This window comes from Peromyscus eremicus, chromosome 7, assembly GCF_949786415.1.
Source record: "Peromyscus eremicus chromosome 7, PerEre_H2_v1, whole genome shotgun sequence".
NCBI lineage: Eukaryota > Metazoa > Chordata > Mammalia > Rodentia > Cricetidae > Peromyscus > Peromyscus eremicus.
In genome coordinates, this window is record NC_081422.1 from 19,967,564 (window position 1) to 20,255,921 (window position 288,358).

The window sequence follows — 288,358 nt, forward strand, 5'->3', positions numbered from 1 at the left end:
TCTACTGAGCCAGAAACATGAAACAGGGCTTTATAAAGGTCCCTGTATCTGTGGATAACACAGATATAATGCTTACATCAATGTAAACCATTTATTACCCTTCTGCTAGAGGGGGTATAGTATGGGTATGTTCGCGATGCTGGCCTTCCCTTTTAACTAGAAGTTTCCACCACTGCAAAATCTCTGTGACAGATACTTTCCCACCTGCTTTGATCTGGTCTTCCTTACCAACAATATTATCTATTCTGTTATTAAGATTCTCAATTGCACCATTGCTACCCACTAGGATGTGTTTTTAGAAGTAAGTAAATAATAAAGTCCTAATGTTTTATAATGATTTATTTTTATTGTAGATATTATACTAGGGATGATTTAAGGTTATTTTTTAGCAACACCAAACTCACACACCTAAACTCTGCCAGGTTCACTGTTTTGAAGACTACCAATTTCACATGGACTGGATGTGAGCCAAGTGCTGTGCTAGATACAAGAACAATAGTCAAAACAACAATAGAGGGCCCTTCTCTCACAAGAGCAAACATTTGCAAAATACTATTTTAAGTATTATAATGGGCGAAGTAAGGCTATCTAGGAAATGGAAAGCAAATGGGCTAGGTTGTGGTTAGATAAGTTCATTTTTGTCTTGAGATGGTCTAACTAATGAGGAAGTGTTGTGGGATAATCTTTTTGTACACTGTAATGATGTGTCTCTGCCTAAGGCACCTTCTGATTGGTTTAATAAAGAGCTGAATGACCAACATCTAGGCAGGAGAGGTTAGATGGGACTTCAGGGAGAGAGAGGAATTCAGGTTTAAAATCTAGGCATAAAGGATTTATCTAGCAAGATGCATAGGAAGGCAGACATACATTATGCAGGAAAGGTAAGGAGCCACATGGCAAAATGTAGGTTAATATGAATGGGTTAGTTGTGAACAAGCCTAGGCTAAGGCCAAGTTTTTGTAATTAATAAAAAATCTATGTCATTATTAGGGAGGTGGCTGTCCCCAAAAGAAAGTCTGACAGCAAGGAGGAGTTGCCCAAACCAAAAGTCTATCTATCCTCAAAGCTGCAGAGAGCCATTCCTGATGGAAATTAATAGTTTTAATAATTATGAGCTATGGCAACATTATAATAATCCTGACTTCCCTATATGTTTGGATGCATTCATCGGAATCCTAAGAGTATTTGAGATGGAGTGTTCTAGGTGTCATGACAGAGAAATGATCGAGACTTAAAGAGTGGCCGGGGTACTCATTAGTAAGTGCATGCTTGCAAGCATGAGAGTCTGAGCTTGATCCTTAGAATCCATGTTTTTAATCAGGGGCCAGACATGATGGCACATTTGTAATCCTGGCATAGGGGAGGTGGACAGGTGGTTCCAGGGGGCTCATTGGCCACCAAGTCTAGCCTCCTTGGTGAGCTCCATGCTAATAAGAAGCCTTGTCTCAAAAACCAAGGATGATGACAGGGATATGACACCTGAGGCTGTCTTCTGGTACTCACATCCACAGTCACCCACACTTACACAGCACCTGCACACACACAAACACTATAAACATGTTTTAGAAATGTATCTATTTTGGCCTATTTTCCATTGATAAATTTGGAAGTGGGTAATTTTTTTTAGTGAAATTTATTTAGCTCATGACTCTGGAAGCTGAGAAGTCCAATGTCAGGTAACCATCTACCTCTAATGAAGAACCTGAGCTGGTTAGGCTGAACTCACTTCATGACTACAGGAAGTTGCAACAGTTGGTCTAGTCCTGGGTGAGTGAAAACTCACTCCTGAGAGGTGGCATTGATTTGTTCATGAGGACAGCATTCTTAAGACCTCAATACCTCCCAGTAGGCTCCACCTCTTGCATTGCATACAGGGACCAGCACACACATTCTGAGGCCACACTCCAACAACAGTGTTCAATCCCTTGCCCTATGAATTCTTGCCCTTATCACAAACAAGTGACATTTATTCCAATCCCACAGTCTCAAAAGTCTTAACTTGTTCTAGAATTTCAAAGTCCAACTAGGAGCCTATGAAATTCAGACAAGTATTCTTCTAAAATACAATAGTGCGATGGACACTAGAGAGATTGCCTCATTATAGAGGGGAGAAGCTGGCTACTCGCTTAGGTTGAGATTCCCAGCTGGTGGCCACCACTTTCTTAGGCTGGTCTTACTCAGTGCAGGTATCTTGATGTGCTGTGGGATGTCTTTCTGTACGCTGTGAATATGGGTTGCTATGATTGGTTAATAAAGAAGCTGCTCTGGCCTATGGAGAGTCAGGTTATAGCCAGGCAGGAAATCCAAGAAAGAGACAGGAAGAGGAAAGGAGAGGTGGAGGAGACACCAAACTGCCTTTCAAGGAACAACATGTAACGAGACACAGGTAAAGCCATGGAACACATGGTGATACATAGATTAATAGTAATGGGTTGAGTTAAGATATATGAGCTAGCTAGCAAGAAGCAAGAAGCCATGGGCCATACAGTTTGTGATTAATATTAAGCCTCTGAGTGATTATTTCATAAGCTGCTGTGGCACTGCAGGGCCAGGTGGACTAGAGAAACTTTGAGCTACATTCATGGTTTGTGGGTCCCAGAAAAATAGCCCATGGCTCCATGGGGTGTTGCCTGTAAGGATTCAGAACATCTTGTATACTTCCCCCAAATACTGCAGTGTGAATATCATTAAAAAATTTAGACCAATTTTTTTTTTTCGAGACAGGGTTTCTCTGTGCAGCTTTGCGCCTTTCCTGGAACTCACTTGGTAGCCCAGGCTGGCCTCGAACTCACAGAGATCCATCTGGCTCTGCCTCCCGAGTGCTGGGATTAAAGACGTGCGCCACTACCGCCCGGCTTAGACCAATATTTTGACATTTTCCATCCAGGTTAAAACAAAAAAAAACATGTAATAACACAGAAAAATCTTAATTATATCATTCAGTTGATTTTGACAAATGCGTATATCTATATAGTCTAGACTCCAATCACCAGCCCCGTTTTCTGTCCCATCATCAGGCCCATTAGGTGAATTTTGCTTATTTCACAGCTTGATTAATAATGAAAATCTCATAATAGTTATTCTTTTTAACAATGTCTGTTTTCACTGGCATAATGATTTTGAAACAACAGACATGTATTCCATGTACTGTCATGTTTTTCCATTTTTGTTGCAGAGAAATGTTATACTGTGTGACTGTATCCAGATTTTTCTCATCTCCCTCCTTCCATGGGTGAACATCTGGAATCTTTCCAGTTTGGGGAAATCATAGATAAAGGTGATAAATGTTCTTTTGCAGATTTTATTGTGGACCTTCAAGAGAAGTTATAGGTCACATGGCAAAGTTTATGCCCTGTTTTATACAAGCAGCTGAAACTTCCTTACCATGGATATGACCTGCCTTTCTTCTGTCATTATGTGGGGATTTGTTGGTTCCACATCCTTTCCAGGCTATGGTTCTGTGTTCTGAACACTACATTCTTGTCAGCAAGTGGTTCCTCTCACTGTAGATTTTTTTTTTTGATTTTCATATGCTTTGGAGAATTCATATATAATCATTTGTCAATCAACTGCATGAAATCTTTTTTACCATTTTAATTTTTTGTTGTTTTTAATATTGTTACTTGTATCTTTGATGATAGATCTTTCTCAGATACATTTAATAAATGTTTTCTTCTGAACTTGCCTGTACACTATAACATCTTGTCTTTTCTAAAAAGGCATTATCAAACATCTTTTAGTGAGCACAGCGTTTTCATTTCAGTAAAATCTAGCTTATTATTTTTCCATTCATAACAACTGGCTCTTGATCAGCATTGGGAAATGGATGCCTTGTCAAAGATATGCAACTATTCTTGGGTAGTTTCATCAGAACACACAGCTTTGAGTCTATGACCCACATTAAAGTGTTTGTTGATCAAGTGTGAGATAGAGTTAGAGATTCATGTTCCTTTGCACACCAGTTATGCACATCAGTTGTTTCGTACAGTTGTAAACTCCCTCCCCTGCCTTGAATTCTTTGGGCACTTGTCAAAACCCAGATGCCTACATAGATGAGGTTTCATTTCTACATCCTGATGTTTTGATCTAATGATTTGTCTACCCATCCTATGTCACCACAGCATTGTCTTGGCTTCTATAGCTTTCCAAGAAAATGAAATACCTTAAACTTTCCTTCCATGTTCTTCATTTTATGTTTTGTGGAGAGTTTAGATATGTTACTTTTCTACATAAATTTTATATTATTTTGTCAACTTCTGGAAATTTTGATTATGACTTCAACTTCATCAAATCCTCAGATAAGCTGGGCAAGAATTTGACCCTAATAATATCAAGTCACCCCACCCCCAAAGTGATGAACCTTTATTTTCTCACACCACATCCATTCTTCTCAGCACTGTTTCACAGATAGTTCACCTCTTTTGTTAGATATGCCTAAGGTTTTACATTCTAAATTTAGACACATCTTATGAATGCAAAAATGAAATCCTTTCACAATTATTTTCCCCAAGTGTCTCCAGTTATTTTTTCTCTCCCACTGGGACTCATTATCCAGATATTCACATTTTTTTCCTACTGGAAGGATTCCTTAATCATTTTTTCTCTCATTCTTCTCATAACTCTGTAAGTGTTTATGTCTTCTGAGAGTTTTTACCTACCTTTTAGCTTGTTATTGTTTTTCCCTATTCAAAATGTTTTAGTTCTTTTTTTTCCAAACTACTTGTTTTCATAAGTAAACTCAGTATTCTCAGTATGTGTAATTGCATCTCTGCCTCTAATCTTATCTTATTCAAAAGCTTCTTCTTTAAGTTATGAACACAGAGGATCAGTGCAGAGGGTAGAAGTTCAGCTGCCCTTTCAATATTTGATGCCTGGAACACGCCCATGTGGTATCCCCTTCTCTTGAGTATGGGCACTCCTGACCTGAGGCTTGTTTCAGCTTCTTCTGCTATACAGTCTTACTTTCTCATAGTCATGGGCTAAGCCTGAGAGGTGACACTGCTTATAGTCTCTGCTGCCTCACCAAGTAGCCTGCTGCACTGTGCAGTAACACACAACCCCAGCACAGAAGTCATCTCTGAGCTATTCCCTGGACAGCAGGCCCAGGTGCAGTCACAGATGAGTCCTGATGCGAAGCAGAAGATGGAGGCTGCTCCTATAAGAACCATCATCACCCAAGCCTAGGAAGACTCAGCCCTTTTGCATAAGAGCTCTGTCCACCAAACCCAAAGGAAAGTGTGCTTCAATGGCTTATTTCCTTTGAAGAAAACCCATATTGCTTTACTAAGCTTAGGATCTAGATTAAAGGATAAATGCATCAAATCCACAGAAACAATGAATTTCATGGATTTTCTTCTTGAATTTTGTGATGGATGTCTTTGAAGCCCAGCTTTCTTCCAAGTCTCTTTAACCAGTGACACAATTAATTTCTCCTTTGGCAACATGAAACAATGTTATCTACACTGATATTCATCTTCCACGTGAGTTCATAGCATGACCATAGAGGCAGAGTTCCAGGTTCAGAATCAAAATGTCCCAGGATCTATGTGACCTTGAGAAAATTACTAAAATTCTCCCAGCCTCAGTTTCCTGCCTGGACATAGGGGTTTGTCCTCTTCTCATAGAATATCCTGAGTGACTCCAGAACTAATCTCCTTGATGCTTTGTGATCCACATCTGTGAAAAAAAAGTAGTAAGAATGGCTGCTGAAGTTCTACCATAGGTGTGGCTGTGATGGCCTGTGTCCCCAAACACAGCCAGACTGGCTTTCTCTAGGTGGAGGAAACAGAAAGGGTGGGGTGGGGAAACTTCATATCTCCACAGGAGCAAGCAGACAGGGTGCTATGGATGGCAGCTAGGCACAATGAGATACTTGAGCCAATCAGATGAGGAAAAGCCAATAAGTTGTGTGTGACATGTATGAGGACCCTGAAGACCACTGCATCCACCATGCCACACTGTTCCATTTCTGAGACAGCTGTGAAGAACAAATGCATGAGTTCTATGTCCAGGAGAATTCTGTCGGCAGTGTGTGGGAACCTAGAAGTGAAGCAAAAAGAAATCCTAGATGCCGGGTTTCCCATTTGTGTGTTGGGCTCACACATTCCCACTGTACACTCACCTGCTACCCTCAGGCCTGGCTTGGGTTGCTGCTGTTATTTTTCTGCTGTTTTGTAACCTTAGGCTCACCCCCTGGGCAATACAGTATGTATAGAATCGAGTATGAATATAGTATGAACAGGGTTGAGCCAGAAATCTCTCTCTGCATATCACTTGCTCCCGTTAATCCTTTGCCTGCTCTGGGTAGCCCTTTCCCACTCTGACATCTGCCCCATCAAACAGAGTTCCAGTCAGCCTCTGAATGACTCCCTCCAGGATTCTCCCACAGCTTCTGGTGTGTAAGCTTGGCTAACATATATGCAGAAACTGTAAGTGTGTGAATCTCTATTTTCACAGGTAGAATATCCTCATGCAACTATCACCCTAATCAGGGGAGAGGATATCTCAGTGCCCAAAATAATTCATTTTCATTATGGCATGCTTTTGATTGTGCAAATATACTCTACTTTGTTTAGCACTTTGCTGTTCTTGGGTAATTAAGTTCTTTCTAGTTATGAGCAATTATCAACCGAACTGCTGGATTCGTTGTTATATTCTTTGGCTGACATATGCGCTCGTTTGTGCTGGGCATTTTCCTAGCATGAAAACTGCTGGGTCATAGAGTGTACATATGTTCAGCTTTAGATAATGCTGCCAAGCCATTTTCCAAAGTGTTCTCTCCACGTGCTGTCCCTAGTAGAGCGTGCTAGCTCTTGAATGAACATGCATTTAGTTCACACAGTAATGAGTTTTATCACGGCAGGTCGATGCATGCATATGATGTGCTTTGATCACGTTCATCCCAGTTATGCTTTCTTGTGCCTCTCTCTGCTTTCCCCTTCCGTGTCCCCACACCCATTGCTTGCATTACTCCCCACACCTAAATTCTACAGAAGAGAGAATGCTTGTCTTTCTGCGTGTGGCTTAGGTCACTGATCAGGATGTGCTCCGGTTCCATCCATTTTTTTTTTCTGTACATGACACCATTGTATTCCTCGTTGTGGTTGCATTAAGCTCCATTGTGCGGCTGTATCATACTTTATTCATTCAGCCAGCAATGAACATTCAGACTGACTTTGTGACTTGCCAGTGTGAACACTGCAATGTCAAACACGTGTGTGCAGGCACCTCCGTAGTACAATAGTTGTGCTTATTCTGAGTACATACCCAGAGTGGCAGAGCTGGATCATGTGGGGGTTCTGGTTGGTCTTGGTTCTGAGGAACTTCTCTTCTGATTGCCAGAGCGTGTGGACAAAATTTCATTCCCATCAGTATCAAATAAGGAATATGATTGCCCCTGAGCTGGACCAACATGCAGAATTTTCACAATTATCACGTAATCCCTTTTAGCAACTGACTTATGATTTTTAACCTATGTTCTGCATTTTGTCTGTGTTCCTAATTTTCTGTGGGATCTTGGTCAGGTGAGGATCTAAAAGCCACATGTTGTAATCAACATTCTCCAAAGAAGCAGAACCAAGAGGCTCAAGACTCATGTTGGAAATCAAATTGGCTTGTGAGCATAGTCCAGTTCAATTGCAAAGGGGAGACAAGGGCAACATCCCATCTCCACAAAGGCAAGGGTTCCCTCTTTTTCAGGGAATCAGTCCTTTGTGGGTGACTTCAACTGAGTGACTGAGGGCTGTCCACAGGGAAGACACCTGTTTTACTGAGCCTCCCAATTCAAATGTTAATCTCATCCTTAACCATTCTTACACACATACCCAGAAAAATGCCTGACCACTCTATCTACCCAGTAGGGCAGGGAAACTGACAAACATTATAGTGTGTTTGTCACGTAGCCTGAAACTGTAGTGTTCTAATGTGTTTGTGTACATGCAGCTATGCCTTACAAAAATGAAACAACACATTCACAACTTTGTTTTGTAATGTACTTGTGAATTGAAACTACAATGCCAATCATTCTCATTGCTAGATAGTATTTCATTGGATGACTGCATAGAAATGTATTCACTCAGCTGAGAGGCCTGTGGGTAGTTTCTACCTTCAAATGTCTCATTATTTACAGTAATGCCAATATGTTTAACAGTGTTACAGAAGGTCTTTTTAAATATCCACTTGCACATATGTACAAGTGTATTTCTTGATTGAGAAATTGAAAGTCAAGCAACGGTCTATCTGAACATGCAGGAAAGTCCCTCACCATCTACCTACTGTCCATGACAAGTGCTATTTTCTCTCCTACTATTCCCATTACTCCATGACGTAACCAGTTTTTCCCTTCTCTCAGACATATCTCATGAAAATGTTTAAAGAAATACTTTTGACAACATCTACATGATTAATTGGACATGCAGAAGTCAAGCTGGTGCCTACTTATAGCCTTCTCCCTGATGAATATGGTTCATGGTACTGGAAAATTCTTTGGATACTTCCAGAAGAGAAGAGTAAACACCAACCCAGCTAATAAACCCTTCAATCTACAATTGTTACCTTCCTGCAAGATGAACTGGTACAATTAATTGTGCCATTAGAGTTGTTGTAGGAGTAGCAAACCACTATCTGATTGGATTTAAAGCCCACCCTATGAGATGTAACTTGTCCCAGATACTGCTTGGGTGACCAAGAACCTGAGACTAGATAAGCCATGGACCTAGGGGAAAAACAACTACTACTATTCTGCTGAAGGAACACAGCAGTAAAATGACTCCTAATGACGTTCTGCTTGGTTCATAGATCAGTATCTAACTCAACCTTTAGAGTTCAGAGAAGCTTCCTCCTGCAGCAGATGGGAACAAATCAGAGACTGACAGCTGGACAATGTGTAGAGAATGAGAGACCATAGAATACTTGGTCCTAAGTGGGATGTCTCCATCAAATCCCTCCCCTCAGGGGTCAGGGAGGTAGAAAGATTGTAAGGGCCAGTGGGGATGACACCAAGGGAAAAAGGTGTTTTGAATACAACAGGACTGATATACATGTGGGCTCAGAGAGATGCTGGCAGCATGCACGGGATCTGCAGAGGTCTAAGTTGGATGGGATCCCAGTGCTGAGAGGAAAAGTAGACACAGGCCCTCATCCCTAACACAGAAGCCATCTCCAACTAACAATGGCCCCAAAGGAAAAATTCATTTTCTCTGACAGAATCTCACTAGGTATACGAACCACACTTGAGGGCAGACACCATACCCAGAAGTAGATGGTCAACACAAAATGAACTCAATGATATTTTCGGAGGTTATTTTTTTTGTCTCATAATTCATAGTGCTTTGTCTGAGCAATTTTTTAACTTTATAGGTCTTTTGTTTACAAATTATGGTTTTTAATTTTGTATTTTCATGAGATTTCTGTATGTGCAAATGTGTGTCTCTGTGTCTGTATGTGTTTCTTTTGCTTTTTTGCCCCTTTTTTTTCTCCTTCGTTCTGTCTCATTCTGGTTTCTTTGTTGCTGTTCTTTCTTCTTTAATGCCTATTGGTTTTCTAATAAGAGAAGGAGAGAAAAAGAAAGGGTATGTATTTGAGAGTGGGGAAGTAGGGAGACGCTGGGAAGAGCTGGGGGAGGGAATATATCATATGGAAAAAAATCTATTTTCAATAAAAAAGACTAGTGAAGTGAAAAATTCCCATAGGAAAATGCACATTTTAAAAGTGTTAGTGTAATGACCATTCCCAAAGTAACACATTTAAATAACTATGTAAGTGGAACCACACATTGGAGCATGTGACTCCAACCTCCTGACATTCTTCTCTCTGAAGCAACCATGCCAACTAAATTGCATCAGAATGAAAACGTATACTTTCTTTACTTCCCTTTAATCTTGAGGACATTTTGGGATTGCCGTCTCTTGTTTTCGTTGTGCTTGTGTGTTAAAGTTCTGCTTAAACTTCTTTGTTTGACTGCCAATGTGGTTGAGCATCTTCCCTTGGTTGTTTGCCGCTGGGCTTCTTGCATATGGAAGTGCTTTGTCATTGAGTCCTTGCTTACTTTTGAACTTTCTCTAAGAATGCACACTTACCCAGCTCTGTCTGTTGACACCCCTTACCTGTGGATTTAATGTCTTCCCATCTCCAGTGCACTGGCCTCTGCATGGTGCTAGATAAGTCACACTAAAGTTTTCCCAAGGTATTTCACGAGTCATGTTCTTTCATGATGGAAAAACGGCAGTGGTTACCAAGGGTAGTAAACCAATGGCTGGCCTGCATGGCTCACAGACTGGCTGTGAGTGGAAGGCACCAGGTGATGGCTTTGTGCCTGGCTTGCTACCTTATATATATCAATCTCACGTCCTAGAGAGTATCTGAGACTGAATGCACATCAGTGTGTGTTATAGGAAATCACCACCATGTAGAAATTCAGGAGATACAGCCCGTTGCTCACCCTTCACCAGCTGGACGATGTTGGGCAGATCATCTCTCCTCTTGGTGTTAGTTTTATTCTGGGGCAAAATAAGAACATAAAAGCCTTCCCTGCCTACCCTACAGCCTTTTTAGAAATCAAATGAAAGAATGCATAATTGTGTTGTGTAAGTTTGTTATCAAAGCGATGTGTTTGTTTGCTTACCTAGTCCTCTCTCTGGTACCAAGGATTCTGCTACTGTCCCGTTTCCGTCCTTACCCTGAGCACTCTGGGCAGAAACGGAGGTGATCCCACTGGGGGAGATGAGTTCACATAGGAAGCCCCTAGTCACATTATGAGAGACTGTGGCTTATGGACAAACAGACCCCCCGCTTCCAAGTGAATGCAGCCTTGTGAAAACCTCAATGGAAGCATGGGTACTGTTTGCCTGCATTTAGTGAAGCAACGTGTACATTGCCAACTGAATGACTGGGTGAGAATTCTAAGTCCGAGAGCAATCTCAGCTGAAACAAAGGCATACCTCTGACTATTTCAGAGGTACAAACATGACCTGAATTAATGGAACAGCTAAACCTCCCAATTACTGCTTAGTGGAAGCTGGAGCAAAGATGAGGTCTACTGCATAGTCAGGAGGGCACTGGACAGGCAAGCCCTTCCTAGGGGGACATGAGCAAGGCCCTGGGGGATGCCCTTAGGATGAGGCCACCCAGGGCAGGTCTGTGGGAGGGTGAGGGCTGTGCTGGCTGCTGGATCATAACTGCAGAGGAGCAAGCAGCACGCACGTGGATCTCCCTTGTTGTCAGGCAGAACTCTTCAACGAGGTGGGCTCAGGGAGGGCTCTGTGCCTCCGCTCCGGTGAGCAATAGCCAGAAGCCTTGAGAGGCAGAAGAGGCACTGAGCAATCGATCAGCAGCTAGATACTCCGGCTCTCAGGAGGTCAACTGGACTCTCTCACCCGGCTGTAGGTGCAGGGGCCGTGAGACTGGACCCTGCCTGAGCCATGCCAGCCAACCTTACAGAGGGCAGCTCACATGCCAACCAGACTATGCCGACACCAGACTCTTCTCCAGTAGCTTGCACTGAAATTGTTACTTTCACTGAAGAGCTGGCGGCAGAGGAGTGGGGCTCCTTCTACTCCTCCTTCAAGGTAAGTGTCCTGGCTTTAAAAGACGGAACAGGTGGGACTGGAGAGGGCTGGGAGTGTCATAGCTGCTGCTAGGGACGGTTTTCATTTCCCTTCCTTTTCCTTCTTTTTCTTTTCTCTTTTCTTTCTTCCTTCCTTTCTTTCTTTCTTTCTTTCTTTCTTTCTTTCTTTCTTTCTTTCTTTCTTTCTTTCTTTCTTTCTTTCTTTCTAATTAAGGAAGGGGGAATCCCCCAACATGATGAGTGTAAATAATTAGAGCTTCATAGTTTTCAAAGCTCAGCACTGTGGCTTCTTAAGAATGCAGATGTTTTTGCTGTTTCTGTGAAAATGTGTAACTCGTCAGAAACACTTCTCAATGAATGTATTCACTCTCCATTTCACTGGCTGAGAGCACTGTGGTTAACCCTAGAGTATTGTGTAAAGGGTCTGTCTCTAGCAAAAATAGTAAATTTTCTAAAACTAGACATTTTCCCTCAGTGTAAACTCATTTAGCTGTTAGGGTTTTACTTTGTATTTTTGAACATCAGAGGACTGGGAAACCACATCCCTAGGGGCAGTGGCTGACACCAGGAGAGAGAGAGTGGAAGGCAGGGAGGACCACTCTGTCTTTGCCGTGTCTTCTCAGGGAACATTAGTGAGGAACAAATTCTTTGAAGACTTGTTGGTGGTGATATTTGCAACAGGTTGCTCCCTAGAATAAATCAAAAGAACCTGAGTTTGGTGGGCTTCCCCTCCGTTATATCAAAGGATGGTAGCCCTGTCATTGAGCTGGTGCTGTCCTGTTTTATAAAAAGATGTAGTGGACAGGAACAAATCAGGTGTCTAGAAAATACGAGCCTGCTGCTTCACACATGCAAACCCTGGGTGGTGGGGCCGTTTCACACCCCTCCTGCCGAAAGTGACTCACAGCCGGACCCTTAGTTGTCACCTTAAGTCCTTCATGTCCCAAGGAAAATTCTCCAAATAAACTCCAGCCTTTGCTGTGTTGCTGCTGCTGTTGTTGATAATCCTCTGGTGTTCTTGAGATGATTACGGTTTTACAGTTGGGCTTACGATTACCATGACATCCACTCTCTCCACTGTACAGATTCCCTCCCCGTTCCCAACTTTCAGAATAAAGTTTTCAGCTGGGAGCTGTCCAGGGAGTCAGTCAGCTTCTGCTTCAAGGGCAGCATCCTGTTGTGAAGTACGGCTGTCTGGTTTGAGGGAACCCAGTCCCTCAGACTACACACACACGCACACGCACACACACACACACACACACACACACACACACACACACACATACCAGTGCTCTGAAGCTCCAGTTCGTCACCACTGACTAGAGTTTGAACAGTGCCTTTTCTGGAACCAGCCCGCTTTGTTTGCTGAGGAAGCATGGGCTCTGCAGGGCTCCTGCCCACTTGCCTATGATGTTTATGAAACATGACAATAAGCACGCTGAAGAGACTGGCCCTCCCCAAAGGGATAACAATCAACAATAATGCCGTCATTCCAAGGCTCAGGCAGTAAGCATTCTCCGCTGAAGGCTCATTTGCCATCTTGGATCCCACCTGAGGGAATGTTTTGAACATGCAAACAAATCTCCGTGCCCTGGCTCTCCACTAGTATTAGCACCCTCTGTCCCAGCGATGTCTTTGTCAGGAGACACTGGAGAATTGCATCCTCTGTTTCATTCCTGCAGTTAAGCTGGTGCCAGTGCACAAAGAGAAACAGAGAGGAATTATGTCCATTGAAAACCAGGAGTGTTCGATACTCTGCTTCATTGAAAGAAATACACGGATTGACTAAAGCAGAAATTTGCAGATACACAAAAATCAGGGGAGAAGCCTTGGCAACCCAGCCTCGGTCTTAGTGGAACTTTGTTCTGTGGCTGCCTTTGAGCACAAGCAGTTCTGTTACACTGTGCACACACAAGACTGTCTGCGATTAAAACCCTTGCTAGCCTTGGCTCCTTTTATACCACATAGTTCTAAGGTCAAATGCCTAAAACATGCCCTATATACTGCTTCGTAAGTGTGTCCCTTTAATTCATACTGCTCCAGTAAAAGGGACATAAAACAGAAATGGTGACAGCAGTCTAAGTGGCGGAAATTCCATTGATAGCAGTTGCCGTACGTTGCACTTGTTTAACTTTGTGCCAAGAGCCTTGCTGTGTGACCTCCAGAAAGCAGCTCTTATTACTTCCATCCTCTCAGCAGAAGCCCTTGGCTTCTAGCTTCATCTGGGCTTATCTAAATTCTGCCTGTTCTTTAAGGTTCAGGAGGAGTTGCTTCCTCTGGAAAGTCCCCCACCCCCTGAGCTTCCATGGGCTCTTGGACTGCACATCTTACTGCTTCAGGCAGCTGTCTTGGACTCCTGCTGTAGTATTTGTTAGACAAGTGTGTTACAGATTCTGAGCTTCTATATTGGTTTCACATTCTCTTCTGGACCCAGCACTTTGCTAGGCACATTGATAAACAGTTAAAGCATGAACAAAGTATTCTCATGCTGCTCCAATCCTCAACATTCATTGGAATGGGCAACAGGATGATGGGTTCATCTTGGAAGAAGTGGGAGGACCTGGTGAAACACCATTCATCCCACAGTTCGTCCTCATCCTTCGTAGTCTCTACCAACTATACTCACCAAGGGAAAGAACACATTCACCCAATGCCTACTTCATTTCAAAGCCAACGGAACTAAAGTCAGTCATGGATTCCCATGACTAGAGCCCTGAGATTCTGTCAATAGGTATGCTCCAGTGTCAGCATAAGTCCTGGGAAATTACACCCATCCCATCCTAGCCCCCATTGTCTCAACCCTTTTAGCCCACATCCCTGGGACTACTTAGCATTCATGTTCTTCTCTGACCCGAAGCTATGTTGGCAGAAGACACAATATTCCTGTTTCTGTCTTTCTAGCTTTTTCTTGACAAGCTTAGAACCTTTCCTCTTATCCCATTTCTATCCCTCCTGCCACTTGCCCCTTATTTTAAGATCTACTCTCACTGTCCTGTCCATGCATTGTCCTAAGCATGTCAGATTCCTACAAAACTCAGAAGGGCAGTCAAGCACAGGCTTGCCTTCCTCCTACCTGCATCTCAGTCCTCCCCAGTGGCTGTGTGTAGACACACAGCTGTAATCTGGAGGTTTTCAGTCAAAGCCCTGGTGTGCTTCAGTTTCCAATTTCATCTACCTCAGATGTCACATCCAATTCACCTCCCTGTGGTTGAGAAGTCCCAGTATTGAGAAATTATCTGAGCTTTGAGAACCTACCAGTTTTCAAATACGTAACTCATTAGAATATACATAGTTCTGTCCAAAATCAAGACAAAGGCAAAACACCTCCTACAAACGCCCTTCATCCTACAGGGGAGTTTGTTGGCATTGTTTCTGGAACTTAGTGAGTGATAAGGAATCTAATTTAAAGAGAGTGGGAGGGAGGGATGTCTGAATCAGGAAATTAGCTAAATTATAAAATGATGCAAATGAAACTCAGTCTTATTACTCATAGGTGAGGGGGGAAATGTGAATTAAGAATACTAAATATTACCTTAATCATGATCTTCCATCAAGCCTCCTTCAGCACAGAGTTGCAAACGACATGCAATTAGTCTAACTATTGTTTGAATGTAAACGACGGCTCCTGAGTGTGTGAGGGTGATGGGACACAAGTGCTCACTGTGTGTACCCACCCTTCCTGCCCTGCTGGCCTATCTATCACCAGTTTTCTAAACATTATCTTTCCTGCTGTTCTAACAAAAGTAAACTTTAACCTAACCTGTCCCAGTGGTCTGCACCATGCGGCAACAATGACTTTACTTAAGTTTTTTCACACTGCCAGCTCTGTATGGTCGGACAGTTCATTCCTAAGACCCCACCTGCCAGCTCTGCACCAACATTTCCACCTTCATAGCTCTTGGCTCAATACCTCCTTTTGACTTGTCTCCCTCCCTGACGGTCTCTTTTTGTCCATTGTGTAACCCATAAGCCTCGGTGGCCTCATTGCCTGCTGGAACCCATCATGCATTTTTAAAGTCTCTTCTAAATGGTTTCTCTCAGTTTGTTCACTTGGGATCCCTAGTTGCATACTACGGTTGTCTCTAAGGGGAAGTCTTACTTAGCACTACTCAGGCAAATGTCTAGTAAAGTTCTGCCCCTTGTTGATTTCTTATGCTATTCAGACCTAGTATACCTGTGGTGCCACCCTCCAGTCTGAGTGGGCTCAGTCATGCATGCAGTCAGTTGTCCAACTTCCTGACCTTAAGACAAGGGCGTTGCTGATAACTTCCTAAGGATGGCACACGATGGACTGGCTGTCTATTAGTGCATGAAGAGATTGTCTTCTGTTAATTTCTCTGCATTATTAACAAATTGGATATCAAGAAGCATCATCTTGGTTAATTCAGAGTAAACTTGGACAGATTTTCAGTCTAGGGAGGATCTTCTCAGGCACTGGCTTAAGAAAATCATTTAACTCCAAGGATGACCTCCTATGTGTATGGTAAGCCGTGGTTAGGGGCATCCATCCAGTTAGCAACAGGGCAAGACAGCATTAACTGAAAGGAAGTTTTGTTAAACATCCAGAGCACTCATCTTTCTGAACTCCTGTCTGTCTCCTATCTGGAGAAGGGGCTATGTCCCTTTGTGACAGTTCCTTCAGGTTCCGGGATCTTGACCCTCCTCCTTTCCTTTTCTCTTTGCTGGATCTCTCTCTCTCTCTCTCTCTCTCTCTCTCTCTCTCTCTCTCTCTCTCTCTCTCTCTCTCTCTTTCTCTCTCTCTCTCTCTCTGTCTAATACACACACACACACACACACACACACACACACACACACACACACAAGAATAAAAGTAAACAGCGGTCCTGTCTCTGTTTCCCTTTCTCCCAACATTTGCATCTTAAATGTATATCTTCATGACATCTGGAGAATCTGGAGTCTCCCAATTCTTTTATCCTGTGGTCTTTTTGCCTATCGGGCACTTTCTCATCCAGTTCTCCCTCCCAGGATGAAAAGCAACACAATTATTCTCTTCCCACATGTCTCCTCACATCTCACACTACATACCATTCAACGGTCCCTTCTCTTTCCGTGATGGGGAAATTACTCCCTATGTTCTTCCATACTCATCACCAAGACTCTCTGATCTAAATGATCAAAGACACATCCTATGTATGTGAGGGTGTGCACATGTATGTACACCTTTAAACCTATTTATTGAAAATCATTCTATATCATTTTTCATTTAATTTTTTTCATACAATATATTTTGATTATGTTTTTATCCCCCCAAAACTCCAGATACTCTCCACCTTCTTACCTACCCAACTTCATGTCTCCTCTTCTCTCTCATAAACAAAAATGGAAATCAAAGTAAACAAACAAAAAACAATAAAACAACAACAACAACAAAATAAAACACTCCCCTTCCCACATACACACACAAACAAAAGCATGGATTCAGTTTTGTGTTGGCCAACTACTCTTGGGCATTGGGCTGGCCCTGGAGTGTGGTTGATATACTCCGCAGTCTTGGTCAGTGTTTTATTGCTGGGAAGAGAGACACCCTGTCTAGGGCAACTCTTATAAAAGTAAGCATTAATTGGAGCTTGCTTACAGGTTCAAATGTTTAGTTCATTGTCATCATGGTGGGGATCATGGCAGCATGCAGGCAGACAAGGTGCTGCAGAACTAGCTGAGAATTCTACATTCAGATCCATAGGCAGCAGGAAGAGAGAGATAGAAGGCCACCCTCAGTGACACAATTCCCACAAGGCCACACCTCCTAATTCTTTCAAATGGCGCCACTCCCTGATGACCAAGTATTCAAATCTCTGAGTCTATGGGGGTCATTCTCATTCTAGCTGCCACACCAGGGACATTTCATTGATTCCAATGGATTTTCCCCTTTCTCAGCAGTATCAATTGCAAATAGCTTCTTGCTTAAGGTGGGACTTTGAAGGTACATTCTTTTATAATGGAAAAAAAAATCACTTCCCTTCAAGCTGTTTACAATCTTCTCCATGACACATTCAGATATTCAGTATTGGGTTGTTTCTGGTCTACTCTGTATGGGTACAATCAAGGTTATATATCAAGGGAAAGGGGTACGTGGGCTGTAGTGGGAGGAAGCATATTACTTGATGCTTCAAAGCATCACTCTATCATCCTGGAAATAACTTCCTGTTTGTGCAGTGGGTGGCAGTGTCCCAGTGTCACAGACTCAAGTGAATGGTAAGGTCACTTTGATTTTCTTCAGTGAGATGCAGTTTCTCTGTTTTTCAGCCTTCTCGCTGCAGGGAGAAATAACTGACTCATCACTAGGTAAAGCTGGCTTCTCAAGTTTTCTCTTTCAATTCATTGCTAGAGCAGAGAAGCTGAGAATACAGCCCTGGGCTGATCTGCAGGAGACTTACTTCCCACATTCTCAGTGACTGTGTGACTGGTCTGTTCATCCCTCTTCCAGCCTTGGTTTCCCCATCTGAATGAAGCTTTAGCACATGACCCTTTGGGGGACTGTTGTGAAACTTAAGGGATAAAATGCTCAAAGCTTAAAGAGCATCAAGTGGCTTAGAATAGTGTTTAATTTTAGCAATTATAGTCTCAGGCTATAATCCTTTTACTATTTCCTGATACTACCTACTGATCTATGAGCTGTGTGGAAGAAGCTTGATGACACCTGGGGACCCAGGAGCACACCACAGTGGTTGTTAATACCAAGTGTGTGGCGTGTACCACTCTTTTTAATCTTCATTTTCAATTTTAATTAAACTGCCAAACATTTGGAATAAGATACAGATATCTAGGGAAGATGACATTTTTTACCTTATTATTCTGTTACTAGCTCAATGGCCACTTCATGGAGGGCTTTTTGCCAAGATGAGAAGCTCTGTCTTGCTCAGAAAGTGAATGGGCCCCTACTGTGGAAAGAAGTAAGAGTTTTCTAGGCCACCATATAGTAAAGTTACCCAAAGTCATAAATATTTCCAGTTCTTATTTCCCAACTTAATCAATATTGTTGTCTACCTGAAACATAATGAATCTCTCAATCTTCTCAGCATTTTACAGTTTGCAAATGATTTCCTTTTACTGCATTGACACTTCCTCCGTGCTCTTAGGGATGTTAAAAGAGCATTCACTTTTTCGAAACAGATGTGAAAATGAAGACAGAGAGAAGTTAAAAGGAGAGACTTCCAAACAAAGGGAACACCATAAAACCAAAAGGAACTAGGATTTCAGGCTGATGTGAGGACAAAGTAAATGCTGCAGAAATAGAGCATCAAGCCTAGACTCCCAGTGGTTTCATACAGTTCAGGTCATTCCCCTCAAGTCCCAGTGACTAGTAGGTCAACCTGTAGTCATGTCTTCACATAGCTTCCAAGAGAGATGGCCCCGATCTCCTGCTGCCTGAAGCTGAAATGACTCAGGATTTCACAGTGAGCCATGGAGATCAGCCCCTTCATGACAAGTATGGGAAATAGGCCTCCCCTGTACCTCTATGCAGGCTCCAAAGCTCCACTTAGTCCTTCTATAGGATATGACCCTGTAGAAGTCTTCCTGGCCTTTCACGCCACCCTCTGGGCTCCCCTTCTCGCTTTCTGCACTGTATGTACCAGATGTTCCGCCACCTTTGTCTTCTGATACAACTCTGAGTTCTGTTAACTCCTTACTCTTCTGTGAAGCCTTAAGGTGCACGGTGCCCACCAGCACCACCATCCTAGTGTAATTCACTCACTATCTGTGAAAACTGATGCTTTCTCTGGACTGCACCCTGAATTAAGTAGTAGAGAGCCAAAGATGAGTGATTACTGTACTAAGGGGCAGGCAAACTAATACAGCAACTCGGAGAATAGTATTAAAACGATTCTCAGCTTTTTACAACCCTAACTCACAAGGCAGCATAAATATGCCTCATTCTTATTCAATGTAATGGAAAACTTTAAATAAATGTCACACTAAAATTAAAGTGTAATATTGCAAAATCCAGTCTTATGGACTGTGTTTTTTCTTTCCCATTTTGGTGAGTACCTTCTCCTCTACTAAGTTAAGAATCATAGATGCATTTGCCTGAGTGATATGCTAGGCGCTGGGGGTGCATGGGCAGATGAAACAGACACCTGAGCCTCAGGCAGGTCTGTCCACTGGGGGAGACAGACACAGTTGGTGGCCACTTCTGATATCAGTGTGAAAGAAGATGCAGTCAATTAGATAATGAAAAGCAAGGTGCTCAACAGGGTCATAAACACATGGTCCAGAAGGACTCTAGAGAAAGCCAATGCCCTACCTAGGAAGCTGGGTCTAGGTAGAGACAAGAGAAAGAATTTGGATCATGTGGCCCATCACACTAATATTCCAGTATTTTTTCTTCCAAACAAGAAGAAATCATTGATGCTTTATCAGAAAAAAAAAAAAACTGTTAACAGTTCAGACTGTATTTTGGAGCATTTAATCAGGATAACATCAAGATCCAGGGAGAATGCACGTGGGTATAAGAGCTGCATGCTCAGCCACTCACTGGGCATGTGAGATTGGAAAGGAAGAATCCACAGGCATCAGGAGGGATTACAGGAGTGTGGACCTTGGGGAATCAGGCTGGAAAAGGCAGAGGAGGAAAATGAGGTGTGGGTTTAAACAGAAAAGCTGGTTCTAAAGTTTATATGGGAAGGAAAAGAAAATTAAAACGGTGGTGACCTTAGAACACAATAAAACTTGTTTACAGTCATAACATAAACTACAGTGTAGATTAAAGAAGCCAGATGGGGAAGAGAGCCCAGAAACCAGCTCACATATGTGCTTGCATTGTGTTCTGATCAAGGTGAGAAGGGAATTCAGTAGAGAACAGGGACAAATCAAATGGGTCTGAGCCATAGCAGCCTTGTTGGAAAGTGAAGCTGCCCTATGTGTACAGTCTGTAAAATCAGTTCCAGTTTCATCATATGCCCAAGTGAGAACCCTAATGCCAAACACAGGGAAATACTGGGAAGGCCTTTGTAGCATTGGATTGGGCAAGGGTTTCTTCCAACCAGCTCCGAAAGCTCAACCACACAGAAGAGCTTAGATAAACTGGACTTCACTGAAATCAAGAGCTACACCATTAAAAGAAGGCGAGTCCTAAGAGATGAGAAAATATTTTAAACCTCCCAAGTCTAATAGAGTGTTTGTATCTAGGACATGTTGAGAATATTCAAAACTCAATAAAAAGAGGATCAATCATTTAAAATAATGACAAAATATCTGAACAGAGATATCACCAAAGAAAATACAAGGAAAGTACATGCAGCAAACACTACAAAGCCATCCTTCACTCAGGAATGGAGAAGGAAAGCCATAAAAGGAATGACACTATGTGCTGACCTTAAACTACTGACAAGACCAAGTACTGGCAAGGAAATTGAGTGTGCTGGTGGGATGATAAAGGTGAAGGTAATTTTGAAAAACTGGCCATGTTCTTTATATAAAGTTAATCACGCTTTTACTATGTAAGATAAAACCCTCTTTCTAGGGATTTCCCAAGGAAAATAGAACATATTCATTCCTATAACTGGCTTCATTTGATTGCCAAAAACTAGGGAGATAAAAACAAACATTCTCAAAATGAGAAGTGAATAAACCAACTATGGTAAAGCCTGTGATGAAAATTACTCAGCAATGAAAAATAATCCAACTTTCTTATGTACACAGCATCATGAATGGACTCTATCTGTTAGATGGATCCAGTTTCAAAAATGCTACTTGATATAATAATTTCATTTATCTGACACCATTTTCTTTTTGTTCTTTAAATATTTTAATCAATTTCTCATACAACATATTTACCTCCTCCAACTGCTCCTAGATGCTACCCACCTCCTTACCCACCCAACATTATGTTATTTTTAAAAGAAGTAACAAGCAAAACAACAACAATAACACAAAAAATACAATCAAAACAAATAGGCAAGGCAAAAGGCCAATAAGACAAAGATGCCAAAACAATGAAAAATGAAATTAAGAACTCCATAAAAATTCCATGGAGTTTGTTTTGTATTAACCAACTACTCCTGGACATGGGTCCTGCCCTGGAGTAATAAATCCGGGGTGACACTCCATTTGAAAAACAAAACTGATTTCCCCTTTGTCACGTCCGCCTCGACCAGCAAGGAAGACACAACACCAGGCTCTTCTCCAAGTAGTTTATTCAGGAACCTTGAACAATCTTCTGACCTCAGGGAAAGCCATCTTCTCACTCTGGGGAAAGCCAGCCCACGCCCTTTATAGCCACTGGGCAACCAACCCCGTAGTGCCACGTGGACAATGCCGATAGGGTCAGACATACGCAAGCAAGCCAGATTAGGTCCAGGTGCGCGGAAGCAAGCCAGATCCTAGCCTTAGCCAAATAAGGAGTTGTTTATCCCAGAGAACACCTGCCATAGGGAAGGCGGAAGCCGGGCGCCGGCGCCATCTTTGCAGCGCGGCCGTGCACGGCTCTCTACACCCCTTTGCTAGTGGGTATCAACCACAGATAGCTTCTTGGTTAGGGGTGGGAGCCCATGTCTACTTCCCTCTCAGTGCTGGGACCCCAATTGACATGAGCCTCTGCAGGGCCTCTGTGTGCTCCCACGATGTCTGTGAATTCATATGTACTTCAGTCATGTATTTGGAAGACACTGTTACAGTCTTTCTTACAGTCTTTCTGCCTCCTCTTCTACATAGATCCCTGAGCCTTGAGAGGAGGACTTTTGATGAAAACATCCCTTTTAGGGCTGAGTGGTCCAAAGCCTCTCATTTTCTGCACATCGTTTGGTTTTGGGGTTTCTATGTTGATTCTCATCTACTATAAGAAACTTCTTGGATGTGTGTTGAGTGAGGTACTGATTAGCAAATTACATGCAACAAACTTTTCAACAACAGAAACCAAATGATTGTCATGATTAGGGATGGAGGAGAGAGATGTACCTGAAAAGGCACAGGGGAACATCCCTGGATGATTGAATTGTTCTGTATTTTGATTGCAGAGATTGTACACATATCAAAACTCACAGAGCTATACACTAACGGGGTGAATTTGCCTTTGTATAAATTATTCCTTCATACAAATTTTTAGATAGATTAATAGCATGAGTAGTTTTCACAAACCATGCTTAATTAAGGTCACAAATGCTGAGCGACAGTGTAGGAGAAGCACAACTCAGGCTTCAAAAGGACCTGGGAGGATACGTTAGCCCAGAGCTAACAACAGAGGGAGCTGGGCAGCAGGTATGGCCCAAGGTAAGTGTCAGGGGGCCACAGAGCATTGTTCAAACACTGCCTCCTCTGTCTCCTCAGCACTCCTTGAACAAGGACACTTTTCATTCTGTTCCCTGTGGCTCATTGGTTTTCTTCTCCTCAGGACACATTTATGATATCTCATATTGTAGGCGTCCTTTGTCACCTCTCAGCTTCTGGAAATGATGTTCCTCAAAGACAGAACTGTCACTTGTCTCCATGTTCCCATCTCAGCAGCTGTGCCTGAGACTCTTACACAGTAAATGATTCTCTTATAGACTGAGCACTGTGCTGAAGGTCTCTTGACAGAGAATTCCTGGGAGAGTTCTGAGGTTCTCCCAGGGTCCTCTTCACCACGCTTTACATGAAGACTTTAGTATGTACATTTTCTCAGAAGTCTCATAATACAATATGCAGTGAGAGTGAAAAATGATGACGGTTCTGTGAACATATGGGATAAATGAGTAAGGGGAAGGATGTAGAACCCGAGCCTGGAGAAGGATCTTGGAAGGAAGAAGCTTCTGGAAACAGCTGTTAGGATGGCTCTGGAGTCGGCTTTAACTCTCGCCTTGCTGTTCCTGCTGAAACTCATCTGAATTTTCTCTACCATTAACAGTGTCTTGGTGTAAGGAAATAGGTTGGAAAGTCTTCGAGGTATCAAATGAAGGTTTTTCTTTATCTGAAAAGATAGGAAGAGGACTGGATTTTTACTTCCCCACCTTGAGCTCATATACAATGTGTGAAGCTGCACCAGCTGCTCTGCTACCAAAAGAGGAAAAGAAAAGAAGTTTCAGAGACCAGGGGCAGCAGCAACCTGCCTTCAGGTTTCTAATTATATGAGAAAAGGCAGAAGCATTTTTGTTTAGGTGGTTTTATTGTGAATAGACATTCTTTCTTTTTAAGCTGAAAACTTTATTGGTATAAATATCAAATGAAATGGACATGTTGGATTGCGAAGCGGAGGCCTTGCAAATGAAGTACAGAGCCCATCATTATTTCAGGGGTCTTTCCCTTTGGCAGTGGGAAAGCTGGCTATGTCCAGTCTCCTGTTCCCGTTATCTAGATGTAACAGGTCCAGCATAGTTCGTATGATTCTGAGTAATGAGAAAAAGATTCTTCCTCTGGGGAGAAAAAGTTTTAAATTTCCTTTAGATGATCCTCATTCCAGATATTAAAAATGTCATTTGCTTAAATAACTTTGGTGTGTATGGGGGGCGCTAGTGAGCATAACAGTGACTCACTTTTCCATCATAGCTCCCTAAGATTTTTTTTAAAAGCTTTCCAAAAGCACAAGCTGAAATCAACCAAGAAAATGCAGCTTTCCAGCTTCTGCGGATACTCTGCCTCACGATGTGCACTCTTGGGTACTTTGCAGGGCTGTTCAGCCAAGCTTTACAAATCTGACTCAGTGTCCTGCACTGGAGAAGGCCTCAATGTGACAGTTCTCCTTGGCTCAGCATTGTTTTAGGGGGAGAAGGAGGAGGCCATCATGGAGGAGTCATGAGAACTAGTCTCTGAGATAGTCTCACCAAGCCCAGAGCAGATGGCTGATGGGGAAGGGGGAGGTGTTTCCTCAAGCCCTGGCTGCCCAGGTCCCATATATCTTTGCACCTAGCTTACCATGTTCTCTGCCTTTTCCCTCTATCCATCTCAGTACTGAAAGATGACCAGGCTCTCTGCCCTTCCTTTCAGATTCCCCACATATCCAGCTGGGCTCTCTGCTTTTCAGGTTCTGGGACCTCTCAGACTTTTCACCCACCAAGACCACTTATTTGCCAACCACAAATGCAAACAGAGGTTTCATGGGATGCTTTCCCTCTTTAATTCTGTCTTTGGAAGAGCAGAAACTTCCCCTCTATGGAGGAATAAATGGCAGGGGAGGAGTAAGAATTGAGTGGATCCTTTACAGAATCCCAGGAAGTCAGGAAAGTCCTCCTTCCCCCCTCAAACCACTCCTTTGACGGTGTCCCCGGTGGCCTTCTCACCCTCCTCAGGACATTCTGCTTACACCTTACATGCTTGGTTAACCCCACCACCTTTACTTTAATCTCATTTCACATCATTTAAACCTTTTCCTCAATCAGCGAGTACTAGTATCAAAACCTTTTTGAACAAACTGATTCTGTACCTCCAGGGTCTTTCCCTACAACTTGTTTTCTAAACTTCCAGAATGAGCTTCATTTCAAAGGAAGCCTTGGGTCACTGAAGATAAGACCCTCACAGCATGAGCTTCCTGGACACTAGTGACAGACAGTCTATTTTAAAGATTCAGGCTGGGGCATAGCTCAGTCATTAGAGTGCTTGCCTAACACATGAAAAACCCTTGATAGATCACCAATGCTGTATAAACTGGGTGCGTTGGTGCACACCTGTAATCCTAGCATTTGAGAGATGAAGACAGGAGGATTAGAAGTTCAACATCATCCTTGACTAGCAAGTTAATTAGGAGATTCTAGAAGTTTCTAAGAGAAGCTAGAACTGTTCTGTTAAACTGGTGCTTGAGTCATTCAAGCCTCTAAAACACATAAAAGGTCTCCAGTAATACTGGGAATTCCATTCACATACAGTTATTGAACCAATGTGTTTGCTCAAGAATATTGTTCACCTAATCTACAAGTTAATATATAATTGAAAGGAATATTGTGTGTGCTCAAATACGGCTTCCCTCTGATCATCTGCTACTGTAGACTCCAACCTCTGGCAAGACAAGCAATCCATACAGAAGAAGATGCTCTTTGGCCAAGAATAAATTTGATTCCCTTTCCAACACATTTAGTATCTTTTGAGGAGTTTTTGCTTAAATCGAGTAAACATTCAAAGGAAATTCAAGAACATAGAAACTATTAACCCATAATAAAACTTAAAAATAATTTCTAGAATGCTAATTCTGCCAAGTATTTTGTTGCTTCCATTGATCATTTGATTTGTTTCTTCATTGATTGTGTTTAAGTTAGATTAGGCTGAGTTAACCTGCAAGCCCACACTGTCATGTTCTCGTTTCTGTTTTTTATGTCAGCCCCATGATGTAACATAGTGATAAGACCTCTGATTATTGTAATGGATGTTCCACCCAACACAGACTTCTAGAACCCTAGATCAGGAGAGCAGAAGGAGAAGAAGGGAAACAAGGAAAGCTAAAGGAGAGAAGATTGGAGGGAGAGAGAAACCGGTTTATAGTAACAAAAGAATTCTAATATTATTAAAAAGAAATAAGCATGACATTATTCTAGGAAGCATCCTGCCCTCAAGCTCCTTCAAAGCATTTCCCCCTGGCTCAAGAGGCTCAGTGTTCCCTAAGGTTGGTGGACCACACACAACAGAGGGACCTGTGGAACAGGGAACCTCCAAGGAGAAGGCAGGAACTCAACTTTGTCAGCTCAGAGACTGACAAAAGGAGACAGGAACTCCCCTACCAGTGACCAAGGAACATCAATCCACACTCAAAAGTACAGGGTCAACGCAACAAGCCTGTGATCGATAGTGAAAAATGATTTGTCCTGAAAAGGAAACATTGGGGCATATGTGAACTTAATAATACAATATTGCCAAAATAGAGAAAGGAAGGAATATTTGGACAATAAAGGGGGGTAGGCAGGCACGTGATGGATCTTACACCCAAGGAATTTCTAAGAAAAAGTAAAATGATGGAAATGAATTTTTACAAAGTTGATAGAATAAATATTAGGCATAAACAAAGACTGCCCAGGTCTATAAAAATTTTTGAAGGAAATAAAAAACAGAAAATAAACATTAAAAATACACATGGAATCTTATGATTCATAGTATATATAATGGTTCTGTGACAAATATAACATGTTGAAGGTCTTTAGTAAATAAAGTTCTTGGAGGAGAACATGTTTTTTAATAGAAACATGAACAAACACATTAAATGCAGAATTAAAAGAATGTAGGAAAAATGTTACTAGTAGCCTAAGTAATAAAAATTCAGTAATAAACATGGAGAAAAACAAGCTGACAAGAGTAAGGAAAATTAATATGTAGTTAACAGCTAATGTTCCCAGCATCCTCTTATCTCAAGGAAGGATCGAAAAGTCCTCTGAATACAGATACCTTTGTGATAATAAAGTCTGTCAAATTGGATGTTAGTCAGGGTTCTCTATAGGAAAAGAACTGATAGAAACACACAAACACACACACACACATACCACATAGACACACAGACACATACACATATACACATTGACACACACACACACACACACACACACACACACACATACACATTGACATACACAAACATACACACACACACACACACCACATGGACACACAGACACACAATATACATATTGATACACACATATACACACATTGAGACACACACACACACTACATGGACACACAGACACATACACCACGTGGACACACAGACACACACACATATACACATTGACACACACACACGAACACACACATACACACACACACACACCACATGGACACATACACACACATACACATTGAGACACACACAGAGACACACACAAGTAAGTATATGTATGATTTATTAGATTGGCTTTGGTATGAGTAGTCCAGTAATCCAACATGGTTGCCTCATAGTGGAGAGACCAAGTAGTTATTTAGTCCAAAAGGCTGATGTTCCTAAACTTCCATTCTGGTCTGGAGGCCCGGAGAATTCCTAGAGAGTTGCTGGATTTAGGCTTAATATCATGAGCAGCAACAGGATAAATGAACTTGGCAGTGAGAGTAGTGGCAAGCAGGCAAAATACCAAGTTTCTTCTGTGCATAGCCTTTGATCTGGGCTGCCACCAGAAGGTACCATCCAAATTTAGACTGGTCTTCTTGCTTCAGATAGTCTGATCAAGAAAATTCCTCACAGGAGTGCCCAGCAGCTTGTCTTTTAGTTGATTCCAGATGCAGTTAAATTGATAAGCAAGACTAGGAGATTAGCCATCACACGGGGTGTTCAGATAACAGCCCCCATGACCACACAGAGACAGGTTTGGGGTGTTCTCATACCTCCTTACAAACACTGTGTGGTAGGAGATGGACACTGTCTTAAAATTATTAAGCCATCATTATGGCAGGGGCAAGGATATGTGGGAGGATGCAGGGATACCATCCGGAATCACAAAGACTGGATGCTGCTCCATTCTTCATGCAGCTAAGTTGTATGACTGCTGTGTTGTGTAGTTTCTGGTGTGCAGAAATTGAGCAAGAATATTTCAATGAGCTACACTAGTTTTCTCATTTTGCTTCTTTCCCCAACTTCTTATATTAATATCTTTTTAATTTTTCATATTCCAGTTCCAAGTTGAGTTCTTGGTAGTCATCAGGCTACCAAGGCTGTGAAGTACCTAGTCCTTTCAATAGCTACTTTCTCAAAAACGCTGGCTCTCCAACATTCTGCTGTCTTCCATCATCATTGTTCATGGATGAGCCACTCATTGCGCTGAACTTCCATGTCTAGTAGTGAAGAAAAGGGAGATGGATTAGATAGTGTTGGGCATCAGGCTACAGGAATAACCTGGTCCAGAGCACTGGTTTCTACTGGAGTAACCAAGGTTCCATCAAAATCCAAGACTTGGATGAGAATGGCAGTTGGAGCCTGGCAGCTGAATCTGTAGATCTCAGAAAGATGCAATACATCCAACTGGAGGGTGAAAAAAATATGTCTGACCCTTGGCAAGGAAACTGTGCAAGGCTCAGACTGTGCATAACGGACCCAGGAGTTCAGCTAGGGAAGTGAGAGAAAATAGAAAGCTGTGGGAATAGGCTGAACCCTAACAACAAGTTGATGAACAGTCATGCAACCCAGCTGCATGAAGAATGGAGCTTCCAGTCTTTGTGATTTGGGGTGGTTTCCCTGCATCCTCCTACACAGCCTTACCTCTGCCCTGTGCCTCTTCTCATCTGCCAGGACTCTCAGCCTCACATTCTGGCCCTTGCATCTGCCTCTGGCCTCTCACATGTCAGCAGTCCCTGCTATATGGTTTGTTTGTTTTAGCTGTTTGATTTTGAGCCTTCTGAATGAGCTAGAAATATTAGAGTCTGAGGTGGGATGGCCTGTCCATGAGAATCCCTCAGACACTACCTTCCAGACCAGAAGACAAGTTCCTACTACCCTAGTTTTATCAATTACATGCTTCATCAGAAAGAATGTTATCTTTTTAATTTGTTTCACAGCAATTACAGTTGGCCCTCCATATCTGTGGATTCTGCATCCACATCCAAACACCAAAAATTAATAACAAAAATGTCCATTCTGAACACATACAGGCTTGTTTTCTTGTCATTTTTCTCCAAGAAATGTAGTGTAACAGTCACTTATATAGAATTTGCATTGACCTGCATAAATAATCCAGGGATGAGTTGAGGCACATGGGAGGATGGGCAAGGGATATGTGCTAAGATTACACCGTTTTAGAACAGATTTGAGTACAGGTGGAATGTGGCAGGCAAAAGGCTGAAACCAATTCCATGTGGGCTCTGAAGGACAGAGTCGTTTGACTTCTACTAGATTGTAGAGATTTGGATCTGATTTATCCAAATGTTAGTTTTTTATTATCTCAAGAGTCTAGAGCTTAAATAGCAATTTAAATGTTAATCCCAGTTCTTGGTACAGAGCAGACACTTCGTTTGTTTATTCAGCAAATATTAATTACTCCATAGACTCAAGGCACAATAGGTTTTTCAGATGATTTCTAACAGCTGTGGCTTGATGCATTGTGGGAATTCAAATGGAAGCTCAGAATTTAATTGTTTCAAAGCTTCCAATCCACCTCATTTGTGGCTAATAAGGACATCCTCTTGTGGGCCAAGAAAGAAGCACAGGGGCCTCTGTTGAGGTGCATATGGAACGTTGGTACTTCTGTTGCTGATGAATCTAGAGTTTCCTGGCAACCAGAACACTGAGTCTCATAGTATATGAATCTTGTGGAGCGTAGCTCCATGCTCCAAGTCCTTCCTGACATGAGAACAATAAGGGAATGAGAAATTAACACAGCCACTAAAGCCTGGTCTGTGGTTCTCAGCACTGCTGATTACACACTCCAGACCAGCTGACTAATGGTTCCTGCACAGACTAGAAATATACCTCCAGTCAGTGAACATGTCCTAGAGACTAAACTAAGAAACACATTGTAAATGGTTATCTGGAGTAGGTTGAATAGCTTTCCTGCCTGGTCCCCGTGGGAAGAAGCACATGTTTAATTCTGTCACCTGTGAAGATGGTGTTGTCACTGAAGAAGATCCAGCAGATGGACAGTCTTTTCTCTGAGAAGCAGTTCTCCTAACGTAAGACAGGACGTAGTGCAGACATCCCATTCTGAGACTGGGCTTTCAGGGTTCAACTCTGGTCCTCATTATCAGTCTTTCTCTGCTCAGTGTCCTCCCCTCGTGTGTCTGGACAGCCAAGGTTGCTCCTCCCAAAGTGCACTTTGCTCACTCCGTCTGTGAATTCTTTGCTTGGCTATATTCCAGGGTTTCAAACTTTGCTCACCTCATGAGTTTGTATTTTTACAATGTAGGTTCTGACCAACCATGACTATCTCACCACAAGTCCCTTATTTGGGATGCTGTAACAGTTTGTTCATAGACATTTCCCTGGAAACATTAGTTTGTAACCTCTGCTCCCACCATTTGACGGCAGACTCTGGTTTAGACTCCCCTATAACTATCCCCAAAGCTGTAAGCCAACTGAATCATGCCTACAGCTACACCACTTCTGAGACAGCTTTCCCTTTTTGTTCTAAGCATCATTTCTGTAAAACTGTGTATCAGCCAAGTCTCCCCTCAAGGTGAATACCTCCCCTGGTTCAATCCTCAAAAGTTCATAGAATGACTCTTAGTCCACAACTACTCTAGATAGCCTGATCCACAGCTCTGCTATACTGTGGAGGCCCAGCCCTCCATTCTTCATGCAGAAGGTCGGCCAATTTGCTTTGCCAGTCCCCAGACAGGCCCAGATATTTCAGAGGTGCTGTTTCCATTTCTGTTCTGGATGTCTGTGAAAGAATTACGAAAAGCCTTCAATAGAATAATAGTTGGATTAAGTGCCCATTTATGCATCGCTTTATAGTATTTTTTCTCACAGTGTAGAGTATGAAGATGACATAAATAACACAATGTAGAAACCCTCCTCTCGCTCTAGGTGAAAGAGCTGGAAAAGGTGAATATAGAAGACTAGCTGGAATGACAATGTTCTCATTGTAATGCAAAGATATCCCAGCTGGGTCGTAGGAGGGAAGTCAGTTATTCAAAACAAACCACCAATAAGACAGGCTTTTCAAAACTGCGTCATCAGAAGATGGCTTTACAGAAGAATGAAGGTGGCCCATTCCTACCACTGGGCCTCCATGTCGGCCAGATGGCTACTGACCACTTGGCAGAGCTTCTAAAACAATATGGGATGAGAGAGGATAAGGCAAAGTTCTGAGTGCAAGATTCCTAACTGTTCAGTAACTGCCCAGAAGTCCCCAAAGCTTAGCAGAATGGCAAACTATCCATGTCTAATTAAGCATCTTTAGGGATCAAAGATTTGCAGTCTGTCTTTGTCTCACTGAAATGTCCATTTGGACATATGGTCATCTCTGTTCCAATGGAATTAAGAATTCATATTTCTGCTTTTGGTATTCCAGTCAAACTAAACAATCCAAGAGGGTTTTACTTGGGGCTCAGTACTTGGGTGATATGAACAGTAAAAGCCAAAAAGCTCTCAGTAACAGGAAAATCCTTGCTGCATGCTGAAAACTGAGGTTTTATGAATTTATCATTGAACTTTTCTCTGCAATTTCGTTTCCTGACTTGGAAAGTAACAGATCTTTTACTCCTTCCTGTTTTTGAAATACCAGTCTTCAACATCACACAAATAACTGCATCCATAAGAGAAACCATGAAAATGTGAGGGTGCGACAGTTCTCTAACCCTCACTCAGAGCAGATGATGTAGCTGAATCTTTCTGTCACATTTGTGATTACTGTCATATGGAAGCCACACATTGCTCCAGCATCCAGACTATGTAATCAGCATTGACCTAAGTCTTACTCTAACTCAGCTCCAGAGTCAAGGTTTGAATCAGAATGAAGATGAAGATGGTTTTCAATGTGAAGACGTAAAGTAAGGTGATGAGGCAATGTCATCGCTTTATGTCAATCTCTACCCAAGATGTGACAGAAATCCACTAAATGTGCATGCATAGCATGAATGTTTCCATGAGTAAAGCCACAATGAGAATCCTGGCTGCAGCATTTATAAACCAAGAGACCCACTTGTCTTGGCTACTTTTCCTTATTTGCAAGACTGAGCAGGTAGACACCACTGACCAAGTTCTGATGGGTAAGTCACCAACATGGAAGGCTTCCCCAGGAATGTTCAGAGCCTGGCATCTGATGACAGAGAGCACATGGCTACGTACCGTATATGACAAGCCAGAGAAGCTGTTCACCTTCCAACTGGTAAATAAATACACTTTAAGCTTTTGTTTTCCACTTTCCAGGCCTTCTGTGGAAAAGAGGATTCCAATTACATCTGGATAAATTATGGCTTCCAGTCCAGACAATCCTGACACATAGAGTCAAGCAGAGTGACTAAATGTTTTAGCTTTCCTGACATATGTTCCATTGCAAATGAACCTCTCTGCATTTGTCATCTACTATTTATTTATTTAAAATGTTTATTAACATTTTCTGTGGGCCATTGTCTTGGGTTTCTATTGCTATGATAAAAGATCATGACCGAAAAAGCAACTTGGGGAGGAAAGAGTTGATGATTTATCTTACACTTCCAGATAACAGTCCATCAGTGAGGGAAGCCAGGGCAGGAACTCCAAAAGGGCAGAAACCTGGAGACAAGAATCGAAGGGTAGGCCATGGAGGAGTGCTGCTTGCTGGCTTGCTTCCCATGGTTTGCTCAACCTGTTTAGGACCACAAGGACTTAGGCTTACCAGTCCAGAAAGAAGCACAGTCCATGATGAGCTGGGAAATCACACATCAAACATCAGTCAAGAAACTGTCTTCCAGCTAATCTGGTGGGGGAAATCTCTCAACTGAGGCTCCTTTTTACCAAATTACTCTAGCTTCTGTCAGACTGACCTCAAACTAGTCAGCACAGCCATACAGATGCCGACCTCATCAAGGAGAGTCAGACTCAGCATCACATTTATGAGCATCCTTTTGAAGCTATCCTACTCCCGACCACCCACACATACACCGTGTGTCAGCTCTGACCGACATGACGTCCATCATGGGACCTTGTGATTCACCTCTTCAAAAACTGAGCTGCAGTACCCTGAGAATCCCACACAAGTTGCTGACATTGCCACATCAACGAATTGTCTTGAGTTTCAAGGCCAATGGTTGTAAGTCAGCAATCACGACACTGAGAGCACTCTGGCTTTAGGCATCAAAAATTCTACATTCAAGCCATAGACGGGCCTCTGTAGGAAACAGTACCTTGTTCCATTGAGGAACTCATATGGTAGAAGAGAACTGACTTCCTTGGTTGTTCTCTTCCCTCTGCATGTACATCATGAAATGAGATAGTGCACACACACACACACACACACACACACACACACACACACACTCACACACACACAGATGCATAAATAAGTCATATATAAGTCAATGCAAAATATATTTAAAAAGAAAAAAATCACAAATTCAAGTATTGTTTTCAATCCAGTTGTTATGCATCTGACTGGAAATTTGCTTCATATGACCACTAGAGGGCATTTAGTCCTCGACTATATTCTGTGAAGGTCAAGAATGATTGGGTGCCATCAGGAAGGGGTGGAGGTAGGATCACAGGCAGAGATACTGCTAAACTTAGATGACAGAGCAACAGATTGATACAGATAACAGGAAAAATTTGAGCAGCATGTGCAAAGGTAGTGACCCATCCAGCACTAAGCTAACCCTCTCCACCATCATACTCTCAGTCAACCACCAAGTTAGTCTCAGACAGATTTTATTTTTATCGTTATTCTGGTAATAAGAAAACCAAAGTCAGAGAGGGTCTTGCCTATAATATGACTCACTTGTGCATGGACCAAAGCTTTTGAATTCAGTCAGGCTCTACCATTCGACTTACCTGTGTGGGAGGTGCTATTCCTGTGATCCTGTTTCCTCAAGTCCTGATACCATAACTCTCCAAATCCTCATGTTACCCTGGTGTGTGTGTGTGTGTGTGTGTGTGTGTGTGTGTGTGTGTGTGTGTGTGTGTGTGTGTGTAAATACCATGAAAAATTCGCCAGCAGCTAAGTGTGTTCATAGTTGTATTAGACGAGGCAGGATTAAACGTGACTGGCAACAACTGTCTCGTGCTTTATTATCCCTTGAAGCATCATTACTTCAGGTTATTTAATCTGGTACACAATGGGCAATTAAGAAATGTTGTATGAACTCATAAATAAGTAAATAAATAAAATCAATTCTTAGGGCAAGCCCAGAAATCTATGGTACTGGACTTCCTTCACCTGGAAGTTTCCTGAAGGCAACATCTAAATCCTCAGATGGGGAGGACCTGTGCAGACTATTTGTACCGCATCTGCCCATCGAACCCAGAGGAAAAGAAACCTTGATCTATTGACAGAGCTGTTCACACCTGTAAATCCAATCTCCAGCTCTGAAACAAGTTCAGCCCAAGATTACACTGACTTCCCAGCACTCCTGAGGACCGGCTTGCTTTTCACTGACATGGCAAACTAGTCAATGATTATACCTTTAGTCACTGAGTGCACCCAGTGGAGCAGATCTGAGCTCCAAGCCTATTCGGAGCTAAGATTCATGAGTCTGCAAAGTGCTGCTAGTTTATACAACAAGCTGACCCCCACGACAGTCCCAGCAGACAGAAAATGAACTACTGGAAATGTGTCTTTTGGTGTCACCACTGTCCTTACGCACCCACCATGCAAACAGTGGACCATTTATACCTGTCACTGTTGACTTTTCTGGAGCCGAGATCTGACTGCCCTCACTACAGGCTTTATGTGAGGGAAGAAGAACATGAAAGAGATTTAATCTGGAAAGATAGCATTGAGTTTCAGTACTGAGAACCTGAGTTCTCTTGTTCAGGTTTCCTCCTCTTTTGACTTGCCTGTGAAAGATCATTAGAGTGTAAATATAATTGAAAAACTTCCTGTATCAAAAAGAGAAAGTAGGAAGCCAGGTTAGAAGGCACTGGCTTCTAATCTCAGCTATTTGGGAAACTAGAAAGAAGGTTGGCAAGTTCAAGACCATTCTAAGTCCAGTTTGGGTAACTCAGTGATTCTCTATCTCAAAATTAGGAGGAAAAAATGAGGACTGTGAATGTGCTCAGCACTAGAACGCTTACTGGCATGATCAAGGCCCTAAATGCACTCCAAACAAATGAAAAAAAAACAAAAAAAAAACAGGAGACTATGTAGCTAGAGTTTTCCTGCCTGGCCCACAGTCAGGACAAATCTCTGTCACCCACCAGTCCCACAGCCGCTCAGACCCAACCAAGTAAACACAGAGTTTTTATATTGCTAACAAACTGTATGGCCATGGCAGGCTTCTTGCTAACTGTTCTTATATCTTAAATTAACCCATTTCTATAAATCTATACCTTGCCACGTGGCTCATGGCTTACTGGCATCTTCACATGCTACTTGTCATGGAGGCGGCTGGCAGTGTCTCTGTCTCAGCCTTCCACTTCCCAGAATTCTTCTTCTCCTTGTCCTGCCTATACTTCCTCCTGCCTAGCTACTAGCCAGTCAGTGTTTTATTTATTAACCAATCAGAACAACACATTTGATGCACAGAACATCCCACAGCACTAGAAGAGGATGAGGAAGATGAAGTTAAAACCTTCCCTGATGGAGAGGAAACATCATAAACAATCTAACTTTCCCTTTCTTATTCACCTGAGATTGGAAGAGATAGATCAATAGAGATCAAAGACCTTCAAGGCAGGAGTAGAAAAAATCACTCCTCTAGCTCTCCACACAGTTTGAGAAAAAAAATGCTGGGTATGTACAGAATCAAATAATTTTCATGAAAGAAAATTGCTTGAGGTATCAAAATGCTTCACTCTATAAAACTGATTTCCTGAAAGAAATGGGAAAGTCTTAGAAACTCATCTATATTCTCAGAAGACTTGAATGGACACTGCATTTAAAAGAGGGCATGGATGGGTTCAGAAAAATATTGTTTTAACATGAAAATACCATTACTTCAAAAATCTAGAGTGAAAAGATAACTCGATAAGTAAGACAGAAGAGAACTTAATAAATTCTTATAAAAGTCACAGCAAAGAAAGGAAAGCTAAATATGATGGATACAGGCAGAAGAGAGATGCAGAAAATCTAGGAGGTCCACACAATCACCTAGCCATGGCAGAGGTCAGAGGAAAATTGGCAGGAAACCATAATAGAAGTTGATTTACCTGACTCTTAAAGTTGTATCTTTTAATATTAAAAAAAGTGTCAAGAAGATTCACAGTGAAAGAAGACCAAATCCAATAACTTGGTGTCTAAGTCTCAGAAACATTGAAGGAAAGAATAAAACACCAAAAATCTAACTATAAAAATGAGCAGCTGCAAAGACAAAGAAAACATGAGAAGCAAGGCTGTTCTGCACATCGGCGTTTGTAAAGCACCTCTGCAGGGTATAAACAGAACACATTGCTGCTCCCTGGCCCAGCATCAGTGGCTGTGCAGGTACAGGAGAATTCCTCTACCACAGTGGGTTCAGATCCTGCCTTAAACTTCCTAAGTAAAGCTGACAATGCTGTAGCCAGAAATTAAGCAAAACAGAAGCATGGTCTTGAAAAAGCATAATTAATAGCTAAATAATTCTTGGTTTATGACACTTTAATACACCTGCCAAAAGTGATTGCTTGGAAGGTATGTTAAAATTTATTAAGAGTCTGAGGAGTGTTGTTCATAAATTATTTCAGCATAACTCAGGGGCTTGGGAGGGAATGAAAAGTAAATAATTTGCAAGTTGGGTAACTTCAAAGAAATATATAAAGTGGGTCGCTGTCATATAAGTCACCTTTGTCAATTGTGAAAAAAGTTAAATAAAAGATACTACTTCAAAAAGACAATATTAAATACAGCAAGTGATAAAGTGTTTCAGAAGACTGAAGTCATACTTTGGCATCATCTAGTCAAGGGTTGGTGTGGTTCCTCTGCCCCACAATCTCCATACCCATAAACATGAGCAAGAGGTACCCAGGACAGCACTGTCTCTAACAGCTGCAAGCCATGTGTCTATTGAAGTGCATGGAACAGATAACTAGATGCCTGGGGAGGTGAGTCTGGCTAAAGCCCTTGCCTGCAAGCTTCAGAAATCATGTAAAAAACAGGACAGATTTAGCAGCCACCTGTAATCCCAGCAGTTTAGAGGTGGAGACAAAGGACAAGCTGAGAGCTCCTAGTTCAGTGGGACACTCTGCCTCAGTTTGAAAAAATAAAAGGAGAATAATCAAAGAATGCATCCAACATCAATCTTGGGCTTCCACACATACACACAAGTGCATGCATGCACACGCGCGTGCGCGCACACACACACACACACACACACACACACACAGAGAGAGAGAGAGAGAGAGAGAGAGAGAGAGAGAGAGAGAGAGAGAAGAGAGAGAGAACTGTACATATATGACTACCCATAGTTACACACAAAAATAAGAGAATTATGAATAAATTGAAAGAGTCATAGAGCAATACTATGCTACAATAAAACCCTATAATCATTCAACAACATTTATGACCTTTATTATAAACCAAATAGGCAAGAGTCTACAATTGAGGCATGTGTTGAATGTGTCCCCCAAAGGTTAATATGTAAACTTGGTCTCCAGAGTGGTGATGTTGTAGTGGCTGAACCTTAATGAAGTAGGATCTTGTGGCAGGCAGTTAAGCTACAATAGCTTAATTATAGTGTTAACTGGAAGGAATTGTTGGAGAGAATAGGTCCCATGGCCTGGCTCATAAATCATGCTTGCTTATTGTCTTACCGTATGATCCCTCCTCTTATCAATGTTCCCATCACAAAGGTGTCTGCCAACTTGTAATTTAGCCAGGAGCCCTCACCAGAGTCAAGAAGATGTAGATCATATATCATTCTCCTGAATCACCAAAGCTTTGGGTAAATGACTCACTTTATGCATTACCCCTCAGGATCAGTGACTTTGCTATAGCAATCAAAGCAGGCAAAAACATGAAGTATAAAGAACATACAAGGTTTGCCTGGAGACATGGCTTGGTTGGTAAAGTGCTTGCTTCACAAGCATGAGGACCTGAGTTGGGATCTCCAGCACCCACGTGAAACCCCGTATCTGAAACCCCAGTGCTGGAAGGAAGGAGAATACAGACAGGCAGGCCAAAAACTCTAAGCATTTGTCACACACGGAACTGGAACACATTGATAAAAGGTAGTTCCTGTCTTTGTGGGGACACTGACAACACTCATTTCCATCCTTCAGCAATAGGAAGAATGGATTCCCGGGTTAATTAGCAATTCTGCAATATCTGGATATGTACTACTACTTTGATTCACTCTCTCCCATATAGGGATGGTGTTGTTGGAATTAGATGCATGTATGCATATGGTAGGTGTTTGTAGATCTTTTGTAGGTAGGTCTACGATTTAAAACAACAGCTAAAATTCCATTAAGTCCAATAGAGAGTCACTTTAATAGCTTTCAATGTGTCTTAATATTAGAAAACAAGTAGCTACTAAATAGATCAGAGGAAGTGTTTCCTGCTATTACAGTCCAAATGGCTGAGCAAGGAAAGTAACTTAGGTCAGATTTCATTTGAAAATAGGTTTGCTTTGCAATGGTCTCATCCATAAACCTAAGAACAAGGCTCTCTTATTTGGGTGCTAGGAAGATCAAATAAGGGGATATATGTCAAGTGCCAGGAAGTCCCTCGTTCAATATACTGTGATGTAAGAAAAACATCACAGTTATGTGGCTGCTAAGACATTCATTCTGATACCTCAGTTGGACATGGGTGATTTTACTGTCTTCTTTGTGTTGGCATATCTGTGTTAATTTGAATGTATTGGCTCCCATAATCTCAGAGGGAGTGGTGCTACTTGGAGGTGTGGCTTTGCTGTAGTGGGTATGGCCTTGTTGGAGGAAGTGTCACTGTGGAAGTGGGCTTTGAGGTCTTTTGCTTAAGCTTCACTCAGTGTCTCCATCTCCTTCCTGTTGCCTGCAAGATGTAGGACTCAGCTACTACTCCAGCACCATATTTGCGTGCATACCATCATGCTCCTTATCATGATGATAATGAACTGAACCTCTGAAACTGTAAGTGAGCCACCCCAACTAAATGTTTTCTTTGTAAGAGTTGCCATGGTCATGGTGTCTCTTCACAGCGATAAAAAACGCAACTAAGACAAAATATTGTCATTTTTGATATCATGTATGGTGGAATTTTTACTATTAAGAGAGATCCCTCAAGATGATCTCATCAACTTCTTCAAATCTAATTGCCACAGCAAACACAACACCCTTGAATGACAGTTCTTAGCCCAGCCTCATTGCTGGTTAGTGCTTCAACCCAGGCCTTTGGATTGTTAGCTCAAGTAGGCCATCTGCACAACCCTGAACTCTTGACTTCCTGTTTCATTTCTTGACACCCTATCTTGGAGGCATTGCCATCTCTTACAGACTAAATGTCTGTGCTGTCCCTTTCTTTCCAAAACCTGAGTGAGAGACACGTCTATTTCTTTTTTGTGGGAATGGGGAAGTCCAGCCTTCCCCCATCTCTTCATTCCTATCAGATTGATACAAAGTTGTACTCTCCCTGTTATGGTGAGCACAGGGATAAGCAGGCAGCCTTACCTCCCACACAGTTTTAGACATGGTAAACAGCAGTTCACCTTGAAGCTTTAGACATGGCAAACAGCGGTTCACCTTGACCTCTGGTAATCTTTTTATGGTATGTCAGCAAATATGGGGGAGCAAGTTCACGTAAGTACCAGAAAAGTGAAAATGTGCAAGATCTTGTGAAGAACAGCACTACAGGCAATGGTGTCCTTTCTTGGATTTTTCAATGGTATCCACGATGCATATAGTGACAATCCCAAAGAAATAGTACATCTGGAGTCTCTGGGTGGGATAATGGAGGTGGCTATTGGTGACCCACCTCCTTTTTACACTAGGGTTGAAATGAATGTGTTGCAATGTTCAATGAGTGCAGTACTGGAGAGATCTCTTTGGGCCTACCATTATCAGATATTAAATGGCCCAACCCTACAGTCTCTCAAGACAGAGTAATTGTTAAGTGCTGATGAATGCTGGAGTATATCATTTGAAGCCCACACAATGTCCCACTCAGACTAGGGTTAGTTTTTAATTTACTATTCAAACCGTGACACTTTGAGGACATAAAGGTCAGTTTACATAACTATTTGGTAAATGTCCATATAAGGATCATCCTAAACAAATCATACTATGAAGTTACCTAAGTCATAACCCAAACTTTGAGAAATACTTTTCAAAGGCCTCCAACACATACAATGCCTTGTAGCTGTGATCACAGTTCACAGACAAGAATTGTGTATGGGGATTGTGGACTTCCCTGACAGCCTAACTTGTTTGAAACATATAGGGCACGGAGATAACTAGATAGATACCTTAGAGAAAGATAGCCCACACTGGTGTCTCAGCACTGTATGAATCCATCAACCCCTGCAGCTCCTTCCATGGGCTGAGCAAGAGTACTCTGTGGCCCCACTGACTTTACATACCATATCGCCTGCCCAAGGCCTCCTTCACCCTTTCCTGAACCACAGGTACCTCTCTCACCATCTTTCCTGACAGTACAGTTAACAAGGACTATATTCAGGACATACACACTTGGTCCCCTCCCTAGCCCTCTATTGTATCAATATCAATCAGCTCCACAAACGCACCTTCCAAGCAAAATTAGCAGCTTTTACATCATTCTCCAAGTTGATCTACAATGTTTAAAAGATAGATTCTCTATGATCAAATCGATTGTTCATGCCCCACTACCAGAACACCATTTGCTGAGTGGGAAGTGTCAGTATGATACATGGAAGAACCCCTTGCTGTATTAGCCCCTGGCAGGGAGTTGTTTGTCTAGCTCAAAGCAGCATTTTTCTAACAAAACTAAATTTTCCCATTAGAGCCCAAACAATCCTTTCCAGGCTAATAACGTTACCTCCTTGGGCTTTCTGGATGCCATTCATAGGAAGATTGCTTCTGAAGTAGCAGGTTATCCAGACATATAACCTTTCTTTGAGCAGAGGACAAGAGTCAAAGCCTCTGACTTGACAGTTAGCAAGGAAGTGATTCTCTAAGTGGGAAATGACAAGCACATTGGAGGTAAGGTATAGGTTATGTGTAGCCTCCAAAATAGCGAAGATCAGCCCTGTGGTTCTCCCATTCAGTTCTGTCTCCCTCTTCTCTCCGTTGCCAGTGTCTGCCCTACTTCTCTTTCATGATGCCCAAGGCCATGGTCTTTCCAGAAACTCTGGTCTCCATCTGCAAATCTAGGATAGAGAACTGAAATATTGCCTGATATACTCTAGGATTCACATAAGTGCTAGATTTATCCTGGACTTCTGACAAGGACGGAGACTTGTGAGATATCCTAAGAACTTCCTTCTATCTCTGTAACCTGGCAGGGAGGCTTAGGATTTAATATGGCAACCAAAGGGACCACATTCTGTCATGCTTAAGAGCAAGTGAGTGAGACAGTCTGACTCAACATTCTATTTTTACTAGATTGTGTGTGTGTGTGTGTGTGTGTGTGTGTGTGTGTGTGTGTGTTCTATGCCAAAGGTTGACATCATCATTCTCCATATAACATTTAAAAAACATTTTTATTAATTCATTGAGAATTTCATAAAATGTACTTTGAACATATTTACTTCTCTCCCCCAACCCCACCTGTAACTTTTACCCTCCCCTCCCTTACAACCCAACTTTGAGATTTCTTTTTATTGGCCCCACTGAGCCTGGTTTGTACTGTCCAATTCATCTTAGGAGTGGAGCCTGCCCTGGCATGCGGAAGACCTGTAGAAGCTGTATCTTTAAAGAAATCAGATCTTCTGCCTCCTGCAAGCTGTCAAGTATCAATAGCTCCTCAAATAGCAGTGGGATTTCATGCCCTCATCCCCCTTTGCATGCTAGAACTTTGTCTAGCTTGAATTTGCAAAGGTTTTGTATAGATCTGTCACAATTGCTGTGAGTGAACATATGCAACTGTGTCTAGAAAAACCCTGTCCCCTTGAAGTTACCCAGCATCTCTGGCTCTTGCAATCTCTCTTTCACCTCTTCTGAAATCTAGTCAGTAGGGGTGAAGCATCCGAGTTAGTACCAACTCAGTTTCTCCATGCTCTGTGACTCAAGAGTGTGGTGTCTTTAGCCATAGGGTAAGCCTATACTGTATGATTATCTACAGGTTTAGCAAGAAACTTTGTCTCAAAACAATTTAGGATGTTACTGTCGTTTGCTGACCAGTGAACTCCAGGGATCTCTCCACCTATCCAGAGTTAAGATTATAGACATGTACATCTGTGTCTAGCATTCGCCGTGTGCTAGGAGTCATAACTCAGGTCCTCATATTGTCACAGAAGCACTTAACCCACTGAGCCATCTCCCCATTCTCCATTCATCTGTTCTGTTACATTAATGCATGTATGTATCTTTGTATGTGTATTATGTATTGCATGTGTAGATTTGTGTACAAATATGTCACAGCACATGTGTAGAGAGCATAACTAGTTTGTTGGAGTCTGCTCTCTTCTTCCACCATGTGGATCATAGAAATCCAAGTCAGGTTCCCAGGCTTGGCAGTAAATGCCTTTACCCACTGAAGCATCTTTCACTTCCCATCAATTCACTTTGAAGTGAAATATTTTATTCTCTTGTGTGAAAGTATCACTCTTATTTAGCCACTTCTGCTGAGCAAAACAAACAAGTTGTACAATATGTTGACTGCAGTAAACAACAAACAAATACACATACAACATAACACTACATATTTGTTATTTCATGTATACGTTTATAAACTATTATCCAAAGCACAAGCAGGATATACACTGTCATCAAAATTATATTTGCTTAGAACCACATTTGGCTAAAAGAAAAATATGTGAGTAAAGTCTAAAAGTTTAGAAAGGAAATCAAGAAAGAGGCACATAAGCCATAAAACAAAATACATAGCTTTTTTTTTTTTTTCTAGTTTTAACTCTGTTATGGCTTCCACCAGCTGTGGTAACTATGTGAATTCAACTCCCCACATATTGCAGTAGCAAGAACCATTTTCGCACTCCTAAGGAATCCAGCATGCATTATCCCTTTGATGTGGTGGCTGTAAACCTGGGCTTCCTTTTTAATTCCATGGCCAGTCACTGCAATGGAACTAGCCATGGCTAGTAATTGAATACATTTCTTGTATTGACCAACTTAGGAAAAGTAATTTTTAAAAATAATTGTTCTGGAGAGAGGAACTTTGTAACCTGAAACAGTTTCCTGTTTTCTTCTGTTTAAAACTACAATCTCATAGGTCTGGGAGTGGTGGTGCGTACCTTTAACCCCAACACTCCAGTGGTAGAGGAAGGAAGATCTACATATTGAATTCCAGGCCAGCCAGAGATACACAATGAGAATCCCTCTTTTAAGAAAATAATAAAATAACCAAAAAACCCAAACCATAAAGAACTATATTATTCTAGTGAGAATGTAAAACCCATGTGAACCTTGCTGCTTCCAAATGGCCACTCTAATTGGATAGAAGTTCATTGAGATGTGTGGACTTTGGATCTGCCTAATTTCAGCGTGTAATGTATTTTATTTGCAAATTCTTTACAATAAAGTTTTAATTATTAGATAAATAAATGAAATGAAAAACAATAACATGACATATAAATCACCTTGCTATTCATAAAGTATGCTTTTAAAATCTAAAATAAAATAAAACTGGGAAAATTTCAGGACAACAGATAAATCTGGAAAGAATTATATAAAGTGAGCTGAGCCAGACACAAAAAGACACATATCATAGATTCTTCTCTCTGCTGGGAAGCATGGCCTTTAATAAGATCTGATTATGTGTGCAGGTCTGAATGTGGGCATTGGCTATGAAAAACATAAAGGAGTCCTCGTGAGAGGAAAAAAAAGCTGTTTAGGGAGCCGATTGCCAGGTGAGCAATTGAACACATGGACACGACAGTGGGAAGCAGGTGTCTGGGGAAGGCCACAAGTGGGGTCAGGGAAATGGAGAAGCTGGGAGGAGGGGATTCAACAAAAACACATTTTAAAATGTCATAATGAAACTAATGTTTTGTGTGCTAATTGACAGTAAAAAACGTTTTTATGATGTTTGCCTTGGAAAGGGAAGTTGATTAAAATGGAAAAGCAACTGAAAAGGATATGGTCTGCATTGTTCCAGTTTCTTAAAAAGGAATCAATTCTTCTGTTATCACATAACTTAGAATTAATTTCTATGTTAATCGGCAAATGGTGTTAGTTTTGAGCTTGGCATGCACAGAGAGTATCAGTGAAAGGATTATTAGTGTGAGCATATATACAGATATATAAATGTGTGTGTGTGTGTGTGTGTGTGTGTGTGTGTGTGTGTGTATTCCTTGGTTTATTGATGCTTCAGCTCCTGAGTTTTTTACTTTATGGTGGTGTGAAAGAACTCAGTATAATTTTTTGTGTGTGTTTGTGTGGTCCTGAGGCTACCACCCATGGCTCTGTCAAGGGTAAGTAAGCACTTGACACTGAGCCAAACTCCCAGCTCTATAAATGGTGCTTTGAATTTTGAATATGGAATTTTTTTCCTGGGATAGCAATGAGCAGTTTGATTTTCTTTTGTGATGCTGGTGTGTAGCTGGAGAATTTCTTTCCAGCTTCTCCCAAGTCCCGCCAGTCCCGGAGCCCACTTATAAAATAAACACACAGACTCTTACATTATTTAAACTGCTTAGCCATTAGCTCAGGCCTATCATTGTCTAGCTCTTACTCTTATATTTAGCCCATTTCTATTAATCTATACTTTGCCACTTGGCTCGTGGCTTATCGGTACCTTACATCTTCCTTGTCCTGGTGGCGGCTCCAGGCCATCTCTCCCTTCCCTTCCTGTTTCCTCAGTTCTCCTCTCTGTTAGTCCTGCTTATACTTCCTGTCTGGCTATTGGCCAATCAGTGTTTATTTATACAGAGCGATATCCACAGCACTTCCCCTTTTCTTCTTTTTCAAAAAGGAAGGTTTTAACTTTAACATAGTAAAATTACATATAACAAAACAATTACCGAGAAAGAATTACAGTTACAATATTAAAGAAGATATTTTATCAATCTTATATTTGTGAGTTTAAGGTTTTATATCTAACTTATCTTTTATCATAACTAAGGAAAATTGTAACTATCTAGCTTCAACTACATCAAAGACCTTAGAAGGATGTAATATTACCTGAGAAACGGGAGGATGCAAGCAACTTTCAGGAGTCTTGCAGGGTAGACAGAGACAGCTGACAGCCTGGACAGTCATCCAAAGTTCTCTTGTAAAGTTGGGACATCTGTCTTCAGCCCACAGGGCTAGAGTTTTTCAGCCATTTTTTTCGGTGTGCTGTAGAATGTCTGGCAGTTTTTGTGTGTGTGTTAAACAGGAATCTAAAGGACCATTTTGTGTGTGTGAAACAGGAATCTAAAGTTCAGTGGTCACCTTTTTATGGGTCTTGTACGTCCAGTCAATCAAGCAGTCCAGGCAAGAACAATTTCTTGCCCAAATGGCTATTTTTGCCAAGGTGAAGATAAACTCCATACAGAGTGTCTTTGATGCCCATATTCCTTTCTGAAGTAAATTGGTGCTGCCAGGAGCAGACATGTCTCATTGTCCAGAAAGTCTAAATTTTTAAAACATTTTAAATGCCATATTCTGTAGGCCTTTGAAGTGTTTGAAGATTACCTATCTATCTGAAATTTATCTATGTATACCTAGAAAACTTAACTAACATGGCTACAAGTTTGACTATCATAGAAGACTAATTATTAATCTGTATTTCTTAATTATCCATTAAAATCTAAATGAGTTACATAAACATAATACCTCAAATGAGAATAATATATATATATATATATATACAGTATAACAAAATTAACTTTAAGTTTGTATCAATAAACTAAAATCTATACTAATGTAAAACATTTTAAACATAAAGTAAAATGTATACCAATGTAAAACATTTCAAACAAGTTGTTGTTCTTTAAAAGTAGGTTCATTAATCTACCCTTTTATCCTATCATATCTATATCCTATATATCTATGTCATTAGTGGGAACAGGGAGGATGGTGCTCAGTGAGCCACACTGTCATGAAAGGAAGCAGTTGTTTGCTATGATTTTCCAAAGATCGCATATGATATTTAATACTTTCTCATAAAATAGATTTTTATGTTAGATAATTGTGTCTAAGTGTGACTTAATGTGAGTGTTCTGAACACAGCTAAGGTTGGCTAAGCTATGGTACAGGCTGGAAAGTATTTTTCTGGATCCTTCCTTACTCCCTTCCCCACCCCTGCCCAGGGAAGCTTGATCCCTTACAGAAGCAGTGAAGTAAATTGATGCAAACAAAAATTCTTCTTCTTTGGCAAGTAATTTTAACTTCGTGTGAGAGGTTAGGTTATATAAGAGAATACCACAGTCACAAGATGTGAAAAGAAGTGTTTAAAGATAATAAGATAGGTAAGTAAACTCTTCAATTTGGTGAACTATTGTGCAGCTATCAAAGGTGAAGTGATGAAGACTTGGTAGTGACATATTCATAGGTTAATATTTAAATGGGAAAACATGATAAAATTTTATATTGGGTATGACTACAACTTTGCAAAATTACACACACAGGGACAGAAATGAAGTGCACTAAAATGTTAATGTAAATGTAAATGTTCTATGATGATTGATGTGTTAGATATACTAAATACACACATGAAGTGATATTTTCAACTTTAAAGGGGTTTGTTAGTACACGATCTCATTGAAAGCCAACTCACTGCACAAGTCTGCTCACATTGTGGAGGAGAATCCTCTTCATCCAAAATCAACTGATAATGCATGCTAATCAAGTCAACAAAAATACTTGCTTTCAATGTCTCAGACTCATGTTTGGCCAAGCAGCAGAGTTTCCGAATCTAGCTACCTAACACACGGAATTTGATCTGTACTTGAGATTCTTGCATTCTTGGCCCACTCCTAAAATGATCTCACCTGGATTGCTTTGGCTGATTTGGTTTTGATTTCTGGCTTCCTCTGGATTCCTTTGGGCCCATGTCCTTTCCCCACAAGCCTCACAATATATCTCACCTTGAGTCTAGCCTAGGCAGTTCCTCTGTTTATTCTGTGCTATGGATATCAAGCAGATAAAATGCTCCATTTGAAGTGAGCATAAAAAACATCTTCTGAGGGACTTGGCATTTTAAGTGAGTGGCATCCCTGCTCTTTTTATTAATTATACATTATTCAGCAGAACTTTAATATTACCATCTTATGAAATTTGTCAAAGGAAAAAGAGAGAGATAACCCATAATCATACTACCTAAAATAACCACTGTTAACATTTTAGTGCACTTCATTTCTGTCCCTATGTGTGAAATTTTGCAAAGTTGTAGTCATACCCAATATAAAATTTTATCATGTTTTCCCATTTGTATATTATACTATGAGTATTTTCAGTGTCACTACCAAGTCTTCATCACTTCACCTTTGATAGCTGCACAATAGTTCACCAAATTGAAGAGTTTACTTACCTATCTTATTATCTTTAAACACTTCTTTTCACATCTTGTGACTGTGGTATTCTTTTATATAACCTAACCTCTCACACGAAGTTAAAATTACTTGCCAAAGAAGAAGAATTTTTGTTTGCATCAATTTACTTCACTGCTTCTGTAAGGGATCAAGCTTCCCTGGGCAGGGGTGGGGAAGGGAGTAAGGAAGGATCCAGAAAAACACTTTCCAGCCTGTACCATCCGTCCTGGGAAGCACCTGGTCCTTTACCTGCTCTGTTTCAAGCTATTCTATTTCTTGCAGACAGAACAGCTGATAACCCTGTGGGTCCTGTTTGTCTTCACCATTGTGGGAAACTCTGTTGTGCTGTTCTCCACTTGGAGAAGGAAAAGAAAGTCCAGAATGACCTTCTTTGTGACTCAATTGGCCATCACGGGTAAGTGACTATACCAGCAGGAGAGAAGAAAACTGTATGCAAAATTCCTGAAGCATTATCAAGTCTGATAATTTCTATAGGGATATAAAGGCCATGTTGGAACATTTCCTCTAACAAGTTTAGCACATTTACATGTCCATAAGATTCCATCATAAAAATTCCTATGTTAGCAACATGAAAATGCTGCCTTCAGTGTCGCCACAGAAGATCTGTAGGGCTTCAACCTTCCTATACACAATAGCCTCCAGGTCATTTGATTTTATCATCCTATTTTTAAGAGCATGAGGAATATATTCTTCCTAGAAAATCAACTACAATAGTCTATGTTTGATGATAAAATGTGACGTCTTTAGTCCTTTGCAGATTAAAGTCTATGGACATTGCTTTCAAAATACAAGTGATGTGGAAAACCTCTGCTGGAGAGAGCATGAAAATAAGTTGATATCTCGGATCTGAAAGATCAAATATGGGCATTGGGAATATCCAGTTCAAAAGGTGTGAACACAGAACATCTGGAAGGGGAAGGGAGAAATATGCCAAGGGAGAAACTGCACTTTAAAGGAAGGTCCCAGGCCAAGGTCACAGTGGCAGAGGGCCTACTCAAAAGGGACAGGAAGGGGTGAGGAGGGAGGGAACACTGCTCCACAGGCCAGAGAGAGATGGGCCGAATGAGGCTCACCGAGAGTCCCTGCAGAACCAGGCATGGGGCCCAGGGGTATGCTAGCAAGATGGATGCCACAGCAGTTTAACTGGGGTTAAATTATAGGAAAAGTGTAAAAGCAAAAAAGGTTGTAATGTGCTACAGGAAAGATGGTAAATGTCCACAGGGGCTGCTCATCTCATCTCAACATCTGCTATTTACTGCCTCAGCTGCAACAATGGCTGAGACTTCTTGGGAATTTAGTTTGAGCCATGATATGAGAAATAAAATACTATATTTTTTCTCTTAAAGAAAATTGGTATACATTGTATTTCTTTAATAATGTTTCAATTAATTTTTAAAAATTCTTGCAATGTATTTAAATTATATTCACTCCCCTCCTCCAACTATTCCAACACGTCCCTGCCCACCCAACTTTATGTTCTGTCTATCTAACCATATCCTTAATATATATTATATAATATATATATACACATTGGTGTATATTATATATGCATATATTACACACATATATATAGAATATATGATAGAGAGAGAGAGGGAGAGAGAAAGATCTATATAGAAGGATAGGTAACCATCTCTCTATATCATCTCCACCTCTATCATCCTCATCTCTATCATTTCTATCTCCATCTATATCTCTATCACCTCCTTTTCTACCATCTCCATCTCTAACTCTATCATTCCTTTCTCTTTCTCAATCTCTCTTTAAACCCACTGATTCCAGTTTGTTTTAGTCAACTACTCTTAGGTATGGGCATGCCCTAGAGTGTGGTCAACCTATTATGGGTCACATAGTTGAAGGAAACTAAGACTGTCCTTCCCAGCACCTATCAAATGCCAATAGCTCCCCAGCTAGAGATGCTAGAGATGGGATTTTATACTCACTTTCCCCTTTCCACTCTGGGGTTATTTTTCCAGCCTGCATTTGTGCAGTTCTTATGCATGCTGTTACAATCACTGTGAGTTCATATGTGTAACTGCCTTGCTGTGTTCAGAAAATACTGCTTTCTTGAAGTCATCCACAACCTGTGTCTCTTACATTTTCCTACTCTCCTCAACCCCTGAGAAGATCCCTGAGCCTTGAGGTAGGTGTTGGCTTAGTTAGGGTTTCTACTTCTGTGAAGAGACACCATGACCACAGCAACTTTAATAAAGGAAAATATTTAATTGGGGTGGCTTAATTTTCAGAGGTTCAGTCCATTATCATCTTGGAACATAGCAGTGTGCAGGCAGACATGATGCTGGAGAAGTAGCTGAGAGCCCTACATCTTTCAGGCACCAGGAAGTGGTCTCTCTCACTGGGCACAGCTTAGGCATATATGAGCCCCCAAAGCCTGCATCCACAGTGATACACTTCTTCCAACAAGGTCTCACCTACTGCAACAAAGTCACATCTCCTAATAGTACCACTCCCTATGAGCTTATGGGGCCAATGACATTCAAACTACAAAATTCCACTCGCTGGCCCCCATAAGCTTGTAACAATATAATGCCAAATGCACTTAGTCTAACTTCCAGAGTCCCCATAGTCTATCACAGTCTCAACAATGTTTAGTCTATTCTGAGACTCTCTTAACCATAATCTCCTATAAAATAAAAATAAAAAGAACAGATTATATACTTCTAACATATAATGGCACAGGATATATATATTACCATTCTAAAACATAGGGAAGGGAGCATAGTGAGAAAATACCTAACCACATGAAGACAAAAAACCAGTTAGGCAAACTCTAAACTCTGCAGCTCCATGCCAGATATCAAAGCACTCTTCAGAACTCCAACTCCTTTCAGCTTTGTTGACTGCAACGCACTTTGGTCTGGTTCCACTCCCTGTTAGCTGCTTTCCTCAGCAGGTATCCCATGGCTCTGGCATCTCCAATGTCTTGGGCTCTCCAAGGTAATCTAGGCTTCAACTTCACAGCTTCACACAATGGCCTCTCTGGGCCTCCATTCAGGGTCATCCCTGACACATGCCTGGCTTCAGTGGCTTTCCTTAGTCACAGAGGAAGATTCCATCACCCCTTTCATGTATCCTTAACTCCAGAACCACGTGACCAGAGTTGCTAAGTTCTGCTGTTTACTAGGGCTGGAACGTACCCCCTGCCCTTCAATTACAACTTCACCAACTTTCTTTTTTCGATGGTTAAACCAGGCTGGCCTCAAACTCAGCAATCTGCCAGCTTCTGCCTTCCCAGGTCAGACAGGCTGTTCCTCCTAGTACCTGCTGAATGCTCCTGGAGGAGGGATCTTATAAATTGTTATTTTTTGGTTCTCAGAGATGCCTAAGATTGTTCCTTCCTGAGTCATGTGATTCTCCTTTCTCCCACCAGAAGGGCATGTTTCAATTCAAAGGAAATCACTAGTAACAGGCCTCTACTCTTGCCTGTGGAGGACTACTTTTATTATGTTAATTAATGTGTGATGATACCTCTTACTTGTGAGGGGACTATTTCTTGGGCAGGAGATCATGGTCTGTATAAAATGGGGAAGGGGAGCTGAGTACCACCATCCATCTGTTGCTCTCTGCTTCTTGACCATGGATGCAAAGTGACCATTTGCTTCCAGCTTCTGCTGCCTCTACTTCCCTCCCAGGAAACCTGGAGCTGTGAATTAAAGAAAGCATCTTCCCTACATTGCTTTTGTCTGTGCATTTTATTATAGCAATAGGAAAAGAAATTAAACCTAAAGCCCCACCACCACTTCATTTTCTAACAACTTACTGTGAATTGTACTACTTGAGTTGTGAAAACCAATGCCACCATTAAAAAGATATGAGAAGTTAAAGGGACCTCTACTCAAGAAGGTGAGGTATGTGATAGAAGTCTCTCCCACCAACGGAAGTCCTACTTCTCACTCTTAGTGTCATCCAGCTCATGCTAAAATGCAAAAGACCACAAGAGAAGGTGATAGAGCTGTCTTTCATTGTGTTTCTTGGGCTGCAATGTTGGAATCCACACTAAAGAATTGTGTATTTCATTATGGTATGAAAACTTAGAGGTAGAAAGGATATTGACCTGACATTTAAATTTTTTCCCACAAATCACAAAGGAATAATTGAAATTTTATCATCTATCACCAAATAGGGAAGATGAATATCCTATTTTAATTCATAATCTGATTAACCTGGAGTGAATTTATCGTGGTGTTGTAGACAATGTTTTTATATTTTAAAACCTTTAAAGGGTCACATCAGAAGTATTTCAAGTGAAGAAAAATTTTGAACAAGTAGAATATTCCATAAGTCTAAGATTGAGGTTCAGGGTCCTAAAATGTGGTATATATGGAAGCTATTGAAAGGACTCCACAAACAAGGAGCGATGATCTCTGAGGCTTTGGTAGCAAAGCTAAGAAGACGTGAGTAAGGATGGAGGACATAAATAGATACAGGCATCCTTGAGGAACCCCATTCTTAAGAGTATATGCACCTATCCACATCCCTGCGACTCCTCCAACGTTCCCTAGCCCCAAGCCCCTATTATTGGTGTCTTTGGCTGCCTGTCTCCCCTGGTTCCTCCAGGTCTCCTCTGAGCCCTGGCTTTCATTCTCATAGACATCTCATTTTTATCAGATCATGTAACCTAGTACACACTTCTTTTGTTTTCTTTAAGATTACCTGTAGAAATATGAATTTTTGTGCTTAAAAGATTTTAGTGAACATTTTAAGAAACATAATGAGATTATTGAAAAGCAAATACCAAAAAATTGCATACTTTATGTTCTCTCAACTGTCAACTGCCACTAGAATTTCTCAGTTCTATGTTGACTCAATCTTGGGTCTTACATTTACTTTTTAAAAACTTTTTATTTCTAAATGTCTGTTCTCATATGTCAAAGATGTCTAACTTTTTCTTCGTATTTTATTTTTGCCTTATTTTTTACTCCCACCAAATCATACCATTTAGATTTCCAAGACAATAGGTTTCAGTCTTTTTATAGGGAGAAAATAAGTTTCTATCTAAAGAAAGAACATCAGAGCCAGTTACAGTGAGGGACACACCAGCAAACACCAGAGCCAGTTATACTGAGGGACACACCAGCAAATACATGGATTCACATTTATGCTTAAAATTCTCATGGCCAAAAACAAAAGCCTTCTGAATTATTTTAAATTGTGAGCTACATGGTTCCAGTTATGAGCATCTTGTGTGGTCTTATTTCAAATAATTTGAACTTGTCAGTTTATACCCAATACTATAACCTATAATAATTAGAAAGAACTTTATCTTTATTACTAAGTGTCCATCAATACTAAAGAGAGCTCAGATTTGAAGGTAAATACGAAATTTTTTTAATCCAAAAGAGTTATAAAATATAGTCCTCAATAAGTGCAAAAATATGTAAATTTTTACATAGCATATTGTATAATATACACTTACTCTAAAGGAGGTTAGTTAAGAAAGGAGATAAAAATTTTAGAGTTATTAGACCAAAAGATCAACTATAATAATAGTTGCGTTTTGTACAGACTAAATAATCAAACCAAGATAACAAGTTCATCATAATATATTTTAAAATTTACCAGTTATAGTCTGAAAAGATACATGTCTTAAATGTAGCATACAAAAGGTTAAAATTGAAGAGGAGAAGAAAAGGATAGTGAATGAGTATTGGTTAGCTTTCCATTACTGTGACAAAGTAGACAATTACCTTGTAAAAAGACATTGTTTGCTTTGGTTTATGATTTCATAGACTTCAGTCCATTGTGACAGGGCTGTGTTTCCTTTGGGACTCTGAAGAGACAGAAAATTATGGTGGGAGCATTTGACCAAAGACCCGCTCACCTCCCGATGGCCAGAACAAAGAGAGGTAGAGGAGGAAACGAAGTACCAATGTCCCCTTCAAGGGCACACACCCAGTGGTCTAACTTTCTTCTACTAGGCTCTCACTCCTAAAGATGCTGTCACCTTGAAAGAGGACCACAGGTGAGAAATCATCCCTTTACCAGCACATGGGCTTTGAAAGAACATTCAAGGTCCAAGCTACAGAGATCAGGTAAAGGAATTAAAAATCGCTAATATCCCAAAGTTAGAGGCAAAACAGACAGTGCCCATTAGGCTATTCCCAGTGAAGCCTTATCACACAAAAGACCACAGAACTGTATGTAGGTCTGTTGGCACACAATCCAGCCTGGCGCAAGATTCCAAGCATGAGGTATGCTCTACAACTCTCCACTCAAGGGGGCATGTTTGCCTGAGACTGGAACCCTAAACCCTAGATTGTTCTAGTTGTAATATGATTTGTCTTGCTGGGTTTTGGACTTAACTGGGTTTGTTATTTCTTTTTCCATGTTTATTAATTTTGGAAGCAGAGTACCTATCTCACCATGATGTTTTAGAAATGTGTTGCCTATGTTGACTTTACAAGTTCACTGCTCTCACAAGACATGCTGTCAGAGAACACATGCCGTGGCTTCCCCATTTAGATTACACTCAAGTTTATAGGGTTTTTTGAGTGAAATGAACATATTTCCCATGAGACAAGGACAATCAGTTCTGAGAGCTGAGAAGAATGATATGGTTTGTTTGGTCCATGGTGTTAATTAAGGCCCAATGCCATCAATGTGGCATTTCCAGACATGATTGGGTCACATTGGCTCTATCTTCACAAATGGGTTATCATGGGAGTAGAGTGAAGAAATTAGCCTCTCTCTCTCTCTCTCTCTCTCTCTCTCTCTCTCTCTCTCTCTCTCTCTCTTTCTCTCTCTCTGTGTCTCTCTCTCTTTCTCTCTCTCCCTCTCCTCTGTGTGTGTGTGTCTATATGTCTGTCTCTCTGTCTCTTTCTCTGTCTCTGTCTCTGCCTCTCTCTCTCTCTCTCTCTCTCTCTCTCTCTCTCTCTCTCTCTCTCTCTCTCTGTGTGTGTGTGTGTGTGTGTGTGTCTGTCTGTCTGTCTCTCTGTCTCTCTTTCTCCTCCCTACCTCTTTGATTCTCTATCAATCACTATGATACAGAAAGAAAGTTGTTATGACCAGATTTTATCATGTGACTTTTTGTTTGTTTGTTTGTTTTTGTTTTTCGAGACAGGGTTTCCCTGTGTAGCTTTGGTGGTGCCTTTCTGGAATTCACTCTGTAGCCCAAGTTGACCTTGAACATAGAGATCCACCTGTCTCTGCCTCCTGAGTGCTGGGATTAAAGGCATATCATGTGATCTTTGACTTCTTGGCTTTTAGACTGTGAGGAAATAAGTCTCTATCCTTTATAAATTATTCAGTCTCAAGCATTTTGTAACAGTAGCACCAAGATATTAAAGCCAGAAAGCAAACTCTACAGCTGCAGTAAATGTTTGTCTATTCATAGTTCTTCTTCTATTCTCAAGAGATTCTCGTACCTTTAGCTTTGTCTTGTTATTTGCTTTGAAGGAACACAAAGGGAGATAAGAGGGCTTCTAATGCTAAGCCTGATCTATTTATTGGCAATTTGGCTTGTAAATTCACAACTGTATTCCTCTTGAAACAATTCATCACATGTACACTCAGAATTATTCTCTATGCAGTTTATTTGCAAAGCATTTCACGCCAGTGCAGAGCAGAGGTTTCGATCTCAGATGCCTTCAGGGGTCCAGCAGGCAGTGAAAACGAGTGAGACAGGCACAGTGGAGGCCCAGATGACTGCAGCGAGCACCCTGCCTGAGGCATTCAGACCCAATTTTTCTCAAAGACTATGCTGATCAAACAAAATGCACACTACACATGATGACCATATTTGGCCTGAGGGTAATTTGTTAATAACCACAGATATAAAATTAAAATTAAGAATTTGAAAAGCTTGTGTCATTATAAAAGTCTGGCACACAAAGCATGGGTACCATCTGCAGTCCACGAGGGCCAATATTAAGCTGCTCGGTTTAGCTTGTGAGGAATGAAGGACAGGGATGGAGGAATTTTTATTTTCAATGGTTTGCACAGAGTTCATTTGAGAAAATTTAAAATCTGTTGTCCATATTGACCATGCCACAGTAAGATCTCTCCAAAGTTCTTAATTGTATTTAAAAAAATAAACCTAAAACATTCTGTGCTCAGTGATCCTAACAGTAGAAATAAATATATAATGGAAAAATTCCTACTAACAACATGATGATCACATAGCCATCTAGGTTAAAGAGAAAAATCCAGATCAGTTGATATATGCTGAGCACTGGGATTCTGGTAGGAACTCTGTGTATTGAGTTTCTCCACATAAAGGAGAAAACTCTTTAAGACACTGGACCTGGAGCAGAGACTTCTGGTTTAAGCGCATCAGAGTGAGCTGTTCTCACTTAAAGGTGATGATATTAGCATGTTCATGCAAAGAACAAGACTGCAAAGTACAGCTGTCATTTATAGGTGACTTCCTCCTGGCATCAAGGAGAATATTTTAATTTAAGGGGCTGTATTAGTTACTTTTCTGTTGCTGTGAGAACACCATCTTCCATGATGTTCCCTGAGCCATAGGTGCAAGAGTTGTGATGTACATGTATCTTTGGGGCTGAGCTCCTCATGATCTGTTGATATCTCTATTGGGATCAGTGTGATTTTGAGTGTTGGTCTCCATTTGCTGTAAAGAAATGCTTCTTTGATAAGAGGTGGTAGTTACACTTACCCATGGATATAAGGATGGGGGTTAGCATGTAATAAGGGATTACGTTGGCCTACCAAAGTGGTGATAGTAGATTCTTTCATAAGGCCATGATCTCACTAGCCCAGGAAGCTAGTTAGGTTTCCAGTACCAGCCATAGTTTCTCTCCTATTGAGTTGGTCTTAAGGCCAACTGCACAGTTATTGTAGCTGGAGAATTTCTCTCCAGCTCTTGTCAACTCCCACCAGTCCCGGAGCCCACTTATAAAATAAACACACAGACTCTTACATTATTTAAACTGCTTGGTCATTATCTCAGACCTATCATTGTCTAGCTCTTACTCATATTTAGCCCACTTTTATTAATCTATACTTTGCCACATGGCTCGTGGCTTATCGGTACCTTACATCTTCCTTGTCCTGGCGGCGGCTCCAGGCAATTTCTCCCTTCCCTTCCTGTTTCCTCAATTCTCCTCTTAGTTAGTTCCGCCTATACTTCCTTTCTGGCTATTGGCCAATCAGTGTTTATTTATACAGAGCGATATCCACAACAGTTATTGTCACTGACATGTGAATGCCACTTATTGCACTTTTATGCATATCTTACCAAGCTGGTAATTTCAATGGTTCATAGATGTTTCAGCTGGTTAGGTCTGTTTAATTGATTCTCTCCCTTGGTACCTTGCATAGTATTTTCTGGAACCATAAAGCTAGACTTCAGGAAATCAGCTTAAAGGTCAGAACAAGATTGAATCATCTCAGTCTTGTGTTAAGTGTGTGGTGTCTTCAGCAATAGGAGCTGGCCACTCTCAACACCCGAGAAGCAACCAAAAGTTGCATGAGTTGTTTTATTGTTTGTGGAGTTACTTGGACTACCCTGACCAACACCTTAAAGGGAATCTCATGCCTGGCTTTGTTAGTCTATGGTTCTTGTAGGGACCATTGTCAGCCCAAGCTTAATGTCTTTACACATATACTTCTATATAAAATAATATTACTTAAGGCTTTATCAAGTAATTTTGGTGTTCATTGTTCCTCATCCTACTTCTCTTATATTTATAGTGAGGGAAATTAATGTGCAAAGAGAGCTTGCCCTAGGTTATACAGTGAGTAGTAGACAAGAAATTCAAACTCGGGTACTCCTTTTTCCAATTCTGAGCTCTCAATCACTCTACACTGTACCTCCCCAGCAATGCAGAGGTGTAGGTGGGTGCTCCATGATTCAGGAACTACTGTAGAATAATGGAAGTGGATATTGCAAAATTGAGAAGCTGATGCCAACATATTTAACAAATGAGTGGGTTTAGGCAAGATAGAACATGAGAGTGACTAGGGCCAGAGAGAAGTAAGAGCTAAGTATAGAAATCTCAAAATTTGAAAGTACGATGACTCAGCTAAAATATCTATAGCTGAGCAGCTGGCTGGATTTCCAGCCTGAACAGTGAGTGTCAGGGTTGCCTGGCTGGGGGAACTACTCATGGAGGATAGGACACAAGAGGTTCCTGCATACCCCAGTCCCTCCCAAGCCTGCTCTCATTGGCTGAAATGTGTGTCACTGCAGACATTTCTCTGCATATCTTCAATAAACATGCATGCCATGCTTTATGGTTATCATCTCCTCCTAGATAGAAGGGATTTCTGAGAGTCAATAGAAAGAGAAGCATGGTAGGACTGTGGGTGGCTGGGGTAGAAATTTCCACCCATTTTGCTCTCCATCATCTCACTAGAGTTCCATTATTTCCTGTGCCTATGAATGACCCGTCCCATTGGAGAAGGAGATTTTCTAAGGATTAAAGGCTCAGGATTGGGAAGAACACTGTTTGAGTTTCAGTCCAGTTTACTGTTTACTCATTCCCTAGAGAAAGGTGTGGGGAAGTGCCAATGCCACAGAAGACAGGTTTCACGCATGTGAAAATGTCCTGATTCAGGGGATAGAGAGGTGCCTCAGCTGGTAGAATTTGCTGCTCTCACAGAGGACCCTTGTGGTTGATATATTGTGCACCCCAATAAACTTATCTGGGGGTCAGAGAACAGAACAGCCATAATATTAAACATAGAGATTAGGCAGTGGTAGCACACACCTTTAATCCTAGCATTCCAGAGGCAGAGATCCATCTGGATCTCTGTAAGTTCAAAGCCACACTGGAAACAGCCAGGTGTGGTGACACACACTTTTAATCCCAGGAAGTGATGGCAGAAAGCAGAAAAGTATATAAAGCATGAAAACCAGGAACTAGAGCTGGTTAAGCTTTCAGGCTTTTGAGCAGCAGTTCAGCTGAGATTCATTCTGAATGAGGTCTCAGAGGCTTCCAGTCTGAGGAAATAGGATCAGCTGAGGAACTTTCGAGGTGAGAAAGCTGTGGCTTGTTCTGCTTCTCTGAACTTCTAGCAGTCACCCCAATGCCTAGCTCTGGTTTTGTTCTTGTTAATAAGACTTTCTAAGATTCATGCTACAGACCCTGGTTCACTTCCTAGTACTTACAGCAGATGGCACATAACTGCCTGTAACTTCAGCTCCAGGGGACTCAATGCCTTCTTCTGAAATGTGGGCACCTCTACATATGAGGCATGCATTTATAAAGACACATTCACTACACATAAGTGGAAATAAACTTTGGTTTAAAAAATTTCCTGCTTCAAATTCATATTCATTGTAAGGCACACTGGGATTTACAGAAAGGCAGATAGTTTTGTTTGTGGGTTGTGGTTTTTGTTTTTGTTTTTGTTTTTGTTTTTCCTCAAAAATTAGAGAGGCTCGGGCCTGGAAGCATTTTCATTGTTAATTTACCTGGAGATAATTGGCGACACTATTATTTCAAAGAATGTATTCCTCTATAAACTATTGTATACAAAAGTGTTCACAATCTCATTCATTCATGAACATTTTGACTTGCCAGCACCTTGAGTTGGATAACTTGGTTAGAATTGCAAGCAATTTTACCCCTGACTTGGAGGAGTGAAAATGTCTACGAACATTTATGTTCGAGTTAGCTTTCTGTTGCTTTGCTAAAACATTATGACAAAAATCAGTGGGGATGGACAGGTTTATTGGCTTACAGGTCTGGATCATAGTCCATCATTGTAAGAAACCAAGGCAAGGACTCAAGGCAGGAAACCGGAACCAGGAACTAAGGCATGGAAGAAAGCTACTTACTGGATTGTTGTTTATGGCTTGCACATCTTGTTTTCTTATGCTTACCCATGCCCACATGGCTAGGAGTGATATCACCCACAGTGGGCTGGGCCCTCCCACATCAATCATTAGTCAAAAAAAAAAAAAAAAAAAAAAAGCCGGGTGGTGGTGGCGCACGCCTTTAATCCCAGCACTTGGGAGGCAGAGCCAGGCGGATCTCTGTGAGATTGAGGCCAGCCTGGGCTACCAAGTGAGTCCCAGGAAAGGCGCAAAGCTACACAGAGAAACCCTGTCTCGAAAAACCAAAAAAAAAAAAAAAAAAAAAAAAAAAAATACCACACACGCTTACCTACAGGTCAAGCTAATGGGGGAATTTTCTCAAGTGAAATGTCATCTTTCCAGACAACCCAAACTTGTGTCAAGTTAACAAAAAACTAACCAGCTCAATTGGTTTATCAATCCAAAGGGGGGAACACCCTTTAGGGTTGTGGTGAGGACTTAGGGAGGTAGCATGAATGGGGTACCTGGTCCAAGGAGAGGCACCTGTTGCTCAGGGCTGCCATCTGTGAATGACTTCTGCAGTTGCCTAAGAGCACGTTCTCCCAAAGTCCCGGACCCCACCATGGGTCCCCTCACTCATTCTGCTGTCAACTTGGGATTTGACACAGGTCCATCTCTGAATCTTAGTGTGACTGTGGGAACACACCAACTTTCTCACATAACATATGCCGGATGAGTTCAGGACATGCCACCTTAAGTGCCTAGCCTGGTTGTATTGATTATTTAGAACTGAAGGCAGTTGAAAATCAAAAAAACACTGGAGAGATTTCCTTACATACCTCTTATCTACCTAAAGACAGGTTCTCCACTAAGAACCCACTGGGCATAAATCCTTCCTTGGGGAATTTTATTACCCCAAGGAGATGGACTCGCCAGAGAGCAAATTGGAAGGTTCTGCATCATGCTCTGGTGGTCTGTCATACCTGCATCTAGTCTGCTAATGGCTCATTGATTTTTCTTTAAAATATTTGCTGCCTTCTAAAGTAATTAGGTAGATACCCTACTCCGGTATGTACCCTTCTGCACCTAATATTAAAAATGAGTAAATTTGTCTACCTTTCTATCTGTTATTTCTTATTTCCTAAACCCAGTTATTGTATACAGAGGGAGCCTCTTTTTTTCCCTTACATTATCAAATCATCCAATTCAGGGGACATCATCAATGACAGAATATTTGAAAAACTGTTTTCAAAAGCATTGTTAGTGGCCCTTCCGAGGGAGGGAATAAGTGCAAGCAGTCATAGTGAGGTAAACATTCCTCATTAAACTGCTCTGTCAGGACCCACATCTGCAAAACAGCCTCCTACTCACAGACCAGTAGCTCTGAGTAATTCTGGAAGAACATTCTTGTTTCCATTTTGTCTTTTATTCATTTAGCTGGTAAATCAATTGGAGTTAGATTCAGTGGCACATGTATAAAATGTAGATAATGGAAGCTTAAATTTATATGGATTCATTTTCTTCTCAGATAAGGAAGTTCAGACCTAGGTAATTCAGGGCTCATATCATGGTTTCTTATCACTGGGGACCCAGACATCTCTACATACTTCATCCTCAAGGTTAGTTCATGGTATGGATGGCTATTGGCTTAAGACAGTTGCTAGAATTCCTGCCATCATGCTCAAATTCCAGTCAATAGAAGACAAAAAGAAGAGCAGAGGGATTCATGCCCATTATCTGTCCCCCTTTCACCTGCTGACTTTACCTTGAGTTTTACTTACTATCTCTAACTGAAGGAAAGACTAGACAATGCATTTATTTATTTCACTTCTAATGTGAGCTGCTTGGCCAGAAGAAAATAAGGGTTTTGTTTTGTTTTGTTTTGTTTTTTTGTTGTTGTTTTTTTTCCTGAAGGATGAGAGAAGGCTGGGAGCGGGATGGGGAGAAGTCTGTCATGCCTCTGGTCACAGCTCATATTCTGTCCTTTTTCAAGAACTAGGGTATCTAGGCAATGGATTTCTGACTACTCACTCCTTTCCCCCTTTGTGAAGGCTTCTCTCAGAGTGTCACTGTGCAATAAAAGCTTGTCTTTGCCCTCACACAGCAGTGAATACAGAAGACATCTGTGGCCCCAAAAGACATGAGGAATTGTCTCCACTGACAGCAAGCCATTGACTTCCAACACACTTAGTGGGTGTCCTCTAACCCAACATAAACCTGAGACTACCTGGAGACTGGACCCCAGGCTGAGGATTGTTCCCTACAACTTCAGATGCCTGTTGAGGCCTGTGTGTTTCTCTTGAGCTTCTGAGAAAGATTTACAGCCCTAACTTCCCATTCTCCCTTCTTAGATTCCATTAGCTCCCTATAGCAGCTCACAGAGCACAGGGAGACTTGTGTTCACTGGATTATTCCAAGGGAAAGTAAAAGAGATGCAAATAAAGAGCTAGATGAAAATATGCACAAGACAAAGTGTAGGGGGAGGGAGCAGAGCTTCTGTGCCTTCCCTAAAGGGCTACCCTAAGAATCCCCAAAGGCTCAGGTGTCTGGAAGCTCCCCAACACCTGTCTGTGTGCGGTTTTTAGGAGGCGTGGTCGGTTGAATCACTGGCCCTTGCTTATCACGTAATCTTCAACTACTGGTCCCTCCCAGAGGTTGAGGAATGGAATGGACAATTCCAGTCTTTCTTCACTAGTCCTGCTTTGGTCTTTCTAGTGAGCAGTCCTGCTTCTGAAACTGTCAGGCACTGGCAGCCATCACCAAATTCATCCATATTCCAAAAGATACTTATTTCTTTAAAGACTGAAAGGACTTTGGGAGTTGCACACCACGAACGGGGACTGGAACCCAAATGTACTTCACCTTATCACAGCCATACTGTCTTCTTCTGACCTCTCACATTGTCAGCTTCTCTTGGCGTACTCTATGTACTATACTGTCCACTGAAGGCTCCTACCATTGCACAGAACAATTCCTGTATTGCTACGGATTGTTTCATCCCAACTTGAGGCTATTAGCAACATTCAGTGAACATCCTTTTAATGAAATCTTTGTGAACACTCATTGTAACATATTGAGAGATGATTTATGAAAGAGTACTTATTACACCAAAGAAAGACACTCATCTGGCTTTCAAACTGGCAAATGGCCTTCCAGGCCACCCAGGTCAAAGAGAATCTGCTTGGAATCTTGGCTTGAGGCTAAATCTTGAACTTGCAAGAAAAACAGCTGCTATTTTGGCACATCCTGTGGTTTTTAGCACCGCCATTCTAACAATTTTCTGGATGAATTTAATGACTGTTTTTATTTTATGAGCTAAAGTGCCAATTAAAATTTATTAGTCATTTATCATCTTCGAGACTTGTCTGTTCTATTCACATGCAATAGGGAGGGAGCCCTGATGAGAGAGAGGCACTCCCATTGAGTGTGCAACAAAGGTGGGAAGGAAAACACATTTTCTGGCATACACTCAAGTCGTCTCCTCCTTCTGGGAGGGCCCGACCTTCAAATACTGCTAAAGGAATTAGCTGAAGAGCAATTTACTGACAAACCTAGGAACTCTCCCCCTTTGTTACTCTGCAAAAATCACATGTGGGCAGAGGAAGTGAGGCATCTACCTGGAGCAGGGAGGGCAGAGGCTGGAAGTGCTGCAGCTCCCCTGTGGGGACACCATGCATTTGATTTCCATACTTAATTCATTTGTGTATCATTATCACTTAAAATAGTGAAACTGAGTTTTTCCCAAAATCTGTACATTTTAAATGAAATGCTATTGTTTTAATTTTCTCAGTGTTCTCCTTCACACAATGATCATGTGATAGTTTTAGCCATTTGTCTTTTGTTCATAAGAGATTTTGTTTAACAGTTTGTAATCAAAAACAGCCATCCTTTGAATTGATTGAAAGTATTTTGATGGGGGTGGTGAGATGTCTCAGTGGGTAAATGTGCCTGTTGCCAATCCTGAAACCCCGAGATTGGTAACTGGGTATCACACAGTGGAAGCAGGAAACTGATTCCTGTAAGTTGTCCCTTACCTGTACACACACTAAATAAATAAAGTAATAAACAACTGTTAAACACATTTTAAATTTAGAATATGCAGTTATATTTTAAAACACTTTATTTATTCTTTGATGATTGTGCAATGTGCATAATGTATTTTAACATTATCTGATACCCCACACCCTTTCTTATCCTCTCTCTCATTCTCCGTGAAACAATTTTTCACTCCAACATATTCTCTCCCTATGTTCATGTCTTTTACAGTATTTTCATTTTTGTTTTATGTATATGAATATTTGCTGCAGATGTGTCTATTTGTCATGTTAGTACCTGGGTGTTAAGTGTTGCAGCTCGGATGGAAAGGTATCCTGGCAGTCAGGGGCCAAGGAATACCATAAAGTCACACCACACAACAAACCTCACACAAGAGATTTATTGGGAGGGAAGAATCAGGAGGGTGGCTGCCTCTGCTTAGGCAAGAAACAGGGGAGAACTGAGCAGAAAATGGGATTTATATAGCTTTTTTTTTTTTTGAGGGGTAGGATGGGATGTAGCTTTCCAGGAGAGAGATTTGTGGAATTTCAAATCCAGAACCTCAGAAACCTTTACTCCATAGGGAGTAGTCAGGGTCCAGCTGTTAGGGCACTTAGAGTGTTCTGTGGGTGGAACCTTGCAGGTGGAGGTCCTCAGGGAGGGGCCTGGTCACTTGTATACCTTGAGGGCCTTATACCTAGTACCTTTGGAAGCCTAAAGCGGATGTTGGATCCCCTGGAATTGGAGTTAGAGACAGTTGTGAGCTGCTATGCTGCTTCAACAAACTGAACAGAGGTCCTCTGGAAGAGCAGCCAGTGCTCTTAAGCACAGAGACATCTCTCCAATGCCCACACACTTTTTAATAACCCATCAAGTTATTAGGATCCTAGATACTTACCAGTGCCTACACCCTAGAAGAAAAATTATTCCACAGAACCCAGAAGCTATTAACTCCCAATAGCTGCTCAGCAGGGGTTGGAGCTTCATGAGCTCCCCCTCCACCTATGCTGGAATTTTTGTGAGCGTGGTCTTGTGCAGCCCTTGGACAGGTAACCACAGCCCCTATGAATTCATGAGTGCAATGGCCACATCATGTGCAGAAAATAGTATTTCATAACACTCTGTCTCCCCAGCTCTTAGCTTGAAAAACAATTAACATATACAAAAACTAGGATACAAACGATGTTTTAGAAATACAAACCAGCCAAAAAAGGATGCACAGTGGGCATTTTACTCACAGACTGCTATGTCAGAATCAGCCACTGTCATTTGCCTTGGGCAAGATCGAGAGGCAGCAATGAGTTGGACATTTTCCAGTGAAAAGGAGTGAATTCTTCTATGAACCCTCACAGGAAGAGACTGGGCTTGAGGGAGTGGGAAAGGGAACTAGGAAGACGTCCATTCTATAGGAATGGTCAGTGTACTATATATGTGATGTTCTTCTGCTGGCTCAACCTTATGAAGTTCTTGATGTTTGGGATTGATGACTTCAGTAGAGTTACAGTTCTCTTCTGGCTTCTATGGGTAACAGGCTGGCTTACTAGGCTGGTAGCTGTAGATTAGTGGCTAAGGATATGTTCCTGTAGTCAACATTGTTATTACACATACACTTATGTGCATACACACACACACACATTATACATACACATATGTACAAAGTATATAATATACTTAGTCTCTCAGTGTATTCTTAGTACCTATTTGTATTTGAATTTGTATTCTTGGTTACCAATTATCTTAGTGTTTCTATTGCTGTGATGAAACACCATGACAAAAATCATGTTGGGGACGAAAGAGCTGAATTGGCTTACACTTTCATATTGCTGTTCATCATTGAAAGAATTCAGGATGGGAACTCAAACGGGGCAAGAACCTGGAGGCAGGAGCTGATGCAGAGACCATGGAGGGGTGCTGCTTACTGGTTTGCTCCCCATGGCTTGCTCAACCTGCCTTCTTCTAGAACCCAAGACCAGCAGCCAAGGAATGATCCCACCCACAATTAGTTGGGCCCCCCTATCAATCACTAATTAATAACATGCCTTACAGCAGCAGATATTATGAAGGCATCTTCTCAATTGAGGTTCCTTTCTTCATGATGACTCTAGTTTGTGTATCAAGTTGCCCTCAAACTAGTCAGCCCAGCAATTATTTTTTCTTTCATTAGTGAGAATTTTTCATCATATGTCCAGTTCTCCTATAATTTCCATGTTTAATCGTGTCCCATAGATTTTTCACATTTTCTTCATGTTGTAAAGTTGTTGAGTCTGTTGCTAAAACTGCCCTCAGATTTTGTCTTTTATTTTGTTCTTCAGTTCTAGGATTACTACTAACATCTTCCTCATGATTTCTATTTCTTTATTCAACTGCTCATGTTATCATATTTCTCAATTGTATTTAATTATCTATCTATATATTCTTGCATTTCACTGAGTTTCTTTAAAATAATAATTGTGAATTTATTTACAAACAACTCATTTATCTTCATGACATTTGTGGGAATTGTATGTCTTTTTGTGACATCACATGTGTCTGAGCCTTTGTGTAACAAAGGTCTTGCCTGTATGTGGGAAGGAGCAAGCCTCTCTTTTCATCTTTGCGGAATGATTTCATCAAGCTAAACTCTTTTCCCAGTCAGTCTCTGGGCTGAAGAGATAGCCTCTTGGGTCATCATAGAGTGGTACGTAACATGTACTGTGCTGAGCTAACAGAGGGAACCACAGTTGGTAGGCCTATGCTCCAAGATGTTCTAATGAGTGGAGCCTGTGGTCACTAGGTGTATTGATTTATTTCTAAGACTTTCTCCTGTTGGGCTGGCACAAATGTGAGCATCAGCTTCAGGAGCAGCAGACAGAGGACCTCTCCTCAGGTGCATAGGGAGCTGTGGTTTTCCAGGTCTCCAGGAAGATTTCATTGTATTCCTGGATGGGCCTCTATTCCATCTGCATTGCCCCTGGCTATGGCTAAAATGGGCAGAAACTAAAGCAGGGCTGTTTCAAGTCCACCAGAGATTGAGACATCTAAGCCTTCCTGTGGGGTCACAGATAGGCTTGTCTCCTGGTGGGTTCCTGCATGAGTAGGCCTGTACTCAGACTTCAGGTAAGAAGGTATGGAGCAAATTTATTGGGCCATTTCAAGATCCACCAGAGTGAGATCAGAGTATCTATATGCATGAACTCTAATTGATGTGCCACACTTCTGACACCCAGGTGAGCTGAACTATTCTCAACCTAGTAACAGAAGGGGTCAAGTACAAAACCCAGAGTCCCTGGAGTATCCACTGAGCTGCAGAAGTTGACTATCCTGCTGAGGGTACTCAAATAGCTACATCTCCCAGTGGAACTTTTCTTGGACAGAATTGCTCCCAGATAACAAGGAAATGTTGGAATCAAGACTCAAAGTGAATCCATAATTTTCCATGGCAATGATCTCAGCACAAACTGACATCAGTAGAAGAATCCCAATGGTTTCCTATGTGGACAAGATGCACACATACCACATCTGCTCTCTCATCTACAGCCGTGAGTAAGGGATGGTTTAGAAACTGCTACAGGCCACAGCAGGCAAGCTTTTCTGTATGTATTGCTCAGGGACCATGGCTGAACAGAGGTGAAGATAAGTTATAGGGCTGTTTGGGGGTCCACTGCAGGAAAGGAAGTCAGCAGCAGACAGCCCTGTATGTCAATGCAATAGAAGACTTTGCTCTGATTCCTCCAAAGATGGTTTGGGCAGCGGACTCAAGGATCAATGATGCTACAGGCAAGTCTGTTGGAGAACACAGCAGTTTCTAGGTCTAAACCCATGAGCAACACCATTGAGTCGCTATGTGAAGTGGCTCTGAACTCTTAAAATGACCCTCCTAAGTCATGGGATACACTAGGATTCATAATCTGCACTCGAGGGCCCACACAGTGGCAGTTTGGGTTCTGTATAGCTGAGAAAACTTTGCATTTGTCAGGAAAATTCTGCTGTCTGGTAACATCACTTCTACTTTTCCTGTTTCATAAGTATTTTAAAAATTGCTTTACCTGTGACAAGTTCCAAAACATTCATTTTTTGTATTTTCTAGTGTCTTTTTTTAATGTCACCTTCATGGTAATTTCCTTTTCACAACTTATTTAATGTCTTATTATCTTGTCATTCACCTCCTATTCTATAATGCCAGAGTACTCCCCAAATATAAAAGAATGCAAAACAGACATTGTCTAAAACTTAAATATGTTCCCTGCACTAAAGTTTTCTGGAACGCATATTTTCTGTCTGACAAGTCTGTGCTTTTTTTCTACATGTTCAATGCTAGAGAATCTATCCTACAATGTGTTCCACCAAAGTTTAATTGTCTAACATCTGAATACACGTGTAAACCTTTTATTTAGACGCTCCTTGGAGTGCTTGTACAGTACACTAACATCCTCTACTTAGAGAGAGGTGGTTATGTTCATGAAGAAAACCAATTTTCCTCAAGCAGAAAAAAAAATTACCATCCTATCATTCTGAGAACAGTTTAACCGAAGGGAATGAATTCTCCCAATAAACATTTTCTTCTTTAGAAATATTTCACCTGTCTTTCTTCCTTGGCTTTGTTTTAGCGTTAGCACACTGCGTGGCTCTTAAAAGGCTCTTTGCTGATAAGCCTTTACCTTCTCCTCTCTAAAATGGAGAGGCTAACTCCATCATCTTCAGAAGGCCAAAAGCCACCTAGCTAGTCGAAGAATCTTATGTTTCTAAATTGCAAAATTCAAGTTGTAAAATTGAAGTGAACTTTTACATTTTCACAAGTCTGCTAAAGTAACAACTTTTTGCTGCAAGGACTGGAGGCCACCTTCATAAATTAACTTTGCATGCAATAATAGAAATATGTGATTTCTGGCCCAAGTAGAGGGACTAGGTCTGATTTAAGGTAACATTAAGCATGACTTCTGTCTTTCTGTGGTTCTATTGCTTCACTCAGTTTCCAAGTTACACTGGGATTCCACAATTCACTCATTCCTTCCTTCCCAAGCTGAGTCATTTAATAAATGTCACTAAGCACCTACAGTGATTAATGGTTCTAGGAGCTGAGGGTCCGTGCTTGATGCTGTCCTAGCTCGAAGAATAAAACATGCCTCTTTGTTTTCCTCCTAGAAAGTTCTATGGTAGAATGGACTTGGTTTACTATGGCAATTTAGTCATGTAAGGAGGCAGGTGCCTCATCCTGAGCTTTGCTCAGTTTCCTGGCAGAAGGTGCTATATCAGTTTGCTGGAGCCCCTACAACAAAAAGCCTAGACTGAATGTTTTAAAAAGCTGAAGTTTTTCTTACAGTCCTGGAGGATGGAAGTTCCAAAATGGAGTTGTGAGCAGAGTCAAGTTCACTTGAGGCTTCTCTGTGTCTTGTAGCTGCTGTCTTTTCCTGTCTGTGTCTCATTGGTTTGTCCACTGTGCATGTGTGTCCCATCTGCTCTTCATTTACAGACACCAATATTATTTGACTTGTGCTGACCCTCATGGCTTCTTTCACTTTGATTACCTCTTCAATTATCCATTGTGCCATCATATTTCGAGGCCCTATGAGGACTTCAACATACAAATTGGGAGGGACACAATTCAGTACCTAACATGTTCTTATTAATAACTTCTGGTCAACTCTTGTCCATACCCACAGAAAAAGCATATGGCTTCCAGAAGCTTTCTCAGAGTAGGAAGGAGCCCTGCCCTGCACTGTTTGCCAAATGTTGCACATGCTTCACTGACCTCACTTGAGCTATATGTTCGTAATTACAATAATCAGTGTAAATAAAACATGAAGTTAGATGGAGGCTGCAACAAAGGGGCCAGTCTCTGAGATCCAACTTTCTGCACAACACAAGGAATTTGCAGGTATCATGAATGTTTAAATTAGACAGAGAGATGATAGAGAAGGACTTTCAATGTGTTCTGAGTATTAAGAGGAAAGGTGTAGAGTTGCCACCATTCAACAGCTTGTGATCAGAAGAAAGGAAAATGCAGTTGTCTACAGGGCTTCAGTACTGGGGCCACTGGACACTCAGGGCCTGGATTCAAGAACTGAACAGAAGAACTTTCAAGAACTCAAAACCTCCTGAATGTCATATATATATATATAAAGTGTCCTGCCCAGTCAGCAGCCACTCAGACCCAAGTCAACACACAGAAGCTTATATTAATTAAAACTGCTCAGTCATTAGCTCAGACTTACTACTGACTAGCTCTTACACTTAAATTCAGCCCATTTCTGTTAATCTATATGTCACCATGCTTTCCATGGCTTTACCTGTGTGCCATTACATGTTGCTCCCTGGACAGAGGGCCGGCGTCTCCTGACTCAGCCTTCCTCTTCCCAGAATTCTCCTTGTCTGCTTATCCCACCTATACTTCCTGCCTGGCTACTGGCTAATCAGCATTTTAATAAACCAATGTATAAAAGCATTATCCCACAGCATTTCCCTTTTCTGTTTAATTAAAAAGGGAGGTTTTAACTTTAACGTAGTAAAATTACATATAACAAACAGTTATCAAGCAAGAATTACAGTTACAATATATGTATTTTTAAATTCATGTATATGCATATGTTTCTTCTTGGCATTATGTGCACCTCGTGTGTATAGTATTATCAGAGGCCAAAATAGGAGATCAAATTCCCTGGAACAGGATTTATACATGGTTGTGATCCTTCCATTGTCAGTGCTGGGAACCAAACCCAGGTCTTCTGAAAGAGCACATATACTTTTAACCACTGAATCATCTCTCCAACTCCCATCTCTTGAGGATCTTCAAAGGTTAAAATATCCTAGCACTGTCTAAAAAGAGCCACACATATTAATTATAATATTATAAATTTATCCTGTTCCATTCAACACAGGCAACTTACTGGGGTCCAATAAGTTGGGACAGTGTTTCTCTCATCAATGCTCCTGCAAGTTGGTGAGAGGTAAGCGCTAACCTGGATGTTCACACAGTCACTGCTTCCATCTTATACCAGCCTTGTGGGTTGAATGCTCCCAGGTTCTGATGAGGTTAATGAGATGGAAAGAGCAAACAGATTGTCAAGGACTCCCAGCTGGTCTGCAGCTTTGGGGCCCACCCTCTTGTGTCTCCATGGTAAAGGGCACAGGGAACCAGCGGTGCAGATGGTCACTTTCGCCTGAAGAGACTTCAGGATGACTGAGCATATGTTGGAGACACTGGTCAGAGTCTGGCAGTCTCCCTTCAACTCCACAAGTTCTTAAAATTCCACATTTGGGATACTCAGGGGAATAACTTAATATGCAGTTTTGATTTCATGCTCTGCAATTGTGCCCTTGGTTTAGCAAATAGTGATTCCATTCCAGTGAGTGCTGCCAACCACTTGTAGCAGAGAGAATTGTTGTCTATTCATGGCTTTTTAATAATAAGCTTTTTATAAATTCCAGTGACTTTTAACTCAACTCTCTTGGACTTACTGTCTCTAAGGCTATGGAATTGTGGCTACTGGTGTACAGACAGATGTAGGGTATGATTGATGATCAGCTTTGCCCTCCACAGTGATCTCACTTAATCCCTTAGGTTTTTCTACAATTTGGTCATTGTTTCAAAAGTTAGTGAATCAATAGGCATGTTTACAATGTGTTCATGTAACATACATTTAAGCCAAACCAATTAATAATACTGCAGAGTAATATACCCAACTTCTTGACTAGCATATCTAAAACTTCTTTTCTGGAAAAAAAATACTATATTGACTTCTGATCTAAATACACTCACACACATACACTAATACCTCACACTCTTCTTCATACACAGCTTTCCCCAACTTAACTGAAACCAACACTTCACTGTGAAATTTCTGAGGAAAAACACAAAGCACAGATATGTTGTCATATATGACTTTGATCCAAGTCATGCCAGTTCTTTCTTAGATGACTTCTATACTATAGATCTTCCTGTTTTTATATGACCTTCTTAAAGCCTGTGCCAGGGGTAGAAAACTCTGATCCACAAGCCAATCAAGCCATAAGCTTGCTTTTATTAATCAAAACTTTATGAATAAAATTTTATTGGAACACAGTCAGCATCATTTATATATGTGTTGTCTATCACTGTTTTTGTATTGACCTGGCAGGGTTCAATAGAAGTGGCACAGTATTTTAATTTGAGTCTGAAATGTCCCCTACAGGCTCAAATATTGAACAGTTGATGGTGATAATGGGGGTGTGGGGGTTGTAAAACCTTTGGTGTAGGAAGCACAGCTGGTAGAAGTGGGTCATTAAACCTGGACCTTTAAGGGTTATAAAATAGCTTCACTCTTCACCTGAACACCAGGTTTCTCCAGTATGTGAATAAGCCAGGTCACCTACTTCTGCTGCCAATGATTGATCTGACCTACTCTTGCTGCTGTGCCTACCCCATTATGGTGGACTGATGTACTCCAACACAGAATGAAAATAAAATCATTGCCCATAAGTTATTTCTATAAGATGTTCTGTCACAGTGATGAGAAGAGTAACAGAAAACTGGTGCGGAGATGTTCTTTAGTGCAGAAAAGGCTGTAGCTCATAGGTCTTTGGAAGTTGGTTGTAGGAGGAATGTGAAATACTTGAAGCTGCTGACTTGAGAAGCCCTAACATGATGGAAGTAGAGCTTCACAGCCCTTCTGATGGATGTTCAGGGGATCAGAATGCAGATACAAATGTGAACAGTAAAAGCTGCACTCACAGGGTGCCAGAGGGAATCAGATTATTGGGAATCAGTCTAGAAGCCATTTATGTTACATTCTAGCAATGACTTAAGCTGTATCATATTCATATTCTGAAATTTTTTTTGGTTTTGTTTTTTAGTTTTTGTTTTTCGAGACAGGGTTTCTCTGTGTAGCTTTGCGCCTTTCCTGGAACTCACTCTGTAGTCCAGGCTGGCCTCGGACTCACAGAAATCTGCCTGCCTCTGCCTCCCGAGTGCTGGGATTAAAGGTGTGTGCCACCGCTTCCCGGCTCATATTCTGAAATTTTATGTTGAGCTAAGTTAAAAAGTAATAAAATGGTTAATTTAACAGAAGAAATTTCAGGACAGCGTAATAGTGAGGCTATGATTTATGGTTACTATTCACTGCTCTTAGTCAGATTTACAGTGTGAATTTAGAACAAGAAGTAGAATAGAACAGATATGGGATGGGATACCCTGGGCAGTCCCCGCTTCAGGCCCAAGCTCTCTGCTTCCTCATCTGGCAACTTGGGAGCAACCAGCTGCACACTTCTGCTGCCACCGACTGAACAATTGCTGTCGCTACACCTTCCTTGCCACGATGAGCCCATACCCCCAGCACTGAACCAGATTAAATCTCCCATCTGTTAAGTTGCTTCTGCCAAATATTTTCTCACATCAGTAAGAAAAGTAACTAACAGAAAGAATGTGCACGATTTGAAAAACCTAAAATATTTACTCTCTGACCCTTTAAAGAAAAGGTTTGCTCACCTCTGAACTATTCTCAATTCATCAAGCAGAAAGAAAGATCCTTTTCAAATAAAAAGAAAAGCAAATCATGCTTCTGCAAACATCCCTCTCACAACTCTGCCTGCTACACAGAATAAAATTTGGAAGACTTCACAAAGCCCTCAAAGCTACATGCTCTAGATTTGCCTTCATGTCTCTTTCACGTCTACCATTCTCCCCACTTGGCTCCACCCAAAGGCTTTCTTGCTACTTTTCGTCAAGCCAGGCTGACTCAGAACCTCTGCATATGCAATTATTTCTGTCCAAAGAAGTCCTTTCCACTAGATAATCTTCCTGGATTCCTTTCTTAACTTCTTCAAAGCTTTGCTGAAATATCAGTTTCATGGAACATGCAATGACCAATCTAATTAGTAAACCCTGTGAGTTCAAGACCTTAAAATTCCTGACTTTCTTGTGTCTTGCTTTCTCTTCTTCCCTACAATATCCATCAAACTCTATTCTACTATGATTAATTTACTTACAGAATTTACAGTTGGTTGTTTGCCTGCCATGTGAACAATATAAAGCAGAGATTTTGTTTTGTTCTATGAGTATGGAATAGTGGATATTCAATAAATATCTGTTGATGAAGTGAATAAGCAAAAGAAGAGATGAAATGAATACAGATTTACTCATAAGTCTTATTTATCAAGCACTATGGGGGAATATTTTCTACATGAGTAAAAGAATTTAAGAACACTGGGTCAGAATATAATCAATGTTGATACTAGTTGCACAACTGAATGTATACAGCAAATGGGAATAAGAGAGCAATGTAATGTAAAATTATTTGGGAAATCTTCTTGAAACAACATGAACCATTCCCAGACAGATGGAGAAAATAAAAGAGAGCTAAGTGGAGGATTCTATGGGGCCTATGTAGATGGCATGGAGTACAGGAATACTAACTCCTACCATGTCAGAAGCTCAGCACATCACCATTCAGCCTTAACAAAGCAGTTCAGTTTGAAGCTGTAGTCTTCCTTTATCAATTAAGGAATCAATCAACAGAATAATAGGGATCTTGTTCTAACTTTCTCAAAAGGTCTCTGCTGAAAGGGGAGCTGCACAGGGAAGGACATAGCTGTAGCATATATAAATGCATATTAATAATATATGCACATTTATCAAACATATAATATTATAGATAAAGATGGATGGATGGATGGATGGATGGATGGATGGATGGATACTGTGATAGATAATCTTGATGAGATTTGGAATAACCTTCAATATGGGCCTATGGGCATATCATTGATTAGGCTAATTGAGGTGGGAAGCCCTATCTAAGATTAGTGGTACCACTCCCTGGGCTATGATTATGAATTATGTAAAAGGGGAAACTACGCCTAGTGTGCAAGCATTCATTCCTTTCTGGGATTCCTCTGTGGTGTAGTCCATGTCCTCAAGCTCCTTCTGCTTTGATGGCCTCATTCTGGTAGACTGTACCTTAAACTGTGAGGCAAAATACACCCTTACTTGTAACTGAAGTTTTCCTGTATCCCACCTGGCCCACAGTCAGGACATTCTCTCTCACCCACCAGTCCTGCAGCCTCTCAGACCCAAGTAAACACACAGAGGCTTATATTAATTAAACTGCTCAAGCATTAGCTCAGGCCTACCACTGACTAGTTCTTACATTTAAACTAACCCATAATTCTTATTTATGTTTAGCCATGTGGCTTGGTACCTTTTCCCAGTTCTGCCTTCACATCTTGCTTCCTCTGTGTCTAGCTGGCAACTCCTCATTCAGAATTCCTCTTCCCAGAATTCTCTTCTCTCTTACCCCACCTATACTTCCTATGTGGCTACTGGGCAATCAGCACTTTATTTATTAACCAATCAGAGCAACACATTCACAGCATACAGAGTGATATCCACGGTACTTGCTCTTTTAAGTTGCCTTTGCCAAAGTACTTTATTAAAACAAAGGAAGCCAAGGCTGCTATTTATAAATATAAAGATATCAATATAGAAATCAATGTATATATTATTGAGCAATAACAATCTATGATGCTTTCTAGTAAGAATGAATAACTGATAGAATTAAATGTCTGCCACAGATCAGGAGATAGAGGAACATTAAATTAGATTACTCTCATAACATTTTTTCCTTCAATTGAATTATATGTCACCAGTCATCACAATGACTATACATTCATTAAATTGACCAAAATATACAGAGCATCTGTTATTGCCAATCTTGTGCTAAATGCCAGGCCAATACACTCACACTGTGGAACATGTGCCTGGCAAAGACAGCAGAGATTCAATATCCTGGATAAGGATGGGATGAGGATCTCTGAGACCCACCATCTTTTCTTCTTCTGATTCTGTCTGTGATGATGAATCACTTCCAGTGATCTCTCGATTATCTTCTGCAGACTACTAGAAAACCATGTGAATTTGTGGGGTGTGATATACATTATATCATACTGATAAACTGCTACATGTTTAAGCTTACTTAAAAGTAGACTCTGGAAGCAAGGTGAGGCATTTTATTTCAGAAGCAGAAGACCAACATGTGTATTTCAAATGTCTTCTAAAACTCCCCGTCCTGAGGCAAACTAGCCTCCTTAACACTGTGAGAAAGGAACATTACAGTTAGCTGAGGGTTAAAAACATCACACCCTTGAGTTAAGCTAGGTTAATCTTTTCCATCATAAGATGCTTTTTAACTCTTGGTATATAAATGCCACCAGTGGAAACACTAACATAGAACATCATGAATACAAAGTTTGCAACCTGGAGGTCTCCCAATCAGGGACTCCATCCTGACTCTCCCATCAGGGTTTAATAGTTGTTTCCTAGTGATGGTGTAAGTGCTCAATTTGATGATGCCACTTCAGCTTGCACTCCCCATCTGAAGACACCATCATTTCTACTGGCTGATAGAGGTTGATGATTTGTATTACCTGTGTGATTCTATCTGCTGCTTGCTGATTTTTTTCTTTCACAATTTCTCACCACATGCCTAATAAACTGACTCATTCAAAGCCAAAGTATGGCTATTGTAGATCATTTTTCATAGAGAAAGGGGGTAGGTAGGCCTAGACTTGTTGAGATGGGACTATCCTCAGGCCCTGGCAAATTCATGCCAGGGAAGTCACTCAAGTCTTTGAGAAGCAAGTGCATGTGTAAGAGTCTCTGTTCTTTTGCACTGGTTCCTGGAAAGCAAGCGCCCCCTTGGTACCTCCAAACATTCTTGAACTGTACAAAGACTGCATGGTGGTCACCTTTTGGGTTGGTACATGAGATGAGCTGGTGGCAGTGGCTGTCAACACTTCAAGTACTTGCATTTTATGAACTTGGGCAACAGTTCACCGGTTGTCCCTGCCTGAGTCTTCCTTGGTTTCTACTTCCCTGTATCCAAAGCCTTTCCTACTCCTTTATGTCTATGGACCTATTTTCTGATAAAACTCCACATATCCTGTAGGTTTCTAGGGGAGTGGTTGTTACCGGTTCTTTGTTTGTCATATTTTATTGTCATTTTATGTTTATGATTTCCTTCCTACATTTTATGTTATATTTCCTTCCTTACCTTTCTGGAAGGGAGATGAAGTGGATGAAGTATGGAAGGAAACATTGTCTATATTTTCTGTCTTTAGAGTCCACAATTGGTGTGACTGAACTTCCCTTTGAAGTTTCTAGATTAACTTGTAAAGAATAAGAACAATTCAAAGTTTGGGAAAATGTCCTTCACTCAAACAAGAAAAGCAGCCTGATTCAAGTAGGAAATTCTAATTTGTGGGGTATTGCACGTCAAGAGTGCTCCTAGGTAGAGCAGAGAAGTGGGCTGACCATGGGGAAACAGTCATTTTCTCAGAGGCATCTATGAAGTGGGGAGAATAAATCAAAGTTGTAAACTGAAATGGTGTAAGAAAAAAGGAAAGGTCATAAGAAAAAATCAATAAAATAAGTGCTAAGAGGGCTTCACAGACAGTAAAATTATATCCTGATAAAAGAATTTTCAGAAAGGCTTTCCTGAAAGAGATGGATCACAAGTGATGGATAATGTTCACAAAAAGATAGATGGGGAGGCCATTCTGGTGTTTTCAGAAAAATGGTTTATAAGTTTTCTTGAGGTTCCAAAGGAATGATTCGTTAATACAGTCCTATGTCACTTAATGATGGGCATGGCTCTGACAGATATCATTAACGATCTCATCTGAGCATCATAATATGCACTGCACAAGCTAAGATGGCACTAGTCACTTCCTATGGCCTCACTGTGATCCACACACACACACAAACACATACACACACAGAAGCATACATACACACATACATATAGATATACAGACATACTAATGCATTAATACTAATGCACATACAAACATATACATTCACACATATGCAAACATGCACACATGTACATGCATACACAAACACATACACACACAAACACATATATACACTAGCACATATACATACACATATATACAAATGGACACACATACACGTAGAACACATCTGTACACACACCTGTATGTTCACTCACTCACACTCCCTGAGGACAGAGTCTGGGCATCAGCATTTTCCCAACAGCCACCACGTAGACTGCTGCCCATGTCATCATGTTAGTTCCGGTTGATTCCCGTTTCTTCATGCAGTACAGTTTTCACAATGTATTTGTTTTCATTTCTTCCATTTCTTTAAATCCCTTCCTTTGTTTCCTTTCTTTGTTACCATTGCCCTCTGCCCTCAGACAAAGCAGATGTCTAAGGTATGGTATGAAGTAAAACTCCTTTACTTATTTGGCTACAGATGCTAGACTGAAGCCTCCCAAAGTTCTGCTCATACGCTGTGTTTTATGTGCTGTTGTTGTGTCTGTGTCCTTTATTCACTAGTAACCAAGTGATCTTCTCGAAAATCCAAGTACATTTAATTGGTGAGGTAGGGGATAGTGTAAATAGTGTGCAGTTAGTTCTAACAGTACTGTTATTTCAGTGTATACATAATGGCATTGATAGCCTATAAAGTGCTTTGGTGATTGACAGCTGAGGCAGACTATGGGGGTACGGATGCTGCTCTAAACAATGGTACAAACAACCTAGGATAAGAGATGTTTAAGCTTAAGAGCCAATGTCCCATGTGTGGATTCTAGGGCTAGAGTTAATTACTTCTGAGAAAATCCATTCTATTTGTCTCTCAATGAGATCCTGTAACCACCTCATTGCTGTTTCTGATTTCCTTCCTTCCATAATTATTTTTCTTCATTTACTTTTCCTGATAGCCTTATGTTCATCTGAGTATCTGTCAAAAGGCTGTATTTCAGTACACTGACTCTTGCCAAATGGTAGAGCTTGCCTTCCATCTGCTAGTTTTATTAAAATCTAAACAGGAAAAAAAAATGCCTCTCTACATATTATCTGATGATCCATGTGAACTGCCTGTCTGGGGAAGTTAAGGTGGTAAGTGGTGGGACTCTGGGGAAATAACCCTCTGATGATTGGTAATAAGAATCACATCAGGGCACTGGTTTAACAACCATCATAATCACCATCAGCCTCTGGACTGAACAGAACTTCAACTGTCAGATCCACCCTGTTGCCAACATAGACTACAACTGTGAACTTAATAGGCTTAGGTTTCTGAATGATTCTGCATCTTTTAAAATCTGTTAACATATTCATGATTTTGCTAGCATAGTCCTATCATATGGGGAAAACGCCCTCAAAATATCCTAGACAGAAGATAGGGGATTCAAGAGAAAATGCCAGACTGAGCAGCCTCCAGAATTCCTCCTTTGTAGCTTGTTTTTAGACTGAGTCTAGAGTAGAAATTTAAAAAATAAATAATTTAGCACATAAGCAGTGAGTGAGTAAAGTTTGTTCCCATCAGAAATGGAGAACAGGCTTTAAGTGGGACAGAGATAGCTGCTGAAGCTCTGTATCACATAGTAAGGATACACATTTAACAGTTAGGGGTGAGGGAGTTCCCTCCTTCACAGAGAATTGAAGGTTGCTGGTCAAATGCTTAACTGGATTCTCACATAAGCCAGCACCCTCTGTGACCAGGGAATAGGAAATCTCCCTACTGTCCAGGAAGCTGGCCATCTTTGTTCAGGTACCCCAAGAACCAGGGTCCACCAGAATGCAGGCCCCCAGAGTAGCTGCGAGAATCACTGGTTGCATTCACGGAATATTACAGTTTCCTAGTTTAGGTCATTACCGGAACAAAATATTCCACATGCTCGTGGCTGGTTTTATTGCCTCTTGTGCTTCTGAGGGATAAATTTTTAAACAAGACCTGGCATAGTCTCTCATCTTTGTCCAGTGATGCTGGGACCTTAGCAAAGACAGTCAGACACGTCCCTTAGTCCCTCTTGATGGTTCTTTCTGCAGTTTCCTTGTTGGGTGAGTATGTGTTCTAAGAACACCAAGTAGATGCTGCAGGCATTCCTGTGACCCAGGCTGTGAAATTTTTAAATTGTCTCTTCAGCTTCATTCCACTGGTCCAACTACTCCGTCAGTAGCCAAGATTAATGGAAAGGAAGCCACAATGAGATGTAATTAGCATGAAGTGCGGCTCACAATGGGCAACAACACTGCTGGGATTTGAACAGTGTGTCCCTACTTAGCTATGGTTATGAAAATCTGTGTGAGCACATTAGAACATGTGTTAATAACAAGTCAAACAAACGGTGGCACTCTTTAGAGACGGCCATAAAAGTACCCCACAGTATAGTTGTTCTCAACCTTCCTAATGCATCGACCTTAATACAGTTCCTTATGTTGTGCTAACCCCCAACCATAAAATTATTTTTGTTGCAACTTCACAACTGTAATTTTGCCACTGTGAGGAATCATAATGTAAATATCTGCTATGTGGGATATCTGATATGCAACCCCTGTGAAAAGGTTGTTGGAAAGGGGTCACAGCCCACAGGTTGAGAACCACTGCCATGGAAGGACCTGACAGCACACAACAGAGCACCCACAAGACTCCCTGAGTTTCCGAAGGTAAGAGGTCATCTAGAAGATGAATTCGAAGAGAAGGAATGTCATTATCACAGCTGGCCTGTGACCTCCAAGCTGACCCTACTCCAAGCCTTGCCTGGTGAGATCCACAAGGTTATCCATTCCAGACTCTGCCTGCAGTTATTGACCAGACTCAGGAGTAGATCAAGCTTCTGGCTGAGCTGTACAGGGGGGCTTCCCTCTATCTCCAGATATGTACTGAGGAGTGAAGTGGATGCTAGGATCCCAGTGGAGGAAGATTACTGTTATTCCAAATGCAAGAGACAATCAGGCACACCTATGAGAAACTGGGCCAGGTTCTCAACCTTCCTTCTCTGCCCAGAAAAAGAGAAGCTCTACCCTGACCACCCAGGCTGGTACAATTCAAAGGAAGATGTGTACTCAGAATGACACAAATGGCATGCGATATTGTGCTCCCTCAACCTGGAGGAAGATCAACTGAGGATGCTTGGCAGAGGGAAGTGTATAATGGATGCTGGCAGTCAGAGCAGGTGTTCTGTGTGTGGCAGGCCCTCTTCTGTCTGTCTGATGCCTTAGAATAGAGCACAGATATAGTCTCCGAATTTGGATAGCTTAAGAGCTATTGGATAAAGAAAGAACACCAGGCAAGCATGTAAAAGGCAATGCTAACCCAAGCGAGCACCCTCTTGAAGTTTGCAGATGAGAATATTGTTCCAGAAACTTCTCCCAAAGAAACCTTCCTTTGACAGTCAGTCAGGCCCAAGTGGATCATAAAGTAGCCCAGGCATGAAAAACATTTAAGAGAACTGGAAAACCCTGGCACATATATCAAGCAGCCTAATCATGGATTAACAGAAGTCAGAGCTTGCTCATTTTTTGGTAGGCACCATAAATGTCACCTATTCTATTACTTCAAAAACATAGGAGGCTTACATTTGTAGCCCAGGGACATCCAGATGTTGGGGACTCTATGTGGGAAGGCTGTCTCTCGTGGAAGCACCCCAGAAGAGAAGCTCTGTTTACCATGGAGGGATTTTGCTGATGTAATTCTGGGGTGCCCTGCTGTGAGAAGAGAACTGAGTAATGGCAAAATCAGCATGAGTGCGATTGTGTCAGTTAAATTCAAAGGCCGAAGCATAACCAGCCTGGAAGACTGTTCGGTGCATTTCTCCAGACTGGAGATGAACAGACACACTTGCTCACTGAGATGGCTTCATCCACAGCAGACAGGCAGCCTGTGCCTGTGTGCCCACTAGGGGCAGAGCACACTGGAGGTGATAGTCTCTGCTCCATGGTGGACAGTCAAGCTGCTTGGCCTTGAAGATGAAGGTAACAGAGGCACTGGCATTTACTTGTGGACAGATGCATGGCCAAAACCCAAAGGAATGAGGGAAATGTCATGGGCCCTCCTGACTCCGTGTGTGGGGCCGCTCATTTTCTACTTGAGCTTTTGCCAAAGAAGAAGAAGAAGAAGAAGAAGAAGAAGAAGAAGAAGAAGAAGAAGAAGAAGAAGAGGAACAGGAAGAGGAACAGGAACAAGAACAAGAAGAAGAAGAGGAGGAGGAGAAGAGGAAGAGGAAGAAGAAGAAGGAGGAGGAGGAGGTGGAGGAGGAGGAGGAGGAGGAGGAGGAGGAGGAGGAGGAGGAGGAGGAGGAGGAGAATAACAGTCATTCATTTGGGAGCAGATTCCAGAGATCCTTTCTGGTTCTGATCCTGCCTCTCCTGGTTTCTGTTATTAAAAAAAAAAAAATTGCAAAGGAATTGCTTAGTTCTTTCTGCTTCAGCTACCTCATCTGTGAAGAAAGCAGCTACTTTTTCATGAGGACAAAATATGATGTCATAAAGAAAGGTACTTACCACTGTGTCTGCCACATAAGTCCTAGAAATGTTAGAATATGATAATTTCCCAGGACCCTTTAAAGTACTGTCCAGGAAACAAACACCTATGCCTTCACCTTTAGTTCTTCCAAATGCCCAAAAGAGGCGATGCTGTACTATGTAGACTATGTCCACACTGACTATGTAGACACAGGGATCTCCACTCCTGTCCTAGAGTACCCAGTTTAAGGACCCTGTGCCATGCTCTGTGTCTGGATGCTCCAAGTCTGACTTGACATTCTCTTTGCTTACTTCGCACTGAGACTGGGGTGTCAGAGTAAACCTTTACTCTGAATCTCATCACTGTTGCCCTAGGAGCAAGCCTTCTCTAAGGGGTAAGGAAATTCAGTGTCCCTCCATGACATGCTTAGTATCTAGGACCAAGAACACATTCTTTCTCCTGTCGCCTTTCTAGTGCTGGGAGTCCTAGCTAATAGAGCACATTCATTTGACTCAAATTCAGAACTTCCAGGACAAGCACATGTAGCAAGTGTCCTCAGCTGTACACACTTCATTATAAATAAATTCTCAGATTCTGTTCCTCAAGGCAGGTTAAAGGAGGAAGACATATCAGTAAGGATGGAGGACTTGTTTTGTGGGATAATGCTTTTGTACACTGGTTTTTAAAAAAAAAAAAAAACACTGATTGGCCAGTAGCCAGGCAGGAAGTATAGGCAGGATAAGCAGACAAGGAGAATTCTGGGAAGAGGAAGGCTGAGTCAGGAGGCACTATCCCACCATCCAGGGAGCAGCATGTAATGGCACACAGATAAAGCCACGGAACACGTGGCAACATATAGATTAACAAAAAATGGGCTGAGTTTAAATGTAAGAGCTAGTCAGTGGTAGGCCTGAGCTAATGGTCGAGTGGTTTTAATTAATATAAGCCTCTGTGTATTTACTTGGGTCTGAGTGACTGCAGACTGGGTGGGACACAGGAAAACTCCAACTACAGACTTGGTCTCCTGAGGGTTGGCTTGAAAAGAAAAGGATCTGAATGAGGACCCTGAAGACCTAGAAAGTCTACCCACAAGGCACAGAACTCCACCTGCTGCTGTTCCCACTGTCTATGCTCCCAAAGAGGCAAACCCCAAAGTCCCACAGGGCTCCCAGCAGCACGCTTGGTTAGAAAACTCACCATGGTGACTGAGGGATTGAACTGGGGAAAAGGTCAGTGATCAGATCCCAGCCTGGGATACAGGAGAGCCAGCACGGAGGCATCTTTTCAGGACACATCTGTCCTACACAGGAAATGTGTGCATCAACAAGCATGTCAGATGCTGCCTTTCCATTTATTATCAGAAACAAGACTTCTCTGGCCCTAAGAAGATTGCCAAATAATATAGAGGAAATCCGATGGGCTAGCTAATCTTCACAGGTTTTATCATTTTAAAATTTAAATTAAGAGTAGCAAGTGTGGCAGTATATGCCTTTGGTCTCAGCCCTCAGTGGGTTGAGACTGGTGAATCAGAGACTGGAGGCTAGCCTGGGCTGCATAATGAGAACCTGTCATAAAAATAATAAAATTAAAATATTTGTAGAAATCATGATCACATATTAAATTACAAGAAAATGCTAAAATAAACAAAAGTCATTATGAAACTAGGTTTTTTTCAATAAACATTTTCAACAAATCATTTCTTCCATAACTTGCTCCTTCCAACACCTCAGTGACATTTGTGTCCCTCTTGGCTGTGCTGTCACTTCCTGTACAGCACAGGCAGAGCTCCGCTGCACACATGGAAGTCACAGCTAAGGGTCGCTGGGAAATACTACAGACTTTGCAGACTGTGGTGATTTGAATGAGAATGTCTCTCATGGGCTCACCTCTTTGACCATTTGGTCTGAAGTTGGTGGCCCTTTGTAGGAGGGTCATGGACCCTTTAGTAGATAGAGACTTGCTGGAGGAAGTAAGTCATTAGAGGGGTGGGGCTGAGGGTTTATAGCCTGCCTCCACTTCCTGTTTTTTTCTCTCTCTACTTCCTGTGTGTGGATGACATATGGCCTGTTGGCTTTGTGATAGTTAGTCCAGCCTCACATCACGCTGTCAGGCCTTCCCCGCCATGAAGCACTGCATCCCCTCTGTAAATAGAACCCAAAACAAGCTGTCTCTACCTTAAATTGTTTTGTGTCATATTTTGTCACAGCAACAGAAAAGAAACCAATATGTAGACACACACCCACACACGCCCCCCCTACACCCCACACACCCCACACACCATCTAATGTCACGGACCAGAAAATCACCTGGCACCACTTGAGACCTCTGTGCTAGAGGGCTGCTCGGGTGACTGGGCTGTTCTGAAAGCTCACACATGTCTCCAGCCCTGATGTCATCAGATCTCATGGTTATGAGAATGCTTGGACTTAAGACCAAGGAGTTTCATATTTGGTAGAATGATCACAGCATAGAATAAGGTAGTTGGAGGACTCTTTGCTGAACTTCCATGTTTTCTGATCTATAACCCAGAGGAGAAGCGACTAATGCCTGGGGACACAGAGTGAAAGGTCCTAGGATCTAGGACCCAGCTGCTGCAACAGATGTGAAAAAGTGATGACATCCATTTAAGCTTTTTCTGGTCTATAGAATGGGGCTGATATCTACATACCCCACAGACATAGCCTTACTCATATCACACAAAAGAATGGAAAACTTAAGTTACACCCACAAAATATCTAGTAGACACAAAGGACAGAGTCCTGACTTGGACAGAAGTTTGTAGACCTCAGAATCCATTGTTACCAGTCCAGCCCACTTCATGAGAAGGTGCTCAGTGGCAGGGGTGGGAGACAGGGGCAAGGATGGGACTCGCTTGCTCTGTGTGTGTGTAACTGGGTTCTGGGCCTCTGATACTATGAAAGAGGCTGAACCATCTGCAAGGCCAATTGACTGATTGGGACTTCAGTGATGTGGGTAGGTTGAAGTGTTGCAGGTCTAGAGCCAGATAACAATTTATCCTGGACTATCTTTAGCCCTTAAATAGCCATTTCTTGCCCACCTCTCTATTGTCCCTAACATTCTGTAACTAGCAGATAAAGATCTTCAGAATGTGTTTACAAAGTCCTAGTTTCTACCAGCCAAAGGGCTAAGATCACCATCAGATCGATAGCTCCTGAGACCTGTAGCACAGGCTTCTCTGCGTTTGCTGTACCACTTATTCAATGTTTCCATGGACGTATTTTAAAAGTAACTTGATTTATGCCTTTCTTTGGTCTGTTACCATAAATGCTTCATGAAACTGCTTTCATGTTGGAACATAATATTTGGAATTACTTAAATCTGTGTTCCCAGGCCATTGCCACTCATATTTGGCTCCAAAATAAACTGTCTGTTATCCCCTTTAATGGAGTTTGTGTTTTTGTGCTGACAACCATGTGTTCCCCAAAGACTCATTTTCTGGAAGCTTAGTCCACAGTGTAATGGCAGTAACAGGCAATATGACTATTAAGAGAGACGGTGTCATGAAAGACAGCAGAAATGACCCCCAACGTGAAATGAATAGCATTTGTCTCATAGCATGGGTTAGGGCTTTCAGAAGTGAATCTAACGTTACAAGAGACAGTTGTTGCCAAAAAAGCAAGCCTGGCCCTTCCCTAGACTGATTGCTCTCTTGTCATGTGACCCTTTCCTCTTGCTCCTGTCACATGGGTCCCCAGTATGCACAGCATGTGGCCTTTGCCAGATGAGGGAGCATGATCTTCCCTCTAGAAATCTGAGCTACAAGTCTCCTTTCTTTGCAAACCACACAGGCTCAGGTATTATGTTACATTTACATAAACCAAAGCACTCTGTCAGGAGTATGAGCAATTAACACCTTGTAGCTGAAAGTTTTCCTGTGTCCAGCCTGGCCCACAGTCAGAACAAATCTCTCTCATCTCCCAGTCCTGCAGCCACTCAGACCTGAATAAACACACAGAGGCTTATATTAATTAAAACTACTTGGCCATTAGCTCAGGCTAACTACTGACTAGTTCTTACATTTAAACTCAGCACATTTCTGTTAATCTATATGTCACCACATGTTCTGTGGCTTTACCTGTGTGCCATTATATGCTGCTCCCTGGACAGCAGGCTGGTGTCTCCTGACTCAGCCTTTCTCTTCCCAGAATTCTCCTTATCTGCTTATCCTGCCAATACTTTCAGCCTGGCTACTGGCCAATTAGCATATTATTTATCAACCAATCAGAGCAACATATTTTCACAGCATACAAAAAGACATTCCCCCATCAACACCTACTAACTGTCTGTGCAGAATGTACAAGCCAAGGAAGGGATGGACATCTGGCTGTTGGCAGAGAGGCCTCACTGATGGGACACTCTCAGAGTCCATGCACGTATGTGCATATGTGTATATTATACCTCAAGAAGGAGGCATGGGAGGGGGGCTTCTTCCTCTCGTTTCAATCAGAAACTAATGTCTGAAGTAATTTGTCACCAAGTGGTCTCCTCTCTTATATGTCAGAAGGCAGAAGGTCAACACACTAGATTGTTCAGGGCCTTAGTAACACAGCAAGTGAGTGACCCAGTAAAGATCCCTCCTAAGAAAAAAATGCCATAGCATGCTCTTCCTACATGACAATGACATTCTATCTCCACACACTGATGAGGAGTTTTAGAAATATTATGGGAAATGAGGAAGGGATTTTTCAACAACTAGCAACTTTCTAAATAAATATATATTCCATACCTGCTACTTTGAGCATTTTAAATGTCTTCTCATATTGTTGCCAGAGCATGTCCCTAAATCACAGCAGACTGCTTCCATTCTCTCATGCAAAATGTTGCTGGACTTCCAGCCCAGTCTCATGCCTGGCTGACAGCCCTGCTTGCAACCTGTCCCATTTTCTCACTTTCAAAATGTGAGGGAAAAAATGAAAATTCTCATTACTATGGCAAACCACAGTGACAGACAATCTACTGTCAGACTCAGAGAGAAACTGGCACTAATTATGAAGCAGATGGCGCTGTATTAAGAAGCACCAAGCCCAGGAGCCCTCTATGCCACACCTAAATTCAATCTGCAAAATACAGACAGCCAGACAAAGGAAGACAGAGATTGGAATCTGCTGAAATCTGACCCAGCAGACGGAAGAACTAAGCCTCAGATACTGCCAGCCTGTGAAGCAGCAGATTACAGACTCTCTGCTTTCAAGAAAGGGATACAAGTCCCACCGGGAAAACAGTCAGGATACAGGGCAGACACCGGGCACAGTGTTGTGCTCATTCCCATGACTACACAGCTAGATGTATACATGGAGAGTTCTTTTAAGCACGGCTAAGTGCTGTGTTAGGAGATGTATGTGGTATGTGTGTATATGCTGTGTGTGTGCACGTGTGCATGTGTGCAAGTGCATGTGTCGGTGTGTGTGTGAAGAGCAATTCACAATCCTAAAGAATAATGCAATTGAAAGGGAGAAAGACTTCCCTTGGATAAAGACACATATGAAACCTGGGAGTGCCCTGGCATTCCTACCCTGATCTGCATCCAGATGCATCTTGGGAAACAGTGAACATAACATGAAGGAGAGGAATTCATTGACATATCAGCTTCTGGTCATCAAATCTGAAAAAGAAATCTGGATTATTTTCTCTGAGAAAAGCAATGAAGACAACAAACACATAAGAACTTCAGAAACAAACTTCACACCAAGAAAATGAAAATAAAATCTGGAAGGCTCAAAAGAAAAAGACATCTCTGAAGGGAAAAAAATATATATATGCGTGCTAGTGAAAGATCTCTCAAGGGGATATTTTCATGTCATCTAAGATGTAAGATGACATAGACAGAAACGTGTTATGAATAGAAGGAAAAGAGAAGAGAATTCTCTATTAGTTGACAGGACCCTGAAGGACAGAGTTAGACTTGGGGTGCAGAGAGGAGCTGCATTAGGGGAGATGGTCACCAGGTATAGTACGATGGAGGTCCTGAAGTGAAAAGCGTTCGCTCTTCAGAACAAAGGGGTTTCTTACTCTCAGAAGTTTCCAGAAGTGGGGGGGGGTAAGCTTCATTCCACATAGCCTAGCCTATATGACTCCTGACAAAGACAGGCACTATGGAGGAACCTAGGTTACAAGGAGTAGGGCCTTGGGTTGCTTTTCCCAGGATGCATCTGTCAGTTCTCTGATTTAGGGACAGACTATAACAGTGTGGGTTAATTTTGACAGGAGAGAAAGGCTGCTAGAGGGTCTGTGCTAAAGCAGGATAGTATCATAAAAAAGAAGAAAAATAAGGGACCTGCATGATGTGGAGAGAGCAAGGGTGATAGACAGATGGGGCGGAAACAACAGAAGGAAACAATGACCTACAGGTGAGATTTGTTATACAGAAAATTCAGTCAATTACTGGAAACACTAAGTCTGAGAGGCTTCCCAGAAGGTCATGAAAGGGTTAATAGAAATAAAAAAAGGTTGGTGGAAGCAGTGGAAGAGGACCCAGAATGGAAAAGTGTTCTGGGTACAAGAAGCAAAGGTAAGTACAAGAAACACAGACGTGGGTCAGAATGGAACCATCTCTGCAGATCACAGGGGCAGCGAAGAAGGCTTGAGGGTTCACCACCTTAACTGTCTAAGGGCTTGCCGCCTTAAACACATGAATGGAAAAGAGATTACCTGCCAGTTCCCCCATCAGATCGGACTGAAGCACTTTATACATTCACCCCCAAAATACTTCATTTCAGTTCTTCGCTGAGCACCAAAACTATGAAGGACATAGAAAGCATTTACAAAGTGCTAGTCCTGGTCATGCATGTGTGCTCATGCATGCATGAGTGTGTGTGTGTGTGTGTGTGTGCACACGCGCGTGCATGTGTGTGTGAGTGTGTGTTATGTATGTGCATACATATGTATTTTCATACAGATGCCGGAGATCAACCACGAGTGTCTTCCTTGATCACTCTCCCAGGGTCTGTCACTGAATGTGAAGTTCATTGACTCGGGTAGGCTGGCTGACCAACCAACTCTAGTGACATATCTGTCTCTACTTCCCAACACGTGGGTTGCAGATATGCCCTGGCACACCCAGCTTTTGTGTGGGTGCTTGTCATTCAAACTCAGGGACTCACATTTCTGTGACAGTTCCTTCATCTCCCCAGGCCTATTCTAAAGTTAAAGGAAGAAGAAAACTGTTATTGACAACCCTGCAATTGTAATGCTTTGCAAAACCAAAGATGAAAACACTGTGGAAAGACACTCACAGTTTTAGAAGCATAGGTTTTAAAAGCATAGTTCATAGTTTATGTGATACCGTGTTACCTTTCATGCGTCATGAATACAAAATGACACCTGCAGATATCAGTGTGTTAAAGACCATGGTATTAATGTAGAATGGGTTAAAAACCCTTAAGGTTGTTCCACAATCAACAGAGTGGGAGCAGAGTTAAGGACTAAGGTCACAGAGGTCACAGTAGAGAAGTCTTGAAACTACTGAGATGCAGGTAAGTATAAATAATCAGTACATGTGATTAGACAGTGAAAATAAATGTAGAATAGTACACCAGAAAAAAAGAACATACATAAGTGTGTGTATGCTTGACTCAACAATTCTATTGGCAGCATAATTTCCCAGAGATCTAATTAATGATGGATATAATGGCTTCCAAACAAGGATACAATGTACAATGTGATTTACATTACAATGTAAAAAGAATTGAAATATGAACAATAATGAAGTTGTATATAGAAAAAAAATAACCTTTGTGTACAAGGAAATAATATAGAAAAATACAGATAAAATTCGGGTACAGGATAGAAAGATGTGAGACTGTCACATAACAAAGAGAAAACACTGTGTGACAGTGTAATTCAACTTTTGGAAGGCATGTGTACGTGCATGCAAATAGAAAATGAAGTCAGGAAACTTCTGGAGTTGATGTCAGAAGCTATTGTGGCTTCATGAAAAGATTTGTCATGCTTGTTATTTCTGTTTTATGCTGGTTTGCTTTTGACCAACTTGGATTTTCTAGTTTTAATACAAATTGCATGTAAGAGTTAAACAAGGATAGGATGTATGTACATATTCAAAGGTGGAAACAGGAATGCAGTGGCTACTATGAGGGACAAGATAATTGATGCAAATCCAGTGAGTGGCAGTAAGCCAAACAATGGCATCTGGAGTGAGCAGACATGGGAGGGTACAACAGCTCTGAGGGGAAGAGGTTGGGTGGTGAGGAGAAAGCAAGCGAGTCAGGCTGCAGATAATTACCTTGCAGTCTGCCAGCATCAATGCAGATGGAGATGTTTCAGCCATAGATCCATCTGCAAGGAGTTGGCAAGTCTTAGAAGAAACTGTGCCTCCTACCAGCTTTAAAGGATAAGCAAGAGTCTATAGGACAGCGAGACAAGGAAGCTAGTTCTGCCAGGAGTCTATGTTCTCTCCTCCAGCTTGTCTAACAGCAGCCATCCCCAGCCAAACCGCAAACACAGTCACCAAGTTTGAATTTACATTTTCAAGTGGGAACAGGAGCACTGTTCCCTCTGGAACCCATGGGCACATTAAGTCAGAGTCTGTTCTCCTACCCAAGCTCTAGCAATCCCCAGACACCTCTGCCCACGGCCAGAGTGTGTCACAAGAAGGGACTACACTGTCAAGCTCCTGTTTTCTCCTGTGTGGGGAGCTCCTGGGAATAGCAAAGCAGCCAAGCACAGCACAGTTACTATTTTTAGGAAATTTTCATTTGACCCCAGTGACTTACAATGATAAACTGATGTTTCATTGCCCAATAATAATCAACATGACCTTGGAGACCAAGGCATCCTTTCCCTCAGGACCCGCTCTAACACCATCCAGCAGACTGGAGTGCCTGTACGGACACAATCATCACACTGACAGGTCTGGCTGAGGTCTCTGAGTGCTTGAGGATTTGAACAAAGCATGGCTTCCTATGCAGGATGGAAGGAATGCACATTTTCGAACAGAGAATAAAGGTGGTCTATGACTTACAAACGCTTGAAACAGGAACAAGCCATTGGTATTCTTGTTCACATCTTCACTGAAATTCTTCGTCAGACAATTTTTCACATGATCTAATTAGCATTTTTACTGGTTATGATTTATAGCAACAATAATGGCAATAATTAAAATAATGAAGATATTTGCTACTGTGTGTCAAGCCCTGTTTAATCTTTATAGCAACCACACAAGGAAGACACCTTACTTTCTGCATTTATCAGAGAGAGAATGTATCCACGTGGTTGATCTGAAGCCCATCTACCTCTCATGTGATGACTTACTCTTTCATGATTGTCTTCAGTTATGTACCCAACAGTGACCCCGCCAGGCTCCAAGGAAGAATTCCAAATATGTGGCCAAACAGATTATCTTGGCTTAAACCACCTAACAAAACACAAAGACAGGGACGTGGGAAAGTGTCTTATGGGGGAGGGGACTGATAGCAATGAGGAGAGGGTAAAAGGGGTAGGAAAGGGGGAGGGAAGGGGGAGGGAAGGGGGAGGGAAGGGGGAGGGAAAGGGGAGGGAAGGGGGAGGGAAGGGGGGGAGGTGACAGGAGACAAAAATGCCTTTTCTACATGAATGAAGCTGCCAAACAGCAAACTCAATCAATGAAATTTCACATTGACCTTTCCCCTCAGTGTCACACAAGCCTAAATTGTTAGTGAGTTTTTCCAAACATGTAATTAAATATTGACTTTCTTGGTTTATCACCTCTTCTGACTGGATCTTGAAATTCATGTTAGCTCACATAAAGGGTAACTCCTGGACTATTCAGCTATATTACCACACAAAGTGGTGCCAAAAATACACCTGAAAATGCTGGAAAAATAACTCACATCATGTAACTTCCAGCCTAGAGCTGACAGCCTTTGTTCCAAGCTAGACATAAATGCCCCAGTTCTACCCATAAGCCCCCATAACTTTATTTCTGACATGCACAATCTCCTTCCAAGATCCAGAAAGTCTCTTCTAATACAGTGTGAGACATCTGTAAGGACAATGTATGTTTAGAACATACTATACAGGGATAGGACATATGGCTATGTCCTCAAGAGGCCTGAGGTAGGACCCAGGAATCTCACTTTCAGTTCTCACTCTGTCAAAGTCATCATTGCTCAGGTAGTTTTGAAAACATATTTTAAAACCTGTGAAGTAGAGAGAGCACTTTATAGTGAGCACATAATAGTTACCAGCATAGAGTTATAAGGTCTTAGGTCAAATCTCATCTCTGCACCTAAACAGCTGATTATCATAGCAAGTCACTTAATTTCAAAAGCTCCAATTTCTTTGCTTTTAAATGAGGAAGCAATATTATACAATCACTAAATAACATTTTTATATGCAAATATTTAGCGTTAGTGTCCAGGTTATAATATGTTAGCAATAAGGAGTGTTATTGCTACTATGTTATGTGAAAAGAACAGACAGATAGCACTACAGTGTGTAAGTCTCCTCACTGTAGTGGACAGTAGTGACTACATCCAAGTCCCTGAACATCTGCTGTCTGTGGGGTCAGGTGAGAGAATTATTGGAATAAAAGTAGCAGCAAGCCGGGCGGTGGTGGCGCACGCCTTTAATCCCAGCACTCGTGAGGCAGAGCCAGGCGGATCTCTGTGAGTTCGAGGCCAGCCTGGACGACCAAGTGAGCTCCAGGAAAGGCGCAAAGCTACACAGAGAAACCCTGTCTCGAAAAACAAAAAAAAACAAAACAAAAAAAAAAAGTAGCAAGGTACTCAAATGGATGGTACACTTAGATTTCCACTTGAAAAGGGAATAAAACGTGGCAAGTTTCTCTGAAGCCTCCTTAGTACACTGAGCTCTTGGCACAGTACTCTGCTGGCTGCCACAGCATTTTCCAAGAAGGGACAATGCCCCAAGAGTGAAGTGTAAGACACTAGAGCTGGGGATAGACATCACAGTACACCTCATTTTACCCACAGCATGGACGTGGAGTTCCTAGGTCCTGTGACTTGCAGCAATGCCCTTGGGATTGGGTCATACTGACGACCATATGATGAGCTTGGTTTATCTCCCCTGAAGGTTCTGAATAGTGGGAGACTAGTTCACTTTATAGTGAAGCTGGGGTTCATGCCCTAGTTAACAGACTCCAGAGCCTGTGCTCCTAACCATAGTCTCCACATAACTGCCCATGGGACCTAGAGCTCAGCGAGGACACCAGGATGTGGGTGGAGGCTAGTAGAGATGCTTTCTGCTCCAGACAGGATGCTATTGCCAGCTTCTCAGTGAGGGAAGTCAGACCTGGAGAAAACACTTGCCAAAGACACATCACTAAAAGTCTGTTGTCCAAGATACACACAGAATTCCAAAACTCAACAGTAGGAAAGGGGAACAGTAAGGAAGGGAAGAACCTGATTTGAAGTGGACAGAAAGACCAAGATCCCTCCCCAGTGACAACATGCAGACAGTAGGTGCTTCATGTCACTTACTGGAAAACAGAAGCCAAGAACGTGAGAAATCCTGTATACCTAGCAGAATGAACCAAACCCAGAACAACTGGGAATTCCAAAGGTTGGGGAAGACCGGGAAAGACTGATTTTTTTACTAGTTGCTGGTAGTAGTGCAAACAGACAGTCACTTTGGAAGGCAGTTTGGTAGTTTGTTATAAGGCACACTCTTGCCATATGACTGGTCAGCTACCACATGCTTTGGAATTTATCAAAAAGAAATGGACATTTGTGTCCACATAAAATCCTGCACACAGGTATTTTAGCAATTTTATTCATAATTGCCCAAGCATGGAAACAATAAAGATGTCCTTCTATAAGTGAATGGAGAAATAAATTATTGTAATATAGAAAATGGAGTATTATTCAGCGCCTAAAATCTCATGAAACAACACTGAAGCTTAAATGCATACTATGAAGTAAAAGAAGCCAATGAAAAATATAGAAATGATATGATTCCAATATAAGACATTCTAAAGAAGGTAACTATCTTATTCAGTGTTCTATTGCTGTGAAGAGACACCATGACCATGGCAACTCTTATAAAGGAACTTATAAAGGAAAGCATTTGACTGGGGCTTGCTTATAGTTTCAGAGGTTTGGTCCATTGTCATCATGGTGGGGAAGCATAGAGGAATCAGGTAGATAGTGCTGGAGAAGCAGCTGAGAGTTCTACACCTGGACCCATGGGCAGGAGGAAGAGAGAGACTCCGGGCTTGGCTTGGGCTTTTGAAAATCTAAAAGGTTTTAGTGACACACATCCTCCAACAAGGTCCCACCTCCTAACCCTTTCAAATAATGCCACTTCCTGGTGACCAAACATTCAAACCTATGAGCTTATGGGGACTGTTCTTACTCAAGTCACCACAGCAGCTAGGTGAAGATATTGGTGCTATGCTGGCTGTGTTTGTGTCAACACAAACCAGAGTCATCCCAGAGGAGGGAACCTCAACTGAGAAAATGCCTCCAGGAGACTGGGCTGTAGGTCAGCCTGTAGGGCATTTTCTTAGTGATTGATGGGGGAAGATGAAGCCCACTGTGGGAATTGTCATCCTTGGGCTGGTGGTCCTGGGTGCTATAAGAAAGCATACTGAGCAAGCAGTGAGGAGCAAGTCAGTAAGCAGCACCTCTCTATGGTCTTGACATCAGGTTTTGCCTCTAGGTTCTTGTCCTGCTTGAGTTCCTGTCTTGCCCTCTTTCTATGATGAACTGTGATAAGAAAGTGTAAGCAGAATAAACCCTTTTCCCCCCAAGTTGCTTTTAGTCATGGTGTTTCCTCACAGCAGTAGTAACCTTGCCTTAGACAGTACTGAGAGCAAGGGAAAGATATCTTAGCAGAATTAGGGTAGTGCAACTGTTTTGTATGATACAGCAGAAGAGGATGCAGGTGGCTGTAGCTAGAGTTTTCCTGCCTGGCCCACAGTCAGAACAAATCTCTGACACCCGCCAGTCCCACAGCCGCTCAGACCCAACCAAGTAAACATAGAGACTTATATTGGTTACAAACTGTATGGCCGTGGCAGGATTCTTGCTAACTGTTCTTACAGCTTAAGAACATTTCCATAAATCTATCCCTTGCCACATGGCTTGTGGCTTACCGGGATCTTCACATGCAGCTTGTCATGGTGGCGGCTGGCAGTGTCTCTCTGAATCAGCCTTCCACTTCCCAGCTTTTTTCTCCTCCTTGTCCCGCCTATACTTCCTGCCTGGCCACTGGCCAATCAGTGATTTATTTACCAACCAATCAGAGCAACACATTTGCTATACAGAACATCCCACAGCAGGTGGCTGCACAGCCATTAAACCCCATAGATGTAGAACACTGAGACTGAACCATGAATACATGGCATAGTCTGGGTACTGGCAATGTGTTCATGGTGCATGAATTTTCTCCAGTCACACTTCAGAGATTTGGTGCTGATAGTGACAGTTATACCTGTACAGGGCAGAGTGTGTACAAGGCCTCTTCATTCTTCTTCCTCAGTTTTGCTCTGATGCTAAAACCACTCTTATAGATAAGCTCTTTTTTTTTTTTAAAGATACATCCTGATTGGGATTTCCTAAAAAAAAAAAAAAAAATTCTGAAAGGACAAAATAGATAAGGAGTTACAAATACATGTACAGGATTTTCAATTGGCAAGACTCATGTTTAGTGTTTATCTTGTTCCTATTTTTTAATTAAGATTTGTTTTATTTTATTTAAATGTGTACAGGAAGCCATGGATATCAGAAGAGGGTTCTTGGATTCCTTGGAGCTGGAGTTACAGGCACCTGGGAGCCACACAATGTGGGTGCTGGGATTTGAACTCTGATCTTCTGAAGGAGCATTAAGTACTCTTAGCCACAGAGCCATCTCTCCCACCCCAATTTCATTTATTTTCTAAAAGAAAAAGATTTTTTAGGATTAATAAATTCAAAGTTGCAGAAGCAGATTGAGATGGAGTGCATTTTCTGAACCAACCTCCCTCGATGATTTTGCATACATCATCTGGTTCCATACCAAGCCAGGAAAATGACCCAATACATATTTGTATTATTCTTTGCCATTCTGCCACACATGTATCCATGCACTCTTCCCCAAATACTCTGCTTACGTTTTGTCAGCCTGTGTTGATGAAGATACTCAGTAACACTCTGATGCAGCTCAGTGAACAATGATGGCAGGACCGCTCACATACGTCACTGGTGTGTAACTCTGACATGGGTGAGTGTGAACTCGGTCTCAAGCATTAGCTTACCCCCCAGACATCTTACTTTTATCGCCAAAGTTCGAAAGAACTAAAGGTAATGAAAAATTGATCACTTTCTGGAAAGATGGAAGAAACAGATCAATAACCACACAGAGGAAGTGTGTGATAGAGAAGGAAGAATCTGAGTTAGCCAATGCTGTTCAGTGAGGAAGCACTCAGAGCAATATCAGTGGGGAATGAGGGCAGTGACAATTTCCAGTGATGCGACCATGTCAGAAGAAAATGCAAGAGTGTTTGGAAAAGTCACGTGGCCTAATAAGAGATCTGATTAAAGAAGCCTATTATTAAACAAACAAATATAAAAAGCAATTAGCTTCTGTGCATACTAGCAATAACCAATTAGAAATATAATAAAATGGATGGATTCTCTGTAGCAGTTAAAGCACAAAATGCAGGTGAGTGAATTCTGAAATAATTGTGGCAGCAGATGAAAAAAGCCGCAGACATTTATTGAGTGACTTTTTAAAAATTTCAGTATTGAAAAATTCAATGTTTCTGGAAAGGGAGCAGAATGAAAGGTCAGAAACAAATCAAATATACCTAGGAATTTACAGTATAAGAAAAGTGCATGCAAAATGAAGAGGATCAGAAAGCTGGGGTGAATAGTCACAAACCTGTGTGCCCCTGCTGACTGACACAACCATTTTTTGGACCATACTTAACTGTGTGTTGCCTGAGGACTCTACTTCCTCTCTCTGCCTGGAGCAAGGGTATTTTCCCTTCTTCCAACTGCTATCAGCCACCTGGGCTCTTTAGAGTCTCCGATCCACAGCCACCAGATGTTGGACAGGGGTTCAGACACGCAAAGGAGGCAGACGCTACAAATGGTGAAAGACCCATGTATTTGGGCTATGCCTAAAACAGTTGTGCACCTACAAACTGGACCCGAATACAGCTGGCTTCTGAGTCCGCAGGTGTGCCCACTAGTTGGAAGCAGCCAATGTGGCTCTGCAGGGATGCCATGCTCCACCCTGCTCTGCCACAGCCCTCTTCTGCTCCCAGCTTCTCACCACTACACTGTGGCATAGCACCTGCCACCCTGTGACATCACAGTCTGCATTTGTTTGACTTTGTGTTTCTCATCCGCAGAACAATGGAAACACGGACTAGGTCATCTTCATTTTACCTCCCTTAGAGCCCAAAGGATGGCTGCTGGAGCACACTGCAGTCCTAAGAAACAGCTACTGAAGGAACAAGGAAAACAGGGAGATGGGAAACACACTAAAACAGAAGACATGTTACAACACTGTCGGAGCATTAGTTTGGAAAGGAAATATAAGGGTGGGGAAGAATTTCCTAAGTGTAATACCAATGTATAAGTCACTAAGACTAACATTTGGGCCAAAACATATAAAACTCATGACATTAAAGCTATCAAGATAAAATATTTAAATAAAATTATAAATTAATTCAAATATTTACATTATGAGCAGTATCTACACAGCTGATAGATGATGTGCTTACCAAAATAAGGATTTCTGGTGCATCAATCAGTAAGGATAAATATTTAATAGAAAAATCAGCACAAATACATAAATAGCTAAGATGCAAATGAAAATGTAATTCACCAGCAGACATATTTTAAATGTTCATTCTTACTGCAGATAAACTAAATGAAAACAGAATATCAATGGATCATCTTATCTTCCAATAAGAAAAGAAAGTAGGTTTCAGGAAATCAGTGGTACAAGACATGTGTCTATTCTTATTAAATACTATGGGATATGATGTAAAATGTTTAAAAATACTTATCTTTAGTTCATAGTTTTCTTATTCATAGTTTTTAGTCACTAATATGCATCACTTATGCAATAAAACTAAAATTGCACATAAAAAAGATGATGTCCACCCATAGGTACATGCCTAGAAGACTAACACTTGCAAGGCAGAGGGACTGGTATTTTGAGGTTAGATCTGGTCTCAGAAGAAAAGTATGAATACAAGAAGACTTTGACTTCCAGGGTAGGTCAATCCTGGACAGCACCTAGGTACCAATAACAAGCAGACACATTGCATCTTCTAATACCACAGAGATGGACATGATGCTTCCCTGCTTTGGATCAGGGTTGGGAGGGGGGGGGGCGGTTAGGGTCAGCAATGCAGAGGTAAACCTTAAAGGACAAATAGCAGTTATCACATAGCCAAAGAAGAAAGAAGCCATAGGACAAAGAATGGGATTGGAATGTGCAGAGAGAGTAGGGCAGTGTGCCACAGAACAATGCGGTATCCTAAGAAAGCATGTGACACTGGATACTGTCAGTGTCCAGAAATCATACCTGATCATAAATCCCATCCTGTAACAGAGCCCAGGCTGAGATTCACCTCACTGGGTATGTGTTAGGACAGGGCTGTGTGAGCCTTACAGAGCAGAGTGGACAGGAAAGTAACTTTCAAGGCAGGTGTGTTCTTCCTGGAAGAATTCCTAGCCTTCTTTCTCAGTCAGCAAACAGTTCATTTATCAAGACATAGAGAAAGAAGTGCAGTTAGCTCAATGATAGGGCACTGCTTAGGGTATGCAAAGTTTGGGTTCAATTTCAATTCAGAGAGAGAGAGAGAGAGAGAGAGAGAGAGAGAGAGAGAGAGAGAGAGAGAGAGAGAGAGAGAGAGAGACAGTACAGTACCTGGAACAGTTTAAGAAAGTCAACTGTCTACCTTATACCAGAGCAGGCTACATGTAGGAGACTAGACGGAGAAACTCACTCTCTTCATTAACCCATCATCCAGAAACCACAAAAAATCCCTCAATGTGGATTTTGGACTATGTTGTTTGCCATACTGGATGTCTATGACACTATATAACTTTTGGCTTAATCAAGGCTAGTTTTGCCTGATTCAGGCAGCAGGTTGTGGTGGAGACAACAAACACATCGAAAACCAGCAAGTGAGCCTAGGTGACCACCCAGCAGTCATAGCTCTGCCGGATGTCCTGTGTGTGCATCAGCACACTTGACTGTGGAGTTTGTGAGCTACAAGTGGTAGCTATAAAAGGGAAACTGATAGGTAGTGTGGGGACTTTTAGATAAAGAAAGTGAAATATTAATTCAGCTAAAATATGGATGTTAATAAGTATAGCATTTGGAAGGAAGATGATTTAGGAAATGATTCAGCGAGTGATTGCCTGAACCAATCCAAAATCTGTTCTTCAGATGAGGGTTGAGAAATGGAGTTAGACAGCAGTGGAGACAAGTGCCTTCACACAAACCCACACAGAGCCGAAGCGTCCTCAGCCACTGGGAACAGCACACACAGCAAAACAAAAGCAGGAAATCTTAACAAATCATTTTCTTTGCAGAATTCAGACAAAAGGCTTTTGTGAGGAGAAGTTCTCATAATCACACCTCTATACAAATGTGGACTCTATAGGAATACCAGCACCGTTCATCACTCCTGATCAGTGTTGCTATGGAGATGCATCGCTATACTGTGCAGAGATTAGTCTCATGACAAAGTACGCTATAATTTCTATGTAATTTGCACCTTTCGTTTTGCTTTTATAGGCTCATCATGAAGTCACAAAATGTTCTTGTATAATTTATTGTATTGTATAGAAAGAAATTAAATGACCTTCAAGAAAATGGACGTTCACATGGTCGTGCTGAAGACTGTGTGGTTTCTGCTGTAAGAAAACTCAGAGTGGGGAGGGACGGGGATGGTGTTGAGATGAGGGAGAGGCAGACCATGTAGTTGTCATTCAAGAAATTCTTAGAATCACCAAAGAGTCAGTCACAGGAGTTGTAGAATCAGACAAGGTTTCCATGAAGATTCCCCAGAAATAGAATGAAGAATCGACTGGGAGGGAACCAGAGTGGAGGAGGTGATTCTTGGGAGGTAGGAATAACAGTTATGAAAGGACAGTGACAATCTACAGTTAGCCCCACATCTACCAATGGTCCTCAACCCTGGTCTACCATTATACTCAAATGGCAAATTTTTAAATTATGGATGCCTGGGGCTGTTGTTCTGGCCCATTACATCAGCATATATGGGCCTGAAACCTGGTGTTATAGTTTGACAAAGCTCTCAGATGATTCTGATGCCTGAGAGGTAAGGATGCTTCTCTAACTAAGCAATGGCAGCCAAGTATGGACACATTAATAAAGCATCCTCTGATGTTGACCGACGTTGGGGAGAGGAGGAGCCCTGGTGACTAATTCAGAGCTGAGCAGACGTAGGGGTTTTCCTATTAGATCACACTCCAGAGTGCTCTCTTAAAACTCTACTTGCCTTACATGCCAACCTAGGCTGGCAGTCTATAACTAAATCTTAATTATTACTCAGCCTATAAAAGACACCTGTATGAATTTTTAAAATTAAGTTAAAAATTTTAATTTCATTCATCTGAAGAAAATTCTTCTGCCACTGTTGGGAAAATTGTATCTTCTTAGGTCTCAAGTGAAAGGGAGGGCTTGGCTGAATGCCCTCCTCAGCCCATAATAGGAATTTTTCTCAGATCTGACATTGAATGATTTCTTTAATGCAGGGGCAGAGAGGTGTAGTAGGTACCTGTTTCACCTATGACCTTAAGGTACCAGCCCCTAGGGTGTGGCCTCGGGGCTAGCTTAAGACTGGAGGGGCATGTACACCTTCTCTCTCTCATGGGCTTGGATGGTGTGGACTGACTCAGGTGGCAGAAGTAGCGTGGGACTAGTCATCAGCCTTCCAGGACTCTGCGATGATTTTGCCTGTCCTGTTGAGCGAGTTGTTCTCCCCAATGTATATCATAATAAACTCCCTATACCCCTTAAGCAGATTTCCTTGAATTTCTTATTATAGAGAGGGTCTCTCCTCCTAGAAGTTTTTTTCAGAAAAAGGGTTTAAGGGATGTGCAGGTTTTTTCTTTTTAATTTCCAGATTTCAATTTCTTAAATACCATGTTCACCTACATGTATGTTCTCTGTCATCTCCTGCCACCCTTCTCCATTCCTGTGTTAGCTCCATTGTTTCTCTGCTATTTTTCTCCACTAGGACCTCTCCACAAAGGACTCCAGCAGCACTAGGTTTACGTGACCCTCAAGGCTCAGTAGCCAATAGCTGTGGTTATTGAATGGTTGACTCTGGTCACCTCAGCATGGAACATTAGTTACCAGAATAGGGAGATGAAGACGAAGAGCTGCTTTGTGCAAAGATAATTGAGGTTCTTTGTTCAGAAGAAGAAATGTGTATAAAATAGATGAACACAAAAGACTATGAGCAAAACCAGAGATCCCAAGTCCCCATTCCTCTGACTGCCCCTGTCAGACAAATTCCACGGCCCTCAGGGATGTTCCATGAGTTATACTGTTCCTTCCCTGGTTGACATGCACAGTTGTCTGTACGAGGAGCAAGCACCATACTTCACAGGGACGTCCCAGAGGCTTAGAAAAAGTACCCTGCTGAAAGTACAGGCCAAAAGGAAGGTTAACATGCTGTTCATGGCAAAAGCCCTCTTGCTTCTCATAATGGAGCCCACTTCTTTCCAGTTTTGATGGTTTTGATCAAGAAAAAATAAGTAGATAGATAGATAGATAGATAGATAGATAGATAGATAGATAGATAGATAGATGTATGGGGGGTCACAAGTGTTCCCCTCACACCCTGTGCTAGCCTCCCAGTTCCTCCAAATAACCAATTGAGTACTACTGGGAAAGGGGAGCTAAAATTGGGAGAATACCCTGCTGGGATCTGGAGAAGCCATCAGAGCGTATTTACTGGGTTACTTCTAAAAGACAGGCACTGACTATGAAATGTGCATTTCTTTTAAGCAGTAGCTAAAGAGTTCATGATCTATTCCAAGGAAATCATCTAAAATTGCTGTCAAAACTTCTGGTAAACAGATCACTCAGCTATTTACAGCAGCAAAAACTGTAAACAACTTCAACTTATACTACAGAAAGAATAGTTAAATAACATATGTGAATGAACTAAGAAATACTGCAGACCATACAAAATAAAGTTAATTGTAACTGTGGTAAATCAAGACAGAAAACTATATATGTACTAAGAGCTCTGCCTAAATAAAAAAGTAAAGCCTTATATTAAGAAGAAAAAAAGATGATGGGCTAGAGTTAAGAACAGGGGCAGAAGTTAAGAACACTTGCTGCTCTTTCAGAGGTCCAGGGTTCAGTTTCCAGCACCCACATCAGGCAGCTCTCTACTGCCTCTAATTCCAGTTACAGAGAATCTGATGCCCTCTTCTGGCTTCCACAGGGATCTGCAGGCACATCAAGCATATACACAAACATATAAAAAATCTTAAAATAAGATGGAAAAGATCACCAAAGAATGAGCATCTTATATGATAATAAAACATAAGTTATCACATTTCTCAGTCTCCGTGTCTTCAGTCAGAATAACCCATGGACAGTTCTCAATGCATCTTCGCCCACTTTGGTGCCACTGATGGCTCCCTCCTCCCTATAGTCCTTTCATGGCTCACCTTTCAGAGCAGCCTGTTCTTTATGGTGTTTACCTGCTTCTTTGGTCTCTTCTTTCTCGTCTTCTTTCTTTGTGCCCCATCTTCTTCCTGGCCTGTTATAGCATGGATGTCTAAGGACTTGTTTTTATTTTTGTTTGTTTGTTTGTTTTTCCAAAGAGACACACTGTTTCATCAGTGATTTCATACAACAGTTTCCTAAACCCTCAACTTCAGTATACAACCCTGTTACATCTCAGTACACCACACGTACACACACACACACACACACACACACACACACACACACACGCACATGCCCAAGCCCACGCACATACATACCACATACACACACACACAGAGAAAGAGAGAGAGAGAGAGAGAGAGAGAGAGAGAGAGAGAGAGAGAGAGAGTGTCTTGGTTTATGAGTTTTTGATCATTACCCTCCAGACCTACTCCTTCTTCATCCTCTCTTTCTTGTCTAATTTGATCTAGATTTGATCAAGGAATCAGAGTCTCACTAGATGTTACAGGAGTTAAAGGATTTAGTACATGGATTGGTGTTTCCTCACATGTGGACAGAGTTCAAAGAGTAAAGATTTAGAAAGAAGCCAGATCCACAAAAACTAATGGTCTTTGAACATTCTCTGGAGAAGACAGGTGGCTCACAAGTCCCCAGAAAAGGTCCCTGGAAGAATGTCTCAACATCAGCCACAAAGCAGCCAGTCCCACAAGTCTAGGAAGGTGCTGTAGACAATGCAACTAGCACTCCTCCCTCACCCACAGCCCTCTCACAAGAAGAGTCTGTCTTCATGCACACTGCTCAAGCCTCTTGCTGATGCCTCTCACTGAAAACGTCTAACCCTGGATCAATCGTAGGCAAATATTTAACCTACTGTAAAGTTCCGGAGTTTTTCCTCTCTCATGCACAGTAGGCCAACGGGAAGTAGAAGGATGCTATGTCAGCCAGGAAATTGAGCACACATCTCAACAAATGACAAATCATTTTTCTAGCTTTCAGCCAAAAACTTATAGGCATCTTTGACTCTCTCTTATTTTTGTCACTCGGTACTTTAATCTGTCAGTAAAGCAGTCATTTTCTTTCAAATATTCAGAGGACTGACAGCTTCAGCTAATACCTCCTTGGTCTATGTCATCCACTAAAATCCTTACCTGGACTCTTATTGCATCGTCTATGTGCCCTGATTCTGTCCTAGCTATCTGTACTCTCAGACAATTGTCGTAACAGCATCGAGAGAGACTATCTGAAAGCATGGCAGAGTGTGTGATTTCACTCAGTGAGAGGCTTGCCATCCTCAAAAGGTACTAAATAGCCTCCCCACCCTTGCTGACTCTCTTGATCTCATCTACTCACCTCCCTTTGGGGATAAGTAAAAAAAATAATGATGATGATGATAATTATAGTAATAGTGATAATAAATAACAAATTAACCCAAAAACTCAGTTGGTTACAGAACAAACATGTAATTCTGCCCATGGCATGCAAGTCAGCTGGAGAACTGTCTGGGTCAGGCGATCTGCAAGTTCTTCTGGTTGTGACTTGAGTATGCTAAGTAGCCCTCTAATTTTGATTGCAAGAGAACAATAGGGCTTGTTCCTTCCAGGGTGATAGAACATGTGTGGGAAGTGAAGTAAAAGACAGACATTTGTTTCAAGAATTTGTCATGTCTACCTACACTCTATTCATCAAAGTAAACCTCATAAGCCAGCTCATTATCAATTGGGCAGGTAACTATGCTACCAAAAACCATTTGAACATCAGCTCAGGGATATAAAGACCTGGGGATCATGATGCAGCCTGTGGTGTTTTGAATAGGAATGGCCCCAATAGGTCATATATTTGAATGTCTGGACATCAGAGAGTGGCATTTTTTGACAAGGATTAGAAGGTGTGATCTCGTTGGAGTAGGTGTAGCCTTGTTGGAGGAACAGTCACTGTGGCTGAGCTTTGAAGTTTCAAAAGCCCAAACCAGGCCCAGTGTCACTCTCTTCCTGTTACCTATGGATCCAGATGCGGAACTCTCAGATATTTCTCCAGCACCATGTCTGACTGCATGCTGCCATGTTAGACTAAACCCCTGACACTGTAAGCAAGCCTCAGTTAAATGCTTTGCTTTCCAAGAGTTGGCATGGCCATGGTGTCTTTTCACAGCAATAGAACACTGACTAAGACACAGTGCATCATGTCACTCAACACTTCTGTCTGTTTTTCAGTCCCATTAGGTATCTCCAGCCACAAAGAAAAAGAATACATTGGCTGTCACCTCTGTCAACACTGTTTTTCCCAGAGGAGTATGTCCCATCTGTGTCACAAATCCACTCAGTATTCTTCAAACCTTTGCTGTACTTGATAATCCTAAGCAAACACTGAACTCATCCTCCTACAAACTGACTGGCAGAACTACTTTAAACCACTTTGTTTATTCTTAAAGCACTTCTGATTTGCCACAAGTTTTTTTTTCTTCTCTTTTCTTTTCTTTTTTTAACTTACTTTTATACTCACTATTCATCTTGCTTGTGTTCTCTCTGTCTCCATGAGAACAGAGACCTTAGCGTATCTGTGGGATTTGAAATGTTGCATGCACATAGGAAGTGCCCAGGAAACACCCATTAAATTAATATAAAGAAACATCCAAAGAATGATGACCCTCACCTCAGCTTGAAATTAAAGATCTGCAGGAGGAAAGCATTTCACTAGAGTTTAGGCAATCTCATCATAAGCTTTACCAAGACCCATGTTCAAGAAAGAGTTGATACCAACAGCACATTGCTTTGGTTACTTGAACTAGGCTTTTCCTTTTGGGCCACCAACCAGCTCCCAAATCATGACACAGAGACTTATTGTTAGTTATGAAGGTTTGGTCTTAGCTTAGGCTTATTTCTTGCTAGCTCTTATAACTTAATGTGTTTCTCTTCATCCATGTTTTGCTTCATGGCTTTTTACCTTTCTTTCATTTTGTATATCTTACTTTCCTGCTATCTCCAGGAAATAATCCTTACATTGTCAACAAAGGCAGTGGAAACAAAGGTAAAACACCTTCGCACAGTTAAAAAGTAATATTCCACAGCATAAACAAATATAACACATCTTTGTTTAGATAAAATAATATTCCACAACAGTTACTGTGCTTATAAATAATGCTGGAATAAAAAAAAATTTCAACTTAATTTTTATATTCCAATATTATTTTTTGCCATTTAAAGTCCTTTTCAATTTAATGCAAATTTTAGGATAAACTTTTCCATTTTTTCTCTTGTTTTTTTAAGTTGAACATCATTTTGAGCATTTTCACAACTTTACACATGTGTGTTGTGATCATATTCACTCCTCATTACACTCCCTTGTGCCTGCCTGTCCTGTCCTTACTGACCCCTCACTTCTTCCAAGCTGGTCTCTCTCCTACACGTTTTTTGGTTTTTGACCTACTGTGCTTAATTAGAGTTGTATAGAGAGCATGGGTAGGGTTTATTTTCTGAAGCAATTTTCTGACAATTTACCAAGGGTTACACCATTCCCATACAATGCCCCCTTTCCCAGCAACCATTAACAGTCAAGGGCTCTCCAGGGAGGAGTGGGCCCTCTAGTATCCTCCCACATCCGTGATGGGATGTTGAAGGGCCAATCAGCTGGTACCCACAGCTGCTGTGTGTCCATGTTGGCATGGCCATGAAATAGTCAGAAGACAAAGTCTTCAGCAGTTCTTCCCACCTTCTAGCTCTCATGTTCTTGCTACCTCCTCTTCTGCAATGTTTTCCGGGCCTTGGAAAGAATGACAAAGATGTTCAATTTAAGAACTGAGCACTCGACAGACACTTATTCATAACACTCTCACCAGCTGTAAATGTCTAAAAAGACCATTTGGATTTTTATAGCATTTATATTGAATTTAGATGAATTTAGGAAGTATTGTCTTCATAATAGTATTAAAATCTCCCAATTCATAGATAAAATATTTTCAACTTATTTAGGCACTTATTAATATATTAAGTAATGTTTTGTCATTTTCAGAGTGATTGCCTTATGTTAAAGTTGTTTCTATGTGTTTTGGGTTTTGATGCAGTTGTACGGATGAATTTATTTTGTATTCAGATTGTTATTAGCATTCAAAAACTCATATTTCTTGTGTTTTTGCCTTATAGTCTGCAACCTTACAGAATATACTATGAGTGCTGATAGATTTCGATGCAGTATTTAAATTTTCCTACACACAGTATGATATCTGTGTGAATAATTTACTTCCCCCTTCCAATTTGGGTGCCATTTATTTATCTACTTGCTTGCCTAATTGTTTTAACTAGAAACTCCAGGTCAGCATTGAAAGTGGGTGTGCTAGTTACTTTTCTCTTGCAGTGATAACACAACATGACCAAAAGATGCTTGTAGAAGATTTGTTTCAGCTTACTTTCCAGAAGGAGCATCCGCTTTGGAGGGGAAAGCATGGCAGCAGATAGTCAGAACAAGCAGCTAAGAGAAAATGTCTCAACTATATACAGGAAGCAGATCAAGCAGGAAGTGAAATAAGACCATAAGCCCTCAAAACCCACCCTCAGTGAAGCAGTACTTCTAATAAGACTACACCGGCTGAAGGTTTCCTAACTTCCTGACACAGTGCCGCCAAAGAGGAAACTGAGTTCACACATGAGCCTATGAGGGTCGTTTCTCACTCAAACTACAAGGGACATTCTCACTTATGTCTTGGTGTTAGTGTGTGTGTGGGGGGGGAATACAAACTTTTGCTACTGAATAGAGATTTTTCTACTGAATATATATTTTCACACATGGTTCTTTTTATGTTGAGTTCTCTTTCTGTTTTTATTTTGTTGAGCAATAATTTTAAGAAAGTTTAGGTTGTAGTTATATAGGTTTCTTCATCCCCTAAGGTGATTATGTGAGACTACATTTTCTCTCCCTTCATTCTATTTATGTGATAAACAATCTTGCTCGATTTCCAATTAACCTTATGGGCCATGATACATAATCTCATTAGTATACTGCTGAGTTTGGTATACTAATTTTTCTTAAAAACAGCTTTCTGTTTCTGATGGGTTCCCTCACTCTATAAGTTTGGCTGTCCTGAAACTTGATCTATAGATACCAGACTGTCCTCAAAATCAAAAATCTCCCTGCCTCTGCCTCCAGAATACTGGGATTAAAAGAGTGCACCACTACACCCAGCTCTAAGCTTTGTGTTAATTCTTTTTCACAAATTGGAAGCTTAGTTGGGTAGGAATGGTGAGGTTATCACATCCATTTAACATCAGGATTTTCTTTAATCTGTTTATCTCCTTGAACACAAGAGTTAGCTCTATTCTACTTCCCTGTGCCCCCTTTCTCCTCAAATTTTGTACTTTGTAACTTTCCTTACTCAGCTTGCTCCTTTTCATTACAGATCTGCATAAGCATGGCCACTAACAACCACACGACACTGTCCTCAGTAGGCTGTTTGAAAAATCTCCTTTGCAAACACAATTAACCCTAAACTCTTCAATTTAGTCTCAGGCAGATTTTTCTTTGGATAAAGGCAGAAAGCAGTTGTGCTATTCACCAAAAGATCACAATAGCACTCTCTAGGCTACATACTAACATTCTCCTATGAAACCTCTTGAGTGGGCTTTCACAGTTTAATCACCCATAACACCACTGTCTTCCATATTCCTACCAGTGTGGAATGCTTTAAGCATGTCTTAATGGCCTATTTTCCTATTCCAAAGTTCCAAAGTCTACATTCTTCCAAACAAAAACATGGTTCACCTATTATAGCAGTACCTCAGTTCCTGGTACCAACTTCTGTCTTAGAGTTTTTATTTCTGTGAAAAGACACCATGATCACTGCAACTCTTATAAAAGAAAACATTTAACTGGGGTTGGCTTACAGTTTCACAGGTTTAGTCCATGGTAGGAAGTTGACGGCATGCAGGTAAACATGGTGCTGGAGAAGGAGCTGAGAGTTCTATATGCAGATCAGTAGCAAAAGGAAGAGGAAGAGACTGAGCCTGGCTTGTGTATCTGAAACCTCAAAGCCCACCTGCAGTGGCTAGATAGACTAGGCTCTACCCCACACACTTCTTCCAACAAGGCCACAACTACTCCAATGATGCCACACCTCCCAATAGTGCCACTCCCTATGAGCCTATGGGGGCCAATTATATTCAAACCACTGCAGATATGTTTATAAACTGTGCTTTTGTCTTTATTTTTCTAAATGTATCTTTATCTTTGATCCATTGGTTTCTACGAATATGATGTTTTATTTCATATATTTGTGAAATTTTTATTTTTCCGTTTTCATTGATTTCTAGATGTAGTCCACTGTGGTTGGAGGAAATACTTTATATGATTTTAATAACTAGTATATACTGAAATTGTTTTTTGACCTCACATATTGTTTATATTGAACAATGTTCAATGTGAACTATATCTTCTGTTGCTGAGTGGACTGTGACATAGACTTCTCCCTGTCTAGTTGGTATGAGTAGTATTGCATGTGACTGTTGTTTCTATGGTGATATCTGTGCAGATGACAGGCACATTGCTGGAGGTAGAAAATTAAGTTTGCAATTATCACTATAGAGATATTTTTCCATTTAATCCTATTAATTTACTTTTTATGTTTTGGAGTTCTGCTGCTTAATTTCTTATGTGCATACCTATTATAGCTTCTTTATGAATGAAAATTTTATTATCATATAATATTCTTATTTGACTCACAATATTTGTCTTAGGGTCTATTTTATCTGATATTAGTACTATCTGCCTTTTAGTCATTATCCACAGGAATTGCTTTTTCTGTCTGTTCTGGCTAGTTTTGTGTTGATTTGACGCAGGCTAGAGTCATCTGGGAAGAAGGATTATTGACTAAGAAAATGCTTCCATAAGATCAAGCTACAGGCAGGCATGTAGGGAGCATTTTCTTAACCAGTAATTTATATGGGAGGGCCCAGCCAACTATGGGCAGTGCCATTCCTGAGCTGGTGATCCTGGCTGCAGTAAGAAAACAGGCTAGCCAAGCCATGAGGGGCAAGCCAGTACGTAGTATTTCTTCTTGGCCTCTGCATCTGCTCCTGTTTGACTTGCTCTTCCCTAGGTGAGGGATGGTGATAGCCATCACAGTCCTATAAGCTAAAATAATAAACCATTTCCTCCACAAGTTTCCTTTGACCATGGTGCCTTGTCATTGCAATAGAAATCCTATCTAAGACACTGTCCTTTGACTTCATTCTTATTTTTGTATTTTAATCTTAAATAACTCTCCTTTAAGAGGCATATAATTAAATACTGATTATCCATAACACCAATCTCTGCTTTTTAAGTGGAAAGGTTAATCCATTTACATTCAAAGTAATTGTTGACTCCCAGGTAAGATGGCTGATTATATGCTGTCTCTGTATACCTTGAGGAAGGAAGAGTTATGGGAGGCAGCAATGGAGAGAGAGAGAGAGAGAGAGAGAGAGAGAATAGGCTCTATCACAAAGACAGAAGGAACAGGAGAGGGAGAGGAAGACTATCAGAATACACACAGGAATGATGGAATGGCTTGACAATGTGGAGAAACAGATGTTTGATGCAGCAGAAAGAAGTAAGCTGAGCTGAGGACTTCAAATTTTACCTCAGGAACAGCTAGCTGTCATCCTTGATCCTTCCCTTAGCCTTGGGGCATAGTAACTTCAGTGTTCCCTGGAGTGAGCTGTCATCTAGCTAGCCCCAGATGTCACTGGAACCTTCAGCAAGGTATGGGCTGAGTGAGCTGGGTGAAATGGGGCCAGTTCCAAGAGTGTCAAAGCCACTGGCTACAGAGATTCTCAAAGCTGGGTTTCAGAAGGGAATGATGCAAGCACACTTCTATCTCTGTGGAACCTGAAGAATCTATGGACCCAAATGCCATACAGGTGAGCACTAGCCTGGCAGCATTACACATAAGCTAACCACCATAGTCTCATGTGTAAATGTGACTGTTGTCAGGCATAGACTCTGGAACACTGGCCAACGCAGCCCGGATCTGAGTTAAAAGAGAACACCCCACAGCAAAGATAAACACAGCCCTCTTACCACCCACCTCCTCAGAGCCATACACCCAGAGAAGCAGGCTGGGAAAGCATGGTTACTCAGCACAGGGGAGAGAGAGTTGCAGCTGGCAGGTGGGCACAAGATGCTAACAGAGGCATCCTGTGCCCAGAATAGGGATGCACCTACTGAAAGATGCATCTGACACAAAAATTTCTCTCAGTGGAGAGGACACCCTGCCCAACTTGCTTGTAGTATTGAAACTAGCAGCCATCTTCCCATTTGCAGATCCAGCTATAAAAGACAATGTAGGGAGGGAGCAGGGCAAGCTGTTCCCACCTCAGCTAGGAAGAAATGCTGATGATGTTTCTACCCAATTTTCTTTCTTACTTTCTCTTCACTTAAAAAGTATTTTATGAATTCTTTAGAAATTTCTTACAATGTACGTTTAACATTCATTCCTCTCAGCCCTCTCATCCTCTGCCAACCAACTGTGAGATTGCTTTTCTGCCTCTATCCCTAATTCATCCAGTTTGTGTTGACCAGCTAGTCTTGGGACTGGGACCTGCCCTGGAGTGTGGTTGACCTACAATGGATCACATCTTTAAAATAAATAAAATGACTGCCCCCTCCCAGCAGCTATCAAGTGCTATTAACTCATTAGCTAGTAGTGGATTACATGCCCGTATCACCTCCCTCTTTGTTGGGATTTTGTGTGGCTGGAGCTAGCACAGTCTGATGCATGCTCACACAGTCACTGTGGGTTTGTACATGAATCTGCTCTTTTGTCTGGAAAACGCTGTTTTCTTGATATTGTCCATAACTTCTGGCTAAACAGTCTTTCTACTCCCCTTCTGCAAAGATCCCTGCCCATTTTTGTATTCCAAATGTTTAGATGTCCTGACACAGCTGATGTCTTGCTTTGATAGATCTTCGTGACTGCCTAGATTTTTTGGTTTTTTTTGTACTTACTTTTTATTTTGTCTGCTATTTTTCATACTAATAAAACAATACATTTTCTCTCATTTCTACTTTATTCTTTTCTCCCACTTTCTCTTATTTTTAATTCTCATTGTTAATATTTTTAATAATTTGACATATTTTAATGAAATAATTCTAATAGCTCTAAAAGTTAATGAATTATTTTTTTCTGAGCAGTCTCCTGGCCCTTCTACCTTGAATTGAACCAGGGGCTGTAGCTGAAGTACACAAGTATTTTTGATGTATGCTGCAGGGTAAGCCTATTGTTAGATCATTGTTTCTATCACTTCCCAACCCCAGTAGAGACAATTCACTGTAAAAATTCACACAAAATAAAACCAAGAGAAGAAGGAAGGGGAAACCCCTGGAGTACACAGCTATTCCAACACCTGACAGAATAAGTGAATAAACACAAAAACAGAAGGGAAAGGCACTGTGGCAACTTCACAAGGTCTCAATTCCTCCAAACCAGAAAGAAACCAAAGATGACTGCCAGGGTCCAGCCTCAGCTCAGATTGGGTCCTTAGACCAGGAAGAGGCATCTGAGCAAGCAAAACTTCTGACCACCAAGTGGATTGTGCTCAAGTGGCCCTGAATAGCTCAGGCTATCTTTATTTATACTTAAACAGAGTTTTTCTTACCAGGGTTACATGAACAGCTTTATTACTGGCTTCTATTTTTGCCTTTAAGAAATGCATCATAATTTAAGAAATATATCGTGACCATTATGAAAGCCCCCATTGTTCCCCTTTATGCTTCCCCAAATACACCTTTCCACTCCTTGCATAACTTTATTCTGGACATAGAGTTCAGCATTTTTGCAGGCTTAATTAAATATCAAGCCTGACACATCCTGCTCTCCCAGCACTTCGGTCAGCCGGCAGCTCTTGTGGTTAGAAAGATAAAAGGTAGTAGACATGAGTACAATGCTTTGGGGACAACAATATTCAAATCCAAACAATTCTTTCAAGTCTTCAAGACATGCTTTTATACAGTTCCCTTTTCTACAAGAGGGTCCACGTCTCAATCTCTCTGTAAAAGGCAGACTTTGACAAAGCACTCTTTGCCCATCTCACTACACCATACTTCTTCCACCAATATAAGCTCCTAAGTATGGTAAAGATGGATCTATTCGCCCGACATTTTACATTGTACTTTTTCCTCTTGGAGCATACCATTTCCTACCAGTCATTCTGACCCGTCCCGCGGGCCACGTTATTTGATGAGACCCGAGGAGGCACCTCCTGAAAGATCAATGGGGGTGAGAGAGAAAGGAGACCAGGCGCGTAAAGGAAGACAAAGTCAGTCTGAGTTGCGTCAAGGTCTCGTTTATTGCAAGGGGAATCAGGTTTATATATGCTAGGAGCTAGGAGAAGTAGATAGGGGTATGGAAAGTTACTAGGAGGAAGTTAGGGTAAGGTAGGGTTCAGGAAAAGGTCTCTTTGTTCCAGGGCCTGATCAACGGACCATACAGCAAACCATTATGTTTCAGGGAGTAGATCAAAAGGTACATACTGTGGTCTTGTTGAAAAATGGTTGCTATTGAAACTGTTAACGGAAGATTGGGTACACAGCTTTTTCCCATGAGAATCAGTTAGGCTACTTGGCTCCTGACAATTCCCCCTTCTTTCTATAAAATGGCCAAAGCAGGCTTTGGTCATAAATCGAGAGGGCCCCTGTCTTAGGCTATATGGGGTGCAGTCCTGTCTGGCAACGTGCCATGTTGAGCCGGTCTCTGGCGACCTCTGTACGTTGTGCTCCCAGCACAGGCCCCATACTATTCCCGTCATTGAGTACCCTCTAGCTTTTAGTTATAGGGGTTTTAGGTTCGTAGGCCACTGAACCTGAGCCTTTCACCTGTTTCAATAGTTTCCTCTCGAGTTTCTATCCGATGGTAATGTACTGAAACAGTTTTTGATAGGGCCAAATCGATCTGATTTTTGATGAATTGTGTTAGTCGTTGAAAAGCCCAAGGACCAAAGGTGAGGAGGAGAAGGAAAATGATCAAGGGGGCCAGGAGGGTGGGGATCAGAGTAGAAAGCCAAGGGGACCCCTTTAGCCAACCCTCAAACCCATTGTTTTGATTTTCAAAATCACGTTTTCTTTGTGCTAATCTTTCTCTTAATTTCTCCATTGATTCTCTAACTACCCCAGTGTGATCAGCATAAAAGCAGCATTCTTCCTTCAAGGCTGCACATAAACCTCCCTCCTTTAAAAATAGTAAATCCAGACCTCTTCTATTTTGTAACACAACCTCAGAGAGCGAGGTTAAAGACTTCTCCAGGGCAGAAATGGATCTTTCTATGGCCTCTAGGTCAGTAGTCATAGCCATTTGTAACTGCATAAGGTGGTTGCTCTGCATGAGGGCAGCAGTTCCTGTACCAACTCCTGCAGCAATGCCTCCAATACCTAACAATAGGGCAATAGTCATAGACACAGGTTCTCGAGTGTATCTGCCTCTCTGCTCAAAGAATTCCATCACTGAGCTTTCTTGATGATAAGTGACACGAGGCCATAACTGGACCATCACACAAAATTCATGGGAATCATCAAATATCTGAGCAGATATGCAAGGGGTCAATCCTGTGTTACAGGCCCAGTAGGACCCGTTGGGTGCTTCAAGATAATAGCTTCCTTTATAGGGTGTCAGAGTTTGTTTACAGAGGTGACTATGGGTTGATGGAATCTTGCCCAAACAAGAACCTTGTCCGGAGACTTCAGGGAGTGTTAGTTTATGTGGCTTAGTCTGACACCTATTGCTCGGGAAAGTTAGGTTATTGGCAGTAGACTGAAAGGCGATTCCTTCATAATAAGGGGGACTGGAGGTAAGGCAGAGCCAGCAACCCAAGGTTCTGTTTGGATTTGTGGCATTTAGGTCCAGATAAGCTCCCTGGACCAAATTAAACAATCTATCTCCTGTTCCTCCAAAAGGAGTAAGGGGAGTGCCATTGCTGGAGTCTACGATGGTAGTCAAGGTGCTTGTATGGTAGGGAAAGGGACGAGGATGAGGTGAGGGGGAAGGAGGTGATGGCACCTTTTCATGATTGGAGGGAACTTTTTGGTCAGAGAGAACTACATTGGGTCCTAATGACTGTGGGTACAGGTTTTCTATTGTTAGCAAGATCTTGAAAATGACTCCTTTATCTGTGCCATCAAGATACCAGCGGAGTCCCCATGTTTTTCCTGAGGGCCATTCTCGATTCGCCCTACCCTGAGGGGTGAAGGTTATGTTTAAAGGTAATGATAGCCCGGGATTATAGGCTGTCCCAGTATAGGGGCTAAAGCAAAAATGTCTATTCGTGCTAGGCTTACTGTATCCCCTTGTAACTGAAATAAGGTCCCAAGATGAAGTTGGTTCCCAGTAAGCTGCCTCTGTAGTTTCACAACCCCATCAAGCATAAAAGAAGGTCTCGAATCCCCCACATCTAGCAGCCGTGGCTCGGCTTCTACCATCCTTAGGGCAGACATAAAAGTCAGATTGTGCTAACCTACAACGAGCTGTAGGACTAACACAGCCTGGGGCAGTCATCACGGCAGGGTCATTATCATGGAATGTCCCACAAGGGCTTGTCCAAGTGGTTTTAGGACTATGAGGAAATTGATTGCAGTTTGGAATCGTTTGAACCCCTGTACCATTTAACTGGTGTTGGCCAATAGTAGGTATATCCCAAGAATTCAATCCTGCAGCCAGCTGACAGAAGTCAGGAGTGAGTGATGGCCACCAGGAATAGGGAGCATGGTTTGCAGTAATGCTCCAGACCTCCTCCCCTGTTACTGTGAAAATTCGCCAGGTAAGCTTTTTAATAGCATGGGGGCTTTCCTTGGAGATGCAGGAGAGGGGAAGGGGGAAGAGTAGTAAGCAAACGATGAAGCAGGGGTTGGTTTTCCAAGGCTCGCGATGAACAGGTCCTGCTATTGAGATGTCCGTGGCTCCCTTTATTTTCCAAGCTGGAGGCATTTCTGAAAGAAAAATAGAGAATTTTGTCTCAGGGTTGTGTCCTGGACATAACAGTTATTTTTTCCTTAGTCTCGGGAGGCAATCTGTGTAGAGTAAGGCTTAATCAGTCTTTCTGGTAGCCAACGAGCCCCATTTTCCTTGGAGTCATAAATACATGCAGATCCCTTTCCCCAGATTATAACTGGATCAGGACCACCCCATACTCCAGTTATTAGATCTTTCCAAAGGGCCTGCGCATATCCTTGTTTGGTTTCTGGGTGCCAGTGTCGCTCAGCCGCAGATTTTCCAAAAGCGTCCAATGCCAGAAAATTTAATACGAATAGGGCGTGAGAAAGCAGAGCTTTGTGGTTTCCCTTAAGGGGAAATAGTGTCTCTTGTGAGCTAAGTTTATTAAGAGTATTTTTTAAAGTTTGGTGAGCTCTCTCCACGATACCTTGGCCTTGAGGGTTATAGGATATTCCAGTGATGTGTTTAATTCCTAATTGTAAACAAAATTGTCTGAATTTGCTACTAGTATATCCTGGACCATTATCAGTTTTTATACATTTCGGCTGACCTAGCACTGTGAAGACATGTAACATATGATTGATAACATCTTTGGTGGCTTCTCCACTATGAGCAGAGGCACAAAAAAATCCACTGAAGGTATCTACAGTAACATGTATAAACTTTAATTTGCCAAAAGAAGGAACATGGGTGACATCCATCTGCCATAGTTGTCCAGGTATAAGCCCTCTGGGGTTTACTCCATAATGAGGTTCAGGTAAGAGCATCAGGCAATTTTTGCAGCTTTTTACAATTTCCCTAGCCTGTTCTCTAGTAATTGAGAACCTCAGTCTCAAAGTTTGAGCATTGAGGTGATGAAGGCGGTGCGCCTCACGAGCAGCTGCTACCTGATCATGTTCCAAATGAGAAATCAAGATAGAACGTGTAGCAGAATCGGCAAGTTCATTTCCCTGAGCTAGGGGTCCAGGTAGGCCTGTGTGGGCACGAATATGGCCAACATAAAAGGGTAGTGACCTTTGTCGGATTAATTTTTGTAATTCAGAAAACATTTGAAAGGTGGGAGTAATGGGTTGGATTATTGGGACCATTTCTAAAGCCTGTAAAGCCCCTACCACATATCTACTGTCTGAATACAAATTAAAGGAACAGTCTTCAAAATTTTTAAAGACAGCAAGGGCAGCATATAGCTCCACCAGCTGAGCTGACTTAAAAGGGGTTGTCATAACATTCTTTTGGCCATTGAGGACATAAGCAGCTTTACCATTACTTGACCCATCTATGAAAAGCACAGGGGAGTCCGGGATGGGCTCCATTCGGGTATTTTTAAGAAAAACAAAAGAAGTAAGGGAGAAGAATTGTAGGAGTTTATTACTGGGCATCTGTGTGTCAAGTTTCCCTTCATAGGTGCAGACAAGAATGGCCCAGTCAGGACTATGGGTGCATAACCATTCAAGTTGCTCTTTATCATATGGCATAACAATAATATCAGGGTCATGTCCAAAGTATCGAGTGGAGGCTTTTATTCCTAACATTATTGATTGGCAAACCAGGGAAGGATAAGTAGGAAGGATTTTTCTTTTAGTAACAGGAAGATGTATCCACAGTAAAGGTACGGACTCTTGCCAAAGCAGGCCTGTAGGGGCAAAATCTGTAGAAAAAATGATCAAATACAATGGGAGAGTTGGGTCAAAATATCCCGTATGTTGTTGAGTGATGGCCGTTTCAACCTTTTGTAACACCCTCTCTGCCTCCACAGTAAGATATCTAGGGGATTGAGGGTCAGAGTCTCCTTTGAGTATATCCTCAAGGGGGCGTAACTCTCCCTTGGTTATTTTTAAATAGGGTCGCAGCCAATTGATATCCCCTAGAAGCTTTTGAAAATCATTGAGACAACAAAGTGTATCTTTTCTAATCTGGATTTTTTTGTGTATAGAGGAGGTCCGGGTGTAACTCGAACCCTAAAAACAGGAAGGGGTATTGGGTTTGTATCTTCTCTGGAGCTATATGAAATCCTCGGTCCTGAAATGTGATAATTATCTTTTGAGCTACATTTTGTGTTTTTTCTTCAGATTTTCCTGCTATTAACAAATCATCCATATAATGTATAATATAAACTTCGGGGTATTAGACCCTCACTGGATCGATAGACTGAGCTACATACTTTTGACATAGCATAGGGGAATTGGCCATTCCTTGGGAGTCATTGCTAGGAGCTGGGGAGCTTGGAGTCTCTGTTTGCTATAGTAAGTTTTTCATCAAATAATGTAAATGCCATATTCATCAGATCTTTGACAGGTTTGAGGACCATTATCTATTAAATGTATCTGAGCCAAACAAATCTAGGCCCAATCTTAAAAATATCTCTAAATTTGGTAACAATAACCAGGCCAATTTGTTCTCCTATAAATATATTAGTCAAATATACCTCTCAGTTTTTTTATTTAAATAGAACAGTTTATGTTTTAAACTAGTATCTGAATAGCCAGATGACTAGTATTAACTTGTATTTCTTAACACAAAGGACATGCAAACTCAGACATTCAAAACCAAACATACATGTGGCCACATTTTTCATTCATACCTGTAGAGTAGACAGACATTTTTACAACTATGACCCTTTGGAGTCTCAATGTAACAGCAGAATAGCAAGACAAAGAAATCTGAAACATATTTCATTATTTATATATATATATATATATATATATACATATATATATATATATATATATATATATACATCTCAAGTCATTTTTTATAAAAACATTATTTTTATCTTAACCAGCAATAATTTGAAACCAAGTCTCTTAAATGATGGCAAGTATTTGTAACCCATTGAACTCAAATGACCAAAACCCATGTAAATTTTTATTTTTCCTGTGGAAACAAAAGCATAATTTTCCCAGTGTCTTGAACTGGTAATTTAACATTTCTTTTTAAGCAATATCAGGACAGAGAAGGGTTAACAAGAGAAGCGGCTGGCCGGCAGAAGAGACCTTGAAGTTATCACAGTAAAGGAAGGGAGGGGGAGCAGTGGGCATAGAGCGTGTCCTTGGCTGCCAGTGTTCCTGAAAAAAAGTTTTTGTTAACTCTTCTGACTAAAGTCAGATTCTCTGTTCAGTGTTCACACAGTTTTTGTCAATTGCAGGCAGTCCCCATTGTCCTGTCCAAAGTTCCCGTCTTTGCCCGCCTGTACCGAGAGCACGCACCCCCACCCTCCTGAGAGCAGCCAGCTGGCTGCAGTCCTGATAGCAAGAGAGCTAGGGAGGGATGGAGGTAGCCTTTGCTATGCCTCTCTCTCCTCCTCTTCCTCTAGGAAAATAAGGGAGGTTAGTAGACAGAAACAAATAACATTTACACAGACAATCCAAGAACCGGAACATCAGCACTGAGACGACGGCCTCATTCACAGCCAGCAAGCCCCTCTTGCAGTATGCAAGCCCCACCTAGCAGGGGCTACCTGTTTATCTCAGTTCAGTCGGGGAGTGGGAGTGGGGGACCCAGTTCCCTCTATTGTGGCTCACACATCCTTTCAGTGGGCTAGGCAAAGGTCTAGTGGAGAAGGGAACTGTCCCATAGCGTCCGTCACAGTCAAGTCAACAATGAGAACAATTAACACATTACACACAAGACCAAGGGCACACGAAAAAACTTTGCCCCAACAAAACAACCAACAAAGCTCCAAGAACAATGACAGCTTGATGTGCTTTGGGGGGGGGGGAAGGTTTTGACCCTCCAGGCTCAATCACACCAAAAACAATCCAGACTGGAGGATCTCTGTCCTTAATTAAACAGACATCAGGGGCTTCCACATCCCTGTCAGTCAGACATGCACCTTTTTTCTTGGAAGAGAAGAAGAGAGTAAAGTAACAATGATCACAACAAAACATACAAAAAAACCCACAAAATGGCTCTGACAAATTTCCGGGACAAAATACAAAGTGGCACTTCCTCCCACCGTGGGGGAAGATACCCAAAGATGCTCCTAAACCAAATGGTCACCTCTCAGGTGGCTTTAGGGCTCTGGGACGTCTCCCTTCGCCGCCAGGTTCACTGTCTGGACACGTCTGTCCCAGTGAGAGCCTGCAAAGTACAAATCGAGCCTGCAAAGTACAAAACAAAAGTAACAAGACAGAGAGACACAGACAAGACAGAGAGGGCTCTTACCGGTAGATGTTAATAAACCTCTGGACACTTGGGTGTCAGGCAGGGGGAGTTTGAGAGAAAATCCACTGCAAGGGCTAGTAAATGTGAAACACGCCCATCTCCCTCTGCTTCCTTTAGAACATCTCTAATCACACCATAAAAACTAAAAAAGGCATCGGGGACATTTTCCCCGTCTCTAAGTAATTTATTAATATCTTTCCCAACCTTGTTCCAAGTCAAAGGGTGAATTCCTGGTCCATCAATCACTAACCAGGGACACTTCTCCTCCACATATTGAAAGAACTTTACTAAATCCTTTTTTTTTAACTCTTAATCCTCTCTCCCGAAGATTCCCTTTCATCTCCTTTAAAAAAATAGCCTCTTTAGATAAATTTTTTCCCATTGATCGATTGGACGACACTTACCTCAAGACTCTCCCGTGTTGCACGAGTGATGCGGTCCAGGCGTCTCTACCCTAATTCTCTCCGGGGCCCCTTTTGTTATCCGTCGTCCGGTAGGTCACCGTGCCTCGAGCCCCACGTTCGGGCGCCACTTGACCCGTCCCGCGGGCCACGTTATTTGATGAGACCCGAGGAGGCACCTCCTGAAAGATCAATGGGGGTGAGAGAGAAAGGAGACCAGGCGCGTAAAGGAAGACAAAGTCAGTCTGAGTTGCGTCAAGGTCTCGTTTATTGCAAAGGGAATCAGGTTTATATATGCTAGGAGCTAGGAGAAGTAGATAGGGGTATGGAAAGTTACTAGGAGGAAGTTAGGGTAAGGTAGGGTTCAGGAAAAGGTCTCTTTGTTCCAGGGCCTGATCAACGGACCATACAGCAAACCATTATGTTTCAGGGAGTAGATCAAAAGGTACATACTGTGGTCTTGTTGAAAAATGGTTGCTATTGAAACTGTTAACGGAAGATTGGGTACACAGCTTTTTCCCATGAGAATCAGTTAGGCTACTTGGCTCCTGACATCATTCTATGCTTGGTGTCCAGGGAACGTATTCTCAACAGTTGGCACTATGTGTACTCCTGAGGCTTTCTTCCTAGTCTGTGTATGCATGCCTTATTCTCCTTTCCAGAACTGTAAGATACGGCTAATGTTCCAAGTGTTGTTTTCTCATATGTACCTAACCGTGTCTATTGAGTCAGACAAGTTATCAGGGTTGAGAGTTCTAGTTAGTAATTCCAGATAAGAGATTTAAGAAGCATTAGCCCCCTGTTGAATCTTAGGGGAAAATATTCAAGAAAGAGCAGAATTTTTCAGGGAAAATTACAGCTATTGCATGTGTGTGACTGACAAAGTAAAACCAAACAGCCCAAAGAGTCAATAATATAACGAGATAGAAAAGAGCCTGCAAACTGCATGAACTTTGAAAATTCCTATACTGTACCGTGGACTACTGGTCCTGGCCAAGTGAGAGTCCGTTTCCATCCATTGGACAGGTAGCCAGATGCTGATCCAAGACTAGGCTGCATGGCTCCTGACAGAGACAAAATAGCTAAAATGCTACAAAAATATTTTAGAATTCTGCTTTTAAAAGTGCTGGTGGATACATAGAGGACTGGAGCAGATGAAGGAAGGAAGGAAATCAATCAAAATGGGATCTAAAAAAACAAGCCAAGAGCATGGAAAGCTCAGTGCTGCAGAGGAGAAACTCAAAAGCAAGAAAGAATTCAGGAAGGAAACAAATTCTTAAGGAGAAACAAACAGAAGTGGACAGACAGACAATGTGGAGCAGAAGAGAGTGTCCGGGATGGGAGGAAAATGGAGAAAATACTCTGCTGGGAGTGCAGCAGAGAAATCATGGACAAACACGGCCACACATGCACTCATCAGCCCAAACCACAGAACAAAAGCAGGAACGAAAACCAAAGGCACAGAGACTGCAATCAGTGGAGCAGTTGGTATCTGGTGCCCACCTGCCATGCTCAAGCCATTCCATCCGGAAACTTGCTACAGGTTGAAACACAGCCACGCATCTTGGAGAACAGGGTCCGTATTTACCCCTCTGTGTCAGTAGACACCTGCCCCGATAGTGCAATGCCTTGTGGCACCAGTGACCTGGGGAGAGAGCGGCAAGTGGGCAATTCGGGGTGCTTGAGCACTCTCTCAACGTGGTGTGGCTGGCAGCTTCGGCTTCTCCGTAAGCTTTGCTCTGGTTGTCAGGTCTGGACTGTATCGCATAGATCGGGTTTGTTGTTGTTTATTTATTCCTTTGTTTGCTTCTTTCTACCAGCTTCTTAGTTTCTGGAGGAATGCAGCCCTGGAGTTTCCTACTGTGCTACTTTTGGTAACATCACTTTCATGTTTCTCGAACTTTTAAAAATATTTGTATTAATTCTTTGAGAATTTCAGGAAATGTATTTTGATCATACTCATCCCCCTCTCCCAACTCCTCCCATATTCACCCTCTCCCACCCATCATGTCCTTACCCACTGAAATCTGCTTTCTCCTCTCCCCACATCTAGTCCATCTTTGTTGCCTAAACACTCTTGGGAGTGGAGCCTGCCCTGTAGTGTGGTACATATAGCAGAGGCCAGACCATTAAAGAAAACTGACTTGCCCCCTCCCAACAGCTACCAAATACTACTAGTTCGTCCTTCATGCCCACCTCCCCATGCTGAAAGTTTTGTCTGCTATCATAATCACTGATTTTACATGTATCCCAGGAAAACACTGTTTCCTTTATGTTATCCACAACCTCTGGCTCTTACAGTATTTCTTCCCCCTTTTCCTCAAAGATTCCTGAGTTTTAAGGGAAAGTACTGTACATCCCATTTGAGGCTGAGCACTTCACTGTCTTTTATTTTCTGAGTGTTCATTGGCCAGTTGAAGGCTTCTATGTTAATTGGCAGCTAGCTACTCCATGAAGAAGCTTCTTTGATGAAGGTGAACAGGTGAACTGATTCATGTGTATAGCTATACTTCATTAGGAAGCATTTTAATACTATACACATTTAGTGGAATAATAGTATTGGATTCTTTCACAGGGCCTAGGCCTATTTAGCTGCAAGTTCTTGAACCTGTTAACAGTACCAGGCATGGGTTCTATCTCACGGAGTGGGCTGGATCCCATCAGAAGTTGGTTGGTTACTCCAATAACATTTGTGCCACTACTGTGCCAATGGGCATATTGTGCCAGGTCAGTAGTTATTGTAGCTTGCTGAGTTCTTGGTTGTGTGAGAGTGATAATAATTTCCCCAAGCCCTGGTATTCTGTACAGTACCTGAAAGCTAGTCAGTAGAGATGAAGCTTCCAGGCGAGTACCAGCTTGATTTCTCTCTATGCTGAATGTAGTGTATTCAGGAATGGGGGCTTCTTCAGTTAGATGTTTTACAGTTTATTTTTCACTTTTTTCTTTTATAATTCTAGCATGTAGAGATTATAAACATCCTCAAAGATTGTTTAGTTTCACCTCAGTAGTTCTCATATGTTATTTTCATATCACCTCATTTTGATTCCATTTTTATTTATTTTTTGTTATTTTTGACCAATTTGTTATTTACCAGTATTTTTAGTTTTAGTTTTCAAATGCTCTAAGCTTGTTGACTTGTATTTTTGTTATTATTCTAAGTTAATTGCCCACTTTGAATATTTAAATTAAACCTTGTTATTGTTTAATAAATAATAATAGGTACTATTACAGGTTTGAAAAGTACTATTATAGAGGATGTCAACTGAACTGTCAACATAAGTTTAGATGGTCAGTTTCATCATGTGGTAGCCACACATCCAGATGATTCTCTTTAAGACTTGTTTGCATTTGAAACCCGAGGTGTCCTACAGGAGTCCCTGTCCTAAGGCCATCTTTAATTGTGAGTGATCAGTGGGCTTACAGTTCCAGACGGCCACCATCTTTGTGAAACCACCTCGTCACCCTAAAGTTGGGGCACTCTCTGACAATCACTGTGGCAGAATATTTGTTTACACTGTGAAGATGTGTCTTTGCCAAGGCACCTTCTGATTGGATTAATAAGAGCTGAATGGCCAATAGCTAGGCAGGAAGAGGTCAGGTGGGACTTCCAGAGACAGAGAGGATTCTGGGAAGAAGAAAGGCAGAGTCTTCAGCCAGACATGGAGAGGAGACAGGAGGTGCAAGATGGAAGAGAGGTAACACCATGTGGCAGAACACAGATTTAAAAATATGGGTTAATTAAAGTTATAAGAGCTAGTTGAGACAAGCCTAACCTAAAGGCCAAGCTTTCATAATTAATAATAAGTCCCTGGGTCATTATTTGCAGGCTGGCAGTCCAGAGACAGTGTGATAGGAAAGCTTGCTACAAATCACATAAAATAGAACTTTACTATGTCTTAGTATTGCTACCTTGGATCAGTTATAGAAAATCTATAGCCATGAGCTCAATGCCTCTTCCATTCTCTACTAGCTCCTTCTGGAATCCCAGTGAGATTTTTATGGGATTTTCTTATTTTCTATGTCATGGTTTCTATTAGATATACTCTTTATTGCTCTTTATGGCCTCTGGGTAATTTCATCTGACCAATCTTTAACTTGCTAATTTTCATCAGGCTCCAATCTTCTAAGTAACATGGTCATTGACATTCTAACTTTACTTACTATATAATTTTTCTTTATTTCTATCACTTTGATTTTGTTCTTTTTAAAATATATCTGGAGATATGGCTTGGACATTAAAGGTGAGGCTAACAAACAAAAAATATAAAATTTGTCTTGTTGATTAAATATACTTTTTAATCTCATCAAATTTATATTCATCTAATTTTAAAAATACATTTTAAAATAAAACATTGTCTCATTCACCTAGTGTTTTCACTGAATGGAATTTTTGTTCATCTGGTTTCTGAGTGAACAAGTATTTGTAATCACAGAAGAATTTTACAAAAACCACTGTGTACTCATGAGAGATAGAAAGTAAAAAATGTAGACAAATTATTGCTATTATTATTAAAATAATTTTGACCTGATAAGTACAGGGTCTTGGTGACCCTAAGAGATTTTTCAAACACACTTGAGTGTTACCTCCCTAAAATATTCACTGATGAAGTAGATTACTTCTCTCTGATGCATCTAGAATCACCCCACTTAGGTGCCAACCTTGGGAAATTTGATAAGACAAATAGAAGTTCCAATCATTTTTCCAGGGCCCAATTTTCTCTGGAATTCTTAAAACAGCAGGCAACTTTTCAAAACCTAACTTAGCTGTACAATGTTCTCCTTCTTGCTCAATGAGCCATGCTTGCATTTAGCATTTTTACCAGTATGGCATCCTCCTTTTAGAATCTGCACCATGAGCCCTTCACTGCCACAATTCACCTAAATTAAAGAACCATGGAAAACAGGACAGACTGCTTTTCAGTGTTTGGTTTCCCATAATCTGAGTGTGAAGATAAAAGCAAATTATGGAAGTCTAAGAATGGGTAAGATGCAGGGCATTGCAAGGAGGCAGCAACCTTAAGTACAAAGTGCTGCTAAGAAAGAGATCTTGAGCCCACAATACCCTACGGTTGACTCTGAAAGAGCAAGAAACTCCATTTGGAAAAAGTCAAAATTCACAGGGCTTTGAAATAAGATGGCGCTGAAAGCAGAATGGGAATCTCTTCCTTTCCCTAAGCACAAGCCAGTGGGCAGCGATGAAAGATAACACAGACTCACAAAAAGAAATCAACACATTACCATTGGTCCAAGACACCGTGTCTCAGAAGCAGTCCAAATTCCATCAGGAGAAAAACACACTTGGCCATTCTGCTATCAAGAAGTTGCCCTGACCACTGAGTCAGCCGTGGAGGAAACAGAAAACAGCACAGAGTGAAAGTAAAGTCCACAAGCTCCTGGCCAAATGGGCTGTAAGGAAGTTCTGACATTGACATGACAAGGTCAACATTCTGAAGAGACTTGAGAGAGAGAAAAAGGCACAGATTTCTCTAACTCTTAATTATGATACTTTGGATGTTGCCAACAAAACTGAAACCATGTGAACTGAGTGCCACAGATAATTCTAAATGCACTGTCCCTCATCATTAAAAAAAAATGAAAAAGAGCTATGGGATCCATAAACCCACTCAATCTTTCTCAAGGGACAGTCCAGAATGTGAATGAAGCATGGTGCCTCCTTTGTATGGAATGGAAGGTGAGAGAAGATGATGGAGTGTATAGGCAGAGCAGGAAGCTGCCTCACCAGGTTAATGTTCTGGCTTCTCAATTAATGGATCAGAGGAATGTGTTCTGAAGTCAAGCCATACCTCATCTGTGGCTTGGGAACACTCTGCTACTGGAAAGAGGAGGTAAGTGATATTTTGATCTGATGACAGATACCAGCAAGAGAGGACCAGAGATGTCTCATTAGATATCAATGATGAAAGCTGACACCAAGGATGAGACACCGGGTTCACATGTCTACTTGTACACATCTGCATGTGTGCCCATTTACATATATGTGTGCATACACACATATACCTTTATTCTGCATAATTAATCTAGAACTTAAAGATTAATACAAATATACAAATGTGGGGGAAAACTTTATTGAGTTCAATTAAGTTTTTTGATACCCAGCTGAGTATAAGTTAATACTAGCAATTAATTTCAGCTCTAGAAAATTAAGAACATTATTTTTCTTATGTAACTACAAAAATGTAATGAATAGCTAGATTCCAAGACTACAGAGCTGGAGAAACAGGAAGGAAGCCGTGAAGGGAAGGGAACTGGGTACCACTTCCTCAGCATCCTCTTTCTATCAAGACCATATCACAAATGAGGGCCATTATACTGCTGGGCATGTTTACTGCCTAGTCCCACACAGCAAGGCTCTCAGCCAGGGAACATAATTGATGTACACAGGGTTGGAGCTTTTGCCAGCTCACAGAGGAAGTGCCTCTAATTCAGAGAGAAAGGAGCTGGGCCTCTGGCAGTCATCTACCTTTTATGCTTTCATACAGGCATCACTCAGACCCTGATTTTCACTCTGACAAAACAGGACAAATAAAACTGTCAGAATCAAGGCAGACTCTTTACTGGGACAGTTAGCCCGGTAATGGAGAGGAATGTTATTGCTCAAGGCATTTGCATAATATCTATTGATCAAGCTTCCTCCAAGCTGCTATTCTTCACTCTAGCTCCTAGCCATGGAGGAGGACTGCTGCAGATCTCACTGTGGAAGGCTCTTCACACTCAGGCCAGGCCATACAGAGCAAGTCTCCTGGGTGATCAAACAGAACATAGCTTCAGGGAGAGTCAAGAGCAGGAGGGAAGCTGCTTTGCATTCTCACCTTGCTGTGTGACCTTGGGTGATCTGCCAGCCCACAGTGTTCCTTTCCACATTATATGCTGCCTGGAATCCCTTCATCACTGTTGCTTCTGGGTCAAGGCTGGATGTCCCATTAAAATGAAAGTGTAGTTGGGAGGAGTGCTTTAATCATTAGCTCTAGAGAATTAGTTCATCAGTTAGATTTACTCAGGCTTTAGCGTTCTTTCAGTTTGGTGAGGTGTTAGCAGGTAGACAGGTTAAGAAGGAAGCCTTGCTTCAGAGTGGGGTGGGTAGCACAGAAGACCCAAGTGAGTCATTACAGAATGATGGACAGGACAATATGAAAGGTACAATACAGGTATCACATTCATGTTCCCAGGTGCTTGTCACTCTTAAATGGTCTAGGGATCTTTGCTGGATTGCCTCCAGTGTTGGAGTAACCCCTCCTCTTAGGACCTACTTCAAATCTCCAGATATTACCAAGAAGAGACCCCAAACCTGGCACTGTGCTCTGATCTACTGATGGATGGGTTTTGCGGGTGTCAATGAGAGGCACCATGTCCCCGGATCTTGTCTTTCTCCAGATAGATCTGCTCAGTCCTTCATCTGCAATGTGCAAACCAAGCAGAGCTTGGTCTCTCTGGCAACAGCCTCTGCCCAGTGCTGTGCCCCAAAGAGGTCTGGGATTTCATTCTTAATCCTTGAAGTGAGAAGATTTGTGGAAAACTGCGTACAACTAAAAAATACAGGAAAATTTTCTAAAGTTCCTCTCTTCCTATCTTTGTAACTCCCCTAAGTCACAGATGTTCAGAATCTTGTTCTTTGTCTCCTAGGCTCTCTTCCTAAAAATCCCCTCCTAAACTTCTAAGGAAGAAAAGGATGGAAAGAAATCCTGGGGTCAGGGGAGCTAATGAAAAGAAAGCTTTCATGACTGGGAGTTTTTTTATGATCCAAAAGATATGCTTCTTAGCAATCTCCTCTTCCACAGACAAGCTATTTGGAGGCACCAGGTATAACTAAGATATATCTTAACAAAGGAAGTGTAGCGGTCTCCACTTTCTACGGTAGCAAGTAAGACCTGAGATGTCTAGGAAACTCACCTAAGGTCACAGAGCGACTAGGGGACAAGCAGTTCATATAGGATCTGCATCACAGACTGGGCCCCCTTACATAACATGATTCTATCTCTCCTAAGAGGAAGGCTGATTATAAGCATTACAGCTCAGATGGAAAGGTATCCTGGCAGCTGAAAGCCAAGGAATACTACAAAGTCACATCACACAACAAACCTCACACAAGAGATTTAGTAGGAGGGAAAAAACCAGGAGGGTGGCTGCCTCTGCTCTGGTGAGAAACAGCAGAGAGGTAAACAGAAGGCAGGGCTTGTATAGAGTTTCTTGGGGAGCGAGGTGGAACTTTTCAGAGTAAAGCTTTCCAGGGTGGTGATTGGTGGGACTTCACATCCAGAGATGGAACATTTTACTCTGTAGGGCAAGAGCAGGGTCCAGCAGTTAGAGCAGTTAGTGTGTTCTGTGGGTGGAACCTGGCAGTTAGAGGTCCTTGGGGGAGGAGCCTGGTCACTAGTGTGACTTGAGGGGCTTACACTGATGACCAGGGATGGGCATTAAATGGGGCAGAAAGTACAGAGATGACAATTTTGTCCTCATTTTAATAACTTATAATTAAGGGTGAATTTCATATCCTTGTGAAGTTTCCTTTATACTCCGAGACTGACAGGACATTTGTATTTTTAAAATGGAAATCTGTTCCATGGTCAACATTTGGGCTCTTAAGGCAGCTCATCCTGAGTTTTCCCTTAGTCCTTTATTTCTAACTAATCTGGGGGCTCATACTTGATCCAGTATTTGAGGCAGGGATATGTAGAAGCCTAAGTCAGAAATCTTATACATGAGTTTTTCACAATCTAATTTTAAAAATAAGTGAATTCAAAGAAACTTTTTATGGCCTATATTTCCATGTTTAACCTGAGTGTTCTTCATACCACAGCTGGCAAAGTCCCATTCATCCTTTAGACACAATGTTCACAGAGACTTTATAAAACCTGCTAGTCCACGCAGTTTCTCCTCTATCCAAGCTGATCAGCCACCTCTTATATGGACAAATATTGTGCAACCTGGTATTTGTCATCATACATGACTCTGTTTAGTACTAAAATGTGAGAAAGTTGAAGATAAAAATGGCCTTTTCTTCCTGTATACCTAGCGTGTGCCTAACTATATGAAACCAAGTCATCAGTGTAAGGATTATGAGAGAACACGACTACTGGATCTTCACTGAGGCCGAAGAGCAAAGCTTTATTGAGGCACAACCTGCTGGGCTGTCTCTAAGAGAGGGGAGAGCAGCCCTGCCAAAAGGGAGTTTGGACATTTTATAGTGTGGTTTAAGTTTGGCCAGAGAGCATTGGGGGAAAGGAAAAGCTGCATGCAATATTCCTAGGAAGGACTTCTGATGTTGAGATGCCAGGATGCTGTGGTCAAGGTGCTCTGCTGAGATAAGGGTCAGGTGACTTCTCAGAAGTGCACAACGTTGAGTAACATTTGGTCTGTCAATGCTACCCAATACGGGAGAATGCCAATCAATGAGAACGACAGGGAGACATAAAAGACCAGGAATGCAAGCTTGTCTTTCTAGCTCTATGGTAGCCCTAGATTCAAATATCCCACTTGGAGGGGCCTGGGAAGACAAGTCAGCACCCATAAAAAAGCTAGGCACAGCCTCATGTGCTTGGAACCCCAGTGTCAGGGATGTAGAGACAGGAAGATCTTGGGAGCTCTTTGGCCAGCCAGTCTATGGAAATGGTGGGCTTAAATTCAGTGAAAGACCCTGTCTCAAGACAATAAGGTAGAGAGTGATAGAGGAAGAAACTCAATATTCCCCTTCAGCCTGCACATGTGCACCTGCACATATATGTCACACATTTACATACAACACACATGTATCACCAAAAAAAAAAGAAACAGAATAAATCATTGTATTATTCCAAAACGTTGATGATTCATGGTGAGAAAAAAAATGATTTTACAGGGAAGATGGCTATTTTAAATCACAAACAGGTGAATTCTCTTCCAGAACGGAAGTGTCTGGGAGCCAGTGCTGCCCAAAGGGACACTCCGAGTTTCAAATACAGACAAAGTATACCTTGGCTCCTCTGAGTCCAAAACAAATGCTGGGAATGAGTCTGTATGCCTGCAGAACCTAAACACAGTTTGGTAGCTCCCTGAACATCAGCTGCAGTCTTGCCTGGTTCAAGGTCACCAAACACTGGACTTCTTCCATTTCCTCTGTGACCCTGTTTTCTTCCTGGGATTTGTGGCCACTTTTGAAGCAAGTGGCTGTCTAGACATTGGATGAGAGACATCAAAACACATGGGACCTAAGAAGAAAAGAGACTCAAGTTCCTCCACCTTAGTCCCTTCCTCTGGGTCTTTGGGTAGATAGTAAGGGGACAGTGGTTACTTCTGAGAAAGAGGCTGAGTGACTGATAATCCCAGGTAGAAATGAACCCTCTATATTCTTAGGTTTTATTTTTATTAAAGTGTGAAATCTCATTTTGTAAACATTGTTTTCAAGTAGTACACACGCTGTTACTAGCAGCCAGGAAACAGCATTACCAAATTTTCTCAAGCCCTACCCCTGCCTTGTCCAGTATGACTTGGCTCTTGGAACCTGACGGAGGGTGGTAAGGAGATGAAGAAAGGACAAACAGATGTAGGTTCAGAAAAGCTGGGGTTAGGTGGGCTTTGCATTCTCTGATGGAGTCACACCTGCTGTTACCACAACCAAGCACCTTAATGTGCTTAATATGTAAGCATAGGGCGGGAGGACTTAGCTAGTCTGTAGAAGGTCTCTGTAGGTGAGCAGGCTTGGGGTAGAAACATCTCAAAGAAGAAAGCTGCTGCCCTTGCTAGAGTTTGTATACACTGGTCAGTTGTTCCTTAAAACTAGTTCTTAGACCAGCAGGAGGCTTTGCCTTTATGAGCCTGACCCAGGGGAAAGGCTTTGCCTGTTTCCCATGGGTCTGAGGCCCATGGTCCTTGGGTCATGTCATGTCAATAGTACACATTCACTCAGGACTTCACCCACTCTTTATATATTCACTGAAGGCTTCCTCCAATCCCCACATACTCAACCAGCCCTCACCTCACCCCACCAAAGGTGACATTTGCAGCTAAGACAGACTCACTCCTTTTAGACTGTACACACACACACACACACACACACACACACACACACACACACACGCACATACACACACACACACACACACACACACAAATAAATGGAATCATGTAGTTTGTGTGCTTCTACATGGCGCTTCTTTGAATCATCACAGTGTTCATAACATCCAGGATTGCTGCCATACTGCTCACTGTTTACTGTCCTTCTGGAGTGGTGTCCCAGTGTGTGATACTCTAACAAGTGCTTTCTCCGTGTTACTAATGCTGGATTGTTGCATATGTTCCAGGTTAGGGCTGTTCTGAGCAGCAAGCATTCTCAGACACATTGTTTCCTGAGACACTGTTTTTGTGATTTCTGATTTGAGTTCTGCATGCTGTGCATAAATTAGGTTTGTAAAAATTGTAACAATATTATCCAGGCCTTTTAATTCACTATGTAGACTAGGCTGAGCTTGAACTCATGGAGATCCTCAGGACTTTTTAATTCGGGTCCATGACTTGGCTCCTTAGATGCTGGCAAGTAGATAGAAAACTAACCAAAACCAAAACAAACAAACAAATATAAAATGTACAAACATACAATATTTGTTAACATTTAATGAATCCTCATTGAGCCAATATTTTGAAGGGAAAATAGAATCCTGCAAATTTTGCAGAGCCATAGATATGCTCATTACTCCTGTTGTAGGCCTGTGGGAAACTGAAACTGAGAAGTGAGGTAAAAATCTCTCAAAGTCATAGAGCCAGCTAGTGCAGATTCAAGGCTGACGCGGAGCTTATGCACTCAGCCTCCAACCGCACTGTGATTAGACAGGCTGGGAGCTCCGGGGGCCTGTCAGGGAGAGAGGAGCTGAAATTGCAGAGCCAGTGCAGCCCAGCAACAGGGCCTGTCATTTCCCTCCCTTCATGTCCTAATTAATCAAATCCTCTTGAACATGAAAGAGAGTAAGATTGGATTTTTGATAAGATGAATGAAAGAAATCAGTTCCCATCTGGAGCCTTGAAAACTCCCCTGTTTAAGTCAACAGGGGACCCTTCAGTGCAACCTGCAAGGTAATTTCCTAATTTCCCAAGAATGCTAGAAGATTTGGCTATGTCAAGACCAATCCAGTTCTGCAAGTCTTTGAGAATAGCCGAGCAAGCAGGGTCAAAGGCCTACAGCAAAGGTAGGCCAACTTCTGTTATGTAAAGACCTCACTATGAAATGATACGATCTCATTCTCTTCTACTCAATTGAGCCAATATAGCCAGAAAAGTCATGGGCCTCATGTGAGTGAGCAAGCCTGGCTATGGGCAGAGAAAACTTTATTGCAGAAATTAAAACCTGAGTTTCTTATGATTTCCATGTACTCAGAAGTGTACTACTTCTCTTTATTATTTTTTTTTCTTTTAGTCAGTGAAACGTTTCAGATCCATCCTTCATTTGAAAGCTACACAAAAATACATGTGCAGAAAGCAGAGACCTGCGTTTTGATCATGGCTCTACCATTTGTTATTTCTGAGGCTTTACATTTTTTAAAATTGCATTGATTGACTAATGTTTAATTGATGATTGATTGATTTGAGGCGGGCACACACATACCATGGTATACGTGTGGAGTTAGAGGACAACTTGCTGGAGTCAGCTCTCTCCTTCCACCACGTGGGATCTGGTTTGGAGCTTCCGTCACCAGGATTTCAGACAGGGCCTTCACCTGCTGAGTCAGTCATGCTGGCCCATCTGTGGCTTTTGACAGCTGCTTAAATAATCCCAGTTTCAGTTCTTTTCTGTGGAGATGGGCACATCAGGTGTTGTGTATTTAAAATCGCCTTTGTAGCTAGCATGGAGCCTCATGCTTTATATTCTTGCCTCACATTATTCTCATAATGACCACAGGAGGCTAAGGGGCTCAGAATGTAGGCCACGGAAAGAATAGGTATTTAGCATGTATGCAGCCCTAACTTCAGTTGTCGGTGAAGCAAAGAGAAAGAAACCCGGAAGCTGAAATAGCAGTGTTCCTCTCTTGGGGCAGCTGTAGTAATGAGAAGAGAGCCTGCGACCTTGTCCGGCCTTCACTGTTCCTTGATGCTGGTACTTCTGCTGTGGGACGTGGTGGCTCAGGGGGTTTAATGGTTAAAGGGTCTTTGTTCTAGAAGCTGGTCACACGGCCTGTCCTACTTCCTGATGAAGACAAGAGAGAGTCACCTGGAAAAAAAGAACCTCATAAGGGATAATAAGCAAGGTTTTGAGGAACCAAGTCTAGATTGTCTATCCTATGTCACATTCCTTGTTCTGAAGCTCCCTAGTTCTCTTGTTTCTGGAATGACCACCAGTTTCCCCCTTCTCCGCTAGACATTGCTTCCTCTCTCTGCTAACTAGTGACTTCATGATGACCCAAACACCCAAGTGTTCTTCTGGCCCTGGGGTTAGGCTATTACTCTCCTGTCTGTACTTACTCCTGACTTCTGATATCCCTGCTGAGCTCCGACTCCATTCCCCATGCAGCACAGACAATACACTTCTGTTCCCAAACTGAGTGTGGTCCCTCAAGTACATCTATAAAATATGCATTCTCTGCTCCTCAGTTTGTTTTCCAGTCATAACATGGAAGGTTAAGTCTCATTGCTCAGAGCCCCTGGGCAGGCCGACTAAAGCAGTTATGAAGGGAAAGCCAGGCCCCCAGAACCTTCCTGCATGGCTTTGAACCACCTTTGGTCTGAATCTAGCAGCTGCAGGTTATTCACTCTGTCTATGTGGCTGTTTCTTCAGCTGCAAAGCAAAGCCTAGAATAACTTTGTAGAGTTTGGGGTACCAATTACATTAATTCTTCCAACTCAGGTTCCTTCAGTGACACTTAACGCCCAGTGACATAGTGTTCGGTGTTGTGATTGTCATTAATGTCATCTGTATCTCTGGATCCCAGACTTCCCTATCACCTGAGAATGTGAAGGTGAAGTGTATTATGGGAATAGCTATCAGCCCACCCTCCAAAGCTCTTTGCCTAACAATGAACACACCCTTGCAGAGAACTTGCTGGGAAAGCCTCCACTATTTGAATGAGAAGGAGGAATGATTGAACCGTTCTAAACACTCTTTCCAATATAACATTATCTTTTCTTTCAATAGCTCTTTGCCCATGTCTTCAGTACTGTGAAGAATTCAGAACCACTGAAACATGCCAACTCCCCTGCTTGGGTTGAGCAATGATGTCATGCATCCTCCCAACCAGGAAAGCTTTGGCTGTTAGCTGAGTGTTTAGTATAATTTCAGGATTATGGAAAACTTCAGTTGCCATCTACCTGTAGTCTCTTTATGTGCTAGATGTTTAGTCTATGCTTTGTGACATCAATGGTTTTAATGGTACAGGTAGATGTTCTGTGAACTGTCCCTCGATTAGGAGTTATTTAAACTTCCTGCTCATTAGACGTAGGTGATGGACCTTAAAGAGATACACCAGGAGGTCTCTTTGCACTGTTACAATGATGTTATCATCAGGCTTTTCTGCTGCAATATACTGTTTCCCATTTGCAATGAACAAGAGTTATGAAATTGCATAATCACTTGGCTACACAAACTTTCACTCTCAGGTCTTGGCATGCAAAAATCAATGCTGGAAAGGTTTCCAAGTTCTGGTTTGCTATTGATATCATTCCTTCTGTGTTTATTATTTGGCTTATCTAGTATATGAAAGAATTTTCCATTGTCTTCCATTTATTTTTATCAGTATAGGGAAACTGATTCTTATTTTTTCAAGAGATTATAATTTGCTACTATCATTTAATTTGGGGCACAGATTGCCAGTTGGTCAGGGAGAGCCCCAGGATTTAGCTCCAGTTCCTTTTGAAATGTTCTTAAGCATCCTTTGGGTAATTCTTTACTTTCTAGCACAATAGGAGCTCAAGCCTACTTTGTGCTTTTTTGCAGCCCAGACATGGAATCATCCATTGCTACATAGCCATATAGATAAGGACAAGTTTGAATGAAAGAGCCACAGGCATAAACATGACTGCTAGAAATTAGGACTATTCTAGAGATTATTGGGTCTCAAATGACTTCTAGATTGTGGTGGTATTGTGTTCCCCAAAATATTGTATACCCTAATAAACTTATCTGGGGTCAGAGAACAGAACAGCCACTAGATACAGAGGCCAGAAAATGGTGGCGCACACGCCTTTAATCCTATCACTTGGGAGGCAGAGATCCATGCAGATCTCTGTGAGTTTAAAGCCACACTGGAAACAGCCAGGCATGATGACTTACACCTTTAATCCCAAAAAGTGAGCCTTTAATCCCAGGAAGTGAGGGCAGAGAGCAGAAAGGTATATAAGCCGTGAAAACCAGGAACTAGGCTGGTTAAGCTTTTAGGCTTTTGAGCAGCAGTTCAGCTGAGATCCATTCTGAATGAGGACAGAGGCCTCCAGTCTGAGGAAACAGGATCAGATGAGGAATTGGCAAGTTGAGAGGGCTGTGGTTTGTTCTGCTTCTCTGATCTTCCAGCATTCATCCCAATACCTGTCTCCAGGTTTGTTTTTATTAATAAGACCTTCTAACAATTTGTGCTATATCTACATAGTTTTCATTGATCTTAATTGGAGACCATCCAGATGTATGGGTAATTGGAAGTTATCATAAAGATAGAGACAAGGCAGCTACTTCTAACATTTAGTAAGTGAAGTCAGGAATGAAAAATTGCTTGTGGGGGCTGGAAAGATGGCTCAGAGGTTAAGAGCACTGACTGCTCTTCCAGAGGTCGTGAGTTCAATTCCTAGCAACCACATGGTGGCTCACAACCATCTGTAATGAGATCTGGTGCCCTCTTCTGGCCTGTAGGCATACATGCTGTATACATAATAAATAAATAAATCTTTTTTAAAAAAGAAAGAAAAATTGCTTGCAATGCACAGAACCATCTAGCCTAACAATAAATTGCCCTACAATACCCCCCCCCCCAATAAATGGTAGCCCAGCCCCTAGACCACTCACTGCAACTAGTCTTTCTTGTGTTTTATTCTCATAAGGACTGGTTTTATGCTTTTCACCTATCTGTTGACTTAACCACTATTTTTTCTTCTATTTGGTATCAAGTGAATTAGGTTAACTACCATGTAGTCTAAGAAACAAGAGACGTCATCATGGTAGATCTAGTATAGCAAAGCCTCTACTTCTCATCCACTAGTTGCTTTTGAGAAGACCCTCTTCTACAAGTTGCCTAGGATCCCAAGACTTCTGGTAGGCCATACCCTCTCATCCCACAGTGTGCATACGATAATCTACCTAGTGCTTGGTTCTGCTTACTACACCAGCACTGCAAGGAGCACCTAGGGGTTATGTGCTGAGCATTGCACTAAGCCCTTGACAAGCAGTATCTCGTTTAACCTCTGTGGTAACCCTATATAAATCAAGTAGTTTCATTACCCAGTCATACAAAGGATGTAGGATTTGTGAGGACAACAACATGTCCAGGCCTGTACAGCTTTACTGTACAGCAGAGCCAGAATTCAACACTCCATAGGCAAATGCCATCGTGCATATTCAGCCTGACCATGTGAGGACACCTCCAGTAAAATGAAAAATATAAAATTAAATAGCTGTGTCTCAAAAATATTAAACCTTTACCACAGAGGGATAAATCAAAGAACCAAATTAGGCTTTGAGGCCCTGCAAAGCCACTGCAGCTAAGCCATGCTGTATTCTGTGGTTCTCTAGGGGCTTAAACTATGGTCAAAATTAATCAGACAAGGGTTTGCCGTAGTCTTGAGGGAAATGCACAGTGAGATGTCTCCTGACAAAGAACATTGATTCTGTGGAGCTCTTCTATAGCACATCAGTGCAGCAGTGAACGTGCTCAGCAATGTCACTACAGTGAGTACATTGGTGACTCTTCCAGACCTGCACAGAGACCAGAAACATGATGCCCAAGGCACAGGCTGCATGGTCAACCCCTGTGCAAGTCTTATGACGCAGTACTCCCTATCATATCAGTACTGTTCTTAGTGCTTCACATTTTGAGCTGATAGCTATTTGCTAAGATCTTAGCATGTCCATCCAAACAGCATAAGGCCATCCCTAGAATGACCCCATCGCTTCCTGCCTTATCTCCTGATGCATATTGAGTTTCTTTTATCCCCTTATATTGAAAATAGACTTTTTCTCATACATCCTGATTATGTCTCCCCTCCCTCTACTCCTCCCAGTTCTTCCTCACCTCCCTGCCCATCCAGGTCTACCCCTTTCTGTCTCTCATTAGAAAACAAAGAGGCTTCTGAAGGAATATAATTAATACAATATAATAACATCAGAATAGGACAAAACAAACAAACAGAAGGAAAAGAACCCAAGAAAAGGTACAAGAAACAGATATAGATGCAGAGACCCACTCATTCACACACTCAGGAACCCCCCAAAAAAACACTAAACTGGAAGCCAGAATATATATACAGTACATACATACATACATACATACATACACATATATACATATATATATACATATATACACACACACACATATACACTACACATGAGGAAGAGTTCTGTGTAGTCATCATCCTACAGCTCAGACTGACTGAGGGTGAATAGAGGAAAAAAATGGACAATTTGCTTCCTTTTAGTGAAATTTTGTTTTCCTAGTAAGCAGACTTACATAAATGGTCTAGGGTGTTTAGGAACTCAAGTGATAGAGGGGACACTTCCATTGTAGTTGTGTTGACTGTCATGTCGCCATATGGCCTCTACACACAGGCTTGTGCACAGAGAGGTGATATTGACATGCACAGATATATATATATATATATATATATATATATATATATATATATATATATATATATATCCTGCAGAGCAAAAACAGAGAATTTTTTTTAAATACCTGACACAACATTATGAGACAAGGAACCTCCACAGCTGCCATTGAGTTTTTTTTTCTGTTGTCCATCTCCTGCTGGGTGTGTGGTCTACCTTTAAGAGTAGTTTGTTTCTCCAGTGAGACTCCCTTGAAGGAAACTAGTTTTTATTTGCAAGCTGTTATCAATTGGAGACAGCTTCTGGGTTAGGGATAGGGGCATGTGTCCACTTCTCCTTTTAGCTCCAGGATCCCATCTGGTACATCCCTGTGCAGACCCTGTGCATGTTGCCTCAGTCTCTGTGAGTTCCTATGTACATTAATCCTGTTGATTAGAGAGCCTTGTTTTCTGGTGTCTTCTCCTCTGGCTCTTACACTCTAAGCCTCCTCTTCTTCTTCAGATTCCCTGAGCCCTAAGGGGAGGAATTTGATGGATACATCTCGTTTAGGGCTGAATGTTTGAAGGTCTCTGACTCTCTGCATGTTGTCTGCCTGTGGTCTGTATTTGTTACCATCTGCTACATGAAGAAGCTTCCCTGATGATGGCTCAGCAAGGCACCCATCTGCTTCCCTAGCTGGGGTTGCATATTGTGTTCTTTAGAAGTGATTTCTGAAATAGAATTAGGTACACAAGGCCTTGGTAAAAGTAACACCTTTGAAACATGATGGAGTAGGATTGACAGGAAAACACAGCATCTCATGATGCCAACTTTGTCCTCGCCAGCTCACTAGAGTATTTTCCTAATGGGTGGAGATGACTGGACCTTTGCACCCCCACTTCACTTAGTTCTTGGCAGAGGTTGTGAACTGCATCATCTCAATCAGAAACCCAAGGTGAAACTGCAAGGACCCAATAGCTAAAAGACGCCACCAAACCGTATTGTTTGTAGACAAAATTCTAAACAGTCTTAGTAAATAAGAAACACAGAGCCAAATACAGAGGTAATAGTCAAAGAGATCAGAGAGCCACGACTACCTTATCTTACCACCTCGCCGCCATCATTTCCCCAGAGAGAGCTTCTTCCTGTCTGATTTGTCTTTTTATTGCCTTCCTGTTCTGCTTTCTCATTGGCTCTAAGCCCAGCTACATGACTTCCTCATCACTGCCTGTCTATACAGACCTCCAGGTCTCTACGGTTGGTACTGGGATTAAAGGCTCTTGTCACCACGCTTGGCTGTGTCCTTAACCACACAGAGATTCTGCCTGCCACGTGATCGGATTAAGGGTGTGTGCTACCACCACCAGACTTCTGCTTATGGCTCACTATGTGACCTCTGATCTCCAGGCAAACTTTATTTATTAACATACAAATAAAATCACATTTCAGAACAATTAAAGTATCACCACAATTGTTCACCACTACACAGAGTTCTTTGAAGAGGGATCTGGAGAAAAAGCTCTGTGCATGTCAATATCACCTCTCTGTGCACAAGCCTGTGTGTAGAGGCCATATGGTGACATGACAGTCAACACAACTACAATGGAAGTGTCCCCTCTATCACTTGAGTTCCTAAACACCCTAGACCATTTATGTAAAGTCTGCTTACTAGGAAAACAAAATTTCACTAAAAGGAAGCAAATTGTCCATTTTTTTCCTCTATTCACCCTCAGACAGTCTGAGCTGTGGGACGATGACTACACAGAACTCTTCCTCATCCTTAGAGCAGACAGGAGCAGCAGTGGCAAGGCCAGTCCTTCTCTTAAGGGATCGTTTGCTCTTAGTAACTCGAGGCTTCCACACACTAGCATGGAATTTTAACGTCCAGTAGCAACCAAGAACCCAGACAGGCTGTCAGCCTCCCTTAATGACATAGTTGCTTTCAGAACATAGGATATATAAGGAGAATAAATTTGAGAAGGAATCGTGTTTCTTCAATTAAATATAAGATTTGTTTGTTGGAAAGCATTCCCAGTGGGGAAAAGAAAACACTGGTAGCATTTGTGACTTTGTAAGATGTTATGAAAAATCTCAGGAACAAAGATTCCTATGAAGAACCTGCTCTAATGAGAATGAATGTGATGATTTCTTTCCTAATTGAGCAATAATGACTGAGGTGCAGGCCACTTCCCCAGATTAATAAAGAGCCAAGAAGTTGACAGTTTAGGCCATTAAGCTCAGCTGGTACTTCATCTTGGTGAAGGGCACAATGCCAGACTCATGTTAATATTGTAAGAATAAGCCCAAAACAGTGAGACAGAATTTATTTTTGAGAAAAAAATTTATGTGGCAATTAGGTACCTGACACAAAATTGGGCAATGCCAGATCTATCATGAAATAAACTTTCACTTGAATTCTTCAAGACCTGTTCCATTCACATTGTCTTCAAGTATTTGGTTGTCAAGAAAATAGTGAGAGGAGAAGGGACCCTTGGCAATACAAAAAAAAAATATTTTCATGAACAGTCACATGCAAATAAGCTATTCTGACTTACTGTCCCCCACTCTCCACTCTAGACTTAAAACAATACTCAAGGCATTGGGTTGACCCTGGAGCACTGCACATTCTAGAGATACACCACTGCTACTGTTTTCCGGTGTCCTCCGGGAAAATCAGAGTGCATCTCACTAGAGGACCACAGTTGAGCTAAAAGAATCATTTGTTATCAGAAATGTCAAAAAAATTTATGCACACCCAAGCGAGGCATAACCTCTATTGCTCCAAAGACTCAATTCTGTAGAGATCTTAGAGTCTAGGGAACATATTTTTACAATTCTAATTGAGGATCAAAATTCCAAATCACTCTCTGCCTTCTAGCATCGAGATTCCATAGTCATTATTTCAATCTACAGTGAAGGAAATGGTTGATGCAACTTAATCTGCCCTGTGAAATTGCCTATGCCTTAATCAAATACTAATGTACCCATTCATTCAATCGAATTTTACAAAGCTGTTATTGTGTAATGTCATGATTCTGGGGACTAAAGATGTGGAGCTGAATAAAATATAATCTCTGCTGCTATGCAGGATAGTAGAGCCGGAAATTTTAAGAAAAATGCATTAAGGTTATAGGTACTATTAAAGGAGGATGGGAGAAGCACAGAGTGAGGGGATAATCTTGCCAGGCTCAGTAGGCAGAGAGGGAAGTAACCTTGAATCTCAATAGAAGAGGCTGTCAGGCAGAGTTCATAAAGGGCTCTCCAGGCCAACAGAGAAGGTGAATGAAGAGCATGGCAAAGTGAAGAGCTGGGCATGCTAGGGAACAGGAAAGGGATTCCACGTCCACTCTCACCAGCATCTCTGAGTGCTGATACTCCTATTCTTTCAGCAAACACCCTTACTAACCAAGTGTGGGACTAGCAGCATGGTCCCTAATGAGCCTGCTCATTTCTGCTCTTACTTCTTGCCTTATGAGAGTTGGAGATGTTTACTCCCAAACTGGTTTCTGCCAGTCATACTCATTATTAAGAGTGTGCAATTTAGCTAACATTAAAGAGCTGCTGTTTCTGTGAAAATTGAGATAGATACTTTGCAAAGTCTTGACATTTTTTAGGGAGTCACTAAAAAAGCTGCAGTAGAATTAAGCTCAAGGGATCCAGCTATAAAAGATGAAGGAGGATTATAAAAATCCCTCCAATAACATCCTGCCTCAGATGGCTTTGCTGGTGTCTCAACTCCTCACTCTAATTTAAAGAAACCAAAATTGGAAATAGTAAAAGACACATTATGGGTATGTTTTATACAAAAAATGATGAAGAATGAAATTCAATAAAAGTCCTGGCCTTATGCTAAAGAAATGACAAACAAATGTACATTTTTATTGTGTATTAATATGCTTCAGGCAGATTGTGTGTATGCCTCATTTCTTTAAACAATGTTTTTTTATCAATTAACCAGATGCTAGCATTAGTGTGCTGGCTGAGAAGTTCCTGTACTAGAATAAAATTACAGTGGGATGAGAAAAGATATCACTGAAGAAGACTAGCGGCTTCCAGAAGCCAGTTCAGGGCATTTGGAGTTTATTCTGCAAATTGGGAGTGGAAAAGCACAGTGTGCCAGCCAAATGCAGCCTGCAGCTGATTTTCAGAGTCTTACTGGGACACAGCCATATCTACTCAGTCTACACTTGTCTGTAGCTGCTTCCAAATGACAGCAGCAGAATTGAATAAGTGTTACAGATATTATATGCAGGTGCTCAGAAAAGGTTAGTGTGCATTTTCACCAAAGCCTGAGATCCTACCCTTCTGCATAGACAATTCTCCCAATAAAAACCTCAGCCATGTGGGACCAAACCCTGATGCCTAGTCCCCAGTACCAGGAGAGAATAATAAACACAAGGGTAGAAATCTTACCTCTTGTGAACACATAGAAAAACAACAACTCTAATACCATTAGAAATCTCTACATTCTATCATATGCAAAATTCATGATGGATCCAAGGCAGGAGCTGGGTTTTCATGGGAGAAGAATTTGCAAAGCTGAGGCTATCCCACCCACACTGGCCAGCCACACTGACCTACAGAGTTGAGAGAGGTGGAGGGATGATATCCATCCTCCCGTAAGCACTGAGTCCAGATCTACAGAAGTGTCGCCCTAGCAGAGATGCAGCGGGCTGCAGAGCAGGCAATGGAACACTCACCCCGAGTAAGCACCCAGCTCCCACCCTAACAAAGCACCCAAGGAGAAATTCAAAGCCTGTGGCTGATTAAGGAAGACTATACAGACAACCAACGCAGGCGTGCTAAACTCCTGAATAGATTAATTCACCATTTCCCTTGAACATCTCTGGAGAAATGTGGCCATTTTCCATATATACTTTATTATAAAAAGCTGCCCAAAAATCACAAATCAAAGTAACTAGGCCCAATGTCTACACAAAGTAATGAAATTATACACAGTTAGAATAGCCGTTCTGAAGCTGTGGAGTTTTGCATTGGAATTTACACTTTCACTATCTAATATATTTTTATGCACTTATCCACTACAAAAAAAGAAAAATCTGAGACACAGTTAGAACTAGAAACATAATTAGTTTTATATCCTTTTTCATAACTCATATTCATTACCTGGATTCAGTCCTTCATATTCTAATATTTAGCCTCTTATATTCTTCTTTGAACATATTATAGTGTGCCCCATTTTAAACACAAATACTATCTTTACCTCTAATATTTGTGTGTGTGTGTGTGTGTGTGTGTGTGTGTGTGTGTGTGTGCAGGACAACTTCAACATGTCTATCTGGATTTTGTTTTTGAGGCAAGAACTTTCACTGGCTTGAAACTCACAGATTCAGCTGGGCTGGTGCCCAGTGAACCCCAGGAATCTGCCTGTCTCCCTGCTTCCCCAACATGGGTATTACAACATGCAGCATTGTGCCTGACTTTTTTTTTGTAGCTCCTAGGGGTGGAATTCAGGTCCATGTGATTCCACGGCAAGCACTTTACAAAAAGAGCATCATCTCGGGCTGCTCTTGTGCTCCTCCGTACACCGTCCCATGTCTGTCACTCAATCAAAATGACACACGAGTCTCAAAAGAAACTGAAGTCCATTGTTAAGAGCCAAAGCAACCAAAAGAATTAGGTAGAGAGGGGAGTCCAGTGCTTAGACAAGACCTTTAAGAAAAGTATTATAAAGGAAGAAAAAACCTTAAAATAGTTATTATGAAGGATATATAGATAGCAAATACACTCAGAAAAATGTTAAACTTCATTAATTCAAGAAATATAAAAGTAAGCCATGGTAAGATACTATTCCCTATTAACAGAACAACAAAATGAAAACATACTGACAGTATAAAGTGTGACAAGGACAGGGAGCCTTGGTGTCTCATACGTTGTTGAGGGAAAGTATAGACATTGCATGAATACTGGAAGACACTTTGGGCTGTTTTCTGTCATGAGACCTATGCTTACCCTTTGTTCTGACAATTTCACTTCCTTCCTCACTAGAAGAAGAAAAAAGGATATCCACACAAAGTCTGTGCATAAATGTTTATCAGCTTTGCCTGAAATAGTTAAAAATTGGGAATAAGCCAGATGTCTTCCAACAGATTAATGGATAAACAGACTATACTTCCACACCTTTTAACACTATTCAGAAGGAGAAAAGAAGAAACAAACCATATGTGACTTGGCTGAATCCCAAAAGCATCATGCTGCTTAAAAAATGAAGTTAGTACCTAATAAATAGAGACTAACCTTCTACTTGCATCAATTCTGAAAATAACAAGCTACAATGAAGAACAGATCAGTGGTTTCTAGGGAATAGAGATGTGTACAGAGTGTAGTTAACATGGAGAATCTATTCAGCTATTAAACATTCTTGCAACCTGCCTGTGGGGTTAATGTTATGACCATGTGTGAGGCTAAATACATGGACATCAAGAAATGGGAAAAGAGGGGCTGGAGAGAGAGATCAGCAGTTCAAAGCACTTGCAGTTCTCAGCTCCCAGCACCACTTGCAACTCCAGCTCCAGAGAATCCCATGCTCTCCTCTGGCCTCCACAGGCACCCACATATACTTGCACACACACACACACACACACACACACACACACGCACACACGCACACACGCACACATGCACACACACACACACGGTGGGGGAAGGCATAGAGAGAGGGAGATAGTAACAGGGAAAGAGAGGAACAGAGAGAGACATACATATAAATAATACATAAACAAACATATGCTTGTGAAGACTGGCAATACACAAAATAAGCAATTTTATTTAGTCCATAGTCTAATACCAACATCCGTTTCCAGGTTTGCATCTTTGTATTAAGGTTGCCAGGGTCAAAGAACATGCTGTTCTGGTTTTCCCACTTCCTTTAAATTTACATGTATATTAATTGTGTGCATGTGTACATGTGAAGATGAGCAGAAGCCGGAGGAGTACGCTGACTGCCCTGAGCAGAAGTTACAGGCAGCTGTTAGCCATATGAGGTGGGTGCTGGGAATCAAACCAGGGCTCTCTGTAAGAGCAGTACCAGCTCTTAGCCACTGAGCCATCTCTCTAGCCTTTTTTTTTTTTTTAACTTCTAAAACGACTTTAAAACAAAAGCTGCTTAACATCTAGTGAATAAACGTGATCAACAGAGGGAACCATTCTAGGAGAGGGGAACATCAGGGAACAGTATAAACATTTTGATAGACAGGGAATATCTACTGAAGTGGAAGTTTGAGAAAAACTTTAAAAGTTCACAAAATTAATCTGAGGGACCATCTCTTGGCTTTGAGAAGCAAAAGCAAAAATTAAGAACTTCAGGGGCAGGCCCCATGCCAGGAAGCAGTGGGCCGACACAAAAGAAACTCAACATTCCTGTAGACTTTTTGTCTGGTTTTGCTTTGTTTGGTCTTTTTTTTTTTTCTTTTTTTTTTTTTTTTTTTTTGTCTTATTGATTCTTTGCATGTTTATTTTGTGCGTTTTTTTTTTTTTCTGTGTGTATTTCAGGGTGTTTTTTGTTTGTTTTGAGAGAGAGAGAGAGAGAGAGAGAGAGAGAGAGAGAGAGAGCGAGCATAAATGGGAATAGGCGACAGGAAACCCTGGATCAAACATAGTGCATCAAAAAATTTCCATAAAAGTTTATTAAATGATGGAAAAGAAAGATAAGGAAGAAAACATATGAATTAGCTTGAGAGTCGACTTTCTACACAATTGCACATATATTTAAAACTAAATTTTTACTTACATAAAAAAGTAAAGTTGGTTTGAATATTCCTACAATAAACAATCTAAGTAAATGTCAAAAGAAGGAAACTTGAGCAGGGCTGTGGTGAGACACACCACAGAGACAGGCAGATCTCCATGAGTTCAAGGCCAGTCTGGTCTACAGGGCAAGCTCCAGGACAGCCAAGGCTACACAGAGAAACCCTGTCTCAAAAAAGCAAAACAAAACAAAGGAAGGAAAAGAGGGAGAGGGAGAGAGAGAGAGGGAGAGGGAGGGAGGTAGAGAGAGAAAGAGAGAGAGGGGGGAAGGAGGGAGGGAGGGAGGGAGGGAGGGAGGGAGAGGGGGGGTTGAAGTAGTTCAATACTATTTCATTAAAATAAACCTCATTAAGAAAAGAGAGCTAGAAGAAAAGGGGAAAGGAGAGAGGGAAGGAAAGAAAGAGAATGAAGTAAGAATAAATGATGGAATTATTTGCATAATCACTACAATACTCAAAAAAATCAATGAATGGACTCAAATCATAGACCCAAAATTTTTAACCTGAAGCAGAATAATTATTTTAAAAAGAGTAAGCAAAACTGTATCAAAAATCTGGGAAAGATAAATAGAAAGCTTGAAGGCAGCTAGGTGAAGAGATACAGGCATACTACATAAAAGAAACAAAGGTAAGATTTGCCCAGACATCTAGTCAGAAACCGTTCAAGACAAAAGATGAAACAGCATCTTTAAAGCCAACTGGAGAGGAAAAGATCACTCAGACTTCTACATCTGGAAGAAAAAAAAATCCAGATTTTTTTGAAGCAAAAATAAAATGGGAAGCATTCCATCAAGGATCTATTTCAAGGCATGTTAGAGGAAGGGGGAGCCATAGCTCAGCAGTTAGGCACTCAAACTGCTTTTGCAGAGGACCCGAGTTCACCTCCCAGCATCCATGATGGGCAGCTCACAGTCATCCCCAACTCCAGTTCCAAGAGATCCAACACTCTCTTCTGACACCTACACTGATGTATACACATGCATACTTTCATACACACGCTTAACAACAAAAATCAATCTTTAAACAAAGAAAGAAATGTGAGATGGGTATCTGATGGTATGATAGTGACCCCAGATCACACATGAAGAGCTCAGAAAAAAAATTTAAAAATGGAAGAATAGTGCAAAAAAACACGTTTGTTTTTTTAATATGTTTACTAATTCTTTGAGAATTTCATGCATTGTATTTTCATCCACATCCACATTCACATCCCTATTCACCCAACTTTGCGTTTCATTCTTTTGTGTTTTGTTTTGTTTTGTTTTCCCATTGAATCCAGTTTGTGTTGCCCATCCACTCTTCTACGGGGGCCAACTATGGACTGTGATTTATAAACCAGACACAAGACCAGTAAAATAAATAAATAAAAACCTGACTCTCATTGAATCAGAAACTAACAAATGGTCAATAACCCCTCTGCTGGGGGTGATACTTGATGCTCACCGTTGCCACTCCATGCTGGGATTTTCGTCTGGCTTGATCTGCACAGATCTGCACAGATCTGCATGCTGTCACAGCAGCTTTGTGATGCTGTCACAACAGCTGTGAGTTCCTATGTGCACCTGCCCTGCTGTGTCTGTGAAAACATTGTTTCCTTGGAGTCACCCACTACTTCTGGATCTTAAAAATCTCCCCACTCCATCTTCCACAAAACCCCCTGAGACTTGGGGGAAGGTATGTGACAGATACATCCCATTTAGAGCCAATTAATCCGTAGTCTCTTGTCCTCTGCATGTTAACCCCTGGAGGGTCTCTGTGTTAACTGTCCTCAGGGTTGGTTCTCCACACCTACGCCTTCAGAGCCAGCTCTACTGTGCTGCTCAGGTGTGGTATAGGAGCCACTTTCCCGAATACTGCCGCTGATGAGGGGCAGAGCCAGCTCTCCCCCTCTTATGACCTCAGGGTCAGCTCTCCCACCTGCCTCAGGCATTGATGGGTGGGGGATTTCTTCCCTGCCCATGCTGTCATATGGCAGATGAGAATTGGGTCCAGATCTCCCATGTTCATGGTCTCAGGGTGGTTCACCCACTTCCCTGTCAATAGGGTCAGCTCTACTGTGCTGCCCAGGAGAGGTTCAGGGTTCACTTTCCTGAGTGCTGCAGCTGGTGTGAGGGAGGGTCAGCTTGTTCATCCACCACGAGTAGCAGGGGTAAGAAGGGAGGGCATCTTTCCCTCACCCTCACCACCACATGGAAGACAAGGGGATGTAGCCAGCTATCCCACTTTCACACCCTCAGGGCCAGTTCACCTGCCTCTGCCAATAGGGTCATCTCTACTGTGCTGCCCAGGCAAAGAACAGAGCCCACTTTCCTGAGTGCTGCAGCTGGTAAGGAGGAGGGTCAGTTCCCTCACCTCTCACAGGCAGTGTGGCGTAGGGGGTAATGAGGGGCATGTCTCCCCTGCCCACACTAGTCATGGGGACAGCTGCCCTATTCTCACAGCCTTGGGCTGACTCATCCATACCTCCACCAACAGGGTTACCTCTATTGTCCTGCCCAGGCCAGGTGCGGGGCCTGCTCTCCCGAGTGTGGCAGCTGGTGGGGGGCAGGGGCAGAGATGGGAGAATTTGTAATTACTATTTTGTCTGATTTTTTTTGTTATGAATCTACTTAAATTTTTTACTTCATCTTGATTTAATAAATCATATTTATAAATCCACCATTCTTTTCTAGATTTTTCCAGTTCAGTGAAGTATAGGGTTTTTTTGTTTTGTTTTGTTTTGTTTTGTTTTATGGTTTTTTCGAGACAGGGTTTCTCTGTGTAGCTTTGTGCCTTTCCTGGAACTTGCTTTGGAGACCATGCTGGCCTCGAACTCACAGAGATCCTCCTGCCTCTGCCTCCTGAGTGCTGGGATTAAAGGCGTGTGCCACCACCACCTGGCATGAAGTATAGGTTTTTAAATTATGTCCTTATAACTTTCTAAGTTGCCTCAGTATATTTTGTAGTCTCCCTTTTCATCTAATATTTTATTAACTTCTTGCTTCTTTAATTCTGGCTGCTTGGAATGACTTTTTCCATCATTTTATCCTAAGGTGGCATCAATTGTTAATGACAAGGTGCATTTCTTGGAGGCAGCCAAAGATGGATCCTGTTTTCTAATCTAATCTGTTACTTTGTGTCATTTATTTAATTGTAAAATTGAAACTATTAATAAAGTTATTATTGAATAATGTTAAATAATTCCTTTTAGTTTTTGTTGATACTGTGGTGTTTTCCTATATCATTTCAGTTAACTGTTCTTTGAGATTATATATTCCTTGTGCCCTCTTGTTTGTTTAATCTTAAGAGTAAAGTATTTCTTCTAGCATCCTATGTAGAGCCAGCTTTGTACATAAAAGTTCCTCAAATCAGTTTTTTTCATGAGAAGGTTTTACTTCTCCTTTGATTATGACGGATAGTTTTGCTGGGTATCATAATTTGGCCTGTCATCTGTGGTCTTTCAGAACTTGTAGAACATCTGCCAAGCCCTTCTTGCTTTCTAAGGTTCCACTGAATATTTTATTTCTTGTTTGTTGATTCCTTCAATGTCTTTTCTTTGTTCTGTGCATTTAGTGTTTTTATTATGTGACGTGAGGGTTTCTTTCCCCCTCCTGTCTGTTTGATCTTCTCTATGATTCTTGTACCTTAATAAGCATTTACCCCTTAGACCGGATTTTTTTTCTCATGATTCTGTTAATTTTTGTCTGTACCCTTAACCTGGGCACAGAAAAAAATTCCTTCTATACCTATTATTCATAGGGTTGTTCTTTCACAGTGTCTCAGAATTTCTAAGTGTTCCATTTGATTCCTGGTTGTTGTTGTTGTTGTTGTTATTGTTTTTTAAGATTTTAACATTTTCTTAACTTCTCTTCTACCTTTTCCTTGAGACCTGACATTCTTTCCTCTACTTAACTGAATCTGTTGGTGAAATGTTCCTAAGAGCTGTTCATTTGACTTCCTAAGTTTTTCATTTCAATTTTTATTTCATTTGAGCTCTTTTCAGAGAGTCTATCTCTTTATTAAATTTCCATATTTTGAATGAATTTCCTTCTTTCACTCAAGTGTTTGTGTTTTCAGGGCTTCCTTCCATCATTTGCTCAAGCCCTCTCTAGTTCCTTGACACTGCTGCTTTGAAATCATTGCTCTGTGCATGAGCTGAGTGGTTTTTCTCAGGGGACCTTACAGTGGCGTGCTGATTTCTGGGGGAAATGCATTGTTTTGTGTATTCCCGTTTGTGTTTTTGCAATGGAACCCAGGCATCTGGAGTTAGGTCACTGGTGATGTGACTTGATCTGGCTATCTTGCCTTTGTTGAGTGGTTGGTTATTTGATATTACCCTCATCTTGTTAAGTTGTGGACAAGCTGAATGGTGCTCAGTGTTCAGTCTTGGGGCCACTCTGTGTTGGTGTGCAAATGGGGTGTCAGACATGGTCTCAGCTCAGCTGGGGACAGGTAAAACTTCTGAGCCTAGGGTTAAATTTTCCGCAGCCTTAGAAAATTGTGTCCATCAATCTTTTGAAGTTTGCAGAGGGCTTTCCAGGTTCTGAAGGTGGTCCATCAGTTTTGAGTCAGACTTCATGTGCCAAGCAAGGCAGTGTGTGAGATGGACATCAGACAGGTAGGTGGGGGAATCAGTTTGGGGATCTATCTGGAGTTCAAGGTCAGGCTCGACATTGAACTGTGCTGAGCAGAATGGTGGATTAGGTATCTCATAGGCCGGCAGGCAAGGGACCATTTTTCATATTTTTAAATAATAACTGTAAAGGATAATTTTATAATAAAATTGTAATGGCGTATTTTATAATATATGTAAACCCTAAATACATAAACAGTAGCACAAAATTTGTGAGTGACTTAGCCATAGAAGCCTGCACATTATAGAAAAATGTATACAATATTAGATGAAAGTAAACTATGAAAAATCAAAGCTATACATTACAAACTTCCAGTTAATACCAAACAAAATAGAGTTGATAGGATAATAGCAGGTAGAAAAATGAAATGAAAAGATCAGTTATGACAGGAAGAAATAGAAGAGAGGAAAGGCACAACAATATGAAAAAATACAAAAACAGTATATCTCAATCCAACTCTATCAATGATAGCACTGCAGGTTGATTGTCCAATGCCCTAGGAAAACCCAAACTCATTAATGTTCCATCTTAATGAGTTTATCCTCTGGCATCCTCAGAATTAATTGAAGGCACTACCGTCTACCAGTGATACCCATGGAAGGAATGCTAAAAACTATAATGATCGCTTATTAAATCCTCATTTCGCCACATTAAGATTATCCAAGCATGCACCATTCCCCACACCCCCACTTCTGCTTACAAACATGGGACCAATGATCTGTTTCTCAGACTTCTAAACAGTTCTCCAACTAGTCCAATGTTAATTCCAGTAGCTGACCTACTGAACTGATCCTTTCCCCAATATGAAAATGAGTCTCTCTGCAAAGAATTGCAGGATACAGTGTTTAATATCTCCTCTGTTTGAAGAATGGAGTTCTTTCAGATAGCGTCACTCTTGCCACTTGCTAACTCCTGTTTCAGCTTTAGAATCAGCAAACTGATGTCACTATATATAGACGCATGTTATTTCTGACGTCTACCCCTTCATCATTCCCTTCCTCACTCAGAGCCACTGTCCCTCATGACCTTTTGACCTGTCTGCCTTCCTATCCTTTGGGTTTGACCACACTGTGGCATCACCCTTTGCTTCTCCCTACTTTACTTATGTATTGGCTTCACTTTAGAACCCACATTCTCATTTACAGGATGCCCTCAAAGAAGCAACAATGCCCAGTGCACTCTGCTGTGGTTTTCTGCTTTTCACTATTTTCTGGTATCTTCTATGTAATGAATTGTAGGAAACAGGGGCAATCTATGCACACAATTAGATCTTTAAAAGTGTACCCTTTGTTCCCAAGGTCCTATTAATTACCTCTTAGGAGCATTTTGTTTGCAATGTACTCAATTACTAAGGTAACTAAATAGCTTTTACTGATCAGAGCTAGCATCATTTGCTTAATAGCAACTAGCAAATGCTATAGCACAGTTCCATGGCTACTGCACTACCAGAAATAGGCTTATTTAAGATTAAGCTCGAGGGGAGAAATAGATTTTACCAGTGTACACTATAATTGTTCATAGAGCCTCTTAGATCTACAGAAGCATCAGTATTTTCCCCATTATTTTGCAATGAGGGAAAAAGTAAATCAACAGAAAATATCCAAATAAGTCCACCATCCATTCCACTCACTCAGCACACCATTCTTCCTAAGAGAAGCTCCTTTTTGGTTCTGTTTGATTGGCCACAGTCCACAGTTCTCAGGCTCTTCATTGCCCTGATCAGTAGTGACTGTTCTCATAGAGTCATCTGATAGGGAGATGGCTCATTGGGTAAAACCACTTGCTGAGCAAGCATGAGGACCTGAGTATGGACCACACTAGAACCATATAAACAGTTAGATGTGACTGTGTGATCCCATACAGACAAAAGGATCCGAGCTGGCTGGCTAGCTACTCTAGCTGAAAAAAAAATGGCAAGCTTAGTTCATTCAGTTAGAGACCTTGCTCAAGGAAATAAAGTGGAGAGTGATTAAGAAGGACACCTGATAGCCTCCTCTGGCTTCTGTGGGCACATGCATCTGCACACACATGTGCACTTCACCACACATTCATATACCACACCACACACACACACACACACACACACACACACACACACACACACGAAGGAAGGAAGGAAGGAAGGAAGGAAGGAAGGAAGGAAGGAAGGAAGGAAGGAAGGAAGGAAGGAAGGAAAAAAGAAATGGAAATAGAGAGGCAAGGAAGGAAAAAGGATGTCTCTTACAGCTCGGGATTGCCACGGGGTTTATTTTCTCCCAGACTGCAACAATTCTCTTGTAGTGCCTGGGTACTTGTCTTTGATACTTATTGTTGTTACCTGCAGAGAAACAAAATGGGGAACATAGCGGCAGGCACAAGACTTGAAGGCTCCCAGTCCGGCCACTGGGAGGGAGGTGAATTGAGGCCTTCCTCCCTCTACCTCTTGGTTCTAAGACCTTTGTGAGCTTCTGTTAAAGGATACAACACCAGAAAGAGGGATCTAATCACGTGAGACGCATTCCAAAGGATATCATCCTGTCCTTTTGGAGCCCTGTCTTTAACCTATACTTCTTGGGGGGCTTCAGAAGTTCATTCCAGGACTCTTCAAGAACAGCTGCTGTGAGGTGCGTGATTCGAACCGAGTTCCAGGGTCATGAGCCCAGTCATAGGCTCCCTGTGCTGTGAGGCCAGGTCTGTAATCACTCACCCCGTTGTGTGGGTTTCCACACATTTAAGAAATCTGAAAGTCCCAGTGGGTGGTGGGTGGTGCTGACCATCTCAGGGGTCAGAGAAAGTGAGGGTCAGAGATGGGGTGTACTGCCCATAAACAGCTACAGCACTGGGAGAAGAGGCAGCGTCTCTTGCAGGACAGAAAGGGCCCAGTAACAACGTGATGCAGAGTAACTACTTGCTCTCAAGACATCCTCCTTAAAAAAAAATGAAAAGTGCTTTAAGATTCCATAGTCCCCATCAGAAAGTCTATCAAGAAAACAAGCAAAATAGTAAAATAAACAAATAAATAAATAAAATGTGAAGCGAAAATAAAATTAACAAACATAAATGCTGTATCCAGACAAAGATTTTCCCAAAAGCCATGAGTTATTGAACAAAAGCCCCGTGACAGAGGTGGGACCCCATCCTTTTTTGAATTTTTGGTCAGAGAAGCCCCAGAGGCCCTCCAAACCATAAAAGGCTCTTGCCTTTCATTTAAAAAAATTATTTATGCGTTTAAGTGTTTTGTCTGCATGTATGCATGCCATATGTGTGTCCAGTGCCCACAGAGTTCAGAGGAGGGTCCCCTGCCCTCTGGAACTGGAATTGCAGACAGCTATGAGTCAGCCTACCTGTGGGTGCTTGGAACCAAGACTGGGTCCTCTGCAACAGAAGCAAGTTACTCCTAAAAGCTGAGCCATCTCTCCATTTCCCGGCCATTATTGTTGGTTCCCCACCAGAACTGGATGATAAGACCCAATTGCTGAAGACAACAGCTTACCTGAGCTGTGTACTACAGAGAAAACAAGCTGAAACTGAGCCACGATTGTCCTCCTTTCCAGCTACTTGCATTTCGTAGTCCCAGAAGGTGCTCTCCAGGTTTGTGGGGGTAGAAACCCTATCATTTGCCTTACTCAGGTGTTAGTCCTATGAGGTAACAGAACAATCTGCCATGTAAGATGTGCTCAGTTGTACAGTAGTCGCTGTACAGTTATGGGAATAAGAAATTGCTCTCTGGATTTGAGGTACTGGAAACCTGGTCAATAACCCATTGCAGGGGGAGACCAGGGGCTCTGGAAGGAATGGAATAATTGTTTGGCTAGATTGACACAATGTCAAGCTGCCCTCTGAATATTATGTTTATACACATAGATAAACTTTACTATTAGACTTAATCAGGAAATCCTCTCTTTCCAGTGAGCCATGAGAAACATTCATGGCTGCACAAGGTGAGTATAAGTGATGAATGAGTGCTCAGCCCTAAAAAGACATTTATACCATCCTCTCTAAGGCTCAGAGAACACTGCAAGAGGGGCTGGAAAAAGTGTAAAACCTAAAAATAAGGAGAAAGGCTGGAAAGTATGCAACTGGGCAAGACAGGTCATTCCAATCATAATCTCACAGCAACCGTGGATGTTTGTACCATGTAAGAAGAATGGGTCAATCAACAGTCAGGAAGGGATGGAGGAGGAGCTCAAGTCCCTATCCTTCACTGCTGAACTACTTACTACTGTTAACCTCAAGGAGAAAGGGAATAATTGCCTCTGTTTTATCCCCACTGAAGTCCCAGCCAAATTCCAGTACATGGTTTCAATCCAATTGTCACACAGGCAATCCTGGTTAAATGGGTCACAGAACAAAACCAAAAGTCATGAAACTGGAATGGATGAAAGATCACAGAAAGTGGGGGAAGGGAGGCATGGGGTTCAAGTATGTTATACACGTGTATGAAACAGTCAAATATCAAAATTAATCAGAATAAAAGAAAGGAAGGGAGGGAGAGGAGGAAGGAAGGAAGGAGGGAGGGAGGGAGGGAGGGAGGGAGGGAGGGAGGGAGGGAGGGAAAAAGGAAGGAAAGAAGGAAGAAATGCAAACCAAAAGAGAAGAAATGTTCTCAAGATTCAAGGAAAAGGGACTCTTTTAGTGGGGCAGTGGTGGTGCACTCCTTTAATTCCCCACTCAGGAAGCAGAAGCAGGTGGATCTCTGTGACTTCTCGGCCATATGCCAGCATGGTCTAAAGAGATAGTTCCAGGACAGCCAAGGCTACATAGAGAAATCCTGTCTCAAGAAACCAGAGAGAGAAAGAGGCCGTGGGCGGGGGGGGGGGGGATAAATGTTGCCAAGTAGAAATATAAATTAGTCCCACTATTGTGAAAATCAGTATGAAGGTTCCTCAAAAGCCAAAGCAATTTGCCATAACCTAGAATCACATGACAAGGGAGTCTTAGATGAGGAATTGTCTAGGTCAGATTGGCCTGTGAGCACACCTATGGAGAATTCTGTGGATTGTTTAGTGGGGTTAGAGACCCACCCTGAGCATAGGTGGATCCTTTTCACGGGCTAAGCTCTGCATGAGGGTGGAGAAAACCAGCTAAGCAGAGGCTGCAAGAAAGCAAGCAAGTGTCCACTCTCTCTCTTCTCTTGACTAGACCACCTGCATGAATTTCTGCCTTAATTGCCTTCAAAGATAGGCTGAACCTGGAATCGAAGCCACTAAGTTGTTCTTTGTTAGGATATTTTATCACAATGGAAATGAAACTAGAATACTAAAACAAACCATAGTATAACCCCCTTTGCCAGCCCTGAGTATATACCAAAGGAATCAAAACCAGCATATGGAAGAGATACCTGGACGTTATTGTGAAACTACCCACAAAGCCCACTTATGGCAACAGCCTAGGTGTTTATCAATGGAGAAATGGATTTTTTATTGATCCAGAAATAGTCCTGTTAAGTAAAATAAGCCAGACCCAGAAAGACAAATATTCTGTTTTCTCTCATATGGCAAGTCTATACTTGAAGGGGGCATGAAAATATAATGATGAGTCAAATGGGAAATTTTAAAATGTGAATAAGTTTCACAGAGGGATGTGACAGGAGATGATAACAGGTGCACATATTATTAAAGTGTGGTATATACAAGTCTGAAAATGAAATGATGAGACCCATTATTTTAAAACAGCTAATTTACTTTAAGAGAAGTAAACTAGGCCCTGGCATGTAGCTCAGTGTTAGAGCACATTGCTAGCATCTGTAAGGTCTTGGGTTTAAGTTGCAATGCTACAAGCGTTTCATCAACCCTAGATGAAGAGCTACTAATGCAGGAAAACTCAAAGAAGTAAAACTGATGCTATAAAGGATTGACTCATAAACTTGCTGCCTTCGTTGGGGTTTTTATTGTTGTGAAGAGGCACCATGACCACAGCAACTCTTACAAATGAAAACATTTCATTGGTGGCTCACCTACAGTTTCAGAGGTTCCATCCATTATCACGACAAGGAGCATGGTGGCATGCAGGCAGACGTGGTGCTGGAGCTGAGAGTCTTACATCATGTTGACTCAACAGGAAGTTGACTAAAAGTCACACTGAGGGCAACTTGAACAAGAGACCTCAAAGTCCAACCTCACAGTGACACACTTGCTCCAACAAGGCCATACCTCCTAAAAGTGCCACTCCCATTGGGGGCCATTCTCTTTCAAAGCACCACATTTGCTTAGGAAATATTAAATTACAGAGAGAAATTGGCTAAAGGAGTGTTACCTCCAATGGTAGATAATAGTGTACTAGCCAGGCTTGTTAGAAACTGTAAGAATATTTTGTACAATAATTGAAGTGTGGTGTTGCAAAGAAAGTTTCTGCTAACACTTATTCACTAAGATTGATTTCCAGTTAGGCTCCATCCCATAACAGAAGGAGACAACCTTGACTTACTGCTAGCCATTAGGCCCATTCTTATACCAAAGAATATTCCTCTACCATCAGCACAAGGGGGCAGCTCAGGGTCACAGCCACCAATAAGTCCTTGTCTCCCATTAAGTCCCCTGTGTTCCTATCAGATGAAGCATAATTCTGTCAGGTGAGCAAGGTGAACCTGGGTAACAACTATTTGAAAAGAGCAATTCTGCTGCACTTACATAATTATGGAAGTATATTTGCTTGTAAATCTCTCATTCACCCAGTGGCCAGACGTGCAATCTCTGTTTAAATTGTAGAAACAGAGGGGTCTGGATCTGAAAGAGACTTAAGGATGACAGTGTGTATGGAAGGCATGAGTCTAAGGCCTATATAAGCCAGTAGAACTTCCTGTTCCAGACCAACTCCTCTGAGCACTAGCCAGAGATGGATGTAAGCTACTATTTATTTTTACCATTATTATTATTTTACCATTATTATTATTTTTAAAAATTTATTCTATGTGTCTTTTTCATCACGTATCTTGATCCCATTCATTTCTCCATCCCTTTACATTTGCTCTCCACCCCTGCACAATCTCCCCAAATAAAACAAAATTTAAGAGGAAAAAAAGAAAAAAAAATGAAAAAATTCATCATGGAAGCTGCAGTGTGACACAGTGAGTCACACCATAAATTCCTTTGTCCATATACTTGCAAATGTTCATTGTAAAGAGTCCTTGGTCTGGTTTGAGACCTCTGGTTTCTATTACACTATTGATGCTGGGTCCTCACTAAGACTCTTCCTGCATATCCTCTTGTTGCCCTGTTTCATGGAGATCCGGCAGCTTTGGGTCTGCGGATCATGTTCCTTCATGTGCTCAAGATGGTCATAGGTGGGGTGGATGTTGAGACGGGCCAAGTCATAACCCTGAGTCTAGGCCTGGGCAGCTGTAGTGTTGGTCCTGCCAGATGAGAAATGGGGGCAGCTCTCTCATGGTTACAACTTTGGGGCTGGCTCACCCACACCTGCACTAATAGGGTTGGCTCTCCCGTTCTTATGACCATGGGGCCAGCTCTCCTACCTGCCCCAAGCATTAATGAGCAGAGGTGGGGGGCCACTCTACCCTGCCCATGCTACCACAAGACAGATGGGTAATGGGGACAGCTCTCCAATGCTCACAATTTCGGGGCTGGCTCACTCACATCTGCACTGACAGGGTTGGCTCTACTGGGCTGCCCTGGTGAGGTACAGGGCCTGCTCTCCTGAGTGTTGCAGCTGGTAGGGATCAGGGACAGCTCTCCCGCTCTTATGATCACAGGACCAATTCTCCCACCTGTCGCAGGTGCACGTGGGCTGGGTGCAGGCAAGGACGGGGGCTGGCTATTATTAAAGAGCTTATTCTTAACTAATCTCTAAGTGTGTGGAATAATTTATCACTAGGAAGGCATATTAATTCTACAACACTACAGCAAAAAATGGCTGCTGAGAGAAAGAGAAAAATAAGTTTTCTCTAGGCGTAAGGTCCCCTTTAGGTTATCAAGTCTACACATCTATATCCAAAACACACAAAATGCACTTAGTAGTGTGTGTGTGTGTGTGTGTGTGTGTGTGTGTGTGTGTGTTCACACACACACATTCTCATAAAACAATAAGAATTAAAAAGAGGTTGTGAATTGGCAGGTAGGGAACATGAGGGGAGATGGAAAGGGGAGGAGGATGAAATTATGTAAATAGAGTGTTCATTTACGAAATTCTCAAAAACGTAAAGTTTAAATTAAAAATAAAGTATTCTTAGTTCATGTGTTTCCATTCGTTTGGCTATTTGTCCCTGTGCTTTATCCAACAACTGGATCAGGCCCTCTGAATGGGTGAGACAGTTGATTGGCTTGATCTGTTTGGGAGGCATCCAGGCAGTGGGACCGGGTCCTATGCTCATTGCATGAGTCGGCTGTTTGAAACCTAGGGCCTATGCAGGATCACTTGGCTCAGCCTGGGAGAAGGGGACTGGACCTACCTGGACTGAGTCTACCAGGTTGATTTCAGTATGTGGGGGAGGCTTTGCCCTGGAGGAGGTGGGAATGGGAGGTGGGCTGGGGGAAGGTGAGGGGGGCCGGAGTGGGGGAGAACAAGGGAATCCGTGGCTGATATGTAGAACTGAATTGTATTGCAAAATAAAAATTAAAAAAATTAAAAAAAAATAAAGTATTCTATGAGACAAATCAAGATTCAAAACTTCCAGTACTCTGTCTTCACCTATGTTAGACAGGCAACGAGATGATAGTCTGCCCTGTGTAGGACAGTGTTGTAGAATATTATTTTAAGTTGTGTTACTTTTGTTTATGTTGCATTTATTTAACTCTGTGAAGCTGTGTTTCTTTGCCTGTCTAGAACACCTGATGGTCTAATAAAGAGCTTAAGGGCCAACAAGCAAGGCAGGAGAGAGGATAGGTGGGGTTGGCAGGCAGAGAGAATTACAGAAGGAGAAATCTAGGAGGGAAAGAGATCTGGGAGTGAGAGAAGGAGGAGGACATCAGGGGCCAGTCACCCAGCTACACAACCAGCAACAGAATAAGAAAGAAAGGTATACAGAAATAGAGAAGGTGAAAGCCCAGAGGCAAAAGACAGATGGGTTAATTTAAAGTTAAGAAAAGCTGGCAAGAAACAAGCCAAGGTAAGGCCAGGCATTTATAATAAGAATAAGCATCCATGTGTGTATTTATTTGGGAACTGGATGGCCAGCCCCCGCCCCCCCCCCCCAAAAAAAGCAAAAACAAACAATAACAGGGCAGAAATGAATTCTGTAAGCATTTGTTGTCTTAAGTTTTGTCTTCTTTTGAACCTTCTCACAGTGCTTACATTAGTATGGAAGCCCCTCTCCTGGGACTATTGATTCCTCCTTAGTCACAGCTGAAATTCTTTCTAGGTGAAAACAAATTCTGATATTTAAAGACAAGGAGCTCCTGCTTCACTTTTCCTCTGTAGCCATCTGCTAAGCTAAGAGAAAATAAAACCAACCCAGGAATTTGTTTTCACTGCAGTGTACCCACAAATTTTGGAGAGATTGAAACATGTGTTCTTGTTAGATTCCTTCACAGGACTGATCAACATCCTGACAGATATTATTTGGCGATTCACTGGAGACTTCCTGGCCCCAGACCTGGTCTGCAGAGTCATCCGCTATTTGCAGGTATGGAAATCACCTCCCCAGTGTGATGAGCCACATTGAAGCCACACATCATCAGCTCTGGAGATAACATGAAGGGAATAACTACTAAACCTTTGTTCATGTGCAACCAATCACTCCCCTCTTCCTAAGTGAAAGGACAACCAAATTTTCTATAATTTATAAAACATGGGTATTTCTTTCTCTATAAATAATGTATATGCAAAGCAACAATTAAGAAAATCACAAATACAGCGTTGAGTGAAACGGTGGTAAGTAGTAACATTTTTGACATGTTACAGTTAAATAATGCCCAAAAGTTCTATGAATGCTTACTGTTTTATCCTCAGTCTCCTCTTCTAGAAAAATGTTAACAAGTGTCTGAATAATAAATATTAACCACCTGAATACCAAATAAACTCACTTTCTCAAATATCTATTGGTATTTGAACATCTTATCTAAATTATTCTCTTTCTTCAAATATTTTATAGCTGGGTACTTACTATATCTTCATCTTTGCTAAGATCTACTTTTAAATCTATATACACAGGGCCTGTTGATATGCTTTAATATAAACTGCATATATAGCTAATATGCATATATGATTTACAACATAGCATAAGATGATTTGAACAGTGCTGGGGAGAAGGCCTTGTGGGTAAAGTGCCTGCAATGCATGTATGAGGAACTGAGTTTGTATCCCCAACATCCACATCAAATCTGGGCAAGATCATGTGCATCTGTAACCCCAGCAGTGGAGAGACAGAGACTGTCCAACCCCTAAAGTTCACTGTCCAGCCAGTCTAGGCAATCTGTGAGCCGTGGTTCAGTGAGAGACCCTGTGCTTCAAATCTTACAATTATATCCCATTAATGTGTTTCTAGTGCAGTTCTTATGCAGTTCTTCAGGTCTAAATTATTTCAGCTTTACAGAGGTATAACAGCACATCTAGAAAGCATTGCCCTCTTAGAGTCCACTTGGTAGGGATTTTAGGATATCTGTATACAGATTCAAAAGTAAGATTGTAGTTTCATTCATTTTATTACATTTGGGTCTTGGTAACACTTGTTTCATTGTTCGGAAACAAATGGGAAAAGTTGTGATGTTAATATTTTTCTACTCTGAACATAACTTGAAAAGGAGTCATTGCAGAGAGACACTATTTTGTTAGAGTGAATTTGTTTCAAATCCTTTGAGCATGCCAGGGGTATTATGGTCATCAATATGCAATACTTACGTGAAAAATGTCTTCTACCTTCTTGTTGAGAATATTTTTGTGAAGAGAGCTGATTTTAATTATTATATTACTATAATAGTAATTGATTGCAGAAGTGCAAATTATAACCAGGCTTAGTAGCCTAAAACAATATGTATTTATCCCTTTGTGGTATCTGTTATTCAAAAATTCAAGAATAGGTTTCTTGGGCTAGGTGTAAGTTCATCACATGGTCCATGGCACTGAGCCTCTGTAGGGCAGATCTGGGACCAGGCAATTCTCTTCCAAGGTGGTCACTTATATAACTGACAGCTAATGTGTGGTCTGAGAAGAATGCTTACTTTCTTTCCAATGGGCCTCTGCAATTGTCAGGAGGAAATGGGGATGGTCCAAAGCTATTGCCCTTGACTAAGACATCTGACAAAGATTAACATCTTTTCATAATTAAAAAAAGTTCAAGAAATTAGGAATAGGAAGGAAGCAACTCAATGCAAGAAATGTTGTATGTGGCAGGACCACAGCTAACACCATACTCAACAGTGATGATAGTACAATGCTCCTTCTCGAAGATCACCAGAAGACAAGGATGCCAGCTTTGCCACTTCCACAAAACTGGAAAGGCTGCCAACAGGAAGAAATGAAAACTTCCAAATTAGAGATGCAGAAGCAGAAATGCCTCTAAGGAACCTGCCAGAAAGTTAGAATTATAAATAAAGCCAAAAAATTGCAGAATATAAAATCAAAACACAAAAAAATGGAGCATACCTACACACAAAAGTATTCAAAAAAGGAATTGTAAAAACCACTGTACTTATAATAACTACAAAAATATAATAAAACACTGAGGAATATATTTGGATAAGTATCTGTCAGGTCTAAAAGCTAGTAATAATAAATATACAATTAAATAAATTAAAGGAAAAAAGAAACAAGAGACAAGTAGATGGAAAGAGAGTTAACACCCATGGATCAGAAGAAATGCTTTTCTAAAACTGCTTTAAACGATCCATAGATGCAATGGAATCCAAGTAGAATTCCAACTACATTTCTCACACAAATAGAAAACACAACTACAATACATATAGAATCATAAAGAGCTCATATAGATGAATCGGTATTGAACAAGGAGATAAAAGCTACCTCTGTCATACTGCTTGATTTGAGAAATACATGGTAATGTCACCTACAATTAGTGGATTAGTGTTAATCTGTGTCTTTAATTTCAATACTGCACTTTTATGAAACTTGGTGCAGCAGAGTTTGGTGTATATATATTTATGATTGGATTGTAATGTCTTTGATAACCGTCCCCTTGACTAGAATGAACTGACCACCTGTATTTCTTCTGGTTACTTTTAGTTTGAAGTCTATGTTGTTAGATATTAAAATAATGACATCTGCCTGCATCCCAGTCCCATTTCCTTGGAATACTTTTTTATATCCTTTCACTTTTAGGTGGTCCCCATCTTTTGAGTTAAGATGAGTCTCTTGTAGACAACATAAAGACAGATTTTGTTTCTCAACCCATTCAACCAGCTTGTGTTTTAAGATTGAAGAGTTGAAGCTGTTAATATGATTCAGAAGTGTTGATGTCACGTTGTTTTGTTTTGCTGTCTGTGTCTTTAGTTGTTAGTGTTTCAGCTGTTGTGGCTTCATTTGCTATCTTTCTAGAGTCTCTTCCCTGTACTTAATCCTCTCTTCAGGCTGAAGTGTTCAAGAGATTAGCAATAGTAAGAGAGTAACTCAACATTATTTCTTCTTTTTTAATATTTAAAAACATTAGTTATTTAAAAATAGAGACCCTGCAAACCACCAAAGCTTCTTAGAGACAGCAACCACACATCTTACCTCTAATGCACTCACAATAGCTGTTAAGAGTATTAGAGCAGGAAGAAGTGTGTCCACAGTGAGTTTGGTCACTTTTACGTCCACTAAGCAGCCATCAGCTGCCAGAATAACTTCTTTTAAAATTGCTTTTAAGCTCTCTCTGTCTAATCCAGCTATTTTCTGTGGGAAAATTAAACTATTTTTTATTCTTCTCTCATATATTACGTCCTGAACACAGTTTCCTCTCCATTCCCTCTGCCCAGCCCCTCCTCCTACCTCCCCTCTCCCTGAGGTTCTCCTCCGACCCCATGCACATGCTTGCTTACCCTCTGAAAAGAGCAGGTCTCCCAGGGACAAACACAGCACAAAAGCTACAATAAGACCAGGCACATACCATTAAATCAAGGCTGGACAAGGCAACCTAGTAGTAAGAGAAGAGTCCCGAATGTAGGCAAAAGAGTCAGAGACCACCCCTGCTTCTACTGTTAGGAATCCCACAAGAACACTAAGCTACTCAACCATAACTTATATGCAGAGAAGCCTTACAGACCCTGACATATATGTAAGATGCTTACAGGGTTCCCTGATCTCTGTAAGCTCCCATGAGTTCTGGTCAGTTGATTCTGTGGGCCATGTTCTCATGGTGTCCATGACCCCTCTGATTCCTAGGATCCTTCCTCCCCATCCTCTGCAAGGGCTCCCTGATGTTTGACTATGGGTCTCTGCATCTGCTTTCATCAGCTGATGGTCTCTCTGGTCCCTTTGATGACAATTCTGCTAGGCTCCAGTCCCAGAACACTGCAGGCAGGACAAACTGTGGGTCGAGGCCTTGCCTGGTTACAGAAGATGGCTGGTTCAGGTTCCTTGTCCCCCATTTGGCTTACTGAGTTTTTCAGTTCCATTATCATTTACATTACATTTGAGTTCTATTTAATATTTATATATCTTTTGCTGTGGGATGGTCTGTATGTCAAGTGTGTTGCTGATTGGTCAGTAAATAAATCACTGATTGGCCATTGGCTAGGCAGGAAGTATAGGCGGGACAAGGAAAAGAATTCTGGGAAGTGGAAGGCTGAGAGAGAGACACTGCCAGCCGCCATCAGGACAAGAAAGATGTAAGGTACCAGTAAGCCATGAGCCATGTGGCAAAGTAAAGATTAATAGAAATGGGCTAAATATAAGAGTAAGAGCTAGACAATAACAGGCCTGAGCTAATGGCCAAGCAGTTTAAATAATGTAAGAGTCTGTGTGTTTATTTTATAAGTGGGCTCTGGAACTGGCGGGACTTGGTGGCGGGAGCTGGAGAAAAGTTCTCCAGCAACAAATGGCGTCCAACGTGGTGGCAAGAGTTTCCACCTAAAAACTTAGAAAAAAGATTCTAAAACGGACCTAAAAACAGCTTCCTAATTGTCTCTCTCAAATAAGCGGCAGCTGCCGGTTTGAGCTACTGGCGGGTTCCTAGCGTGCGCTCTCGACCTGAAGTGTGGTGGGAATGAGGCCTCTGCAAGTAGCACATTAAACTGTGTGGTGAATTTAGCCTTTGCTAGTACAAAACAAAAAAAGAGGTTTCTGGGCTACACGCTACTTTGGTAAAAATGTAGACCCACTATTTCTGAGAGTTATGGCTCCCAGAGCTGGCGGAAAGCGGACCGCCGCCATGTTGGGAAGCTGAAGTGGGCGGAGCCAGCAGCCACTGCGCCGTTTCAGGCTTAGAAGGCTGCAGTTTAAAAGCAATAGGCTCAAGCTAATATAAAAAAATAAGCCACGTAAAGATGACTACCACACAGAGAATCTGGATTATGTTCTCTTTGATATTCGTAACTGCAGAAAAACATTTGATTGTAAAAGCTGTTGAGTTATGCCAAAATGTATATTTTAAAGGTACCTTGACTTCAAAATTTGGATATAAGGATATGTTGCTTTGGAAAAGAGTCTCTGCTCTTGTTTCCACAGAAAGCCAGAGACTATGGATTTGTTCCAGATTAAGATACATCAGGTTTGACCAGCCAAGACCCCCTGAAAGGTCTCCAATGACACCATGGCCCAGATGATTCAACATCCAGAATGGTTTCAAGTCAACTGGCTCAGACGATACAGCCTCACGGACTACTCCATGATCCTAAAATTTTCTTTCTGTCTCCAGAAGATACAGCGCCCCCCTCCAGCAGGAAGTAGTAAGAGAAGCTACGCCCAAATTCCCAAATATACCAAGCTGGCTTTAGAGATGGAATTGGCTCACTCCCCCTCTAAACCCAGACATATTGCTCAAAAAAAAAAAAAAAATGGTTAAGAGATTCTTGTGTCCCAAATCAGAAGAGCCCTCTGGTGTGGGACAGAAAAAAAACAATATTTTTATTTAAATCAGGTTGATTATAAATACAATCTCTTTCTAAAACAAAAAAGGGGATAGTTTAGATATGATAGGATGAAAGGGTAGATTAATGAACCTACTTTTAAAGAGTAACAACTTGTTTAAAATGTTTTACATCGCTATAGATTTTAGTTTATTGATACAAGTTTAAACTTAATTTTGTTATACTGTATATATATATTTCTATTCTTGTTTGAGGTATTATGTTTATGTAACTCATTTAAAATTGTAATGGATAATTAAAAAATAGATTAATAATTAGTCATCTATGATAATCATATTTGTAGCCATGTTAGTTAAGTCTTCTAGGTATACATAGTTATATTTCAGATAGATAGATAGTCTTCAAACACTTCAAAGACCTACAAAATATGGCATTTAAAATGTTTTAAAAATTTAGACTTTCTGGACAGTGAGACATGTCTGCTCCTGACAGCACCGATTTACTTCAGAGAGGAGGATGGGCATCAAAGACACTCCATATGGAGTTTATCTTCACCTTGACAAAAATAGCCATTTGGGCAAGAAACTGTTCTTGCCTGGACTGCCTGATCAACTGGACATGCAGGACCCATACAAAGGTGACCACTGAACTTTGCTTGACAAAATGGTCCTTCAGGTTCCTGCTTTGCAGAGAAAACTGCCAGACATTCTACAGGACACAGAAAAAAGTGAATAAGAGACTCTAGGCCTGTGGGCTGAAGACAGATGCCCCAACTTTACAAGAGAACTTTGAATGACTGTCCAGGCTGCCAGCTGTCTCTGTCTACCCTACAAGACTCCTAAAAGTTGCTTATATCCTTCTCCATTTCTCAGGTAGTAATATATCCTTCTGAGGTCTTTGATATGGTTAAAGACTAGATACTTACAATTTTCCTTAGTTATAATAAAAGATAAGTTAGATATAAAACCTTAAACTTACAAATATAAGATAGATAGGATCTCTTCTTTAATATTGTAACTGTAATTCTTGCTTGATAATTGTTTTGTTATATGTAATTTTACTATGTTAAAGTTAAAACCTTCCTTTTTAAGAAAAGAAAAGGGGAAGTGCTGTGGGATGGTCTGTATGTCAAGTGTGTTGCTGATTGGTCAGTAAATAAATCACTGATTGGCCATTGGCTAGGCAGGAAGTATAGGCGGGACAAGGAAAAGAATTCTGGGAAGTGGAAGGCTGAGAGAGAGACACTGCCAGCCGCCATCAGGACAAGAAAGATGTAAGGTACCAGTAAGCCATGAGCCATGTGGCAAAGTAAAGATTAATAGAAATGGGCTAAATATAAGAGTAAGAGCTAGACAATAACAGGCCTGAGCTAATGGCCAAGCAGTTTAAATAATGTAAGAGTCTGTGTGTTTATTTTATAAGTGGGCTCTGGAACTGGCGGGACTTGGTGGCGGGAGCTGGAGAAAAGTTCTCCAGCAACAATCTTTATTGAATTCAGTTTTCAAATCCTGGATTTTCTTTGTCAATTCATTCATCTGTATATTTGTGTTTTCCTGGGAATCTCTCAGGCATTTATTACTATTCTCTTTAAGCTCATTGAACTATTTGTCTTCTTCTAATTCCTTGAATTATTTGATGAAGTTTATGGTTGTTCTTTTGAGTTCTGCATCCTCTAATTCTTTTAGGTAATTCTCATTGGAGAAAATTTCTATAGGAATGATGGATTTGAGGGAAATATACTGCCTTGGCCTTTTGCATTGTTTGTGTTTTTTTGATGAGACCTGGCTATGTGGACTTCTCTGTTTATCTAAGATTTTAAACTTGAAAACTGAATACAGGCACATATAAAAATTCTGTGTGCCATAATCACATTAGCTTTATCTCAGAGATTTGGGGATGATTCAATATATAAGTCAAAAAAGTAATAAATCATATGATGGACTTAAAGACAAAAACTACATGATCATCTCAATAGATGCAGAAAAAGCTTTTGACAAAATATCCAACATACTTTCATGATAAAAGTCTTCAATTGCGGAGGACTAAAGGAAACACAGCTCAACATAGTAAGGGCTGTATATGACAAACCCAAAGCCAACAGCATCCTAAATGAATAAAACCTCAAAGCAACCCCATTAAAATCAATAAGTACACATGGCTGTTCACTTGTCCACCAATCATCACTCTTTTTCAATATGGTTCTTGAAGCACTAGCTAAATCAGTAAGTAAAAACAAGGAAATGGACAAATGTATTAAATGGATACAAATTGGAAAATAACTATTCAAATTATTCCTGTGTTCAGATGATATATTAAACACAGAGATCCCAAAATTTTCATCAGGAAACTTTTGAAAACTATCAACAAATTCAGCAAAGTGACAGGATACAGAATCAACTTACAAAGATCAGTAGCCTTTCTCAACAGCAACACAAACATGCTGAGAAATAAGTCATGCACAAAGTGTTCAAAATAGCTTCAGAAGATATCTAGTAATAACTAACAAAAGAGGTAAAAGACATCTATAGTGAAAACTGTAAATAAGTGAAGAAAGAGATTGAGAAAGAGGTGGGGGACTATGCTCATGGTTTGGTGGAATTAATATTGTGAAAATGACAATTCTATCAAAAGCAATGTACATATTCAACACAATCCTAATCAAAACACTCACAATATTTTTCACATAAGTAGGAAAAATAGTCCTACGGTTCACATATATGTATGTGTGTGTGTGTGTGTGTGTGTGTGTGTGTGTATGTGTTTGTGTATGTGTGTGTGTGTGTATGTGTGTGTGTGTGTGTATATGTGTATATATACATATATTAGTCAAGGTTCTCTAGAGAAACAGATCTGATAGAATAAATGAATATATACATATATATGAAATGGGATTGATTAGAATGGCTTACAGGCTGTGGTTCAGCTAATCCAACAACAGTCTCTGTTGCAGAATATTATTTTAAGATATGTTACTTTTGTTTATGTTGCGTTTGTTTAACTCTGTGAAACTGTGTTACTGGGCTTGTCTAAAACACCTGCTGATATAATAAAGAACTGAATGACTAATGGCAAGGCAGGAGAAAGGATAGATATGGCTGACAGGCAGAGGGTATAAATAGAAGAAGAAATCTAGGAAGAGAGAATTGAAAAGGAGGAGCCAGAAAAGGAGGAGGACATCAGGGGTTACCCACCCAGCTACACAGCAAGCCCCAGAGTAAGAGTAAGATTTACAGAAATAAGAGAACAGGAAAAGCCCAGAGGCAAATGGTAGATGGAATAAGTTAAGTTAAGAAAAGCTGGCTAGAAACTTAGCCAAGCTAAGGCTAGGCGTTTACAAGTAAGAATAAGCCTCTGTGCATGATTTATTTTGGAGCTTGGTGGCAGGCCCCCAAAAAGAGAGAAAAAAAACAACAACACATCTTCTGGTTGAAAGGCCCAGGAGCTGGATGTCTCATCTGGTCTTCTGTGTTTAAACAATGGGCTGTGGCCCTGAATAGAAAGTTCTCAAAGGAAGAAATTAAATGACTAATAAACAGCTTAGAAAGTATTCATCATCCATAGCAATTAGGGAAATGCAAAATAAAGCAACCTTGAGATTTCATCTCACTCCAGTCAGAATGGCTAATATTAAGAAAATAACTTAAAAGAAATGCTGGTGAGGTTGTAGGGAAAGGAGAACCTGTATTCACTGTGGGTGGAATTGCAAACTGATCCAGGCTCCCTGGAAATCACTGAAGAGAATTTTCAAAAAGCCAAAAATAAATCTACCATATGTCATAGCTATACCCTAGCCTGGCTGATGTCCAATATTTTCTCAGCCATGTTCATTGCTGATCTGTTCAACAATAACTAGGAAATGGAACAACCTAAGCATCCTTCATTCAATGAATGAATAATGAAATTTGGTACATATCTACAAGGGAATTCTACTCATCTGTAAAGAAAAATGAAATCAAGTACTTTCCAGGTAAATGTATGACACTGGGCATATTATACTGAGTGAGGTAATCCAGACCCAGAAAGGCAAACTTCATATATTCTCTCTAATTTGTGGTTGTTAGCTCCAAATCTATAGGTGTGAGTATATACCCTGGAATAATCACAAAAATAAGGAAAGTAAAAGGGAACAGAGATTGGAGGAGAAGGCCTAGAATGCGGACCAGCAGGATATAGATGTTGTGAAGAGAGAAATGGGAGAGGGGGTAACTGGGGAAGGAGGAGAGAAGGCAATAGAGGAGAGGATGCTTCTAAGGATGTTTTAAAAAGATGTAGGGAGTCATCATATTTACCTAAACTTATACTAAACACACACACACACACACACACACACACACACACACACACGTGTGTGTGTGTGTGTGTGTGTGTGTGTGTGTGTGTGTGTGTAATTAAGCTTGAACTGATCCAGAGCTTCATCCCTGAGGAATGGCTCTCACAGTATCAGAAGGTGCTATGCAATTTGCCAAGGGAGAGGAACATTCTGTAGTCCTACTCTGCTGTCAAGCACATTAATTACAAGAAGGACTGTTGTGCATTGGTGAGGGACATTGCCACATTGGTGAAACAGTGGCATTTTTATCTTGGGGTTACCAACTGCTATCTAAATGGATTTAAAGTCTTAACAGGAAATTATGGCTGGCACTATAAGCCTAGCCAATGACCTGTGGCTATTCTATCTATGACAGGGAAGCTATACCCAGGAAATCGCAACTACATAGGTGCCTGAAGAAGACCTGGAAAATCCCAGCAACAGTTGACATCCCACCACAGATGGAGGAAATCCAACGGGACTTTGTATTCCCACCCTAGATGAATACCTAAAAGCAATTAACAACTGCTGTGAGACAGAGAATCGGTCTTCCCCAGGGGTGTGCCCCCTAATTGGTTATTCAATACCACGTGGTCATCCCTGGGAACGTGCACGTACAGGCAGCACTGAACTGGGTCAGATTTCAGGAATATGTTTATTTACTTGTATGTATACATGACTACAGTGGATAAAGAAGAGGAAGCCATGAATTTGGAAGAGAGTGAAGAGGAAGTGGGAAGGAAAAGAGGGAGGAGAGAAGGGGTAAATGATATAATCATAGTTTTTTGTTGTTTTTTTTTTAAATGTGATGAAGCTTTAAGAGCCAAAACACATTGTGCTTCCATAATCCAGATGTATAGGCTAGTAGAACCAAGTAGAAATTACCAAAGTAAATGCATTTGTGTTCAACTGATTTTCAGTAATGATCCCAGAAATACACAAAGGGCAAAGGTTATGCTCCTCAGAGACTGACACTGGGGAGAGCAGGTGTATGTGAAGAAGAATGAAATCAGTCCTTTATCTCACATCAAATACACAACGAAGCTCAAAATGCATTAAAAATTTAGACTGATGACTCAAAATCGTAAAACTACCAAAATAAAATATAAAACAGAAATCTCCATGGGATTTATCCAGATGAGAAAAATTTCAATATGATCTTAAAAACACAAGTAACAAAAACAAAAACAGACACATGGGGGATATATCAACCTAGGAAATGTTTCTGCCTATCAAAAGGAATAATAAAATGAGGCAACAACCTATGAGATGGGAGAATATTTGTAAATCAAACTCTGATTTTTTTTTACAAACTCTGATTATTAACAAGGGCTAGAGAGATGGCTCAGTGGTTAAATGCACAGCCTGCTCTTTCAGAGGACCCCAGTTCAGTTCCTAGCACCCACATAGTGGCTCACACCTGTCTCTACCTCAAGTTCTAGGGGATTCAACACCCCTTTCTGTTCTCCCTGGGCCCTAAGTGCATGTTGTGTATATACATTCATCCAGACAAAATACAAATACATGTAAAATGAAAATAAATCTTAAAGAAGTATTACCAGAGTACATAAGGAATCAAAGCAAGCCAGTAACGAGTGTTACAGCTTATGTCTAGTTGAACTGCATCCTTCCAGGGTTTATATGACTGAAAGTTGGGCCATGAAGGAGGGGGAATATTGGAGTGCCAGAACCTGTCAGAGGGTGGGGCCTAGTGGAAGGCCCCTGGTCATTGGGAATGTGCTCTTGGGAAGTAGTTCCTGTAAAAGATGTAAAACCAGGTTCCATTCCTGTTTCCTATTCAACCTGTGGTCCTGCTTGCATTCTCTTTCCACCATTGACCATCAGCCACAAAGTCCTTGTCAAAGCCAGAGCTCAGCTTAACAGACCCTAGCTCTACTATAAACTCTTTCCTTTATAAGATTAGTCAGTGTTGGATATTTCATGATAGCAATGAAAATCTGACTAATACAGTCAAAAAAATCAATAAAACCCAAAGGACATGAATAGCCATTTCTCAGAAGGAGGCATACAGATAGCCAATAGGGATTGAAAAAACACTCAGCCTCCCTAATCATCAGGAAATACAAATAGAAACTGTAATAATATATATAACCTCTTACCTTTTAGATAAGGATTGCTGTTATTAAAGGCAAAAATTATCAAGGGTTGGCAAGGGCATGGGAAACAGGCAACACTGATGACTCTAATACATGGAACATCCTAGGAGTTCATCACAAAATGAGTGAATAAAGAAATGGGATACACATACACACACACACTTGCACACATGTACACATACTCATATATACTCATATACACAAACGCATACATATATAACAAAAACACATGTGTGTACATACACTCATACACACAGACACTCAGTGAAGTGTTATTCAGAAGTTAAAAGAGAAGAAAACTTATAATCTGCACCGTAAGTGGAATAGGGCAGGCACAGAAAGAAATACACAGTATGATCCCTCTTATGTTAAGCTGATGTAAACAGAGCAAAGTTCTTACCAGATTCTGTAGAACGGACACACTAGAAAGATGCTGGTCAAAGGACATGACATTTCATCTACAGGTATAAGTTCAAGAGAACTATCATTGCATGTCATAATGCTCACAGTTGATGAAATATTTTGTGTACTGGGCAATTGCTAAAAGGTTGGAGTTTATGTAGTCTTACCACAAAAAATAAGCATGTGATGGAAGACTTGTTAACAGCCTGCTTTAGCCAGCCCTTGGTGAGCACAGGTGCACATCTTGCTGTGAGCTGTGAATTTAAAAAGGTTGACCTGTCATTTTAAATACATGAGTAAAGAAGTAAATAAACAAAAGCTCGATGACTTCAGAACTACTGGTTTTCAACAAAAAATATGAAATATGAAAAGCAGCAAGAAAGAAGGTCTCATTTACAGGAAACATTACAAAACAAGAAATTATTCATGAGGAATTCAAGCCAGTGAGTGTGCCACATGAAGATTTAGAATAAGCTATTTACATATGGCCAGTGAACTGAAGATCATAAGCCATTTTTTTGCTAAGTGGTAAACAGCAATAAACATTTAGAATGTTAAAATGGATCATACAGAAATCTGAGAATAGGAAGACAAAAACTTAAAAGAAAAAAATCATTTGCCATGTGAAAAACAGTCCCAAGATCAACCACATTCACAGCACAGATGTAATAAGCTAAGTTTTAATAAACTGAAAATCTAAATGAATCCACACAACTTTCCCAACTGCTCTGGTAGAAAACTAGAAGGCAATCAGTAAAGGGCAAAACTTTCAAAATAATCTAGGGATTTTTAAAAATTCAAAGGGACTTTAATGATTTTGAAACAAATTGAAATACAAGGGGTACATACATAAAGATATTTTAAAACTAGTGAGCAGGAATGTATTAGCAACAATAAATTGTACTAAAAAAGGAGAGAGGGACACAATGCATAGCCTGGCTTCATGCCTCAAGGAGTGAAGGAAAGAATAAAATCAACCCACACTCAGCAGAAGGAAGGACTCATGCTGCAAGAGAACAGGGAAGGGGAAACTGGAGAGTCAACAGTACAGAGGGGAGATCAATGAAACAGAGTTCCTTGATGAAAACGAAAATTAAATTCATCATTTTCACTCATAAAAATAAAAATTCAAATCAATAAAATTAGATGTTATAGAGAAAATATTAACGCTAACATCACAGAAATCACCAACAGTCCTGGGACAACTATGAATCAGTATATGCCAACAAATCAGGTCACATGAAAGAAACTGATAAACTCCTAGAAATGCACAAACCACAAAGATGAAGCAATCAATTAATATAAAGTTTAAAGAGAGCAATAATGAATACCAGATTGGATAGTAATCAAACAACTCCCCACTAAGAAAAGCCTAGGCCCAGATGTCTTTATTGATTTATTCTCCAAAATATTTTAAAAAAGAATTAGCACCCATCTATCTCAAACTCTTCCAAAAATTTGGGAACTAGGAAACACATCCAAATTCATTTTATAAGACTGGCATCATCTTCATACCAAAACTGAAGCACTACAAGAAACAAAACCAAGAGGCTAATGTCCCTTATCAGCAGAAATGCAAGAAAATAAAAAAGATGCTAGAGAAACAATTTCCATAATACATTGAGGATCCCACATCTTAAACAGGTGAAAGTTACTTCACAGAATGCAAGAAGAGCTTAATACAGAGGTTACTGTGTGTGTGTATATGTGTGTGTATAATATATTTATATACATGTTATATATAAATATACAGAACATGATACATCTTAAGATCTGGAATGGCAATCCATCCAGCATTCTTTTTTTTTTTCACTGCAGGATTGTTTGGCTATATGGGATCTTTTGTGGTTACATGTGAATATCAATTTTAGGATAGCATTTTTCTATTTTTGTGAAAAATGATATGGAGATTTTGATTGTATTGAATCTATAAATAGCTTTTGGTAAAATGGTCATTTTCAAATTATTAATTCTACCAATCCCTGAGCATGAGATGTCTTTCCATTTTCTAGTGTCTTTCTCTATCTCTTTTTTCAGATGTTTGAAGTTTCCATTGCAGAGGTGCTTCATTCTGTCAGTTCTGTTCATTCTCCTTTTTATTTTCTTTAAGTCCCTTGTGAATGGAAGCATGTCTATGACCTCTTTCTCTATATGTTTGTTGTTGGTTATAGTGATGTCTTCTTGGCTAACTGATCCCTTAATCAGAATGACTTGTCCTACTTTATCTCTTTGATTATTTTTAGTTTGAAGTCTATTTTGTCAGATAGTAAGATAGTGATGCTTGCTTGCTTCGTGGCCCCATTCAAGTAGAGTATTTTTATCAATCTTTTTACTCTAAAGTGGTACCTATCTTTAAAGCTAAGATGTGTTTCCTGCTGAAAACATGGAGATGGGCTTTATTTCTTGTCTCCCATATTCATATGTGGGGGCCATCCACTGGAGTGTTAGAATCCCAAGTTGTCACATCTTCAAAAAGAATGACTCTCCCTATCCTGGAAACTATCTCTTGCATAGTTCCTAGTAAACAGTGGGTCCTGGAAATCATCTACCATGTCTATGTGGGTTTGATTGATTTATCAGGTCTTGTATAGGTGACCCCTGCTGCTGTTAGTTCATGATTATGACGGTCATGTCATGTCCAAAAGACAGAGCTTTGCATCACTCTTCTCCTTCCCCTGGATCTTGCATTCACTCTGCTTCCTCTTCCAAGATCTTCCCTGAGGCTTGGGTGAGGGCTAGTTGAGGGGATGATACAGATGGCCTGTTGGGGCTGAGCACTAAGTCACTTATTGTCAGTCATACATCACTCCACTGATTGCTGCCCACTGCAAAAAGAAGCTTCTCTGACCAAGGTTGAGAGCAGTCCACATCTGTGTATATAAGCAGGGGCTTATATAACCATTTACCAAAATAACAACAGCAGATTCTACCCTGGGGCTTATGAGCTCCACAGCCATGGACTTTTGACCAGGATTACAGTTTGAGGCATGAATCTCCTTCTGTGGAACAGACATTAAATCCAGTAAGAAAGTGGTTAGTTACCCCCATAACTCTTGTGCCACTATTGCACCAGTAGGCACGTCTTACCTGGCAAGTCACTACTGCAGCATGCAGGGTCCAGTGGTGAGTACAACCACTGATGTGTTTTCTTCCCCAGCAGCCCCCACAGTGCCGTCCAACATCATGACCCGAAAGCTGGCCAACGTGAAGGAACGTTGCTGGCCGGTTTGAGGTAGACTTCTGTACCCTTCAATCAAAGTGTGTTGTACCTTGATATGAGTTTCTGGGTCACCTGTGTTGAACTGGTGTTTGAATTTGTAATTTTTTGTTATTCTAATTTTGCTGGGTTTGGAATAGCTAGGATATACTTGAAACTCAGTCCTGTGGCCAGTTGGTGATGATTTGTGAGACAGGTAGCTGAGGCAATTCCACTTCAGCTTGGGAAAGGCACAGGCTCTGAGCTGCCCAGCAGGGGCTTTGTGTGGGTTAGGAGAGAAGAGAGTGAACCGTGGGGTGTGGCCTCTGATCTGAGGGGCAATTACTCCAGGCACTGCTAAGCCGGAGGGCCTGGGAGGTTCAGGTACTGGAGATATGGCTTCTGATTGGGGAAGCTGACTGATGCTCCACAAGAGTCCTGACATGCAATAGTTTGAGTACCAGTGAGTAGAGAAGGTAGCCAACATATGTCTTGATACAGAGACGTAAGGTGCCAGCAAGGGGATAGGTGAGATCACTTCCTGTGCGGCAAGCAGATGCTCCGTACAGGCTCTCAGATAGTAGGGTTAGACTGCCAGACAAAGAGGCTGAAGCAATGGCTCTATAGTCAAGATCATTTACTCTTCTTCTGGGGGACCTGGACTTGATTTCCAATACCCACATGGCAGTTAACCACTGCCTGAAACTGTAGTGCCAGAGGATATGATGTCTTCTGGCCTCTGCAGGCACTGCGTGGATATAGTGCACAGACATACATATAGGCAAAACATCTATATCCATAAAATAAAAATAAATAACTCTTTTATTGAAATACCAAAGAGAAATGAGGGTTTTACCTGTGCAGTGAGTAGGGGCTTGCCCAGGTCTTCAGATGGTGGGAATGGAGTGCCAGGGGACAGGGTAGACAAGTACTCTGCTGTCGAGCAAGTAAATCCCTCTGAGGGTCCTGGATGGTGGACTTGAAGGGCCAGAAGGAGGGGAGAGTATACCCTTCCCAAGAGGAAGGGACTGGCATTCCATCCAGAGGAAAAGCAGGGCTCAACTTTCAAAGCAAGAGGTAAAGTTCTGCAGGGAACAGCTTGAGACATGGCCTGGGATGGTGGCATTCGTGTGCCCAAGGGAGGTGATAGTGAGGGCTCTGCCTGGAAAGACAACAGCATGAGTCCTGCAAAGTAGAAGACTTCAACCAGCAATACGGGCAGTGGGATTCTGGGAAGGTGACATGGTTGTGGTTCCAGAGGGAGGAGGAGAATGGGTCTACTAGCAAGATGAGCAACCAGAGTTCTGGGAAGGCTGTCGGATTCCAGAGGGAAGAGGAAGAATGAGTTCCACAGACAGTATGAGCAGTGGAGGAAGGGATGAAGGCCAAGAAGTTCTAGATGCCCACCCACTCAGAAATAGATAAACAACTTTGGGTGTGTAGTGATTGATATCTTAAACTTCTACATAACCATTAAATAATATTCACATATGTAAAATTGAAAAAAAAAAGTTCAAATGAGTATCAAAACCAGTTAGTTGCAACACAAATTCTGTCTACTGAGAATGATTTTAATGCCTTAGGTCTCTTCACAGAAAAGAACTAGTCACAATAGTTGTAGTTACCACTAAGGTGTTCTGTAAAATATTTATGTGTGCAATAAAAATAAAATATTTAAACATAAACACAGATATTGTACCTTTTAAAATATTCACTATGAATCACAAACATAAATGTAATACTATAAAACTACTGGGGGATAACTGGACAATTTAAAAGACAATAATATAAAAAGCAACCCTCTTAAAATAGGGAAAAATAGAAACATCACTGAAGATGGCAAACAAGGGTCTCATTGGGGAATTGCAAATCAGAACCATACGGTACCACTATTCCTGTGTTACACAATGGCCAGCTTAAAGAGAAGATAACAACACCAAACATTAGTAAGGATGTATATTAACAAAAACTTGCACTCACTGTTGATAGAGCTAAAAATGAAAACCAACTTGACAGATCTTTACAAAGTTAAGCATAATCTCACTGCACAGTTGGACAATAACGATCATAGATATTTATGCAATTGACTGGACAACTTATGTCCACACAACCTGCATAAAGGTAGTTTTAGCAGCTCTTGTAATGGTCACCAAAACCTGCTACTAACCAAGATGTCCATCAACAGCTCAATGGATGAACAAAGTTTGTCATGTCCGTGTAATATGACGATGAATATTTTTTCTAAAATATAGGAAAAGAAGCTGCCAAAGCACATGGAGGAATATTAAATCACATATTTACATGAAAGGAGCCAATCTGGTCGGCTAAATACCACATAACTCCAGCTATGTCACAGCCCCAGAAAGGCAAAGCTGCGTTATAAAATAAATCAGTGGTTACCAGGGATTTTTAAGAAGAAAAGATGACTAGTCACACATAGGGCATGGCTAGGTCAGTGATGATCATCTGGATAAAACTGATGGTAGATTTGTGCCATCACTCCACTGTCAAAGCCCACAGAATGTAGTGACGAAGACTGAACCTTAGTTATTGATAATGTATCAAGACTAATCAATCAGTTTAATATCACACCAATGCCAGATATTGACAGCAGTGGATATGTGTAAATGTGATGTGGGCAGCACAGGAATTCTCTGTACTATTTATAGGATTTCGTAAACCTAAACTTTCTCGAAAACACAAAGGGCATGATTTTAAAGTCAGTCCAAGAATACTAGTGTACATGAACACAATCTGGCATTTTTCTGAGTAAAATCTCAGCAGTCGAGGCTCACTTCCCTTTGCAGAATTCCCCTGCATGTCACATTCCCTGGGTCATGTCTGTCAGAGTCGGGGGTGGGGTGGCGAGAAGGCAGACTTGTCCTCGGGCAGCCATCTGCTCTCTGAATGGCACCCCATATGCTGTTGGTGTATAGAGTTCCCATTGTTGACATTTATGAATTGACTATAATTGTACTGTGATTTCCTTCTTTGCTTGAGTTAATTAGGAAGATGTTTAAATTTCTAAGTGGTATTTTTTAAATGTTACTTATTTCAGCTTCATCACTTGTTTGAGATATGTGAGTTGAATACAGCCCACTTTTTGGAGTCTATGACAATTTTCCTTTGTTGGTGGTAACTCAGTATCTGACCAAATTTTTTTTATGTCGTCTAGAGTCTAGATATTTTGCATTCTGTACTGTGGAGCTCAATTTTTCCTGTTTGCATTCTGTAGGCTATTTTAGCTGTAAAGTCTTGAACATTTATTTTTATTATATATATTTAGTGTTACATCACTTATTACATCTAAGTTTATCAGTATTCTAACACCATTATGTGTTGTATCTTTTATCACCTTTTCACATGGGATGCAGCTAGCTTTGAATTTGATTGGTATCATGCAGTATTTTAATAAAGGCCTTTTAAATTATATTAGTTGTTTGATATGCCCCTGACCACTCTTTTGATTTTAAATTTCAATGATATTTGTTTTTATTGGTTTTTATTCTGAATAGAATACAGTTAGACCATGGGGAAGGTTTTTGTTTTGAATAGTCTTTGTTTGAATGAAAGAGATTAGGCCATTTATATTTATAAGGGGAAACAGTGCCTAGTATTATCCCAGTACCTCAGTGTCACTGTTCTCTTTGAAATCTTGCTCTTTGAGTATTTGTTTCAGATGCAGTTAGTAATTATGGGAAGCTAAAATAATTTTCTCCCAGGACATCTGCACCTTAACTCTGGGAACCTATGCCTGCTACCCACCATGTGTGACAGAAAGGGATTTGGCATTGTGACTAAGGATTAGAAATGTGAGATTCTCCTAAATTAATTCAGGAAATCCTAAAATGTAATCATAAGAGGAAAATACAGATCTGACATACAAGCAGAAGAGGGGAGAGCGTAGCATGAGGGAAGGGACTGCATTGAAGGCCACAGGGGTAGGATGCTGGCAGCTGCCTGAAGCTCAGACAGTGGGCATGGATTCTCCCCCAGAGTCTTCAGAAGAGGCATAGCCCTGCAAACATCTTGATGTGGGGCTAGTAGAATTGTTTTAGATTTCTGGTCTCCAAAGCTGTGAGAGAAATAAACTGATGTTATTTAAGCCACCATGTCTGTAGCTATTGCCACAGTAACCACAGAAGGTAGAGAAATTCATTTTTCTCCATTTTAAGTTTACTTTTTTGTAATTTCCCTTTCATCTTTAGGTGTATCTCTATCAATGGCAGATAGAAAAGTATATAAATAGCATCCTGAGTGAGGTAACCCAGACTCAGAAGGACAAACATGCTATGTACTCACTCGTAAGTGGATACTAGATGTAAAGCAAAGGATAACCAGACTGCAATCCACAGCTCTAGAGAAACTAGCTAATAAGGAGGACCTGAAGAGGGACAAATGGATCTCCCTGGGAAGGGGAAATAGATGAGATCTCCATGAGTAAACTGAGGATGAGGGGTGGGCAATGGAGGGTAGGGGATGGGGGATGAGAATATAAGGGAATAGGATGGTCGAGCTGGAACAGGGATGGAGTGGGAGAGCAATGAAAGAGATACCATGATAGAGGGAGACATCACGGGGATAGGGAGAAACTGGGTGCTAGGGAAGTTCTCAGGAATCCACAAGGATGGCTCCAGCTTAGACTACTAGCAATAGTGGAGAGGGTGCCTGAACTGGCTTACCCCAGTTAATCAGATCAGCGAACACCCTAACTGTCACCACAGAACCTTTCTCCAGTAACTGATAGAAGCAGATGCAGAGATCCACAGCCAAACATCAGGCCAAGCTCCAGGAGTCCAGTTGAAGAGAGAAAAGAGGGATTCTACAAGAAAAGGGCATCAAAAACATGATGGGGAAACCTACTAAAACAACCAAACCAAACTAGTGGGAACTCATGAAATTTAGATCAACAGCTGTGGAGCCTCCATGGGACTGGACCAGGTCATCTGCATAGGGAGACAGTTGTGTAGCATGATCGGCTTAGGGGCTCCCTGGCAGTAGGATCAGAATCCATTCCTGGTGCATGAGCAGGCCTTTTGGAGCCCACTTCTATGATGGGACACCTCACACAGCCTTGAGGCAGGGAGAGGGGCTTAGACTTGCCTCTGCTGAATGTACCTCCCCATGGGAGGCCTTGCCTTCTTGTAGGGGGAATGGGGGATGGGCTGGGAGGGGGAGGCTGGAAGGGCAGGAGGAAGGAAGAAGGGGATCTTTGATATGTAAAATGAACTTTTTTCTTAATAAAAAAAAGAAAACTATATAAATATCCAAGTGAGGACTTAACAACACCTCGCTCTTGTACTCTTCCCTCACACATCTCTCCAGATTCTTCCCTGGAATATTCATTCCATCTTTATATTCCTAACTATCTGGTAAGCATCTTGTATTTTGATGTCTTCCTTATATGACATTGTTATTTTATCCCCTTTCTTCTTAATTTTGAAACAGTTCTTACTCAGTTTCCTCATGAGAATTTTGGAAAGGGGGGGTGTTATATTTCCTTCCTTCATACATATCCAAAAAAAAAAAAAGCTGTTCTGTGTATTGGCATTGAAATTAAATTTACAAAATTCTTGGATCACAACTTTTCTTTCAAAATCCTGAACAAATTCTCTGGCATTTGCTTTTTTTATGGAGAAGCATGATAATTTGTGATGTATTTCTTTTAGATAGGCTTATTTTATTTTACTCTACCACCTAGATGTTTGAAGATGTTTCATCTCCAAAGTTAAATACGCTTTTTCGGCTATGTCTCAATGTTAGTTAGTATCATCTTTGTTAATATTTCCCACAGCCCTGAAAATCTGTTTTCAGTGACTTTTCTTCCTGACCCAGATTCTGAACTGTGGCACCACCTCACTCAGGACAACACAGATGTTCAAGACTCTTATAAACTGCCCACTATGATCTTCTCCCCTGCTGCCCACCCCCCTATCCATTGGTGCCACGTTCTGGGCACTGTGTGGTCAGCCTAGGCCACTCTAAATCCACGGCTCACACACAGAACACCAGTTTTCTTGAAGGAGGCATTGGTCTGACTTTTCTCTTTAAACTTAATCAAACTCTTTCAGTTTCTCCTTTGGCTACTTTTTACACAAGAAAATTTCTTTTCATGTCCTTCAGAGAATGGGGCATCCATCTCTGATTATTCTTTACAACCCTCTCCCTGCAACGTTAATTCTGGAATGCGTTTGTGGTTATGTTATAGAGATTAAAAAAATAAAGAATGGCACAGATGGTCCTAACTTTTGATGATCCAGTGTGTGATTTTTAGAATGTATGATAGGATGCCCTTGTAACGAGGGTTTTCGCGTTCAGCACAGGAGCTAGCCAACTTTGTAGTAGGAGATAGGCTATGTGTGATGATTCTGCCCAATTGGAGGCTAATATAAGTGTTCTCAACATATGTAAAGCAGGGTAAGCTATGATGTTCACAGGATAAGTGTTGTCAAATGCTGTATCAAATGACTACATTTCAGGTAGCAGTAACCTAAACTGAACAGTAACCTAAGCTGAAGTGCAACTATAATGGGTTGATCTATTATAGTTGATTATAATGCAATTATAATTTGTTTGAGCTACAGAAAGAGCAACAAAGATACAAACTCCAAACAAACATGATCACCAAAGAGAAAGCCAGACTCTCACCCCTCTACTCCCATCTTCTTTGGCCCCTATATTCATCCACAAAAGGAAATATCTCACTGGCTTAGGTTACTCCAAAAATTTCCATTGAGATCAGACTTTCTGACATATTTAATCTAATTATATTCTAAATACGAACCTGTCACAGAAGAGATGTTAGCTTACATCCCAATTTCTTCCTCTACGGAGAAGGCAAATAAGACTGTGTCCATGATATGTAGAGGGTATGGATGAGGTTAGCCAAAGGAGAGGAGGAGGAGGGAAGCCAGGCTCAGAAGCTCAGGCCACACACAGCTCTAGTAGAGCCCTGGAGGAAGGGGTGAGCTCTCCAAGAGTGATGCTGGGGTAAATGACTGGAACAGCATGTCGACTCCAGGAAACCAGAACCCTTTTCCACCTCTCAAGTACTCTCACTGATAAAAGGCAAATGAACTTTTGTTTCTAATGATTCTGGAATGTCAGCTGTGGCAACGAAAATTAGGTTAGCTTTAAAAGTCAATTACAGATAAATGTACCAAGCAAATGTCAAGAGAGGCTGATCCTGAAATCTGGAATTTCCAAGAAGCCAATGAATGCATTGAGGGAGCCATGACCATTCTCACACTCTCTCTGGTAGCAATGCAAAGTCTAGCAGCAAAGCCCAGATCTGCTTCCAGCAGGGAGGGCCCGACAGCACCTCTCTCTCTCCCTCAGCCCTCACCGGCACCTTGGTTCAATCCTCTGGTCTCTAAATAGCAAGAATGCTATGTGAATTACCTCTCCCATGTGAAGTCACAGATGTCCTCTGCTTCCTGCCTTAGGTTGTCCTGCTCTATGCCTCTACCTACGTCCTGGTGTCCCTCAGCATAGACAGGTACCATGCCATCGTTTACCCCATGAAGTTTCTTCAAGGAGGTGAGCAAGCATTCTTTCATAAAGATCCTTTCATGGAGTGGGATTATTTTTGTTAATATTTTATTAATATTTTTCTCTGCTCCAACCACGCCCTTCTTTTCTTTCTCTTCTCTTTGTTCCCTTTCTCCTCTTCATTCACTGCCTAATGGATCTGAGTGTCCACATATACACAAAGAAAGTTGGGGTGTCTGGGGAATGCTACCTGATCCTGGCCCCATGAGAGAACTCCTTGGTGGCCCCATGCTGTGGCTCTTCACCTCAGGGATGTGTTTCCACGTAGTTCCTTACAGCCCTGGCAGCAAGCATACCCTTAACGATGAAATGTGTATTGTCTCTTCATGTTCTTCATTTTCAAGAAACAAACACCTGGCTTTCCTTACTTCAAATCCACAAAACTGGAAAAGTGTTGTTAATTTACTGAAAACAAAGGAACTTCTCCTTAGTCCAGGATCCCTAAAAGAAAAAAAGCAGATGGCGCATAACATACTGTGATGCTCACAGTAAAGAGTGGTGCTAGGAATGTTTCTTAATGGTGTCCAGTGCACAGTGCAGGAAGGGAGGCAGAGCCTAGGAAGCTGGGAGTCCTGAGGTATGAAGGCACCATGAAGGCTCACCCACAGCCAGTTCCTGTGTTCTGCACTTTCTGACTGGACAGTAGGGGTGGAAGCCTGTTTCCAGGGGGAAGAGCTTGAAGATGCTGCTGATGAAGAGACTCTGTGGGTTCCCAAGAGCCATCAGTGATTGGCAATGAGCTCTGTAGAGGACCAGCTAGCTGCCCTCTGCTCTGCACACAGGCAGATCTGGCCTCATGGGACCCTAGCCTTCTCATATACCCATAGAAACTGAAATATCACTGGAAAGACAGGCAGAAATCAGTTATCTTTTAAACGTGACAAAAGCTAAACTGGAGAAAATATATAATGCATTTAAAATGCTCCCAAAGAATTCACACACACACACACACACACACACACACACACACACACACAGAGAGAGAGAGAGAGAGAGAGAGAGAGAGAGAGAGAGAGAGAGAGAGAGAGAGAGAGAGAGAGACGGCAAATAAAACTTTAAATCCATTGGAAAAGAACAGGTTTGTTAATATATAATATTGGACTAGCTCTATAGCCAGTTGAAAACATTAATTCCCCATGTCACAGCTAATTAAAAACAGACCCTGGTGGACCAGAAAAGCCAGTCATTCAAATATGAAGGACTAAGAGAACATAATGACAAATCTTCCATCATCTTAACAAGGAAAGGGACTTTCTAGGAACCACGCTGGAAGCAGAAGCAGTAAAGGAAACCATTTGTCACTTCATCAAGGTCCTAAATGATTTATACAAATAAAGACCATAAACTACAGCACAGGGACACATGGATGAGAAAAAATAAAAAGACGAAGAGCTAATATCTTTCTTATGACAATTTTGGCAAAGACATAAGAACATCGACTGAAAAAAATAAAAAAGACATGAGCACAGATCAAGAAACAAAGAAATAATTAGGAGACACATAGAAGTGTTCATTTTGACTACTAATTAAAGAATTGCAAAGATTAAACATGGAGAGAGGAAATTGTACCAGCCAGCTAAATGAGATTAAAAGAAGAATCGCGGAGCTGTGTATAGTGGGATGCATGTGGGCCTGTACCCCTACATGGGAGCTTTACCCTACAGCAGAAGGCTCACATCCATTTCCTTATGAGGAAACTGAGGCTTCTGGGGACACTGACAGGCCCCAGTAGCTCTCAGAAATCAGTCTCTATTGTGGCCCTTGTGTGCTCCCCAAGCATGTTCCCAGATGCCCAGACATCTTTCTCTTTTCTTTAAGCAGAGAAGCAAGCCAAAGTCCTCATTGGGATAGCCTGGAGCCTCTCGTTCCTGTTTTCCATTCCCACACTGATCATATTTGGGAAAAGGACACTCTCCAATGGCGAGGTGCAGTGCTGGGCACTGTGGCCAGATGACTCCTACTGGACCCCGTACATGACCATCGTGGCCTTTCTGGTGTACTTCATTCCACTGACCATTATCAGGTGAGAGCCCAGTGGGCTGGACCCAATCCGATTGCTTTTGTACTTTACATCTTCAGATCAATCATTGTTCCAAACTCCTTTGGGAACTTATTGAGATGCAGGATTCTATCTAAAACTCCCATGGGCTAAGCCCTGTTCTCCTGCAGCAGAGTTTAGAAAAGCAGAACATTCATGGTACTGAATCGTGGTACTCAGATGCATGCATTGTACCAAGTGGCTGATCCCAGCTTCACAGTGCCATCCTGTGAAATAAATTACTTCATTTTTTGAAAAGTAAAACACAAGATCAGAGCAGTTAAGGAACTTAACATCACACAGTATTTAAATCCTGGTCTGTCTGATTACACACCCTGTTCTTTTTTTTATATCATATGACTTTTCAAATACAAATTATAATACTGGATTTAGGGATCTTGGAAATTAAAAACAGACATACTTTAAACAAATTGAACAAGAACATGCTATAGGATATTAGTTCATGCTTGAGTATATGGGCACTGGGATCTGATATCACTAACACTTCTTGCACACCACCACTGAAGGACAAAAAGACTCCAGGAAGAGAAGCCAAAGGCAAGGGAGGAAGCAAGCTCCTTGGTGACCAAAAGTTAGAAACAGGGTGTAGGCAGTAAGTGAGCAGGCAGACAGTGTCTGCCAGGAAGAAATAGATAGTGACCTTCCCTCCGTGGCTGGAAAAAGGAAGAGGCAGTTTATTGCAAAAGGCCTTGGCAATCAAGTTACAGAATGTTCCCTCAGTCCTGGGGCCGTAGATGACCACAACAGCCTGCTCAAGGTAGGGTCTCACTCACTCACATAGCAAGACACCAGAGCAACAGTGACCCTACCTGTGTGGATGGGGTGCATGAAGAGAAATCCCATGGCAGGTGTGCACATGGGCCATGGTAGTGCTGAAGTGTTTGAGTGTCCCTTACCTACCAGAATGGATCACATCAAGCCACAGAAAAAGCAGGTCAGTCTTTGGATTATAGTAGTGTAGTACACAACATAGTGAAAGAAACAAAAGAGAAATTCCCTCTAATTAAAATTTTGAATGGACCCTTGGTTGCTGCCTAGGAACTCATAGAGCAGGATTTCCAGGTCAAAGATGGCTCACTTTAAGACTTTTGAAGCATGTACACTCTACAAACTTGAGTTCTGACAATGTGGAGTTCTTGACTCTTCTCCCAGCCCAGAGAAAGGTAGTACTATTTCTTTATTTGATCTTTCACAAACTGTGAGTTAGGAAAATACACCTCATTGCTTTAATGTGCATCTGTTTTACTTACTAGTCAGCTTGGCTATTCCTAAGTGTCTCCTGACATTATGGGAAATCACTTGCTTTGTGCTCAGCATTCATCTTTAGTCTCCTGAAACCCTAAGGCTGGGAGGAACACAAGGCCTCACCATCCAGCTCTGACATTTTCTCAAGGCTTGTCTTACAGCTAAAGATGGCAGTGGCAGTGATTGGGACAGCCAGGTCACTACTTCATTTGAGGTGGGTAGCTGTCCAGTCATCTTGGCTGAACTGACAAATTAGCATCCACATTTGTTTCAACTTACTGCTGTCCTCTTCACCAGTGTGAATGGGAGAAGGCTGGGTGGAAAGATGAAGTCTAAGTTTATGTGGAGAAACTGAGTGGAAGCAGAGAGGCTGGGCTCAAAGCAGAAAAACTATTAGAAGGAGTGTCTGGCACAGCTCAGTAGAGGGAACAGATTCCAGGGGCCGGGCTTGGGTGGGGCTTCGCTCCTGATTGACTTCCCAGCCTTCACCAAGCCGCTCCTCCTAAGTCCCCATCCACCAGGCAGGTGCCTGCCCCAGGAGCCCTGCGCAGCTCTGAATGGCCCTTTCCTGGCTGATTTGTCAGGAGACCCGTGACTCTGAAATCTCTTTCCCACATTCATTTGGCTGCTTTTTGCAGGAGGACCGCTCCTCCAGCCTGCCTGCTGCTTAACTCATGGTTTGTGAATGTGCTTCCAAAGTCAAGACCGAATCTGTTTGGGAAATAGTTTCGGAGGGGAGTTTCACTCAGCTCTCACCACACCAGGGCCTCCATTAGACCTGCTCCTGCTTCCTGGCTGTTGGTGACCTTCCATGTCCTTGAGCTTCTTGGAAGCATTTCCTGTCTGACAGGAAGCCAGAGGGTCAGCCAGCAGCTTTGCTTCTTTCTAGGCCAACTGGCTTCTCTCTCTGGGGGCCAAGTGTCCTCCACCTCTTCACCAAGCTCAGGTACTCACTGCACTGGCTAGACTCCCTCTGACTCTGTGTGTGTGTGTGTCTCTTTCTGTCTTTACCTCTCTGTGTGTCTCTGTGTGTCTCTGTATCTCTCCTTCTCTTTCTTCGCCCCCCCCCACTTTGTTCTTCTTTCTTCTTTATTTATTTGTTCTTTATTCTGACCTCCCTTGACTTGACGCTCTTGTTGATAGCTCTTTTAGGTAAGGTTAAATAAACTCTTAATTCCATGCTTCCCTAAACTAAGGAATAACTCAGGGGCATTCTCTCACTTTGGCCATGCCTCACAACTCCTAAGCCACGCTAAATATGTTTCCAAATTGACTGTGATGATAGGCAAAAGAAAATGTAATCTTTCTTTGAGTGTTTGTTAGTAGTGTTGTTTTATTTGTTTATTTGAGGTGTTTTGTTTGCTTTGTTGGGAGACCTGAAGTTGTGTGAGGGATTTTGAGAAAATGTCACTTTGTAACCCAGACCATCCCACACGTCACTACATAGCCCAGGCTAGCCTAGGACTCATCACAGCACGGCACCTACTTCAGCCTCACAAGCGGTGGGAGTATAGAGGTGAGCCACCACATTTAACTGCTCTTTTTGTTTTAGGTTGCATTTCCTTCACTACAAACGAGGTGAAAACATTTATGGTTTATTACCACTTTTGTGTTTTTCAAATAAAATACATCCTAACTCATTTATGTGTGAAAGTTCTCATTTTCTCCATTCTATATCCTTAGAGATATGCTTTTACAGACAGCCTTTTCCATTTTTAATGTGTTGTGAGGGACTTTGCATTGGCCGGTCCAGAGTGCTGATGTGCCCACCTTGGGCCTTCTGCTCCTCCCATAGTAACTGTTTCCAGAGGACACTTCCCTTCTGCCACCCAGCCCTCAGTGAATCATTCCTCATACCTTGTGGCTATTTCAGGATCACCCTGCCTTGGTTAGGATGAACTCCTTTATGTCCTCCATTTCTCCTCTCCACTAAGCCATGGGAGAGTTGTCTGCCAGCCCCAGAGAGAGGAACACCTGGGACCTCTACTTCCTGGGCTTCATTCTCACTTCCTTCTAGTCCTCTTTAGAGGTTTGGGATAACGGAGTTGGCAGTATCTATGAATGCAGACTGTTATCTTTTGTTTTCTTGGCCCCCAGTCTGGTAAACAATAAACATTTGGTAAGTGTTGGAATAGTTGAGCAATGGAGCCCCAATAGTAACCTGTACTATTTGTGGCACATGTGTGTCCTGGTCTCTGTTATCTGTGTCTCTCTCTGTTTCTCTTTGTGTCTCTCTGTCTCTGTCTCTGTCTCTGTCTCTGTCTCTCTCTCTCTCTCTCTCTCTCTCTCTCTCTCTCTCTCTCTCTCACACACACACACACACACACACACACACTTCACATGCATGATCCTAACACAGAAGTTTCAGATTATTTTGTGCCCACATCACTTTGGGGTATGTTAGTTCATCTATTAGTATATACGGAAGGAAGGAGAAGGCAACTTCGTGCCACCTGTGTGAGCTTTCTTGAGAGTTGTGCATGAATAAAATTGTCACAGTGCCATCATCGACTAAATCCGTTCCCAAGGCTTGAAGTCATTGTGACTGACAGCAAAGGCAACACTCAGCTTTTCTGGGTCAAAACAACCCCTGTGGTTTCCAGGTTCCCTTGGTGGGGCTGTCTAATTGTTGCAGCAGGGTTGTTTGCTCGGGTGTAATTGCTCGCCTTTCACTGAGCTTAATTTCTTGTGACCCAATTGATTTCTCACCTTCCTATCATTTTCTCTCCCTGAGACAAAGGTGGAGGCAGAAAAGGTCCATGGTCACGATTGCAAAGGGACAAGTGGGAACGTGCACATTAGTTACGGAGCACTGGTTTGTGGTATGTGAGGAAAATCCACTTATTTTGCTTGGGCAAGAGGGCTCAGACTGCGGGGAGGCCCCATGCCAAGGGAGTTTCCGTGGAGTACAAGGCCTCTGTGATTAAAAGGGACTCAAAGACTTGGCCAGCACTAGCCATGAGTATGAGGCCTAAGACCAAGGAGCATAGTGGGGCCTGAGTCAATCCATCTTACCAGGAAAGGAAGTGACACCCTAAATACTGTGATCCAGCAGGTAGGGAAAGTTTTCTGTTTCTAAAAACATGCTCATTAGTTCCCTCCATGAGAGTGGATGTTTGTGTGGGATGTCCAGCCTCCATTCCACTTCCACTCCTGGATTCTCCTAGCAGCTCCTCCCCTTGGCACGACAATGGCTCAAGGATGGATGACCCAGTTCAAGCCGAAGAGCTGAAGAGAATGTGTTCAGGAAAAGGACTCTGGTTTTTAACAAGGAGTCTGTGGGTTGGGTCATCTCTGCTCCCTTCCTCTCTGTGTAGATGCAGAACTGACATGAAGAACCTGCACTGAAGAGCAGCCCAGGAGCTGTGGGAGGGACTGGGGACTTGAACACCTGGACAATCTGCATTCGAGTTTGCATTTATGAGAAATGCATGGTGTCGCAACTACATGACCTGCTCCAGAGCTTTCTGTCGTTTGCTCCAGCATACTCTCTTCCTGACACCCAACTCTTAATACTTGGTGGCACCAGACTTCATCAGCAACAATGGGAGCTTTAGAGTGACTCTTTTCCTCTGCTAGCCTTAGAAAAAGCTCAGCTAATTCCATGGCACCAAGTGACGTACTAGGGCCACTCAAGACTTTCTCTATTCCAAGAGTCCATGGAGCCTGGTACCAGCTATAGATATAAAACATGCAGTTTTCTTCTAAGTTCCTTAAGGAACAAGTTGTCTCAGCATCCTCTCTCAGAGACTGATTCTTCCTTCATCCCTCCCAAACCCAGCTGCACACAGACCGGCTCCTGGCCCTGTTATTCCTCATGCCTTTTTATAGGTTCATTTTTCTAGATATTCCTGTACACATGAGCTACAGCAACGGGGAGCCATTCCGGCTTCAACACTATCCCTGTGTGTCTTAGGTACTTTTCTTGTTGCCTAGAATAAAATATCCTGACGAAAGTAGCTTAAGGGAGAAAGGGTTTATTTTGGTTTACAGTTTAAAGTTACAGTTCATCATGGCGCTCCTCATGTCATGGTAGCAGGAACTTGACACACTGGTCACATCATATTCACACTCAGGAAGCAGAAAGTGGGACTGGAGAGATGGTTCAGCAGCTAAGAGCTCTTACTGCTCTTTCAGAGGATCTAGTGAACAATTCCCAGCACGAGCATGTGGCTCTCAACCATCTGTAGCCCTAGGCCCTCTTCTGGCCTCCTTGAGCATTAGATATGCATGTGATATATACATGTAAATACAAGTAGGAACACACTCATACCCATAAACACAAAATAAGATCACACACACACACACACACACACACACACACACACACACACACATATATAATAAAAGCAAAGAGTGGTGAATGCTTGTGTTCATCTCATGTTCTTTTCATACAGTCAAGGATCTCAGCCCAGGGAATGTTTCCACCCTACCTGTAGTAGACCAGTTTTTCCACCTTTACCATCCTCCTTAAGATAATCCCAATAAAAATGCCCAGAGGCCCATCTTTTAGGTGATTCTGGTCACCAAGTTGACCATCAGGATCAGCCATCATACTATATAACACAAAAGATATGGTGAGCATTAAGACCAGTTAAGGTGGACAGTCCCATAGGATCTACAGAAGAGATACAAACATGCTCTATGGGTTGAACGTATCAGGAGGATGTCTAGAGGTACAAGTGGCACATGCAATTCTTATGTATCGTAAGAGAAACCTGTGGTGCTCTGTTGGTGAGCTAGCACCAGGTGATGGTTAATGGCCCAGGCTGTGGTCTAGTTCTGACACTCTCTACCTGTGTATGGAAACAACCACCAGCACTAACCACAAAATGTTATTGGTGACAGTAAATGGGATAATGTTTAAGGGAGGCTAGCATCATGGCTGACTTTTTATTACACAGAGTATGAGGTTCTCTGTTCTACACTCAGAGCTTCCCTAGCAAATAGACCTTAATTTCAATCTCTCTGACACATCCTAATTGTGGGACCCTAGCTTTGCCATCCATAAAGTGGGGGCTTTATGTGTTTATTCCCATAGTTCATATATGAAATCACAAAGTACGAGCTTGTATGAAACAGAAAGAAAAGTATGAAACAGAAAGAAAACACTCACAATTGGCATAGATTGTTGTTATATGGTTCCCAGAACCATATTAAGAAATGGGGCTAATGAGACAAGGAACGCTTTATGGAGAGACAGAGTCAGCAGGCTCACCACAGATTAATTACCTCAATGACAGAGTGCTGAGACATGAGGTAAGAGCCATGACTTCCTTTCCCATCTCGGCACCCCTGAGATAAATGGCAAGGGTTCTCCTGGGTATATTCTCTCCTCCTTTGCATCAGGTCACTCCAAATGTGTAACACCAGATCAAGGACAAGTGAGTAGCCTGGCATGACTATTACTTCTTTCACTAGGCTAATGCAAAAGCTTCCGGTCCATTGTCTATCTCTTGTAAATCTCTAATGCATGCCTTAGCTGTTGCTTAGTAGGGACATATAAGACTACATTTAGTGTTCAGCGAGTTAAAATGAGTCTGGGATATTGGGAAGATGATCACACAATCCAAAGTGTTTTGGTAAGGTAATAAGGTTTATTTCTGCAGAGGGTGCTTAACTACATCAAATCCAGCAAAGAAGCACAGCCAATGTGATACCAATATTCCTAATGCAAAGGGGTCCTGTGCATCACTCTCAGTGGTCAGAGTTCAGCCTCATATTCTTACACTATTGGTTAATTCTAAATAGTACAGTTGATATACAAAATACAAATCTGAGCACCAAATGAAACCCTGGACAGAAATTTTGATTTCAGGAAGAGCTGACCTTGGCAGAAGCAGAATTTCCGCCAAGTGGCCTCTTTACAATACTGTTTGAATGGAGTTTTGTCTTACATAACCCTTTTGTAGAAAAGACAGTACATTTATTTTACATTTCTCACAAGCACATGTAGGTATGAAATAAAAACTGGAGATCTTCCTCCAGTCAACCTCTTGTCCTCAGAAACACAGATGAGTGCTGCTGGTCTGTGCTATCCCAGGACTTAATTGTGCATAAACAAGAATATATATGTGTGTTTCTTTCTTTCATCTGTTTGTACAAATATAAACAAGTTATATATATTGAACCAAGTCCAAACTTCAAAAAATGTATTCTGCCACTTCACTGTCGCTCTCCCAGGAGCCCAGAGTTTCTGTTGTTTGAGTACAGAAGCAACCTGTGAAAGCACAAACTCTGTGGGTTCTGATCTTCTCATCATTCTGATCCAAAATGAAGGCATGTGGTCTATCCCTAGGATCTTCCAAGAGGGACCTACAAGACTGGCTCTAGGGACGACTAGAACATCCGCAGTCCTAAACTGCCTCTGAACGGCATAAAGGAGAATGGGCAGTTTAGATTGCCTTCTGTACGTTCAGGAAGTAAACTAGACAGTTACAGGATGGGGTGCTCTCAGGCAGAGAAATCCTTCAGTTTTCACATTTTCAAGGAGCTAAAGTCACCTGAAAAAGTTACTGAAATCCAAGACACGGGAGAAGTTGTATTCAAAATATCCAAGACTTCCTTTCCTTTTCATGCCACGTGACCTTCAGCACCAGACTGCCATAGACCAGGCTCAACATAGCCTGTGTTTTTCCAACAGGGTGTTCCAAGGAAGAAAAGCTGACTGTGAAATAATAACAGGACAAGAAGTGTTTCACTGCAAAGCAGCATGTAGAGAATGATTGACTATAAACAGACAAAAGGAAATATATCCCAGGAACAGAACAAGGAGGGGTGAAAAACCCTGAAACTCATTCTAAACAGAGTCCACTGTTCAGGAAAGGAGGTCCCATACTCATTTGGTTGTCTTGCTCCTGTTGGCTGAGAAACCCAGGGCAAAGATAAGTCAAGAAGCCATGAGGTGGGAAGAGGCAGCAGGGTGTCACGAAATGAGGCAATAGTGGAAAGCTTTGATGCCCTGACGGTGATAGCATCTCATGGAAATGGACTTGCTCAGGTAGGGTCAGGGGTCAAGCTAGAGAGCACCCTCACTAATGATGCATGGTCTCAGGCTACAACAGCGGAATTAGGGATGTTTAAAGATTATGATATTGCCTGGGAAGAGGTTAGAAGGTTCATGTATTTCCAGAGTACATGAACTAAAGTTGGGGAGATTGGCATGGCTCCCACAAAGGGATGATATGGAGATTCATGACACATCTCCTTTTGTTTGGTAGGGACAGTATTTGACAAATGTCATGGTTTGAATGAGAATGGTCTCCATAGACTCATATGTCTGAATGCTTGGTCCCAGTTAGTGGAACTGTTTGGGAAGGATTAGGAAGACTGTCCTTGTTGGGTCACTATGGGGTGGGCTTTGAGGTTACAAAAGCCCACTGCAGGCACAGTATCTTTCTCTCTGACTGCTGCCTGTGAATCAGGATGAAAAGCTCCTGCTCCATCACCATGCATATCCTCCCCATGATGGTCATGGACTAATCCCTCTGATCTGTAAGCAAGCTCCCCACTAAATGCTTTATTTTATGAGTTGCCTTAGTCACAGTATCTCTTCACAGAAATGGAATAGTAACTAAGACATCAGAAAAGACCTCCAACTTAACATTAAAAAAAAAAACCTTCCTCAACCTCACTTTTCTCAACTTCAGTAGGCTCTTTCCCCTAATTATCCATTGAACCTTGCCTGCTAAAACCCTAACAATAAGCTGATCAATTCTATAGACAAGCAGTGGTGACAGTCAGACAGCAGTTACAGGACAATTTAATCAGAAGGATTAAAATGTAATCTGTGTGTATTTTATCACAGTAAAAGAATTTTTCTAAAAAAGAGAGATTGCAAAGACTTGTACTAATGGTGAGAAGACAGGAAGGAAGGTGCAGCTTCTGGGGTCATTCTAAGTGAGCATTTGCTCACTCATTAGATGGAAAAGTGGAGAAAAAATGCAAAGAAGCTGTTTTGGAGTGACTGTTGCTCCTAAGAAGCAGCTTGCCTGGAACAGCAAAGCACAAAGACACATATGCAGTAGCTCCATTTGTCCAGCTAACTATCAGGGCTGGCCTGGCTGTGTGCTCCTCTTTGTGCCTGTAAGTAGAAGAGGGGTTAATTAGCCCCAAGTCCTTCATGCATAAGACCTTTCTTAACATTTCCATCATGTATAGAACTAATTGTCAATAACATTTGAATTAGCAATGAGTTAAATACTGGAATCGTTGCCAGGTAGCATTAATGTCTCATGGTGACCTTGCCTTGCACTGTGGTTTGCATGTACAATGTCCCCTACAGGCTTATGTGATCTCCTTCTCTTTTGGGAGGTTGTGGAACCTTTGGCTGATGAAACTGAACTGAAGGAAGTGGATCTTGGAAGGGATGGAGGTGGGATTCTTAGGGTTAAGAGCCCAACCCACCTTCTGTTCTACCTCTAAACTACACAAATGTGAGCAAGCAGCCTCTCGTGACTGCTGGCATAGCTGGGAGCTATTCTGGTCTCCATGTGTTCTTAAACCAGAGCTGAATTTACCCTTCCTCCTCAAGCTTGTTTCTTATCAGACCTTTGGTAACAACTAGAAAAGTAACTAATATACCTTGTGTCTCCTTTACCTGGGAAATGAGTTCTGATCTAACAAATGTTCTATTTTGAGCAAAGAAAAGCCTCACTGCTAGCCTTTCTCATTTTTTCCTTCATGGGGACATATACTACAGGAAAATCCCTAGATATGCCACCAAGGCCTGAGGTTCCCTGAGGCACTAAGAGGAGCTCCCAGAGCAAGAATAGAAAAAGCAATAAGAAACAAAGTTTTAACATTGCCATTAATTAAGTTATAGTCTAAAGCCCATTAGAATCCATTAGTGCTTTGTCAGCTTCTACAAATTGGAACTCTGATTTTTTTTTAACTACCAATTCTCAAGAGGAAAGATTATGCAGTTTAAAAATAAGGCAGTGTTTTCCCAAAGTTTTTAGTTAAAATGTTCTGTAAACTTTGAATGTCAAGTAACATTAGGGAGAGTTCAAATTTTTGCATTTATCAAAGGAGATGGAAAATAGAAAATTTGCTGATGTGTGTATGTTATTAACATTCCGCTGGCATACACCTCATCACTGAAGAAGTGGGTGAGATGGAATGTGGAAAACTGGGCGGGGGTGGGGGGCGATAGCAAGAAGAAGGAAAATTATACTCTTAAGTCCGCTGATATTCAAGCATTATGCATGCTCAGCTCTTTAAATGTGATCACATTTGACACTCAAAATTTCAAGAGGCTTGTGCTACAGAATCTCAGCTTAGGCTCTGAGTGTTGGTTATCAATTACTGTATAGCAGGTTATGACAAACTGAGTGCATTGAAACGGTATACATCTCTGATCTGTAGCATCTGTGTTAGGGCCTGGACAAGGCTAACTGGGTCTGCATTTGGGTAAAGTGATCATCAAGGGGCTAAGTAGGTGTGGAAGGTCACCAGAGGCACAACTGGGGAACAGTCTTTCCAAGGTTCCTCATATTTTTGCAGAATTAATTTCACTGGGGCTGCAGGATTAAAGGCAGCCTTGCCTTGAGAAATACAGTTAGACAGTTGCTCCATTCTGTGTAGCCTCAGGGACCGTAACCAACTTAGCTGAGGCCAGCAACAACAGATCCCTGTTGAACTCAAGGAGACAAGATCACCTACGGCAAGGATACAAGGGAGGGTCGCAGAGGCTGTTCTATAGTAAGGGGGTATGGTGGCATATGCCTGTAAGCCCAGTCTGTAGGGAGTTTATTCAGGAGGACTATGAGCTTGAAGCCAGCCTGGGCTACATAATGGACATTTTCCTAGCATTTGCAAGGTCCCTCTGTAAATCCAGCCTTGGAATTCAAGGCAGAGACAGAGGATTCCAAAAGCAAGCTGGCTGGTGAAATAAACCATGCCTTAATCTGGGGTTAAGAAACTCAACTTCATTGAAAAAGAAGAAGATAAATATGGAGGTTGACTTCTGATATCAACCATAGGCCTCTACATACTTCCTCTCCTCCCACCCACCCCCACACACTCACTGGAAAGTATGAAAACTAACTAAAATGAAATATTTTATATATATATATATATATATATATATATATATATATATATATATATATATATATATATATATATATATAAACATGTACATAACCCTATGTACATAACCCTCTTTCTACCTTCAAAGGTTATGTTGTTTGAATTATAATCCATACTATACTGCTGAATATCTAGATTATTTGACTCCTTCGGGTCTTCATCTCTTCATTGAAGAGACTAGCAGCTCCCTCCACCTCACTCTTATGGTCCCGGCAGGATAGCAAGCATAGCTGGCTGGGATGGTCACCTTTTCAAGGGGAAATGGGGGTAGTCAGCCCTCTGGATCCTCACACTAGGGACTGATCAGCCATGTTAATGTTCCCTCTGGTTCCTCCTGCAGTGTCATCTATGGCCTTGTGATCCGAACTATCTGGATTAAAAGCAAAGCCCATGAGACAGTGATTTCCAACTGCTCAGGTAAGGCTCAGAGTCTCTCAACTCTCCCAGAACTTCTCCTCTAGCGGTACAATCTGCAACTGCCTGGATCCACAAGCCTCCTTGGTTATAGAAAGACTCAACAACAGAGCCCCCCAAAATCTTCCCAGGGGGCTCTGTCTTCCATTCGGCCTCCCTGAAAACTCGGGAAGAAGGCAGGCGAGATGGTTCAGGATATTAAGGCATTTGTTGCCGAGCCTGAGGACCTGAGTTCAACACCCAGAATTCACGTGGTAGAAAGAGAGAAGGGACTCCAGAAAGTTGTCTGCTAAACCCCACAAAAATAAGTGAATAAATAAAATGCAAAAGGAAGAGGGCACTTTGAGCTTGTTCGATTGTACAAATGTAGTCCCTTGAAGCAGCACTTGAGGCAGCATGGGGAGTCACCCCAGTTGTGTACCAGGCACGAAGAACCTTGAGAGTACAACACATCTACCAAGCCTGAAGATGGGCTTCTCTGTTTGGCTGGAATCTAGAAATAGGTAAATCTACCATCTGATTATAGGATGATCTTAGCCTTGAAGTCAGGCGCAACTCAGTCCACATGTTTTCTCTGATATTTAGCCCTATCCCTTATGTGAACACACACACATACCCTGCAGGCGCACATGCACAAAATATCTACAAATGTTCACACACTTAAACTTCTACATACTATAACACACACACACACACACACACACACACACACACACACACACACACACACACCACAGCACACATGCCATCTGCACTCAGACAAGGACCATAAAGTACTATACAAAACATTAGAAGAAGCTAGCTTCTGCTCCGGATCTATCACGGTGAGCTACACCACCTTACAAAGTTATGCGACTTCCCTGGGCTCCAGTGAGTTAACTGAGTAGCTGCATTAGATTCTTTCTACCATTTGTTTGGACTTGGGCACCCCAAATCTGCACCAGCCATAGACGGACTTTGGTTTATCATGGTGGAAATTTCTTTCCCCAAGTGATAGGAGGTAACCAAGAGGATCCACAAGGTTTATTGGATGTGAGCCTATGTGTCTCTTTCCCTAGAGAATTCAGAAAGGTACGCAAAGCTTGGCATCTCCATCTTAATGCAGGTGAGTTCTGCTGTGTTCTCCTGTGTACCTGAAGCAGTACAGGGCAATGGGCACAAATCTCAGGCCCTCTGTCCCAGCGGTACAGTCAGGACAGAGGGACAGACAGAGCATCTGCTATTGACCACTGGACATCCTTCCCATTTGTTACTCCTCTAATCCCTGCCCAACTTCTAAGGTGCTATTTTGCAGATTAAAAAAAATGGCCCAAAGGTGAGGTGTCTTTCAGTTTCTCTATGTAGCACTTGGTGACATGACCAGGATTCAGGTACATGTGACTGATCAGAACACCCAGCTGTTCCACTTAAGCCAGTCCACCTCCCACGGGGAAGGAAATGATAGGAAGAGAAGTGATAAATGACTTATAAAAGAGCTCAAATTCCCCCCTCCCAAAAAAGGTTTTTATTAAAAATTCAAACTCAAGATCTTTGGCCCAGCATACCATCCACAGCACTCCCCTGGAGCAGCCTCCCTGGCCCATCCCTAAAGCATTTTTCTCTCTTTGAAGGTTCAGGGTCTGGTTTGGTTGAGGTAGCTAGGATCCTGTTGTTCTTCCGGATTTCAACCCTCTATCCTGTGATTTCTTCCCATTGAGGAAGGTTGGTGTGCTCCTCCCTGCCTATCCCTCTGAGCTCTCACTCTCCCTTCCTCACTCCCAACAGCTCTCCTGTTGCCTGCACTCCTCACCCCATGAGCTATGGTGAAGCTTACCTCATTTTCCATGAGTTCACCAATCAGAAAATGAAGCAAGACACACACAGCCAGAGCAATCTGGGGTGATCCTCAGCAGACCTCCCCATCACTGTCGGCTCGCTCCTTTCTCTCTGTAGAGTCCCTTACATCTCCTTTCTGTTGTATTTTTTAGTGGCAGCATTGGACTTCCCCAACCTCCGAGACTGAATCAGTACAAAGCCACTTAGAGACGTACGTCCACTAATATGCACAGCATTGCCTTTCCTTAAATTAGAAAAGTTAGAAACGGCTACTGTCAGTTTTCACTACTTAATATAATTTTGAGTCTCCATTACACCTGTGTTTAGCTTGTCACCATCTGTGGCCTCCTTCCAGAACGAGGCTAGCTGCTATTCTCAGACTATCATATCCTGACTGTGTTTTATTCATCAATGGACTTGCTTTGACGTCCCTTGCGTCAGGACAGCCAAGCCTCTCAGGAGCTGGATGGTAATGGGGTCTCCAGTGGTGCTGACATGCCAGGGTTATTGCTCATCAACAAGGTACATTGGCTAAGATTAGTGTGAACAGACGCTCACTTTGTAAACACTGCCTGCCAAGCCCAAGTCACTCTTAGTGTAGAGCCCTTCTTCTTGCTGACAAGTGTGTTTACTTTTTCCCACCCAGAGGCTGACTCGAAGAAAAAAGAAAAGGAACAGTTTCACGAATGACCCAAAGGCTTTCCCACACACAGATGTCATAGACCTCAAACATTAGCTCTTACGAGGTCGGATGTGTTTGAATTCTAGAAGAAACTATACCTTATGGTGAAGGCATTTACTGCATGAGGATGGGAGATTGGGAAGGGAAAGCCATGAAACTGACAAATTGTAACATTTCTGGAGAGAACTGGGTCTCACCATCATGGCTTTGATGGTATGATGTGATCAATACTTCATCACACTGCATGTTTCAAATTCTATGAGGCAGAATGAGGTAGAGAAAAAAACTTCAGACTAGGAACTAGGTTAACTTTCTGCTTTGCAGCATGACGGCTTTATGATGAGCCCATGAGGTGTTCTCAGCACCAGCTTCTTTAGTAGCTAAAGACAAAATGCCTTTACATCTGTTTCTAACAAAATGCATGAGAGAAAAGTATAAAGATAGGAGCAAATGACTAGTGTGGATTTTGTAGCTAGCGAGATTCCATATCATTAATGTATTGGCTTGTCCCAGCTGATCTGCAAACTAATACAATTCCTTTCAAAGGAGAATGAAAACATTTTATTGTGTCTGGCAGATGTTTTTTAAGACAGATAGAAACATTCAAGAGCCAAGAAAAATCCAAATTATTCCTGGAAAAATAGAACAAAGTAGAAATATTTTTCTGTGCCAAATATGAGTTTGTAAAGGCAAAGCTATTAGTACAGGGTCGCTGAAATAAAATAGATAACAGTAGAAAATAATGTGCTCCCAAACTGATCTATACATGCATATGTCAGAAGATCGTGGGGAAAGAAATTAAAACTTTACTTCAATCCATAGATAAACATAACTTCAGGGAAATTAGTGTTATATGTAAAAAAGTTTTTTTTTAATTTTTAAACAAAAGCTACATAATATCTTTATGACATTGGAAAAGATTTTTAAGACAAGATAGATGCTACATTAAATTACAAATGAAAATGGGTTTGTTTGACTGTGTGTGGGCATTGTAAAAGCCAGTCTACACACTTTAGGAGTATGACCAGAAAAAGGTGAACAGAGAGAAGATCCTAACGATCAACTGGAAAGGAGATTTTAAAGACAATCACATGTAAAAACTCAGCAAAACATGAGCAGGTATTTGTCAGAAAAGAAAACCAGACTCACAGCTCCATTAATAATTAGGGAAGTGTGGGTTTAATTCCCAAGTAGACCCAACTGTCCACCCACAGAATTGGTTTAAAAAAAAATGATCTGATAAATCTAAGGACTGGCATGCACACGAATCTCATGGTTCTCAGTTTGCTTGGCAGTAACATTCCTCACACATGCATCAGGTGGCTGGTCTGTTTGCTTCTAATCTGTCTCACATGCTGGCAACCATCAAGCTCTAAACCCCTCAGATCTAAACTTTGCTTTTCTTCCCTTCCTGGTCCCCTTCTCTCCACTCAGTAGACACCATCCTGGGGCCTCTGAAGCAACAAGTGGGAAGCCAAGTCCTTGGTCTGATCTTTGCCTCAAGGATAAATCTTAAAAGGATATTTTCTGGTTAAAATTCCTCAAAGTTAATAGCTTCGTTGGGGAACGGGGCTGTTCTTGTCTGGATCTGCACGTTTAGAAAGGGCCACTGGCTGATTGAAGGCTGCTTTGTATTTTCACTTCACATGAGGCCATACAAGAAATATGTCCAGGGCATTCCAGAGGCAGTTGGTATTTAAAACTCTATAAAATGAGAAATTTGGAGACTTTCTCTAACTCCTTCATTGTCCTTGTTAAGTCAACCAACTCCAATCGAAGCCCATCTCTTTTTCTCCAGTTCCTTCCTAAACATGGCCAGCAACAAATCAATACCATAACCATCAAGCTAATACATTAGCACTCAGTTTACCTCCCTCATCTCCTGTGCTCTGACAGAGTGGGCACACAGATCATCTTGCCAGGCTCAGCATGTGGCTCATCCTCACACAGATCACCAGTATCCCAGGTTCCCCCCACTGGCTCCCTGCCTTCTCAGTGTCTTGTGTTCTGTGTTTCTATTATGACAACATTACATATACAGTACCAATGTCTGCTAGGGGACGGGAAACTCTAGCAGCTATATAAACTCTAAAACAGGAGCACCCTTAACAAAACAGAAGGGCTTTTAAATATTTGTTTATTTTTATTTTATGTGTGAGTATTTCCCAGCACATGTATATGTGCACTATGATCATGCTTGGTACCCATGAAGGCCCGAAGAGGGCATGGATTCCTTGGGACTGGAGGGGGTTTTTGCCTAAAATAAAGGGCAGAGTACAAAAACAACTAACCTGTGCGAAAGGAAGAAAATTTGCCTCTATTCAAAGTTCCAGAGGGTAGTGTTTCTGTAGCATAGTGGTTAAAGGTCCAGAGGACCAGTCCCCAGATCCAGGTGCTGAGCCCACATGGAGAATGGCATTCTGGGCCAGCAAGAAGGCTCAGTGAATAAAGGTGCCTTCTGCTTAAGCCAGAGTCAATCCCTGGAGGCTATGTAGAGGTGGAAAGACAAATCCAACTCCACAAACATGTCCCCTGACCTCCAAATATTCATCATGGCATTCGTGTTCTGTTCTCCACAATAAGTATACAGTTAGAGGCTGGTGAGATTGCTCAGCAGTTAAGAGCACTAGCCATTCTCCCAGAGGTCCTGAGTTCAATTCCCTGCAACCACAAGGTGGCTCACAATCATCTATAAATGGGATCTGATGCCCTCTTCTGGCAGGCAGGTGTACATACAGACAGAGCACTCACACACTAAAAAAATAAACAAAACTTCAAAGAAAAAGTAGGAAAAAATAATTAGATAATTACATAAACAAACAAGAAATAATGAGATCCTGGTAACTCTGAAGGAGCCTGAATCTTTGGGAAGGTTAAAAACTGGAGCTGACCCTTTAGAGATCAAATCTCTGGCCTGAACCCACTACGATTGCACTCTGGAACTAACGCGGTGTTAGCAAGCATGCTTTTTCCAGCTTCAGATCTAATGAGCCCGCTGCCTCCCAGCGTCCCAAGCCATTCATCCAGTGACAGCTGAATTTCACTGCTTTCAGTACAGCTCAGTGCCAAGTCCTGAGTAGAATAATCCTTTTATCTTCCAATAAAGGGGAATTACCTGCATTCTGTAACTCAGCTCGCTTTGAAGAGCTGTCTTTGGAGCTGGAGGCTTTGCATTTCCTGCAGTGGTCACATTAAAGATGATTCTCACTGATCTCATTGGGAGATCCAGAGGGCAGGGAGTTGATGATATTGTCAACTAGTCATCCTGTGGCAAGTGTTGAGATTTTCCATTTTAAAAGATTTCAGAGCACAAATGTCATTCTCAAAAACTTTTCTGAAAGACAAATTAAGTTTTCAAAGCCACACTGTTTAGGGACCAGCTGTTACCTTGGGCCAGCATGTGGGGACACTTCGAAAGGACATAATTTGATCTGTTACCATCTTTCCCTGCCCCTGTGGAGATAATCTCACCCTGATAATTTCCTGCTGTCTATGGCAACACCATTGTATAACAGACTGTCTAGAGTAGTAATACTCTCAGTTTTCTTCTACAAAGACAGCTCACGTTCATCCCCAAACACTGTTAAAACATAATTCATTCCTAGTGGCGAGATGATTGACATGCCAGGATAGAGCTTGACACCTGGAATACATTTTTATTTTATTTTCCAAATTAGCAAACAAAGGCTGGGAACTTTAGGCAACTTTCCCAAGTTTTCCAAGGCTTGTTCACTGAGTGTGCGTAAAGGTTTCATGTCCTATGAGATGGGAAGCTCTGAGAGTACCAACTCCTTCAGACCAATGTTCCATCCCTTAGTCCCCTTCTCTTTACTCATTTCATTAGATCTAGCGCACTTTCCACACATCTTAATCAACCATAGTTTTTATAACTACTTCTCCATTGTAAGAAGTAGGTGTTGATCTATTCAACACGCATTTGTCAATCCTTCAATACATGGACTTGAATTATAACAAAAGCCCTCTCCACAGATTATCATAGTCATCCCTTGTCTAGTTTGTCCTCAGATACTAGTCATGTATGATTGGAGTTTATGTGTAGGTTCAGATGTGCCTGTGTCCTGCAACTTGGGCTTTACAGAGAGCAGAGTTTCACAAGGAGATCAGTGAATTGGTCTAGAGAAGCCATTCTAGGGGGTAGCTGAAGTGACTACATGGGTGTCTCAGCACAGCTCAAGCCTGAGAGCACCCCTCAGCAAGTGGCCTCCACTTCTTGTAGCTCTGTGGTCTAACTCCAGCTCTGGCTGATTCGGGTAGCCTGACCTTACCTTCTAAGAGAGTGTGGGCACCCTGTGGCAGTTGCATGAGGTTGCAAATTAAACAGCTCCTAACAGCCCTTCCTGAGCCACCTGAGTCTAAGAATGTCCCAGAGGAGCAGGACATCAGCAGGTCTGTAAGTCTAACCTTCAGACTTCCTGTTGACAGAAATCGTCTTCTCCATTTTACCATCCCCTCTTTCTATCTACAGGTGGCAAACTATGCAGCAGCTACAACCGAGGGCTCATCTCCAAAGCAAAAATCAAGGCCATCAAGTATAGCATTGTCATTATCCTCGGTGAGCAATGACCCTCCTTGTGTCACAAATCTGAACAAACATTCCGAAAACGAGCTGGGGATGGGCAGGCCATGCAGGGAAGGAATGTGTTACAGACACTTCCACCTTTCACTAGAACAAAAGGCGCGGGATTCACCAGTGTGTCTGGCTGCTTCAAGAGCCAATAACTGGCTCCTAATCCCTCTCTCTGTGAGTAGAGTTGCCCACCAAAATCATGGGCTGGATCGCTCGGAGACAATCTGATTAGGACTGAACTACCTGGAGCTTATATTCAAATCACCCTCGAATCGGTTACTTCATTTAAGACATTGTCTCCCCACAAAAAAGTAGTTGTGCATTCTTTTTCTTCTGGATATTTAATTTTGGAGTCAATAATACCTCCCTTATGGCCACAACTTATATTCCTCACCCTTCTTGTCTTCTGTTCTTTACTTTCTACACTTAGAGTCCATAAAATCAATTTGCACTGCTGTCTGTCCAAAATGCTCAGGCAGATGCATGGCTTACTTCCTCTTATTTTGTTCCCCAACAATGATACCTCCTCAGGCTTCCCTGACAGGTCTTTTTAAATAAGTCTCCTCTAGTTTCATTTCAACTTGATGATTCTTCCCTGTTTCCTATTTGTATCTAACATGAGACACATTCATAAATATAGTTTAATTAAGATATACCTTAATATATATATATTAAGTATATATATATAGTCTGCCTTTCCTGCCACAATTATAAATCCATAAGGGCAATGACTTGCCCTTGAGTTACTCATCTTATCCCAAAGCCTAAAGTTAGGTTATACACACATACTACTGAGTTAATATTTATATACTAAACAAACGGATGCAGATATAGAAGGGAAGGAATTTGTGCTGCTTCCTTTTTATTTAGCTGATATACCTCATCTCTGCTTCTTTAGAAGCACTTAGAAGCCCCAAGAAGGCCTGAGTTGTGTGTCAAATCACAAGAATAGCTCTTCTCCCCCTTCTAAAATACAAAATGTCAAACAGACCACATTGAGCATGACTCAGCCATCAGAGCATAGACACACAGCACACAGCCATCTGAGCTGTAGAGGCAGTCACAGCTCACCAAGGCTCTAGGAACTCGTTCAGAAGCTTCTGAAGAAGATCAAAGATCCTTGCCTTCATAACCAGAATCACAGATGCCCATTTTCTGGATGATGAGAAAGGGGATGAATGCCTAAACATGGAATCTCAAGCTGGTGTGTCCCTGTTCAATCAGAAATTATATCGACAGCCATAGGAGGTCTGTTCAGCACACATACAGGGGTGCCCACATGCAGGTCAGCATGCTGTCTTAATGAGATAGCCTATCTATAACAAATATTTTTATAATGCCCTTTAACCATCCTAAAGTGATAAGTATCAATGACACTAACTACTATGTTTTTTAAAGTCACCATACTGCTCTAATAATTAGCTACAGTAAGAGTAAAATTTTAAAAAAACCTTACAATAGAGCAATGCCAGTTTCTATATGTAACTATATGGGCATAACTACACTGGAAGGGTAATAAATAAATCATATGCCTACACCTGTACAGCTACAAATGACAACCAATACAGATGTTTTCATGGAGCCACACAAGTATCAGCAGTTTTACTGTCACTAACCTGATTTTCTGAGCAGGCAAAGAAACCCTGTTAAGGTTTCAAATTAAACAAACTCATCTCTCCTCTGTCTATAAGGGAACTGTATTTCTGAAAGCTTCAACATGTATTAAAAATATCCAGATGTACCTATAAAAATGGTTAACTCTCTAAACTACAGTGATTATATGCAGGATCCTCTCACACATAAATGCTAAGTTGATCATTTAAAAGATGTATGAGACAATATTGACTGGCTGAACTGCTGCTTCCAACATGTAGAAGGACTGACATTCCTGCAAAACACACACTGACATGCACACACACATGCATACACACATGCACACACACATGCACACAGAAGCAGTTTTGCTCTTGGTGCACAAGAACTATTCCACCAATGGGATTAACCACCCAGAGTGCAGAAAGATGGTGATCTTAGTTTTTTAATGACTCCCATTTAAGACATCAACAATGCTTATGAGGAGGAAATCATGAATTAATTTCTCATTTCCAAATTCTGAATCAAGTTCCTAAATCCCTATCAAATGATAATGGAAGATAGTTGTCCCTGCATGTAGATATCCATGGGTGCTGAACTTCCACTCTGGGAATAACTCTGGGGGTGAGAAAGGGTCAGGGAAATAAATTTACAAAGATGTGACAAGATAGAAGGGAAGCAGGTTTGTGTACAGGTACCCAAGACTATACACAGTTCTGTGTTTGCCTGTATTAGCCAGAGAAATGGCAGGTAAATAGGTGATGGCTAGCTCTGTGACAGAGAGATTGATGACACTGATAGATAGATAGATAGATAGATAGATAGATAGATAGATAGATAGATAGATAGATAGACAGATAGATAGATAGATAGACAGATAGACAGATAGACAGATAGATAGATAGATGTTTTCTGTAAGAGTTTGCTTCATGGGCTCATGAAGGCCAAGAAATCTCAAGCTCCATGGTGAGGTGGGAAACTTGGGATAGCCACTAATGTGAATTCAAGTCCAGATCTGAACCCAAAGTTTTGAGAATAAAGTTGACTCTATGTTCCTGTTTAACTCCAAGTGTTGGCCAGTATTCCACACTTGGTTCTCAAAGAGAACCAAGCAGAGAGAAGAAATTCTCATAGGTCCTTCTTGTTATAGTTGTACCTTCAATAGATCATATGAGGCCTATTCACCAGCAGAAGGCAAAATCTCTCTCAGAAACATCCTCACAGACACATCTAGAGTAATATTTAATCAAATGTCTGGAAACCTTGGATCCCTGTCAAGTTGACACATAAATCAATCATACAACAGTCATTCCCATATTCCATTTCTATCCTTTGAGGCATTGAACTCACATAAAGTTGATCTGGACAAGAGTATTGGGTGAGTGATTTTGGGAGAGGTTAACTTAGACATAGAAAAGAAACTTGAGATCATAATGATCTCATTTATAGTTCATGCTTTAAAAATATCAGCAACAATTTATCTGCTGTATGTCTTAGAACTAGTGATCAATATGGTCAGACTTCATCCTGTTCTGTCTGTGGCAGGGGGTCTCTAAAGAGTCTTTCTCATTTTCCTTCAGCATTGAGATGGATGGGAGGCCCTGGCTGTTTCTGTCAGATCCCAGATTTTCTGCAATAAGTCTACACCAGCAGAAATCAGAACCACCTTTCCAGGCAGAGAGGATCCAGAATATCTCAGCTTAGGAATGTTGTCTCTGAGACATGTGCATATCTATACACATATTTAAGCAAGCATGTTCCAAACACATCAAACTGTTCACAACAGCATACCCAGGCCAGTATTTCTCAGAGAGCTCTAAGTGCCAAAGAACATCCCAGTTAAAATTCCAGTCATGATCATGATCAACCAAGAATGATGCTTCAGGTGTGGCCACGATGGCGCTAACGGTTCTCTTCTCCCTAGCTTTCATCTGCTGCTGGAGCCCATACTTCCTCTTTGACATGTTGGACAATTTCAACCTCCTTCCAGACACCAAGGAGCGTTTCTATGCCTCTGTGATCATCCAGAACCTGCCAGCCCTGAACAGTGCCATCAACCCCCTCATCTACTGCATCTTCAGCAGCTCCATCTGCTTCCCCTGCAAGTAAGCTGTGTTCTCATTGGTGCCTGACACACTACCAGTTTTTACATCTAGACCCTGATTCTTACTTGCTTCCCAAAGCTCATCAGCGGGCAACACCACTCCCATTTCATGGACGAGGTGCTCAATGGTTAGGAAGTCCTCACTAGTTTGATGAATTCAATCCAAGGTTCAGGCCATGGCAGTGCTGTACAGGTAGAAGCCCTTGATTTTGATGGAAGCTTCCCCACATGAACTGCCTCAGTGTAAGCCTACTGGGAATATGATAGGGGACATTTTTACTACTTCAGAGGTGGTTTTACAAAGTAAGGCTTGCAAGACTGAGTGACATTGCTGAGGTTATACTGATCATTAGTAGCTGAGCTGAAATGTAATCCCCTGACAACTACTGTCATTCTGCTGTTTTTCATCTGTTCTCATCAGATATGGAGTAAATCGAGAAACTCATAGCACAGAGAATAATAATAGGATGGTTTAAGGCAGTGGGTCTCAACCTTCCTAATGCTGTGACTCTTAATAGAAATCCTCATGCGGTGGTGACCCCCAACCATAAACTTATTTTGTTGCTACTTCATAACTGTAATTTTGCTACTGTTATGAATCATAATGTAAATATCTGACATGAGACTCCCAAGGGGGTCATGACCCGCAGGTTGGGAACCACTGGTTTAAGGCTTTGCCTAATGGCAGCAGCTGAGGTTCAGATCCTGCTTCTAGAAAGTCATGTGTGAACTTGGGCTGTGAACATCCGTAGGCCTCCTTTCTATGTGTGAAAGTGGGGCAAGGAGCAGAGTCTCCTTGGCAACGATGCGTCTGTCCACTGGACTGTAATGACAGGTACTGGAGAAAGAGGTTTGGTTGCTAAAGCTTAACAGGTGTCTGATCTTTAATGACCTTTCTTAACCATTATCTGTTAGCATCTATGCTCCTTTTGCATCAGGCTAAATCATGTACCTTTGCTTCTTTATTCTGACTTTCTCTAGGGAGCAGAGGTCACAGGACTCCAGAATGACATTCCGAGAGAGAAGCGAGAGGCAAGAGATGCAGATTCTCTCCAAGCCGGAATTCATCTAAACCCCGAAGCAGCAGTGCTGGGCTGAGCTCATTCCGTCCTCCTGGGTCTCCATCACCAGTCAGTGGATGTGCATGATGCTTGAGCCACCCCGTCCCAGTCCTGTGTCACTTAGCAGATGCATGAGGCAAACTTCCCAGTGAGGTCATGCCAGCTGCAATGCGAGCACTAGCCAACATGAAACCATCACCTCCTCATGTCAGCTAGGGAAGACATTTCTCTCTTCCTAATTTTTCCCAGCCCTCCTTCCCACAGCCCAGCTTCTTGTGAACTGATGACACAGACAAGCAGAAAGATCTCGAAGGGCTCTCCCTGAGTCATCTAATTACAAGATTGAAAGTAAATACAAGAATTAACAAAGAGTAGACAGCTTTCCCCAAGTTTTGTATTAGAAATTTGGTGGGGATAGATGAGATATTTGCCCCTGAAATGCCAAGAAATTCACTTCTAAACCCTGGTACTGTACACATCCTCTATGTGCAGGAAGAGGTGTTGGCAGGAACAAGCTCCCAAGGCCATTGCATTGTGATTTCTGAAAGGGACAGTATAGCTTCCTGCTGAGCAAGGTCACCATGCAGGCACATTCTCACCTAGCAGAAAGATCACACCAAATAGTGATAGATCCTTGACCGTGAATCCCAGAGAGAGCTGAGACCTGGAACTCACGGCTCTTTGAGGCTGTGCTGAGGCCCTTTCCCTTCCTGTAGTCAACATCCAAGCCACTCTGAGCTCCATTCCACACACCTCGGGGACATTTCTGCCCAGCTTCACTCTCAGAAACCTCTTCACCTTGGAGTTAGCTCTACGGCCTTCCCAACATGATGTTCTTGCAAGCTCTTTGCTGCCTGTGTGCTGCAGCCTCTGTCCGTCTGGTACCTCTGCAAGGAAGTGCTGGTTGGGCTTATTTTGACAGGTCTGCAATTCAGTATTTATAAGTATAATTCAAATGAAATATGACTAAATGTTTTCTAGTCAATTTTTTTTTCTTCAGATTTTGCCAGAAGTGGAAACGGCATCATTTGACTGTGTGTACGTCTCCACCCACGGCCCTGTGACGCGTGTGAGCATTCCTATATTTAGCTTCTCATATAGTCTTTGACATTGAAATCTCCTTGGCAAAATCCTCCCTTCCAGAGTTTAAACCTTTTCTTGTCCTTTCGGCTGACTGCTGGGTGCAGTCATTAATATGCTCAGTCTATTTTAACAACACCTTATTCCTCATTATTGTATCAGCTCAAAGACTGCTTGCTTAAGGTCATGGTGGCAATTTTTCCACAAATTTCTTTTTCAATTCCATCTGACTTTAGAGAAAGCATCTCTTTAGGCAGAAATCAGACACTTTACCAACTGTCTCTCAAAAAACATTATTCCCTAAGTTTGAGGAGACAGAATAATTTACCTTTCTGTCCGCACAAGAGTTTTGAAGGCCACTTACTCTTCCTCCAATCAGCTAAACGTGAGCGAACAGGAGCTCTGAGTGGCTGAGAAGTGCTTTTCAACATTTCCCTTTAAATCAAGATGTGCCACAGAAGACTCACAGAACTGTTGCTGAAATAGCTGCCTGCATAGAATCCAATTAACAAGCCGAATCTGGCGGGTGTCCTAGCAAGCAAAACAGGAGGCCCCGGCTTCTGATAGATGTTCTCCATCTCTGTCAGGTTCTGGTCTGCAGGACGTGTCACATGTCTACCATCCATCAATCGATCCTTAAAGTTAAAGAGAGAGTGCAGTGAGGGCCATCGTGCTGTCTGTGGACTGTTGGGAGGATGTATCTCTCATCCCCAGAGGAGCCTGGAAAAATAATGGGGCAGATTTTTGTAGGAAGCTGCCATTTGTGCAGAACTTGCTTTACACTGATACAGAGTCTGAAATCTTCACTGACATTATTTTCCAAACTTGGAAAATAGTTTAAGCATGGTAGTCATTAGTCTTATGACCTTGGATGAATCATCTCGTGTCCCTGGGCATCACTTGTCTATCTGTAACATGGGGCCAAAATAACACTGGAGCAGAGGATGTTGAGGTTTGCAGACTGGGATGGATTAAATTAGCCCTGCAGAGAGTGCTGCTAGGATTCTTCCCTTTGAAGACCAACACTTCAGTGACTCAAGGTTTAGTCATTTGCCTTTTAGAGATATAACTTTTCTCCCTACCACATAAACTCAGAAACTAATATAACAACCCAACTAGGAAAGAGTGTAATCTTGTGTAGAAAATTAGAATGGAAGCTACAATGTTGCTGTCTATAGCCTTTGATGCTACAGATGGGACTAAAAAAGACAGCATAGTGGTGCATAAAATGAAAGGGCCTACTTTCCACACCAAGATGTCAAGAAATGTGTGGATACAGTATTACACAGCTTCAGGGATAGGTAAAGGTTTAGGTTAACAGAGTAGCTGTGTTTAATATATTCACTCACATCATAGAAAATGTTTCTGCTTTACTGAACTAAATGCAACATGGTTAAAGGCTCTCTTCTTTCAGGGCATATTTGCAGCACAATTTAATTGAGGTTTAATTTCATCAAGGAACAGCTCCCACAGGCCATCCCGCCCCTACTCCAAAGCACTAATACCTTATGACTGACTTTCCACTATGATAATCATGAGAATAAAGAACCTTTGAACTAGTCTAACATACATCTCAGGTTTCTTCCCAGTCTCGTTCAGACAAGTCTGCATAGAGACATTCAGAAATGACCTTGTCTCCTCCTTCTATATTCACAGTGTGGATTTAAAAGGGCTGTAGGCCTCCATTTGATGAGAAAATAGGAAAATGAAACATATTCTTTTGTCAGGAAATAAAGTGATTCTAATCTTGTGTTTCAGTTGACATTTCAGACTGACCACAGACCTGCTGCTGACAGCCTGAGTCTGGGTTTGTGTATTGTTTTGTTTCGTTCCAATCATCATTTGAGTACAGCTCATTGTGTATGCAACTCTATCAACAGTCCCTACAGCTTGGCAACCTTCATTCCCGTAAAAAGAGATGGCCCTTACCAAGCTGCCAACCTTCTTGCTTGGAGAAATATGAAACAGCTATGCCTCATTTAAGAATTGATTATTCACAATAGGGCTGGAATAGTTAACATTTCAACATGCAATTCCATCCTTATAGAATGTTTAAATGAATGGAAGTCTTCTCAGAGACTCCCAAAAAAGGTGCCAGGGGGTAACCCAAAGTTCCTAACACAATTGCATATGAACCTAAAGGTGATTAAATACAATGAAAGTATTTCAAGTTTCTTTAATTACTTTAGATGAACATAGAATGTAGATTAGGATTACACATTGATATATCAAGAATATACAAAAGGTTTCAGGATAATTGCTGAAAGATCAGAAGCAATACATAACTTCCAGATTAAAAGAAGATAATGCTTGACACAGTGGCAGATACTGCAAACCCAGCACTTGGCAGATAGAGGCAGGAGAATCAGGATTCAAAGCCATCCTCATCTACATAGAGCTGGAGGCCATCCTTGTCTGAAAGAGAGAAAGAGCAAGAGAGGGAGTGGAAAGAGAAAATCCTTGCACTTGTCCTGTTCCCCACCCAGCCCCACCCCCTAGCATCTCCTCAGCCTTGGATAGCCAATATTTTCTTTTACAAGTGAGATAATGAGACATTTGCTTTTCTGTGCCTCGTTTATTTGACTTAACTCAGTATTTTCTAGACTCCCTTTGTTTTTGCTAATAACAGGATTCCATTCTCTTTAAGGTGCAGGAAACCCTAACTTTTTAATCCATCTCTACATTAATAAACTCATTGTTTGATTATACATCTTGGCTGCAATGAATACAGGAATGCAGGTTAACCCTTAGAAAGTGTCTTAGTTAGGGTTTCTATTGCTGTGAAGAGACACCATGACCATGGCAACTCTTAGAAAGGAAAATATTTAGTTGGGTGACTTACAATTCAGAGGTTTAGTCCATTATCCTTACGATAGGACATGACAGTGTGCAGGCAGATGTGGTACTGAAGTAGCTGAGACTTCTGCATCTTTTCCAGGCAACAGGAAGTGGTCTGAGACATGGGTGTGGCTTGAGCAAATATGAGACCTCAAAGCCCACCTCCACAGTGACACACTTCCCCCAAGTAGGCCACACCCACTCCAACAAGTACACTTCCTAATAGTGCCACTCCCATTCAGGGCCGTTTTCTTTCAAACCACCACATCAAGCTTTGTAATTTAGCTGATAACCATGTATTAGTTTATTTTAAAAATAAATAAATAAAAAGAAGACAAGAATAAGAGGATTAGCCAGGCAGTGGTGGCACATGCCTTTAATCCCAGCACTTGGGAGGCAGAGGCAGGCAGATCTCTGTGAGTTCGAGGCCAGCCTGGTCTACAAAGCAAGTTCCAGGAAAGGCGCAAAGCTACACAGAGAAACCCTGTCTCAAAAAACCAAAAAAAAAAAAAAAAAGATTATAGATTAGCTAGGACAAATAGAAAGGACATAGGACATAGGACATGATGGGTTTTTATGCAAATTTAACAACTACAGTAAATGAAAATAATTTTTTCAGTTGGTAATAAAAAGTTTTCATATTATATTTTTAAGTATGCCATTGTCTGTTCCTTGTATAATAACAATAGTAATAATAATAATAAACCTAAAACAGAAGGATTCAATGAATTTGAAAATAAATGATGAGCCCAGGTAGACCATGGAAATATTAGCCAAAAGAAAGCTACTAAAATCCACTGACACAGTCTGAGCAAACATCAAGTCTAACAATAGGAAGAGCTAAACAGAGAAACTTCATAATGATAAGTGTTTTAGTTTAATTAGATGGAAAATAATTCTAAATTTCTCTGCATTTAAAAACACAGCCTCAGGATGTATGCTTTGAAGGGGTATCAGAAAAAGGAGAAAATGGAATACAAATACAAAATGCATAACTATAGTAAAGAATTTTATCTCACTTAATTTCAATAATTGCAAGCAGGCAAAACTCAAGAAAAGGCTGGATAAACCACCTATACCTTCTACTTTCCTGAGGACCACCTGTCCTGTACCTGCCTTCAGACTCTCCTTCCAGCCCTTCCCCCTTAGGTAGGGACCACAAACTCACCACCAACCTGGGCTCCATCTCTAGACTGGAACCCTTGACTCTCTCCCTCTAACCACGGCCATCTCATGGCCTGAGGGTAATTCCTCTCCAAACATAGATACTAGACTCATGCCACCAACTTCATTCATCTCTTCAGCCAGGCCTCCACTCACCCTCTCTAGTTCAGGACCCTAAACTCACACTGTCTACCCAGCCTATCATTGCAACTTGCCTGAGTAACACATATCCCCTACCTGCCTTTAGGCAAATGCCTCAGCCTCCACTTTCTATGTATGGAGCCTAGACTCATACTGCCAACTCCACTGCAAAACTCAGCCCAACCTCTGACTGCCCCTCCCCAGGTTGGGACCCTAGATTCACATTACCAACTACACTGATTCCCACTGCCTGAGGAAAAGTCCAGAGTACCTTCTCTGGACTCCTGAAGACTAGTTGTGAGGCTCTAACTCTACAGAAGGTCTGACTCTGGGGTTAGAAACTTCACCTGGCTGGAGCTGAGTTGTGACTACTTTCCATACCACATTCAAATATCAATACTGATTTGTCTTAAGACTAAAATCTAAGGCCCATTTACCATGTCAACAGCCTGACAACTGAGGGTAATAGGAAACAGACCCAATACCAACTTAATAAAGGAGAGAAAATTTTCCATACCATGATACACTACCAAAAACCTATCTTCAGATGGCTAGGTCCAATCTCCAAAACATAAACATGAATAATGAAGATAATAGGTCTCTACAAAAATTTTGTACTTCCACAGTATTGTTTCTAGAGAAGGTGACTTAGATGATGTATGAAGACAAGGGTTTTGAAATAGGAAGAATAACCATAGTCATGGAACTCAATGAATGATGAGTAAATGCCAGAATGAAGACAACAAAGCACAACAGTTGAATGAAATAATGAAAACAATTCATCCAGTGACTGATGGAAGCAGGTGCAGAGATCCATGGCCAAGCCCCAGGTGAAGCTCCAGGAGTCCAATCGGCGAGAGAGAGAGGAGGGACTATATGAGCAAGAGATATTGAGACCATGACTGGAAAAAGCACAGGGAAAATTGCCAAAATAGTGGAAACACATGAACTACGAACCAATAGCTGAGGAGCCCCCATGGAACTGGATCAGGCCCTCTGGATAAATGAGACAGTTGATTAGCTTGAACCATTTAGGAGGCCCCTAGGCAGTGGGACCAGGACCTGTCCTTAGTGCATAAGCTGGCTTTCTGGAACCTAGGGCCTATGCTGGGACACTTTGCTCAGCCTAGGTGAAGGGAGGAGGGGACTGGACCTGCCTCAACTGAATCTACCAAGCTGAGCTGAATCCCCAGGGGAGACCTTGCCTTGGAGGAAGTGGGAATGGGGGGAGGATTGGGGAATCCATGGCTGATATGTAAAATTAAATTAATTATAAAATAAAAGAAAAAGAAAGGTTGAGAACCACTGCACTAGAAAGAAAGAAAGAAAGAAAGAAAGAAAGAAAGAAAGAAAGAACGAACGAAAGAAAGAAAGAAAGAAAGAAAACAATTCAAGAAACATAAATGTTGTGGAATATTCCTTTACACCCTGTGAAAATATGTCACTGTGATTGGTTTAATAAAAAGGCCAATAAATAAATGGCCAATAGCTAGGCAGGATTTTCATGGCAGAGAATGTTGGGAAGAAGGACAGAGAAGCCAGACAGAAGCAGAACAAATCAGACACACAAAATAGTATAGAGGTAAAATCCACATGGAAGAATGTAGATTAATAAAAATATGGGTTAATTTAAGTTATAAGAGCTAGTTAGAAACAAGCCTAAGCTATCAGCCAAGCTTTCATAATTAGTAAGAAATCTCCCTGTGGTTCTTTGGGAGCTGGCTGGAAGGACAAAAAATCAGAGTGCACAAAAAATAGAATTTAGTAAAGTGATAGAATCTCTTAAATAAGGGTCAAAATGAAATAAAACTCTAAATATAAAGGCCAGGAATTCAAACTCCCCAAAAATGAGAGGAAAGCCTCAACAGCAGACTTGGTCAAGTAGAAGAGAGAATAGTAAGCCTGGAAGGCAAAGCACATGAATAGTATACTCAAAGAAAAGGTCAAAACCAAATACATGTTTGTGTGTGTGTGTGTGTGTGTGTGTGTGTGTGTGTGTGTCTGTGTGTGTCTGTGTGTGTCTGTGTGTCTGTGTGTGTCTGTGTGTGTCTGTGTCTGTGTAATGCAGGAACTCTGAAACCCTATAAAAATCCAAACCTAACTAAAAATAAGTATAGATGAGTTCCAGCTCAAAAGCATAGAAAATATTTCCAACAAAATCACAGAAGCCTTCCAAAACCTAAGGTTCAAGAGGCATATAGAACACCAAATAGGATCAGAAAAGAAACACCATACATCATGACAATAGTCAAAACACTAAATATACAAAAGAAAGAAAAGACATTGAAAGTTGCAAGAGAGAAAGATCAGCTCAAACATAAAATGGAAATACCACATACTAATATCTATGGGGCATAATAAAGGCTGCCCTGAGGTAAAAGATTATATCACTGAGTACCTACACTAAAAAAATAGAGAGATCTCAACAAACTGATTTAATGATGCACCTATATCTTAAATAAATGTCCTAATTATGCATCTGGAAAAACTTAGGGAAACAAGAACAAACAACACCCCCTAAGATAGATGGGACGAAAATAATCAAAACCAGAGGTGATTTTAGTAGAATTGCTCAAGGCCGTTCACTCTCTCCATATCTATCCAACATAGTACTTGAAGTTCTAGACAGAGCAATAAGATAACTAAAGGAGATCAAGGGGATACAAATTGGAAAGGAACAAGTCAAAAGTATCACTATTTGCAGATGATATGCGATATACATACACAAGCGACCCCAAAAAACTCTACTATGGAATTCCTACAGCTAATAAACACCTTTGGTAAAGTACTGGATACAAAATTAACTAAAAAGATCAGTAAATCATCAAAATTCCAACACAATTCTTTAGAGAGCTTGAAAGAACAATACTCAATTTCATGTGGGAAAAAAAACCCAGGATAGCTAAAACAATCCTGTACAATAAAAGAACTTCCACTGGTATCACTGTCCCTGACTTCAAGCTCTACTATAGAGCAATAGTAACAAAACAGCATGTGATGCATAAAAACAGACAGGTGGACAAATGGAATTGAATCAAAGACCCAGACATAAACCCACACATGCCAAAGTCCAACTCCAATAAGGTTCTGAGCCATGGGACGGAGGTATGAAGTCAGCAAAAAGTGAAGAGTCAGATCGCCGATTGTCTTTCAAACAGATGGAGTAATTTGAAAACTGAAGCCATTTTTTTCAATAAACAAGTTCTAACGCATTCAAGCATGAGCAGTCGCAATACATTCCTCTTTAACCATTTTCCAATCATTAACATTTACCCATTTTAGTTTCTTTTTCTCTCCCTTGATGTCACTGACCTTTACCCTATATCATTAATTTTTGTATTACAAGCCAAATGATTATATCTAGCCAGGTACATCTTTTTCATACTGTGCCCTAGCCAGCAGCAAACATGCAGTTACAAAAACAGAAAGTCAAGCCTGCTGTGGGATGTCCTGTATGTTGTAAATATATGTTATTATGATTGACTGATAAATAAAACACTGATTGACCAGTAGCCAGGCAGGAAGTATAGGTTAGGCGGGACAAACAGAGAAGAGAGGCTGGGAGGTGGAAGCCAGAAAGAGACGCCAGCCTGCCATCCAGGGAGCAGCATGTAAAGGCAACAGGTAAAGCCACAGAACACGTGGTGATATATAGATTAACAGAAATAGGTTAGTTTAAGATAGAAGAACTAGGTAACAAGAAGCCTGCCACAGCCATACAGTTTGTAAGCAATATAAGTGTCTCTGTGTGTTTACTCAGTTAGGTCTGAGCGGCTGCAGGACTGGTGGGTGGGAGAGATTTGTCCTGACCATGGGCCAGGCAGGACTGGAGAAAACTTCAGCTATACAAGCCTTTTGATTATCCAGTAACAATGTGATACCTTTTATATTTTTGTAATTAGTTGAGTGTGTGATGCCATACCTAGCACGTTATTTTCAGGTGTAAGTCAATCTCTAAATAATCTGCTATTCTTTATAAATTCTCAAACAGTAATGATTACCTAACTCTTTAACTGTTTGGACCAAGTTTCTATTCCTCCTGGCAGTTTGTACATGTCCTTTTTACTTCCAAGGGAACTGGGAGTTTTTTTTTTGTTTGTTTTTTTTGTTGTTGTTGTTGTTTTTTGTTTTTTTTTTTTTTTTTTTTGGTTTTTCGAGACAGGGTTTCTCTGTGTAGCTTTGCGCCTCTCCTGGAACTCACTCAGTAGCCCAAGCTGGCCTCAAACTCACAGAGATCCACCTGGCTCTGCCTCCCGAGTGCTGGGATTAAAGGCGTGCGCCACCACCGCCCGGCAGAACTGGGAGTTTTAACTGAAAGAAAAAAAAACATTCATGTCCTGGCACCAGAGAAATGTCTGACCTTTCATATCTTCTACCTTTTCCTTATGTTCCTGTAAGTTCTTAATGTCATTTTTTTAAAGAAACTGTGTCCCAAGTTCTAAAGTTCTTTGGAATATAGTTATCTCATCTTTAGGGTAGTTAAATAAGCAATTATCGTTAATCTTAGTGAGTTCCTCCTGCTTACTCAGAATGACTACAAAAGTAGCCAGGGGCAATGAGAGGAACTGGTTTCTGTGATCAACTGCAAATATACATTTTTTTTTTTTTTTGCAGAAACTTTTAGAAAAATTATCAACTTTTGTTCACAGTAAACTCAGCTATAATCACACCTGGCAAAGCAAAACTAAAAATTACTATTAGGCCGGGCGGTGGTGGCGCACGCCTTTAGTCCCAGCACTTGGGAGGCAGAGCCAGGCGGATCTCTGTGAGTTCGAGTCCAGCCTGGTCTCCAAAGCGAGTTCCAGGAAAGGCGCAAAACTACACAGAGAAACCCTGTCTCGAAAAAAACCAAAAAAAAAAAAATTACTATTAGAATAAGCATAGTTAGAGAGGCCTGAAGCCCATGGGCTCCCTAGGATCAGTGCAGGGGGCTGCAGCATCCCTTCTATAGGTCCTTGCCAGGTGGATGGGATTATCCAAAGGGCCTTGCCTTAAAGAGCTCATTCACAAAACATTTATGCAACATTTTCAAGGGTGACAGCATGGCTTCCACCACACACACCTATGGATACCTGATTTTTGACAAAGAAGCCAAAATTATAAATGGAAAAAAGAAAGCATCTTCAACAAATGATGCTAGCATAACCGGATGTTGGCATGTAGAAGATTGCAAATAGATCCATATCTATCACCCTGCACAAAACTCAAGTCTAAGTAGATAAAAAACCTCAACATAAGTCCAGTTACACTGAACCTGATAGAAGAGAAAGTGGGGAATAGCTTTGAACTTATATGCAAAGGAAACAACTTCCTGAATAGAATACCACTAGTACAAACACCAAAGTTAACAAAGTTAACCTGTGACTAGGCAAGACTTCCAGTGGAGGGGTTGGGAAACCAATCCAGCCACATAACCTTTGACCTAAAGTCTGCCATGCTTATGGGATGTGATGGGATATGGGTGGCTCAGAGACTGTGGGAGTGGCCAACCAATGACTGGTCCAGCCTGAGACCCATGCCATGAGAGTGAGCCCAACCTTAACACTGCCTGGATTGCAGACCCAGATGCAGATGGCCCAGAGACCTAGAATAGAACAAAACACTATCAGAGGAAAAAATGTCAACATAATGATGCTGTGGTGGTTTGAAAGAAAATGGCCCCCAAAGGGAGTGGCACTACTAGGAGGTATGGCCTTGTTAGAGTAAGTGTGTCACTGTGGGGACCAGCTTTGAGGTCCCTTTTTCTCAAGTCTCCCTCAGTGTGACAGTTAATTGACTTCCCATTGCCTGCAATATGTAGGACTCTCAGCTGCAGCATCATGTCTGCCTGCACATTGCCATGCTCCTCTTCATGATCATAATGGACTGAGCCTCTGAAACTGTAAGCAAGCCACCCTCAATTAAATGTTTTCTTTATAAGAGTTGCTGTGGTCATGGTGTCTCTTCACAGCAAGAGTAAACCCTAACTAAAACAGAAGTCTAATAATATTCCACTATATTCATAGACTGGTGAATACCCCAGTTGTCATCAGAGAGCCTTTATCAAATAACTGTTGGAAACACATGTAGAGACCCATAGCTGAACATTAGGCAGAGCTCAAGGAATCCTGCTGAAGAGAGGAAGGATTGTATGAGCCAAAGGGATCAAGGACACCAAAACAAATCCCACAGAATCAACTAACTAATCAACTAACTCACTGAGTCTGAACCAACAACCAGGGAGCCTGAATGGGACTGACCTATGCCCTCTACATATACATGACAGTTGTGTAGCTTGGTATACTTGTGGGACTCCTAATAGTGGGAGCAGGGGTTGTCCCTAACACTTTGGCTGGCTTTTGGGAATCTGTTCCTCATACTTGCCCAGCCTTAATATAAGGGGAGGTGCTTAGTCTTACTGCAACTTGATATGAAATGTTTATAGGTATCCATGGGAGGACGGCCCCTTTCTGAACAAAATGGAGGAGTGGATGAGGAAACATAGGGGAAGTGAGGAGAGGGAATGGGAGGAGAGAAAGAAGAAGAATCTGTGGTCAGTATGAAAAATAAATAAATAAATTTAATTAATAAAAAATTTGGAGGTAAAATTATTGAAATATAAATAGAAAAAATGAAATACAAAGAATCAGTAAAGCAAAAGGTTGGTTCTTTATAAAGATTAACAAGATTAACAAATTGTTATCCAAATTAACCAAAAGAAAGAGAGAGGGGATCAAAATTAATAAAATTAAAAGTGAAAGGGGAATTATTAAAAAAGACACTGAGGAAAACCAAAGAATCATATGGACATACTTTAAAAATCTATTTGCCCCTAAACTAAAAATATTAAAAGACATGAAGGGATTTCTAAGTATATACAATATACAAAAATTAAATTGTAAATAATGATGAAGTAAATAATTTAAGTAGACCCTTAACATTGAATAAGATAAAAGCAATAATGAAAAATCTCCAAACTAAAAAAAATTCCAAAGCCATGGATTGAACTCAGAATTCTATCAGACCTTCAATGAACTAACACAGTTTTGCAAAACAGAAAATGACTAAACATTTCCAAATTCCTTTCAGAAGCCAATGTCACACTGATACCAAAACCAGACAAAAATCCAACAAGAAAATAATATTATAGTCTAAAGTTCTGAGTAACAGAGTTGCAAAAATCTAAATAAAAGACTAATAAGCCATATTTGAGGACACATCAAAACAATCCTCTATCATAATCAAGTCAGCCTCATCTCAACATGTAAGGATGGTTTAACTTATGTAAATCCATAGATGTAGACCACCACATAAATAGACTAAGCTAGTCTATTTATGATACCACATGATCATCTCATTAATCTCATTATATGTATGAAAATCCTTCAACAAAATCCAACATTCATTCATGATAAAAGTCCTGGAGAATTTCAGGCAATAGGGGCTATATCTCAAGATAATAAAGACAATATACAAGAAGCCAATATCATCATAAATAGAGAAAAGCTCAAAGCATTTGCACTTAAATCAGATTTAACATAGTACTTTCAGCATAGTGCTTCAAGTATTAACTAGAGCAATAAGACAAGTGAAGGAGATAAAAGGACTACAAATTGAAAAGGGAGAAGTCAAAATGTCTTTATTTGCATATGATATGATATAAAAGACCTTAAAGACTCCACCAGAAAACTAATATATACAGCTAATAAATACAACCAGCAAAGGATCAGGATATAAAAAATTAGCACAGAAAAATCAGTAGCCTTCCTATATACTACATAGAAAGGACAAACAGTGAGAAGGGAATCAAGGAAACAATAGCATTCCCAACTGCCTCAGAAAAATAAAAGAAAATATCCTGGAGTAAATCTACCAAAGAAGTGAAAGACTGTACAATGAAAACCTTAATACACTGAAAAAATAAACTGAAGAAGACATCAAAAGATGATGGGAAGGCCCTTTACTCATAGATCAGTGGGATTAATATTGTGAAATGGCCATCCTACCAAAAGAATCTACAGGTTCAATGAAATCCTTATTAAAATCTCAGAACAATTCTTCACAGAAATAGAAAAAAATAATCTTAAATTTTATATGGAAATATAAAATACCAGGATAGCCAGAACAAAATCCTAAACAGTAAAATAAATAAATAGATGGATAAATAAATAAGTAAAATAAATACTTCTAGATGTGTTAACAACCTTTCAAGATTTCAAGTTATACTACAAAGTTCTAGTAATAAGAGCAGCATGGTACTGGCATAAAGACAGACACATTGGTCATTAGGGTAGAATTGGGGCCCCACACGTAAGTCCACACTCCTAGAGACACCTGATATTTCACAAAGTGGCCAATGATACACATCGGAGAAAAGACATGTTCAACAAATGATACTAGTCAAACTGGATGGCTACATGTGAAAGAATGGAACCATATCCTTATCTCTCATCCTGCACAAAATTCTACCCCAAGTGGATCAAGACCCCCAACATAAGACCTCATGCCCCGAATCTGATAAAAGAAACTAGGGAACACACTTAAACTGATTGGCACAGGAGAGGGCTTTCTGTATAGGACCCAGGTAGCACAGACATCAAGACTACCAATACTAAATTACCTCATGCAACTAAAAAGCTTCTATACAGCAAAGGACACTGTCATTCCAGCAAAGAGGCAGATGACAGAGTGAGAAAGAGTCTTTATCAATTGTACACCCGGCATAGGATTAAATCTAGAATATATAAGGAATTTAACATGCTAAACACCAAAAACCAAGCAGCCCAATTAAAAACTGGGGCATGGAACTCAACAGAGAGTTATCAAAATTGAAATATAAATAAAAGAGAACATTTTTTAAAATGTTCAACATCCTTAGCCATCAGGGACATGCAAATTAAAATTTCTTTGAGATTTCACCTTACCCCATTCAAAATGGATAAGATCAAAAACCTAAATGACAACAGATGCTGGTGCAGGTGTGGGGAAAGGGGAATATTTATTTACTGCTGGTAGGAGTGCCAACTGGTAAAGCCACCAAGAAAGTCAGTGCCAGTTGGAAATCAGTGTTGAGGTTCTTCCAAAAGCTATAAGCCTATCACATGATCCAGCTCTACTCTTGGGCTCTATATACTATTGTAGAGATACCTGATCATCCATATTCACTGCTTCCCTAGTCACAATAGCCAGAAAATGGAAATAACTCAGATGTCAATCAACATATGAATAGATAATGAAAATGTGGTACATTTATACAATAGATATCATTCAGCTCTCGAGAAAACTGAAATTATGGAACTCACAGGTGAATGGATAAATCTGAATATAGAGAATAATAATTCTGAGTGAGGCAACCAGACACAAAAGGATAAACATTGTGTGGTACATGTTAGCTATGAATATTCAGACATATGACTTTCATTTGGAATATCCACACAGGTCTAGAAATTTGTAAGGTGTCATGGTTTTTAAAAGAGGAAAGATAAAACCTAAAGGGTTAAAGGGTGAAATAGGAAGGGTTAAATTAGCATGGAGAAGGTAAAGAATGGACTATGGAGAAGGATAACTATCAAAAAAGATCTTTAAAAAAAGCCATGGGGTAGGGGGACTGTAGAGATGGCTCAGCAGTTAAGAGTACTGGTTACCCTCGCAGAGGACGCAGATTCAGTTCAGTACCCATTTGTGGTTCACAGTTATTCATAACTCCAGTTCCAGGGGAAACAACACCCCCTTCTGATCTCTGCAGGTACCAGGTATTCATGTTTTACACATATATACATGCAGGTAAGCACTAATATGTGTAAATAATAATTTCTCTTAAAAGACATATGGAAACCTACTACTATAGTGTGTGTGTGTGTGTGTGTGTGTGTGTGTATACATACAGAAAGACACATACATAAAGAGCCACCCTGTAACTGGGTGACAATGTTCCTATTAGACACAAAATACTAGCAAATAAAAAAATCCAATGCCAGTAATGGGTTACCTCTTTTGAGGCTGCTGCCAGTGAGGTTCCATTGACTCCTCAAACATTACAGCTATTACCACTCCTCTATTGCTGAAAATGACACATACTTAAGTCATAGAACATAAAGAGATCAAGTTGGTACTGATCTGGCTGGTCTACTAGCTAGTTTTCATGGTACTGGATAATGTTGTGGATGCTACCGGGGAGGGGGTGGGGGTGAGCTATCATCACACTTACCCAGATGTGAATTCTGCAAGTTATTGTAATGAATGGCCTGACCAGCATATCCACTGGTACAACAGCGGCACAAAGTCATGGGAGTAGCCATCTACTTTCTAGTTGGATTTACAGTCCCCTGCCTAAGTTGAAACCTGAACAATGGCACTGCTTTGAAGGCTAATAGCCTGTAGCTAGGCAGGTCACAAGCCATAGGAGAGAACCTAATAATATTATTCTGCAAAATGGATATGATATTAAACTGCCTCCTAATGATTTACCATTCTACCTATAGATCAGTGTATCTATTAACCCTCATCATAGAAGCTTCTATTAGCAGTTGATAGTGATCAACACAGAGACTCATAACTTGCCATGATACAGAGAATAAGAGACTGTGGAATGCCCATCCCTAATTGGGGTACATATCAATCACACCTTCTTTTCCAGTGCTCAGGGATCATTGCTGAAAAGGATCAGAAAGAGTATAGAGCTAGAGGGCAGCTTCATGTATAAACTCACAGCAGATTTGACAACTTTCACAAGGCCTCTGAAAGCTTACTCTGAACCAACTCCCCGCATGGAGAGGGGAGGTAGGCACAAAAATTCAACCCCTAGCTGAGGAGCTATTTTTAATTGATAGCTACAGGGAGAGGAAGAGTCAATTTTCTTTAAGAATGTTGTCACTGGTAGGTTGACCACACTCCAGTAGAAGGCCACACATCCAAGACTATATAGACAGCACAAATTGTATTTTATGGGTTTAAAATAAAGGAGAAGACACAGTCAAGTGGGTAGGGAAGGGAGGGTGGATGCTGTCTTAGTGTCTTACTGCTGTGAAGACACACCATGACCAAGGTAACTCTTATAAGAGAAAACATTTGATTAGGGCTTGTTTACAGTTTCAGAAATTCAGTCCATTATCATCATGGTGGGGAGCATGGCGACATGCAGGCACACAGTGCTGGAGAAGTAGCTGCTGAGAGTTCTACAACTGGATCCATAGGCGACAGGAAGAGAGAGCCACTGGGCCTGGCTTCGGGTTTTGAAATATCAGTGCCCACCCCCAATGACACACTTCCTCCAACAAGGCCACACCTTCCAACAAGGCCACACCTCCTAATCCTTAAAAATAATGCCATTCCCTAGTGACCCTCTAGGGACCTTCAAATATATGACCCTATAGGGACTATTCTCAGTTAAACCACCACAGACATGGAAGGAATTAAAGTTGTGTGTAAAAAATGTCAAAATACATAGTAAGAAATTCTTAATTAATTAAAAATTAATTTTAAAATTGAATGGCCTGGACAAGTCAAATGATATAATTAACATGGGTAGGGTGCTTACTGTCAAGGGTAGACATTGCTTTTCAAGTTCATGTGTAGCAGTTACATGTGTGCCCTGCAAACTTGAGGACTTGAAATTGGATCCCCAGCAGCCACCTAAAAAGCTTGTCGTAATGGTACATGCCAGCAATCCTAGCTCTGGGGTAGTAGAGACTGGAGAATACTTGGAGCTCACTCACCAACTGACATAACTGAATCAGTGAGAGACCTTGTCTCAAAAACTAAGGTACAGAGCCATCAAGGAAGACACAGATGTCAATTCTGGCCTACACAAGCATACACGAATGCACACTCACATAAACACACATTACTATTTGTAAGGGTCCAAATTGCAGCTCCACATGAGAAGTGGAGGGATCTGAATTTGGGGCTGGGTATACAGGAGGAGAGCCAGTGGGGTTCTATGTCCTACTAGAGCTAGATGGAAACAGAAATGACCAGTTTCGTCTCCAGCACAAGCAGGAAACATGGCCAAAGATCTTTTTATGCACACAGAGATATCATCAGTCATTAGCATCCACTGACTGCATGAATGCTGGTGCCAACGTTTTTCAAAGTTGGCAGAAGCAACCATGATCCTCCACAGAGCCCTGTGAGTCAATGCAGCAGAAATCAATATCCACATTCTGCTCTCTTGCTGCTCTGCATGGTGGCCTGAAGCCCTGTGGCATTTGCTGCTAGACACTCCTGCCCATGCCTATCCAAAGGACCTCTCTTCCTTATTTCTCCATACTTCCTCACCCCGAAGGTGGAGTGGATATACCATAGACCTGTTGATATGATGCCCCTGAGGAAGAGGGAGCACATTGCACCCCACAGGAGAGGGTTGTTTTATAAATAGGGGACGCTGGACATAGGGCCTCCCTAATCCAAGAGACCTAATCACCAAAGGCAGGTAGTCAAAACCTGCAGTAGATGGCAGGGAGTAGTACTGGCTGCAAGTAAGAAATGCCACGTTTCCATAACTATTGGACAGACTTTTAAAAAGGCTGATCTAAAGCCAATCCTGGTTGCTTCAAAAAAAAAATCACTCTAGAAGTTGAAAACATGAAGGTTTCTGGACTCCACTCACAAAGTTCTAGTTCATTAAGTTTCGGGTAGAGTGCATAAATCTACGAGTGTACCATCCAGCTCAAGTGAATTGATACTCAGCAACAGCTTCTTCTTCTTCTTCTTCTTCTTCTTCTTCTTCTTCTTCTTCTTCTTCTTCTTTTTTTAGGTTTTTCAAGACAGGGTTTCTCTGTGTAGTTTTGCGCCTTTCCTGGAACTCACTTTGTAGACCAGGCTGGCCTCGAACTCACAGAGATCCGCCTGCCTCTGCCTCCCTAGTGCTGCGATTAAAGGCGTGCGCCACCACCGCCCGGCTAGCAACAGCTTCTTAATGGGCTGGTGCTTGGGAACTGTCATCAGAGTGTCCAGGGTGTTAGAGCCAGGCTCCTCACAACAGGTTGCTCCCACCCACAGGGTTTCCTTGTCCATTCTGACCATAGATATGTTCTCCTAAGTGTCCAATGCCCTATCTCCCACAACTCTCTAGAAACCTGTAGGCAAAAGTGCATTTTGTAGAGGGCTAGGGATGTGGTTCAGGGGTATAGTACCTGCCTATATTGAGCAAGGTCCTCCCTAGCACCTCAAAGATGTACTTTTCCCTGAAGGTAGACCTTAATCTGAAGTTGTTTTGCACATCTATAGATGCCCCAAAGACAAGCAAGCTGGGAGATGACTGAGTGCTTATATGATATCTTGGAACAAGGAAATGTGGTCTGAAAGCAGCCTTCTGGGGGATATACCACAGCTGATGAGAGGCTCTTCATCAAAACCTTCCAAGGCGCTCACCTTCACATTTCAGAACCTCAAAATGCCAAACAAGCCCCCATTTTTGTGTATGTGGATTATATGTGTTATAATTAATTTATTAAAAACTAAAATTGTGGGAAATTTTAAAGTTTATGAATGATTTACAAGTAAAAACAAGCTTCTATATTAACATAAATCTGCCTTATATAAAAAGCAACTTCATTTTCAAAAAAGTATTTAGTGAGAAGAGTGACATGTTGTAACTTTTTGCAAATCTCTTTAAGTTTGGCTTAATAGATGACAGCTGGATTCCCATACTCTTGCACTCAATCTGTTGTAATATGTTATTTTGATGGAAGTATATAAAGAGAATCATGACTCACACAAATATGTAGCTGGAAAAGAGAGGGCTTCAATTTGCTTCCGAACTTAATCTATTTTTCTATGACATGCCATATAACTTCTGGAAAATTCAACCAGAAAAAAAATTTACATGGGAGGATGAAACCGAAAAGGTCAGTAAAAGCTTATTGCTTTGCAAATGCCTGCCCCTTCACAGACCCTTTGAAAGGCTCCAAGTCTTCCCTGGTGTGGGCTGAGCACCAGTCTGAACGCTCCTTTGGCAGAAAGCAAAATGAATCCACCAGGCTCATTTGTTGCAGTTATTCAGCTGTAATTTTTGTTGTTTGGGATGTGAGGCTGATATAAGGGAGGTAAGTGAGCTGAGAGTCCCTCCACACATTTGCAAAGCTACTTAAGGTGCTAAGTATAGACTCAGTTGACAGCTTTGCTCACATGGGAGCCATGGATGCTACCTGGACCCATAGGCTGTGCCCACACCAGCTGCTCAGTGACTGTTCAGGACTGGAGACAAGTGATGGCTCAGAACCGGAGAATGAATAGTTGGGAAGATTCACCTCAGAAGCCTATGACTGCTGGGGTCCTGAACAGCAGCTGTCCTTTGTGTTGATGTGGGCCTGTGGACCTCTCCCTGTCCTCTTAGGCCTCCCTTCTTTCTATGAACCCTGTCCCTGCTTGCTGCCCCTCACACTGGGCATATACACAAGTCCCTTTCAGACATAACTCCCCCAGACGACTACCTGTCCAATGTCTTTGTTTTCTTCAGGAAGCTCATCTCAACTACATTGCTTAGTACTACTGCTCTCAGTTCCGCAGTCTTGATCCCTCACAACCATCTTACTTCTGGTTTTACCTTTAAAAAAAGTCTTCATTACATTTTATTTAAATACAAAACATGAGAATATTATTTAAACTACCCTTAAGTACTTTATATTTGAATAATAAATATTAGGTGTACATGTGTGCACAGGTGCAAGTATGTAGAGGCTGGAAGACAACCTGATGGAATTGGTTCTCTCCTTCCACATTGTGAGTCTGGGGATAGAAATCACTTCTGTTTATTTCACTTGTTTTTCTATTTAATATGGTATTTTTTATTGTCTCTGTGTATTGCTTCTTTTCTGTAGCTGAATGTTTTCCTGGTCCTGTCCGGCACCCGAGGCCTCAAGGTCCGCAGCTGCTCAGACCCAAGTAAAAAGACACAGGCTTATATTAATTAAAACCACTTGGCCATTAGTTCAGACTTACTATTGACTAGTTCTTACACTTAAACTCAGCCCATTTCTGTTATTCTATATGTTGCCACATGTTCCATGGCTTTACCTGTGTGCCATTACATGCTGCTCCCTGGATGGTGGGCTGGCATCTCCTGACTCGGCCTTCTTCTTTCCAGAATTCTCCTTGTCTGCTTATTCCACCTATACTTCCTGCCTGGCTACTGGCCAATCAGCATTTTATTTATCAACCGATCAGAGCAACACATTCACAGCATACAAAGCGATATCCGGCCAAGGCGGAACTGGAAAAAACTTTTAGCTACACTTATCTGTATCTCCTATAAGACAAGGATCATTATCTTTTCTGTTCAGTCTGATGTCCCCGAGGCCAGAACAGTCAGAATAGGGGAAGTGTTCATACATACTAGTTAGAGGAATTCAGAAGTAAGGTTTACATTGAAGAGACATTGGGCAGCACTAACTTTGCACATGGAGCATGCTCCCAGGAGGAAGAGAAGGCAGAGCTGAGCACACCCAGTTTACTATCCCCAAATTCAGGACACAGGTTAAGCCATTTCTGCTTTTCCAGGTCATTGGAAGACAAATATAAAAATGGGAATGTGACAACTCTACAATGAAAAGAAATTTCAGGAAGGGAGAAGGCGCCCACCACCAGCAGGCTTCAACAGTATATTATACTCACATATGTGGTCAGCCAGAGGTGTCGTGGTCTCAGAGTGGAGATCCACAGTTCCAGGTTGAACGTTTTGTTCCCTTCACCAGGTGCTCCTCCAGAGCCAAGCACTCCACATGCCCATTATTTACCATAGTTAATCATTTCTATGCAACATTCCCTTTCACTCTTTCTGCCGTCCATCAGGTGGGCTACCAGCCCCACACTGAGTGTCCTCTGTCTGAAACACTGGCCTTTGCTTCTGATTTCCTACTGAATGTACCTTAACCCACTTGCTTTTGGGGGGAATCCTCTGGGAACCATTGCTAGAGAAGTTTGAAGTTATGCCAGGAAATTTTTATGTGGATAAGAAATTGTGATGCATTAAATCTTTTACAGTCTTGATTCAGTTCCCATCCCATCGCTCTTTCCTAATTATGTCCTTCCACATCATCCAATATTTCTAGAATTACCATACATCTCAGTTCATCCAAAATAGTGGCAGTTTGTACCTGTTGTTCCTGTATAATTATTAATAGATGCTTTTCTTTCTTAAAACCATTCTGTTTTGGGTGACAGATCAAACAGCTACTCTAAATACAGTGTCTTATATTTCTACAATGAAATTCAGTGACAACATTAAGAGACTTCAACAATGAAATACCAATTAGAAGATGTCCCAATTTGAATACAAACTAATTCTCAACATGAATTTTCTTGGAAAAAATTAAAGTTCAATGATTAAAGTACAAAGATATCAAAGTCCAAATTCATATTCTCTTTTACCCATGTGATTTAAAGTTCAAAGAAAATTGATGTCCAAGATCCACCCTGATTTTCTTTTTCAATTCATTCCTGTGTTTGTTTGTTTGTTTGTTTGTTTGTTTCCTAATGTTCCCAGACCATGGACAAAATGTCAGAATCAAGATGTCCAAAAAATAGGTTCTGTCTTCCAAATGAGAGTTTTGAATGGGTGATAAAATAAAGTATTATAGGAGGGAATTAAAACAATACCTTTGCCATCAGCAAATACAATTTATATTTGCAAGCAAGGGAGTCTACAGATAATAATCCAGTGTGGCCTTCCTCATATGTGGCATCTACCATTTACCAACATCTATATTCTACCTCTCTTCTAGTCACAATTATACTATATATTTCTCAGCCTGTCTTTTAATTAACTGTAAGTCATGTGATTGGGGTAACCACTACAGTCATGGGATTGAGTTTTAACAAATGAATGTGCAAAGTCAAGTGCACCCTCAAACATACACCCCAAACTTCTCATGAGTATTTCTTTCATGTTTACAAGCTTAATAGACAAGGCAGTAGCCTTAGCAATCCCATAGACAGGAAGACACCAAATATCTGAAATACTGTATGGAACAGAGCCCACTTCTCTGCCACTACCCCCATCAAACAGGCACATGAGTAAGAAAGGAATATTTTTTGGTTTTGGTAAGTTACTGAACTGCTGGAAGTGGTCTACTGTAATGTGTCATAGTTTATCTTTTATTACTATAACAAAACACCTAACACTGCATACTTTATGCAGAGATTTTTTTTCTGCAGAGATAATTTGTTTTTTAATTCACAGTTCTGGAGGTCCAAGAGCAAGTTGTCAACCTTTGCTTCTAGTGTGGGTGGCATCATAAGGTGTAACAAAAGTAGAAGCCAGGGATCCTGCTGAGAAAGTTAACATACTTCATTACAACCTGGTCTCATGGCAACTAATCCAGTATAGTCCCACCAAAATGATAATTTATTCCTGAAGAAGAGTTTACTCACTCTCAAAGATTTATCATCCTTTAAGAGCTTCCACGGACAGTTACATTGGGACCAAGATTTCACCATAAAGTTTTATTGAACAAAGTACACATCCAAATCACAGCACAGCAGTTGACTCCCCTGGCTGATATTGAAAGACCTAGAAGTCTTGATTTACCCAATGGGCAAACCAAACTGAAACAGAGACAGTCTGTCTGTGCTAAACATGCTAAATTTTCAACATTCAAAATGGTCAGGCTATGCCCCATTTTTTCCTAAGTTAGGAATGAGGAAACATTTTCTCACCAGAGGCAAAAGTAAAACCCTACCTGGACAGAAACAACTTCTCCACAAAAACTGTGGTTTTTATTTCAAGTGCCTCTTTTCTTGATCTCTGGAGATTTTTCCCTTTGCTCCACTACACACCAGATTCTATTTGCCACTTCTCCAAACACATCCTCTAGCTTCCTGAGCAGGTGCAAAGCAAAAGGAATCAATATCCTTCCTCCTCTCCTCTGTCCAAGTGTGGAAGGCCAGCCAGCCAGTTCCCTCTAGGCATGACTGCTAGAGGTGACAGAGAACCAGGAGTCTTGACAACTCTTCTCACATGCTCCACATTCAAATGGTCAGACTCTTCTTTCTTCATTGTATACATTGGCTTTTCTTACAGGACATCTGTGTCTTCCCCTATTCCTAACTCCCAAAGTCCACATCCACTATGAACCTACTTTCTTTTCCTTGCCTTTATTTGAAAATAAGTAAGAAAGGCTCAGATCCTAACCACCCCCAAGAATAATTGTGAGGCAGAGTGCTTCAATGGGCCTGTCATAGCCAAACACAAACTATGTTTTGAGTGATACTATGCTACCACAGCTTTTGACCCATGCTGGGCCACCTCCTGGACTAAGCAGTTTAGACAGCAGTGGACACCTGATGAGTGTTCATCCATAGACTAGTGAGTAAACTATGACTAAAAGACCTAGTCAATGAATGGGAACAGAAAATTCAAATGCAAGGGAGTACAATGACTCCTCTCAATCCTTAAGGCATCAGGGCCCATGAGTAAGCAGAGGAGGTCAGCTGATGGAGACAGGACAATAGGGCAGTGTATAAAGCACAAATGTGAGAGGAAGAGAAAGGAATAGAGAGGGAGAGGGGGCAGTTTGGAGGAAGCCAACTACAAAGGTATCATGGATCCCACAGCTGCTTGGTTCTTTCCATCTACTGGACAGTGTTCTAATCTACCATTACAATAACAGCCTTTCATTGGGCCCATCTCAAAGGGGTAGCTGCCCGGCTGCACTAACACAAGGTTCCTTTCTGGACTCCATCATGAGACTGCAGCAGAAATCCCCTGGAAAAAATGGTTGCACCAGTTTTTCTCTTTTCCTACCTAAATTATCAGATGCCTAAAACTACAAACTTTGGGAGAAGGCATGAATAAATGATGGCACTTTAGAAGATTTGCACTTTGAGAGAAAGTCAATTAAGCCGGGGAAATGTTTGAGATATTTTTCAGAATACAGGGAGGGCTTGCAGATTATAGTAGAGAAGTTGCCTATGGCAAAACTCACACCAGACTGAAGAGTCTTCCAGACCACAAGAGGTAATGAGTTTCCTCAAGAACACCATACTGGTGAAAAGTGAGTTTACTTTTTCTTTTGCCAGGAAAGGGAGAGCAAAAGCTAGTCCCCATTGTCACCCTGTGACCTGGGAAGGAAACCAATTCCTTTTGCTACGGGATGCTGAAGTGTATATGAGACTCTTCTGTGAATAATAACTAAGGCTCTGAGCACAAGAGCCCATAAACAAGACCTGATATGAGTTAGGACTCAGAACCATTATCATCAAGACTCTCTGATGCCCCTAAGTAAAGGAGCAGTTACTTACCCTGACAGAGCTGTAACAGCAAGAGGCTTTGTGTATAACCCCAAAGCAGAGTAAATGGAGGAGGACCAAGAAAGAGGACATACTCATAAGCCACACCCTGGAATGGATGGTAAAATACTAGGGACAAGACTAGGAGATGTGGACCCCATTTAAGATAACCCAAACCATCTAGTGCCTCAAAAGAAAGGCCGATACTTACAGACTCTCTAAGCACCTCCTTCCCAGGCCTTCAATAACGACTTTGGGTGAAGTGGGGAGATAGTTCAATTGGCAATAAGCTTGATCACACCATGCAAACATGAGAAACTGAGTTCAATCCCCAGTACCCATATTAAAAGACAGATGTGTAGATCCCTATAAGTCACTGACCAGCCATCCCAATCTAATCAGCAAGCCCCAGGTGTCAGCAAGAGAGCTTACCTCAAAACAGAAAAAATGTGGATGACTCTTCAGGAATGACACCCAAGGCTGAGTCGTCTCCACATGTAGGAGTACACACACAGAAAGAGAAAGAAAGAGATTTGGGAAACAGAAGCGAGAAGCTGAAGGGGACAGGCAATTGGCCCAGTTAATCCATCAGCCTAAGCAATGCAGATCTGGGGGCGATGTCTCTGTCCCAGTGCAGAGACACAAGTCCCCATGACCCACGTGAGTCAGCTGAGAAGTGGAGTCATCTTTCTTTCTAAAGATTTCCCTGTCACCCCAGGAGCAAAAAGGATGATTGATTTCCTCTGGAAATAAGGAAAAGGTTATTCCGGACATTAACAGAGCTATGGCTCTTCCAATAAGCAGAGTCAAGAGATTATAAAACAAGTGTTACCCTGTTCAGCAATGTCCTTGTCATGCAGTTTCCTGCTCATGTTTCAGAATACAATCAAGACAGTGTGGCTTTCAGTCAGCAACACTTTATGAAAAGGAGGCACTCCAGAGCCTGCACGGAAATTGAACAATGGGGGCCTGCCTATCTGAAATGGGGAAGGTCCATTTGTTTAATCAAAAGTTTCATGTCTTTGTGGTCAATAGCATGGGAAGCTACAGTATCTGGCCGTGCCATGAGTGGGAGGTGTGAAATGATACTTATCTACCCCAAGTGAGTTCCCTTTATTCCAGAGTGAGGAATCACCGGGAGAAAGGTGGGTTTGGGAAGTGTGTGGAATTTTTTGCTCTTTTGGCTATGTCTGGAGGAATACATGGACAGAGATTTGGAATTCTTGTTCCTCTTCTACTGAGTATGCAGCTTAGGGGATTGCAGGTCCCCTCCCACCTCACAGAGCTCCTTAGACCATCGAGCCTATCACTATAGTTCTCACAGCCTCACCTCAGGAACTCTGACACAAATGGATGGAAACCATGAAGTTGGAAAATGTCAGCGTTCTTCACCCATGAGAGGTGACATCACTCCACAAAGGGTGAACTCCCACCAACATGGAGCAGAGACGGATATGGATACACAGCTATGCTGGCATATGGTATGAATCTTTGCAGTACCCACCATCAGGAACAGCATTATCCACACTTGCCTAGCAGATGGGACACTACAAGGAGGTAAGTTGTTATGTTGTGTGAGAATACTCACAGTGATAAAAGCAGGAACAGGAGGAGAGGCAAAAGACTGAGTCAGCCAAACATGCTTCCTTCCCAGAGGTTACAAGCAACTGTGAGCACAGGGCAGCGTCAGTCACGTGCTTTTTGTTATGTTTTGTTTTGGTTTTTGTTTTTTCCTTGATCCAGTTCCCATGGATTCCAGTTTAAACCCTGGTTTAAATTCAGGCCCTTCTATGTCTATTAGGTAGCAGGACTGCTTTATCTGTTGCTGTCAAAACTAACACAGACGGAGAAATGGGTGCCTGGTCTCCAGTCACCAAAGAGCTGGGTAGAATGACCTAGAAGAGGGGGCAATCCCGTGCACAACAGGCCTCTCACAGCTATGGGTAAAAAGGAAATCAACCACTCAAGAGGAACTAGACAAACATGGCCTGCATAGGCTACCCTACTTAACATCGTGGGCCAAGTTCCCCGGGGAAATGAGATCCACTCTGCACCTGGGGAGATGATTCATCCCACCATCCTCCACACCCGGACTTCCTCAATGCAGTAGCGGACACAGTTACTGATGGACCATACCCTCTGGAAATCATTGAGGAGGAAGCATCCTCTACGGTTGGGTGGAGGTGAAACTCGCTGAAGTATGGATTAGACAATGCAACAATTCAAGAAAAACAAGAAAATGATTCAAAGGGAGAAAATGCAGGCCCTGTCACTGACAGTGCTCTCGACTAGTTGTTCTGAAATGCAGATGTGATGACTTCAGACCCTGTGAAACCCGCTGCCCCTTCCTCAGTGTCCTGCATCCTGCCTCAGCTCATACATTTAGCAAATTACTGCAGGAGTTTCCAAACAGCCATCTCACCTTACATTTCCCTACCTGATGGCTTTCAGGACAGTCTTTCTTTACAAATATTCGAATTTGTCACTCTACTCCCCACTTTTAGAAATACTCCACAGCTTCCATCACCCTAGAGGCGAAAGTCTCGGGGCTTTGCAGGCTTTAAAACACCATCCATTTATTCATTCATTCAAAAAATACTTACTGACTATATCCTCTCTACCAACTACTATTAAAAGTCCAAGGAGATGACAGTAAAGCACAAAACAAAAGTCTGTGGCTTTAGAAAGTCACTTTTTCGGGCAAAACCCTTACCCTGACTATTCAGCCTCTTGGATACCCTATAGTCACCAGTGTGGCAATTGGCTTCTATCAGCTCTTGGAAACCAGCCACTCACATCTCTCTCTAACTCTGTATCCAAAGCCATTGCTTTGGCAGCTTGACCTCAGTCATGGTGGGAGGTCGCTAACCACTTGCTAGCATGCCCTCCTTACATCCAACAAGATACAACCACTTCACCCTCAAAAATCTCCCAAATGAATGTATACCTCCCTGTGCCTGAGCATATGTGCTCTGTGCACAGAATCTCTCTTCCTTGTCTGCCTGTGAAACATGTCTTCAAGCCTCAACTTTGAAAATATCATCTGTGTGAAGCAGCTTTGGCCCCCAGGGTAGAGCTGACTCCTCTGCAGCCTGCACAGACCTGGAAATTCTTCAGCACTCACCTCCTCTTGCGGTCACCTTCTGCTATACTGCACATTTCTCAAAGCTCCTAACCGCAAATTTCCTGGCCCAGCTTTTGGACCACTCTAAAATAAATTCTTATTGAATAAATTTGAAGCTAAGAGGGAAATTATCTTATTTTAACAGCTTTCTTCAGACTTCATTTTTGGAATCAATTGTGGACTAAGATGAGCCCGGAGCCCAAATTGTGGAAATGACCACGAGATTTATAAAGTATAGGACCATGAACCACTGAGTGCTATATTTATTCCATGTCTATGAAAAGTATACAATACAAATTCTTGTATGATGAGTGACAGAGTTGGGGGATACTGAGGAACATGGCTGAGTCTTATGACTTTGCTCATGGGTACAGGCTGGGAGGATGTGAGCAACATGCAAGGTGACCCCTTGAGGCAGTTGAGATGCCCCCCTTATTCTCAGGCACTTCAATATGTAGTCCTCAATAGGTGTTGCTATGTGGGGAGGCTTAGGAATTGTGGCCTTGCTGGAGGAAGGAAGTCACTGGTTGGGGGTGTGGCTTTGTGATTAAAGTCTCCGCCCACAGCTTGTCTTCTCCATTTCCTGATTGTGGTTTCTGATGAGTGCTTTCAGCTGCTGCTGCTGCCATGCCTGGTGCTCACTTTCAGGCTTCCCTGCTGTGACGGTGACAGACTATCACCCCTCTGGAGCTGTATGCCCAAATAAAGCCTTCGCTCTATAAGTGACTTTGGTCATGGTTTTATCAGAGCAGTTAAAAAATACATCCTTGACTGAGTCCACTCAGTGGAATAAAAGGCCAAGAGCCAGGTGGCATCACAAATCATAAGTCCCCTGGGAATTTATAGAAATCCTGAAGAGGCTTTCGTCTTTCCGATTCCTTATGTCAGTGTTCTTCTGGCTCAAGCTGTTGACAATGGACAGTGAGGCACTGTGAGACTGAGGAAGGAAGCCAACACTTCCACAGTGTGGTCCTAGGTATCAGAAAGACCTGGAGATTCTTGTGATGTGGGTCAGAAGAGCTTACCAAGTCATCAGGACAAAGGTGACTCCATCTAAGCCAGAATGAACCAGATTTGCCTCAAGCTAACATCAAAAGGCCAGGTGTTTTCCTGAAGCTAAAGTCTCCGGTTGACATCTTAGTCAGAAAAGAATGTAATGGATGGACAGATGCTAATATTGTGAGTGGCTTCGTGGAAGTGTGACAGGCCAGGACCAAGGTCCAGAGCTGCTACAGACACACCTGGAGAAGAGGCAGGAAGGCAGCACTATAGGAAACAGCAGAAAACACAACCTGTTCCTCATCAGTCAAGTTTCCCTGAGCACAGCAGCAGGAATTTGCACCCAGCCCTTCAGATGACAACTGATGAGAAGCTAAAGCTGCAACAATTTGTACCAACCAAGACCATTGTGAAGACCTGGCAAAAGTCCAAATGCCCCACACTTCTTTCACTGAGTTCAGAAGTTATGTGCGAACTTCCCAGGAACAGAAATCCCAGGACTGAATTTGATAGAGTACTGAACATTTACATTGAGGGGCCTGTGGGCATTCTAGCCACAACCAGCAGAGTGACATTAGGGAAGTGTTTGTCTGTGCCGGTTTGGCTCATACATAATATAGAAGCAATAATGTTGCCTGCCAGGTTTTTCTAGTAGGAATTAAATGGATTAAGTTTTTGAATAGAGTGGTGTCATGTCTGAACTCTGGCCATGCTAAAATCCATCCTGTTAAAGGGTTGCTCCAGGAGATTGAAAGGAAATTTAAGGACACAGCCTGAGGGAGGATGCTGTGCTGAGGAAGTGTCACTTGTAATGTCCCCAGATGGGATGCTTGGAATTATACAAGGACCCAAATCAAAGGTGGATATAGGCTACTTTATCTCATTGCTTAAACTATATGAAAATCGCAAGGGCTAGCTAGCTTGCTTCATGGAACTCCCAGTGACAGTCTCTGGAAACCCTGGGAATGAGAAGTAGGGGAGACGAAGGGTAGGAGAGGAATTGTGAAGGAGCAGGTGAAAACACTCTATCCCTCTGACCTACAGAGACCCATGCCCCATGTGGACAGGACAGGCACAGACCACACCTACTCCATCCCCACTTATGATGACACTGCCTTCAGGACTAAATAGATTATCAGGCCTTATTTTCCTCTATTCTTCTGGCTCCTCTCTCAGCATAGAGGCCTTGATAAGAATCCAGTCCTGGGTCCTACTTCCTCTGCTATCTCTTTATCTGGCTTGACACACTGTGCCTTAATTATCTATTTAATTGCCTGCATCTACTCCCTACAGCTACAGGCAGGACTTCCATCTTCATCCCTGTGGCGTCCTCATCTTGAGACAATAGTGGACCTTTTTGCATATTTATTGGATGAATGAATAAATGAGTGAGTGAGCAAAACTCTTGACAATATAATTCATGCCTAGCCCCATGAATAAGCAATTAAAGGTCAGAGTGACTGGATGAGCCCTAGCCACTGAAAACATAGTCCATGTACAGGAACATTGTCTAATCTCCCTCAGAGGCTCATTAGAAATGCACTCTCAGACTGAAACCAACCTTGCACACTAAACAAGATCCCTGCGTTGGGTCCCATATCCACTAAAGTTTCAGAAGATCTATCCTAAGGGTCGTGTCCTTGAAAGAGAGAGAGTGCTTCCTGTGCCCAATATGCAAAAGCCAATGGAACAAATGAACTGGAAGTACAAATGCCTCTGAAATGGGGCCATGGACCTATGTCCCTTATCTATCTACTCTGTACCCCATAACTATCTACCCTACACCCCATAACCATGTACCCTATATTCCACACTGGCCTAAAGGACCCCAAGTTAAAATAAGGAATCAAACTTCCTACACAATCCAGTATGTCCTGGGGCCTCCATCTGCACCAAGTCATTCCTTTAGCAACACCTGGCTGCTCCTGTTAAGGAAGAATAAGGACCAGCAGGGACAATGACGCTGCCATGGTTGTCTGCCATGACAATGACAGGCCCAATTTTGTCTGAAGAAGCACAATAGCCTTTTATTATAGGATTTCAATGGCATGAACTTGCCAATGGACCAGGAAGAGACAAAAGGCAAGGCATCCTGGGAATGGCAAATCTTATTTTAACAGCCAGTGTTCCCATCTCCCCCGCCTGAGCCCACTACCTTCCTCAGGAACTCTGTAGGTTCTTCAGGGAGAGGTGTAGACAACAAGACCCATTAAATGTTTTGTAACAACTTTTAGGGGAGTAGAAAAGGGTGAGGGCAGAGAAATACAGCATTGCCCATGCTAGGAGACAGGTTTTCCTGAAGCCCAAGCTTAACATCGTTGCCAAATTCATTGGCTACTTAGCTAGCTTATCTTTTCTGGGTCTCATTCTGTGATCTGCAAAATGTCAGTGCTGAATTTGCCACATGAACAAATAGATGGTGAAATAAAATTAACTGAGGTGTATGCAAGTACACAGCATTGCACTGGACACATGCATAGCAAGTGTTAGTTCAGAAAGTTGTTCATATTGTCCACCAACTAGTATTTCATCTATCCATAGCACCCCTGAGAAAGGTTGAAGGTATGGTTCCTCTCAAGATGTCTGTATTTTGGGAGGGATTCCAAAGCAATCAAGGCTTCTGATACAAAGGGAATAACCTCTAATGGTAGAAACAACATAGGGGGGCTGGGATCTTGAGGTCACTGAGTGCAGATGAGTCGAGTCCCATTTCCAGGTGGGTGGAGCTAGAAAGGTAAAATCAGACAGGAGATGAGGCCTGAGTAGATGGGGCTGCCAGAAGGTGAAAACTTAAGATTGCAATGCCTAATTGAAAGCACAGTGATGGCTCCTGATTCTGAACCCAACACAGAAGAGCATAACCACACCCATTCTTTACAGGTAGCCTTGAGAGAAGGCAATGAAGGAAAAGGGCTTCTAGAAAGAGCTCAGCAGCCAGGCCCCATGACTCAGAGCAAGTTCACTGCTCTAGTAGGAGTGGAGGTAGGGGAAGAGATATTGAAGTCAAAGGCACAAGCCTCATGAAGTTTTGACAGGTGACAGAAGACTCCTATTAAGGACAAACCATAGGAGCCCAAGGACCACAGAAGATAGGACCCAGGAACCAAAAGGTAGGGGCAGCTAGAAAGGAAATGTCTGTGCCATCAAACCAGGACACTTGAATTCCTGTGATATAACTACACCACAGGGCATGTGCAAGGCTTCCTGAGAGCTGGTCAGCAGCCATAAATATGTCCTCCCCAATCTGTGGGAGTGTCCATATGTTCCTGCTGAGAACTAGAATATGTAGCAGGTGCAGCCATCGAGAAAGAGCTAGAAAGCTCAAAGGACAAAACACGGTTGTTCTCAAGGAAAGATTTTTAGTGCTATTAGACAGAAAGCAAACAATGAGGTTGCAAGCAGAAAGTGTGTCTTCTGGGAATAACTAAAAGGAGCACAAACCCTTCTTTAGAGGTAGAACATGTGGGATCTCATCCACTTTGATAGGCATGTCTCTGTAGCAAGTCTTTCTCTGTCCTACCAGCCAGTTCCCAAATCACAACAAGGAGATGTATGAATTATGAAAGCTCAATCGATGGCTTAGGCTTGTGTTTTAGCTAGCTCTTATAACTTAAACTGTCCATTTCTATTAGTCTATGTGCTTCCCTGAGACTCGTTTACCTCATCTACATACTATCCATCTTGCTTTCCTCTGCATCTCATGGTATCTCCCTGGCATCTCCACCTTCTTCTTCCCAGTATCCTCTCTGCTCTGAAATTCCTGCCTAGCTATTGGCCACTCAGCTTTTCATTAAACTAATCGAAGTGACACATCTTCACAGTGTACAAAATGATTATTCCACAACATTTCCTCCTTTTTGTCTAAATAAAAAGGTAAGGTTTTAACTCTAACATAGTAAAACTATAAACAATAGGAACAATTATCAGGTAAGAATTACATTCACAATGTCTAGTTCATATGTATTTGGCAAATTGGGAGAAAATACTCTATTATATATCTTATCTTGATGAATTTAAAGTTTTATACTTAAATCATTTTTATCATAACTTGTATTACAATCTTAAAACTGTTTTTTAGACATCAAAATATTTTCTTAAACAATTTAAGCTTGCATGTTTCTCAACCTTATACACTTTACATCTCTTAGGTAAGTTTCTTTTTTGAATTTGGTGACAAGGAAAACTGTACAACTGTTACTATCTAGTCTTTAATCCCCATAAGAGCTACAGGAAAGATAAAATATTACCTGACTAAACAGGAAGTGGAGAGAAAGCAACTTCCAAAACTATTGAAATGATGGAAACATCTGGCTGCCTAGACAGCCACCCCAAGATTCCTCTGCAATTTTAGGGCATCCATCTTTTACCTACAGGCCTAGAATATCTGACAGACATTTCTGTAAAGCATGAATTTTGAAGGACTGTCCTACCTTGTCTTAGTAAAGTTCAGCAGTTGCTTTCTTTTGTGTCTTGCATGTTCAGATTGGATGGCATACTGTCAGCAGCTCAGGCAAAGGCAGTTTCTTGCCCAAATGGCTAGTTTTTGCCACAAAGAAAGCAAACTCAAAATGGAGGTTCTTTGATGTCCATCGTCCTTTTTGAAGTAAATTGGTGCTTCCAGGAGAAGAGGTGTCTCACTGTCAAAAAAAGCCTTATGTTATTGAAGCATTTTAAATTCCATATTCTGTAAGTCTTTGAAATGTTTGAACAACCAAAAACCACCCATCCCACCACTTGGGAATGTGGATGTTGTGTTCCCTAGACTGTTTTCTATTGTCTGAGGGTACCAGAATCTTTAGGGGGCCCTAAGAAAATTAGGATAATGGTCAAGTCCTGGCTAGAATAGTCTGTGAGGCTGGACCATCTCAGCTAGCAGCCTTGAAGCTGTTCTGGGTGCAAAATATTGAGGAAACTATACAGAGGTGCTGTGAGATGTCCTGTGTGCTGTGAATATATGTTGCTATGGTTGATTGATAAATAAAACGCTGATTGGCCAGTAGCCAGGCGGGAAGGATAGTGTAGGCGGGACAAGGAGAGAGAAGAATACTGGTTGGAAGAAGGCTGAGGCAGAGAGACACTGCCAGCCACTGCCATGGGGAGCAGGATGTAAAGTACCAGTAAGCCACAAGCCACATGGCAAGGTATAGATCTATAGAAATGGGTTAATTTAAGATATAAGAACTAGATAGCTAGAAGCCTGAGCCATTAGGCCTAACAGTTTAAATAATACAAGCTTCTGTGTGTTTATTTGAGTCTGAGTGGCTGCTGGGCAGAACTGGAGATAACTCCAGCTACACAGAGGCACTTTGAGAAGCTGAATCACTTGGGTTACCCATTTTCATTGCTGCCTGCCCCCTCAATCTGAAAACACATAAACTTTCAAAGGTACCATACATATCTGCATTAACACAAGTATAGACTGTATATTGTACACAAGCCAGCCCAAGATGATTTTTTGTTTTGTGTTTGAGCAGGTAAAATATACATCACCTATCTTGTAGTTTTCTAGGTTTATTTCTTTATGTCTGTAGTCATGATTTTCAGAGTTTTTCCCCTGATCAAATCTGATCTCTATCAACTTGGAATGAATCCACAGCCTTGGAGTAGATCAGAGTGACATGTAAATCTCATCCTTTTGACCAGGAAGAAATAGTTTTCTCTCTGTGGGCCTCAACAGAACCCATCCTCAGTGGCCTGGCAGAATACTATAACATTACCCCATTAGGAGTAGAGAGTAGTTACATTCTTAGGATACACCCTGAAATGGAAGAACAGATCTGGTACACTTCCTCCATGATTCCAAAGATGTTCTCCAGAAGGGATTCTTGCCTGTGCTGGAGTTCCAGTCACCCCTCCACATACAGCCTTTAGGAGAAGGTACTCATTTAGGAGGAGATAAAGAATCAGGGCCTCCTTCTGACAGAGCCTCCAGCCAGGACAGAACCAAAGGTATTTCCTGCTTCTGACCAAGGAAGAGAATTGCAACTGTTCACTTTTGTTGTACCTGCCCTAAACTACCTGACCAGTTTCTATGTCCTCATCATGACAATGGGTCAAGGTGGTCCTATGCCTGGTGCCACTTCCCACAGTTGGACAGACATCATCTGAATCATCAGGGAGATGGGATTATTCAGCTGCCAGGTGACTATAGAACATATCTGGACTTGGAAAGTCCTGAGAGACACAAGTGGGACCACTGGCCAACAAGGAAAACTGATTTAACAGAAAGCAAAGGTCAGTCAATATTACAAAATGTAGAGCTTCGTATTGTGGGACATGCTAAATAACAGAATCTTATTTTGTAAGTGCATGTCACACACACACATACACACACACACACACACACACACACACACACACACACACACTCCCTAGTGGCAGGATGATGTGAATAGGGGTTTCTTCATAATTCCTTTCTGTTTCCTAGATGTTCCATAATGAACACACATCACACTTGTAATGAAGGTCTCTTTTGTGAATGCTAGGGAGCAAATCCTGACAAATTTGTGACCACAGAACTGTAACATGGCTTATCTACAACTCAGTGTGCCTCTAGGAATATAGTCTCTCCAGACACAGACAGCCCCTGCTTCACTCCTGAAGTGAGTTCACTCATATTCACTTCACAACATTCTCATTAAGGCTTGTGGATTATACAGCCCAGTTCTGTGACCAAACCCTCATGGCACGGTATTTAATGAATGTGTAGACTTTGGTTTTTAACAAGAGTTGAGGAGGGGGCCAAGCTCCTGGATGTACATGTGACACAAACTCTAGGGAGCAGAAAAAGGAAGGACTGAGTTGGGAAATTAAGACCAACATCAACATGAAGGTGAGGAAGGGCAGTGCTCTCGTAGGAAGACTTCCAAGGATGCCTCAGGGACTTTGGTGCCAGAGCCACACCAGGCTATGACTGAGTGCATAGCTCTTCTTCCTTCCATGGGCAGGTGATGGGCACCGAATCTGCCTGGAGCACTTCCCAGTGGTGGTCCCCCTGGGGGTCCAGCTGAATGTGTCTTATCTATATCCTCTCACCTACAAATGGAAAGAACAAACCCCCTCTCAAATCCATAGTGGTGACAGCTTATAAGGTGTCTTAAAGGTGCAGTGTGTGGTTGAGAACCCTCCCTCAATACCCCTTTGTAGCAGGCTTTTTCTTTGGGGCCACCATCCAGCTCCTAAATCGTGACACAGAGACTTGTTATTAGTTACGAATGCTCAGCCTTAGCTTAGCTCTCGTTTTAATCTGTTTCTTTCTACCTATGTTTTGCCTCAGGGCTTTTTACCTTTCTTTCTTTCTGTCTGTCCCACTTTCACTGCTTCTTGTGTCTGTCTGTTTGGCAAGCTGCCTGGCTTCTGGCCCCAGACATGTCCCTCTCTTCATTCCTTGATCTCTTCAATCTCTTCTCTCGTTCTTCTTGAGCCTAGATTTCTCCTCCTATTTATTCTCTCTGTCTACCAGTCCCGCCTATCCCTATCCTGCTTAGCTATTGGCTACTCAGCTTTTTATTAGACCAGTCAGGTGCCTTAGGAAAGCAAGGTGAAATAGCAACAAATATTTACATAATTAAACAAATGCAGCATAAACAAATGCAACATACTTTACACAGCTAAAGTAATATTCCACAACATAAACAAATTAACCCATCTTTACATAGTTAAAATAATATTCCACAACACCCCTTCCCTACCATTCAAACAACTTTAAGCAGTAGATAGGAGTAGATGTTATTCAATGTTTCCTGTCACCTTAACACATACTGAGACAGATCAACTTACAGAGGAAAAGGTTTTACTGAGGCTCACAGTTTGGGAGGTATTTGTCTGTGACTGAGGGTTGCTGCCTGATGTCTTTCTGTATGCTGTGAATATATGTTGTTCTTATTGGTTGATAAGTAAAGCTGCATTGGCCTATGACAAGGCAGCTTAGAGGCAGGTGGGAAATCTAAGGAGAGAGACAGGAAGAAATGCAGAGGCGGGACAGGCGCCAGCCGCCACCAAAGGAGAAGCAAGATGCCAGCAGACCGGTAAAGCCACGGTATATGTGGCAAAACATAGATTAATAGAAATGGGTTAATTTAAGATATAAGAGCTATCTAGCAAGAAGCCTGATCCATAGGCCATACAGTTTGCAAATAATATAAGCCTCTGTGTGTTTACTTAGGATCAAGTGGCTGCAAGACATGGGAAGGGGAGATTCATCCCAACTGCCGGACTGGAGAAACCTTCCTGCTCTAGATGGTCACATTGCTTTGGGCCTGCAGCAAGACAACTAGTCATGGTAAATGTAAGTGGCCTAGCAAAGCTGTGCAGCTCTGTGTGAAAGAGAAGAGGAACGAAGAGGTCACACAATCCATTCTACCTGTACACCCCCAATGACCAGGAGACCTCCCTCTAGGTAGGCCACACCTCTGAGAGTTTCTGCCACCTTGAAGTAGCACCAAACTGAGGACAAGGCATTAGCATGTGGGCTTTGGGGATGTTCTCCAGCCCCAAGCTACAAAGGTGGCGTTGCAAGGGCAGACACCAGGAGCTCTCCCAGAGAATCTGGGAGGGGAAGCACAAACAGAGCATGATGGACAAAGGGCTTCTGTGCATGGTCAGGGAAAAGGACATGTCCTTTGTGAGAGCCAAGGTTATGCTTTAAGTTTTAATTACTATGCCTGAAAAAAAAAATCCATAAAACAAAATGCCTCCAACCAGTAAACCTCTTGCCCAAGGACAGATACTTCCTGAGTGGCTGGAGGCTGTTGTTCATCTAAGACAAGGAGACACATGTTTTCACTTCCCTAAACAAGTTTGGTTGACCCAACTGCACAGATGTGCTCAATCAGATATAGGCAGAAGGTACATAGGCAAGGAGCCCCAGAATGGGCCTGGCCAGAGTCCATCATTCTGGCCAGTATTTAATTTAAGCTTGCTTCAAATTTGGCTCCAAATTGTGGTAGTGCTCCTGTTCTTGCCTGGTGGGATTGACAAATTGTCTGTGAAATGAGAATATTCCAGAGGCTCAGTCCCTCACGTGCTCTTGCTTTCCCCCTTCTTTACTACCCCAAAGGCAAGTTGTACCCTAAGGTTGCCCTTGCCCCCAAACATGGGTATGATGGGCTGGAGTCAGGAAGGCTGTGAGCAACAGACTCATACATCAGCTTTCACCTCATCACTGATAAGCTGGGTAAGAGATTTCATCTTTCGTGCCTTGACTTCTCTGTCTGTCAAATGTCCTTAAATGTCATCTTCTTGTTCTTTATAAAGGGCATAATGTGGACATTTAATAAAAGTTTCTCCTTCTTCCTCTTTTACTAGTAAAGAGAGAATTACTGCCATATTTGACAGCAGTGGATTCTCTGGACTCTAGCGTCTAAAGACTAGAATATGCAATAATATTCATTGCATTTATCTGTTGGAGTACAGACATTCTTCTCTGGTTAAGCATGAAATATATGAACTTGGCCATGTTGTAGTTTTGTCAGGAGACCCAACCCAGGTCACCAAGATGCAAGGCCACCAGGCAGGCAGCATTTCCACCCTGTGTTCTCTCATAAAAGGGAAGGAAAAGAGTTATAATAATCTAAATGTAATTGGCTCCAACAAGCTCATAGGGAGTGACCCTATTGGAAGGTGTGGCCTTGTTGAAGGAAGTGTGTCACTGTGGAGGTGGGCTTTGAGGTCTCTTTTGTTTAAGCTTTGCTTGGTGTCACAGTCCACTTCCTGTTGCCTGCAAGATGGAGGAATCTCAATTACCTCTGCAGCACTCTATCTGTCTGCATGCCACCATGCTCCTCGCCATGAAGATAATGGACTGAACCTCTGAAACTATAAGTGAGCCACCCAAATTAAATGTTTTCCTTATAAGAGTTGCTGTGGTCATGGTGTCTTTTCACAGCAACAGAAACCCTAACTAAGACAGGGCTTTTATGTTATCTTCCCTCCAACACACACACACACACACACACACACACACACACACACACACACACTTCCTTTAACCAGATACGTTGAGTACTTGTCAAACTCTGAAATGCCACTAGGGTGTTTGAACTTCACTGAGAACAACAAATTACAAATCAAAACACCTTGAACATTCTTGGCATATTTTCTTCTTTATTTCATTTCCACCCTGTGATACAGGTTTTTGGTCCCCACTCAGTTAACACAGAAGCAGGCTGGCAGAGGGATGGCACAGAAGAAGGAAACAGAAGGCTAATAGAGCACCTGGGCGGCCCTTCCAAAGGGCATGTGGCATCATCTGAATTCACAGAGCAGGCCTTGGAGGCCCACACACCAATCCCCTGGTCAAGGCTGGAAGTTGGCATGGATAGGATGTTGACTCCTTTTAGTCTTATCTCCAAACTCACACCCTTGTCACTGTATTCACTGACCTAGGCAACCATGTTGAGCCTAAAAAACTCCAGACACTCTGAAACCCAAAGCTGAGCAAAGAAAGCATGGTCTCTTCCCTTAGAGAGCTCACAGACCAGAAGAGGAGAAAATACAACAGTAAGTTAACAACAAAAGTGAAATCATATTATGCTAAACCATTTGAGGAAACATTTCTATGATGCTGTGTGAGATGACCTCCAAAATCCTGGGCCAGGAGCTCTAAGCCAAGGTACCTGTTGCATTAGACCAGGTACCCAAGGTGCTTCCTTTTCTAGGTTAAGACCTGAAAAAAAATGCTCTGTCCCCCAATCTCCCAGATGCTTGTGTGTGTGTGTGTGTGTGTGTGTGTGTGTGTGTGTGTGTGCTCAGTATGGAATTGGCCTTCTCTAAATGAAGCAGATGACTTTAGGTACAGTTAATCAGCCATAAAGAACAAATAAGAGCCTAAGTGTGGTCTATTGGAAACAGAGTGACTATGACCACAGAGGGCCTTAAAGCGAAGCCATTCTATGAAAACAGACTTGGGCTGAACATAAGAGCCATTGTCTGCATATGGCAGGCGCCGTCATCACCCAGTTCCTCAGGCTAGAGTAGCAACATAACCTACTCTAAAGACCTGGGGCTGCAAAGGAAATTTTCTCCACTTCAGCCACTGAAAATATATTTGTTGCCAACAGCAAGATTCTTCCTCCTCTTCCTTAATTCTGTCTGGGAACACATGAAGGGGAGAGTTTGACAAGGCAAGCCACTAGGAAAGGCAGCTTACTTCTGAGGTGGAATCCCAATGTCTTAGTCCATTTCAAAGTCTAGAAAATCTCAGGTCAGGTATTTTTTAAAGAAGGAGTTTAATCTGGCTCAGGCTTCTGGGGGTTCAAAGGTATGGCACGGGGCTCTAGCTCTGGTGAAGGCACAAGGTTTGAGGTCAATGCTCTGCCCTTTGAAGGGGTCAATGCTCTCTCTGGAATAGGTCAGGCCATACAGCGCTGGGTTAATTCACATGAGAGCAGGTGACGTTAAGTGAGTCTGGAACTTCCCCTGAATTTTGAATGTGCTGCTGCCGCTCAGGTGTGCGCTGCTGCCGCTCAGGTGTGCGCTGCTGCCGCTCAGGTGTGCACTGCTGCCACTCAGGTGTGCACTGCTGCCGCTCAGGTGTGCGCTGCTGCCGTTCAAGTGTGCGCTGCTGCCGCTCAGGTGTGTGCTGCTGCCGCTCAGGTGTGTGCTGCTGCCATTTCTTTCAGATCCTGCCATCTCGAGCACCATCACACTGGGGACCACGCTTCCAGTGCATAGAAAGTGGCAGTGCACATTCAAACTTTGTCCAAACCATGCTACATAGGAGGAGACACTGGGGCCTAACTGTAATGCCTGAAACTGCTCAGCCGACTGTAAATGGGGCTGAGCAGACAATAAGAACTGGGTCCTCAATGCCATAACCATGCTACCAATTAGTTCAATTGCTTCAAAAATGTCTCAGGTAATCAAGTTCTTTAAACCAGTTTGAGTTGGAGATGGCCTCTTTTTTTTAATATAAAATGTATTTTAGCTAACATAGAAGAGTAAATTTTAGTTTTTGGAACTAAAACTATGATTGGTCTATAATTTCAGTCACAGAAATCTCCAAAGATCTTCTGCCCAGATCAAAAGTCCTTCTGAAGTAAAATTTTAACTGACTACAACATACATACAAAATACTTACAACGTTGAAGCAAGCAATTTGATGGATTACACTGAGGAAGGACACCCATCCAACCACTGTGCAAATACCTCTCTTCATCCCAGAACCCTGCTAAGACACTGCCCCACCCACATCCCTAAAGGAAGGGACAAGGAAAGTCAGAAAAAGAAGAACCCTCTGAGCCAATCCTGGCAGCCCAGAGAAGGCTCTGGAAACACAATGACCACATTCATTTCCTGGACTGCCACAGACACCACAAACCAGGTGCTCAAAGCACCAAGGTTTACTGTTATCCAGGTCTGAGGCTGTTGCAGAAGGCCCAGGACCCCTTGGAAGTGTCTAGCGAGAGTCCGTCTTGGGCCTCTTGCAACACCATTATCTGTAGACATCCCTTGGCTCAGGCTACCTCAGTCCAGCCTCCGCCTCTGTTTTCACATCTTCCTATGCTGTGTCACTGTAGGACATGCTTATGTGTCTCTGTGTCCTCATTTCTCTCATCCCAGAGGACACCAGTAGCACTGGAGTAAGGCCCACCCTACTCCAGTAAACCTCAGACTCCTTGTGATAAGCAGATATTCTCACTCCCAAATAAACTAACATATTTTCCTTTTAATGGGTGCAGGGGACAAAAACTCAGTCCATGACAACTAAACATAATATCCTGATGAATAAAAAGAAACATCAGAAAGTTTCAGTAATAAAGAAGATAGAGAGGACTTTCAGTCAATAATAACACCATCACTATTGGTTCATCAGTTCCGGCAAGCATACCACAGCAAAGTAAGACACAGGTGATGGGAACTGGGGAGAGAGAAGCATGAGAATGCTGTGCCCTCTTCATAATTTCTCCATAAGTCCAATGCTATCCTAAAATTAAAAGTTTATTTTAAAAAGGAGAGTCTTTAGGTTGGGAGTTCAAGGACAGTTGAAAAGTCTCTTGTAGAGAAGTCTGCTGTGTCCTTGGCCCCTCGTCGGTGTCTTGTGAATGTGGATGTCAGAGAAAGGTGGCTGACAAATGAACAGAAATAGATTGCATTTTATGTGTTATTATAGAACCTTCCCATGGCTATCTCTTTCTATATCTCTTTCATGTATTTAGCTAGAGATAGATAACAGAAAGATGTCAGTCTAGATTTAGTCTTTACATAAGATACTTTAGCTCTATGAATCTTTGTACTGACTGCCACCTCCATCCTACAAATGATCAACCTGGGACTCAGAGACAAGCCACTGGCTCAAAAACAGGGCATCCAAGGTGGGAACCACATGATATCAGCCCAGCTCTCGGCCATGGCTTTCCCATCACACTCTGCAGCCCTCATTACCCAGTAAATGCTCTCCAGCCTCTAACTTCACTATTTATCTTGTTCCAGTTATGAATGAACAAACTAAAGTCTTGGCAGGTGGGCAAGTGGTCACCAAAACCAAATAGGGGAAAATCGGACAACAGGCTTTGAGATGGGGACTTTAAAATGCAAAAAGTTACTTAATAACCCGTCAGCTATGTGCCATGAGGAGAAGGGAGGAGGATCATAGAGGAGGTAGACTAAGAGAAGGAGAGGGAGGTTGAGGGGGGAAGAAAAGAGAGGTGGGGTAGGGAGAAGGCAATTGGAAGTTAGTGGGAGGTGGATCAAAGGACCTTGCTTTTCCAGCAAACAGTTTCTTGAGAAACTGGGTCTTCACCTGTCCTTCCCCGCAACTCCAGCCTCTCTTTCATGTTTCTCTCTCTAAAAACAGTTGGAGGAAAGATAGACAAACAGAGAAAGGAAAGGACAGAGGAGGGAGAGAAGGAAGAAGAAGACAGATCTCCAAATAGGTCTTCTATTTCCTGTCACTCGGCAGGAGCAAAGTGTTGAGAGTTTCACAATGTAATTAACTAGAAAACCACACCAGAGAATAATCTCTATCCTCTTTGTCTAGGAAAATTCCATGTGTTTTCCTCTATGACTGGGTTATTGGCCTGGGCAAGCATCTTTGTGTTTGATTTTATTTTATTTTTTTATTTTTTTATTTTTTTATTTTTTTGGTTTTTTGAGACAGGGTTTCTCTGTGTAGCTTTGCGCCTTTCCTGGAACTCACTTGGTAGTCCAGGCTGGCCTCGAACTCACAGAGATCCACCTGGCTCTGCCTCCCGAGTGCTGGGATTAAAGGCGTGCGCCACCACCGCCCGGCTGTGTTTGATTTTATAAAGGTAACACACATGAGAAAGAAGCTGAAATGTTGCTGTGATCACTTCTCCCTGTTCAACAGTCATTAAAAACAAAGAACAATTAAAACGGATGGGAAGATGATGTGCTGTGTGTGCTATACATGCTTCTGGGGGAGAAAAGTGGTGGTCAAACTTACTCAGCTGTGAACACTGCAAGTTATAATAATGCTGGCCAGCAAGACATGCCCACTTATGCAATAGTGGCATGAGCATCATGGAGTAGCAGGCCACTTTCTGATTGGATTAAAATCCTGCTCCACAAGATGAAACTCATACCTGGCACCACTCTGGGGCTAAAAGCCTATGCAGTAATTTGAATGGGAATGATTCCCATATGTTCTTCACAGCCATAGAACAGTAACTAAGACAGAAGTTGGTACCAGTGAGTGAGATATTGTTGTGACAAGCCTGATTATGCTGTTGTTTGGAGGAATATGGAAGACTTTGGACTCGAAAAGTGGTTGAACTCTTTAAGCAGGACTTAATGGGCCATGTTAGTGGGATCATGGAAGACCGTAGTGCTGAAGGCAAAGTCAACTATGCAAACCCATCTCAAGAGCTTTCAGAGGGGAAACATACTAGCAAGGGGCCTAGACACAATTCTTGTGATATTTTGGCAAAGAATGGTTTTTGCCCTTGTCCTGAAATTTTTCTAGAGGATAAGTTGAAGAACTTTGGCTTAATGTTGTCTACAGATGAGACTTCAAGAAATCCTTTTATTGCCTTGCCATGTGGTTATTAGTGATCACTCTTACAAAGATCTACAAGAAGAAAAAGAGCAAATGGGGCAAGAAGGAGCACAAAATATAGTTTCAGAGGAAAGAGTGTGGCTGTGTGTCTTCCTCCAGATCGTTGGCTGCATTGGTCCACAAGGGTAGAGGGAACAGGGTTCAAGATGGCTGTGGGTATGAACTGAGACAGCCCTCTGGGAGACAGATTTTGATGAATCAGTTCAACTTTATTCCAGAGTATAAGGAATATATAGGATTGGGGAGCCTGGGGACAAACCCTAATTTGCACTAAGAGGCACACTCCTACCACAAGGCTTAGTCTGTGGCAGCGGGGTCCTATAGCAGAGCCCCTAGCACAAGTCTTCTCAGAAGGGATCTGTGCCAAGGGTCAAGCTAAAGTTGAATCAGGCATCATCAGGTTTAGAGACAGATTTTAGATAAGGTCAGTCCTCCATGCCCAGGGACATCCTCCAGATAAGGCCAGGTAGAGGCAGGAAGCTTTGCTGGAGGGAGGGAGCTCCATTTTGCTGAGCTATTGAGATAAGCTGCCAGACCATGGGAAGAAAGAAACCTCTACCAGTCAGCAAAAAACACCTGACAAAAGAGAACCAGGAAATGCCATATTGGAGCCAAACTCTGTGCTCAAGGAGATGAGAAGTTTAAAGAAAGCCTGATGCTAAATGAAATTAAGGGAAATCCTGCTACCTGTGAAAGGAAAAGGTTTGAGAGGTTTTCTAGGCCAGAACAACAATGGAAAGCTTATTCATATGTAATTCAAGTATGGGACCAGATTCTAGCCCCAGCAGGCAGAAGAACTTGGCAGCTTAGGACATATGGTTCTGGATTAGGATTTAGAAAGATAACAGGAAATGGGTTATGACATTTTCTTCCATAGTTAAGGAAAGCCACCGAGGTCAGGCAGACAGCAGGGGAGTCATTGCACGAAGGCCCAGAGAGACCATTACCTGAAGCTGTGAAGGTATAGCCTGGATTGCCTTGGAGACCTCAATGTGGGATATGCCCAAACCGTGGGATACCTGCCAAGAAGATCTGCTGACAAGGCACGGAACTGGCCCAAGAGAGAGAAGTGTGTTGCAGTCATCAAAGCTAGAAGGCGTTGGAGATCTGAAGAATGCTTCGACATTAGACATACAGATAGGGGATTTGAAGTTTGTCCTGCTCGTTTTCAATCTTTCTTTGGTCCAGTGTTTCCTCATCGTGCCTTCCCTCCCTTCGGGAACAATAATGTCTATCTTGTGCCGTTGTTTGCCGGAAGTATGTGATGTGCACTTGATTCTGATTTTATAGGGGGTTATAATTAAGAGATCACCCTGAGTCTCTGAAGAGACTTGAGACTTTTAACCTTAAGGCAACATGGAGACTGAAGGACTGTGAGCACTTTTGAAGTTGGACAGAATGCATTTTTGTTACAGGGAGCTTAACACAGAGGACCACTCAGACACAGGTTACAGCCAATTGAAAGTCTGTATTCCATCCAGATGAGATCACAGTCAAGTGTTCGGGGACCTATGTGTAGCCTTGAGTCTCCAGAATATGGAGTTTTTAAGGACAGAAATCACTTCCTGGTATCTTGTTTGGCAACTGAAGGGGAACTTGACAGATGTTAGCAGTTTGAAGCAATCAGTTTTAACAGAAGCTATGAAAAGTTAGCTAGGACATCCTGACCTTTGCTTTCTAGAATAGAGCTGGATAGTTTCCCTTGGGATTCTCCATGAAGGAGATCAGATTCTAATTAAACCTGGAATCGCTTCAGCAAGAATACAAGATGGAGGAACCTCTGTACTGTCTTGCCCCAGTCAAATTCCTCATTGGGTTTATGGGCACAAGTCAAATAGTTGACTCATCCTGTCCTAGGAGGACTTGGTTGGCCCTAAGGACCAGTAGCTTAACTGAGTTTATTCTCTGATGCAATTGGTCATGCAGTTGAGGATGCAGGATCCCACCACTAGCCCAATCAGGGTAAGAATCAACAGTCTAGCTAATGCTGACAGTAAGGTGGTCAGTCATGGAGACCAGATGAACAGAGAGTGATACCAATCATCTGATTTATGCCCCCTTCTTCCCTGTCTTTGAGGTTTTCCCTGACCATGGCAAGTTTTCCTTCATTGTGCCTGATGATTGGCATAGAAACAGAAGATTATCTTAAAGCCATACATAATCTGTCTTCTTTCATCAAGAGAGGATCTAAGCCTCCTTGATTGCAGAGCCACTTCTGCTGAAGACTCTACTTGCTTCTCTAGTCTGGATATGGCATCCTCTCATATCTTTAAGTCTTGGTCCACTTGTTTACATCATTCTTTCGAGTTTTTATTACTGACCCTGAGAGCCAATGTTCCTATGGCTGTTGCCCCAGCAACGCCAGCTCCAACAAGGAGTGAAATGAGGATAGGTCAGCTCCCTTTTCCTGCTGTAGCCTGGGGTCCATGTTAAAGTGTGTCCTTCCTTCTTTCCCACTATATAAGTACACTAGGGGCATAATGTGTACTAGGACACACAGAAGGGGCTTACAGTTTTGAAAAGCCTCAGAGGAGGCACAGTTAGTTAAAACACTTGTGCCTGCTCTCCAAGTAGTCTCAGAGCCCACAGAATAAAGCTGCAGATGAGAAGAATTGACCTGGAAAGTGGAATGTCGAACACTGAGATAGAGCCAGACTTCTAGGTAAGAAGTCCTGGATACCAGGCAGGTTCTAGCTCCCTGCAGGCCTATCACTGTTAGCTTAGGCTGTTCCCAGTTACAGTTGTTTTTATTTACTGGTGCACTGATTGCCTAGCTGTTCCCTAGCCCTATGTAGTAAGAGGGTTGAGGGTTAAAGCTCAGCCAGCAATGCTGACATAGTCCCTGCTGGAAGTGATTAAGCAAATGGTGAACCTTGGCAGAGGTAGAGAGTACGGAATTTCCAGTCCCAGTGCCTGTGGAGCCTAGGTTGGTAACAATTTGGTGCTGGTTGGTGCCAATCTTGTGGAAGGGAGCATTGGTTAGGGTGCTCCCCTCAAGAGAGCCTCAATAGATTGTGGGGCTGTCAGGAACAGTTTTTGCCCTAAAGTTAATTGGTCAGTTTCTTTTGCCAGCAGGCAGTGGTGGTTATGGCCCTACACATGTCATCTATCTAGCTGCAACTGGGTCAAGTCTCTTGGACAAATATGCCACTAGTCTTTTCCAGGGTCCCATGGTTTGCATGAGGATTCACTTGGCAATGCCTCTGAACTCATCCACATACACGTGGAAGGGCCAGGGCAGACAGTAGGGCCTTTTTCAAGGCTTCTAAGCCCCCCATAATTTCAGATGGAGTGGCACTATTAGGAGGTGTGGCCTTGTTGGGGTGGTTATGGCCTTGTTGGAGGAGTTGTGTTACTGTTGGGGCAGGCTTTGAGGTTTTCCATGCTCAGGATACTTCCCAATGTCTTGGTTGACTTCCTGTTGCCTTCTGATCAAGATGTAGCCAGCACCAAGTCTTCTTGCATGCTGCCATGCTCCCCACCATGGTGATAATGGACTGAACCTCTGAAACTGTAAGGTGCCACTTCCATTAAATGGTTTCCTTTATTAGAATTGCCATGTGTCTCTTGAGTTGGTCATGGTATCTCTTTACAGCAATAAAAACCCTAACTAAGACACCATCTAAGTCTGTTCTCTCAGGTAAGGGTACAGCACACTGTCTCTACTTCTCTATAGAATATAGGTCAGTCTTACAGGTGACAACATCCTTTCATAGAAACGAAGTCACTAAAACAGGAACAAGGAACATTCTAACGTGCACACACAGTAAACCTGAAAGTGGAGCTCGAATTTTGCCCAGGAAACAAAACAGCAAATAAACCTGATCCATCAACATTATGGTCTTCAGACCAATGAGGGAATGTTATCTTAGGCTGTGAAATAGAGAAGTATGAAATCTCAGAGGCCTGAAGGAAGAGGAAGGGGTATGCTGTTGTGCTCTATGCTGTCATTTGGAAGCACCTGAAATGCTATAAGCTAACACATAAGCCACATGAGGGTATCTTTATTAGTTCAGTCTCCTGCTGCAAGTACCAAAAACTCAACTCAAAATCACATGAACAATACAATGTGTTGACTCAGTTACTGGATTTTTTGTAGTAGAGCTGCCACAGTCCTGGCTTCACCGAGCAGCACTCCAACCAACCACTCAGGTTCTTTCAAGATCGCCTTTCATCTCCTTCTTTCAGTAAATTGGCTCCATGCTTAGCTGGAGTTTCTTCACCAGACAGGTAAGTCAGCCACTGGCTTGTGACTGAAGAAGAAAGGGGACTTTCCTCTCTCAGTGTCCACTGACCTCACTTGGTTCACATTTCCATCTCCAGATTCTTTCATTCATTCACTCATACCATCATTTGTTAAACATACACGTGCTGAATGTGTGTAATGTACTGTTTTAGCTAGGATGCTTTGTGAGAAGGTAAGTCTACTTGGCTCATGGTTTCAGAGAGTTTGAATTCATCATGGTTGGGAAGGCAAGTCAGCAGGGACATCTCCATCTGTGGTGGCAGGAGAATACACCAGTGGCTTCTTTATATGGTGCAGACCAGGAAGGAAAGAATGTGGCTGAACCAGAAGCAGGTATAACCAATGCCTTACTCCTCCTGACATACTCTACTGGCCAGGCTCCATCTCCCACTTCACAGGTATCAAAATAGCACCACAATTCAGGAAACAGTTGCTCAAAATGTAAGCCTGTGGTAGACATTGAAGATTCAACAGTACAAGTTAATATTCACTGAAGAAGAAAAGATGTCGTAAGAAGGGACAAGGTCATTGCAAGGGAAGCTATTTTATGTACAATGTCAGGGGCAGTGTCTAATAAAGTAATATTTGAACAAATACCTAAAGGATATCAGAAGAACATCTTATTTGTAGGAAGGAACAACACAGATTTGGGATAGAATGAATTTTAAAGCCCTAGGAGAATAAGATGTCATCATGTTTAAGACACTACAAAGAAAGCCCTGCATCTAGCATAGATGAAACAAAGGATCATGTGGCAGGAAATGATGACTATCATACAGAAAGTCACCATCATGGGGGCAGTGGTGAGGGATTGGACTTAGTGCTCTAAGTAAGATCAGAAGCTGATAGAGAGAGTCAAACTGAACAATGACATATCACTTCAGAGGATCCATGTGCTGCTACATAGAGATAATTCCATGGAGGGTATGAGCATCCCCCAGCTGAATATCACCCACCTGCAGTTGGTTTTGATGTCTTTTGCAGCATGGATAAGTGGGACCATTTCAGTGGAGCATTGTAGGAAAGGACTTACTACAGGATTTAGTGCTATGTCTGGTCATTTGGAACATGTAGTTTAGGAAGAAGGCCTTTGCTCTGGATTAGACACTGTGGGGCTAACCAGTGAATAAGTATATTAATAATTCTTATCACAAATATGATGGTAGAGGGGGCTACTTCTGTGATTTACAGAAAGAAGCAGAAGTCATACATGTTAACCAGGCTAGGCTGAGGTACAGTCTCTTGTGTTCTTGCATCTTCATGTTCTTTGTTTTTGTTTTGACCCATCTCAGTCACAGAGTAATTTTTTCTATTTGTGTTTCCAAGAACGACTCCTGGGCAAATCCCTGCTATAAGGGTTGCTTTTCCCTTCTTCTGGAAACAAAAGAATATCAAGAAATCAAAGATAATTTATCGAAAGTTGGCACTGTGGCTATCTAGACTATAACATTTCAAGTGCGGTTGTAGGATTTGGGGCATATTTTTAAAATATGGCTGATTAAATTTATGATTATGTGAAAGAACACAAGAAATTTAAGGTGACATTAAGGATCTTCAAATGATGCAATGAGTTACATTTATTAAAATGCAATAAGGTTACAGAACTGAGAATAAGTTACTGTGAGTGCTCATCCACAGATGAGACATCTATATCATCCTCTCCCATGCAAGACTCAAAGACCATCATGAAAATGGGGCAGAAAGAACGTAAGAGCCAGAGGATGGGGAAGAGTGCTGTGAAATGCTGCCTTTGGGATATGACATGGCTGTCACACCCACAAACTCATAGCAGCTGTGGTTATCTGTATAAGACCTACACAAGATCAAGCCAACCAAAATTGTAGAATGGATTGGGGAAGACCTCACAAGGTCCCACCCCTAACTGAGGAGCTATTAGAAGCTGACAGTTGCTGGAGGAGAGGGTGTGTCTTAGTAAATGTTCTATTGCTGTGAAGAGACACCATGACCATGGCAATTCTTATAAAGGAAAGCATTTAATTGGGCCTGGCTTACAGTTTCAGAGGTTTAGTTCATTATCATCATGGTGGGAAGCATGGCAGTGTACAGGTAGACATGGTGCTGGAGAAGGAGCTGAGAGTTCTGTATCTGGATCCGAAGGCAGCAATAAGAGCAGAGACATTGGGTCTGGCTTGATCATTTGAAACCCCAAAGCCCACCCTCAGTGACACACTTCCTCCAACATGGCCACATCTCCTCCAACAAGGCTACACTCCCTAGTCCCTGTCAAGTAACACCACTCCCAATGACCAAACTTTCAAATATATGAGCTTATAAGGGGCATTCCTATTCAAACCATGACAGGGTATCATTTTCCTTGGGCATGTGGCCACTATTCATTGCCTATGCCCCAGTGGACAGCCCCATATCAGTGTACAAATGAGCAGCACTTAGACCCAATGGATCATTGAATAAAAACACAACAGGGCACAACATTAGAAATGGTTGTTAAAATTAGTTTTATGTTGGGGAAGATGCTGAGGGAGTTGGAGGAGGAGAGGGAAAGATACATTTTATACATATGTGAAGTTTTCAAAGACTAAATAAAAATACTTGCAAAGACAGCTTGACCAGAAGATAGGTGAAAATGTATTATATGAATAATAAAGTGGAGTTTCAGCTACAATCAGAAGATTCCACTGATACAGGAAGATGCATCTGACTCGGGAGCTTTGTCTGAAGAGGATATGACTCTTAATGTGAGCCTGTACATCATGGCTTACATCTGAAGCAGCACTGCCTCCTGTTTAGAGTTACGGTCTCAGGAAAGGCACGGTGAAAGTGAGCATGGAAGACCTAATTTCTCCAGCTGGTTTACAACTTCCTTGGTGGTTTTCTGTCTTCCTTTACCAGACTAATCAATGTTGAAGAATTAGGAGGCTCAGTTTCCTGGAGAGACATATCCCCAGACCCAATGCATGAGGGATGCTGTTTCTTCAGGACAGTCTGTGACATTTGCCATTATTTTTTTTTTTTTATCTCTTGTGGCTCCATGGCCTATTGCATTACTTTATTTCAAACAAAAATATTTTCAGATTTTTATGATAGCAAGAGAAATAAGGAAAACAAATAATAAATAAAAAGTAAGTGCAATAGCTGATGGGAGAACATGCTGAATGTAGTGTATTTGAGACATCCGTTCTAGGCATGATGATATTTTATTTGTACTGAAATGTGATTTTACTTGTATGTTAATAAATAAAGTTGCCTGGAGATCAGAGCTAAAAGCAAGCCATTTAGCAGAAGTCCAGCGGTGGTGGCACACACCCTTAATCCAATCACATGGCAGGCAGTCTCTGTGTGTTCAAGGACACAGCCAAGCGGTGACCCAAACCTTTAATCCCAGTACCAACCATAGAGACCTGGAGGTCTGTATAGACAGGTAGTGACAAGGAAATCATGTGGTTGGGTTTAGAGCCAATGAGAAGGTAGAACAGAAAGGCACTAAAAAGACAGGTTACACAGGAGAAGGTCTCTCTCTCAGGGGAAGGACGGCAGCAAGTGGTAAGCTAAAGGCTGTTCACTAATGCTCTGATCTCTTGGGCTTTTAACTCTGCATTTGGCTCTGTGTTTCTTATTTAATAAGACCATTTAGTTTAGAATTTCATCTACAGGTATGTGAGAGAGAACCAAGAGAAAGTGTGTTGAACAGTGATTACACACACAAGTCAGGGGAGTGGCTGAGCACACCATTCTAAGAATTGCCCCCAGGGGACGAGTGGAGACAAACACCTATGACATCACTAAGAAACTGTATGTGGGGAAAGAAAATGCAACGGCTCTGAGTATGAGACACTCCAAAATTTACTGCCTGTCACGGTGATTGTGGGGAGAGTATTCCTAATGGCCAGCCTGACTCACGTTCACATGATTGACAGCTCCATTCACCCTACATGATGTGGGAAAGAGGGGATATCCTGCAGCAAAGACTTTAGTTTTCTTCTAAATTGGTCTATATTCATTTTTATAGCAAAGAATTTATAATTAACAAATCCCATTTGTCTACCATGTCTCCTAATGAAGAACTTCTCTTCTGTAATCATTGTTTAGTTAATTAACAGACCCTCAGAACTAGCACATGTGACATAGACTTATATAAATCTTAGGAGTGTGAGTGTAATTTAAATACTGGTCATCTTGGATTCAAGATCACAGGACTTTTTTCCACATTGAAAAGAGATTCACTTTCTCCTGCACAGTCCCTTGAAAGTAGATGAGGAATAAATGATTGGTGTTTCAAAGGCAGACAATTCGGCTCAGTATAAATCACTTAGTTATAACTACAGAGTTCTCACTAGTGTAATGGAACGTTCCAAATGAGTGAACCCTCCCTTGTCACAGACACAGTCATCAGAGAGGATGCTGGGAGGTGTTTCAGGAAGCCTGAGCTTACACTTGGAAGGCAGAGACTCAGGTTCTCATCTCCCTTCATCATTTACTGAGTGACCTTGGGCAAGTCATTTTTTTACTTGATCTGGTCTAAATAATTGCACCCCCTAAAATTCATTATGAAACTTAACCTACCATACAATAGTATTAAGAAATAAAGAATCTTTGGGGTTAATAATACCTGTCAGCCTTTGCTCCGTTTGAATAGAAATGAAGAAAAGGCAAAGGGTAGCTTCTCTCGTGTCAGCAGCTCTCGGTGTTCATAGCTCTTAGCACTACCGGCTCTTAGCACCACCCTCTCAACTGTAGGCCCTTCTGCTCAGTTCCAAACAGAAATCATGAAAAGACACATCAATGCCATCTGAATAAGGCTGCTCTAGGCCAACACTGCAGCACATGGGACAGAGTCCCCAAGCTGGCGTCTTAAGATGTAAGGAGTGACGTTTATACACCAAAACAGAGGCCAGTTTAGATCAGTGATTCTCAACCTGAGGGTCGTGACCCCTTTGGGAGGTGAATGACCCTTTCACAGGGGTCACATATTAGATATACTGCATATCAGATATTTACATTATGATTCATAACAGTAGTAAAATTATAGTTATGAAGTAGCAATGAAAATAATGTTATAGTTAGGGGGTCACTACAACATGAGGAACTGTATTAAAGGGTTGCAACCTTAGGAAGGTTGAGGATCACTGGTTTAGATGGACACAGAGAATAGGCAAAGTGCAACTCTCTGAGTTCACCAGCTCCAAGCCTAGGACTAGGAACCCTCAGTATTATAGATCCTGGGTATTATGGGTGGTATCTCTCAATAGCTTTTCAGAACTCTTGCAGTAACCAGGATCTACAATTCCCTAGCTGTAGCCCTTCATGGCTCTTTACCTTCTATAACTCCTACAGAGCTCCATTGTCTCTAGCCTCAACATTTCCGTAGTTCTTCAAAGTCTCAGGCCTCTAGAGTCTGTGCTTTACTTTCCTAAAATTCTTCCACTGTCTTCTAGCTGCCAGATGACACTAGGTATGCCTAAGACTGGTAGCCCCAGTGGTTGTCCATTCCGTGTACTACCAGTTCACCTCATCTCCCCATGGCAAAGACCACAAGCAATAAAACATCAGAACAAGGCCTGGTTTGCTATAGCACAAAGGAGTAGTGGCTCATAGGAAAGAGGTCTCCCCAGACTGCTCCCAAAACGTAAGAGAACTGTCGTTCATACAGCCAGTTACACAGTAACCAGCTATCGTGGGCAGATAGGGGAGCTACTATTTCCTAGTGAGATTGACAGCTGTTAACAGGCAATCTGGAGCTGGTGTAGGTTGGATCATCTAAACTAGACAGAGACAAAATGACATCTGGACCAGAGTAGCTGTGACTGAAAGCTGTGACCCAAAGCCATGGTTTGGGCAGCCATAGCAGCTGTGGTAGTTCCCCTAACTAGAGCAAAATTTCTTCCGGGAGTCAGGCGCTGGTCTGTTGTCTCCTCAGGACATCTGCAGGGGGGATCGAAGTCTTCTCAAGAACAGCCATAGCTGTGATGAGGAAAGCTGAAGAAATCCCGGAGAAGTGGCTGCTCCACGGATGGCTCCTGGAGTTTTGGGGAAATGGCAGCGCTGAAGTCAAGACTGTCACACCAAGGGAACCTTCAGCCATTCCTTCACAGCCCCTGCTGTACGCAAAAGTACTTGTAATAGTCCTGGTGCAGCCACTGTCCCCACACGCCTTAGGGAAGTCACCTGAACTGCACCTCTCAAGCAACCCTTGTTATAGTTAGGTCTGGGAGAAGCATGTAACATCTGTTATTTAAGCAACTGAGATACCCGTCTTAACAGTTTTATCTTGTAATCTTTTCACATAGTACACTGATCCATCCTTTGAGGAAACAAGTCTCCAACCTCATCTCCTGAAGTAAAGGGAGCTGAGCTCCAGGCAGATGTCGTACAGTGGGCTCAGGGACTTTGAACTTTCCTCTTGGGCTTTCTGTCAAGTGGCCTATGCAGTACCAGTGCATTGCATTTTCAGTAAAAAGCAACAGGCTGGAGTTCCATGAGTTGACTGGCACAAAAGAGACACCTTCATGGGTTCAGAATAGGACTCATAGATGAGAACTTTGAATAATTTCAGTATGGGGACAGAGGGTTTGAGTACCATGGACTTAAAGTCTCAAAGAGGTAAATGAGTTCTGCAAATGTATGCACACCCCCTAACACACACATTTCACCAAGGGTGCCCTGCAAGCAGCTATGGGGGATCTTTAGTCAAACATCTGTGAGATGAGCCCTTAAAGCTGCAGAGGTGAGGAACACAGAGGAATGTTCCTCAAATTATACTTATTCAATAATAAATAAACAGAATCCTGAACACTCTATATTATTTTAAGCTGATCCTTGATGAATCATTTTATATATAAATATTTCAATATGTGTCTCCAATAGATGAGAGCTTTAAAAATATATGCAATGCACTGTATTGTAGATACACATGTGACTTTAAGTAAGAGTATATTCTATATGTTTGAGGAAATATTTTTAAAGCAAAGGAAGCTATTTTTCTGCTTACAAAGTTCTCTGGTCTAGGAGTTGACATCAGGTAGCCCCTGTCCATGTTAGGTAAGTGTCTCATATAGAGCATAATGGCTGATTTGTTTAGCAAGAAAGAATACTTAACATAAGCTCTTTAGAGGAATTTGTGCATTCATGATAGGTCAGCAAACCATAAGTAGTATGTAACACAAGAAGGAATCTGGGGCTTTTAGAAAGTCCCGAGACAGCACCTGCCTCAGAGAGGCAGGCCTGAGCTTTCACCCCCTTGCAACCTTTCAGCTCTAATTTTATCTAGGTTTGACAATGAAGGTATCATCTTGGAATCATTAACTCTCACAAAGGATATGTTCTTCCTCCATCTACGATATAGTCACCAGGACAGCAGAACAGGCAGGTTCATCCTCACTGGAAGTAGCTGTGGTAGTCAAGCTTCCTTTGATTCCAGCCCCTCCGATTTCCCGGAGAGAACATTCAATAACTACCCCAGGGGTCCACTCAGTGTGTTAGAAGTGTAAGTCACCAGTACAACTGAGAGCAGAGACATTTGTTCCTGAATCTTATCACTGTTGAAATGAATGTGTGGAATCCTCACAAAAGGGGCAGCCAGGAGTGAAAGACCATGGGCACAGCTGGTACCAGCATAGTCCTCCCAGCTGTCTCCTCATGTCAAAAGGTAAGGAGGTATTATTGTGTTGGCCTAACAACCTTTCTCTTAAAAAATAGGTTATATAGCAGAATTGTGGCCATATATTCTTACTTATTAGATACCCATGCTAAAATATTATGGATAAAATAATTAGCTTCCAATAATACAGAATGTATAGGATTCTGTTTATATTAAGCAGAAAATGTTGCTTTCGGTCTGCTCAAGTCAGGGGCATGGAACTGTTGGCGGGCAATGAGGGTGCTGTGCTTCAGCTTATGAAAATTACATTGCATTATCTTTACAATACTTGTACTTTTCTATGAATATATCTATACACGATGTGCACATATATCATACTTCAAAGAGTTTCTAGAAAAATTATAATAGAGAAAGAGGAGTAATAGATACAAGAAGTTAGAGGCAAGGGACTGGCTGACACCTGTAGACTGAATTTGAGTGTAGGCATAAAGGGATTCATTAAACTACTCTCCTGCCACAGATTAGAGAGTCCCAATTCTTTCTAGGGCATTTGGCAGGAAGTTAAACACAGTTAAGCTCTGTAAAGCACTATTCAACATGCCATTCCCACGGTACTTCTTTGATGCATATATGTCCCTTGATAGTTTCCCTTTGGACAATTTGGACTGTTGGGAACAAGCCACTCAACTGCTTGAGCACCAGGTATCTGAAGCCTGGGCATGGAAAGTAGGAGCTGCCCGCCAAACAAAATCCAGACTACCCTCGTGGCATGAGCTGTTTTGGATACTTTGTGATCACTTTGAGAACATGGCAGCAGCTGTAGGGGATTATTTCAGCCATCCTATTGCCACAGGCACACACCTCTGGCTTCGGTCACAAAATCCATCCCAGACTTGGAAGGCATCCCTATAAGACATACCTCCATGAACTCCAGGTGACGCTGCTCCCTCTAACTTTTCTCACTCAGGCTCAGGTAACCCAGTGGAAGACTGTGACAGACACAGTGCAAAAGGATTATGATCAGTCCTTTCATAAGACCAGTGATTGGTAGAACTGGAAGCTGTGCTGGGATTGGTGTAGATAGCAATTCTTCATTTGCATGTCCCTCCTCCTTCCTAGCGATAGAAACAGGCTCTTCATTTGGCTTACTTTTGAAATCAACCAGTCGCTTGTGCTTCCCACGGGTGTACAACGTCAGCCTGGGCTTTTTCTGAATGGCCTTTTCTTGTGTACCTTGTAATTTCTGTCTTGAGTTGCCACAAGCTATGCTGGTGACATGAAAAGGAGGCAATAGCCCCACAGTAGCGGTAGCGATGACAGTGAGTCACTGGCAGTGGTAGAAATGCTGGCATTAGTGCTAACAACAGGCAGGCAGCTGAAGATTCCCGAGAGTAACCACTGGCAGCCGTGTCAGGGAGCAGAGAAGGCAGAGATGATGAAGGAGAGAGAAGAATAGAAAAGGTAGAATTCTATAAAGATCTAAAGACAAGAACTGCCAGTCTGGTGGCTGGATAAGTACCGGGGAGCAGCCAGTCCCTGAGGGCCAAATATTCAAGGCCTGAAAGGTATATTTTTGTTGAGTCCTGGGTCCTCATGCCCAAGGCTTGGGAGCTACAGTAGCTCCTACCAGGTCCTGCTCATAGCTGAGAGGTTTCACGGGGTGTGAACTGCCAAGCCACTGGGGATCACAGCCCAGAACAATAAGAATCTAGCCTGAACATGTGGAGTCATAACTCTCAGCCCCTTAGAGCCTGGAACCACAAGTCTCTAGTTATTGGGACTCAGAACTATACGCTCCCGCATCTCTCAAGCCAGTGCTTAAGCTTTTGGTGCTCAAGAACCAGGATTCTGACACTAGAAGACCTATATGCCTTACCTGCTTCTCACCTATTCCAGATGATGGGTGATGCACCTGCTTTTGTAAGTGTTCATCAGTTTCACAAGAAAAATTTCATATGTGTGGCTAGTAAAACGAAATCTTATCTATGCTTACATGCTGAATTTTAAACAAAATGGTCAATAAAACAGGTGTTGATATGATATTTTATTTGTGCTGAAATGTGATTTTTTTGTATGTTAATAAATAAAAGTGCCTGGGGGTCACAGCTAATAGCAAGCCATTTAGCAGCAGTCTGGCAGTGGTAGCACACGCCCTTAATCCCAATCACATGACAGGCAGATCTCTGTTTGTTCAAGGATACAGCCAGCATGGAGACACACGCCTTTAATCTCAATACCAACCATAGAGACCTGGAGGTCTGTATAGACAGGCAGTGACAAGGAGGTCATGTGGTTGGGTTTACAACCAATGAGAAGGCAGAACAGAAAGTCAATAAAAAGACAGACACACGGGAAGTAGGTCTCTTTCTCAGGGGAAGGATGGCAGTGGAAGCAGGTGGTAAGAAGGTCTTGGTCTCAGCTCTTAGCTACTGATCTCTGACCTCTGGGGCTTTTAACTCTGCATTTGGCTCTGTGTTTCTTATTTAATAAAGCCATTCAGAATTACATCTACATGTTGAGGTTCTCAAGGACTAGGAAAGAGTATAGGTTATTTGGTGTAATTTGAAATATAAATCAGACTATCTGCTGCATGTTTTCAAAATTGTAACCCTGCCCCCCCCCCCACAGTCACATACACAACAGGTAAAGACATTTTAGATTAGTGGTCAGCTACTTGGGCAATGAGTTTGACATCAGGCTGGAAAACAAAATGAGACTATATCTCAAAAATAAAGTTTTTAAAAATCAAGCACATACATATAAATATTTAGCATTTGTCAGTATTTGTGCATATTTAGTAATGTGTGCTGTCTTAGTGTTCTATTGCTGTGAAGAGACAGCATGACTATGGCAACTCTTACAAAGGAAAATACGTAACTGGGGCTGGTTTAGTCCATTATCATTATGGTAGGAAGCATGGTGACACGTAGGCAGACATGGTGCTGGAGAAGTATCTGAGAGTTCTACTCCTGGATCCAGAGACAGCAGGAGGAGAGAGTGACACTGGGCCTGGCTTGAGCTTCTGAAACTTCAGAGGCTACCCACTGTGGCACACTCCCTCCAAGGCCACACCTACTCCAACAGGGCCACACCTCCAATAATGCCACTCCGCAGGAGTCTATGGGAGCCATTTTCATTCAAACTACCACATGTGCTAATTAAACTACTAATCTAAATTTGGTACACATACTACAAACAAATGCTCTTTGATTTTTTTGGTGGGACTGCACTCTGATGATATCATTCTAAGTTGAAAATGTGATATATCTAAAAGTGCATTCAACAAGCCTCCTCAACTCACCACAGCTTACGTTGGGCTAATTAAAACATTCTCAGAATACTTTATATCTGCCTACTATTGGGAAAAACCTTCTAACACAAAATCTTTTTAAAAGGATATTTATTCACTCTGTGTGTCTGTGTGTGTGTGTGTGTGTGTGTGTGTGTGTGTGTGTGTGTCTGTGTGTGTGTGCACGCACCCACAGTATGCCAGCAGAGACCAGAAAAGGGCATCAAGTCCTCTGGAGCTGGAGTTACACACAGTTGTAAGCTGCTTGAAGTGAGTGCTGGGAACCAAACTCAGGTCCTCTGGAAAAGCAGCAAAAATTCTTAACGTCTAAGCCCTCTTTGCAGCCCCCCATGTCTGTTTTTTCTTTTCTTTTCTCTCCTTTTCCTCTTTCTTTCTTTCTTTCTTTCTTTCTTTCTTTTTTTCTTTCTTTCTCTCTTTCTTTTTTGCTGTTGTTGTTGTGTGGTAGAGTGTGGGGGTGTTTTTGCCAGCTTGTGTGTCTGTAGACCATGTGAGTATCTGATACCTTCAGAGGCCAGAAGAGTGGGGTAGATCTTCTGGAACTGGAGTTACAGATGGTTTGAGCCACCATGTGGGTGCAGGGAATTAAACCTGGGTCCTCTGCAAGAGCAAGCAGTGCTCTTTACCTTGGAGCCATCTCTCCAGCCCCCATGGATTTTCTTTTTTTCAAGCGCTGTATACCTCACACAGTTTTTTAACACACTGTGGACTACTGTTGGTGCCTGGTCCTGTGGATGACTACCTGAAGCTGACTGCTTCATCCTGGGAACATGGGAGCACTGAACCTCAAGTCACTAGCATAAAAAAAGACAGAAACTCCAAGTCGTGTTTCTGATGAGTACACAACACTGTAACACAACTACCATATCTTAAAGATCAGAAAATTAAACCACTGTAAACTGGAGGCTATCTGTACAAATATATTTTGGATCATCTCACACACACATGCGCGCACACACACACACACACACACACACACACATGATCATAACACACACACTCTTATGTGCACACACATGTGAAATCTCAAGTGAAGAAATTAAAATATACATGTAGACAAACATTTGTGTTCATTCTATTATCAATAGATAGTAATGGAAGCTCTAAGATTATATAATTTGGAAAAATAGATTTAAGCTAAAATTAAAAAAAAGTAGTTGTTCATTGAATATCATCTATTAGCCAGATAGCCAGGTTTTCCCTGAGAATATGATCACACATTGCCTTGAAGAGTATCAGTCTAATGAGTGAGAAGACGCACAAAGACACAACTCCAAAATAGTATGCAGCGACACCAAGATGAAAACAGAACAGGGCGACCTGGAACTCTGGAAGTCCCAAGAGGAGGCAGGAAACATAATGGAGAACTTGACAAGCGAACAAATGGAAGAAATATATTTCCAAATCTTGTGATTTTAATTGTGTTATCAGAAATACGGATGAATATTCTAATCCAAGTACTGACAATGTTACCTCATTTGGAAATAGTCTTCCCAGTGGACTCACGTCATGATAAAGTCATTAGGCCAGAACCTAAACCTAATGTGATTTGACTGGTGTCTCAAAGAAGAAAAGAGACACATCGACAGGTACCCTGAGAAAATCACATGACTACACAGCATGTGGGGGACTTCATGCTGGTGGTGGTAGTGTGTGTGTGTGTGTGTGTGTGTGTGTGTGTGTGTGTGTGTGTGTGTTATGCTCACACATCCACTTGGATATGGAGGCAGAGGAGGTCATCAGATGTTTTTCTCTATCATTCTTCTTCTTATTCCCTTGAGACAGGGCCGATTACTTGGCCTTGTGCTCAGTTTTCTGAATGGCTAGACAGCCAACAAGCCCCAGCGATCTTTCCATCTCCTCCCTGTTTCAGCTCTTGGATTACAGGTGCACACAGCCATACCTGACTGTTTTATGTGGTCTGGGGACCCAAACTCTGTACAACAGATTTTTTTTATCCACTGAGTCATCTTTCCAACCTATGAGTGCTATTTTGGGAGACACTGTAGACCTTTTAGGAGGTGAGGCCTGGCTTGTAAATCGGTCAGGACCAATAAGAACAAGGCTTTGAAGGCTGCACCAGCTCCCAGCTCCTGCCAAGCTCTTTCTTTTCTGGCTTTGTGTCATGTGAATAGCCTCCAGCCCACACTCCTGCCTCCATGAGCTGAGCTCTTCCACCAAGCCTTCCCTGCAATGATGGACTGAAAACCCCTGAATCCACAAGCTAAAGTAAATGCTTCCTCTTTATCTATGGTAAGGTATCTGTGCTGGGTGTTTTGGTCACCAAGTCACTAGTACATCAAAGATGGCTTGCCTCCACAAGACTAGGAGCATGAACATGGTTCTGTTTATTGGTAATTTCAGACTTCTCCCTTCCAGAACCATTGGAGGATAGATTCATTGCTTTAGTCACTCAACTAGTGATATTTGGTTTACAGCAGCCTTAGTAAACTGATAGATCAAACTGACCAGTGAGTAGGCACCAAAACCATGTGTGGTGGTGGTTGTCCTCACATATCCCTGAGCATAGAAGGCAAAGGAGGAGCTCTAGCAGATGAGAACAGAAAGAACCACTCCAACTAAACCTCAAGTCAGAGGCTGTGCAAGTGACTCCAGTGAGCTGTGATGGAGCCTGATAGGATCATAGAGATAAGATGGGACAGAGGAGTCAGATACCATAGAGGGTACAAAAGCGATAAGACTGGGTGATTTGATGTGGGAAAGACAAAGACATAACTGAAACCTCAGGTTGATAGCCATCTCACAACAAAAGTAAAAAATGAAAGCTAGTCAGGAGCAAAAGGGGAGATGATGGATTCAGTTTTCAACGGACTGATTTTTGAGATGCTTTTAGACGTACAAATGTGCTGAGAAAGCAGTTGCATATAATGAATATAAAGCTTGGGGGAGATGCAATACAGAGAGATAAATGTCTGGGAGACAGCAGTACAAATGTCCATTGAAATCACGGAGAGTAAGTTCCAAAGAGAATCCTGAGCCACAGTAGCATGTAAGTGATGGGCAAAGGAGCGCAGTGAAAGACGGAACGTGAATGGCGAAGCTAAAAGGGAGCATCACGAGAGAGGGGTGCTGGATGCTGTGGAGTAGAGTCACAGAGGCTGGTGTGGAGAGTGGGCGCTAATAGGCCAGACTGGGAAGGTCCAGCACGAACAGTCCTGGACTGGGAAATGGCAGTGGTGATAGAGGCAAGAGAGACTCTCAGGAGACTGAGTGAAAGGGAAGAAAAGGAGAGACTAGGGCTCCTTGGGGACAAACCGGGGCTGGCACCACTGATCTGACCACAGCACTGCAGGAGAGACCGGGCTGGCCAGGAGGCAGACATTTGTACAGGAAGCTTATATTTTTAAATTGGTTTTGGAGGGTGTTTTTAACTGAAGCACACCTCATGCTGGAGAACAGGTAGGGTGGTAGGTGCTAAGGAAGGAGACCTTTAAGGTCACTCTTCCAGTTTCCTGGTCTTCTTCTTGGTTTGTCCTCTGGCTTTAGATCACAACCTGCCCTTTTAGGACTGAAGGTGACTCCCACACAGCAGACTCCCTTCCAGACCCCAGGTTAGGCACAAACCACACTCAAACACCTGTTTTCACAGAGAGATAGATCCTTTATTAAGTGGGGGAAAAAAGTTACAGCGGCTGCTTCTGACTCAGGCAGAAAACAGCAGCAAGTGACCTTGCAGGTGGAATTTTTAAGAGGAGGAAAAGGGGAAGTCTGTGTTAGAATGGGCTAGGATGGGGTGGTAAAGGGGAGAGGGAATGAGGGGGAAGGGGATAAAGGAAAGGGGAAGGGGTATTTGTCCCAGAGGGGCAAAGGACTGCCTCTGGATAGAGAGGAGACAGACAGGGCACATAGGCAAATGGCAGTTTACAAAGGTAAAGGGAAAAACCTGTGTTAGGATGAGGTGTTTGATTTTAATTGGCCATGTTAATTACGTGAGTCAAAGGGGGCTGTGATTGCTGGACTTTGGGAGTCAGCCTCAGGAGGAGGAAGTGGCCAAATAAGGGAATAGACCTTGGTGGCTAGCTTCAGGGATGTAATCTAGAGGTTTTTCCAAGGCAGAGGGAATGGGGGAGGGCAAGGCCTGCCAGAGCCACATGCTTGAGTGGGCTAGTGTCCCTTCAAGGACTAGCCCCCAAATGCCTGAAAAAAAATTCTGTCCCAGAAACTGCCACTCTGAGATGAATCTCTTATTAGCACACCCCCTCATCACATCCCAGAGTGCCTCATCCATTTTCCAGGCTTTTCTAAGCAGGTCTTCCTCTGAGGCAGCTGAACCAATTACAAATTTCCCTGCCTCCCGTCCCCATGATGCCCAGGTGACTAACTTCCTTCTGCCTCTGTTTGTGAGTCTTGATGCTTCGTTTCTAAGGTGGCAGGAAGCACCATGGCCTCGTCCCTGTTATACAGCTACTCCAACTTTTACCTTTGCCTTCTGGAGCAACCTAGATCCTACCTGGTTGTTACAACATGTGGCCAAACTTCCCCACACGTTTAAGGCCACTGTGTGCTTCCCAAAGGGAAATGTTTCACTGAGATGGGATCACAGGTTAGAGAGGCAGATTACAAATAAGGGAAATCAGCCTAGCAGTTTAAAAAGGAAGAATAAACAGTCAGAAGGTCATAGGAGAGTAAATATGGACAGGGGAAGTTCAGGGTGGCTACTGACGGCCTGGACTAGCAGGAGGGGCGAGGCCCCTTATTTGGACATAGAGTACACTGTGGAGCAGACTAAGTACATGCTGCATGGCTGTACGAGGTTTGCTTGCTAGTGTTCTCCTAATCCCACCCCACCAGCTGGAGCCCTCAGGACAGATTCAATAGCATCCCCCTCCAAACTGTCCATATCCTAACCTTAGAACCTGCTCCATTAGCCAGGTGGGTCCCAGCCACCAAAGGAGGCCTAATGAGAGGGAGTGGGTGAGAGGGAGCTTTGGACTCTAACAGAACTCCAGGGGACACAAAACACTGCTAGATGGTCCTCTTTATCCCAGCTTTACATTGTCCTCTGTTCCTTCTCCGGCTTTTTTCACCACATAGCAGCATGCTCTTCAATTACATATATATTCTTTTCTGTATATTGTATTTTAACAGAGTTGTCGGGGAGACAGACACAGAAATTAGGAATAAAATACAAAAGCAATCCTTTCTGGTAAGGATTGATGCCCATCCTAGGCCAGCCAATTGCTTGAGAGATAGCAGATAGCCTGGCCAAGGGCCTGACTTTGCCATGCAGGATACCCAGCCCATAGTCATATCTCCTCTCTCTGTCCTATTCGGCCCAGAAATCAGCCGCTATTCCTTTGTCTCTATCATCCCAGGACCAGAAGCAGAAAAACAACTGCATAGTCAGTCACCGTACGTACCTCATGACCTGCCTCCCATTCCAATGACGGGGCGCTGGGATATCTGCTCTTCCTCCCTAATTTACACCAGAAGATGCAGAGCATCAGGACAGCCAGTGCAGGCAGGCCACAGATGAAAGCAGGGCAACTCACCCTCCCTGACAGCCTGCAAAGCCAGCATCCAACAATAACACCCAGTGGCAGCCCTGCCAAAGGCAACGGGCATCCCAGGCACTGCCAGTTGGAGGTGAGGAGACCAGAGACTGCTGGCTGCCAGCAGGCTTCATTCACCACTCTGTGTGTCCCCCTCCCACGGTAAGCAATCTCCTCCCTCCCTCCCTGCAGGGCATCAGCATAACAGACTGTAGCCTAGCAGCACCATCATGATTCTTTTATCTGAAACACATGGTCATCATAGACTCTCTCTCTCAAATAAATCATACTGTGGTCTCCAAAGGAGAGTATTACTCTGGGCTCAAACAACAACCCAAGAAATGCCAGCAGTATCCCATTCTCTATTGCATGCCAGTCACTAGAGTTTCAAAATCTGAGATCCCGCTGTACTCCTAAAATAAGATATTCTGATTTGTAGGTGCTTGTTCCAGAGAATGGTAATTTACATGCATATGCCCTTCTTAAAGGAGGCTGGAATGGCAAGACATCAAGGACAGACATCCTGGCTAGGGCCTGGAAGGCTATAGGAAGTGATGTCCTAGGCACAGATCGCGTGGACAATCATTTTTCCGAAGGCCCCAAAATTCCAGTATTCCTTCTAAGAGTATCACTCTACACCTGATATTCATGTGGGCCACTTAAATTCATGTTGGCTACATGTATGTACAGGTGTGTATGTAAGGTGTTACTGAGACAGGCACGCATATGGAAGAGGCCTGCCAATTTCCATTTAGCTTCTTGGTAGTCCCCTCACCGGGTGTCCACATGGAGAAACAAAGTCACTGATCCCAGAATATTTAATGGTGCCTATCTTCCAGAAAATAAACCATCAAGGGTCACATAACAGGCTTGGGCCTTGGTCAGTAATTATCATCAACAAGGAATGAAATGAGTTCTGTATTTTGAACAGTCCACATTTAATTTTACTAAGATCATATCATGGTATCCCAAGATTACAAAAATTTCCTGAAAATCAGACTTGATAAAAGCAGTAAATTATTTGATTTAGGATTAGAGTATAGCCAATATTTTTGTGACAAGGAGAAGACCTTTGTAGTAGGCAAAATAATGATCAGTAAAGATGTTCCCAGTCTGACTTCCGACCCTCTGAGCATGCTAAGTGACATGGAAAAGGGAATTCAGGCTGCAGGTGGGACAGAATCTGCTACCCAGGTTGCCTGACCTCAAGGAGATTATCCTGTGATGGGGGAGAGTCCTTGCCAGCACATGGGGCCTTGTAAATGAAAGAAGGGTCACTAGAAGTGATGTAGCCTGGGGATGCCCTAGCTTAATATTGCTGTCTTCAAACAGGAAAAGAGGGGGCTCATACAAGGAGAGGGAGTATCCTTTAGATGTCGAGAAATCTAAGGATGTAGATTCCCCACAGAAACTCCAAAGGGAAGGCACGTGATAATGACTCCTCAGTGTTACCCAATGAGGCCTCCCGGAGAACCTTGTGATGATAAATGTGTGCTGTGTTAAGCCCCTATGTCTATGGACATCCATTATGGCAGCAACAGGAAGTGGAAGTCCCCTCTCAGTCTAGTTTTCTCGGAGTCAGCAGTGTTTGTGTTTTGGTCTAGAGAGTCATGTTGTGGATACTGCCATGAACTGTGCGGTACTTAGCGGGCTCCCACCCACTAGATGCCCTCAAAGACTTCTCTTGAAGTAGTAATGCTGTGGGATAATCCTCTTGTGCACTACAAAGATTTGTCACTCAATTTGGTTTAATAAATGCTGATTGGCAGGAAGTTAGGCAGGACAACCAAACTAAGGACTGGGATAAACAAGGGCTGAGTGAAGAAAGACTCGATCTAGCTGCCCAAGAAGCAAGATGCCAAAGAACCAGTAAAGTCACAGCCACATGGCAAAACATTGATTAACAGAGATGGGTTAATTTAAATGTAAGAACTAGTTAGTAATAAGCCTTAGTTATCGGCCAAGCATTCTGAAATTAATATAAGCTTTTGTGTGTTTATTTGGAAGCAAGTTGTCGGAACAGAAAGCTCCACCTCTACTTACATGGTAACAACAAAAGATGTTTCCAGACACTATGGGAGATGGGGTGGGATAACAGCCAGGGTCCCTCATCTTAATATGAACCAACCCTTGTACAGGTAGCATCCCCCAACCCCTTGAAACTCTTGTTACTGACACTGAGGCTTTTGATCTTGGATAAGATTAAATTCCCAAGGATATAACATGCAAAATCTCTCATGAATCTTTGATGCTCAGAGACAGTACCCATAATTCCAACCAAGGAGGTTGGTTAGGAGAAAAAAAACATAGTTCTTATGTACCAGTCAACAGCAGGACACAGTTCTGGGAGCTGAAGGACACAGGGTGGACTTTACCAGCTTCATGCATTGCTCTTTACACAATTTGCCTTGGGCACAGTCCCCAGCCGGGCTCTGCCCTGCAACGTACGACTGAGTGAACCATGATTTCTGGACTGAGGGACATCATTGTCTCATAGAAGAGATTTGTGCATAATTTGAGAAAATCCTCCCTAGAGAATGGAAAGCTTAAAAACATACCACAGTGATATATCCAGAGTCAAGAACCCTCAATCTGTCCACAAGTGAAAATAAAACATTGGGGCCAAATGTTTGAAATCAAGGTTGCATAAGAAATGAAGCCATGTTTCCTGAAAAGGGTGTACTCAGACTGTTCCATGAGGGAATTGAGACCCAGAATGTGCAGAAGTAAAGAGAGGGAGGAGAGACCACAATCCTCCAACTGCAGAAGGACCATGTGCCCAAGAAAGGAAGTTCCATGTGGCACACTGTGAAGACTCAACCAGCAGTCCCAGACAGCTGTGACTATTTGAAGGTATGCCTAAGTTTAGCAATAGATTTTAAAAAGGGGAATCGTTCCTATTTAGAAAAAAAAAATGCTGGCTAAGAGGGCATTCAAACGCTCCCAAGAATTTAGCATAGAATCCTCTCTCCCCAGTCAGTCTCCAAGAAACCTTATGTGAGGTACTTCATCTCCTTGTGTTTCTGTATCTATAAAATGAGAACAGTGATGTCAAGGCCCACCTCCACTAAAAGAGTTACAAAAAGCTCTTGACAATGTGTCTAGAACACAGGAATGGTTTTTAAGTTCCTATTCTTGGTGAGTTTTAAGTTCCCATTTGTGGTGTTTAAAATAGTGTGAACAGTGTCTAGCTAATGGACAGATTGAGTTCGCCTACAGGATTCCTCCACACAGGGTTCGGTAAAGCAAAGTCACCAGCACAGAGTTTGGGGAGGAGATATGGTAGGAAGCAGAGAAGCCATGCTCAAGAGTACTTCTGTGTGGTTTATGAACCTGGGGGAGTACCAGCGAGGAAGTTCAAAAGTGCTTGGCAATCCAGGAGGGGTGCCTATACCTACAGCCACCTGCGTACATGGGGTCTCAGACTACAATGTCCCTGGACTAATGACACAAGGTGCCCCTTTAAAGAATACTCATCAAGACTTCTCCAGCTACAGCTGGGATGGTCACAAGGAAACAGTCAGGCTTGTAATGAACCAGACATGCAAATGTCTTTGATTGTTGTATCAGAATATTAACAGACCTTTTCATTTTCGAGAAAAGGAGGGAGGAAGGCATTGGGAAGGAAGTTATTGGGAACTTCCCAGTTTGAAAATGCAGCCAGGTGAATGAGCCAGTTGCTGGCCAGTCACAGTTGTGTGACCCTGGGTTAGAGCCTTATAAAATAATCCTCTCACGAACCCCTTTGAAGTGAGAGCCCACAGGCAGGAAGTCTGAATACTTTCCTTGTAAGTCTCTAATGAGTCCCAGAGGAAGGCATTCCTCCTGACTTCTCTGAAAAGAAAATCTATATATCGATTAAAGAGGTGTTGCTACTTTTAACATCATTCCTCTTCCACTTTGGCTGGCTCAGTGGGCTACTCAGCAGTTTCCTCAAGGTCACGACACTGGGAGTCTGTTGCTATCCCCTTCACTTGCCCATTGCCGCCATCTGTGCCCAAGTCCTAGAATGTCTCCTCCAGTCTCAGATCTATTGCTGCCCTGCCATTTGGGCTGAGACATCCTCTTCCCTCATCCGTGCTTCCTCACTGGTCCTCGCGTCACTCCCTGCCCATGGCCTCATGTACAGTCCACTCTGTGGTTGCCAACTTTATTGGATCTAGAATCAACTAAAGGACATTCCTCTAGTTTGACTTGTGAGAGAATTTCCAGGAAGGACTAACTTAGAAGACTTATGGGTCTTCCCCAGAGAGGGCAGCACCTTCTGGCAGCTCAGACAAAAAGAGGCTCTAGGATAGTGGTTCTTAACCAGTGGGTCGTGACCCTTCGACTCTTTCATGGGGATCATATATCAGATATCCTGCATATCAGATATTTACATTACGATTCACAACAGTAGCAAAATTTCAGTTATGAAGTAGCAATGAAATAATTTTATAACTGGGGGTCACTACATGAGGAACTATATTAAAGGGTCCTAGCATTAGGAAGGTTGAGAACCATGGCCCTGGGGGGAGCAATGCTGCTCTAGCCTGCCACCTTTGCTTCCTTCTGGTAAGTGCATCTGTTCAGCTGCTACCATCCTTCACTGTAGTAGGACTTTCCTTGGACCACAAGCCTGCAAATTATGACACAGAGACTTATTATTAATTATGAAAGCTTGGTCTTTAGCTTAGGTTTGTCCCACTAGCTCTCATAACTTAAATTAACTTGTTTTTATTAATCTATGTTTTTCTATATGGCGTTTTTTTACCTCTTTCCTTCTGTATGTCCAACTTGTTCTGCGTCTCTTGCATCTCTAGCATCTCTTGCCTGTTTAGATTCTAATCCTCTGAGTTCCTCTCTCTGCCCGAAAGTCTTGTCTAACCTCTCCTGCTTAGCTATTGGCTATTCAGCTTTTTATTTAAACCAATCGTAATGACACATCTTCACACAGTGTAAACAAATATTCCACAACACTTCACTAACCTCAAAATCTAGCTTCTTCAGCATTTCAGCAAAGACTAAAAAGATCAGGAGGTCCCCAGGAGTGACACCCCAGGCTTTAGCACCAGATTAGGACTGCTGATGTACCCACTCTTAGGGACTGATCAGTTACCAGGTTCTCAGTGTCTCTCCAGTGCACAGGCTAAATTGTTGGACTATCCAACCTGTACAGTGTAAGTCAATCTAATAAACCTCCTTTGTGATATTTATTCATTCTATAGGGTCTGTTTCTATAGGGCAGTAGTTCTCAACCTGTAGGTCATGACCTCTTTGGTATCAAATGTACCTTTCACCTGCATCATCTAAGACCATCTGCATATCAAATATTTACATTACAGTTTATAGCAGTAGCAAAATTACAGTTATGAAGCAGCAATAAAAATAATTTATGGTTAGGGTCACCACAACATGAGGAACTGTATTAAAGGATCACAGCATTAGGAAGGTTGAGAACCACTCACTGCTCTAGAGAATCCTAACACAACCTTCCAAATCCTACAGCCAGTGAGAATGTGTCACACTGTATGTAAGGCCACTCAAAGACTCCCCATGGGACATCATAGATGCCCATGGAGCAGTGAGTAGTTACCTGTGCTTGGTATACTGGGGGCCATCAGTGGCTGAGAGCATCAACCAGAAGCCATTCTGTAGAGGATTCAAATGTCATGCTAATGATCAGGGCCACACTGTCCAGTCAATGGAGAGCTATGGAAGATTTGAAGCAGGAAAGAACTTCATCTGGTCTAAATTTTGTGAATTTTGACATTCTGTTTCTTTCAAAACATCCTTTGCAGTTTATAGTTATTTGCGTTGTCCCCATGCCTAACACCAAATATTAACCTGTAAGAAGAAAAGAACCATTTCTGTTTTATTCACAACTATGTCTACTACCCTGTGAGTATTTGGAACATAACATATTTAATAAAAGGTTGTTGGATGAATGAGTTAATGAATGATGATGAGAATGGACAAGTGTAATCAACACCTAATTAACCACTAGTTCCACATAATGCATATCTCATCCTCTTTGTGTGTCACATGCCTCTGAAACAAAAGAAAGTGCATGGTTGTGACTTACAGAAGCACTGGCAGACAGCAGCAGTGACTAGACCTTTTGTGCACAATATTTAATAAAGCATGATACAGGGCAGCACCAAGCAAGTAATTAGAGGAATAATACCTTCCATCGTGCACCCACACCACAACTAATTGAAAAAATGTTTGCAATATTCCTGAGAGCACAAATAACAAGTTTTGGTGTCAGTTCTGTCTGTAAGCATGAAAGACAAAGAGAATAAGCCATTTCTACTCAGATATGCCTCACTTCAATTAAAATCAATCAGGTTCATTAATAATTTGGGAAAACAACAAAGTACTAGTGGAACCTACTATGAGTACTGGGACATTTCCAACTATGCAGATTTTTATTTTTAAAGACCAGACAACCAATAAAATATCAAGAATGATTTTCAAAATTAAATCAATTTAGTATGTGTTGTATGAAATCTCATAGTTAATGTATTTAAACCGTGTCAATACCATTTTGGTCCTGAGGATCTTGAATGTCTAAAGAAAGTAGACATTTTGCAAGAGCATCACTTGTTACACAAGTATGCTTTTCATGACCTTGTGTCTGCCCCTGGCCCCATGGCACAGGATTCTAATATCACTGTCAGTCACAGGGATGGGCAGGGTCTGAGGAGGATACAAAGGAGAAGAGGAAGAAAATTTAAACCTAAAAAGCACTGAGTACCCAGAATAATATACATATTTTATTTTTTCTGGAAGGAGTAATTAAGACAGAAGTGTTGGCATTGCTCATGCTACATCCATCAGGTCACTGCTGTTGGACAGGGGTTAGTCTCTTTATCTTAGACTTAAGCCACAAGACAATGTATCAGTCAAACATGAGTGACAAATTGACCTGGTCCAATTCCTTGGACTTCTCAAAAGAGCATTAAGCCAGTAAATTATCCTTTTTGCTGAAGGCTGTAATTTATTTTCTGTACCATGCTTCAGAAAGAAATTTTAATAAATATCCACCCATAACTAATGCCACCTGTCCACTTAAAGCAGGAGGCCTTCTCCGAATCCCTGAGTCTACCATGTCATTGATTGTTTTTTTAAATGGTGACACAAAAAGAGCAATTCTTTATGTTTGACATACATTTTCTCCAATATCCTTAGGTTCAAGATTTCTGTTTCCAACCAAGAAATAATAATAGAAATTGGATGTACATTCCCAAAGAAATAAGTGAGAAGAGCAGTCAAAATATATGAAACAAAAATTTTCAACTCACTAGCTATTATTAGTTACCAGCAACAAAGGCCAGCATCCCTGAGATATCAAATTAATAAGGTGAGCCCTTTACTTGCCCCAGATTATTATCTTCAGAGAGTTTACAGGCTACAGCATGAAAAGAGATCCGAGACAGAGCCTGATAAAATCTTTGAAGCACGGAAATACAGCTGAGAGTCTGGGAAATAAAAAGAAACCAAGCTTGCAAGACAGACTACCTTAAGGGAGAGAGGTACACAGGCAGTGATCTGGAGACTTTGTCTCAGATATTCAAAAGAACACAACTAGATACACATTTAGAGAAAGTAAGAGGGCTTCTGGTGGTCTTGGAGAGCAGTGTCCACAGAGCTGTGGCTGGTGCTTATCTCTACTAGCCAGACTGCAAATGGAGAGTGCTCAGGAGTACCGTTCTAGATCTTCTTAAAAAAATCAGAAAAGCAAGACCCAAAGGATCAAATATTCCAATGTAGCTTAGCTGCATCCAAGAACCAAGCTTAAAGCTACTTACGGGAATAAAAAAAAAAAAAATCCGGATCCAACAAGATAAAATTCACAATGTCTGGCACCCAATCAAAGATTATTAGATGAGAAAAAAAAGCAGGGAAACATAATTCATAATTAAAAAAATAATCTATCAACAAAAATGGGCACAGATGGTATAACAAACAAGGAGACAGGAAAGTTTTTTATTACAACTACAAGCCAATATGTTCACAAGGTAAGTAGAGACATGGCAGATACTTTTTAAAGACACAAATACAGGCCTGAGGAAATGGCTCAGTGGGTAAGAATGTTTGCTCTGCAAGCATGCGAACCTGAGTTCAAATCCCCAGTGTCCATATAGAAAGCCAATCATGAAGGCCTGTTCCTGTGACCTCAGGATTGGGGGTGCCAAGACAGGTGGATCCTGAGGGCGTGAGGGCTAGCCAGTCTAGCAAAACCAGTGATCTCCAGGTTCAGTGATAGACACTATATTAAATGAACAAAGTGAAGTGTGACAGAAGATACTTGATGCCCTGGCCTCTACATGTGTTCACATGGGCATATGCACCTACACACTTGTGTATAGATACTGCACATACATACACAGATACACACACACACACACACACACACATATCATACACACACAGACACACCAGTCAAATGTAGTTTTAAAGAATAAAAACTGTAGCTTTTAATATAAAAAATACGTTGTGGCATGCACAAAGACATTTCAATGAAAAAGATTAGCAAAGACTATAGTAATATAACTCCTCAAAATGAAAAAGAGACTAAAAGAACTCCTCTCTGCAGCTCCCCTCCTAAGCCACAAGACACTGATGTTCATAGCTGGCATCTCCCAGAAACAACAAGGGAAAACATGTTTGAAGAATTAATGTCTGATTGAAGAAGTTCAAAAACAGAACAACTCTGGAACAAGGAAAAAAAAGTAATTCAAACTATACCATGACACATTACAATCAAGTTACTTAAAACCAATAATAAAAGGCAAATCGGGAAACATCTAGAGAGCAGTGGGACTTTACAGATGGAGGGGCCAAAATGAGAACTACAGATTTCTCCTTAGACAGAATGAAAACAGAAAGACTATTAGCCAAGTCATGGAAGTGCTGAGAGAAAAAAAACATAAGCCTAGATTCTAGACCCATAAAAATATGTCCAAAAACTGGCAAAGTAAGAAATTTTCATAAGACAATAGCTGACAGATGATCACCAGCAAACACACAGCAGGAAAAGAGTTGCTCCATGAGGTCCTTCTGAGAGAATGGGAAATGTGTGCACGAGGAAACAAGGAACCCAGAAAGGAACAGCATGGGAAATATTTGCTTTCTTTTCTCTTATTTTCAGATTTCTTATTATTCTCTTAATTTCAGATTTCTGTCCTAACTTGTTGTCCATGACCTCCAATTCCTCAGTAAACCACATTATATAAGTAGAGAGCAACCATATTGACTCTTGCCCATCTCTCCTTCTAACTTAACATCTCCACATTTACTCATATATTTAGAGCCTTGTTGCTCTTCACACCTCCCATGCCTTCTTGAAGCGTGTGGTCACATGTTCAGGAGGAGTGCTAGATGGCACTAAGCCAGTATGATAAGCCTGATCCATCACAAGGCTTTTGGTGCTGATGGTAATTTTCATATCATTGTTCTTCAAGTCCATGTCATATACTAACATATTAAATTTTCTGAGAAGTCATCACTTCCAAGTTGTTTGTCCCAGCTCTTCTCCACTCTTTGGAACACAGTTTGAAAATCATTTACCTCATTTAATATCCTCACTTTGCGAGAAAACTTAGTCCAAAGAAGTAATTTGCCCAAGAGCACATGTGAGGTCATGTGTTTGAGAAGACACCAATATTTAAGCTTCTGGAGTAGGAAATCCAGGGTTCTTTACTCACATTCATCTCAGAAATCTTGGAATTCTGGAATTTTCCTTATGAATTCCTCAGCTCTTTGTCATCTTCAGCTTTCCATTACCAAAACAGATATTTGAGATAACTCAATTTAAAAAGAGAAAATGTCTATATTGGCACACAGTTTCAGAGCCTGGAGTTCTCACTGGCCCTGTTGATTAGGACATTGGTTCCTTCACAGAAGGAGCAGATCACAGCAAAAGTGTTCACTCATGGAGGCAAGGAAATTGCTAGGGGTGGCATATAAGGTCCCAATATCCCCTTCAAGGACACTTGGCTCCACCTCTTAAGGGCTCTGTTATCTTCCAGTAAGTACCATGCTGTAAGCCAAACCCCTTACTGTTTGACCTTTGAGGAACACTCCAAATCCAAACTACAGCACCCTTCCAATCAACCTGACAGCCTACGACTTTGCTCTTTGCTCTGATGTCTTCCGGTTTGCTTGGTGGGATCCTCCAGCACAACACTCCATAGCTCTGTGGATCCAGGCAATCTTGTGCATGTGGACAGGAATCAAAGCTTCCGGTGTGCAGGCCCTGCAGGGAGAGCAGGCTCGTGCTGAAAACACCGTCTGTATAGATGGTGCTGTATAGAGGTGGCAAGTCTGCTTGGAGCTGGCAGCCATTTTTCTGTCATCACTCAGTCATTTCCCTGCACAGCTCAAAAGGCAGTCTGGCTCAGATGGGAGTGACAGATGCCGTGCTGTGTGGAGCCTCCAGCCCACTCCACCTGCCAGTCCCGAGTGGAGAAAAGGCTGAGTGAAAGGGGCAGGTGTTGAACTCAGACTATTTTGACAGAAGAGCATTCTACCTACTCTTGTGTGCCCCACCCTAAATTTCCATATGTTTGAATGAATTATTTCTATCCTAAACGAAAAGCAAAGGGAAATGGCAAGAAATTATTCTGGGTGGGTCAGCAAGGCACCTAGGAGGAAATGATCAAAAGGAAATCTCTGGGGATTTTTGGTATTAAAATGATTAGGGATGAGGCCTGCCCAGCCCCAATTTACTCATTTGTGCTGGGCATTGTGATTAAAGAAAGAGAAAGTAGCAAGATATTATTTGTATATTAAGATATTATTATTTGTATGTTCTTTGTATATAAAATGCCTCCTATTTAAGCTTAATGGTCAGAGAATTCGTCTTTTAGATGAAGCATCCATTGAACAAAACAGCCGAGAGGACGTGTTTGGCTGTGAGCATGAAGCGCCCCAGGAAGAGGGGACCCCAATCAGAAGATCAGACAAACAGCACATAAAATGTTCAGCTTAACGAACGGGAATTTAGGCTTTGCCCAAAAGCAGCTCTGTGATGACTTGTTGACAAGAGGAGGAATGAGATAGAGACCCCCAACAGCAGTAGGACCGAGAGCGAGTGCTGAAGAAGGAATCTTCGTCAGTGAGAAATACCCATGTTGGAAGAGGCAACATAATAGCAGTCATAGGGTATAGCCCTTCTCTTGTCTGGACCCCAGCAGAGATCTTCACCTTGCTGCACCTCCAACTGACTTACAGACAAACAGGCTACCTGATTAGTTCCTGGAGAGGAAGAGGGAAAAGTCACAGAAGAGATGTTGACCTGTTTGTCTCCATCTCTAGAGGCCTTTTAATGCTAAGTGAAAGACTAAACGTTGACAGCTAGTAATAGCAAAATAATGTCCCACTAAGATGTACCTCATACACAGGTGCTATAGAATCATTATTTAGAAATGTTATCATATTGCTGAGGTCCACTCAGGCTTTCCTAGAAAATGGCCAAGGCACAATGCAGTCCCTGTTCTGGGCCACTCCAGCCTAGTGCTTTGGCCTTAACTAACTTGGTTTTGATGAAGCTCCTATGTCCCCAACATAACTGTGGGCATCTTTACTGATAGGGAATGTGACATTTATTCTACAATGATTGCCCAATCCCTGACATGCAGCAGGTACTTAATATGGTTATGCTAAATAGGATCACAGAAATTAAATCCTATAGGTTATGACGTGGAGAATATTCCACAGCTAGCTGAAAGGTAAGTTACTTGGTTTGCAGTCATGCAGCCAGGATGTGATGCACTGTAATGCAGCCCCATCAGCCCTAAGTAAACACAAACTTTATTTAATCCTAGTAGAGGTAGTGAAAAAACAAAACAAAAAAACCCAGTTAGCATTTGACAATGGACACACCCAAGTGCTAAGGGAGCAGCACCACGACATCCACCTAACTTGGAGGAGGAAGTGGGTAAATGCTACTTTTTCACACCTGACCAGTGAGTGAGAGATGGCCAAGACATGTCCAGCAATGGCCAAGACTAAAGCAGGGAGACATGGAAGGAAGAGATAACTTCTTTTTCCTGGTAAGATGAGTCAAGATTTTGCTACTTCAGAAAAGACAAAAGCCCAGTCTCAGAGTTTGAGTCTCAGAAACTGCCCACCCTTACTCTGTGGAATGTAATCCGTCCAAGAGACGCAGCTCTTACTGCTATGAGCAGCCAGACTTTTGGGGGCTACACTGTCCAAGATGGTAGGCACTAGCACCCCCTGTACAATAGCAGCTATTTAAACTTGGTTAGAAATCAAATTAAATTTGAAATAAATTTCTTATCAGCCACATTTCAAATGCTCTACACTCGTGTGGCCAAGAGCTGCACTGGGTAGGACAGACATAGAATACTTCCACTGGTACGGAAAGCTGCTACACTGTGAGATGATCTTAGAAATCCTCCTGGCTTCTCCAGACAGCTTTATTCCGAAGGGTGTCAATGCTACACTTGATGAAGGCATGCAATGTCTTCCTGCAGGCTTTGCCCATTCATCCTTCTGTCTTCTTTACTCCTCACCCTCATGATGCTCTTAGGGCTGACACTAGCCTCATAAATAGTGTGCTTGCTTGCTTTCTCTTCCTGAAACAAATACTTGAGATAATCACATTAAAGGAAGAGGTTTGGAGGTTTCCATCCATGACTCCATTGCTTTTGAACCTGTGATGAGGCAGCATATCAGGATAGGAGTGAGTGACTGAGTAAAACTGCTCATTCATGGGGGAGCCACACAACGAGAATAGGTAGAGGGTTCCACAATACCTTCCAGAGAACACCCAATTACCTCAAGACTCCCAGTCAGCCCCACTTCCTAAACGTTCCTCTACCTTCTAAGCTGATCTAAGCCATCTACATGGGCTCGCAGGGGCACATGCCAGATCTAAATTATATCATCTACTCTTTGGTACTTTGAGAAAACTCTGGCTTACCAGGCCTGACTTTTCCTAAAAGTTACCACTGAGGAAACCATGACATGAGGTGTGGAAAGCTCAGACACAAGAATGAAGGCTGTTCTTGTCCCCAGGCTGCAGCTGTCTGTCTTCATAAGCTCCATGATGCCGTTTTGGTGCTTTAGAACACTCAAAGTTGCCCAAAGTCCCTCGCACTGCTCCCTGGAAGAGTCTTTTGCTGGCCTTCTGCAGTCAGCCTCTTTAAGACACTTTCCACACAGATACCAATAATGATTAGATTTTGGAATGCCTATGCTGTGAGTGCTGAGCACTGTGTGAGGTACCCTCACGGTCTCTCCAATGACAACTCTGCAGGACAGAGAGTATTGATCCCACAGTTTCTGAGGAGAAAAATTAGGCCCCCAATCAATGGAAGACTTCAGAGAGCAAATGCTCAAACTAGAATAAGAAGTCACCTGGCTCCTCACTGACATCCCCCTTGCTCAGTCTCTACTGTTAATTACTCAGAGGGACTTAAGTGTCTTACACCTCCAGGGTAATGGGCTTTCTTTTTCAGAACTCTAGAAATGAGCCTAAATTCAAAGATTCTCTTTCTAATGGTTGATTTATGGACACCTTGTCAGAGAAGTCATATTACTTTATAGGCAACTTCCTGGTCACCCTGTATGCACATTACAAAGCTCTAGTCTCTCAATCTGCTTTGGGCCAATAACAGGGATCTAAGTGGGAGCAGAGAGGTGATATTACATAGGGACCTCAACAGTAGTGAATGCCTTACCAGTTCTTTCTTGCTTAGTGTAAGATCCTTGTGTTGGTTAGTTTTTTGTCAACTTGATACAAGTTAAAATCATCTAGAAAGAGGGCCATCAATTGAGGAACAATTTATATCAGATTGGTCTGTGGGGCTGTTTCTTGATTAATGATTAATGTGGGACGATGCAGCTCACTATGGGTGGTACCACCCCTTTGACAGGTTGTCCTTGGTTGAATAAGAAAGCAAATTGAGCAAGCCATGGAGAGCAAGCCAGTAGGCAGCATTCCTCCCTGGCCTCTGCTTCATTTCTTGATTCTAGGTTTCTTCCCTGCTGGAGTTCCTGCCCGACTTCACTTCATGATGGACTATAAGATGAAAGAAATCCTTTCTCCCCTAATTGCTTTTGGTCAATGTTTTGCCGAAGCAATAAAGAAACAAACTAGGATGACTCCAAAGCAAGGAAAGAAAGCTGGCAACTAGGGTTGGGAATATTCAACAACAGAGCCAGCCATTCTTAAGAAGACGGTGGGGAAGAGAAAAAAGGGGAGGCCCATCGACTATGAATGCTAAAGCCTGCTTAGGAAACAAGTTCAGTTTGATTCATTTGGTCCCATAAGGAAAGCTTTGTGGGTCTGGAGTAAATTAAAAACAAAAACAAAAAACATAAACAAAAACCCACCATTGTTGTTTTCACACCTGCTGTGGGATGTTCTGTATGCTGTGGATGTGTTGCTCTGATTGGTTGATAAATAAAAAGCTGATTGACCAGTAGCCAGGCAGGAAGTATAGATGGGATAAACAGACAAAGAGAATTCTGGGAAGAGGATGGCTGAATCAAGAGATGCCAACCCTTCATCCAGGGAGCAGCATGTAATGGCACACAGGTAAAGCCAAAGAACATGTGGCAACATACAGATTAACAGAAATGGGCTGAGTTTAAGTGTAAGAGCCAGTCAGTGGAGAGCCTGAGCTAGTGGCCGAGGAGTTTTAATTAATATAAGCCTCTGTGTGTATACTTTGGTCGGAGCAGCTGCAGACCGGGTAGGACACAGGAAAACATTCAGCTATACACACCTGCAAAGTAAATGTCTACTCATGTAACTGAAAATAAATTCAGCATGAACATTAAACTAACTGCAAGGGGCATCGAGAAGCTACTGAGCACTGGTGTGCCCTACCATCAGCAAGCACACCCAGAGAAACCCAGAGCTCTGGCCTCTCGCAGCAGTGTGGGGTCTCCCTACCTGCTGTGTGTTGGGATGACAATGTTATCAGGCTCCTTGTCTCTGGACCTTCTGAGTCAGATGTAAGGGAAGGAGCTAGCATCTACGGCACCCAAACAAGAAGCTTGTACACAACAATTTAACCTTCCTAACAGCCACCTGCTGCTGCATCGTATTTTACAGTTTCTCTAGATGAAAATGAGCTTCAGGGAATGGAACTGTCTTGTGAAGAATCTCACATCAAGGATTAGAGCCTGGAATTTCAGCAATCAATTCTCAAGCAAATGTTTCTTTTCCCACTCCGTGGCACACGGAGTGGCATGGGCTAGGACCGAGGGCCCATCTTTCTCATTTTGGCTTCATTACTCATTTCTTGTGTAAGCTGAAGTGAATAAATAGGTCACTCAGAGCCTCATTTCTTCTAGAAAATGCAGTGTTGGTTTCAATCTTATCAAAAAATGTGGTCTTGCCATAATATCTGGATTAATTATCTTACATGGTCACTGATGCTCTTATGAATAAGACATCTGTGCTCTTCATTTGGCTTTCCACTTTTCACAGAACTAAGGGGCCACCAAGACACGAAGGGAAATGTGTCTTGCCTTCCATGTTTGCTAGAGAAACTGAAGATTGACTCTCAATTCCTGACAAACCTGTTTTGGATAGTTCTTTTCATCTGGATTAGCATCTAAGAGTCTCTCACCTCCCTCAGTATTGAATGGATAATTATAAAATATGGATGAGGCATAATTACATGCACTTTTGACTTACAGTGGTTTAATTTGGGACTTTTCAACTTTGCAAAAGTGCAAAATGATATGCTCTTGGTAGAAACTGTGCTGTAAATGTTGATTTCTTTTTTTTCTGCAGTTGGAGACTGAGCTAGAGCTTCATGCATGTTAGCAAGAGTACTACCAAGCAAGAATTTTGAATTTTAATCTTCTCCCACATTAATGATAAGTAGAATTTCCCCCTTGTGTTACTGCACAGCCACAGCAAACCACAGCTCCAAGTCAGCCGCATATCACAAGGGACACAAATGACACTTGCCACTCTAATGTGCTGCTATGACTCTCAGTAGATTAGGTGAATTCAATGCATTTTTCAAGTGAAGATATTTTCAAAGCAGTGATAGATTTACCAGTACACAACCCCATTATAAGTCAGGGAGCATCTTACAGACAAAAATTACTCCACATACTCACTTGCTCAATCTTAAAGAATATAATCTTTAATCCTGAAGACCTTTCATGTCCCTCTCCAGCCCATCTTCTGAGAGATGGCTGCTAATTTAACTTCATATATATCATTCAGTTGCTTTTCTTCACCATTTACCATGTTTTATCCATT

The 288,358-nt window shown here is 41.8% G+C and overlaps 1 protein-coding gene across 2 annotated transcripts; it reads left to right on the forward strand.

Moving 5' to 3' along the window:
• Positions 1-11,417: 11,417 nt before the first annotated feature.
• Npsr1 (neuropeptide S receptor 1) lies at positions 11,418-208,758 on the forward strand. 2 transcript variants are annotated; one of them, XM_059267528.1, is made up of 9 exons: positions 11,418-11,564; positions 47,816-47,948; positions 159,239-159,342; positions 182,147-182,240; positions 184,074-184,275; positions 195,989-196,065; positions 203,046-203,132; positions 206,665-206,845; positions 207,826-208,758. In XM_059267528.1, the coding sequence occupies exons 1-9, from the start codon at positions 11,418-11,420 to the stop codon at positions 207,914-207,916; spliced, it is 1,116 nt and encodes a 371-aa protein (XP_059123511.1). In that variant the 3' UTR covers positions 207,917-208,758. The 2 variants fall into 2 exon arrangements, with proteins under 2 accessions (XP_059123511.1, XP_059123512.1); XM_059267529.1 differs by lacking the exons at positions 159,239-159,342; positions 182,147-182,240.
• The last annotated feature ends 79,600 nt before the right edge of the window (positions 208,759-288,358 follow it).

Bases quoted from the DNA above. Each gene is read 5' to 3' on its own strand.
- Npsr1 (XM_059267528.1), top strand. From the start codon at position 11,418: ATGCCAGCCAACCTTACAGAGGGCAGCTCACATGCCAACCAGACTATG. The intron at 182,241-184,073 runs GTGAGCAAGCAT...TTCTTTAAGCAG, and splicing joins CATGAAGTTTCTTCAAGGAG to AGAAGCAAGCCAAAGTCCTC. The intron at 184,276-195,988 runs GTGAGAGCCCAG...TTCCTCCTGCAG, and splicing joins ATTCCACTGACCATTATCAG to TGTCATCTATGGCCTTGTGA.